The sequence below is a fragment of the Aythya ferina genome, assembly GCF_964211825.1.
Source record: "Aythya ferina genome assembly, chromosome: 2".
In the NCBI taxonomy this organism is placed as follows: domain Eukaryota; kingdom Metazoa; phylum Chordata; class Aves; order Anseriformes; family Anatidae; genus Aythya; species Aythya ferina.
Genome location: NC_140297.1, coordinates 27543560 through 27831917, shown reverse-complemented (window position 1 = coordinate 27831917; position 288358 = coordinate 27543560). Strand labels below are relative to the sequence as shown.

At 37.8% G+C, this 288358-nt stretch overlaps 1 protein-coding gene and 2 long non-coding RNA genes across 8 annotated transcripts; 1 reads left to right on the top strand and 2 right to left on the bottom strand.

The window, feature by feature from the left end:
- Positions 1-85004: 85004 nt before the first annotated feature.
- On the bottom strand, positions 85005-240320 carry NXPH1 (neurexophilin 1). 4 transcript variants are annotated; one of them, XM_084508016.1, is made up of 3 exons: positions 240002-240320; positions 237284-237445; positions 85005-88088 (listed from the first exon to the last, which is right to left on the bottom strand). In XM_084508016.1, exons 2-3 carry the CDS (start codon positions 237335-237337, stop codon positions 87327-87329), a joined length of 816 nt encoding a protein of 271 aa, XP_084364142.1. In that variant the 5' UTR covers positions 237338-237445; positions 240002-240320; the 3' UTR covers positions 85005-87326. The 4 variants fall into 4 exon arrangements, with proteins under 4 accessions (XP_084364142.1, XP_084364141.1, XP_084364139.1 ...); XM_084508015.1 differs by lacking the exon at positions 240002-240320 and adding an exon at positions 239204-239257; XM_084508013.1 differs by lacking the exon at positions 240002-240320 and adding an exon at positions 238338-238648.
- Positions 240321-274233: 33913 nt separating this feature from the next.
- Positions 274234-283537, bottom strand: LOC311430983. Of its 3 annotated transcripts, none has more exons than XR_014689153.1 (4): positions 283437-283537; positions 282704-282823; positions 281752-281856; positions 274234-274437 (listed from the first exon to the last, which is right to left on the bottom strand). It is a non-coding gene; the product is annotated as an uncharacterized lncRNA (long non-coding RNA). The 3 variants fall into 3 exon arrangements; XR_014689154.1 differs by lacking the exon at positions 274234-274437 and adding an exon at positions 274596-274731; XR_014689155.1 differs by lacking the exon at positions 274234-274437 and adding an exon at positions 279189-279528.
- Positions 283538-284445: 908 nt separating this feature from the next.
- Positions 284446-285547, top strand: LOC311433084. The gene is made up of 2 exons (XR_014690557.1): positions 284446-284651; positions 284842-285547. It is a non-coding gene; the product is annotated as an uncharacterized lncRNA (long non-coding RNA).
- Positions 285548-288358: the final 2811 nt, after the last annotated feature.

The following is a 288358-nucleotide window of genomic DNA, read 5'->3' as shown; positions in this document are numbered from 1 at the left end:
GTTGTTTTACCATGCTAGGCAGCTAAACACCACAACCATGCTCTCACTCTCCTTCCTTACATGAGGAGAGGGAGAAGTAAAGGAAATAACAACTCACAGGTTGAGATAAGGATAATTTAATTAAAGGAAATAATTATTAAGGAAAGATTATTATTAACTAAAAAATTTAACTAAAAGGAAAAGAAAAAAAAAAAAAAAGAAAAGGGGAAAAGGGAGGGGGAAAGGTAAAAAATAAATAAATAAAGGCTATCTGGAAGTGCAGAGGAAAGAAATTACTTTCTACTTCTCACTAATGAGTGATGTTTGACCATGTCCTTGAAGCAGAACCTCAATGCATGTAGCCGGTGTTCAGGAGGAGGACTGACGTTTTCGCAATGAGAGCCCACCCCTCTCCTCTTCTTCCTGTTTCCACCTTTTATTGCTGAGTGTGACATCACATGGTATGGAATATCCCTTTGGTTGGTTTAGGTCAGCTGCCCTGGTGATGTTTCTTTTCTCACTTTTTTTGCCCACCCCCTAGGAGGGTTAGAGAGAGGCCCGATGCTGTGCCAGCACTGCTCAACAGCAGACACAACACTGGTGTGATAGCACTGCTGTTCTAGCTACAAGTGCAGAGCACAGCACTGTATGGGCTGCTGCAGGGAAAGTTAACATTCCAGCCAGACCCAGTACAGCAGGATGAACTATTCTTGTAGGACAGTATAGTTAAAATGATTAAGCTGTGAGATTTGGAACAATGCTTCATCTCTATCACATCCAGAGCCCCAAGCAGATTACTGTCAAATTCTATTGTCAGTTCCATGAGTATGTAACACAGAAGTACCACATCAAGGTGTCTGTAGGTATGCATGCAGATCCTACAATCATAAATAGATTTTTATTTATTTTTATTTTTTTTTTATCAAGGAAATCCGTAAATAGAAAGAAGAAGGCTGTTTTTAGTTATCAAAGTTTCTGTGTTTCTCCTTGCTTTCAACCATTTGCAAGTGTTGGGGGAATAGTACATATGCGTTTAATAAATTGTACTCAACAGTAGTTATAAATGTTTAGGACTGACCATTCACTTTCCTCTCTTTAACACCAGCTCATAGCAAGTAAGATTCTTACTGTTACATGTTTTGTGCAGAGCAAACCAGATAGTGTAGAATTTAAGATGTATATTCAGTGGAAATCATGACTGAATGTTTTCAGTAATTCCTGAAGGGCAAGTGATCTACTTCTGACTGAATGCTTAAAACTACTATAACTCACCAAGTTTAAGAAGGTTGCAGTAAAATCATTTCAGACATGAGTTTTTTATAGAAATGGAATGCCCATATCTCCTATGTTTTAGATCTTCTTTCATCCAATTGCTGGATAAAGAGGAGTGCTTTTCATTCATGGAAATATACGTTTTTGTTTTGTTTTGTTTTGTTTTATAAAGACAATGACACTACTATAGTGATTTATCCTAAAGGTTAGGATTTGACTTTCCTGATTTTAGTTATCTAAATATATGGTTTATAATTTCATATATAATATCAGTCATTCTGCATCTTACATACTTACTTACATGCTTACTTGATGTAGCTGTAAATTGTCATTGATATTTAACAACTACTGCTTTAATTTTCTGCCACTTTGTCTGCCAGTGATAAAACAAACAAACAAACAAACAAAAATTCTGGCTTCTCATCCATGTGATCATCCAAGCATGTTTTGTTTGTTTGTTTGTTTGTTTGTTTTTTAATGAATTAGTTCACACAGGCCATAGTTCTCAAAAAAAAAAAAAAAAAAAAAAAAAAAAAGTCACTATATAGTATAACAGGTATTTATTTGACAGTTACATCCAGTTGGAATGCATTTTGGTATTGTCACTTTTGTTTGTTTGTTTTTTTATTTTTCTTTAACCTAATAGATTTATTTATATATATCCAAAAATATTTAGTCTTAAATAAAAGAGAGAAAAGATTAACACTTTATCCAACATGTTGGAAGCTACCCACTAATGTATTACAATATATCCTAGAGCAATTTGATCCATTTTCAGACTAACTCTCTAACAAATTTTCTTTTTAAAATAAAATGTAAAAAGCAAATATACATTATTCTGAAATGTGACTGCAGTGTATTCTTATCTTTCAACCAACTTTGTTTATCTATAATAGAGTAGATTGTTTAAATTGGCTTAAACTTGAGGGGTTTATTTTGTTAAGTCTAGACCCTGCAGATGTTCCTCTTGGTGGTGGGTGGAATTTGAGTTTTCTGTTTGTTTTTCAATTGTATTTCCAAATTTTTTTTCTTTTTTTCAAGACAGGACTGATCCTGTTGGATACCTAAAGGTTAATAAAGTGTCCCACAACACTTGTGGGACAGACGTGTGGTGAACAGGTACACTGTCTTAGGAACAATGCTAGAATTAGCGCTTCCAGGACAAACAGCATTATTGTAATAGTTCTTGGTACTCCTCTAAGGACTTCAGCATACCTTCTCTACCTTTGAGTGTATTAAAGTGTGGTGGAACTAAGTCTATTTCTTATTTTCTTCAAGTGTTTATCGGCAGCATTGCGGATTTTTCTAGATCCTTACAGTGGTATGGCAGTGGTGGGTCATAACTACCACAGGAAGAGGTGAGATAGATAAAAATATGATGCTTCTTACTCTTAAGACTTATCTAGCTCTCACTGTTATGTAGGCATTTTCTACTATGTATCAGTATATTCATTTTTCTGGATTTCATGCTATGTTCTATAATATATGAAAATTAAATACAATTTACTACTTACATATTTGTAAGTAGTAAAGTGTATATTATAAGTATATACTATATTACATATAATATCTAATATATATTCAAGAATATTTAACTATTCTGAGTTTTCTTTTACCTCAAAATGTTCATTTATTTCACCCTGATGAGATAAATGTGTCTTTGAATTACAGCTTTTTTATTTCTAATTTTTGTAGGTTACATGCATTACAGTTTAAGTGGGTTTGAGCTCGTTAAGCATTGGTACAAGACTAGATGTCAGTTTGTGATATAAGCTATGCACTGGAAATATACTAAGAAATAAAAAAAGAAAGCAAGTAAAATGAATATCTTACTATTTAGGTCTATTGCTGAAAAGCCTAGTACGTGTAAATATTTCTGCCAATTAGATTTCATTTACTATAGGTTTTGTTTCATTACTAAAATAGAAAGAATAGGTGATTTTTTTTTTATCTCTCCAATTTTCTTCAAAACCAGAGCATATTGCAACTTTATTTTTTATTTGCCTTTAATAAATGTCAATTGTGAGTAAAAAGTACAATAGAAAGCATTAGAAATAAAGTTTGTGCATGTTTTTTCTTTGTCCACCAATAAAACCAAAGCCCTACTAAAATTCCACTTTAATGGTCCTCTACAGGTCTATTAGGCCATTACCCAGCTTTCAGCTGAACTTCTAACTAAAAAACTGCTTGTTTTCTTGTTGATGTTTGAGGCATACAAACAGCAGTGAGAACAAACACAAACTTCATAAAGCAGCCCTGTTCCCCTAACCCATTATTCTGGAGAAAAAGCCATCATCTCCAATGTACAATGCAGTCTAAACTAGGCAATCTGCCAAGAGCTCCATTCTTTGTAACATTAGATCGGATAGAAAACAAACAATTTAGAACAAAACAATGCCATTAACAATGCCATTAAGAATCAAGCTTCTTAACCAAAATACCAAATTTTGGTATTTTTAAATTAGAAATAGACCCTGTAGCTGACTTTATAGACTTGAGGAGAAAAAACTAAAATAAAATAAAATAAAATAAAATAAAATAAAATAAAATAAAATAAAATAAAATATAAGATAAGATAAAATAAAATAAAATAAAATAAAATAAAATAAAATAAAATAAAATAAAATAAAATAAAATAAAATAAAATAAAATAAAATAAATAAAAGGAGAGAGAGAAGGAAGTAGTAAGCAGGAAATGTACCACTTCACTCTTCTTTTTTCTTGATGTGACATTCGTCTGAGAAGAGCAACTGGAAAAATGGTAATTTCAAAGCTGCACACTCTCCCACTTAAATTCTTGTCCTTCAAAAGAAGCAAAGTGACATCAATCACCATATGTGACAAATTCAAGGATCTAATAATCTTTAAGAATCAGGACTTGGTATGATGTAAGCACAATATTCTAATTATCTCAGGCATGCTTATCCCCAAAATAAAAGATAATATGAAATTAATGTAACTAAACCAGAAGTTCATTTTAAATATTTACTGAAAAAAAGAATTTTGCTGATCAGGCCTGTTTGAACATCCAGATCTTCACCACAAGAACAATTAAACAAACACAGTTCTGCGCCTGCGATTGTTTGGGATTCTCAATGAATTTATTAATTATTATTAATAATAAAATAGTATTATTAATATTAATAAATTAACATTACTGATAATAATAAATTAATAGTATCTGTAAATCGTTATTATTGATAAATTAATGTTATTTAATATTATATATAAAACATAATATTTGTAATATTTAATAATAACATTTGAATGTATATATAAATACATTAACTGTATTTTTATATAACAGATTTTAACATTAAATTATAATTTAATTAATATATTAATTTACTATATATAATTATATATAAATATATATAGATATACGTAGATATGTAAATATATAATTTATATAAAGTAATGATAATATAATAAATATATATTATATACTATATTAAAATAAATTAATGTTATTAAATATAATTAATTATTAATTTTTATGTTTGCTTAGAAATGTGATCCAAATTGTTTTTGCATGAGGAAAGCTGCAGACTTACATTACGCTTAGGCAAAGATGTACAGTTCTCATAAACTGACATACTTCCATGAGAAAGGATTGTTCCTACAGTTTCTCTGTAATGTGGTAGGAAACTCCTCATAAAACATCATCGTATCATCAAAGATGAGAGGTTTTCACACAATTTTCAGCCAGGTTGTTTTCTTTTTATGTTATATTTATGATCTTCATTGTACTTCAACACCGAGAATACTTACAGTCAAGTTATCCTCTGAGTAAACCTGAAATCACTTGTGTCAGCAAGCCCTCAAAATCCAGACTGTACAAAGCAAGTCTGCTAATGTCCATCGGTTTGGCTTCCCAAGTATTGTGACATAAGGATTTTTTTTTTTTTTTAAATCTTATAACGGAAAGAGTAAAACACTAAATAGGGAGCCCAGAGTGGCTGTAAAATTCCTGTCTTTGGAGATACTCAAAATTGGCAATGTATCATCCTGTTATGTGTTAGCCTGTGACCTGCAGAGGATTCTAGGTCTCTATATGTATGCTCCAACAACAGAAAGCACAACAGATTCAGCAGTATCTGTTACATCTTCCATTATTAAAATAGCAGCTGAGGATCTCTGGAAATTCAACTTCAGGGGAACTGTAAGAAGTTATTCGGCCTTGTCTTTCCACCAGACAACACCTTACAGGTCCTTACTTCCTGGCTCATTCAGTATTCCTGATTTCTCAGGTTTCAGAGTATGATCCTTTCTTGCTTGGTTTTACCTTCTGTTCTGCTCCTCAGTTGCTTCTTTCCATCTTCTATGTTGCCCTATGGATTCACAGAGAAAGCAAAACATTGTAACTCAATATAGTCTCCTACCATGACATCACGTTCCAGAAAAAAATTAAAAATTAAAAAAAATATATAAAAATAATAATAATATTTTTTTTTTTTTTAAAAAAAAGCATCACCAAGGTTGTAACTACCTTCTCTACTGTTATTAGGCTTCTTATGCTCAACAGGCATCCCAAAGCATGGCAACTCATCTTTCAACTCAAAGTTGCAAGACCTAGAGGAGATAGCTAGCAATTCTCCATATTTCCAACTCCAAAACTGAGTGTATCACTTCACATTTAATACAAAAATCACATTAAGTGACCTGAGTCAGCTAGCAGCAGTGCTCTGTCTTCTAACCAGTGTTACTGCATAGTGCAACATGAGGCAGTGGTGTGTGAGCATGTGTATATGTAAAAAGACAAAAAAGGATGAAAATTAGCTAGACCTTTTAAATGTAACTTAAATTTTACTTGACCTGTTTGCTTTGTGACCATTTGTCATAGTTTTGACTAGGATAGAGTTAACTTTCTTCATGTAATGTGGTGTTTTGGATTTTTGGTGAATATAGTAGTGATAATATATCAATGTTCTTAATTGTTACAGAGCAGTGCTTACACAAAGACAAGGACATTTCAGCTTTTCATACAGACAGTGAAGAAGCTGGGGGTTCCAAGAAGCTGGAAGAGGACACAGCCAGGACAGCTGACCCAAACTGGCCAAAGGGATGTCCCATACCTTATGGAGTCATTCTCCACAATAAAAGCTGGGTTAAAGAAGGAAAGGGGGGGGGAGGGGGGGGGGAGGACGGAGAGAGAGATGACAATATTCGGATTGATGGCATCTGTCTTCACAAGAAACCATTACGCATGATGAGTTCTGCTCTCCTGGGAGTGGCTTAGCACCTGCCTCTGATGAGAAGCAATGAATTGATTCCTTGTGATTCCTTGTTTTGCTTTGTTGGCACGCACAGCTTTTGTTTTACCTAGTAAACTGTCTTTATCTCAATCCATGAGTTCTTACACTTACCTTTTTGATTCTCTCCCCCATCCCACCTGGGGAGAGTGAGTGAGTGTCTATATGGTGCTGAGCTGCCTGCCTGCTGGGGCTACATGACAATAACAAGCTAAGAGCTAGAAGGAGGTTAAGGCCTAGACAGTTGAGCTCTTTATTGTATGCATTTCTTGTGTCTGAAAGACTGGAGCCCAATTGATGTATCCTCCTGAAATAACTGTATGTAAGAAACATTATTGTCCCTATTTTTTGCTATGTAAAGAGGAGATCGTTATCATCAGCAATAGATTAAAATTACCAGACTGAAAAATTGTCAATAGCCATTCTTCTGGGAGAATATTCTACTTCTCCTAAATAAAAAGTTTTTAAATAAAGCTCCAGGAATTAAACGTGTATTGGAAAGAATCTTTAGGTACACACTAGATTTTTTATCATAACAAAAAAAATAAATAAATAGAGACCTCAGCTGACATAATCATAGCTCAGTTGTGCAGTTATGTGCATACAAGAGTCTTTAGCTTAAGGTCCTCCTTTGTCCATTTCAGACAAAGACGTTTTACATCCCAGCAGAGTGTTCTGGGTATGCAAGGAGGATCTATCATATCCTTTTGTTATCAGTGTGATGTTCTGTGCAAATAATCCATTCGGCCAGCTACTTAAAAGTTGAGCCAGCTACTTAAATGTTGACCCATTGTTCACTGTATTCCCTCAAGAAACAAGAAACAGTGACACGAGCTCCACTGTGGTAAATATTTAATCGGTTACCGGATGTGAAACAGCTCCAATAAGAGAGCTTGGAAAAAGAAACTACATTCTGACAGCTACTGCACACATTTATTTCATGGGAAACACCTTGCTCATCTTGTTAAGACTATAACTATATGACAAAGAAGGAAAAATGTGATAGTAGAAAGTTTTCTGTTCGAGCACACTAGTTTAATCATTATAAAGGCTGGAAATTTTCATATGGGAAATAAGGGATAAAGTTTTATCTAGAACCATTTATTGATGACAATGATGGATTTGTCACCAGTGGTTGTTTTTTTAAAATCAAAATGTGTTCTAGGTCCAAGGAGACATTGTTCAAGGAAATCTCATGGCCAAGCCTGTCAGGAGGGATGATTAGGTGATTACAGTAGTCACCTAATTCTGTCTTTTTAAACTCAGAATTTATGAAGGCACAAAACTACAAAGAGGCAAGTCAGCAAAAAAAGACAATGAAGTATTTATTTCCAGTTTTGTGTGAGTGACCTACTGAGCTCATTGCAATGCTATACTATTTGGTCTGAACAAGACACAGAGACAACGTTCAGACAATGGACAAAATTCCTGCAAGTTGGAGGTTGCATATACTAGGCTGAACCACCATGTGACTGAAAAGACCTTGTGTGCCTCTCCACATATCTAAAGGAGCAAGCAGAAATTAGTTCTTTTTTTCCAAGCCTGTTTGCTATTTAAGCAGCCAGAGCTGTGACAACATTGAAAGTAATAGTCCTCTATGAAGTTTTTTGTAACCTGAATATTATTCTTGTATATAACTTGACTTTGAGATACCAGAGGTACTGCCATTTCAACCAGATTTCATAGCAGCGAGGAACAGCTGATGACATTAAATTGTTACTTTAGATGTCTACAGTCTAGTCCGCTGTTGACATCAGACTTGCTGTCTGGATTCCACCATAGTCCTGGGGAGCTAATAAGTTCAGTTAATGGAATTTAAAGAGCAATTCATCTGACCAAATTAGGGACAAAATGAACTGTTCTTCAAATGCCATTGACCTGTGCCTAGGTCTCTATTGACTATAATGGGACTTAGGCAATTAATTCAAACATGGACAGATGCATTACTTATAACAAAGACAATATGAATCCTAACCAGAATTTTTCCATTATTGTGGATAATAAGAATACCTACACCTACAGCAGATTATGTGCATGATATGCCTGCACAAGAGCTTTTTGTTTAAAACCCTTTGTTTTGTTTCACATGAAATTGAACTGAAAACTGCCCTCAGCTTTCATCATGCCTAAGAAGTTGAGAGCAGTAAGACATGTTGTTAATCATATTGTTCCTTGAGTGATATGGCAAAAAAGAACTGCTGTATCTTAGCATTACTAAACCGGCAGGCCATCTATGTTTGAGCAGATTATTAACTTTCATGTGAGAATATGAATATTTATATACCCCTGGCAACCAAACTGTTCCCTTACTTGAATTATTATTCAAGTAATTCACCAACACAATAAAAGCCTAGACTTCAGAGTAAAAAATTTTACACCAATGACATTTGTCACTACCTTACTTCCAATTGATTGGAAAGGAGAAAGTTGGATCTCAGTATTTGACTATTACTTTCTTTAGATCCTAAAATGTGTTGTTGCATGTGACATAAAGTGACTTTTACATGTGACATCAATGTGACATTTTAGCATAAATTTGAATACCAGTAGATGAGTACAAAAATCTAAATTTAGAAATAAATAAGTAAATAAACTCCACTGTGGATGTTTTGGAAAGATCTATATAACCCAATATTGTAAACCATGCTAGAAGATGAAAAGTTCCTTGTGACAACTGTTCTCATAAAGTATATGTAAATGTTCACTGTGATGAATAAAAGATTCAAACTTCAACATTCAAACTTAGAGATTAATACTCTGTTTTACCCTGAGTCCATATTTGATTCAACCTTATCTCATTAAGAACTTAATGCTGAAACCATACCAGCCAGATGGCATTATAATTGTGGGTCCAAGGAGCATAGACTAATTCCTTCAGGTAAAATGTTTTCAGATGAGACAAGTCAATAGTGGTGTCCTGTTATTTTTCAAGTTTGCTTAACTGATACTAATATTTTGTCTAAAACTACAGTTATACAGCTCATTTTAATTCCAAAACTTTAACTGATAGGAATACAATTTCTAAGAACCAGCTGGGATGCTACATTTTGTGCTTCCCATCAGAATCAGTAACAAAGAATAGTCAGTGACGTTGTTGGTTTTTCTTTTTTTATTGTTGTTTTTCTAGAAAATGAAAGGTGTTGTGGATGTTCTAGATTGGCTATTTCAAGAAAATTAATTTGATTTCATTACTGACAGCATTTATCTAAGTACATTATTTTAAAATATTCTTTTGATCTCTGGAGAGACATTACTGGTAAGCAATAGGAGATTGTTTCTCCAGGTTTATAGGACAGTCTTCAGTTCATGTGTGAGATAGCAGCAAGGGGATTATTAGTAGTTTTACAGATAGATATAAGAAACATATATACAGATTGACAACTATTTTGTTTTGAAAACTTGATTCATGTCATTCTGAGCATATGGTTATCAACAAGCACAATCTGACCATTATCTTTTACTTCTAAAAAACATATCAGTGTCTTCAGCACTGTGGCTGCCCTAGATAATAATGTGCTGCTACCCACATACATATTCATACAATATGCATATAACCTTAGTATCTTGGCAGTATTAGGAGAGACTTGAAAAAAATGCTTTGTTTTCTCTTTTTTTATAGTTGCCTGTTTTTGTGTGTTTAACAGCACTGTGCTGATCTTCAGCTTCATTCCTCCGACTCTAGGAATAACATAAAGTAACCAGAACTGATAGCAAACAGCAGGGAAATGTTTTCAAAGCAGGAGGAACAGAGAAGATATTTGTGATCATGTTTTTGACCTGTCCCAGTGACCCTGTGGAGCACAGCAGAAAACTTCTTGAAAGGAAATATTTGCTTAAAAAGGTCTTTGATTCCCAGGATGCTCCAGCAGAAGTTGTAGGTGGGTTGTTGTTTGTTGTTGTTGTTGTTTGTGTTTTTCTTTTTCCTATTATTTTTTTCCAATAAGCCACTTTAGGGTGTTAATCATACTCAATACAGTCTATTCTTGCCTGCACTTTGCACTGGTGTTAAGCAGTATACTCTTTTCGGTGTCTCACATATCCCACCTAGCAAAATTTAGTTTTCAGCACAGTCACTCAGATTTGGGACTGTTTAGCTTGTGGGCATACATTTATTCTTTTGTTGTTCCTTTAATAATAACTATATTATCAAGAAGTACAGTGCATTTCTAAATATTAACTTTTAACAGTTGTAAACACTCAATTCTTTTTACAGAATTGCACACTAGAACAGTGGTATTAAATCACAGCAATCCTTCTGCTTTATCTTCCTTATAATCCTTCGTTATCTGACAGTAACAATCACCATAGTAGGTAAGACCGTAGCAGAAGCTCTGCTGATGCTCACACAATTCAGCTTCAATCACTGAGATTTAGCAAAGAGAGAAACCCATATTTTTCTGAAGCTGAACTAGAACATAAGACTCTTTCAGTTCCCAGATTCCTAAGATTTTTCAATTTTCTTCACAGCACTTATAAACACAGCCTACCTGTTCCTTTCAATTTCATAATCCCCTCCTTTCGTTTGCTCTGTAACCTTTGAATGAAAATCAAGAAACCTCAACTGATGGTTCTGGCTGACTGCTGAACCATCTTCTCATACTCCCATTAAAATCCTTTTGCGTTACACAGAAAATTCTCTTTAGTTCACCTACAGCTACCATAAACTTAAGACTAGAATATGGTGCAAATAGGATTTGATGCATATTTTTTCAGATGTGTATTTTTCTGCAATGTTGTTTAGGTTTGAATACCTCTATAACATTTTTCATACTTGGAGAAGAGCCTGGATCCAAGCCAAGAAAAGCTGCAATATAATTTAGATCTGATTCATTCCAGTTCATGTAATAGGTCAGAGAGCATCTTCGTCTGTCCCTCACTCATGACCTTGAATGCAGTCTAGCTGTAAATTTGAAGGCTATATCTTTTTCACCTCAAAAATTTTACATTTGTTTCATTTTCACCAAACATAAATTCTCAGCAATATCACCTAACACTGAGAAAGACACAAGTAGAAACATCTGGCAGTTCAGAAAATGTTAATGGAATTTCATAGAATCATAGAATCACAGAATGGTTTGGGTTGGAAAGAACCTTAAAGATCATCTTGTTCCAACCTCCCTGCCATGGTCAGGGATATGTCCCACCAAATCCGATTGCTCAAAGTTCTGTCCAACCTGACCTTAAGTATCTCCAGGGATGGGACATCCACAACTTCTGTGGATGAGAAGAACACAGAGCTGAACACAATACTGCAGGGGTGGTTTCACAAGAACACAGTAGAGGGGAAGAATCACCTAGTAGAGTGAAAGAATCACCCTAGTAGAGGGGAAGAATCACCTCCCTCGTCCTGCTGGCCATTCTTCTTTTTACGCAGACCAGGATGCAGTTAGCTTTCTAGGCTGCAAGCATACATGGAGGGCTCACATTTAGCTCTCATCAACCAACACCCCCAGGTACTTCTTCTCATGGCTGCTCTCAATCTATTCTCCATCCAGGCTGTATTTGTGCATGGGATTCCCTGGCCCAGATGCAGGACCTTGGATTTGGCTTTGTTGAACTTCATGAGGTTTACATGGGCTCACTTCTCCAGCCTATCAATGTCACTCTGGATGGCATCCTTTCCCTTCAACATGTCGATTGCACCACACAACTTGGTGTCATCAGCAAACTTTCTGAGGGTGCACTCAAACCCACCATCCATGTCACTGACAAAGATGTCTACATAAGAGGCCAAACTTTCTCTGTATGAAAACTGCGTTCTACTAACCCTGCTTCCTGTCTCTTTTCTCCTGTTTTTTTGATACTCATGAGTGTTAGCCCAGGTCAGAAGAGAGGAAGAAGAAGAAGAAGGGGGGAAGAAGAAGAAGAAGAAGAAGAAAGAAAAAAAAAAAAAAAAAAAGCTAATGACCCTCAGCAGCCTGAAGACCCCACGGGCCATTTAAGAATCCTTCTCAGAACACCAAGCAACACCTGTATCATATTATGAGATTGACCATGGTCAGGGGAGTCATCACAAAACCCTAATAACCAGAGGTGAACCTCCAGGCTGAGGTTCCTGTTGCAAATGCTGAATGCTTTGCTCAGATGATTAGACACAGCAAATATAAGTTGTCTGGACACCATGCAACTTGTTTTGAGTTTATCCTAATAGCTTTCTAAGTTACCTGTATAATGGATCTCCATGGATCTCCAGAAACTAAAAACAGATTTTTTAATATTTTTTTCCCCAGCTACTACAAAAGCAGAGAATTTGTTTTTCTACATGAGGAAGGACATGACAGGAAATCAAAGTCCCGTTCACTTCAAGTGCAAACAGTGAATCATATAAATATTCCTCTCTGGAAGACTGGAAAAAGAAAATATGACATTTTTTAAAAGTTAGAAGTCAGAGAGGCCAAAATTATACCTTTACCACATAAACCAACACTTTTTGAACTGATAGTTGAACACCATATATTTTTTACCAAAAAATAAAAATTATATACCTTTGAAACAATTTCATTTAGGAAATGATAACACGTTCTCCCGTGGGAAGTAAGTAGCAGTATGACAGTCTGATCTGCTCCCCACATAACAATTAGTCCAACTAAGAAAAGGTAACTACTGATAACAGTAGAAGATTCTCTTCTGAGAAGTACAGAGGTGCCCATCTGCCAAACCAATCCCCTTTTGAGGGAAATCTTCTGCTTACCAGGGGACTCATATCAGGCATGTTATTAAGAGACTGCCAAGATTTGTACAGCCTACAGACTATTATCTGCTGTTGTTTTTTCATGTGGGCACCAGTGATGCAGCCAGGAGCAGTATGAGGAGTATCAAGAGGGATTACAGAGACCTGAGAGCAGTAGGAAAGGACACAAGAGTGCAGGTAGTCTCAGGTATTTTTTTCACCAGTCCTTCTGGTCAAAGGAAAGGGGATTGAAGGAGTCGAATATAGCAAATCAACTGATGGTTACAGGATTGGTGCTGCAGACAGGGGTTCAAGACCTTAGACTATGGGACTTGCTTTGAGAAACCAGGTGTGCTGGGTCCTGATGGGCTCCACCTGTCAGAGAGGGAGAAGATCATCTTCAGAGTACGTTCACCTGGATTTCTTCCCCATTACAAGACAGGACCGCAATATGTTAATAGAAAATGTATGAAAGCATTTATTCAGTGACTGGTGAGCAGAGTATTTTGATCTGACTCATGCAGACATTAGGCACACTAATTACATAGGCTGACATTCCCTACAGGCAAAGAGAAAGGAGCTGCCATCATCAAAAATTTGCATACATATAAGAAGTCTTTTTGTGTAGATCTGTTGCTTTGTTTGTGGAAGTATGTGGAATTCAAAGAGTGTATATATTGTGCAATATTAAAGTAAGCTATTTAGATTCAAACACTGTTTATGATTTTAAAAATACCAAAATGCAGAAAGGAAGACTTGATATTTTCCTTTGTAACTAAACATCACTTTAGCCTTGAGTTTCTTCCATCACTTAAAGGGTAAAATCCTCCTTTCTTACAGAGTAAAATAAAAAAATAATTACACTGTTTTTAAACGTGGGATAATATGGGGAAATTCTTGCACATTAAAAATTCCTTATGTAAAGGTCATAGCAGTAGAAAGAAGGAGAGGGTTAATTTCCCTGTGCCATCAACAGGCTTCCTTCACCCCACAGTGAAAATTCCAGAATAGGGTAGTAAGACCCAAATAACAAGACAAATCATAATAATGATAACAAATAAATAAAAATATGGAGACATATCCCAGTCATCTTTTTGCCTTTTATTTTACTTTCATTTTGCCATAGGCATTCTACTTTTTCCCTATTAAAATAAAACAAGCAAAAGACAACAACATTTTTTATCTACTTTGGAAGTACTTTTTTTTTTTTTTTTTTTTTAAATTAATCCCTCTTAGCAATTTTATTAAAACAAAGTTGAATATATTCTGTTTTAAAAGTGGAAATGATTCTGTGCTTTTAATTTCTTTCTGAAGTAACAAATGGCACAGCACCAGAATGTTGCTTACCATTACTGGTCCTGGCCTTAGGGAATGTTACTTTATTACCTTTCCAAACCATACTTCAGAGGAATTAATTAATTGATGCTCTTAGCAGCCTCATCCTGACAAAAACATATGATACTCAAATGTTAAACATGGAAGCTAAGATGAAACTGTCAGGAGAAGGCTGAAAGTGGTTATTAATATGGGTTTTGATAAATATCTTCTCAGGCTCACACTGTGCCTCGTCTACTTTCATCTTGGAAAGTAGTTAATCTGATTGATGAAGATCCTGTTTCAGATTGTCTCCATGCTGAGTTTAATAACTGCTCTTTTTCTTTTTTTTTTTTTTTCTTTTTTTTTTTTTCCAAAAATAAAAAGTCCCTTATTGCAAGGCAAAAATGCTTTGCACTGTTGTGTTTTCCAATCATGTAAGAAGCCTAACAGTGAAACCCTTGTTTTTTGCTCTCTCCATGCTTGAACAGTGTTACTTAATTACCACACTATTCCATACATGACAGCATCCTGTCCACTTCCTCCTCCCTGTGTGCTTTGCAAAGCAGACTGATAAGAACACTGTCATATGCTGCTAATGTTAAGCCCTTAGGCTTAAAGAGAGCAGGCTCATCATGGCATCCTATCAGGCCTCCAGCACAAAGGGGAGACACAGCAAGCGAGTTTTGTATGATTATTAACACTCCAGTGTTAAAAGTGAACAAGTTGATTTTTTGTAATAGTATTTAAATTCTTCTATTGTTGTTTTAAATATATAATCACAGTTGGTCACCAAGTTGAATAAAAAAGAATCTATCTCTACAGAATAATATCTGTAGATTTGTTACCTTACATAATGTAATTTTTCATGTTAGAAAGAGCAAAAATTGAAAATACTGTATATAAAAATTGGATAGAAGAGAACTTCAGATATAGAGAGCAACTGTACAGACATTAAAAACAGTAAATAACAGGGTTATTATTAATTACTAAATCAACTTCAGTTATAGATGTCATTATAATGTGTCTACAGAAAATTCTTCTATTAATTTGAACCTTAGATATTTTCTCCATGAATATTCTGAGGTCTAGTAACAGGGTATATTGCCACAACTATCTCTGTAATCATAGCAATGCAGTTCCCCCTGCAATCTATTCACCATGCTATGCAAATATAAATTCCCTAGGCCACCTCTTTCTTAGAGCCCACCACTGATTCCCCCTTTCCATAGTATCTAAATATATAAATAATCTCCCTTGTGTCCTACTGACTACACCTTACAAAGCAGACTGCAAATTCAACCCCAGACTCCTGATCCATTCTTGAATACTTTCCTAGTAATGTTTTCTCTACTTCTGAGCCTGGTGATTAGGGCATGTTGCAATTTTCTGCTCTTAAACATCTGTTTTACTGAAATGATTGGGAAAGCTTCACAACTATTAGGTTCCTGCAGTGTAGAGATCACTGTCTGCCATGAAGTGTTGTTTTCAGCTGGGATATAGTTAATTTTCTTGATGGTAGTTTGAATGTCTCTGTGTTCTGGATTAGCTACCAGCATTAAACAACAACACATGCCAACCTGTGTCATCCCACTGTCACTCTAAACCCTTCTGGCTGACTCACACATGTAAGCCCTGGGTAGTGACTGTTTTATTTTTAAGGGAAAGAAGTCCCACAATCTGAGAGTTAAAATTAGGCCATATTCAAAAAATAAATGGAAGTTCCCATCAAAATATCTTCTAAACCACTAAATTTACAACTAAATCTGGATAATACTTATGTAAGCTGAAGCTAAAAGGCAGTGCAATACTGAGGAACAAGTATTTTATTACATCTACCATCCAACCAAGACAATAGCCCTTTAGGAAATTATCTGGGAAATGTTATTTTCAGTAAAAATACTGATTCATCAGAAAATAAATATAGAGAGGTTCAGTTTCAACTTGTTTTCTATTCCAAAATCTGTGTGATAAAAAGCGTATTTGGTTTCTTTTTTTTTTTTTTTTTTTTTTGTATTTTTTTTTTTTAATCTACAGCAGCTCTTTATTTAAGTTACTTTTTATAGTTGGAAGTAGTCAAAATATACCTAAGTTATTGTAAAACAAATGCTCTAATTTAGTGTAAACTTATTTATATAGCAGTACTACATAAACATTTTTGAGATGGCAGTAAGAACGTTTTCAATCGTAACAGATAAACCAAGACAAAGAAACACAAGAATTACAATACATCAGGACAGAGACCCCAGTAGTCTTTTCTCAGCAGTGTCAACAAACTCAATTTTGTTGCTGCAAGACTAAGGGGTCTGCTGGGGCCAGTCTGCTTCTTGTTCTAAGCAGATGGAACCTTGCAAAAGTGTTAGTGGATAGAGAAGTTGTGAATCTGTATACATTGGAGGAAAAACACCCAAAGAGATAGGTTTACTCTTCCTTTTAATGGCAGGGAACATGCAACATGAGGATTAGGGCTACACATCTATAAAGAGCAAGTGCTACTTTAACTCATATACCCAAACCCCTTATTGTCAGTATTGCAGAAAATGATGTGGCTCTCCAGGGCTCAAACACTGGCAAAGGAGGTAGCACAGGCACACAGGCATTTGACTGCTCCTAGTTCTCAGCTGACCTCAGCAATTCCTTCCCCAGTCTGTGCCTACAGCCAGCTCAGCAGCTCTGGATAGACGACATCCAGTGGCTCCACTGCACTCTTCTTCAGGTAATAACATGCACTTCAGTTTCACTAATTTCATTCTTCTGAAAATTAGTTCAGTGATTAGGTGACTTGGTTAGGATCTGGGAGATGTGTCAAATGACCCTTCCCCTTTGACTTTTCCATGTTGAACCTTTCCCCCGTTCATCAGTTACACAAAAGTAAACTAAGACTTCCTTCCCTCCTTCACCACTGCCATTATCTATTAGCAGTTATTTACTGAGAGTTATTTACTCATATCATTGTCTGCAAATGCCACATGCACCATGGCAAACCAGTGGGAATCCAGGTTGCTGCCAGTGGAAAGACTGATGAAATCTCCCTCTCTTTCAAAATAGTGGGAAAGCTTCTCAGAACCCATTTACCACAGAACAGTAACAAAAATCTAACATTGTGAGTATATTTTCAAGAAAAAGGAAGGAAGGAAGGAAGGAAGGAAGGAAGGAAGGAAGGAAGGAAGGAAGGAAGGAAGGAAGGAAGGAAGGAAGGAAGGAAGGAAGGAAGGAAGGAAGGAAGGAAGGAAGGAAGGAAGGAAGGAAGGAAACAGTCACACTTTTCTGAAAATTAATGTCTTGATAAACACATCACAATACAACATGGTTAATTGGCACATTTAGATTATGCTGCTCATAGCAATTCTAAACATCATATAATTGCCTTTAGCACCATATCATTTTAGGTGTACTTTCCTGAAGGAATAGCATGCTGAGCCAATTGCTGGCAAATCTTGAACACAAAATTTGCAGGAAGGGTCTGAAAATATTCAGTTTGCCTATCTATATAGGAGCAGCTGGTGGATTTTTGCCCCATGTTGGCTTTACTTGTTTTGTTTTGTTCTGTTCTGTTTAGTTTGAGATAAGTTACAGGGACTGCAGGAAGGAGAAATCAGCTGATCCTGCTGGGAAACAGACACTGTTTCAGACTAAGATGGAAATAAAAACACTATTTATATATATATATTTTTTTTTTTAAGGGGGGGGGCAGAGGGGATATTTTTCATGATGTTGACTCAGGTTTTCTCTCATGCTGTCTTGTTATGGTTTTGCAGTGGAAGAAAGGACAATAAGAAGCTGTATAACTGCCATTGGAAATACATTCGAGTGTCCCAGTAGGAGAAAAGCAGATCTGGATTTTGACATTATGGGCAGTGTCACTCATTCAGTATAATGATCTTATATCAAGAAAACAGAAATAGGACTAGAATAAGATAAACTCATTCATTCACTAGAGTAAAGATAATTATTGAATGGCAAACTCTCATCCTCAAAAGAAAAACAACAACAACAAGAAAAAATAACATTCTATATCATCAGAACTTTGTTCCCCAAATTCTCCATCATTGGTATGTTTTTGTCATCTACTAAAACCTAATCTATGTCAGAGTGGTATTTAAATTGTGCATCTAGTAAGGCAGCTTTGCCAGTCTTCTGGGATCTCCTCAGACACATTGCAGTTAATTCTCTGATTCTTACTACCCATGGAAATAAGGAGTCATTTTCTCTGACTTTTGGTGGGCGTTTCACATCTCATATAGAGATGTGGTTTCCTCTGCTGAAAAACACAAGAGTGCTATGGGGAAAGAAAACATGAAAGAGGCAGACATTATTTTAAGGGAGAGAGAGAAAGGAAGAGAAATTTCATTTAGGTGAAAAAGAAATTCTTGGTGAATGGAAAAAATATATTTTTTGGTAGAGCAAACCCAGGAAATTTAGTAAAATTAGATATTTTATGGGAAAATGGAAAACTATTGTCCTTGTAGAGAGGAGAAGCTTCAACATTCTTTGGAATTTTCCTTCTAGCTGTGAACTTTCATGCATGAGAAAGGGTGAGGAGGAGATGGAGAAGGCAGGTTCAATCCATCATGATGCATAGTGGAGAAATGTGTATAATCATTTCCCTTTCTCTCTGTTAGTTTCTGGTCTTCCTAGAGCGCTGAATGTTATGTAGCATCAGACACCTTTGAGGAGATCTTCCCTTAAAATTTTGTAACCATCCATAAGCAAGGTGACTATCACTAGGCCACTAGCTCTTCCCTCTCCAGCATCTCTTGATTTGCTTTTTGTTTTATGGAAAGTATTCTTACTCACTTGTTTTCCTCCCATACTGAGGCTGATGGGTTTTGATGAACTTCAGAATATCACACAATATGATTCAGTTCTACAACTTGGGTAAATCTGAGATGGCTTCTTTTGAATCTGTCAGACCAGTGCTAAAGATGCAAATTTCTTTTGTAAACAAGCATATTCTATTAACATGTTCAGACTTTGCTCACAGGAAAAGTGAGTTGGCTCTTTTGTTTGAGTACTTGGGATTAGCAAAGCCTATTATTTTGTGTCTTTGCTATTCCTAACACTTCATACATAGAAAAAAAATCATCAGGAAAAAATGAAAGTTGATTGTTTAATTTAATTTGGAGGAAAGAGATGAAAAGTCCAGCATTGCTACAGAAAGTACCACACCACAAAATAGTATCTTTAAAAAAAGAAAAAAAAAAAAAAAAAAAAAAAAAGTGAAAAAGTGTACTGTTTTCAAATTGCTATTAAGAAATGTAATTTTAAAAATACAAAATTACAAGTAGTAGCAGCTCTGAGAAGCCATGAGGGTACATATCAGTTTCTTTAACAGCTATGGGAGAAACAGTAAGACTAAGTATCTTCCTTTTGCTTTTGTTTTTGTTTAGAGACAAGTATGTATGTCTGACAAGATTCATTTCAAAGAAACTTCATTGTGACTAACAATGAGTTGATTTCATTACCTGCTTTTTGTATCAGTCTGGTGAAAGTAAATCTGAAGTTTAATTTGTCAATCTTTCTTAATCAGTCTAGAGAAAAAAAAAAAAAAAAAAAAAAAAAGCTAAAGTAATAAAGTAATTAAAGTGATTCAGAAGAAAAGATAAATAAAAAATAAGTTTGCCTAGCTTTTGCCTAGCTTTTGAGATCTAGGCTCTAGCAGGAAGCTACTTTTTTTTTTTTTTTTTTTTTTTTAATTGTTTTTATCAGCCTAAGAAATTAACTAGTCTAGAAAGAACATTTATCAAAATCACAGTTAGTCTCTGAGAAGCACTTAGGTCTAAGCAAAATGAAATTAAGTAAGAAAATTTAATACCATTGAATGTGAAACATTCACAAAAATAGTGCATGGAAAAAAGTATTAAAAGATGCCTATATACATTAAGTAGTTTAGCATGTACCATACAGAAAAAGTTGTTATATAATTATAATTAAATTTGCTTAAATTTAGTCCTTAAGTTTATTATCATAGGCCAAGAAAATAATCATTTAAGCTCTATTACTAAAGAATGAAAATCAAAAAAAGAAAAAGCAAACAAGAGGTTAAGACTCTCAAGTGGCGGGTACTATTCTGAGGTAGCAATAAATAGAATAGCAAAATAGTACCAAAGGAATGAGAGAGTGAATAAGTGGGATAGAGAGAGTGACAGTGGAGAAAGTAACAGCAAAGACTACTGGACAAATAAGAGTCAGCAGGGTGAGTTCATAGTCATTCAGAGTCAACAAAAAGCCTGAAATGGGAAGAAACTTGAAGTGTCTAAGTGGATAAAGACTCTGAAATAGGATTAAAGTGTTCAAGGTGAGATTAAACAAACAACCTGAACTAGAAACATGAAATGCAGCATTTCATAGAAAAGTGTTGTTTGAAATGTTCAAAAAAGCCCATTTAGTCTTTCTGAGGTCAGGCTATTTAAAATAAAAGAATAGGTATTTTTCCTCACTTACCTTATTGGATATAGTCTATGTTTGAGTTAAAATTTTCAGCTCTATTTTACAACATTTTGTCACAGGAGAGGATTTTCAGAAATAAAAGTTTAAATGCTCAGTTTTTATAGGACCATGTTAACTTCTTTAATTTCAATGAAAAAAAAATGCCTATATACATTAAGTAGTTTAGCATGTACCATAAAGAAAAAGTTGTTATATAATTATATAGTTATGTATATTATATATATATTATTATATAGTTGTTATATAATTATAATTAAATTTGTTTAAGTTTATTCTTATTCTTCTTATTATTCTTATTAAGTTTATTAAGGATATTATTTATTAAGTTTATTTATTGTTTTCATTCTGTAATGATCTTAAAGAGTATGGGAAAGACATATAAATGGAAATTACTTATATGTAAAAATTTCAAAATAATTTTCACAGAAAAGAAGTCTTTGTTTGGTGCTTTTTGTTTATCTTTTTTTGTTGTTGTTGTTGTTAAATGTAGCATGAAATCGTGCCTTTCTGTCCCTTAGCATTGCCATAATCTCCTAGGTGCAGCTGTGTTATGTGGATTTACCTTGACACTCCTCATCACTAGCAGGCCCTAACTCACTTGCCTTCAGCAATCCCCACTTTCAGATCCTGTTTCCCATCACTTCACTGACTTGCTTGACTTGGCAAGCACATTTGTTCCCCTGAAGTGAGGAACTCCTGCAAGACCTTTGTCAGGAAGAACACGATGGTTTCTTTCTCCTTATTATCAGGTCCACCTGAGAATGGCTGTGACTCTACAGCTTCTACTATGTCTTCATATTGTGCCCTTTTTCCAGTGATCTTCAACTCCATACTACATGCAAGATTATTACATTTGGGGTGCCAGAGATATGTTGGATATTTGTTCTATGTTCTCTTTTTATCCCTAAAACCATTTTTCCCCACTCCTGGGATTGCATACATTCCAATTATATACATTTATTTATTTATTTATAGCACTGGGATATTCAATATTATCTCCTGCCCCATCGGGCAGTGTTTGCATTACTCTGTGTTGTATCCTGTGTTTCCTTTAGCTGATGCTAAGTCTCAGATCCCAGACTCTTGCTATTTAGTGATAACTGCTGTTTTTATTTTTATTAAGACAACATTATTTTCCTTACAGTTGTTAACGAATACCTTCATGTCATTCCCTAAGTTTCCTCCACAATTTAAGATAGATGCCTATATTTATTTGTCTCAGAAACTAATGAAAAATAAAAATAAAATCAGTATAAGATCAGTATTCTGATCTGAAAGAAAAGGGAGTCTGGCTCATCATTTCTGAATGCTGAACTCTTGAGACTGGGTATACTGTTGATTAGGAGATATGTTTCTTAGAGACAACAGCAAAAAAAAAGAAGGTTGGGGTTATGATTGCACGTGGTTAATTTACAAGTATGAGAGTGAAATAGAGATGCAGATGGCAAAGGAATATAAGGGCAGGAGAAACTGGATGAACATCACTGTTCACAAGAATGGTGATGAGAGAAAAGGAAACAAGGGCGATAATGGTAAGTGAGGAGCATTGTCTGTAGCAGTCAAAATGCAAGCAGTCATCAATCGATGTGTAAAGAAGCAGTTAAGGTGGCTACAGCACAATGCTCAGTGAATAAGTTAAAATGGCTGCAGTACAGTGTATATTTGTTAATCAACAAACAGTTGAAGTAGTGTTGTCTACTGTGATATAAAGAAGCATGAGGCAGGGGTCAGGCAAACAAAGGTTAAGTGAATAAAATATGATTGGTTGTTAATAAGAACAGCAAGCAGGCAGGAAGCAAAGCAATTAAGACTGAGAGATGAAAAGCACAATTTTTGTAATGACAACAGAAAATGATGAACACATGCCTACAGCCCTGCTCTGCTCGGCACTTCCAGCCTCTGCCACCAGTGCTGGAGCTGCATAGCTGCTCAAGCAAGCTGTATATCTCACAGCAATATGCCATCCATCAGTCCATGTCTCTCTAACCACTAAGGAGAATTTCCTCATGCAACTTCTCTCCTCTTCCAGGCACAATCTCAACACTCACACAATCCTTACATCCTCCCTCCTCCCTCCCCTCCCCCTCTCCACACACACACCTTATAATCCTGTATATTACAGTAGCAAGTAGAAACTACCTACTTACCTGCCTACCACCACCATAAACATTTTTTTTTAGCTAACAGTAATGCCCACTCTCCTTTTTCAGATCCTTCTTTCACTGCAGAGCCTTCCTTCAGTTTGTTATTTCCTTGGCATGTTCCCAATCCAGATCTTTACTTTCCATTGTTACTCTTGCTAGTGGAGTTTATACTCTGTATCATATAAGTACATGAACAAAAATTGCTAACAAAATGGAGAAGGGCTTCATACGGACATAACATTGCAGTTAGCCTAAAAATGCAAAGAGCAGAAACATTTAGTCAGTCTTTGGAGTGGACATTCACTATTAGACTTCCTCCAGTAATATTTTAGCAGCTTTCTGTCATGTTTTTTTGTTTGTTTGTTTGTTTTTGTTGTTGTTTGTTTCTTTAGAGAGGCGTAGTTTTTTTGCAGGTTATGAGTAAACTGAAACAATCCCTAAAGAAGATACAAAAGGGAGGTGAACAAGTGCAATCAATTATCTGACTATTCCACAGCAGGATCTACCAAGAGGTTTGTGACCTGTAAGTCTTATACCTTATTTTTTTTAACAGGACTGGCCAGGATGGCTGAAGAGTAGTAAATTCTCAGTATCATCAGAAATCTTAATATTACTCTTTGATTAACTAAATAGGCCATGAAATGGTCCGCTGTAGACAATAATAATAATAAATAAATAAATAAAATTTATTTAGCCTGTGAAGAAGATACCATTTAAGAAATTAAGTACCATTTTTTGCCTGAATACCAAAATCCCACAACATGTTACACATAAATACTATATATTCAAAACCAAGATAAGGCTCAGAGATTCTCAGCAAACCTACCTTCATTTTTCTATTGTAGTTTAAAGTAGAAGACATTGAGCAAAACAAAAATAACATGGTACAGTCTGGTACAGTTACTCTGAGAAACTATTGTTAACTAAAATGGTTATTTCAGATAATATGTAGATTTGTCTATAGACATACAGTATTCTGCTTTGTGGTGGTTTTACCGTGTTGGGCAGCTAAACACCACAACCGCTCTCTCATTCCCCCTCTTTTTAGATGAGGAGGGGGAGAAGTAAAGCAAAGAAGAACTCACGGGTTGAGATAAGGATAATTTAGTTAAAGGGAAATAATAACAATAATTAAAAAAAGATTATTATGAACTAAACAATTTAACTAAAGGGAAATAAAAAAAGGGAAAGGGGAAAAGGGGAAAAAAAAAATGAGGAAAACAAACAAATAAAAGAAATGAAGGCTATGTGGAAGAGCAGAGGAGAGAAATTACTCTCTACTTCCCACAAATGAGTGATGATTGACCATGTTCTTGAAGCAGGGCCTCAACGCACGTAGCCGGTGTTCGGGAGGAGGACCGACGTTTTCACAATGAGAGCCCACCTTCTCCCCTCTTCTTCCTGTTTCCACCTTTTATTGCTGAGTGTGACATCACATGGTATGGAATATCCCTTTGGTTGGTTTAGGTCAGATGCCCTGGTGATGTTTCTCTTCTCACTTTTTGCCTACCCCCTAGGAGGGTTAGAGAGAGGCCCGATGCTGTGCCAGCACTGCTCAGCAGTAGACACAACACTGGTGTGATAACACTGCTGTTCCAACTACAAGTGCAGAGTACGGCACTGTATGGGCTGCTGCAGGGAAAGTTAACATTCCAGCCAGACCCAGTACATGCTTATACCTCCATAGCTACTAAAAGACACAGTCATCTGTGGCTAGATAGATGGATATCACTCTCTCTATAAGTGAAGAAATAAGAGTGTACAATTCAGAAGAATAAATACTAGTTAAAATATTCAGAATATTATGGACTTAGTATTGAATTTTATGTTTTCTCTAATATAAACAGCAAGAGTAGAAACATTTAACAGAAGTTAAGAGTCTCCAAGATGTTTGACAGAAAAAAAAGACAGCACTGGTGATCAGTGAATGAAGGATAAGAGCTGCTTCCCATTTCTGCTGTTGCTGAACATAGGGGTCTTGTTCAGCTGAGAGTAGTTCCTTCGCAGCTTTAGGAAGGCTACAACTCATATTTTTACCTTATTAAGCATCACAAAATCCAACTGCAAAGGATAAAACCAAAAGTAATCCAATTTGATTATTCCAATTTACAGAGCAAGTTTTCAGAAGATATCACTGGTCTTTATTAAAAGGATAGAATCATTAGAATCATAGAATCATTTCACTTAGGTTGGAAAAAATGCCTGAGATCATCAAGTACAACTGTTAACCTAGCATTTAACCATGTATCTAAGCACCACATCTACACTTCTTTTGAATACCTCCAGTAATAGTGACACAACCACTTCCCTAGGCATCCTGTTCTAATGCTTCACAACCTTTTCAGTGAAGATTTTTTTCCTAATATTCAATCTAAACTTCCTCTGGCAGAACTTGAGACCATTTCCTCTTGTTCTTGCTTGGGAGAAGAAACTGACCTTTACAACTTCCTTTCAGGTAGTTGTAGAGAGCAATAAGGTTTCCCTTGAGCCTTCTTTTCTCTAGGCTAAATAACCACAGTTCCCTCAGCCACTCTTCATAAGATTTGTTCTCTAGACCTTTCACCCCCTTAATTTCCCTTCTTTGAACATGCTTCAGCACCTCAATGTCTTTCCTGTAGTGACAGGCCCAAAACTGAACAGAATATTTGAGGTGCAGCCTCACCAGAATATTAACATGATTATGAATTTTGGAAACATGACCACAAGTAAATTATTATCTATTATGGTGCTAGCTGTAGTGAATTTACAGTGTCAAAAGTGTGGAGGTGAATGTCTCCAGATAGTGTCCAGGCTTTTTCAGGACATTGATGCAAAGGAGAGCCTTTTCACATGAAAGCATTAGTGGAAAAATATTTTGTGGAGGACAGACTGGCCGTATATTGTAATTGCCATTAGGTAGAGCTAACAGTTGAAGGAGGAACATAGCTTGTGGGAGAAGGTTTTATCTTCACAGTGAAATACGCTTATTACTAGGGAGCAGCACTTCTGATTGTGTATGCCCACAAAAAAAATAACTGCAAATATTGGCTTATTGACCAGCTCCTTCAGCATGGATTAAGATATTGGAATGCAAGGCTCTAATCTTTGTCCAATGTTAGTCTACTGTGTTTCAAAGGGACAGAATTGTACTTTGAAAAGATATAGGGAAAAGGCAGATTCAAGTCAGCTGATAGAAAGGGGTGAGAAGACATTTTTCCATGTTCACTTCCATGGGTCTGAAGTCTTTATGCAATATGGTTGAAAGAGAAGGTGACAGATTAAAAAGACATTTGTGTAAGCTGGCAAGAAGAAAATAATGAAACTATGAAAAGGTCTTGTGATATAATGAACCGATAGATAAGCAATAAGGAGTTATTGCATTCTCAGATTTTTACAGAAATCATAAAAAAAAAAAAAAAAAAAAAAAAAAAAAGGTATTCGTTCATGATAAACAAATTCCTGGCAGGCACACCTTTCATAGTGTCAGAATTACAGTAAATTTGCAAAACCTGTGGCTAACCATGAAGGGTATTTGTATGCTATGGGAAGTTCAGGCAGGCTTGGCAAGTTCTCTCAAATTATATATAAGGAAAAGTTCTCTCAAATTATGTATAAGGAAAGAAGTCCTACCAGAGCAGTCTTCAAGAGAATCCGCTTATTACTGAGCCAAGGTGACAGCTAACTCTCTATCTTTGTATCAGATTCAGAAATTTCTCGTCTCCCCTTCCTAACACCATTTTCCCCAAGATAAAAACTCTCTGTAAATTCAATTCTAAATAAAACAGAAATGTAGAAAAGCTAATATCCCCGTTTTACATTTCTCTGTTCCTAGTATATAGTACATACTGGCAAAAAATGTTGTAAAGGTCGGACAATATCACTTCCTCAGACTCTAAAGGGAATTATCAGTTATCATCAAAACAGTAGCATTGGACTAGGAAAGATAGGCTTCTTTTCAATTTTTAAATCCCTTTGGCAAGACCTAAACATATTTCAGGTAGGATTTTCTTTAGGGGCCATATTTATATGGGCATGCGGGTAAATAAGGAATATAAAAATCATAGTGAGGTTTATAAAAGCATCCAATTTAATGGTGGATTAAAATAATAAAATCTAAGCTGAAAAGCATAAAATGTGAAAATAAATCTCTCAAGGTATTTTAACATTCTAAAAAGTCTTAGCCAAAGTGAATTTAGAAGCACACACTGCATGAAAAAATCAGCAGGATTTCTGTTTCTATATTATTTTTGAGCTTAAGAAAATTCCACCTAAAACTTTTTGATTTTAACAAAGTATTTAAATGCCTCAGTTCTGGAAAGTATTGCAACCTAATCTCATGTCCTAAAGAGTCTTAAAATGGAAAGACCATGTAGATATCTTTTTCTTGTTTTCATTTACTTTGTTGTATTAAAAAGAATATGTATAGGCATATAACACTATTCTTCTGGCCACACAGGAGCAGTGACTGCTAAAAAATATTTGATAAAAACAGAGAACTGACTGGATCGTTTCGATGTTCATTGATGGCTGCTACCTATACCAGCGTCTATACTTACTACAATGAATTATGCAATGAAGACACACACAGAGAAAAAAAATGTAGAGTTTAAAATATTGCTCTATACCTCCAGTATTAAAAACTAATACTGTGTATTAAAATAATAATAACAATAACAATAGTAGTAATGGATTTATTATGTACAATTCTCTATCTTAAGCCCTATTTGTGTTTAAAGCTGAGGTATGAGAACCATGAGAACTAGTCACTGGATGCATTAAAGAGGCATTCAGTATCAGAGCTTGAGTTTACTTCATAGTTTTGCAGGTCCTCAGTGAGACAGAAAAAAAAAATATATATATATTGTCATTAAAAAGCAATGAATGACACAGAAAACTGCATGATGCAAGAGTAGCCCCACCACCTCCAATTAATTGGTTTGGGCAGAATAATGTTAATATTGTTATATTAATTTATAATATTAACCTTCCAAGCAATCAACAGATCTCCACGGGAGCTGTTGGTATAGGGATGGCAGTGCTGTTTCATGAAATGTCACAAAATTTCTGAATAGGTGTGCAACTGCAATTGGCCTCATTCTTTCAGTAAGAGGTATTTTTAATTAGTCTAAATGTCATGTAACCTGCACAACCATGAGATTCAATCCTTCAAAATAATATGTTTCATAAGAAATTCTTATAAAATTTTTGTGCACATATTTTGCATTTTTTTCTACTTCTTAAATGATGTTTCTTAGAATTTGAAATTATCCCTTATCAAAGACATTATTCAGACAATTGCTTATTGTGGTTTGTTTGCTTATGTCTAGTCCCAACAGACTCAGAAACACATTTCTAACAAAGTAACAAATACAATCATCAAAATATAAAGACAGACCTCCTTCCCAAAATTCCTGCAGAAGATAGCAAAGGAGTTCAACAGCAAAATGTCCTAATCTGATTAAACACATTAATGAGCAGACATAAATGTCTAAATTTGTTGAAAAAATATTCACTGTTAATTATTCTTTTATTTCCAGGTATGCCTGATTTGTTTCCAAGTGGAATTTCTGTTCATCTTTTCCCATAAATTTATTGTTTCCTATTATAGAAAAAAATATTTCCAGGGTGAGATGTATGACATAAAAGCACACTTAGGTATCCAAATAAGTGATCTAATTTTTAGAAATGTTGAAACTCAGTGTCCAGTATAATCAAAATATATATTGATTCCATATACTACATTCTCTTTACTCAGTTGAAAACATACCAATATTGGCATTCAGTATTTCATCAGGAAGTTATAATTTATTTATTTTTTTAAGTATCCACGTTATTAACAAACTAAAAGTAATTGTCAAACTATAATACCAGTAGTGTATAGCATTAGAAATGCTCAGCATTGATTTGTAAAGTTTGAATTAGAGAACTTATTTATATATTCTCTGAAATGCAATAAATGTTTTACAATTGCATGCTATAGACAAGGTCTGAAAAACTGCCTCTGACCTCTCAGATAATACACTTAGAATCTTTCTTAGTGATGTAGTTATTAACATTACATATTTATATCTTACATTTTGTACATTTTGAACAGTTTCCAGCTGAAGCCAAATCATTGATCCTTAAAGGTTTGTTATATTTTGTTCATATCATTTTTATCATCCTGAAAATGCCATAACTTCCCTCACTTTAAGGCTGTTACTGGATTATAAACTGGAAAAATCGACATCCTATCTCTGTTAACCTTTGGCGAAGCTTGAGGAACTATTTCTTCCTCATGAAAAAGCCATCTAATTGCTAATCTATAATCCTTTTAATATGCTCTACGTTTTGGATTGATCTATTGCCAGCTGACCCAGCAGTGCCTGTGGCTATATTAATCCTATTATTCACATGTTCCAATGGAACTCTTTAATGAAGTCTGAAAGGCTTGCATACCACTGATATTAAGGATGGTTACACTTGTATTGTATTGTACCTAATTATGGAGCATTCTATTGTCCTACCTAATTGTTCAAATTATGTTTTATCCCAAGGCATGATTTATTTTCATTACACGAATTATCATATTGTTTCCATCTGAGTTCTTTTTCTCCTTTTCTTTTCTTTTCTTTTCTTTTCTTTTCTTTTCTTTTCTTTTCTTTTCTTTTCTTTTCTTTTCTTTTCTTTTCTTTTCTTTTCTTTTCTTTTCTTTTCTTTTCTCTCTTCTCTTCTCTTCTCTTCTCTTCTCTTCTCTTCTCTTCTCTTCTCTTCTCTTCTCTTCTCTTCTCTTCTCTTCTCTTCTCTTCTCTTCTCTTCTCTTCTCTTCTCTTCTCTTCTCTTCTCTTCTCTTCTCTTCCCTTCCCTTCCCTTCCCTTCCCTTCCCTTCCCTTCCCTTCCCTTCCCTTCCCTTCCCTTCCCTTCCCTTCCCTTCCCTTCCCTTCCCTTCCCTTCCCTTCCCTTCCCTTCCCTTCCCTTCCCTTCCCTTCCCTTCCCTTCCCTTCCCTTCCCTTCCCTTCCCTTCCCTTCCCTTCCCTTCCCTTCCCTTCCCTTCCCTTCCCTTCCCTTCCCTTCCCTTCCCTTCCCTTCCCTTCCCTTCCCTTCCCTTCCCTTCCCTTCCCTTCCCTTCCCTTCCCTTCCCTTCCCTTCCCTTCCCTTCCCTTCCCTTCCCTTCCCTTCCCTTCCCTTCCCTTCCCTTCCCTTCCCTTCCCTTCCCTTCCCTTCCCTTCCCTTCCCTTCCCTTCCCTTCCCTTCCCTTCCCTTCCCTTCCCTTCCCTTCCCTTCCCTATTACAGCTTCAATTCTGTGTTTTTCAGATCAGATAATCTGAAAATAAAACTAACAAGTTAAACAATATCTTGAAAGGTAGGATTAATAAGCAATAATAACATCTTGTGTATTTGGAATTTAATCTGAGGATCTTCAAACATTCTAAAAACAATGACAGGTTACTAGATCTTAAAGGTACACTTTTAAGAAAGCTTATTTAATAATAACATCATTATATAGAGAAAGAAATTAATGAAGCATGTTAATAGTAAAAGTACTTTACTCTCATCTGCTGCAGTTCTTCAGTCTTGATTCTTTCTTGATGCAAATACAGGAATAGTAGACATTACATTGCATTCTCCTTTAAGAGCATGAAACATTTCACAGCTATTGAGACTGATGTCATCACTTTAGTGTCTCATGGCAAAAAAAATAAAAAAAAAAAATAAATAAATCTATTTCTTCACCCCATACAAGAAAAACACACAAAATGTAAGTATTGCATTAAAAATAAATAAATAAATAAATAAATAAATAAATAAATAAATAAATCTAATGCAGTTATCTGTAAAAGAGCACAGCTTGGAAAATAAAGGCCCCCCTACACTGATGCCCTTCACTGAGTCTTATTATAGCTTGGGTCATGTATCTCCACAAAACCTGCCCTGCAGTTACAAGAGAAATCACTTACACTTCATGATGCCATAAGAAAAATAATAGCCTGCCCCCTCAAAAAATCATTCAAACTGATTGTCACGTGTTATTCTGTCAACCATCCCAAAAAATAAGAGCAACAAGAACAAAATTGCTGTTTTCTAAACTGTATCTTGCTGTGTTAACATCTTATCTAAACTCAGGAATGTTCTCCATTTGCTTTATATTGGAAATTAAGATTTTATTATTAAATCTTAAAAATTAAAAAAAAAAAAAAAAAAAAGATTAAGGACATTGTAATGTCTTAGCTGCTGAGTGATCAGCAGAATACAACTGTTCCTCATTGACAAAAAAAAATATCAATGCATCTGCCACACAGCAACCTTCAGCTAGCTGAGCTCTCAGATTTATTTCAAAATACTAAATCTCCCCAACTAAGTTGTAAACTTAGACAAGTAATTTACAATGGAGTATTGATCACTTTCTTAATCTCAGTAACTCATATGTATTCTTTATATACAAAAATTCATAACAGAATATATTTAAAATATCTGGCTTATATTGTACCATTTTATGCAACTGCCTATTTACTTGTGCTTCCTAAAGAGTAGTGAACATGAAGATATTTACATGCTGTTTCTGAAAGACGTCAGTAAGGTCTTCTAATAGGAATGCTACTAAATTCTCCAATACTCTGGCTACAGGTTCTCTACTTATAAGCAATCATGTCTGATTCAGAACAATATTTTAAAATTTGTTACATTGGTTTCTTTGGGTGTTAAAGCTGTAGATAAACCAATGCAGAAACACTTGCATATTATTCAATATATATGTAGTTTTTTTACAAAATACTGGTCTCACAGAAATCTCTAGGAAGAATAATTCCCCATGGCAAATGGAGCACACTTTGATTTTGGCTTTTTTACCAGGCACATGCTTTCCCAACACTGTTCATCCCTTCTATGGGGATTTCCATAAAGCATCCTTCTTTCCTTTCTGCACATATATCTTACTTTCCTTACAAAGCAAAATGAGACTGAGGAATTTATTCTGTCTCTTCACATCAGGAACTCAGCACCTACCTCAAAGGACCTGTGTCCTTCAGCATAGACCCAGGCAACATTTCCCATAACAAAGAAGCAAGGAACAATTCAAGGTAATTTCTCATGCTGTTTTGTCTCCCCTCCTTGTGTGGTAGGAGGAAACTGCTGCTCCCTTGAAACGTTTCCCTTCCCACACTGCAGGAAACACTTAGAAATGAGGTGTACAGTGCTTAAAGTGACTTGATAAGCAGAAATTGAGACGGAAAATTCCCATGGGATTTCACTGCAACCCAGTTTCCTAATCTCAGTAACCCTGTGCCTTTACCTCATTGTCATTCTAAGGAAGGACTTTCTGAGTAAGGTGCAAGTCGGCATGGGCAACAGTGTAACAAACTAGGATACAGACCTGATAACTGATATAAGTAGAAAAATAAGTAGTTCAACTAAGGGAAATCAATAGATTATTCAACCCTTGGCAATACATGCTATTAGTATAAATGTGCTCATTAGTCTGCTAATAGACTTAGCAGCCAAAAGCATCTTTCCCTTTAGGAGCATTAGCACCACCGAATGTAGCATAGACTTACATTGATTCATCATATCACCTCAAGAGAAAAGAACTGTGCCAATGTTGTATATATTGCCTTTGCCTAGCACTAGCAAACATTCACTGAATTGAAAGGGAAAAAATGGTTATGCCGGACTATCAGCATTTCTCACTTGATATATTAGTTGACATTTGCTTGACTGACTGCAAGCAGTACACTATTAAAGCAGCCATTAAGAGGGTTGAGAATAAAGTTAGGACAATGTTCTTCTCCTGGCTTCACCTGCGACAATTTTCTCCCTCATTACTGGTATGGTTCTCTGTTTTGGATTTAGGATGAAAATAATGTTGATAACAGACTAATGTTTTAGTTGTTGCTGAGTAGAGCTTAAACTAAGTCAAGGACTTTTGAGGTTTTTATGCTGCCCTGCCAGTTCCTCTCTGAGGGTGCTGAAGAAGCTGGGAGGTGACACAACCAGGACTGATGACCCAAAGTGACCAAAGAGATATTACATACTATATCATGCTAAGCAATGAAACCAGGGGTGTTGGCTTGGATGGAGGAGCTGGGCATCTGTTAGTTGGAGGTAAGCAGTTACATTGTGTGTCCCTTCCCTTCCCTTCCCTTCCCTTCCCTTCCCTTCCCTTCCCTTCCCTTCCCTTCCCTTCCCTTCCCTTCCCTTCCCTTCCCTTCCCTTCCCTTCCCTTCCCTTCCCTTCCCTTCCCTTCCCTTCCCTTCCCTTCCCTTCCCTTCCCTTCCCTTCCCTTCCCTTCCCTTCCCTTCCCTTCCCTTCCCTTCCCTTCCCTTCCCTTCCCTTCCCTTCCCTAGCATTCAGCTCTCGGGCCCCCAACACAAGAATGACAGGACCTACAGGAAAACAAAAGAGGGACTCTTTGCCAGGGAGTTTACTGATAGGACAAAGAATAATGATTTTTAATTAAAGAGGGTAGGTTTAGATTAGATGGAAGGAAAAAAGCTCCTTACTATGAGGGTGGTGGGGCACTGGAACAGATTGCTCACAGAAGCTGTGTATGCCCCATCCCTGGAAGTGTTCAAAGCCAGGCTGGATGAGACTTTGAGCAACCCAGTCTTGTGGTAGCTATCCCTGCCCATGACAGGGGTGTGTGAACTAGGTTATCTTTAAAGTCCCTTCCAACTCAAAACATTCTATGATTCTATGATTATCAAAAGTTTAATTTCATATCATCTCATTTGGTTAATATAATTATTATCGAAAGAAGCAAATGACAATAGGAACAATGGCTAAGATTTTAGTTTTGGAAGGAAGAAGGAGAAGAATGAAGTATTGATTTATTTAATCTTTGATTTTTCTTTAATGGCACTGATTACCATGATCAGTCTGTTAATACGTCATTTTTAAGATGCTTGTGATAGATTATAGTTACCAGCTGTATTTGTATGCAACCGATATATTTGCTCTGTGATTTTTTAAATTAAATTGGAAGGTTGTCAATCAGCAGTATGGATATTACTGAACATCTCAGCAAGAAGGCTTTGTACTATTTCTGTTGCTTATGATATAGTTAGGCAATCTCAAAAGAATGAAAGTGATTTAGTTACTTCTGCTAATTTATTGATGAGCTCTCCTGAAATTACCAGATTCACAACTATGTTACACATAATGTTTTACTAGGCTAACTTCACAACTGATGTGGGCTGGCAGAACTCTGAGTAGCAGCTATAAACTCTTGACATCAGGTCTTGCTGTCATTTGGAAATTTTGAATCAACTTTCCACTTTAAGTAAAATTAGTATATCATTTCTCTGCTGTTTGCTGGATTACATCTGTTATTTGCTTTCCCCAGAAATATGTATTTAAATTCACATTTCACTAGTTCATCAAAAAGAATAATTAATTAATCATAATAATTTGCAAGTGCAATATGTAGTACTTCATACAAAGCACAGCACAAACTTTAATTAAGTTTTCCAAAATTAAACTGATTACCCACTGTATAATATTGCTGGTATCATATTGTATTCCTAATTTCTGCCAAAATAACATGAGCAAATCTATATGTTACAAAATAAGTGGCAATAAATTCACAGATTAAACACCTATTGTAAAGAACATATCAACTATATTTAAAAGCCCTAAGTAAAAGTTAATTGTAAATTGTCATAGCTATCTGATTTGGGAGCTGAGCAATCAAACAAACTTAGGCAGCTATATGTTTCATAAAATAGTGAGAACCTTGTGGCAAAGCTATCAAACAGAAATAGCAACATTAATCAAAAATGTTTCAGTGCAATAAGTGGAGGCTTAATAAGTATAAATGTACTGAAGCAAAACATTTAGTTAACCCTACATGCCCTGCTGAATCAGCAAACTATTGTATAGGTAGTTCTAGTAAAGCATATCTGTATCATAAAGTAATTGGAGACATCTGTTCCTGTGGTGTCAACAATTCATTTATTTCCTATATAAAGAAAACTTTATTACCAAAGAAGAGAGAGAGAGAGAGATTATTGATTCACTGGTTAACAGATAAAAATAACTAACTTGTTTATGCTAAAAGAAATGAAAAATAATACATGGGTATTTGTGGAAAATAAATTGCCTGAGTGCTGAATTCAGATTGTTTCAGGAAAATATTTTGTATTTTTCTTTGCAATCTGAGTGAAAGCAGGTCCTAGTTAAATATTGCCAAAAGAAAAGGATGAGAAACATTTAAGTATTACGTTTTGTCAGACATAAAATATTTGGCCATATTTGTTTCTTTTATACTGATGTACACTTTTCATAGTTTTTGTTTGTTTGTTTGTTTGTTCCCTTCCTCACTCTCTCCCTCCCCCCCCCCCCCCCCCCCAGGATGATTTTAGAGAACATCTCTAAACCATCTAGTTATTTTGAAACACAATTAATTCTCTCAGTGGTCTGCATTTGAGTTTCACTGTGCAAAGTCTATGCAAAAGAACAAAAAGCTCATAGAGGGAAGAGAAAAAAAATCAATCTTTATAAGTTATGTCAGTTTGGAATGTTTTACTTCAAGACATAGTTCATTAATTGAGCATTGGTTTTTGGTTTTGGTTTTCTTTTGGTAAAATTTAAGCACAATTTTACTGTAAATCCATTGCAGACAGAAAAACCATACCCTGAAATTACCTGAAGCTTTTCCTAAAACAGAAAACAAGCAAAGAAACAAACAAACAAAAACAAACAAACAAAAACCTGCAGTTGAACAAATGTAAGCTCTAAGGTTATGAAGGTATTTGCAAAGACATAAAATATGTATCATAAATAATAGGTCTGAAGCGTTACTGTTCTGTCTAGGAAAAATTGTCTAGGAAAAATTAAGGAACCAAGGAGCTGTGCATACAGTCTGTGCTGTGGGAGAAAGGAATATAGTTTATACACTTTATAAATTTCCAAATTAAAAATTGTAACTTTTAGACATCCTTCATCCCAAAATAATGCATTGCAACCAGGTTAGAGAATAGCTAATCCTCAAATAAATCCTTGGTGATCTCCCACTTTCAATCCCATCTGTTCCATGGATCCATCCCATCATTTGCTTGGTATACTTGGGACTGGTGCCTGGTAACACAGGGAATATTCACATCTCACAGCTTCCCATAGACTTTGAACTGCTGGAGTAGGGATTTTGCATTTTGTAGTGGCAACATCTGCATCCACAAATTGCAGCAGATTTCAGATTTACAGTTTTCACTCAAAGACTCATCTTTGCAAGTATTTTGTAATACTCTGTAGAGCATCAGAACTAATAGATCAGGGAATGGCCAATTTGTTAAAAATATTCTTCCACTGAGCTTTAGTCCAAGTGAACCTATTTTGACACATGGTGATTGCTTTGCTTCATCTTCATAGCTTCAGTGTGGTTATGGGCACAGTGACTGAAGTTCCATTGCAAGAAAGCATACATTTGATTCATGAATTTTGATGTTACCTTCAAGAAAGAGAAAGGCATTAACTCTACTGCCTTCAATGGACAGGTTTGACAGCTGTTATTATCATAAGGTTTGGTTCCATATGACGTCAGCTTGCTGGATATTTGACTATTCTGATGAGCTTTTCAAGGCCAAGGTGACATAAAAAGAACCAAAGATTTTTTTATTTTTTTTGGGTGGGGGGTGGTAATAAGTGGAAGAATGAATTTAAACATACTGCCTTCTAGTATCAATTGTTATAATTTAATAGTTTTTGTATAGATTTTTTTTTTTTATGTGGTAATATGTGAAAGTTAGAACTGTATAGTTTGTGGTGTTTGGAATTTGTTCGTCTTCTGTTAGTCTTCTGTTTGTTTTCTTTTTTGTCTTATTTTCTGTTTTAAATTTGTACATAAATTAAGGTACAAGAGAGAAACAGGAAAATACATACATTGAGTTTGCCAGCTAGTGTATTGCTTTATGTTTTATGATGATGTCCTTAATTGCTTGACCACTTTTGAAAATTCATGGTAATTTGATATCTTTTTTACAACATGCACACAAACACAAATGTTCACAGAAGTCTGTCTAGAAGGAGACACAAAGGTGAAAACATTCTTTTTAAATAACAGTGAGTGAGGATTCATTGACAGTTTCATTTGGGAGATGCTAGACTATAAAATGTCGCTGTCCTGAAGCTGGAACAAGGACTACCTGCGTAGACATAAATTGTAATATTAATTTAGCTTGTAGAAGAATTAAAATCAAGTTCCCAACTCTTTTGTTCTTCCATTTTTATATCCAATTAGTTTTATTGGCTAAAATATCATTAATTTTGATTGAATATCATATTTAGGGCCAAACAATCTTTCTGTTCATTTTTCAAAAGACACCCTATACTTTCACAGCCCTGCAAAACAGTTCCTGTCTGATGGAAATTTTTCTAGCCATCTCTGGTCAGGGACATTTGGGGGGAAGAGTTGTCTAATCTCCTGAGGATTGGTGGGTATCTTAAAATAGAGATTTCTGAAGACTCTAATGAAAACCAAAAAAACAAACAAAAAAAAAAAAACACACACACACAAAAAAAAAAAAAAAAACACCTGTCTTCCACTGATACATGCCTTCATTTGTAGGTTCAGAGGGAGAAAGATGAAGATTCAGGGAACAGTCAATCATATTATCAGTTCTTATAAATGTTGCTTTAGTTTTCCTGAGCAAGGCTGTAGTTGCATATGTTTCTAACTGCATATTAATTTATCACTATTTGCAAACTTACTGTTTCATACTTTAAAGGCTGCCACTTGGTTGATCATGAGACTTATTCATGCATGAAAAATAAAGTCTTAGGTTTCCAGCAGTTACTAGACTAATCTTTTGCAGGCATTCTATAAATATATATATATAAAAAATCAAGACTTGTTTTTCCCCATCTTTAATTTTATATGTACTGCAATAGCTTTTATAATAAAGTATTCTATATATTTTCAAAGCTGATATGATAAAGATAAGCTTAAAAAAAAAAAAAAAAAAAAAAAAAAAAAAGAGGCAAGACACAGAGTACTTGTAACATATAAACATTCCAAAACATATACTTTCTTTTCTACCTTTTCCTATCTCTAAAAAGGCATCTAATTTATAACAGCACATCTTAAGCCACAGTTATATGTGCAAACTTTGAGAGAGAAAAGTGTTTAATAGCAAGGAACAAAATTGACTTGATATGGATAACATCGAATACCACAGAATCACAGAATTGTCTAGGTTGGAAGAGACCTCAAGATCATCATGTCCAACCTCTGACCTAACACTAACAAGTCCTCCACTAAACCATATTGCTAAATTCAACATCTAAATGTCTTTTAAAGACCTCCAGGCATGGTGACTCCACCACTTCCCTGGACAGCCCATTCCAATGCTTCACAACCCACTCAGTAAAGAAGTTCTTCCTAATATCCAACCTAAAACACCCCTGGCGCAACTTTATCCCATTCCCCCTCGCCCTGTCACCAGGCATGTGGGAGAATAGGCCAACCCCCACCTCTCTACAGCCTCCTTTAAGGTAACTGTAGAAAGCGGTAAGATCGCCCCTGAGACTCCTTTTCTCCAGGCTGAACAAACCCAGCTCCCTCAGCTGCTCCTCACAGGACTTGTTCTCCAGACCCCTCACCAACTTCATTGCCCTTCTCTGGACTCGCTCGAGTGCCTCGATGTCGTTCTTGTAGCAAGGGGCCCAAAACTGAACATAGTACTTGAGGTGCGGCCTCACCAGAGCCAAGCACAGGGGGAAAATCACTTCCCTAGACCTGCTGGCCACACTGCTTCTTATGGAAGCCAGGATGCCGTTGGCCTTCTTGGCCACCTGAGCACGCTGATGGCTCATATTCAGACGACTATCCACCAATACTCCCAGGACCTTCTCCGCCTGGCAGCTTTCCAACCACTCATCTCCCAGCCTGTAGCTCTGCTTGGGGTTATTGTGCCCTAGGTGCAGGACCTGGCACTTGTTCTTGTTGAACTTCATACAGTTGACCTCAGCCCATCAGTCCAGCCTATCCAGATCACCCTGCAGATCACCCTTCCTACCCTCGAGCAGATCGACACACGCCCCTAACTTGGTGTCATCTGCAAACTTATTGAGGGTGCACTCGATCCCTTCATCCAGATCATCGATAAAGATATTAAAGAGGACCGGCCCCAGTACGAGCCCTGGGGAACGCCAATAGTGACCGGCCTCCAACTGGATTTGACTCCATTCACCATGACTCTTCGGGCCCGGGTATCCAGCCAGTTTTTAACCCAATGAATTGTACACCAGTCCAAGCCACAAGCAGACAGTTTCTTGAGGAGAATGTTGTGGGAAACAGTGTCAAAAGCCTTGCTGAAGTCAAGGTAGACCACATCCACAGCCTTTCCCTCATCCACCCAGCGTGTCACTTTGTCATAGAAGGAGATCAGGTTTGTCAAGCAGGACCTGCCTTTCATAAACCCATGCTGACTGGGCCTGATCGTCTGCTTGCTCTGCAAGTGCCGCATGATGACACTCAAGACAATCTGCTCCATGAGTTTCCCTGGTACTGAGGTCAAACTGACATGCCTATAGTTTCCCGGGTCTGCCCTCCGGCCCTTCTTGTAGATGGGCATAATGTTTGCTAGCCACCAGTTGACTGGGACCTTCCCCGATAGCCAGTACTGTTGATAAATGATGGAAAGCGGCTTGGCCAGCTCCTCTGCCAGTTCTCTCAGTATCCTCGGGTGGATCCCATCTGGCCCCATCACCTTGTGTACATCCAAGTGCAGTAGCAGGTTGCCAACCATTTCTTCATGGATAGTAGGGGCCACATCCTGCTCCCCATCCCCTTCCACCAGCTCAGGGTACTGGGTATCCAGAGAGCAACTGGTTTTGCCACTAAAGACTGAGGCAAAGAAGGCATTAAGCACCTCCGCCTTTTTCTCATATTTCATAACTAAGTTCCTCCCTGCATCCAGTAAAGGCTGAAGATTCTCCTTAGTCCTCCATTTTGCATTAATGTATTTGTAAAAACCTTTTTTGTTGGATTTGATGGCAGTAGCCAGATTGAGCTCCAGATGAGCTTTGGCCTTTCTAATTTTGTCCTTGCACTGCCTTGCAACATCCTTATAGTCCTCCCAAGTAGCCCATCCTCTTTTCCTGTTCAGCCAGGCCAGTCTTCTTCCCCGCCGGCTCATCTTTGGGCAAGTAGGGACAGACCACTCCTGCGCCATTAAGATTTCCTTCTTGAAGAGCACCCAGCCTTTCTGGACTCCTCTGCCCTTCAGAACTGCCTCCCAAGGGACTCTACCAAACAGTGTCCTGAACAGTTCAAAGTCAGCCCTCTGGAAGTCCAATACAGCGGTTTTATTGGTCCCCTTCCTGGCTTTGCCAAGAATAGAGAACTCTACCATTTCGTGGTCACTCTGCCCAAGACAGTTTCCAACCTCCACATCTCCCACCAGTCCTTCTCTGTTTGTGAAGAGGAGGTCTAGCGGGGCACCTTCCCTGGTAGGCTCACTAACCAGCTGTGTCAGGAAGCTATCTTCCACACCCTCCAGAAACCTCCTAGACTGCTTTCTCTGGGCTGTGTTGTGCTTCCAGGACATATCTGGGAAGTTGAAGTCCTCCACAAGAACAAGCGCTGACGATTTCACAACTTTTGTCAGCTGCCTGTAGAACTCCTCATCCGTCTCCTCATCCTGGTTCGGTGGTCTATAACAGATCCCCACCAGGATGCTTGCCTTGTTGGCCTTCCCACTGATCCTAATCCATAGGGACTCAACTTTATCATTCCCGGCCTCAAGTTCCATGACATTAAAACTTTCCCTGATATAGAGAGCCACAGCACCACCCCTTCTGTGCTGCCTGTCCCTTCTCAAGAGCCTATAGCCAGACATTGCAGCACTCCAGTCGTGAGAGTGGTCCCAACATGTTTCTGTGATGGCAACCAAGTTGTAGCCTGCCTGCCACACAATGGCTTCCAGCTTCTCCTGTTTGTTACCCATGCTGCGTGCATTAGTGTAGATGCACTTCAGTTGGGCCATTGCCTTCTCTCCCAGCCTTGCCATTGTTCCCCCTGGCACAGCTCTAACAAGCCTTGTTTCAACCCTGTCCCCCTTCTCACCTAGTTTAAAGCCCTCTCAATGAGCCCCGCCAGCTCCTGGCCCAGGATCCGTTTTCCCCTTAGAGATAGGGACCCATCTGCAGCCATCAGGCTGGGTGCCGAGTAAAGCGCCCCATGGTTATAAAAGCCAAAATTTCTGTGTTGGCACCATCCTCTGAGCCATGTGTTTATCAGGTGGGCTTTCCATGTCCTCTCTGTACCCCTCCCTGCCACCGTAGGGATGGACAAAAACACCACCTGTACTCCCGCTCCATCCACTAACTGCCCCAGTCCCCTCAAGTCTCGTTTGATGGTCTTCAGGCTTCTCTCTTCAATGTCATCACTGCCAGCCTGGACTATTAAAAGGGGATAATAGTCAGAGGGGCAAACCAGGTTGGGAATCTTTCTGGAAATGTTCCTGACCCTGGCCCCAGGGAGGCAGCAGACTTCCCTACCGGTAGGGTCAGGCTGACAAACAGGTCCCTCTGTTCCCCTGAGAAGGGAGTCGCCCACAGCAATCACCCTTCTTTCTGTCCTGGTGGAGGCAGTCCTAAGGCGTGGAGTTAACTTCCTCGCCCATCCTCCTGGGTAGACTTTCTACCTCTTCCTCAGCTACTGGTCTCCCAAGCTCCAGGGCCTCAAACTTGTTGTGTAAGGGCACCTGGGAAGGTGGGGCTGGTGGGGGAGGGCATTGCCTGCGATGTCAAACAGGGACCTGTTTCCATTCCTCCTCAATTCCTAGGTCCCCTGCCTTTGCCTGACAGCAACAGGGCTGGGGGTCCACCCCCCTTTGGGATGTCTCACCCTTGGGCCTGTCCTTCAGACCATGCAGGGAGTCGCTCCACAAATCTATCTCGCACTCACACTCTCTGATATCCCTCAACCTCTCAACCTCCTCCTTGACTTCTGCTATAAGGCGGACCAGGTCATCCACCTGCTCGCACCTCACGCACACAGTCTCTTTGCCCCCCGCAGGTGGTAGCAACAGGCTCAGGCAATCCCTGCACCCGGAGACCTGAACTGCCACAGTTTTGAGCGAGCAGCCGTTCTGGGTGTATACAGACTTCCTGGAGAGCACACCGTGCCTGGTGTACACCAGTGTAGCTGAGCTAGCAGTAGACTATTGTTAGAGGAGGTGTTCGTATGGGCAGGGGGGAACACTCTGCCCTGCCTGCTGTGCTAACTTCCACACCACTCCCTTCTGACGCCCCACGTCCTGTTTGCCTGTCCTGGTCGCCGCGCTCCTGGTCACTCGCGCTCCCTAGGGGCAGCTTTTGAACAGCCAAGGAGGGGGCGCTGCTGGCTCCACCTACGCCTCCTTCTTGCCTCGTTCACCTCCCTCGCGTGGGCTGCCGGGTCCTGGCGGCTCCCTCGAGTAGGCTTGGTGCCTTGGTGCTCGAAAAATTAGCTCTGCTTGTCCGATCCCCCGCTCCGCTGCAGAACGCATCTGCCCCGGAGCCAATCGCCTCACAAAATAATGATTCTTCATGATATCAAATATTTTGGCAACTGAAAACAGTATAAAACTTGCCCATTAAAGTGAATAACAACAACAGCAACAACAGCAACAACAGCAACAACAACAAAACATCAATGTCCCTGTGCTTTGTGTATTTTAAATAAATAAATTAATGCTTTACTTTGTAACTGTACCTCATGCTTTTAATGAAAGCTTCTGGATTACATTTGGAACCTGTTTAGAAAAAGGCAATTATTCGCTCAGCTATTTTCAAACATAAAAACTATTGTCAATAAGAAAATTTAATTTGAACATGACAACTATCTTAAATATAAAAAAAAATAATAAAACTTTTCTATTTGGAATATTTCTAATTTTCCTATTAAACATTATCCACATTCTCTAATGCAGAATTCAATTTCTAGGACAAAAGAGATAAAACATTGATACTAGTAATGGATTTTAATCTGAAACGGAATGAAGAAAAAATAGGATCATGCATTAAAATATATTAATGTTAGTGTTTGCATAATATCATAATATGTTTTTAATGTATTTAGGCAAGCTGGAAACAACTGACATTAACAGCAGATAATAAATCCCTTTATTTTGTATTTCCAGATATAATTTACATGCTGTGATCATTGTGTTCCTTGTCATGCATTTTCAGTGAAAATAACAATGAAATAAATTAATATAACACTCCTGAATTGGACACTACAGTACAGTCTCTCAGTGGTTTTGATCCAAAAAATACACCACACATCTATACAACAAATAGGACACCGTATTATAAATACTATCTTATACCTATGAATTCTCTTAATACATAGAGAAACTGCCAATATGCCCTTGGAAAATATATTGTATTAAACATGTCGATAACAAACTCTATCAACTTAATGAAACAGATGTTCAGGATTTCAAGTAGATTGAATGACACTGATAACTTCATTCACAAGTAATAGTCAATATAAAATATGATTTCCTTAATAGAGTAGAGCACTGTATTGATAATTAAATAAACTTTTAATAATGAATATGTCACAGAGCAAGAAGTGCTATGAATCATTCATAGTTACATGCTTGAGGCAAAAAGTGAAAAATGGATGATTTTTTTTCACTTTATTTTCTGCCAGATTTGCTTTTCCAAATTAGCTAGTCAAACCAGCTGAATAATGAGGTCAAATTTTGACAAGGTTGAAACATCGTGGGTTAGGGGTAATAAAAAATAAATTATTTAACAAGAAGCCTTAATACCCAGTAAATTATTCAAGATATTTTTTTCTTGTTGTTTGTTTTCGTTTTAAGGAAACTGTGATGGAGTCTGCAAAAGTTTTCCATTGCAAAGTTGGAGGAAATATCTCTTCTTAGTATATCACTGTATCTGGTTCCTCTGACTATTCAGATTTTCCACAGTCCAGTTTTCACTCTGTTTGGCATCAATGCTTGGGCTAAGAACTAAAATACAGCATGACTCTCTTATGATCCATCCACAGAGTTTTCAGTTGGGAATATTATAAGTAGACATAGGTGCTGCATCAAATATATTGTGGTTGTTGATATAACAGGAAAGCCCTAAGGCTTTTGACAGGTTGGCCCTCTAAGATCCTTCAGCCAGACACCTCAAACAATTCCATGCAGGAGACAGCCCTTTCCCTGAATGAGTTCAGTCAAAACAAAGCATACTGAAAGAAGAAAAATGTAACGCCAAGTTTGCAGATGACACCAAACTGGGGGAGACAGCAAACAGGCTCAAAACCAGAGCTGCTATTCAGAGGGACCTATTCAATGTAGACAAATGGGCCACAGGGATCTGATGAAATCCAGCAAGGGTAAATGCTGAGTTCCAGTCATGGGAAGGGAGACTGCCTTACGATGATACAGGCTAGGGAAGGGCTTTCTTGAAGGGCCAGGGGTTTAGCAGAGAGTGGGCTGCACATAAGCCTACAGTGAGTCCTTGCAGAAAAGCAGACCAACAAAATCCTGCATCTCATGGACAAGAGCATAGACAGTATCTTGAGGTCTTGAGGTGAGTGATTATATGTAATGAATGAATCAGCATTCATTATAACACATCTGAATTCTATGTCCAGTTTGGGACCCTGATATATAGTATCAATCAACTAGAGCAAGTTTAGAGGAGACCCACCAGGAATGTCAGGTCTTGAGCACGTACCATGTGAGGAGAGGCTGAAAGAGATGGGCTTGTTCATCCTGGAGAAGAGATGACATGGGGGCAACTAACAGCAATTTTCTTTCTTACAATCAGGTACATATGGTGAGCAAACAAGCAATTCTTTATTATACTCATGTTTTCAATTAGTTCTTCCCTACTGAAGGAGTAGATCCAGGACAGTTTTTCCTAGGTGGATTTTCTACTTTCTGGAGCATAAAGCTGTCTTCTCTGTATTCAAAGAACTACTTTCATGTTTTACTGTCTTCATTATCTAATGGGCTTCAAAATGGTTATTGTTAAGTCCCTCATGAATTTATAGTATCTTCCGTTTTTTAACACTTCAGAGTTGATGTAGGAATTTTCCATTTCAAGTCCAATGACCTATAACAAATGCACATGATCACATGATCATTTCTTCATTTTACACATTTATTTTTTCCAAGGCATCCAGTAACAATAAATGGTACTGTTCTTTTATTATTATTATTAATAATAATAATAATAATATAATATTATTATATTATATTATTATTATATTATATTATATATAATATATAATAATAATAATAATAATAATAATAATAATAATTTATATTTATATTTTCTAAATAATAATTAAAATATTTTTTCAGCATTTATTATAATATATATATATATATTTAACTCTCACCTAATTATACATTCTCTTCTGTTTCTTCCTCTATTGCTGTTTTAGCACTTTTTTTTTTAATACATATTAACCCTTTCTTTTCCTCTATAACTTCCAAATAATGTAGGGTGTGTGCAGCTAAAAGTTGTGTTTTTTGTTGCTGTTGTTTTTTTGGTTTGGTTTTTTTTTTTTTTTTTTTTTTTTGTGTGTGTGTGTTTTGTGGGTTTTTTTGGTTGTTTTTTTCCTTTCAACTGAAAATTAATGATTTTAGCTTATGGGCTTTGCCAAAAAATATAAATATCTTTGCCATCCATTTGTGTTTGTATTTTCTTTTAGGAAAGCATGTTCTGTATATTAAATAAAAGATACAGTAAGACATGGTAGTTGCTAGGAGATTTTTTTCACTACAATATCAGAACAAATAGTGATTTGTCTGAAAATAATTTATAGCTACCCTGAGGCTGCAGTAAATTATGCATCTTCTTTTATTCACAGAATGTCTTCGAATGTCTTACAAATATCTACTGAACATACCTTTTTCCACCTGTGTTTTTTTTTTTTTGTTTGTTTTTTTTCCTGTAGTGTTGCATATCTTTAATATAGAGTAGTAATGTGTTCATAAGAAAAAATAGTACACTTTTCTCTATAAACTAACTTCTACAGTATGGATGATATCTTTATAAGCACACTCTATAAAGTAGCCAGCTTCTTGTCATACATAACAACTGATAATGTCTAATAACTGTTTATGGACAAGGTGAATGTCACAGAATGTCTATTCCTTCTTCATCCTCATCAAGAGTGTAAGGGAAATTGTACAGAATCACAGAATCACATAATCATCTAGGTTGGAAGAGACCTCTAAGATAACTAAGTCCAACCTCTGACTTAACACTAACAAGCCCTCCACCAAACCATATCACTAAACTCTACATCTAAACGTCTTTTAAAGACCTCCAGGCATGGTGACTCAACCATTTCCTTGGCAGCCTATTCCAATGCTTCACAACCCACTCAGTAAAGAAGTTCTTCCTAATATCCAACCTAAAACACCCCTGGCGCAACTTTAGCCCAATCCCCCTCGTCCTGTCACCAGGCATGTGGGAGAATAGGCCAACACCCACCTCTCTACTGTTAAGGTAACTGTAGAGAGCAATAAGGTCGCCCCTGAGACTCCTTTTCTCCAGGCTGAACAAACCCAGCTTCCTCAGCTGCTCCTCACAGGACTTGTTCTCCAGACCCCTCACCAGCTTCATCGCCCTTCTCTGGACTCGCTCGAGTGCCTCGATGTCGTTCTTGTAGCAAGGGGCCCAAAACTGAACATAGTACTTGAGGTGCAGCCTCACCAGAGCCAAGCACAGGGGGAAAATCACTTCCCTAGACCTGCTGGCCACACTGCTTCTTATGGAAGCCAGGATGCCGTTGGCCTTCTTGGCCACCTGAGCACGCTGATGGCTCATATTCAGACGACTATCCACCAATACTCCCAGGACCTTCTCCGCCTGGCAGCTTTCCAACCACTCATCTCCCAGCCTGTAGCTCTGCTTGGGGTTATTGCGCCCTAGGTGCAGGACCTGGCACTTGTTCTTGTTGAACTTCATACAGTTGACCTCAGCCCATCAGTCCAGCCTATCCAGATCACCCTGCAGATCACCCTTCCTACCCTCGAGCAGATCGACACACGCACCTAACTTGGTGTCATCTGCAAACTTATTGAGGGTGCTCTCGATCCCCTCATCCAGATCATCGATGAAGATATTAAAAAGAACTTACCCTATTATTGAGCCTGGGGAGAATGAAGGTTAGTTTTCAGAACTTTTACTTTTAAACTACTTGTTTATTTTTAAAACCTGCACTATGGTGTGTGGAAAACTGGAGTAAATTTTCTTTTTGGTTTTCATTATGTCCTTTCCCAGAGATTAATTCTATTGAACTCCCTGTGTCTTTGTTTCTTACATCCAAAAAGCAACTTCTTCAAAGACAATTCTGAATCGATTTCTTGTTTTTCATATCGGTTATAGAGTGGAACATCCAAAACTGATCCAAAACTATCAGAACTAGTTTAATGACATTGTAGGCCTCTACTAAATTTTCTGGAAATCTTCTTATCCTATAGTTTATAAAATGCATTTTTTTACAGTATAATATTGTCATGTGCACATGGAATCAATTTAAACTGGTTCCAAAGGTATGGCAGACAATCAGATGCATCTGATGAAACTGTAGCTTCACAGAAGACTGAACACAATGGTATTTTTGATGCATGTGGGCAATGAAGTCTAAGAGACTGAGTATCCAGACTGACACTCTAAAAATTGTGATAAAGATGGTAAAGACTTATAGTAAGAAACCACCTTACTTAAATGATCAAAAGATTTATCGGTTATGGAAAAGATGTTCTTTTCACCTCATACTCCCTAACTCATATTATTCTCAAGCTCATGACAGGGCATAAAAGACTGGATAAAACCAAAAACTTGACTAAAACAAATTAATTTTTTCAGTCATAGATTAAGTCCAGTAAATGATATTTAACACAGAGCAAGACAGTAGATGACAAAGGAGATAGCTTTGGGAATTCCAATTTCAGAGGGAAAAAAGATCTTAAACTTGTTCAGCAAACCTTGGAGAAAATTTAAACCTGTAGGATGCTTAGAGGATTCCAATATAAAACTTCTTTGTAAATCTTTTTATTTAAAGGGAGGAGATAATCATTAAAACTAAAGCATTCAGATTTTTTCCCCTGCTGGTTTGATCTTCTCAATTGACTTTGTTTAGATTCTTCATCAAGATCATCAGTCCCACCACAAATAAGTTTGGTGATAACATGGCTTCAGTGAATGTGAATGAAGAAGATGTAAATATAAAGCATTGTCACAGGTTGGCTTCTCTCCTAGAGGAAAATAAATAAAGAAAGTCATCTATGTATGGAGAAAGAAATCCTGATCTATGTCTTCCAGACTTGCTTAACTTCTTAGGCTTGTGGTATTGGTTTCTAAATCCAAGAAAACTTCAACTGACCCTGGGAGTTCAGTCTTTCTGTGAAAGAAATTTGTAAATATTAGCTATTTTTAAAGGAAAAGTTCTGGTAAATATCACTCAGAGGCCTGAGCACTGAAGAATTGAGTAGGAAATTGCAATCTTAGCCTGTGGTCACTCTGCATCAAGACAAAACTGAGATTTCTCAAGGGCTTATGTGCAGAAAATAACATCTCTTCAGAAGAACCTGAAGTAGCTAAGTATTACTCTCCAGAACAATACAGTTGCAAGTTCAAGTCCTTCTCATGAAATAAATAAGACCAAAGACTTGAAATCTGCTTTTTCATACTGCCAGTACACCAGTACATGGCTATCTGCTGGCAGTGACAGGTTTACTTTTTTTCTAGTTTTGACAGAAGTTAAACACTGTAGAAAACTCTTCCACATTGGAAAAAAAAAAAAAAAAAAAAAAAAAAAAAGAAGCAACAACAACAGCAAAACATATATATTCATGTGGAAAATTCCCTTCCAATGTATACGCATTTTGCATTTTCTTAATAAATAAATAAATAAATATATCTCCTTTTCTAGTATAATTTTTATACACTGTGTTACTTAGTTTCTGGATTTTAGGGCCAATAAAGGCCATCATAGTATGTTATAAAGTTCCTTTTTAATAAGAATCCTTAACACAAATAAAGTCTAGAGCTAGCAATAGAAGATACTTCACCTATAGCTTATTAGAGCAAAGTAATATCAGTCATAACTCCAATTTTCCTACATCTTCAAACTAATCCATTACATGGACTCAACATGAATATTAACTTTTAGCTTTTCCTAAGCAAAACTGTATCATCTCTTGTTCTTTCTGTATTTCTAGGTTATAGAAATAGGTGTTGCTTGCTTCATGTGTTTTGTGATAATGTTTTACTGAATTTTGTTTGTCCTCTTCTGTATCTAAAAACATATTTTCTGAAATGTAAATTTTTCATGTTTCACACACCTAAGAAACTTAGCAGGCTCAGCGGGGCTTATAGCAGCAGCTGTTTTGTGACATTTTTCATGCAATTTTTACAAATCTGAAATTTAAGACAAGGGCTAAGGTGATTCAAGGAAAAAAAATCAGACAGTTTCAAGTACTTTCTAAGTTAGTGGAAGACCTGCCTCTGTGAAATAAAAAGTTTTAAGCATGGGATGAGACATCCTTCACCTTGATTTCTGACACTCAAAGAAAACAAGAAAGGTTTTAGTTGTTAGCTGCTGACAAATGTAAATGAAGTTTCGTATTTTGTCATTAACTGGATTGATATATCCAGGGTTAAAGCACTCTAGAGCACTCTCATTAGGTAGTGATATTGGGTGAAATAGCTGTTTTGCTTCTCCCCAGTTATCATTATGTTAATTAAGTTAAAAAAGTTACAGCCTCTAGCTGTAATCATATTCCTATGTGTATATATTATTTGCCTGAGGTGTTTGAATCAACATACTAGTCTTATCAAGTCTGACAAAATCCGTATTTTGTTACACAAAATTACCAGTGTAAAAAGAAGGTTTGGAGGATTGGAATGTATTCAGTTACTGACACCTTGAAAAATCCATTTTTAGGAAATAAACCAAAGAGAAACTTACAAAACTTTCTAAGTACGATTGCTATCCCCACATGTAAACTCCAGTTATAAAGATAAACTATATTTTACTGTACACAGAAGCCTGCAGAAATTCATATTTCTTTCTAAATAATATTTCATAGGTTTTTATCACATACTCATCACAGTATCAAGTTTTCATCACAGTAGTTCATCAAATGGAGTCATCTCCACTTATTTAAATTAGATTTTACTTTTCCACATCTTGGTGATGTTTTGCCAAATTTCCTAAAATTTCTCATAGTTTTCAGAACATTTTTCTCAGTTTAAAATATTTGTTGATCAAATAATAAATTTCAGACCTTATCTGAGATCTGCTAAGGTAAATGGAAAAGCTACCAGCTAGAGTGGGTTAGAATCAATTAGAATCTAAATGAATCAATCAAATCAAATAGTTTAGCTTGGTTCAGTTCAGCTGGGAAGGACCTACAAAGATCATCAAATCCACTGCCTGACCTCTTCAGAGCTAACCAAAAGCATATTATTAAGTGCATTATTCAAATACCTCTTAAACACTGTCAGGCATTTGTCATCAACCACCTTACTAAAAATCTTGTTCCAGTATTTGACTACCCTCACAGTCAAGATTTTTTTCCTAATATCTAGTATGAACCTCCCCTGCTGCAATATTGTGATGATCCTTCATGTTTTACAGTTTACCAGGGAAAAGAGACTGGCACCTCTCTGTCAAGTTCCCTCCCACTCACACCCCTGGAAGTTCTAGAGAACGATGAGGTCACCTCTTAGCCTTATCTCTTAGTCTACTTTTCTCCAAACTAGACAAGTGAAGTGTTCTTAGCCTCTCCTCATGTGGCATGACTTTCAGCCTTTTAAAGGTTTGTTACCCTCCTTTGGACACTGATAAGTACCATAACCTACTTTCTACATTCTGGAGCCCAGATCTGTACCCAATATTCAAGGTAAGGTTGCACAGATGCTAAATATAGTGGGAGAATCATCTTTATGATCATCTAGCTATGCTGCATTTAATGCACCCCAAAATGCAATTTGCACACTTGGCTGCCAGGGCACGCTACTGGCTCATGTTTGGCCTACTGTAGACCAGCTCCCCCAGATCACTTTCCACAGAGCTGTTCTCCAGCCATGCATCTCACAGCCTGTGCCTGAGTCCATTATTATTACTCCATCTCAGGTGCAGAACCCAGCATTTATCCAGCTTCACATCCTTCCAGGGTGTCAACAGTACCTCACAGTTTACTGTCACCAGCAAACTTGTGGAAGGTGCATTCAATACCTTCATGTAAGATCATTGATGAAAATGTTGAATAGGAGTGGCCTTAGAATTCCACCCTAAGAAACACCATTAGGACCAGCTACCAGCCAGATGTAGCCCCATTCACTACAACACTTTGAGCTCTACATTGCAGCCAGTTCATCACCCAGCATATCACGAGCCTGTTCATCTCACAGTTGGAGAATTTGTTTAGAAGGATGTTGTGAGGGAAAGTATCAAAGGCCTTACTGAAGTCCAGAAAGATTATACCACTGCCCTCATGAGCTCATATTGACTACCCCTGTTAACAGCTTTTTTCTTTAAATGTCTTTTGATAGCACCCAAGATAATCTTCTCTGTAACTTTTCCAGGTTACTGAGATTAGACTGACATGTATACAGTTTCCTGGGTCTTCTCTTGTGCCCTTCTTGTAGATAGGCATAACATTGGTTAGTTTCCAGTCAGCAGGGACCTCCTAAGACATTTAGTAAATTGTTGAGACGGAACCAAATATAACATCTGCTTTTGATGAGACTTATAAGTTTGTTTGTTGTGTGTGGGTTTTTTTGTTTGTTTTTAAAGAGAAATTGCATCATATTTTTCCCTGAAATGTACTCATTGAAGATAACAGTTATACCAGGTTTGATGATGTATTAAAAACTTTGGCACAGATTTATTATTTTTTTCCAGCTAATGCTTTCCTTTTCCAGTGCATATCTGCAGACAGTTTAACTATATGCTAAAATTTAAAGATTCAACTATCTGTTAAAATGTAAAGATTCTCTAAAGTACTATATCATCCAAATTTTTCCCAATAATTTCATTCTCAAAATAAATTTTATTTATTAGTCCACTAAAATGTATGATGATTTGATCAGACTGGATCTGTTCAGTTTCAACCGGCAATGGTTGTATGCCAGGAAAGTTTAGCTTAGTCCAACCCACTTTCAAAGCTGTCACTGACTTGGAAGTTCTCTGTTGGGTTGACACAAAGTGCATGAAGTCAATGGGCATTTTCACTTGAATGGTAGCTAGAACACTGCATGCATAATGATGGTATCAATACTTCCATAGTGTTCAGACTGTTCCAATTTTACTGTAAATGTCTCCTCAGCTGATTCATCTAAATGCCTCAGTTATCAGTAAACAATAGAAACATCTATGATAGCTTATTTGTATAGTCATATTTTTAACAAACTCATCAAGGATACCAATTTACAGATGTTCTCATGATCTTTAGCTTTTAAAAATCGTATTTATATCATATGACTGTGGTGTGTATTTTTAGTTCTCACTTCTGATTTTCATTGGGTTTGAGATTTTTGGAAGGGTTCTTTTTTCCTCTGGTTCAGCCAAATTAGCAATGTGAGTTCTAGTACAAATCACAAAGTTTTGTTATTGATTTCACAGACACCTCAAACAAGAGTTTAAAAAGGAAAACCTATTAGGAAACTTAATCATTTGTAGTAAAATTATGTTAGCTACTACTTGGCAAGATTGCTTTAGAACTAAGGCTTTGAAGCCTGTCACAGGTCTTAAAACTAAAATTGCTTGAGTAGTTGAGGAGAACTGTATTAAAATGCAAATTTCCAGCTGCTAATATTTCTTCAAAAACCAATAATCCCTCAAGGCCACCAATATGTCAAATACTTAATGGAAAAATATCCCTTAGGCAGAATGGCCTTTTTAAGTTGACTTTTGATTAAACTTAAAATACTATATAGAAAAAAAAAATCAAAAAAGGTCTATAAATATAGTACTAGACTAAAATGTCATAGAGAATGCAATTGGAGGGGCAAATTTAAGGTCACTAATTTTTAAGTAATTGTCTACCCTTTATGAGGATTAGCCAAGGAAATAATTGCTAATATAAGGTATACCTTATAGCACACATTTACAAATGGGCCTTGGAGAAACAGGGAAAGTAGAAACTGATACTTTTTCAAAGTAATATTTATGTCTACATGAATTTAAGATATATTTGGCATGTATACCACTGCTGAACACTTCTGCTTCTATACTGCTGTATGAAATCTGGAACTTGAAGATCAAAATTATCAAGTAAAAATACAACAACAGGTCTCTTTCCCTTGCAATCAGCTTTGAGGACTCTTTGTGTCTCTGTCAAACAAGGGAGTCAGATTTCCTTTGAAAAAGAATGACTAGATCAAAAGTCCAACCCTGCTTCTATGAAAAGCAGTGATAAAACAATAATGTAAGCAAGAGATACTGTTTTCATACATTGAGGTACACTGTGACTGAGTTTACCAGAATTTTGTGGAAGAGAAATTGTCATTGAAATACTAAATCAACCTTAGGATGACTAGCTGCTAACAACCTGAAGTACATAATTCCTAAGTATTGTCCTATAAAAAGTATTTATGGAAAAGAAATCAAAAAAATGTCTTTTTACAGATGAGCATACTACTGTGACATCTGCTACTGCAATATCAACTTTTGTGATGGAACCTGTGGCAGTAAGGTGAAAAAACATGACAGATCCACATTGTTTGCAGTGTCAATGGCTAAATAGAATTTTCAGTAACAAGAACAGACAAATCCAGATGCCTGAAGTACAATCCAGTCTCAGTTAATCTCTAATGTACATTTGTTTTTAAATAGGACTTAGACAAGTGTTTTTCAGATAACAAAATTGTATGTGATCATGAGAAAACAGCAGCTGTATTCTCAGCTAATGTGAACCAGAATAGTAATACTGATATATCTTGAAGATATGAATAGCTCCATCAGCTAAGAACATTATATTTGGTCTTTAGAAGGTGTGGTATGATGTTCTTAATTTGTAATATAATTCCAGAGAGCATGCTTTCAGTACTACATCTGTTTTATAATCTTTCAAAATATAATCATCTATAGAGCTTTGATTTAACTTTTGAGACTCCAGTCACCTATGTATTACTCTGGTGATTGTGAATTACCTAGCTGCAGTGAAATTACTCAGGAAAACAAAGCATGAGGCAGGGACAATATCAGGCCCCCGTTTTTATACAGAAGGAGTGATAAAATCTGGAGTTTGCACAGAGAAAAAATGTCAAACATAAGCTTCCTTCCTCTTCTGCAACAAGCCCTGAAAAGAAAATTAGTTACTGGAGAAGATTTACCTGGCATTCTAAACAGAATGGGTTTGTTTCAGTTCTAGAAGATGCCAGAATGGATGAGTATACTCCAGAACCACAAGACTCAGGCACCAAGTTGAAATCTGGATTTCACAGTTTTTCTTAGAATTCTGGATTCTGGATTTCATTTGTCTCTTACTAAGGAACATTAGCACCATAAGATTCCATGTTCAAATAGAGATGGAAGCACCTGAGAAGGACATCTGACAATTTATATATCCAAATACAGATTTTATGCGCATCTTTGTATCGAGAACTAGAGCTCCCTAAAATGGCTGGGGAAGGAAGAAGAAGGTGAAGTTATAACAACAGGTGTGGAAACAAAAGAGTAAGATATAAGCACCTACCTTTACTAGAGGGCTATAGGATCTGTACGTCAAATCAGTACGGGCTCTAGTTCTTAGCAACCCTGGTCTTTAACATCCCAGAAGAGTTACAAAGGTACCCTGAATCCTGTATTTCCTCTGACTATTTCTCAGTTGCTAAGGAAGCCAAGAGTCCTAGATCTCATCTTAAAATGTCTGACCACCTTCGTGTGATCCTCATTCTGTGACCATGATCCTCATTCATGTGACCACCTTCTCAGATCCTCATACAGGATTTTGGATTTTAGTTTCAGTTTAAAGACTATACATTTTCTCTCAGTATCTAATCTAGTCATTTAGAGAGATACTTCAAAAAGAGCACCCCTACTTTTGAAAACCCAAGGATTTAGTTTTGATGAGCACTCGGACCAAATAAAGTAGAATCAGATAAGGACACTCAATGTTTCCTTAGCAGGCTTCCAATTTGCTAAGTGCCAAGCTCTTTTCTGGGAAAACAAGTTGAAGTCTAAAGAAACAATAAATTATATTTCATTTTTTCGTGGCCTTTATAAACTCTTGTTCTTTTTGTCACAAAGGAGTTTCTTACTGAGTGTTGAGGATGCCATGTTAAAGACAATGACTGGTCTTGATTATGACCAATGATCACATTCAAATCTGGGCTGTGACCAACAACCAAAATGTAGTTGCTGACATAGTGTATCAAAGCAGTACAACTCAGAGCATCAAAATAGCTGTACAAGCAGTTTCATTTACACCAGCTGCAGGATGAATAGTAGCACTTACACATTTTCAGTTTAACAAGTCTATGCTAAAGAAAGGGTAGAAAATGAAATATGATTAGAATGACAATAAACAAAGTTTATTTCACTTACAGTATTTACTGTGGAGTTTGTTGTATGAAAAATGTCAAGTACATTTCAACCTAATTCTCTGACCTTGTCTTAGAAATTAATTTTACCAATTTATGTTGAAGTTTTAGGTCTATATCTGGCCAAAGTACATGTACCAATACCATATAACTACATATGTACATAACTACATAATGTGCATATGTACATACTACATAACTCATTTTTATCCCAGCTTCTCATGGCATTTAATGATGGTTTGTTATAAATTCATTTTCAGTCATTTGTGAGTCAGACTTAGCAGCAAAAAAGTAGTTGTTATGAGCATTGTGAAGCTAAAGATTGAACCACATTGTGTTCTGTGTTCAATTTGGGGAATTTCATATCCCTTTCTCTCCATAATTTCAGGACAGAAGCCAAGAAGGTCTCTTTCATAGATTTGGTTGGAAGCATTCATAATTAACAGTAGTTCATTTACACATTTATTTAACACTTTTTTATGTTGTCTTGTTAATAATTTAAACTCATAAATAGGTGTTCTAATACAGCATATGTAGTAAGGTTACAGCTTTATTTCACAATCACAATCATTTTGCGTTTGTTTATCTGGCAGGAAGTTCTGACAATCTTTTTAAATTTAGAGGTCTTGTACATTTATTTAGTCTATTTTCTGATGTTTCCCTTTATTTTCCCTAGGGCCCATTAGGGGTTGAAATTCTGTTTCAGCTAAGTCCAAACACCTTTATTTCTCTGTTCTCCAAATAGTGGTAAAATATAATTACTCTTAAGGGACCTTCTTAAATGAACAATTGAGCAGTCATTCTTTTTTTTCCCTCTTTTGTTTGGGGTTTTGGTTTTGCTTGTTTTGGCTTTGTTGTTTTGTGTGTTTTTTTTTTTTTTTTTTCTTTCTGTTTTTTTGTTTTGTGTTACATTTAAATGTCTATTTAATTTGTTATCCAGTCATAGCATCAAATGAATTTGTCATATTTTACATTTGTTTTTTCTTTTTACTATTCACATAACAGGGGAATCAGGAAGTTGTTACACAGTGGTGTACATTTAGACACATGGTATTTTTAACCACAAATTTTAAAAGAGACTTGTTATCTTTAATATTTTAAAAACAATTAAGATTTGTATCAGAGAAAGAACACAAATAATTTTAAAAATATAAGTTTCTGTAAAGCATATCCCAATAATCAGTGTTGTCTAAAATTTAAATCCTTTAGTGTTCTTAGAAAAATTCTTTAAAATAAGAATTGTATGGACTTCTAACATGAGGTTTTATCATCAAAGAAAGATAAAAGTAAGAAAGAAAAAACCTAGTAGCAGATTTGCATTTAGTACCACAAAATAATACTTCTTCTAATTATTATTTTTGAATTATTGGAAGTAAAGGAGTTTTTCATAACTTGTCTGTTGAGTCATTTTCAGTTTGTCGTGTGGGTAATGTTATACTTATCTGTGAGACCAAGTATTGTCTTAATAGATGAATTCTTTTCTTTTATATAAACTTATGATTTACTTATCTTTTCACAAAGTTTGTAAATAGATTTATAACCTGTTATTGCTGACTACCATGGTTTTACCTTTGTCAGACAGCCACTGAGCTGCTCTCTCACTTCCCCTCCTCAACTAAACAGGGAGAGAAAATAACATGAAAATAGTTCATAGGTCAACATAATGACAGAGAGATCACTTGAAAGTTTCTGTCATAGGCAAAACAGACTTGACTTGTGGAATATTAATATATTGTCAATTGAAACAGATCTGGATGGTGAGAAAAACAGGCAAGTAAAGCAACACCATCCTCCTACACCCCGTTTTTCTCATGCTCAACTTCACTCCTTCATTCCTGACTCCTCTGCTTCCTCCCTACTTCAAGGGATGCAAGCAAATGGTGAATGAGGTTTACAGACAGTCCATAACAATTTATTTCTGTCATTCCTTGTTCCTTACTTTTTCCCTGCTCCAGCATGGTCATCTACATGGGCTGCAGCCTTTCAGGATGAGCCTGCTGTAGCACAGGCTACAGTTCCTTCAGGAAATATCCAAATGCTTCAGTATGAGGTCCTCCATGTGCAGCAATGTGGTTTTCTGCTTCAACATGGTTCTCTCCATGTGCTGCAGGGAAATATATACTCCACTGTGGGCTCTTCCATGGGCTGCAGGTAAGTCTTTGCTCTGTTGCCTGGAGTGCCTCTTTTCCTCTGACTAGTTTTTGCTCTGATATTTCTCACTTATGTTTTTCACTCTCCTCTGCCTGCCTCCTCTGCCTGCTTGGTGTTTATGCCTTTTTTTTCAATACATTTTCCATGAGGCAACACCACCTTGATTGGTGGGTTCAGCTGTTTCCCAAGTGAGTCCACTGCAGCTGGCTGGAACTGGCTGTATCCATCACATACTGTATCTTCCTACCACAGAGGTCTCCTGCTGCCAATACTTTGACACCATATGCCAGTTTATCAGAGCTGGTTACTAGATATTTTTAGTATTTTATTCAATATATGTGTTTAAAAAATAAATAATATTTTATGAAATTTTTCCTGAAAAAAACTTGTATGATTTATAAAATTAAATCAGGAAAGGAGTTATAATACAAGTGTTTCACATCTGTAGAAATATGGGCAAGTTTAGTAAAACTTTTGTGAACAACAGAGTACTATCTTCCTGGGCGTTTTGTTTTTACATAGGTGACAAAGTATAAATCTTTCAGCATTCCCCTTTTCAAGCTGTTTATCTCAATAAATTGAGCAAAGACTGAACGATATTTTTATATCATGATCTTTATATTCTTCAAGTATATATGTAAAACTGAGTGTCTCTTCAAGTCAGTAACTACACAAGCAAGAGCTTAATAACATATTTTTCCCCAAATATATTGGAATTATTTTATTAATAAGTGTTTTTGTATCTCTGTTAAGACTTACTTCCTATATTGGTTTCACACCAACATGCTAAAACAAGCAGTACCTTCTTGCTGGTAATGAAAACTAAGGCAGTGATATCAGATGAAGGAGGTTACAAAGGGTCATATTCACCATAAACAGAAAGTGTTAGAAGAAATCTGATTCATTTTGAACTTGTTGGTAAATGAAGAAAACCCTTTCATACAATTTGCAGACAAAACAGCAGATTTAAAACTGCAATGTAATAGGCAGACACTCTGTATATGCATTTCACTTGAGCATGGGAACAATGTGGCACCAAAGGGGCAAAGATGTTGCCCCTGATGTATGAGGTATCCAGGTAACAAGAAATTTAAAGAAAAAGGGAAGCACAAAAGACTGTAAATACATATGATATATCCAAGAAGGATACTCATAGCTGTTTATGAAAAAATTGTTAACGACCAACAGTTATGTAAATGCAGTCATAATAACTTGTAATATGTCGGGGGGAGGGTGGAAGGGGGAGAAGGAGTAGGTATACTCGATTTCAGTAAATTTCATTTTAAAGCCCAGAAAAGGTCTGGTTTTTTCAGTAGGTTAAGCACTCACAACAATATTCAATTATATAAAAACGATATAAATATAAGAATAATATATTATATGAATGTATTATATCGTATATACCTACATGTAGTTATCTTCACTTGTAAGAAACTTCATGAAATTTGTCCATCAACATATTTGAACATAAACATTTTTAATTGTAACATCCAATGATTTTCAAAATGCCAAAGAGTTACCTAAGGATCAATATACAAACTCATAGAAAGTCTAATTAAATATGGGAAGGAAAAAAAAAAAAAAAAAAAAAAAAGGAAAAAGTGTTTCAGAAATATTTTCTTACTCCTCCTGCTGAGAGCAGAGGGAGAGCTCTTCAAGCTAAGCTAATCTACCAAGCAGATGCTTAGTCAGCAAGAGTAACTTATTTAAGTTCTCTTACATTATATATAATAATAAATGTTTCACTTCTGTCTTTACTCAAACACAGTGTTATCCCCTGCACTACATAATTTTGGGCCTTCAGTGAGAGAGAAACAAGAGATACCCTCTCCTCTGAGTGTTCCTTCTGTGCTGGGAGAAGAAAAATATCTTGGGGAGGAAAAAAGAAAATTCAGACATACACAATTTCACATAAAATCATCAAAAGTGAAAAACTTGAGACATGAGGCTGGCAATAAAAAATTCTTAAAATCTCTTTTAGGAAGCATGATTAAGATAAAGGCATATTTATCAGCATCAGAGGTCCATCCAGACCTCTCCATTGCTAACTGAAGGGCTTGTTTTCAGAGTGCTCCCTGACAAGTGTCTTCAAGAGCCAGTTCTGACAGAAAATTCCTCTCAGTCCCACTGGTCCACTTTCAATTTCCATGATCACATTGTCAGTTCTGATGATGATCAAGACCACCTGTATCCTATACGTTGCCTCCAAAGTGCACTCCCAACATGTTCTCCTTTGTGTCCTTCATATAATCAGCCCTCTCTGAAAACAAACAAACAAACAATAAACAAAACAAATAAACAAACAAAGCAAGCATCTGAATAGGGATAAATTGTGTTATATGAACAGGGATATCCTAATACATCCAGGATCTTGGGACTTATCTACTTGAGTTTTATATTGTTTCATAAAGCAGTCACAATGCACAGAGACAGAACCTCATTACTGTTCTCCCCAAATCAGAGGCACAGATGGTTTTGTTAATCTTATGTTATGTGCAGCATTTTGGAAGAAATAAATTGCCAGTGTAAGAATGTATTTCTACAGTATGTAACAAATTATGTAGAGAAATTCTCATATAACAAAATTCCGTAACCCTAATTTTCTTTTTAAAATAACTTTTTATTTGCTTTTCATTCCAGTGACTGAAAGTTTCTTCTAAGAGAATTTTAACCAGAAAAATAAATAAATAGATAAAAAATAAATAAATAAAAAGAAAGCTAATGAATATGATGTTTAGTATGCTGTCAGACATTTAAGGTTCATGCTGCCACAACTCCCATTATCTGAGCACAGCAGTAGTTATGAGGAGTAATGAGTTTGCCAGACATTTTGAAAATCTCTCCTGCTGTGTGCTGTCAATTGAAAAAGAGGGAAACAGTGATGGCCAACAATCTAAACACAATGGATTGACCATAACTGGCACCTAAACAACAATAAAGCAAATACCAATGTCAGGATCTTGCCAACTATCTTGTAAGTTCCCGGAGAATGACAAAAGCTGTTGTATTTTAAGTTTTGCTCAAAAATAAAAGTTCAGCTATGGATTCAGAAATCACCAAATAATTCATTAGAAATAAACATATTTTACTGGAAATGTAAGATAATTTATGACAGAATGATAAATATGAAAGATTTATCTTTCATATTTATTTATTAATATGAAATATTAATTTCATATTTATTTATTAAATACATGTATTCATATTTATTTAAGCATATTTTCATTTTTCTTTTACTGCCTAATTGAAAGCAGAGATGCTGGAGATTATTCTCCTGCATTTGTACTGTGAAAGGTTGAAATCAGGATTAAGGGGGGGAAAAAAAGTCATAACAAAATAGAACTTCATAGTTGCCACCATGCTGCACAGTTTGGTCATTTGATATTTTCTGGTAAAAGAGGTATTAGACATCAGAAATTCCACTCCAGAAGAAGCCCCTGCTTTTTGAAGTTAATTAGATATGGAAAAGTTACTTTGCTATAACTTTATTTTTAAAGTAATCCTTTAGTTTTTGCAAAAAAGGGTAAAAAATGAAGTCACAACAAATCTTATGTGTCACTTTTTTACTCCTTTCCCATGAATTTAATATAATGCTTCACCATTATGAAGTTAACCAAATCAGTGTCACTTGAGTTCAGTTCTACTATTCAGCAAGAGCAAGTGAGCCTGGAGAGGGCTATGAATCTGTTCTTTATTCAGCATGCAAGGCTCACCCATGATAAGTAGGAAGGGCTCATGCACCCCGCTAAGATAGCCAAAGCTTAGTGTCTGAGGCTTAGCTAGTCACCCCAATATCCTGATATAGCCAGTTGAGAGAAAAAAGCCACCTCTAGACAATAATTTAGCTCCCCAAAATGGGCATAGATGGATCAGATTAATCTGGAGTATCTATTTTTGTTTATAGTGCCTACAAAGAGTCTCAAGTGTTTAATTCTGATTTAAATATCCAATTTTAAGTCATCTAAATTCTGTGCAAATTACTTTTTCATCATAATTCAATCTCATCTTGAGTATTTTGCTACAGATATTCTTTTTAATTTCCTTTGAGATAAGCAGAGTTTTTTCCTAAAATCTAATTCTGCAAGATTATGCAACAGCCTGCATTTTCAGACAGAAGAATCAGGCCTATATGCTATTTGTTTCTTGTTATATCAGTTAAGTTATACAATAAAAATAAATGTAACGTTGATTAAGTTTGACAATGCATCTCAGTTTATCTGGGTTATAAGAAATAACAAGTTTCTAGCTTATTTGGAGACTACAACAATAAGTTGTTGCAAAGTATCCTTGGGGAACTGGAAGTCCACAGTCCACAGCTGATCCTCTGGTAGCCCCCCAAAAGCCACAGGAACTCATCTACTAGGAGAGTTTTTAGTTCACAGAATACTATCTTGACCAAATATATGAAATGTTTAGCTATTTATTTTTTAATTTAAACTATTAAAAAATAATGGAGCAAATTTACTTCAAACTATGAAAACAGGAATTCATCTGCTCTGTGCGCATCATGTCTGTAGAAGAGCTGTGCAAAGAAGCCTCTAGACTACATGGATAATGCATATAACTTGCTCAAGGAGGCCATGGTGGATCACAGGGTTGAAATGTCTAACAGAAGCACAGAGATCCAAAGTCAATACAAAGGCTAAAACTCACCATTGGATGTAACTGTAATCCCAGTCTGGTCATTCAATAGGAAAACAAGTTTTTGTCTTCTCACATCACTTTGGTTGACATATACCTTCTTGTTACATCATATAAAGAGGTGAGCTTTCATCATCCAAGAAACAATACCTGTTGTGCTTGTGTGTGCAAGAAGAAGGAAACTGCAGCTCTGTGTAGGTCACATGGAAGCTCCCTACGTTGCAGCACTGGAATGAAACCTGGGGTCTGACATTCCCAGATAATCCTCTGTCTCCTTAGCACACTGTCTAAGCACCACAGAAAGACTGCATCTTTTACCACTAGAAAAGGAGAGCAGTTTACAGCAGGAATGTCAATAGGCTTAGGTAACACAATGCCACAATGCACAGCCAAGGCTATAACCTAAACAGTGTGTTCATAGGGCTAATTATGTGAATCTGCTCTGTTAGATCCTTAATAGGATCCTATTAAATCCTTATTCAGTTTCATTTATGTGATTTTTTTCCTCTGATACTGAAATGCCTTCATAAAATAAAAGTATTTATTGCATATCTATCCAAAATTCTATGATGATATTGTCTGGAAAGACTTATCATCTATCATTTTAAAGTAAACAGAAATACAAACTTCTGAAGCATGTGCATCAACCGTCACAAGAACAAGACAGAAATCAAGAAAAAGAGAATAATTTGTGTTTGGAGAACGAAGCAAGCAGAAGACTTTGGAGTCAATCCCTTAATCTACCACTGTCTTTACATCTTTACATCCTTAGACACACCAAATAGCGTTTCTTTATCTGTGTTGGTCTTTTCTGAGGGGTGTTTTCTCCCTATCTCACAACTTTATTTTACAAATAATCCATGTGGGACTGAAACACTTGGATAAAAAGTCAAAGAAATAAAACAATTAACTGTCCATTCTAAACATTCTAAGCTTCTCCCTCAACTCTCTTTTTCTGGAAAATAATAAATAATAATAATAAATAATAATAAATAAATAATAGTAATAGTAATAGTAATAGTAATAGTAATAGTAATAGTAATAGTAATACAAACATTACTAGTCTATGAAAAAGTGTTCAATGTAGACTCGACACTATATTACTATATTGGTTCCTCTTTTCACTGCCATAACTCCTAACTTTTCATTTACTTCTGTCCAATCCCCACACTGCACAGCATAACCACCCAGTGATCAAGGTCTTTTGAACCAGTTTCAATATTTCTTTTTCACACAACTGACTATACCAGTGTTGAAACTTTTCAGATTGTTTTGGTCTCAAATTCCTCTTCTACATTTTTGCTTCTTTTCTCTCATTTTCCTCCTCCCACCTTTATATCCCATTTCTGATCCTGAACCATAATCAGATACCTCTTGCAATTCAGGCTTTTCGGTCCTCTCCTAATTGGCAAAAGCCTCCTGGGAGGATGACTTTCTAGCATTTTAACATCTTATGATATTGCTGTGATCTTTTCTGCATAAGAGCTGCCAGACACAAATGATTCATGTTGAGTTTGCCAAATGAGATGACTAATGGGAACGGACAATGATCTGCAGATGCACCATTTTGTCTCATTCTACCACACACATGCGTGTATATATCACCATTTAGTTTACCGCCATTTTGTGGGGGTGGCAGGAGTTATTTATAACAGTTTTATACATTCAAACTAGGAAATAATCCTCCTATTTTCAAAACCATTATCTCTCAGAGATTACATATCCTCAAAGTCATATTAAATCCTTGTGTAGGGTATAAAGGCTTTTTCTAATTAATTCAATTTGGTTATGCAGATTTGGTTCTGTCTACATAATTTTTCCACATAGCGTTTTAATATTACCTCTTTTACAAAGAGATTAGACCAGAAATTAAAATAAAATCTATGTGAAAAATAGGATGACATCAGTCTTGCTTTAAGCCTAACAACTTCCTCTGTAAGCTAACAGGTGCTGAGCAGACTAAAAGTTCTTAAGTTGAAATGTGACTGCATAAATCATGCAAAACAATTCAAAGTTTCTAGACATCAAGAGGCTTGCAGACTTGAGGTGTGATTGAAGAGTAATAATGTACTTTTGTCAGTGAGTTAGCCTGGGTCTGAAAAATAGACTAGCTGATTGAAGGACTTGACCTAATGATCTCATTCTTCTATCACTACTCTGTCCTTGTTTCCAGTCCACTCTAGATCTTTGTTCTCCAGTTCTTACTGGATGAAATTTTTCCCTCAACTCCACTTATGTAAATGTATTTCACTGAGCCTGTCAGTTTTGGTGAGATCACATTTTAGAGTGCTTTACTATGTTCAGCTGACATGACGAAGCAAGCTATATGTAACACAAATGCCTTTGGCACAGAGATGACAGGGAAAATTCCAGATGACTTAGATAAAAAATAAATAAATATATAAAAATTGTTATTTTACTTAAATAACAAATCTTTAACCAAGTTTAGACAAGAAACTTCCTTTAGGAAAGAAAATATGTCTCAAAAACTGAGAATTTAAAAAAAAAAAAAAAAAAGAAAAAAAAAAAAGAAAAGGCTGAATATGTCTATTTAGATTTATCTTGATTTTGTTATTTGATAGAAAGTTTCATGTCCTTTCGATGTCTCAAATCAATCCAGTATAGAAATGATTCTTATGGGATTGGCAGGATTTTTCACAGACTCTATCAATTATTTTACAAATAGACATTGTGAGAGACTTGCCTTGTGAGAGATCTTGTGTGAGACCCTCACAAGTGGGGAAAAATAAAAAAATAAAATAAAATAAATAAAATATTATAATTAAATTAAATAATGAAATGAAATGAAATGAAATAATGAAATGAAATGAAACAAATCAAAAAAACACAATGCTTTATTTCAGAAAACCAGTAAACATTTTGTATATTTACAGGGCAGGTAAAGAAAAATTAGTATCCAAATCAAAATGATAAATAAATATATTGATTAAAAATAATGATAAATAAAAGCTAATTTTAATGAAACAAAATACAATACACCATTTACCTTTTGTAAATTAGTTTGCCCACAGTTGTTGGCTTTGTCATCAGAACAGAAGGCTATTCTTATTTTCACAAAATATATGTGAATGGCTTTATGTATATGCATGTGATTCTAGATTTTGGTGTTCTTGCAGAAAATGTAGGCTTGATTTTAAATGGCTAACAGGAAAATTAGTGAAGATACATGATTTAATTTAGATATAACTGAAAATGACTTCTAAGTGTTAGATATCATCCAAGAGTGCATTTCTTCTTTCACAGAAAATGAAAATATCACTTTACAATACCTTCCATCATCGATATTATCAGTCGTTTACTGTGTTTTGTCTATTTAAAAATAAGAAAAAATCATTGCATGACTGCTGTTAAAGACAGTGTTGCTTTTAATTAAAGGAATAGTTTTTTCTTTATGTTGTTATTTTCAGTGCGTAAAGAACAATGAATTTATTTTAATATTTATTTTAATATTTTTTATTTTTAAAGTACTGTTGCAATTTTGTAAATGTTATTTCTCTGTCTTCTGCCAGTTTTATGTGTTAGTTCCTGCACAAGAGAGCAGCCATAAGGGAAAACAAAACAAAACAAAAAGTTACTTTGCTTATTTTTATTATTTTTATAAACGATTTATTGTTTCTTGGGATTTAATCAAAGTTTCCCCATGAAGCCTAATATTTGAAACCAATTTACAACTTACTAGCTCTTCTAAAATAAAATTAATCAGCAGAAGACTCATTTTTATGTTGTTTTTTTTTTTTTTTGTTAGTTTGTTTGTTTGTTTTGTTTTGTTTTGTTTTGTTTTAGCTGAGAAGGGGATTTTTTAAGGGAAAATTCATCCAATACCAAAAGGGTTTGCAAAAGTTATGCATTTGCTATTTATGCCCTGTGTTCATGATAAAAGTGAAACTCTCAATGGTGCTTGCTCAGGAGACTTTAACCCAATTAAAAAGCCTTTGACAAAACAGGCTACTGCATTTCAGACTCAGCCTCAGGAGAAAACATCAGGGGTAGGGACAGGATGACATGGTCAATTAACACAACTTCAAATGTGTTAGCTGGATCTAGAATGACTAAACTCAAGTGAACTAACACAATTAAACAGCAAAGAGTCTTTATTCTTTCAAATTCTTTCCAAAGACTAAGAAGGCGACCTACTGCCCAGCAGATCTTTTCAAGGAAGACAATAAAAATGCTCCATCTCACTTTTATCCATTTATTCAAGTCAAATCTGAAATCAGTTCTTCTAATCTCTTGTTTCTTTTGCATAACTTTTTATTATTCAAATTCTCTATATACGTAGTGAAATATATTGCCTGTCCTGATCACACAACACACACAACACACACACACAACAGACACACAACAGGCTAACATTGTATAGAAACCATACAACTCTTATGGTGTTGTTAAACACCTGTTATAATGAAACCATATGAGAAAGGATTTTGTCTTAAGTTCTCTTTTTCCTCTTTTTCCTTAAATCATGTTTAATCCCTGTCTGGTTTTCAGTCCTTCAAAATAAATACAGAAGAAACCTATGTGCCTCTTTAGTCTTTGAGACCAAATTAGCCTACATCTGTTAATCTACTGTAAGGTAAACTTTTGATATGTTTGCTCATCCTGTCTTCTCTGTACATTTTCCAGTATGATGTAATCTTTCACAAAAATGCAGAATATAAATGGTATTCTTTGATTAGAGATTCTGATTCTTCTATGAGGTTTTCTGCATTAAGTAACTTCACTAATATTCTTAACTGCTCAAAGTTCAACCTATGCAAGTCAAAACTTCTGAATTTTATCCAGTCTTCCTCTATATTCACAAACTTCAATAAAGTTCATTTCAATCTTTTCCTGTTTTCTGTTTTCCTTTGTCTTTATTCTTTTATTATTCTTTATTATTCTTCTTTATTATTATTCTATATATGACTATATAATAGTCTTTATAATTATTATTCTTTATTCTTTTTTTTCTTTATTTTTTTAAATAATCTGAAAATCTTTTATAAAGCATACTATCAAGACTGTATCAACAAGTCAGTATTTTTTTTTATAACTATGGTACTATGCGTGGAAATATATTTTCAATTGTCCAGACAATTTTTGTGGATTTATTTTATGCTTGGAACTGAAAATTTTCTTGTATTGTTGTACAAAACACACTTTCTCCATCTCTCAGCAACACAGAGCTGGATTCAGCCATTTCCTGTGTTTTTCCCCTTATTTGAGCTATGTATACAAGACAGTTTTTGCAGATGGAGACTACTTTGAATGTCATGCTCCTCTGAGACTTTTGTCCAGATTGTTTCCAGAAAAGAGTGTGCTCCTTTAAAATTATAAATCATAAAAGCATTTTTGTTTATCATTCTGTTATTATTGAATCATCTTCTTTGAATAGCTCTCCTAAAACATCTTCATTATTTACCAAAAATAAATAACATGCCACTTTATTGGTTTTATTATTAATTGGTTAAGAAATCTGTCATATCACATACAAAAGTATGTGGGTCCTACTACCATTATCAGCATTTATTCTCTACTCTATAACTGGAAAGTTAACCTTTCCTAATGTTGCCATTGAAGGCTCTACCATTACCCTAATTTGGACTATTCTTTGTAGGTACTTTTATCTTCACTATCTGAACATACACCCAACCGTCTGATTAAAAGTCATAATTCACTTTGAAAGTTTCTTTGACCACAAGTTCATTGAAATTCTAGATTTCTAGGCACAAGTGGAATATTTTTTAAAAGGTATTCACAGACCAAAGAAGCAACGATAACTTAATATTCTTTGAATGGTAAAGCCTCACACCTTCTACAATTTGAAGAATCATCCTCAGCAAATTTCAAATGTGAAAAGAGTGACCAGCACAAGAACTGCATTAAACAATGAGTTTGTGCAATATGATACTGGTGATGTCAAGAACAAAGTTGCCCCATGTAACACAAAGGTAAAATAATGCAGATGGAAACAGACATAAATGCAAGTACACTTTTATAGCATTAGGTAAATGTTATAACTTGTACTGGATGTTAATACACAGCAGCCTTACAGGAATTCATTTAGTCAGGTGTTTTATTAACCTAATAAGTGCAAAAGAACTGTAACTGCCCAGTGCTTGTGAGGAAACACCTTTCTCACTGCCTCAACCTGGCACCTCTGGATTGACACAGAGCATTTTTACATGTGTTTGTTTGTTTACATACTGAAATGAAATGAACTGTCTAGACAGACAGACACACACACACACACACAAAAAGCCAAAACTTCCAAATTATTTGTAACTAACAAACCATGTGTGTGTGGCAAGCCATAAATCTGTTGAACTTTTTCACCTTTATCCTTCAGTTTTTATGCTCCCTGACTTGTTGCTTATTGCATTCATTACGATCCATCTCAGAGTTATCCTGACCTCTTCAAGGCAGAGGCTGTGTTTTCTCTGTGTATTGTCTACAAAGTGAATTTTTTTTTGGACATCAAATAATTTGTTTCAAATAATACTTGAAAGAACTATGAATTGATTTGGATAATCAGCATTAGCTTGTCTCTTAGTGGGTCAGAAAGGAATAGCTACATTTGCTGAATTATCGTTTTGGATTAAAATCTGAAAAGATTTGACAAGGAATCTGACATACTCAAGTAGTTTGCAATTTGTCTTGCAATGCTCCTAGAGAAGTCTCATAAAGGAACTGTGGTGAATGTTGCCTCTTGCATCTAAAAGGTTTCCGACATGGAGGCTGTAGGTCTTTACAGACCTGCAATGGTTGTCATCTCTTCAGGTATGTATTTCACCTCTTTCCAATGACTCAGAATAATATTATAATCATCTCTTTGTTGTTTTTCTACGGCAATCATAGCTGTCAGTTATGCTACTCTTTGTAGTTTCATGGTTTTCATGACCTTAAGTAGCAATAAAACAAATAATTCTCTTTTATAACCAATCTAAACTTCTCCCACAACTCTCTTTTCACTGAAAATAAATAAATAAATAATCAAATGAAATATTTTAGTAGTATTTGACTTTTCATCTTTCAGCACAGTACGTCCAATGTAATTATGCATCTCTTAGCAATCAGGAATGCTTAGACTCTAAAATAACAAATGATTTTTTTAGTTGGATAATATTAAATGTTTTAATAGGTTTCTCTAAAAAAATGTCATGACAATTCATGAAAATTCAGTTTATTTTCATTAAAGGAACTGGGTTTGTTCAGCCTGGAGAAGAGATGGCTTCAGGGGTAACCTGAATACCAGAACCTACAAGGAGGGCTTGTTGTTTCTACAGTTTGAAGCAAAAGAAGTTCAGCTTTGATGAAAAAGTTTTTTACCATGGGGAAAGCTAAGTAACTGAATAGTTTGCCCAGAGAGGTTGGTCAGTCTCTGCCTTTGGAAATTTCATCACCTGACTGGATAATGTCCTAACTATCCTAGACTAATTTCATAGCTAACAAAGAGCAAGACTCTTTCCATCACAAATTTTCCAATGATCCTATAATCCTATGAGTAACACAAGCAAGGAAAAAGATACTGAACTATTCATGTGTTTGTATTGCACTTGTAATTCCATGTAGATACATTGAACACATATTCCTCTTTTCACCCATAGAGAAACATCACTGACAGTATGTGTGAACCAATGAAATTCTTATTCTGCTGACTGAATAGCTTGTATAATATAGCAGAGGGCCAGGGATCAGAGAATTTAAGTGCTCAAGTAGCACAGGTCATAAATAGTGATATTAAGCATATTTTACCAAGGTATTTAAATATTTTGGTTTATTGAAAATAATATAGAACATTTAATCATTGTAAATGTACTACTAATCAAAGAGAATTTCACTGTGTGTTTACACATATTTCCTTGTGCTCTACACAGGCACCAACACACAGCATATGGCATACAGAAAACAATTAAAGCAACCATCTCATAACCTATAAAATAGTGACTTGTCAGGATGCAGCCACAGGGATTTTAACATAAACATACAGTTAGAACTACTCATAAATATAAATTTCAACCTTTCAATGGTTGCACTAGAGAGATTTAGAATAATTATCTGCAGAAAGTGTCAGTACTGTTGAAAGTTATTTCCTGTGATAAACCTGCTTATCACCTCTTAGCAGGGTGCAAAGTAAAACCTCTTTACCCTCTTCTTTATATTCACTTATCCAAGTATCCATGTTTTAGTGAAGAAAGAGGTGTCACCCCTTGTGTGTGAGCATGTGTGAACAATTTCTATAGGTATCTATAAGTATCTAGTCACTGGAGAAACTGTAACTGGAAACCAACAGGCTGAAGAGTTTAAAAGGGTGTATGGAGAGGTAACGTGACAGTCTCTCAAGAACTGGTATGCTTTGGTGACCAGAGGTCCTGTTGAATGTGTACAAACTTAGAAACCAAGAACACCAAGGACTGGCCAAATCTACAAGACCAGCAGCACACACTGGCATCATCAACAGATTGTGTATCTTCAAACATATTCAGGAATTTGATGACTGAAAAGACTATAGAACTGTGCACATACCTCATAAAAGAAGGGAACCATTAAGGGACTTTCCAAACACTTACCTAGAAGTCACCAGTGTAAGAGATTTTAAAAATTTTAAATGGATTGATCTTGGAAATCTAGCCCAGATGAAAAGGTAGCAGGTGACTAAACTTAATGAAATGTAATGATTTCAAATAAACGCAATGATGAAATATAAATGTCTTGATTCCACTGTGACTGGTAATGCCCAAGGATGCATTTGTGGAAACATTTTTGATCCAGCTTTTCTTCACAGGTCTATTAAGATTAATCAATTACACAAAGAAGGAAAACATTTTTCAACACCTATAAAAATTGAATATGTCATTTTATGTTGTCCTAGATGTCTCAATTTACTTACTGTTTCCATAAACAAAAGGTGACGTCTGTTGTCATTTAGAGACAATTTATAACTTTTAAGTTGCAAGATAAGCACAAATTGCCATTTTGTTTTACTCTATGAATTTTATATTATTGCTTTGATTTGTTATGTACTGCAATTTCATTTGCAGTTTGTACTATCTTTCTAGGGAGATCAATTAAAGATAACCAGACAAATTCTTGATTATATTCAGAGAGTCCATTTTAATATTACTTACATAGGGGTTTTTAATCTTATCAAATACGTAATCTCTCCAGTTCTTTCACTTACTGAGAGGTTTAAGCACTGTAATTCAAGCCAATGTGATATGGAATATAAGCAAAGTCCAATTTATCAGTGTTCAATCATATAAACTGAATAAATAACAGTGCAATGAAGAAAAATCAAAGCTACAAAAAACGATTTCCATTAAGTTTTCCAGAAATACAATGACATTTCTGAGAGTATATTCTGTATATTCTGAGGCAGTGAGTCCCAATGCCAAAGCAGAGTGAGAAAGGAATCAAAATAATACCAGTTTCAGACAGAGGAATATACAATAGCCTGTTAGATTCAGAATGATTTTATGTTGTCTTTATATTCAAAAGATAGAATGACATCCCTGAAAGAGCAGAACGATAAAGTAGCTAGACTTCACTAACTGCACCCTTCACTGAACATGGAAATGTCAGGTACTCGCCTTCTGTATAGCACTTCATGAATGGTCAACATCAATAACTCCCAGCACTGGTCTCAATGTGGATAAGACCCTCACCTTACTGAAAGTCAGGTGTCTTATCTAATGTATAATTTTAGATGTATACCTTGAGACTTTCACTGAATGTAAGACCTAGTTCAGCCCATGTGAATTTAAAAATAAATAAATAAATAGTTAATTATTTGGTTTTGATTTGGGATTGGATGACTGGGCAGGGAGTGAAATAACAGCATTTTCTGTGCCTTTGGCTACATTTTTGTAAGAGAGTAAGTGACTTTGCCCTTGCAATAAAGGAGCCTATTGATGTCCTGCCAGTATTGCCAGCAGGCCGATTGACCTGATCCTTCCCCTCTACTAAACACTGGTGAAGCCATAGCTGGAGTGCTGTATCCAGTTCAAAGCTCCCCAGTACAAAAGTGAAATGGAGTTCCAGGGGTCTACTGAAAGTCCACAGAGATGATTAAGGGCACTAAGGCATCCCTGTGGAGGGGCTGTTGGGACTATTCAGACTGGAGAAGAGAAGGCTCAGGGTGAGTTCATCAGTGCATATAAATACCTGTGGGGAGGCTGTGAAGAAGGTGGAATGAGGTTTTTTTCAGTGCTGCCCAGTGACAGGACAAGAAGCAATGGACACAAACTGAAACACAAGATGTTCTCTCTGAACATAAGGAAAAAAATATTTTTACATTCAGGGTGACCAAGAACTGGCAGAGGTTTCCCAGAGAAGTTGTGAACTCTGTATTCATAGAGATATTCAGAATTTGCCTGGACCTGGTCCTATGTAACCTACTGTAGGTGGCCCTTCTTCAACAGAGGGGTTAGGCAAGATGACCTCTAGAATTCTCTTCCAACCTCAATCGTTCTGTGATTCTAAGTCTGTGACTCAGGTATCTCACATCTATTTCAGAAAGTAACTGAAACATATAATGACTTTCAAGACCAATTTTGGCAAATATGGGACTTGTGAAACCAAGGAAGTGGAAAGAATGGCATAATGGGAGTCACAAGGAACTGGATTCACAGAATCACAGAATGGACAACTTTGGAAGGGACCTCTGAAGATCATATAGTCCAAAACCCCTGATGAGTAGTATCACCTAGGGCACATTACACAGGATGGCATCCACGCAGGTTTTAAATATCTCCAGAGAAAGAGACTCCACAGCCTCTCTGGGCAACCTGTGCCAGTGCTTTGTCACTCTCACAGTAAAAAAGTGCCCTCTCATATTCAGCCAGAACCTCCTGTGCTTCAGTTTGTGTCCATTGCTTCTCATCCTGTCACTGGGCACAACTGAAAAGAGACCAGCTCCATCCTCTCAACACCCTCCCCTCAGATATTTATACACATTGATGAGGTCACACCTCAGTCTTCTCTTTTCCAGGCTAAACTGGCCCAGTTCTCTCAGCCTGTCCTCGTACAACAGGTGCTCCAGTCCTCTAATCACCTTAGTAGCCCTCCTCTGAACTTGCTCCAGTAGTTCTATGTCCCTCTTGTGCTGAATACTGTTACTCACAGTAGCATCATACTTCAGTGGGTCTGCAGTGCTTGAGTTCTGTTACATTCCAGCCGACGGGTGTAAGTTGGCCTCTTGGAACCTCATAAAGTTACGAGGTCTGTGTTCATTGAGAACAGCTTCTGTGAGCTGCAATGATTTGAAAGCCAATTGGTGCCACAGGCTACAGGCAACTTCACACTTACGCCAAAAGAAATATGAAGTCCCACCTAAGATCATATTTGGGCACAGTTTTAAAAGGATTTTGGACATATTTTAATTGATCAGACATACTTCCACTGGTCCTAGGTAGAATAGTGCCTTGTGAAATGCACAAATTTGAATAAGCTGCTATGTAGGCCTTCTTGGTTCATCACATAGAGGTTATGGGAAGACCAGGAGCAGGGATTGGAAGGACTAAGAACCTGAATCTGGTAGCACCCAGAGAGCTTGTGCCACTGTGGATCCCAGACGAAGTCAGTCTTCTCAATCTCTCTTCCCATGTTCAATATCTCTTAAAGAAAAAGATGGTGCCATTTTGTTGTTTGTGTAGATGTTCAGGTTTTGGAAACTTTAGTCGGGCCCTCCAGCTACAGAGTTTACAGGATGGCAATCATTAGGCACTTTATGCAATTATATTTCATTCACAAACTAGATATTCCCAGCTTCTACAGTAGTCCATCTTCAGAGCTTTAAGGCTGGAGCCAGTGCTCTGAGCAGCCCAGCAGGAAAAGTTGCAGCAGTACTTTGGTTGCTTTGATGAAGCCAGTTGCAAGGGACCATACACATAACTGAATTAGACACCTGGGAGATTAGCCTGTAGTTATAGCTGAGAAAGCAGCAGCAGTGCCCATACAACAAATCTAAGCAACAATCTGTTGTTCAGGGAGTCTGAATTATTTTGAAGGCCCTAGGAAAATGGCTCAAGGAGACTGAAGCTACACAAACATTACTTGTGATAGAATGTTTCATAGAGATACTATGCCAGGTCCTGAGGTACTCACTTGGGTTCACGTCCACACTAGTAAGTGTATCTTCCCTCTCAGAAAGTGATGTTTACTTGAACTAAGAACCCCACTGAGACTGGTATAGCTGCTTCTAATAGGAAAGAGGTATTTTTTGCTCACAGCTGTTCAAAATCCCTGTGTCTCTCAGGAACTTATGAAAATTGAACATTAGGTTCCCAAGTCATTTCATAGTGGATTCTAACTCATCATTCTCAATTTCTAGAACAAAAATAATAATTATTTGACCGGTAAGGAATACATGGCACTGTCTGAGTTAGTGCTTTCACTAACTTATATTCCTGTGAGACAACAAGACTTCAGGTCTCTCGCTTCCCCAAGCAACAAATCCAGAAAAATAAATAAATAAATAAATAAATAAAAAGAGTTTTTCAAAACGGTTCCAATCTTATTAGATATTGTGGAATTACCTTCTGATACTTGCATGTGTTCTTCCTGCTTGTAGGAAAATCAGGAGATGCTACCACCCAATATAAGATTTTAAAGTTGTAACAGTACTTCAGAAAAAAAAAAAAAAAATATATATATATATATATATATATATTTCTAAATTACAGTAAAAGCTAATTTTGCTTACATGTTCCCCATTTAGAAAATCTGACATGGTTTAAATTAGTCTTGAAGTAATACTAAATGCCCCATATTTATTTAGTAGTTTTAAATAAAATTTGCCACCCAGCGGGGCTAGCTGCAAAACATAAGGCTTACTGGCACTTTTTTTCTTCCTAAAATGAGATTTGTAATTTAATTATGTAGTCATATGGGGAGAAAATGGTGTATGTTCCAGGCTGCAGCCCCCGTTGTCCACATGTGCATTCTCAGATCAAACAGATCTAATAATTCCTTGTTAAAGTCATCATTTCCCATTAGATGAGCAACCGTGGCTGGTAAAAGGTAATAGTTACAGTGTGTTACACAATTAACACAGTGTGAAATGAACTGAAATATATTTTCTAAAGATGATTTTCAATGGAAATGGAGTATTTAGACTCTATGTATCAAAAGTACAGATCCAAATGTTGGCTGTGGTGAATGTTTTTACAAAACTGACAGCGTGCTTACTCACAGCAGGTCTTCTTCTACACATTAACATTAGTATGTTGTCTAAAGCTCATCAAGCATTCTTTAGGGCTATGAAAAAGAAAACTTACATTAGATGGAAATCACTTGAAGTTGTCTGGGTATACATAAATGACAGAAATGTCTTCAGGCTTTGTAATGGTTTCTGCCATACACATGCATGCGCACACACACACACAAGTACTAAAAATTCAGATAACCACAAGGACTGAGATGTATAATAATAGCAAGTTTAGTGTAAGTAAAATTAATTTTGAAAAGAAATAACACTTCTCTGGGGAAGGGAAGGGAAGGGAAGGGAAGGGAAGGGAAGGGAAGGGAAGGGAAGGGAAGGGAAGGGAAGGGAAGGGAAGGGAAGGGAAGGGAAGGGAAGGGAAGGGAAGGGAAGGGAAGGGAAGGGAAGGGAAGGGAAGGGAAGGGAAGGGAAGGGAAGGGAAGGGAAGGGAAGGGAAGGGAAGGGAAGGGAAGGGAAGGGAAGATGAAAAACCATGATTGAGCAGTTTTCTATATTTTCTACATGATATGTGTTAAACTAACCAAATATAACTCAAGTAGTCAGTGAACCACTATATCCAGCAGTTCATAGATGCAGAAGTTTCTTATCAATTCCTGCAGAATCTATCTATCTTAATAAACAAAAAGAGCAGGTCTGGTGACAGATATCTGATCTGATGAAAAGTTTCATAATTCTTTTAATGGAGTGGAGTATTTTTCACTCCTTATTGGCTAAATGCAACTCCATGGAATTTAAGGCAATGGAACAATTGAATATCGCATCTGGGCAATAACACGTTGCTGGGAAGTGGCAGAACCTACTCTAGAAGACTGTTTCAAGTTCTGTTCTTCAACCGCATAAATCTTTAGGACCAACTTTCTAACGAGATTTATGGCCAGTGTCCATCAGCAAGTGGTGGCTGTTATGCACCAGCTCCATGCGTGCTCCAAGCCAGAGGAGATGAAGCTAGCTGAAATTCCCAAGTCATTTAGACAGGACTGTGTCCCTGCTGACAATTCTAGCTTCTTATACAAACGTATTAGTATGAGCCGGTATGACTAGCTTAGAGCACCAGCAAGTTTATGTCCAAGTGACAGCCTCTGACCATGAAGACAAGTCTCACATACTGTTGTGTTCAACAGAGCACGTATCTACCCTTGAGGCAGCCTGATATGGTCTTAGATGATAAGAAGCACCATGTTAGCAAGGTACAGAGATATCACTAAACTTCTTAGAAAGGAATCTCAGAAGACGGCCATATACTATGATTGAGAGAATCAGGCTGAATCTGTAATACAAGTAGTAGAGCTTTTTAGGATCCCTTAGTGCAATAAAACTAAGCTCACCTTCCAGTAAGGGTGAGATGAGGCCAACTGACAGAACAGGAAGACTTGTCAGATGAAGGGGTACAGAAAATTGATGTGGAAGTTAGGTATCACATGAATAGTGAGACATTTAAGACTGCGCCAAAACCGAGTACTTCAAGTCATGTCAGTAGTTTTATTTAAGCAATGAATGGCAGGAAATAGAGACCAAAAAATGACAATACATTAAAGTGACTTTGTAACTATGACCTTTGCAGAAATGATGCAATATAATGTTCCTGGACAGTGAAATGCTAGATCATGACTTCTTATTCCGGAGTTGAAAATGCACACAACAGAAAATATCAATCTTAAATCAAGCAGACTGCACTGTGGATGATGTCCAGTTAAGTTGCTTCAAATGATTGGCAGACAGACAGAGTTTACAGCCAAATCTCTTATAACCAGCAATTTATTTTCAGTCCACAGAACTTCCAAACTGCTCTGTGATTCAGACTGTCCACACATGATTTCTTTCAATACAAGTGCATTTGATAGTTCAAACTTAGAAAGAAAAGATTGGCAATAATGATGTTCTTCTGTAGCTCTTTTGAGAAACTTCAAAACAATGACCCATAATTGTACATGAAGAAATGTTGTGATTTCTCAGCAGAAGGGCATTTCTTCAAGAGGAATATCTGCAACAAAAGCCTTTATATAATTCTTTAGAGTAGTGGTGAAAGGGATGGTAGGAAGTGTAAGAATCTTCATGCAGGGCATGCAAAAACAGCTACCAGTAGGAAAATTAGACATCTATCTACTCTTCAGCAGGAAGCAACATGGGTGAGAAGAAATTGTATGGCTGCAAGAGTTGATTCAGTGCCACACAAAGGAGCTATATGGAGTTCACTGTCTCCTTCCAGTATCATAGCCCATGGAAAGGTGAGGTTCCATTCTATACCCTACTTAGGATGGTGATTAACAAGACTAATAATAACAGATATATAAATAAAACTGTGGAAGGACCCACCTCTGACAGTATGTCTGCAGGAAATGAGCCAATTTCTTTGGGTCAGACTGTGAAGCAACAGAGAATAATTGGTATTTCAGTTCTAATAGTGAGCAGCACTGCAAACAAACTCTTATTAGCACAAGAGAGTGTGTTAATGACATGACACTGATTCATCCTGATATCTGTTACGGTGAGAGCACTGGTAAAGTTTGTCTCTGCAGGCAATGAAACAAAAAGACCTGCCCATTTGTTTCCAGATGAACCTACTCCATATGTTATGATAGCCACTTTGGAACCAGAGGTAAACAGAGAACTAACAATTAACAGTAAAATAGTGTAAACAGTAGCTTTAGGTGAGTTTTGTCTTCCAAGTATTTGCATTTTAAGGTTTCATAGATGAAGATCAAACTCAAGCTAAATGACCTACATTTAATGATCAAAATTAAACAACATTTGTAAAGGTTCAAATCCTTGTTTTGATTTAAAGGTTAACTTACAATGCAAACTTGCGTAGCTTCTGTTAATGTATGGTGCACACTAAAATGTAGGAGCTTGTCTAAGAATGATGTAAAAGCCATTTCCCTAGACTGGAAATTCTGATCCAGGCAATGCTTGTATTTGTAATATATACATACTAACATGCCAGAAATAAGGACTATTTCTAATTCATTAGGAACTGTCAGCATAAATCCCCAAAAGACTACAGATACCCTCCTTTGGAGAATTAAGTGTAGGTAGGTCCAAGAGACCTACTGACCTACTTTCCTCCCAAAAGAAGATAAATGATAGAAGCATCTCATTCTCTTAACACATGGAAGTCATCTCTTCTGGTGAATAATCTGGTGAGCTTCCTGTTTAGTGCCCAAATAATCATTTATTTGAACTTGTATTATTGTAGTCTAAAAACTGTACCTGTAAAATTGCCAGCTTGGTTATTCTGGCAATGTTAAGACCCCACCTGTACCATCTTGTAATGATTTACAGTAGCATTAAAGACTATGAAGAGCTGATGTTGTAACATCATTGAAGAAAAAAAAAAAAAAAAAAAAAAAAAAAAAAAAAAAAAAGAGGGATGCATTATTGAAAACCAAAACCAAAATCATGTTGATAAATGGGAAGAATGGTCTGAAATGAATATCAGGAAATTCAATAGAGATAAGTGTAAAGTACTACACTTGTGGCTTTTCTACACAAGCAGGTTAGTACAGCAAGTTAAAGCATGAACTTGCAGTACACTTGCTGCTACATACTAACTTTTCGTGCTGACACTTGCTAAGCACTAAGTACAGCACTGTGTGATGCTGTTTACTCCACATGTTGCATAGAGCTGGCATTAGTACAGGCTACAAGTATCCACAGGGGAATCTGGCAGAGAGAAGCCAGTGTGATGTAAATTTGTACCCCATTCTACTGTGGTTTGCCCATGTAAATAATCCCTTAGGCAGAAAAGTCAAATGCATAAATAGAAAATGTGGATTTACAGGTTAGACCACATTACTGCATAAGAAAGTTATATTATAGTCAGTGTAGAAAACACAGCAAGCAGTCAGTGACAAATGATGAAAAATAACTGTGGATTTGGTATTACACACAACACTATTGCTAGTAAATAGATAGAAATAGAAGAGAATTTTTCATATTGTGTTTTGCTTACTGTTGATAAGACTTCAGCCAGAATAGACTGGTTTCTTTAGGGTTCTAAGCTTGAAAAGGTAGGCAAGTTTTGGAGTGCTTGTAGGAATACATTCAAATACTCTACAAGACTGAGGAAGTATGACCTATAAGGGGAGGTTAAAAGAAATGGGACTGTTTAGAAACTCTAAGGCTGATAGCTAAGTCTGCTAACAGCTTTTGAAGATGTAAAAGAATGCTATAAAAATAATCTCCTACTAGATATAAATACTACTAGAACTAACAGTAAATTTCATCAATTAAATGTTTCCATTAATTGCTTTCAAGTCATGGAAGACCCATTCAGGAATTTCCTTGTTAAAGTCTGGTTGACACACAGGTTGTGGCTACTGACTGCCTGCATTTTTAACCAAGAATAACTTACATGACATTAAGAAAATAAAGACAAGTGCATTTAATGTCAGATACCTATATACCAGTCCCTTTCAAGCAGTTATGAATGAACATTTGAAGGGTTAAAATGCAAAACTGGTAGGTAAATGCCTTTCCCAGAGCTTTGCATTAAAAATGAATTTATTATTATTATTATTATTTCATAGAATAATAGAATATCCCAAGTTGGAAGGGACCAATAAGGTTATTATTATAATTATTTTTATGAAAAGGAAGAAGAAAGAAGGAGAAGGAGAAGGAGAAGGAGAAGGAGAAGGAGAAGGAGAAGGAGAAGGAGAAGGAGAAGGAGAAGGAGAAGGAGAAGGAGAAGGAGAAGGAGAAGGAGAAGGAGAAGGAGAAGGAGAAGGAGAAGGAGAAGGAGAAGGAGAAGGAGAAGGAGAAGGAGAAGGAGAAGGAGAAGGAGAAGGAGAAGGAGAAGGAGAAGGAGAAGGAGAAGAAACTATCATGACTTCAAGATCACCACAGTCTCTATGAGTCAAACTATTATTTCTGTTTTGTTCGCCATCAGCAATAATTGTTCTGTAATCTAAGTGTAGGTGGTAAAAAGGAACTTAGTCTGAATATTATAACTTAGATTACAGAAAACCCACTTTCATCAGGAATATTATATATGTCTTGAAACTCCTATATAGATTTCTGCTCAAAAGCGGTGTTATTAGACATTTTTCTCACTATAATTATTGAAAATATATCTCTCAAAACTAGATGGGGACTTATCATATATCTAAACAGAATATCCCCACACATAATAGTGGAGCAGAGAAACTGAGCAAAATAATGTTTTGTATTGAGCAAACTTGAGCAAAATAATGACTCTGTATATTTGAGGTAAACTTTATAACTTGATTTTTGAACGTTTGCATTTTAATATCATAGCTTTATTAATAATAATTTAGTACTAGGTGTTATAAATCACTTACCTTAAACAATTTCTCACTACTGAACAAAACACAATTATGTCCCTGTGGTATAAAATAGCTGCTTTTGTTTGTTTGTTTTTAGTTTTGTTTTTGTTTTCTTCAGCAGTGTTTAAAGTATTGACAGAACTGACAGATTGTTAAGTTACATCTGAAGGTTCACTGGCACCAAATTGTCTCCATGTGTTATAACCTCAGTCTTGGCAAGGTTCAGATCTTCTTAAGGAGAACACGGTTGGAAGGCTGAGGCCATTCGTGAGTACCTAATAACAAAGCAGTAATGTTATCTTCACTGATCTCCATGCACCTCCCTACACAAAGTTAAATACAATGTTTAGCAAAATTTGCCAACCAATCAGTCCAGAACATTTGGAAGGAGTATGTTGCAATTGTTGGAAATTCTTTGCAAAAATTTCTGTCTTTATTTCCAGGACATTCCTGCTCTATGACTAAACAAACTACTTACTTCCACCCAAGAAATTCAAACATGCTTCATAAATATGGCACAATAAAAATCACCACGCTATTGGACATTGTAAGAATTAATATGACTTTTTATTCACTTTCCGTATCTTACCTCATTTAGGTTGTCTGTTTCTTATAGTCTTCTGCATCTTATTTTAAATTTGCAGTGACCTAAATTAGGAATTTAATGTCTCATGAAAGTCTCATGCTATTTATGCATTTGCCAATTCTAGCTTAGCTTAACTTAACTTAACTTAACTTAACTTAACTTAACTTAACTTAACTTAACTTAACTTAACCTAAGTTAACTTAACCTAAGTTAACTTAACCTAAGTTAACTTAAGTTAAGATAAGATGAACAGATTTGTAAGTACACTGGTCTTTCTCCAGGAATGCAGTAGTTCCTCCATAAAATACTGGAAAAAAAAAAAAAAAAAAAAAAAAGTATCTTTTTGGAATGGCTAATTTTCACAACTTCACCAGTGTATTTCACCTTTATGAACCTTTTTGGTCCCTCTACTGCCCATTACCAACAGACAGAAATTCATTTCACTGATCACTAAAGCCTTCCTCATAGCAATATTGCAAACTTGCTACAGGGCTGAGGTACACTTTGAACAAAGAATACACCTCACACAGGCTCCACTTTCTCAAATCTTATCTTTGACAATGAGACTGAAGCTCTCAGAAATAAATTTCATGTGAGTCATTATTTTGCTCCTGATCTAAAGTGCACCTTAAGAAACAAACAAACAAATGGTTTAAAATATGTACCATGCAGTGTACATAAGTCTAAGATGAAGTAGAGACATATGCCCTTTAAAATATATATAAAACATATAAATATATATAAAATATATAAAAAAAATAAATTAAATAAAATTAAAATCACAGAAATATTAACATTCAAATGAGAAAACAAACTTTACAAAACAAAGTGATCTCCCTCTTAGTTTGGGTAATTACAGAATTTCAGCCAATTAATAGGGAATTTATAAACTAAAAAAAAAAAAAAAAAAAAAAGTAAAGATGGTTCACCAACACTTTTTGAGAGATCATGCTACGTGTATTAGACTAGATTATCATGTGTTTACTACCCAAGTGAACATAATTTCCAAAGTCCTGCAATTTATTGCACTATTTAAAGTGATTTTAATCTTAATGAGTGCTCCTTTCACAATCAGCAATAAGTGTTAAACTTATCCATAGATACTGACTTTCTCAAATGTATTTAGAAAAATAATTCATATGTGAATTTTAGCATAGGTTCAGTAAGACTGCCAATTCCTTATTAATAGAAAAAAAAAAAAAAAAAAAAAAAAAAAAAAAAGTTTTTTTAGGCAGTAGTCAGTGCTTCCAGTGTCAGAATACTTATACATTAAAGCAGTAACAGGGAAAATCACCAAAGGACTTTATTATGCATTATAATCAAGGTTTCAGCTTTTGGATATTTGTACAAAGTGAATCAATTACTTCACTTCTCATGAATTTCAGACAGGTACATTGGGATCAGAAGTTTTGAAAAGGGTCAAGAATGCCTATATTTCATTGACATATATAGAAGCATTGAAAAATAGTACTTTTTTGGGGAACTGTTTATATTTTTTAAAAAACTAATTTCATAAATTTTATACCTCAAATTTATACACATATGGTTTACAAGAAATCTGCATTACACTGTTTTGAAAATTGGGAGTTCTTTGCATCAAAACTATTTCTGAGTATGTAAAGTAGCTACATGTTTCTGTATTATAACAAAGTTCTTTGATGCAGCCATTTAAGGTCTTTGGACTGGTAGACACATAGTTACATATGGTTCAGGTGGTGAAGAGTAATTCTTTAGACAAAATGCCTAAGCTTTGGGCAGGTCTTGTTGTCCAAGTAAAGCAGCTGTAATCCTTGTTTTCATCCACAGTCTTGGAACACATAGTTTTCAGTGCAGTCTGTGAAATTGCTATAGGATTCTATGTTACAGCATAGAAGTCAGAGAATGTATGAAGATGCAATGATTTAATCACAGTAACACTTCACTCTAACACCTTAATGTAGCATTACGTAAAGCTCTAGGCCAATTTATACCAGAACACTACAAGACTTCCCTTCTGATCTCCTATAGATGGAGTCTGAATATTACTTAGTTCAAAGGTATACCGAATTTCAGTAGTTTCTGGCATCATACTTTTTATGTAAGAGAAACTTTGAAAGATAAGAACTTTTTTAAATATAAACTTACTATTTTGCTTACTATCCATGCAAACTTGGGGAAAAAGGGAGAAAGGGATAAATACATTATGAGTGACTTCATACAGAGGGAAGTATTTTCTATCCTGTGCTGAAGTATTTTCATATAATTAACAAGTTAACGTCTTTCAGCTTTTTAGCACTGTTTAGAACTTTGATCTGGGATAATTGCAGTGTAAAACCACCTGTTTCTTGTATCCCAGATTCCTTGTCTCAAAACACAAATACGTAAGTTCTTTTACTGATCCACTCAAGGCAAGTTTAAGAAATTGATCATTTACTCAGATGACTGATCCATGTACTTTTGCAACATGAATAATTGATTTCATTAAAATATCCACATTTGTGACCTCTCTATCTAGTGAAAATAAGACACAAAGCATGCTATAAATGAAAAAAAAAAGAAAAAGAAAAAAAAAAAAAGCACTCTTTCATCTCTTAAAATTACTACCTCAACCTTCTTTAATCCTAAAAATATACCTTTAGAGCTATACATTTTTATTATGTCTAGATTTATTATGTCTAGAATTGGTGAGATATAGTGAGGCAACATTTGCCTGACCTAGGGCATTATTAAGATAATGTTGTACAAGACCCAGATACCCATATGTACATTGTTTAACTGAATTAAATACATTTATGCTTACTGAATTCCTTTTTCACGTAGAAAAAACAAGTGTTCTTCAACACTGAAGAACACTGAACAGAAAATTTCTTTCAAACAGAAAATATTTCCCAAAGAGGCTGAAAGAACTGTAATGAACTAACAGCTAATAACACAATATATGTTATGATATTAGATCACTGTTTCACAAAAAGATAACCAACAACTCTTCCAAGTTCAAGCTCAAGAGGACTTAGGAGGAACAGAAAGTTATTCTAAGGCTTAAGACTAACAAAAATCATGACTGGCTGTCTCAGAGGCACATAGATAAAGTACCAGCTACCACAATCGGAAGAATCAGAACCATTACATGATGAATAATTCCAATGTGTATTGATGCTTCTGGAAATGTTGGTATACATATATATAATTTTATATATATATACATATTTATTTATATATATGATCACAATATAAATACTTCATGTATTTATGAGTGTGTTTTTTTTAAATAATAATAATAATAACAAAGCTGTACCAGTAGTAGTCATTCACATTCACTTTTCAGAAATATAAATGAGAAATCACACATGTAATGCTCAGTCATAATATAGATTGCTGATCATATTTAACACTGGAATTCTTATCCTATTAAATGAAAATTAGAACCCTACTAAATAATAAAATCCCAGTGATTTCAATGGAGCCAAGATTTTCCTCTTAGTCATAGCACAAATTACTTTTGCGTTTCATGTTCAGAATAATTACTTTCCATACAACACAAATGAGGAAACATTACTTGTATTATTATAGATCCTGTCAAAGAAAAAAAAAAAAAAAAAAAAAAAAAAAAAGAAAAGAAAAAACAACAACAACAACAACAAAAAAACTGTAGCTCAGCATCTTCCTGAATGAGATCAGAATCTGGACTGTATGGCTTGGACCATTTCTTTCCCCAGATCTACATAAGATCCAGCATCACAAGGTTGTTTTTGGAAAAGTCACATATAAAGAAGAAATAATTCCCAGAAGCATATTGGTTTGAAGGAGCCAAAGCATTAATAATATGTAAGTCTCCTCTCCTACCTGTACATCACTGGAAAATATATACTTATCAGTAAAGTTATCCATTTGCTATATTTCATTCTCATTTAAGTTCTGCGTGTTTCAGCAACAGACGTCCATAACTGGACGTTCTTTCAACTTCTCACTTCTTGAAATATTGTTAGAGTGTTTATTGGGACTTTGGAGAAGTTGCTCATGATATTGTGCATATTTGGAAGCCAACCTATATCTGCTTTCACAGCTTTCAGAACCAGGGTATAAGGGTGGGTGGGGGAAGGAAGCATTGCCAGGAGGGATAATTCTGAAATGCTGAGTTCTTTGGGCAGCCTTCTTTAGGGATGGACTTGTTGCTGGTTATCTGGAAAGTGAGGTTAAAGTATGCAACCATACATACCAAAAATATAATAGACATGAGCTTTTTGTTCATAGGAAGAAAAGTCCCTCATTCCATAAAAAGGGATCTCTTCATTCCATAAAAAGGGATCTCTTCATTCCATAAAGAGAGAGCAGTGCCTCAGAGGAGGTTAAAATTAAGGCAAAGTTTCCCCACTTCTAAGCAATAATGAATCATTTAAAAAAATGTCCTGCTCCAGTAATTTCTCATCTGAGTGGGGTCTACAACTCAGGTTATCTAGACCCTTCACAGTAGTCTGCTTGATAGGAAAAGGGCCTGAGAAGTTTTTATATCTTCTTAATATATGTCTACGTGTATTCACACACACATGCACGCACGTGTATATGTACCCACACAAACATGCCCTCACACAGAGTTATAAATATATATATGTACATATGCAAAGAGACAGACTGAAAACCATGTCAGATGGTCAGTGGGTATTACCCACTTTTCAGAACCATTTATACTATCTACACAATACATATTGAAACTCAACTTTAAGATATTTTATTTTTATGTACAGTTCTTTTTTTCTTTTTTTTTTTTTTTTGTCTGGAAATAAAATATCTAAATACAGACAGACTGTAATGTTGTATATGTATAGCTTTCAACAATACTTTAGCTGAATAAATGCTTTGTACATAGTTCTGTCTTTTAATGGAGTTTACAGCTACATTGATAAAATGGATTCCTCATTTCCTTGATTGCTTTTAACCAATAACAAGCAGAGAGACAAATACAAGTTAATATTAATATGCAGCTCAAATAACACTGGTTAAATTATGTACAATACAAACCATTCATACAAATGAAGACTAGGATATTGAATTTGTTACAATATTTTGTAATAAAGATAAGACAGCCACTTATAACTTACATGTTCTCCGCCAGGCATCTTCCTTTGTAAAGATCAGTTGAAGGGTTTTTAAATAGCTTAGCTTGCCTAAACTCAACCAGGTTTAAAGAATCAGAGCATTAAGAATCAGAGAAACATGAAACCAGAATGTCTGCCCACATGTAAATTCCAAATGTTTGCCCATCTTTACTAGTAACAGGCTCGTTCCATGGAAAAAGTGCCACCTAACGCCACCTCGAATGTGCCTACTGTATGCTGGAAAAAAGTCACGATGTTTTGCTGTGTTCATATAATAAGGAATACTGAACGCTAGACACACGTTTCTCCCATTTTAACAAGTATTTACTCCTACAGTATTATTTACCAGTACAGCTACTCCAAGCAGTAGAATGCATGAGTGGGGATTATTGATTGGCATGTATTCAAGGGACTTTCAAAGAGATTTCCATAACAGTCTGTGTTAGAAACCATTCTCTGTCTAGTTGATCCATTTTGCTTGATGATAGGTTATCCAGAAACCTTAGATATCAGACAATGAAATCTCCCTTAACAGAAATCTCAATAGATGTGAGCTGAACAGAGTGTGTGTTTCTGTGTATGTGTATGGTTTTATTTTAAATCCATAGTGATTTACAACTAGATTGATACATGGAGCTGACTGGGTAAAAATTACATTAGATTGTTTTCCACTAACATATTTGCAGCCATTTGACATCAGCAGCAGCAGGTAGACACATTCCAGGCAATAGATGTGGCCTTCCTCCTTGAGGTTAGAGCCCTGTCATATGACCTCTTTTATTCCCCAGGCTTCAGTCTCAGACACGTGTTCATCCTCACCCTGAAGGGAAGTAGGGTGTGTCACTGTGGTAGTTGTAATCAGGACACACCTTCTGTACTAGTTTATAATCTGTACTATAAAAGGAAATGTAAATACAGATTACTTTAAAGGGCTTGGAGCAGAGCCATGACACATGGCTCTGGGTCTGCTCCTGATAACAGGTTTTTGAAGGGTCATAGTTGCAGAGTGTGTTCTTGGTAGCCTTGTCAACCTTTTCGTACTCAATTCGACAGTTAAAGGACTTGGAATCTTTGGCATCAATCACTGTCTGTTGTGCCAAGTCAAATTCCACTATTTTTGTAGGGGGCACTAGGCTCACAGATACATTCCCTTGACCAGTGGAGTTATGCCTGAAGTAAACACTAAACGTCCCATTGCCATGGTCAACAATTTTCCCTGTTATTAACAGATTTAGCTTCACAGTCTTGATGTTGGAATGAAAATCGCCCCAGCCAAACATTTTCTTAAATTTCCCAGTCTTGACAATGGGCCGTCTCTTTGCTCTGGGTCGAGGCTCTTGCAGGTCTGTGGAGTTCCTCAGCCAGTCCCAGAGATCTTGCTCAGAATAAGTTTCTGGGGCATCATATCGCAGGTCCAAATCTGTATCATTTTCCTTTCCATGAAAAGTCTGTGACAGCAGTCGGCTGATGGACAAGTCTTTGTTACTTTCTGTCCATATGTGCTTTAATGTGGATTTGGAGCTTCCTGATTTTAGAAGTTCTGTTTTTCCTCCATTTGTTAAATTTGCACAGGTAACCTGAAAAATAATGAAGAGAAAAAGAAAGAAAGGATATGGTGAGATATGTAATATCCATATGTAAAATCCATCATTTCCTCGTGAAACAATGAGCAAATTTCAAAATCATAAGAATTTTTTTGGAGAAATAATTATATTCTCTGTACTCAGGTAAAACAAAACATAAATGTCTTAACTTCTTTTGGAAGAACATAAACTTCTTTTAAAGTAGTCATTATTTAACGCTTTTTTGGCAATCTTTTACACTGGCCTTCAGAATTAATTCTGATCTTTCATTTAATTCTTCAGCCTGTAAGTCACCTCTGTTATGATGCCTTTAAGTGATGAGTAAGTAAAACATACTGCACAAACTAAGGTACACAGCCATGTCATCTTCCAGTGTGTATGTGGCTTTCACTGGCCACTTCTTATCTCAGAGGGAAATATTCTTGCTTGAATGTTCTCTCTGAACAGTGTACGCATTTTCCACCATCAGAGGCACATCCATTTTTCTTAGCTGCCCCTGGAGCTCACTGTCAAGGTCCTGTCTTGCTGGTGCCACCTTGACCATGCTCAGAGTCTATGTCATTATAAAACAAGTAATAGCAATATAATTTTCCTACTCCTTTTATAAGAACACATTGGTCTGTAGTCTTGACTGGGACCTTCAATAACAACTAAAGAATAAATAATGGGATTAAAGTTTTAATGAGTTTCTTTGACAGCAATAAACATACTGTAAGCTTTACCTCAATTAATGCAAGAGGAGTCACACATGCTCCTTTACAGATTAACTACTGATTTGCCTTGTCTGTATCTAGTACGACATGTATTTCTCCTTCCTCACTCAACTTCTTTCTTCACACCTTCATCCCAAAACCAGTGGTCTCTGCAAGACAGAGATCCATTTGCATATTTTCAAGAAAAATATGGCTACCTAACTGAAAGTAGTAATAAAAAGAAATCTTACAAATCATGTTTTTATTTTGAGAGAGAGAGGGAAAACCCTGCACCGAGTTCCTATAAATCATAAACCTCAGAGATTGTTTTTCACAGAATTCAGTGTCAGGGCAATTTTACCTTATTTATTTTCTATTCGCCCTGTTTGTGTGGAAAACAGAGAACATATGCAGCTTTACACCTGTCTGACGCAGCACTAATGGAGAGCTCTGATGGAAGGTGGAAGGTGGAAGGGATGGCTAGAATTGGCTGGGGACAGCAGGTTGACAGGGAGGAACCTACAAACTTTTCCCTTAAAAACTCACACAAGACATGCTGCCTCATTTTTTAATATTTGAACTGGTCTGAAGAAGCCACTGAGTTTCTTATTTCCCTTTTCATGGCTACATAGCACATTCTGAAAATGTCTGCTTTATGACTCTGTGTTCTGGTGCTGAGTTACATGCTTCTTTCATATCTTCAGTTATATCTTTCTCTTCACTTAAAAATGAATTGGGTGTATTCCCAATCCAAGAAACACAGCTAGTATTTAAATTATTTAAACCATGGCCCTTTCTTACTGGTACAACTGCAAGTATATGTCACAAAGGTTATTTATTACATGGCCTTTTCATTTCTTAACAATCATGGAACTGAAGAATATTTTCATTAGCTTCAACACTCTTTCAAGGTCAGTTGAAGGCATATACATAAAATCAGTTTACGCTTTCTTAACACCTTAATCAGATCAGCAAGTATGCCCCCAAACTTTTACAGTAAACAAATAGGTAAACAATTCTGTCACATCCCTTACTATACCTCCTCAGTGCACTTCAGGTTGAGGGGACAGTAACAATAATAGATAAAATATGGGTTTTCTATAAGGTCTTGCCAAAGGGATGACTTTCTCCTCCTTTGTACTGAAGGAAGGATAAACATACTCTAGAATTTTGATAGGCAGTTTGTAGATGCATTTTAGCATCAACACAGGGAGCCAGGAGAGAAACTGTAATGAAATGCACTGATGGTGTGATGGTTAATGAAGCAGCAATGAAGATGTCAGAGGGAGAGGGAAAAAGACTCAGAATAAAATTTTGCAGCGGCATATGGGGAAGGAGTGCAAAATGAGAGGAGAAATGTGGTTAAAAGGAAAAATGTGCCTGTCTAGTAAGAATCTGTCAACCTGATACAAGTCTAGCAGTTAGCTAGCAGAGCTAGTATACCTTCAATCTGTAGGTAGGACACAGATTGCTGGCCACTGTATAGTTCTTTCCTTACAGCTTGCTTTTCCTTTGTTTTGCTTTCTGCATCCAATGATTTGTATTTCATAGGATTATACTACAAGTTCCATGTAGCAAGATGTAACAGTATAAAAACTACTTAAGAAGAAGGTCTGCTTTTTTCAGCTGTGTAAAACTAAATGCTGAGGAAAATAAGTATTTTCTGAAAGAGTTGCTGACTGATCCAATATATTTGTGCTCTTGAAAGGCAGTATATTTGATGGAAATGGATGATTCAGATCCCATGCATGCTGTACTGCTTCATACCTGACCTAACAAATACAATTGATTGTTACTGTCATTGATTTTGTAATACCTAAAAGGCTTCTGGTCATGCAGTTAGCTCTGAGACCTCTGCGATTTTCAGTGTGGGTAACAGTCTGCTTCCATGATTAAAGGCCTGAACTTGCCCTCCCTAGTCAAGTGTCTATGTAAGTAAGCACTGGAAAAGAAAAAAAAAAAAAAAAAAAAAAAAAAAAAAAAAACCATGAGGGTTAATAAAAAAGCTCTAGAATTCATTGCTCTTCACTAACATTTTCCAGCCAACTGCTTTTTCATATACTGTTAGCATACTATGTACTGTAGAAAGTAGCTATATGTATCCTCAGAGACTTGCATACCCAATAATACAGAGCATTGCTGCGTAATAGAATTTCTGCAAATGCAGCAGTTATTTTCACATGAATTAATTTACAATTTTCTTCTCTCTCTCTTCTTTCCAACCATAAGTTGGCAATAATACAAGAAAGATATTACAGATCCATGAGATTTTGCACTCACTCATGTGAAAAACAGCTTAGACCCATTTTAGCAAGGCTTGAAAAAAGTGCTGATTGAAAATGACTGATAGAGTTAAAATACTGAGCACCCAAAATTCTATGGTGGCTTTTGCGATCTTCCTTGAGTATACATGTATATAATTCAGAAACATGCAAATGCTCCCTTACCAACTAATTCACTGTAACAAGAGTTTCTTCTCTTCCAAAGCCAACTGTCACTCCCAAACTGAAATGCCTTGCCATCGATTATTTACCTTCTTTACAATAACAGTTCACTGGAACTGTTCAAGTCTATGTAGGATTGGGATGAGTATGGGTATTTTTCTAGATATTTAGGTTCTATAAATTTATAGAGTTGGCAAGTAATACATTTCACTGTACAAAAATAAGTGCTATTTCAGTTTCTGTTGGTTTAAGTGTTCAGGGTACAGACTTTTACAATGTATACAGAACTTTATATGGTAGTCTCCCAGTCTTCATTGGTAGCTTTAAGCTTTATTCTAAGGAAGTAACAATGATGAAATACACATGAACATTGAAAACTCTAGCCCAGTACAGTGCAATATATCAATGTTGCAAAAGGGCTGAGGAGGGGTATTTCCTGTGCCAGCATACCTAGAAGTGAGTGATTATGATGTCAGCAGTGTACATATAGAACAAGAATAAGGACAAAAAAATATGGGAATGCTTAGCCAATACTACAAATGTCACTGGAAAAGCACTCACTAAGACTAGGAGACTGACCTTCTGTTCTAGTCTTGTATTTTTAATGGAAAATACAAATTTCCACTACAATGAATGACAAATTGCTATCCCATTCTTCTTGTGTTTCTAAGCAAAGGCAAAGACACTGGGCACAATATGCCAAAGCGTCATTTAAAAATAAATAAATACACAAGAATTGATCCATAATTTATTTTTTGTTTCATTAAAATAGAATATTCTATTCATTCTGTATCCTCCTTTTTGAGGCTGAAGAAATTTTAATGATGAACTTTAGCTTCATCAGATGTGTTTTAATGAATATGTGTAGCTCATTTAGGAGTTCCTAAAGGATAGGTAGTTGTCTCAAAAAGCTTAGTGTTCTCTTTCAAGACTCAACTCTGAATGCTTAGGCAGGTCGAATTTAAATACTTGAAACAGAGAAAACAAATATGGAAAGTCATATTAGGAAACCATCAAGGTCTCAAGTAGTGATTTAGTCCCTCTTCCCATCTGAGGTTAAAATAAATCATAGCTGTATTAAGATTAATTTAAGACTGATAAATCTGAGATTAAAAAATAATAATAATTCAAAGATGTACAGAATGCCTCTTGATTTCTCACTCTTTTCTTTTTATTCTAACTCTATTACAGTTCATTACCTATAATTACAGTATTGGCTTAGAAATTATGTATTTATTCCTCTGAATGTATGACTACTTGAGGGCAAATGAAAATGTAAACAAACAATCTAATACTCAAGGTAGAAAATCTCTCTCTTCAGGTAAACAACTAATGAAAACCAAGATCATTTTTTGCTGGCATAGCACTGTAAGAATTTGGCAGCACTGTGTTTGTATGTTCTCTGTATACAAGAATTTCGAATTTTCTTTCCTCTGTCAGTTATCTCAGCATTGATAGAACAATACTGATGTACATAGCTGTAAACTGGACTATTATCGAGGCAGGATGGCACTCAGAAATTTTTTGCTGAACCTAGTTTTCCTAAGTTTTATCCTGTTTTATCCTGTTTCTTCCTGTTAGGTAGAGGAAAATCTGGACCTAGATTGCTTTGACCAATCTTTGACACTGCTTTAAACAATTTTTATTCCTATACTTGTGTACACACCATACAAAGTCACTACTGGCATGGATCCGTTTGATCTAATGAATAATTTCCAGATAAGTCAAAGCCTATATTCTACAGATATTTAACCATTTACATAGAAATTGAGAATTAATTTTGATAGAGAAATGATTATAACTGAGGGAAATAAAACACAGTGATGGACTTGCAGCTGTTACAAATGATTACAGAAATGATATGTGAGAAATGGAGGACAAAAGCTGAATACCACACACAGTACTACTTCATATAAACAGAACTCTCTAACTTTCAATTCTTTTTGCTATATGACTGGCAGAGAATAAGCATGTGGATTGGTTGATCAAAATGTGCAAACTCAAATGTTTGTCTCTCAAATGTCAAACTCAAATGTCAGTCTCACATCAGTGCCTGGTAAAATCATGGAGAAGATGGTTCTCGAACTTTTTGAGGCGCACCTGCGGGACAAAGCAGTCATTGGTCCCAGCCAGCATGGGTTTGTGAAGGGTAGGTCCTGCCTAACTAACCTGATTTCCTTTTATGATAAGATCACCCGTATGGTGGACCAAGGGAAACCAGCTGATGTGATTTTTTTGGACTTCAGCAAGGCTTTTGACATGGTTTCCCATAGGATCCTACTGGACAAAATGTCCACCATACAGCTAAATAAAAACATCATATGATGGGTGAGCAATTGGCTAACGGGCAGGGCCCAAAGGGTTATGGTAAATGGGGCTGCGTCAGGCTGGCGGGTGGTCACCAGTGGGGTCCCTCAAGGCTCCATTTTAGGGCCGGTACTTTTCAATATTTTTATAAACGATCTGGATGTAGGAATAGAAGGTATTTTGAGCAAGTTTGCTGATGACACCAAACTTGGAGGAGTTGTGGAGTCAAATGAGGGTGTAAAGGCCTTGCAGAGGGATCTGGATAGGTTGGAGAGCTGGGCGATCACCAACCACATGAAGTTCAATAAGTGCAAGTGCCGGGTCCTGCACCTGGGACGGGGAAACCCTGGCTGCACGTACAGACTGGGTGATGAGACGCTGGAGAGCAGCCCCACAGAGAGGGATCTGGGGGTCATGGTAGACAGCAAGATGAATATGAGCCAGCAGTGTGCCCTGGCAGCCAGGAGGGCCAATCGTGTCCTGGGGTGCATCAAGCACGGCATCGCTAGTAGGTCAAGGGAGGTGATTGTCCCACTCTACTCTGCGCTGGTGCGGCCTCACCTCAAGTACTGTGTGCAGTTCTGGGCACCACAGTATAAAAAGGACCTGAAACTGTTGGAGAGTGTCCAGAGGAGGGCTACAAAGATGGTGAAAGGCCTGGAGGGGAAGACGTACGAAGAACGGCTGAGGTCACTGGGCCTGTTCAGCCTGGAGAAGAGGAGGCTGAGGGGAGACCTCATCACAGTCTACAACTTCCTCGTAAGGGGGTGTCGAGAGGCAGGAGACCTTTTCTCCATTAACACCAGTGACAGGACCCATGGGAACGGGGTTAAGCTGAGGCAGGGGAAATTTAGGCTTGACATCAGGAGGGGGTTCTTCACAGAGAGGGTGGTTGCACACTGGAACAGGCTCCCCAGGGAAGTGGTCACTGCACCGAGTCTGTCTGAATTTAAGAAGAGTGGACTGTGCACTTAGTCACATGGTCTGAACTTTTGGGTAGACCTGTGCGGTGTCAAGAGTTGGACTTGATGATCCTTAAGGGTCCCTTCCAACTCAGGATATTCTATGATTCTATGATTTTATGAAATGAATCTGACAAATGGGACAGTATGTCTTAATTTACTGTGTCAAAAGAGAACACAGAAATGACTATGCAGGATCAGACCAAAAAGTCATTTAGAAGTGTCCTGCCTCCAAAATCAGCTATGAGAAGCCTCAAGAAGAGCAAGAACAAGGCAAACATATCATAGTCCCTTAGCTACCTAATATTTTTATAGCTCCCTGATATTTTTAGTTTCCTCAGCTATATATTATTTCTCTGTTTGTTGTTTTGTGTTTTTTTTTCAGTAACTTTCAGTAGTTCTTTTCTGCACTTTCATTGTAATTTTGAGTAGATTTACACGAGTTTTCAGAAAAGGTTTCTTTATGCTATTTCAGTTCTGCATATTTCTTGTTTTACTTTTGATATATCGTGTTTGTTTTTTTCAAATGGCTCTTGCTAGAAGGAAAACATGTTTATCTGACCACAGCTCTTTCACACAACAGAGGTTATGCAGGACCAGAAGCTGATATAAATTCACCTGATGATAGCTGATATAAATTCAGTGAAATTTAATACCATTAAATTTGAGTAACTGTATCAGTTTATGTCTGATTTGGATCTGACATACAAATAATCAAAGGGTAGTTAGAAAATTCATACCCACAGAAAGATGAGGGCACTAATAAACCAGTGGAGACACTTCTTTATTTAGGGATATTATAATTCTTAAAATATGTTATTCATTAAGATATTGCAATGGGTTGTTCTGCAAAAGAAAAATACTTAAATTACAGTTTTACAGTGCTCTTCTACACAATGTAAGTTATCTGTTATAAATAAGTCTGAAAACTAATAATTTTCAAATAATTTTCAAGAACTGTAAAGGTGACAGAACACCTTCAGTGGTTGGTTTCCAATAAGAATACCTCAGAACTGTGATTTTGTTTTAGTCTCATTTCCTCTCATTCGCATTCATGTTGACTGTAGTCACTGCCACAAGCTCTGTGAATGTTAAGAAGCAGACTGAAGAAAAGAAGTGGCAGACTGCCACTACAGTTTACAAAAATCTCAGAACATATTTTGTATTAGCCTAGTTCATGATCTAGAGTGGGAATAACCTCACTTACCACCTCGCTTGTATGGAATTTAGGTGGTAGGTACAAGGTATTCTTCTGGGCTACAGAAGAGTGAAACAGAATGAACTACATCATCTATCTCAATTAGCTATTGATGGACCCTCAAAGATTGAATAAATGTCCATCATCTTGCATGTCTCAGGGTATGCAAGAAAACACTGACCTACAGTTCATATTACTTATGGGTTTGCCATGGAGAGAACACAAAGGCTACAGGCTGGAAGGTCAATGATTGCCCTTTATGAAATGCTCTAGTCATGTCCAAGTCCACTGCTCCCTGTACCATAAAGGAGGGAGGCTAGTGCTATGCTACTTGTACAGCATGGTGTGCATGCTTAGGATCATAGAATCATTAAGGTTGGAAAAGATCTCAGGGATCATCTGGTACAACTATCCCCCTGCTACCAATATTACCCACTAAAGCATATCCCTAAGTACCACATTCCAGCCTTTCCTTAAACATGCCCAGAGACAGTGACTCCACCACTTTCCTGTGCAAACCATTTCAGTGTTTAACTACTTTTTCTGAGAATAAATTTCTCCAAATTTCCAACCTGAACCTCCCCTGGTACAACTTGAGGTCACTCCCTCTTGTTCTATTGATAGTTATCTGCAAGAAGAGGCCAACGCCCAGCTCCCCACAACTTCCTTTCAGGTAGAATCATAAAATCAGAATCATAGAATGGTTTGGGTTAGAAGGGACTTTAAAGATCATCCAGTTCTGAGCCCCCTGTCATAGACAGTGATGCCACACACTAGATCAGGCTGCCCAAAGCCCCATCCAACTTGGCCTTAAACACTTTCTGTATTCCACTTGAATGTTTGCTAGTATTGTTCCTCCTTTTAGATACAGGAAATTTCCTATACAGAGGTTCCATTTTGGAGGTAGTATAGCTCTGTATTATTCTGTTGTCTTTAGGGTTTTGTTTGACAATACGAATAATTTTTACCGTTATTTAAATCTGAAAAATAACTCTCCTTGTGTCTTTTTTGTAGACTAGTGACTAGAACAAATGTTTTATACACAGGATTTTTAAAAGTGTTTGGTGATCTAAAGACACAGATAGGCACTTGAAATCCATCAGACAGACTGTGATTATGAAATCATTTCTTCTAACAGCAGTGCCCTAACACATTTTTCTCTTTCTCCTTTCTCTCTGCTTTGCTTTGGCAGTGCTGTCCTCTCAGCTGTGGCAGCACAGCTCATGGTATACACTTTGTAATGACTTTCTATTTCCTTTCACAAAATTCCAGAGTGGAAATCAAACTTGAAATTAAACATTAAGGATTCTCTAAGTGCATGGAGAAACCTGGACACTTTGAACCAGGAACCAAAAGCACAGAGTCACAACAGGAAGCCATTAGATACCAGCCCTAAGAAATGTTCTTCCCTTTTTCTGGAAAGCAGAGGTGATTACAGGCACTGCTGTCACTCTTGTCTTTCAGAGATGAAATCTCACTCTTTGTCTTTAAAGATGTAGCAGGAAAGGAAAAATAGAGGAAAAATAAAATAAATAAATAAATAAATAAAAATAAAAAATGTGATTGTCATACTAATTTAAGAGCTTGAGAACACCAGAGTCAAACCAAACGTCCATCTTGGATACCATGTATCCAACACTGGTCAAAAGGTGATTTTGTTGGCTAAGAAAACAAAGAGGAAAATATGTTAATTCTATCAGAAAATCTTCTCAGTCTTAAAATACTTGAAGATCACAGACTTCTGAAGTTGGAATGGTGGTTATGAATTCAATAACCTTCAACAAATATTACTTATAGGAACTGGCCTGTCTCTCTCTGAAATTCTAAACATCTGAAATGATCTGTGAGCAGCAGTTCCACACCTCAAATTCCATTTGTCTGAGGAACCTTCTCTTGGATGCTCAGGACAGGGAGAGCTGTAGAAGTTTATGGATGGCACTAGGGGAGCTTCCAGGTAAAGAAAATGAAGTGTTGTCTGAGTTAGAGGCACTTCCAGAACTAGGAAGCTCCAAAGGTGATAGTCAACAGAGAGTATAAAAACATGTTATAACTGTGTTACTTAAACACATTGAAAATGTATGAACTCTCTCTCTCTTTATCAGTCAAATCCTGACCACCACTATAGTCAACTCTAAAACAGGAGTTTTACGGGAAGAACAAAAGGATGAATATAGCAAGATATAATGTAGTTTGCTTTAATTTTCTTGCCTAGTCATATAATTAAGGCAGATTGGATGCTGTTTAGCATGTAAAACATCGTTTCTCTTTCAAATTAGAAAACATTAAATTATCCCATATAAGACTCTGTAAACTGAAGGACCAACTGAGTTACAATACACTGTGAAAATCTTCACATTACCGTTTTACAGCTTACTGCTTTTTGCCTTAGAATTGCAAGATTTCAGCCCAAATATTTCTAATGGTGGAGATGCAAGTGAGTTTATAAAGATTTGGAAAATGATTGAAATATAACTGTATGAAATATCCTATTAACTCTTGCCCTACGTTTTACATTTTTAGAAAGAATTTAAACTAAACTCTTGAAGCCTGCTGCCTATGTTGTCATTAAAGATTTTTTACTTCAGTGGATTATGACTTTTGAAAATTCATCCCAGCTCTGTTCAGCAGGGGATTAAACTTCCATGGAATAAATTAAAGTGGGTTGAACATGTCTAACAGAGTTCTAAGACCCCTGTATTATACCAATATCACAGAGTGCTGCTAACTTTGAAATGAAAGTCTAGCTAGGTAAATAAATTTTGTCAAGGATCTATTTCTCTCATTCCACATTCCTATAAGCCTTCTTTTATTAATGTTGGTTTGCCATTTTCTGCATACATGTAGAAAGTAATATTAAATAGAATTAGGTTTAATATGAAAGGCTACAGAGCAACATTTTAATCAAAATTTGCACTGTATTTTTCTTTACATATAACACACTGAAGAAAACGTTCATTTCCATATTGTTACGCATATCTTCTGAAGAGAGTGAAAAAGACTGTAATGTGTTCTTCATGTTAAATGGAGGATCGTGACAACAGTATCATATTGTCAAGATTTTGGCTGGGATGGAGTTAATTTTCTTCATAGAGGCTCACACAATGCTGAGGTTTGGATTTTTGACGAAAAGAGCTGCGATTACACACCAATGCTTTTAGTTGCAGAGCAGTGTTTGCACTGAACCAAGAAATTTTCAGCTTCTCATGCTTCTCTGCCAGCAAGTAGGTTGGGGGTGCATAAGGAGCTGGGAGGGGACACAGCCAAGACAGCTTACCCAAACTGTCCAAAGGGATGTCCCACAACATATGGCATTACACTCAGCAATAAAGGCTGAGGAAGAAGGAGAAAGGGAGGGACATTCAGAGTAAAGGCATTTGTCTTCCCAAGTAATCGTTACACATGATGTACCCTGCTTTCCTGGAAGTGGCTGAATATCTGCCTGCCAAGGTGAAGTAATGAACAAATTCCTTGTTTTGTTTTTTTTGCATGTGCAGCTTTTCCTTTACATAGTAAACTGTCCTTGTTCAAACCTATGAGTTCTCACACTATCAACTTTCCAATTCTCTCCCCCGTTCTACCTGGGTAGAGTTCTAACTGTGTGGTGCTGAACTGCCTGCTGGCATTAACCCATAACAAAATGGGCAAAGCCACTTTGCACTATTAAGATGCTCTATTAATATTATTCATTTTCTACATACAGTTTCCAATCGTTTATTGCATTATATAAATGTTTAATAAAATTAAAATTCCTCCATATTAATATTACACAAATAGCTCATATATGTGTATCATATTATTCAAATAAAAGTGCTAGAATTATAGATATTTGTGGGTGCATTCTGGAAACCCACATTTGAACAAAGATACCTCAGATGCCTCACAAGATTCCTCTGAGTGGAATTACACACTCTGCCAACATCAGTGAATTTGTACAAGATTCTTGTGAAATACAAAAAAAGGATTGCAGAAATATGTGAAATCCTACTGCAAAACTATAGTTTCCAGTCATAAAAATTGCCTTTTTTTTTGTCCATTTTTTAAAAAGCTCTGTACTTTGGTAAGGGTATTTGTAAAAGTACAGGAGTTGTTCCACAGTCCAACAAGAGTTTGGCATATCCCTGCTAACATTCATGCCTTCGTCTTCAGCTTAAATCCTTACCAGAGATGCATAATATCTTTTCAGAAGTCCTCTGTAATCACAAAGACAACGTTGTCTTCTCTTTGAATTTCAGCCAGAAATAGCAATATATTCCCTTTCTAACTGTGTTTTGTTTAATAAGCATTGATCATTCATTCATTCTGTCAGTGGATATGAAAGTCTTTTAAAATCCATCTCCAAGAAGAGAGGTGAGTTTCTTTGATGATTTTCTGATAAGGAAGGGAAAGACTAAACAGCTATTCTATTGCAAGGGTACTCAATTATTTTTATTGAGATGTACATATCTCAATTTACATTCTCTTTACATTCACTTTACAAATCACTCTTACAGAAATTTGCTCAGCAAGAAGCAGCATGTGGTTAATGTCCCTACTGGACAAGAAAAGTCACATTTCTTTCCTGGCTATGACCTATGCAAACATGTTGCAATGTTCCCAAAATGCAGAGGTGTAGAAGAAATATGGAAATTGGCAAAAAATTGTTCTAGATCCATATCTGATGACTCCTCCATCATTTGCTCAGTTGGGATGCAAGGAAACCAAGTAGCCTCAGAAAAAAGTGCTACTTCTTTTTGCATTCATTGCTGTCTTTTCTGTTACTCTGGACACAGGTAACATGCAGCTCATGTTATTCCATTAAGAGGAATAAAGTCACAGACCACTAGGAGATACTATATACCAATTTTTCTACTTTCTACAAACTAGCAATATTTTGTTAAGTATTTCTTTGCAGTGATTATCTCTGAACTTTTGGAGACCTGTTTTTAGGTCTATGGTATCTTTTTGAGTTGATCTAAACAGACATTGTGAGGGAGCCTAGCACAGCCAAAAAAAAGATAAATACCCAACAGAAAATCAACATTGCCTATGCCTACTAGCTGTCTTTTATTTTCTTCCTACAATAGTATCATACCTAATTAAAAGTGAAAACTAATATCCATCAGGATTAATCAAATTCTATATGCAAATATCTGCCTCATGTGAGGCTTGGTCCAATTGCTAGTATCATCACTAAGGTCATTAATTTAAATTGAGATGAGTTAAGAGTCCTATGAGGATTGACATATAAATTGAAGGAGGTTATTCATTGCTAAGTTTTTCATACTGAAATGACAACTTAGGAAGAAAATATGTGAACAGTGCTTTAGCACATCAATTCCTAGGATAATGAGCAGTGCTGTGAGTTTGTCTGTGGAGGAGCATGAGTCCTCTCCTTTAATATAGTGTGGTTCTGATACTTTGCTTTAAATTCACATTAAGATGTTCAATGCAGATAGTTCAAGGTCTACTAGGCTGATATCTCTGGGATTATTTTATACTTGCTGATTTCTGCCAAGCACCTTCAAATAACACAGACACATTTTTAATCAAAACTTGAGTGCAAGTTTCATAGACCCTTCAAAGATTCTTTCACAGTCTTTAGAAAAGGACCAAATATTTCCAATTAACAGGAAATATACACTCAATTTCCAAACAGAAATATGGGAGCTCTAGAGCACTGGTTGTCCTAGTACAAATACTCTGCATTCTCAGCTTAACATCCCCTCAACTCACCTCAGCTACCTCCAGCGTCTTGATCCATAACTGCATTTCTAGGCAGGGTGACTAGAAGAAATCTAGTCTTTTAAGGCAAATAATTATGGTGTGTCCAACATCTATGAATTTTCTCTAAATGCTGATGGCTGAAATATTTTAAGTCAAGTAGTAACAAAAAGATTGCAGAGTAATAAAGTAATGATGGTATTATATTACTTTTCATACGTAAAGAATAAAAGTATAAAATTTATTATTCTAACCTTGTACCACAAGGACTTCTCAGGTATGTAAAAAAATTAAAGTGGCCTATCAAATGGACTTAAAATAAAGGGAGCCCTGCAACACGTGTGGCATTCAGAAACTTTTTGAGAAATAAGTAAAAAAAAAAAATGAGTCCAAAAATTAGGCTGTTTGGGCTTCACCACCTTGACCACACTGAATTCCTCAGACCAGTTCTGCCTGCAGCTCCATTTGTATAGACTCTTGCATGAATAGGATCTCAATGGAGTGACTCAGAAAATAATTAAGTTCTTTGCCTTTCAGAGAATAAACATTTCTTCAAAGGCAGGTCAAGATTACAGTATATTAATATACTCCTATGTCTGTCTCCCACTCTCCTGCCCCCCCCCCCCCAAAAAAAAAAAAAAAAAAAAAGCAAATAACTTTCTTCCATTGTCACATTTTTTTATATCTGTGCAGCTGCACAACATCACAAAACAGTTTAACCTTAGCAAGCAAATTTCATTTGTTACCTGCCAAATGCCGATACAAAAGATAACTATGAAAAAGCAATAAAATCCTCATTCTAAGGCAATAGGTAACATGCCTTTGCTATAATATACTTGCTAAATAACATTCAATGAACTCATAAAAGCATTTAATTTAAATATAAATGCTTTGCAGTTCCATTTTTCAGGGAGTAAATGACACTTCTGCTTGTTTCTTTGAAATGCATTTGCAGAAAAGACATTCTTTCAAAATCCACCATTAGTGTTATATATTACCCCTATTACTGCAATGCTCATGGACCGCCCTGTGGTTAGAGCTGGGATGTACTAGAAACTGTAAAAATAGGTAGTCCCTGCCCTAAACAGCTTTCTCACTGAAACAGAATTTGCAAAAGCAAGGCTAAAAGAAGAAATATTGATGATGTCTTATCAATTGCAGAGGTAAGAGCTAATACAAATCTCTGCACTTTTTTTCAAGTATCATATCCAGGATGTCCCCCCAAAAATGTTGATTTCAGTAAGTGGTAGAAATATAAAATGCCACTAGATGTTTTAAACAAGATAAAAGTTCTGGGAAATAAAGTCATTTCAGAGGGTATTGGGTCCAATTCATTAGGTCCATGTCATTAAGAAGCCTGAAACCCACTCATAGTGCATTAAGAAGTCCTATTTTTTTTCCAGGAGCAGGGACACCTGCCCTCAGCAATGAGACATGTTTGACTTGTTGTAGTAAGAATTGGAATAAAAGTGATCATATATATAGAATCTGTCCTCCAAGATGTGAATCCCTCAATTCCTCTTTCATCCTTCAGCAGTCAGTCAACAGCACTTATCAATAGTTCATAAGCTACCTAGTGAATGAGAAGAAAATTTTTTTAAATTTTATTTTTTTTAAATGCACTTAATTCGAATGATATTTTTCCCATAAATTTACTGAAAACCAGGAACATCTTATTCACCTTGTTCAACCAATTAGCTTTTTAAGGTGTCTTCTTTCCTATTTTGCTGTACAGTTAACAAAGACATGCAGTTAACAAAGTTGGACAGCAAGAAAAGTCCAACTTATACTTGTTACAGTACTTGTACACTGAAAATTTTTTGTGCACTTATCTTAGGGATATTGTTGATAACATAAGTTTATAAAATATTGAAATCCATTAATACCCTAGATGAATTAATAAAACAGATATCCTAGTAATTTCAGAATAGTTTTTTTCTATGGAACACAGTATATATATGTATTTGGTCTAAAGATAACTTGTTTACAAACAAACAAACAAATAAATAAATAAAGACATTCTGTCTTTTTTATTTGCAGGATAATATGAGAAAGCCAGGCTTTTTAATTCATAGTATCTATATCATGGTAGTAACCCTAACCAAATACCTGACGCCTAAGCCCCAAACCAAAGCCATAACCCCTTCATTCTAAACTTCTAACATTGAAACCCTCACTTACACCTAAATCTAACCTGTTTGGTGCACAGAAGGTAAAAGAAGAGCACAGGCTGTGAGGTCCTGGAGTGAACACACACACATACATATAATTTTATTATGATACACTTTGTCTACAATTACTCATACATTTTCAAGTATCATCATGTACTTTGAGTAATACGGAAACAGATCCTTTGCCAACATTGTCTACCACTTAAATAATTTTTCAGCAGATTCATGCCCGATTAATCCAGCTGAGGATCTGATCACACATATTTAAAATTATCAAAAATATGTCATTAAGTTGCAGGTCCTTCTACATTCACATCACTTAAAATAATACACAACTATATTTGTGGTCCAAAATATTATTTAACTTCACTCAGGATAAAAGATTTCCAGATACACCAACAGAATATAAAAGGCTCAGGCAGAGACAGCAATTTTCCATCATGCCCTTCAGTCTGAAAAAGACGATATTTTTTTGTTATGCAGTAAGGGTAGAGTGGCAGTCTCTGTGCCTGTTCAAGTACTGTTCATTCTAATCAGACTGCCAGCAAGGAATCATTAGGTATTTGGTGTTTATGATGTAAAATATCTACTAGGAATTGGATTTTGATCATAACTTCATTTTACATCTGTTTCACACTAACCAATAGAATAGAGTGTTAACCACTCTTAACCTTTACTGGATTTGAATTAGTATTTTGATTGCTAATCCCTACTGAGGGACTCTGAAGCACACCATAGAGCCCCTGAGGCATGCAGCTTGACCCCTTCTCTTCAAGTTGGTTTTAACCAACAGCATCATCAAGAATATGCTTAGACTTGCCAAGGCTAATTACAGATTTGGCCATAGTTTTCAGCTGAAGTATAGACAAAACTGTCTAACTAGAAATGTTAAAAAAAAAAAGTATGCTGGGCTCTAGGTGATTCTACATGAATCAAAAAGTAGTTCCAGCAAGAAGATTTTACAGCCAATAAGATTTATATTTTGCAGACTCATGCAACTGCACTATCAGTTTGCTCCAAATAAATGCCCAGCTCCTGGCGATTAGTATTCTTAAGGGGCTGGGTGGAAATCTGTTAGTTTGGGCTTCTTTCAAGATCTTCCCCCAGATGGTAATACAATTCCAAACCAGCTGAGATTCACTTTGTGTTGAATTTCATTGTAGGAAAGGATCATACAGCAAAGAGATGAACAAAGGTTTTTCCTTCCTCTAATTTCAAACTACAACAAGAGAATTTCCTAGAGGTTGTTTTTTTGTTTTGTTTTGTTGGTTTTGTTTTGTTTTGTTTTGTTTTGTTTCGTTTTCTGAATATGATTAGCTTATTCTAAATTCCTTATCTTCAGATCTAATCTTTTTCCTTGGTTATTTTAAATTTACATTCAATTATGTTTCAGATAAATGATTACTGAGGGAAATACGGGGACAATCCAGATCCCCTGTGGATGAGGGGATCGAGTGCACCCTCAGTAAGTTCGCAGATGACACCAAGTTAGGTGCGTGTGTCGATCTGCTCGAGGGTAGGAAGGCTCTGCAGGAGGGTCTGGATAGGCTGCACCAATGGGCTGAGGTCAACTGCATGAAGTTCAACAAGGCCAAATGCCGGGTCCTGCACCTAGGGCGCAATAACCCCAAGCAGAGCTACAGGCTGGGAGATGAGTGGTTGGAAAGCTGCCAGGCGGAGAAGGACCTGGGAGTATTGGTGGGTAGTCGGCTGAATATGAGCCAGCAGTGTGCTCAGGTGGCCAAGAAGGTCAATGGCATCCTGGCTTGTATCAGGAACAGTGTGACCAGCAGGGCTAGGGAAGAGATTGTCCCCCTGTACTCAGCTCTGGTGAGGCCGCACCTCGAGTACTGTGTTCAGTTTTGGGCCCCTTGCTACAAGAACGACATCGAGGTGCTCGAGTGAGTCCAGAGAAGGGCAGCGAAGCTGGTGAGGGGTCTGGAGAACAAGTCCTGTGAGGAGCGGCAGAGGGAGCTGGGTTTGTTCAGCCTGGAGAAAAGGAGGCTCAGGGGTGACCTTATTGTTCTTTATAAGTACATTAAAGGAGGCTGTGGATAGGTGGGGGGTGGTCTATTCTCCCTTGTGACTGGTGACAGGACGAGGGGGAACAGGCTTAAGTTGCGCCAGGGGTGTTTTAGGTTGGATATTAGGAAGAATTTATTTACTGAGTGGATTGTGAGGCATTGGAATGGGCTGTCCAGGGAAGTGGTGGAGTCACCATGCCTGGAGGTCTTTAAAAGACATTTAGATGTTGAATTTAGCAATATGGTTTAGTGGAGGACTTGTTAGTGTTAGGTCAGAGGTTGGACTCGATGATCCTGAGGTCTCTTCCAACCTAGACAATTCTGTGATTCTATAGTATGGCCTACCTTGCACTCAGCACCCAAACAACAGGTATTTTAGTAGTAGAGCATGTAGGTCTTCTTTCAAAGCTTTAAACTGGAAGAACGTGGTCCACACTGTATTTGTTGTACAGTACTGACAGAGCCCTCATTTCCTACACTGCAATCCACTAAATATATACATATATATGTATATATATTGTATATGTATATGTATATGTATATGTATATGTATATGTATATGTATATGTATATGTACATGTACATGTACATGTACATGTATATGTATATATATTTTCCAAGCTAACTACACATCACAATATTTGTATGTCTTAACTGGAGTGAATCATTTTCTGTATGAACAGAGTTCAGGCCAGTGTTTTGCAAATCCATTTGGAGTTGGGTAAGGACTTTAGCAGATACTAGGTAGTTCACACAGAGGGACACATTAAAAAATACTTCCTAGTTTAATGGGCTACCAACCACTCAGGTTGTACTTCAAGAGACAAAAAGAGAACACTTGTTTTCCAATGTGCAAATAAAAGTGTTTTATATTATGAGCTGACTATATTTCAGTGGAGTTATTCTGGAACTACACCAACATCACCAAAGTTCTAATCAGCTTCATATAGTTACGGAATAGTCCAGTGAATATCAGCTTACTGAAATGGGTAATGAATTTTTTAGGGTAATGAATTGTCAAGACTGATAATATTTTCCCTTTTCTGATATCTTGGTAATACTGTGGCAGGTCTACATATATAACAAAAAATGTTTTTAAATTAATATTTTGGGCAATTTAAGTCAGGAAAAAAAAAAAAAAAAAAAAAAAAAAAAAAAAAAACTTTCTCTTAATTCCTGCCCTAAGGTCTCAGCAAGAAACATAAGTGAGTTCCTAAAATGGAAAGCTGACTGGGAAAATGTGTTTTGTGGTGTATTGGAAATATTTCCTCAACTAGGATTTTTCAAACTTTCACACTTTCTTACGAATTACACACCCATTTCCTTCAGACCCTTCAAAGGACAAACAAAACATAGCAAGAGCCATGAAAAAGACTAAAGACTTTTTAACCATTCCCAGCTCTCCTCCTGTTGCCACAGCTCATCCAGGAAGGCAGCTTGCAAGTTTCCACAAAAAAAAATCCCCCGTAAAAGGGAACTAAGATATTGGATAGACTCAGTCAACAGGAACTTGTGACCAGCAAGCCAGGCCACCTGTTCTAAGGAGGGTCAAGCCATGGAGAGGAGCTGAATTCAATTTCCTTAGCAATTCTCTTTACATGGCTTCACAGCATTTATCAAATCTCTGCCACCTGGAGGAACTCTCATTGTATCTAACAGAGAGAGGGAACAAAGGATCAGAATGTGCATTCTTCTCTCCCCATACAAGAACGACACTGGAAACCCCTAAGTAACAACTACAGACCTTGCAATGGAAATGCAGGTTTCCAGCAAATACGATGAGGACACTTCTGGCAGATTTAAAAAAGTATTACAATTCCTTATTAATTTTCTGTGAAAATCAATGAAAACTTCAGGGGACTGAAAAAGTGAAACATCTATAGTTATTCCAGGGGAAAATTTCTATCCATTACTCTCATATTATTTACCACAATGAGGCTCAGGTGTTTTCAGGAAAATAAAACCATTCACCAGAAAACCCTCTTCTTCTTACTTATCAGTATATTCAAAAGACAAAGATTTCAGCAATGTATCAACAGGAAATTATACCACATACAAACACATATGAATACTTTTTTTCCTTTACTTTGCTACATTTTTCCCAGTCAGAAAACAACAAATATTTCTTTCAGTATTTGGGGGAAATATTTAAGTAATTAATTGTTACTATTGACCATTTATAAAATGTGACATAAAAAATATATTGTGAGATGAAGTTTATAGTACTGTGGGAACAAAACATACAAATAATATCATGCTTATTAATTTATAATTAATAATAAGCTGTATTATTAATACAGCATTTTCCTTGAAGATGTCAAAGTATTTTACAGTAGAATCAAGTCTGCCTACTACATAAGAATTATTATAATCATTAAAAATTATAAATGTTAAAATGAAAGTACTTAAAGTTACACAACTTGCTCAAGGGAATCCAAAGCTACTCTAAATGTCACTTTGACTGCAAAATGGTATCAACAAAAATCAACCTAAGAATAAGCAAGGCCAATTAAGTTGAATATTTGGTGAGGATATTAATGCAAATGTGATCTTAGCTGAAAAGCACAGACAGTAGAATCTCTGTAGCTGGAATCAATTTTAAGCTAATAAATATCTGCTTTGATCAGAGATTCAGGAAATAATTGAAAGGTTAAAATTTTGAATTATTGAAAGTACAAATAACTAATAGCATATTTTGAAAGGAAATGTGAACAATGAAATTTAAATGATGCAAAGTTATTGTTTGTGGGTTTTGTGTGTTTTTTTTTTTTATTGTTGTTGTTGTTTTGTTTTGTTTTGTTTTCCAATAATCTACCTGAATTCAGTATAAAGAAAAATGAGACAAGACAGACAAGAGGACAAAGCTGCTCAGTGCTGGTCCGTCATTGGAAAAGTCATAGAGAGAAAGGAAGGTGTATAGTTGCTTTGGGCCCATGTGACACCTTCTGGAGAAGGAAGCTTTTTATTCAGAAAAGAAACAGATGTTTTGGCAGATAGCATAGAAAGAATCCTGTCAGAGACTATAAACCAGTCCTGAAGGGAAGAAAAGAGTGTGGAAAAAATGTGAAGTATAAAACAAAAGAACAAAAATGACATGGATAAAATAGAAATGCACAAAAAAAAAGACAAGGGCTTTGTTATAACTGAAAGGAGAAAGTAAATATGCTAAACTCCTTGTAAGTTTTGTAGAAGTTTTAAGGAAAAAGGAAGGAAGGAAGGAGGAAAGGAAGGAAGGAGGGAAGAAAGGAGGGAGGGAAGGAAGGAAGGAAGGAAGGAAGGAAGGAAGGAAGGAAGGAAGGAAGGAAGGAAGGAAGGAAGGAAGGAAGGAAGGAAGGAAGGAAGGAAGGAAGGAAGGAAGGAAGGAAGGAAGGAAGGAAGGAAGGAAGGAAAGACTGATTTCTCATCCACTGAGACAGTTCACTGCAGCATGAGGCTGGGAGATTAATTTTATAACCGCAGACAGAAATCGAATAAAAGGAAGAGTCAATGCCCTTTTTAAACATCAGTAGAAAAAGATCACAAGCACACAGCCAATATTAAAATGCAGCCAAGGTTTATTGCCAACATTTAAGTAGGTTTGTCCTGGAAGAACAGAAAATAACCAACCGTGTAAATGGAGACAGGCATACAACCATCACCAAAGGCTTTCCTCTTTCATTTGTTTGTGGTAAAGAATCTTCTTCTGAGCCAAACAAATGTGCTAAAGAAGACTTTAAACTGAAACTTACCAAGCCACTTTCTGTGCATACCCTCAGCCTTGACAAAGAGCTTTATCAAGAAACTCCCAGCCTGTTCCATTCTGAAATCTATTGCTGATGGATAATTACCTTTAACCACCTTTAAAAATATCTTCTTTAACTCATAAGAATAGCCTTTTTGGCAAGATTTGAAGGAAGCTGCTATCAGAGTAGCAAAAACAGTTAGTCCCATCATTTCAGAGATAGGTATACCAGCTGGAGATATTATGGCATGTCTTGGTGTAAATATTTAAATTGCAATGTAGTGTGGCCTTCGTGCAAGGTGCACTCCGAGCTGTGTATCTCCTGTGCTCACACTGGTACTTAAACACGTGGTCGAAAAGGATTCAGACCACTTGTATGCCAGCTTGTCCAGGGTAAGAACTTTATACACTTGTCCTTAGCACATAATAAATTCAACATATGTCAAAGACATTTATGCATAAAGAACAACAAAGAATTATCACAGGGAAAAAGCAAGAGCATGGGTTGTTATTGCAGAATATTCAAGATTACACATTAGCTTCCACTGCAATAAGTATCCTACGTCCTAAAATAATGCTAATCAGTCAGCAGGGATGCAGCTTAAGGTACAGTTCCTGAAGATGTCTTTAAGTCAGAGTCTAGATTTAGTGTTTAAATGTTGTCCTGAATAGCTGTTTCTATGAGGAGAGACTACAAAATTTAATAATGCCCTACACTTCTCATATGCTGTACAGAAAACAGAATTAAAAAGGTAATATTTCAATGAAAGTTTTACAAATTTAATCTTTTTGATGGTAACCCCTGCATTAAGTCATTAAGATGTGTCATTTCTTGAACAGCAAGAAGTAGAATATGTATATAAAAACAGGAAACCATGAGAAAAACTGTACTGAAAGGAATGTACAAGGAAAAGCAGCAAGGAAATGAATATAAAGTCCCAGTGGAGATGACAGAAAGAAGGTTCATCTGGACAGAAAACAGACCATACAATTTTTTGCATTCCGTATGTGTTTCCAGCAGTGGCTTCTTTTTGAAAATTTCTTAGTTTCAAGTCAAACCCAGATTTTCCTGTCTGATGGGCATGAAAGCTCAAATTCACATCTGCAAATTAACTGTGTTCTCTGTGCTTCATACATCAACTGTTATGTGCAACATTATTTCTGGAATTGTATCTTAGCTTACAATTTGACTATTATGGTACATCAGGGAGAAAAAAGTGCACTTTGGTCTGCCACAGCTATATTTTTATTGGCTTCACAGTCCTGAACGAGGAAATCTCTTTTTGTTAGCAAACTAAGCAGGTCTGACTTGAAAGATTTAAAGGGTACAGATATGCATCAGTGATCAGGTGATGTTTGCAATGAATATGGGATGGCAAAAAAGTATCTACTTCTAGGAAGGTACTGCAATTATTTAATGGCAGCAGGAGAAATGTTTATGCCAAAAATATTAAAGGGTAGCAGACTTTTACTTGCTTTTTGTCTGGAAAGGCTTTTTGCACTCTCACCATCACCCCACCCCAGCATTTCCAGATGGTTATTCATCACTGAGAAATGGTACGAAGTAGTCTTGTCAATGGTTTCCACTGAGTCTGTTGTTTTCAGGTATTCTGATATGATCAGTCCTCCCTAGGAAAATCTATGGCATACCAGTTTATTTCTTCCAATTCCAATACTATGAAATAGACAATAAAGCAGGATCTTTCAGCTTGCTCTCTCTCACACATTCTCTGAGGCATTTAGCAAGGTCTTTCCTCTTCCTCCCCCAGACTTCTCAAAATTTTCTTTGACACTGAAAACTGGGTTTGTGTCTTCTGAGAAACAAATCCTTCCCTGGTCTGATTAAAAATCTGATGAAAAGTAAATCTCCCTTGTTCTGTAAAGAGGAAACAATTGAAGTCAGTTCTTACTGATGGAAAAGCCACAAGTCCAAAATGCCAGAAGACAGATGGACTGATCAAAAAGACAATGAAGTCTTTCCATTAACTTTGATAGACTTTGGGCTTAGGTCATTAATCAGCTCTGTTAAGAATTTGTAGGGTCTTGTAGGGAGGTTCTGTACTGGAAAAACAGAGGCAGAAAATACAACCTTGACATTTCTGTTAAAAGAGAACAACTCAGGAGATATACTCACAAGCATATGACACTTGCTAGACTATAATAATAAGTTTTATATTTAAATAAAGCAGATCAATGATAAATTAAGTATGGAACAAATGCCATTTGTTTGGTCAACAAGTTGTTTTTTTTGACTGGTTGTGGTCCTGAGCAATGATAAACACATTTTTAGAAATAAATGCTGTGGTTACAATAAACAGAGGTATGTATGTTTTCCTTTGCAGGATTATTAGAATTAGAATAATTAGAATTATTAGAATTATTGTTTATACTTATCTTCTCAATGCACCAAAACAGTGGAGATATTTTCATATCTCCATATTTCATATTCTCAGATTTAGTGATTTTTTAATAGTATACTAAAATAATTTTTATTCCATTATATTTATGTATGCTTGTTTCTTTGCTTGTTCTTATTACACATAACGTAGAAAAAATTTCTACCATTCCTTCATCTTGATCTTCCTCTTGATTAATGTTGATTTGTTTGTGACTATGGTGAATTAACTATTTTTACATGTTATTTTACTTCTTTCCCCTACAATTCTCTTACATTATTCTAGCTGGTATGTACACGTCAGTTCACTGAACTATGTTCCTGAGTTATCCCAGGCAAGCATGAATTAGTTTGCTTACTTCCATTATAATTCCAGATTCTTCACAGCTGCAAATCATTACCAATTCTCATCATTTTACTCACCTATGCTTCTCCTTCTTTGTATTGCTCTTGTAAACGAAAATTACCATTATGCTGATCCTTGCAAAATGGCTGAAGTCATTTGCTTTCATTTATGTTTGCCATTATCTGCTAACTCCAAAGCTCTTTCATCTCCTGAAGTTAATCATGTTCCCTTATCCAAATAAGCTGAACATTTCAGCGGCTACTGCAGTTGACACTGGTATATTTATTCCAAACTGGCACCAATCATATCATGGTTCTGATGGGTGCAGAACCTTTGTAGCACCACTGAACCCTGAGAACATATTTCAAGGAATCACAGACTGAAAAGGAGGCCGCTGGGATTTTTATATGCACAAAGATATTTTCTGGCCAGAAAAACTTTTAAAAATCTCATCTCTATTTTAGATCATTCTGTAACCAACACTTCTTAGAAACAATTGCATTTATGTCAAAGAAGCATAGAATCATAGGATGGTTTGGATTGCAAGGGAGCTTAAAGATCATCTAATTCTAGCCTCCCTGCCATGTCTCTTGTCTTCCTCCCTTAGTTAACTTTTAATCTAGCTGAGGTAACAAGACAACTGTTTGAAATAATTAAATATCTTTCTTTCATGATTTAGTTATGACTGTAATCAAATAATACCTTTCTGAAAGTGAATGTTCATCTCTCACTATCCTCAAGAGCAGAACTGATGTTTAAATATCAATAATTTTCTGTTGCAGCTTCTAGTCACCACTTTTAAGTCTGCCAACCTCCTCCCTCTGTTAAAAGATGGGTTTGACTATACCTGCTCAGGTTCTTTTGTTTTGGATATCCAGGATAGACTCATTCTGGTCCTAGAGCTTTGTTAATCTTTAGACATTTTAATATCCTCATCATCTGTTCAGGTATGGCCTTGATTTCCTTCAGTATTCTTCTTCTCCTACAAAATTTACATCAATATTCAACATCTGTCACCTTCTTTTGAATGTTAAGGCAAATCATTAATTTAATGTCTGGAAGTTCCGTCTATTATTTATACTAAGTTCTTATTTCTACTACCTTTATAGACTTCATGCAAAGTACTTTAAAATGACTTCACAAAAGAACTCAGTACGTCATATCTAATGTTGACTCTTTCTATAGGCTTAGACTTCACACAAAAGTCACATATATGACACTTTCTTCAGGAAAAGCTACAAAAAGAAACCTATTGTATGTAATATATTTTTTCCCAAATATTCCATTAGCTACCTGGTCTCAACTACAGCAAGTTGGCCTCCATCACCTGTATTTCCCTGATTTTCAGGAAACCTATCTTTTTTTGCAAGCATTTAGGTAGTATAACTGGTCTTGCAACAGAAATACTAATGGGAAGGACTATGTAAAATTCAAATTAATCAGCTAAACCTTTGGGGGGGAAAATAAAATAAAATAAAATAAAATAAAATAAAATAAAATAAAATAAAATAAAAATAAAATAAAATAAAATAAAATAAAATAAAATAAAATAAAATAAAATAAAATAAAATAAAATAAAATAAAATAAAAATCCCAGGATAGCATAAGTATCTGGCCAATAAAAATGGACAGAAATTAGTTTCTGTCACTACCACCATTGCTCACACTGTATTTTTGTATGGAAGTGCATGCATTTGTATAAACATGTATGATTTAACTCCTTAAACTTCCTTCATTGCCTTAATTCATACAAATGGTGTAGTTTTCCACATTATAAAAGAGGGGTAGACTGCATCCCTTACACAACTTCCTCTCAACACCAGATAGTGTCTGTATTTTACCTGTATAAAACTATTTCACATACTTCTAGAAACTGATATCACATAGTCTCCTTTATAAATGTCAGTGTTGTAAGTAATGTTAAATAATTTCTCTGACAGTTCAGTGTAAATTTCATAGATGTTTCCACGTACCATTTTTAAAGAATGTCCATTACTATTCACCCCTATTACCAAAGGTCTTATCCAGTTTTATCCACAATCCACCTCAAATCTCCACTATTTTAACATTCATTCCTCTGCTGAACTCTGATCCCCTCACACAGAATCAAATGCAACAAAAGAATCAGCTTCTTTGACCAATCTCTGCTTATAATTTTCTAAATAATCAGATATGAACTGTTTGTCTTAATCTTCAAATTCCTTCTCATTTTTGTCCTACTTATCATCTCCAGTGTATTCTGTCTCCAGTTAGACCATAATGTTGGCTTTCTTTACCCATGGAATTGACAGATATTTTTAAACAAGCTCCTCTGTGATTTTTTTCCAAGCATCTGCCACACAACCTCATTATCTTCCTTCAAATCCCTCATTAAAACCCTCTTGCTGTGATGCAAAAACATGAGAGAATGTTTAAGCTAATAATGAATTGAAACACTTTCTCTCATACTGACCAATGTTGCTTCATTGTCCTTCTGCTCCTTTGACTGTCTGGATCCATGTGTTTTTTCTTATATTTGAATCACAGCCTCCCCATGAGGTCCTAGTTTATGACTTTGGTACTGATAATATAAATAATAATCAGAAGAAAAGGTTTTTCCTTCTCATTATACATTGTTAGCTCCTGAAAACACATTCACACTTCCTTTTTGTGTTAGTTTCTAGCAAGTAATTACATAAAGTAATATAATATAATCTCAAAGTCCTCTCTCCCTTTTTGCAAGGGAACACACAAGTGAAGGACCCAGAAAAAAAAAATCTTTGAAAAGGAGAACTGTGGGTTAGAGGAAAAAGCTCATGTTTCAACATCTTTTTTTTTTTCTTTTTTTTTCCATAGACGACAGAGAATTTCAACCCTATTTTCTCTCCACCCTGTTTCTGCCACTTAGAACAGAACAGATAGGATTCTCTTTATGGAAAGGATGATATCTTTTCTTTGAATTATCCTTGTTTCCTTGCTTCCTTCCCTGAACACCACTGGCTGCTGGGTACATTCCGAGTCCTGATGCTCATGAAGTTACACACTTGCTCTATGTCTTCTGTTGGAAAGGCAAATGTTTTCCTTTGGGAAGGAAAAGACCCATTTACTTTTCACGGATGATGGAGAACAGAATAAAAGGCAAATTATTTATTTCATCACACATTTCACAGCCCACCATTTCAGAGCTCATCATTATTTCAATGCTCAGGTATTTAAGTTTTTTTTATCTTCTGAAATAAACACACCCAAAGCTGATCTGCACCCGCATTAAAAGGAACCATTTTTCTGAATGGGCCTCAGAGTGACGGCAAGGGCTGACATTCCCAGTTTAGTTTTTAAGTCCTCTACCAATATGAATTGCTCTTAACCACTACATTTTCTCTTTTACACTTTGTCTCCTTCTTTCCTTTTTACCAGACTTCATCTAACACTCATGCATTGCTCAAGGAATAACACATGTTCACAAGCAGGATAGTTATTTTTCTGGTCTGCCACATTATTATTGTTGGCAGTATACAGAGCTGTATACTTTAAACAGACATAAAACTCATTAATGTTGTTCAGCTTATAATTGTCTATCACCTGCAGAAAAACTGTAGTGTTCTTCTAACAAGAGATACATAGTGTTCAAAGACAAAGCATTTTTTTACCTATGAGAAAAATGTAAACATTTATACGCCTATAAAATAACCACAGACATCAATAAATGATAGAGCAATTACTCATTTTTGCATGTAAATAATCAGTTTTGATGCCTGTTTTGACATATAGACAAAGACACAAGAAGTCTGACTTCATGTTGCTTAGGTGAGACAGGAGTTCTCAAATCCATAGGATGTTTTTTCATCCATTTTTTTTTTTAAACAAAAATCACTAGCAATAAAAGCTGATAATTTATATTAGTTATGTTCATGAAGGAAGAGTTCTGTCATTTTAGTCAATCTGAGGCATCAGAAAATGGTTTAATTATGTGAATTTAAGCAGTCATAGAGATTTAGTAGCACATTAATTTCATAGCAATTCAGCAGGTTGCAAACCTGAAACTTCAGCTCAAGTGCTAAGCAGAACCAGAGCTTTGCAACTCTGATGAATGTATGTTACAAAAGAATGGATTTTCACTCCAAACAATGTACACAAAAAAGTTTGCATGTTACAAACACAGCTCAGGTTTGACAAGTTGAAGGCCTTCATTTTCAAACACTTCTTGCAAACTTTTTGTCTTAGTCTGCATAGAATAAGAAAGCTACACAAAGTGAACTGTTCCACCTTAAAATCTGAGCCACTTTAAGAAGAAACTCAGATGCTCTTGGGAAACAAAATGAAACAAAATAAAATAAAACAAAAGGAAAAAGAAAAAAGAGTAAAAAAAAAAAAAAAAAAAAAAAAAAGGAAAGAAAAGAAAAGATGAAGAAAAAAAAAACATAAACAAGAAACATAATCATCCAGAATTTCCCCTTTTTTTGCTTTTTCTGATTTTCCTCAGTGAGTTTTGATCATTTTCCTAATATCACTTTCAATGTCTCTTATATCGATATCAATTTCAATCTGTTCCTAAATTCAAATAGACATCTTCACCTGCAATTGTGTTCTGATTCAGCAAGAAATGACCTTGCAAAACAGCATGAAGGGTAATTTAAGTGAGCAGAAGAAATATAAGGTAACAATATATTAAGATATTAAACACTGGTTCATATTATTTGCATAATAATACCAATATTAAAAAAAAAATACCCAAAAAGGAAAATCTTTACTATGGATCATATAACAGATGAAGTTAAGGAGGGGAAACAATTATATGATCTACAGTCTATGGACCAGATTTAAAGTTATGCACCATTTACGAAGTTCTTTTGAATAATTCACTCAGGGTAGAGAGAAAAAAAAAAAAAAAAAAAAAAAAAAAAAAAAAAAAAGTGCTGTCCAATAAAGCACAAAGCTTTACAGTTCATTTAAGCTATGTTTCTTTATGCACAAGTGGCCATATCTCCATTATGCATCCAAGGGTGCACAATCACAAAACAAGGTGGACTGTGACAGAAAGGGACATGACCTGTTCTAGTTCACAAAATATATGCATTACCAGTGCTCATTTAGAAAAGTAAAAGTAAAATAGGTGTAAAATGACAGCCTGCCTGACGTAGCTTTAACTTAAAATAAATGCTCGTTACATTTGAAGGTTTTATTCTTAGATTTGCTGCAATGGAGACTCCTCTAAAAGTCTAAAATCTAAATGAAAATATTTTTAGTCTAAAAACTAAATGAAAATATTAATTTTATGAACAAAGAATTGGCAGAATCTTCCATCACACCATGTGCTTGAAACCACTGGGTAGAGAGAAGAGTGAACCAGCTGACAGATAACATGACAGTGGCATCCTCAGTAATTTTCAAGTAAAAGGAAATTTCAAGGAAAAGTGTAATGATACTATCTTTGTATATTTGACAATGGCCTAAATATTGCCAAAACACTCCATTCCGAATTGCTGTCTACATTTTAAGAGGACTGCTGATACAATGTAATCGGTTCACAGAAGAGCCTTGAGCATGCTTAACAGAACAGATCTGTTCATAGCTAAATACCTCAGGAGCTCAATATTTTTACAGAAGGTTAAGAATGATTTGATCTACAGCTTAAAAGGATGCATACAGGAATCAACAACATTTTAAATGGCTTCTTTGATCTACACTAAAACACAATTTTAAGCACACATCTGAAAAAAAAAAAAAAAAAAAAAAAAAAAAAAACAGACAAAAAATGCAAATAATATAAAGAATATTCATATTATTCAGAAAAGACTAGGGATTAGAAACATGGAACTTTTGATCTTATTTAGGCCAAAAATCCTCAGACTGCTGTAGAGCAACTACATTGGAGTTGCGCACACTTCATAGTCTTCTCAGACATAGTATATAGTGAAAAACAGAAGGACATACATTCACAATGGAAGAAAGACTACAAGACATGACATGGGAATAGTTAAATATGTTACCAACAGAAATAGCGTTAAAGCCATTAGTATACATAATTAAGATTAAAAGAAGATAGCTCAGCAGTGACTTCAGCACTACATCTACCTTAAAGGAAGAAAAATAAAGATTAATAGATGATCAGTGCTCTGAGTATTTTCAACATCTGTATGATGTCTTAAAATTTTTACAGTCTTAGCATGGGAAATAAACATGTAAGAAAGAAATAGGAATAATATATATTTTTGGGTGACAGTTTAACTCTGTTAACTTGAATGGACTTTGTAAAGGACCTTTACATAGCCCTGTTTTCTCCTCAGCCTATTCCAAAACATCTACAGCACAGATTTGGGTTACTATCAGCTAGACCTGTCGTACGCTTACTAGGCCAATCAAGTCTTTGTCTCTTGACATCAAAAACCTGGAGGGAGGCAAATGTAAGTCATACATATAAGAGAAATGTCTCTTAGAAATGTCTCATACTGTCTTGTAAGGAAAAAAATGACTCAGTAGAGAAAATGTGAATGATGAGTGCATATAAAAGACACTGTCTTAGATAATCCAATTTGTGGACACAGACGTGAGGTATTAATTCAGACTTTTTTTTCTTTTTTTTTTTTTTTCTGGAGTCCACTATATAAATCATAAATGTGTTGATACCAAAAAGAAAGACATACGAAAAAATGAAGGACAGTACAAAAACACAACTTCCAGAAGTACATCTCCATCCTGAAGACTGTAAATGAATAACTTAAAACTATTACTCAATGTGGGCTTTGTGCTACTATAATCAGTGTGATATTGCAGAATATGTCAAGGCTCAACGAGAAGCTGCAAGTCTACAAAGACAATACAAAACTTCAGTGAGAGAATGAACTGAAATGAATTTGTTAAAAAACTTGGATAGCCTTCATGGCTTTAGTACATAATGAACTACATCTGGAATCCCACGTCTACTTTTGGACCCTTTGGTACAGGAGAGATGGATGAGGGAATGAGGGAATCTGGTTTATTGCTCTGAAGATGGCTAAGGGGAAGATGTATGAGTCTGAAAGATTTGAGTTCTGTATGGACATGAGTCAAAAGAAGGATCTAATTCCCAGATTTCTATTGCTTAAAAAGGAAATATAGAGAGGAACAACATTTTCCTCAAAAATGTTATTCAAGGACAAGAAACAACAATCACAGAGAAATTCCTGTCAAAGATTAGAATAAAATTTCTCACCATATGAGTAGTCAAGCACAGACTACAGTCTCTGCAGTCAGAAAGACCGTAACATCTCATTTTACAATATGGGACTGAACATCGCCCTGATCAACCTGATTAACATCAAAATAATCCTTGCTTTGAAAAAGAGGTTAGGGTAAGTTAAAAATGAAAGAACAAACTGTGGTTATTCAAGACCTCCTTCACATCAGAAATAAGAATACAAATTTAAACACAGATTGAAAACAATTAGATACATTAACAATCAGCAGTAAAATCTGACACACAAAAAAAAAAATAATTGACATTAGTTTTAGTAAGAGTTTAGGTGATAAAGTGAGAGACAGGTAATTGTTATCTGTTATTGTTAATGTTTCATAAAATCTGCGTCTTTAAGTCCTGGCTTTTTAGTATCCAATTACAATTTTTCTTCCCAAAAAATTTATTTTGAATGTCAGAGAGGGAAGAATTATGCTTTGAGAAGTATTCCCCCATTTCCCCCATTGGAAAATAAGTGTTTATACCCCTTTTTTTTTTTTTTTTTTTTTTTTCGGTTGGAGTTCATTTGAGTACAGGTTTGTTGTTCTTTACCATTCATTTCTATGAGGGCATTTGGTATGCTAGGTAAAATATATTCTATTCTGGGAAATTCAGATACAAGATCAAGTGCTTTTCATGGTTCCTTTGGAGGACACATTTACTATGGTATGATGGACAGCATTGGCAAATTGTACATTTGTTCTTCAGACAAGTCTAGACCGATTCAGAGCATTATAATTTGCAGAGAAATTTCTTCTGATAGTTGAGTTTAGAGAGGCTGAGACTGTGCAAGAATTTTACAAGGGTATCAATGCATGAAGGAAAGAATATCAATAATGAGAAAGTCTGATAAAAGATAAAAATGGAAATGATTTTATTACAAGGAATGAAACTACAGAAATATGGTATGAATACTTAGACAAGCTCCATAAACAGAATGAAAAGTCTAACAACAAATGGACATTTTCCAGACAGCTGAGCCAAATTTTTGAAGAAGAGATTCAAGAGGCAATCAGAACTCTAAGGAATAACAAGCACCAGGTGTCAACAGTGTTGCTGCTGAAATGTTAAAAAAGCAGAAACTATAATCTTAGATATCTCATCCAATTTTATTTTTTTTTATAGAGAGGTTGGTGAAAATGCCAAAAAAAAAAGAAAAAAATAGAAGAAGAAAGCAGACATATTTCTAATTTCAAACAAGAAGACAAAATGTAAAGAGACAGTCTGCTTTCCCTATTCATTATGATTCATAGAATTCTAGCTTTAATACTTTTATATAGATTTTGCCCTTACAGACAACAAGCAATAGGAAAATGCCAGTGTTTCCAGGCATATATAATATTTCATAAATCTCATCTCCATGTATCAGATATTTTTAATGCTTCAGTGACAAAGATTTTAGTTTGACCAGCATACATATCTAAATAGATTTCAAGAACTGTGTGGTAGCATTTTTCCAACCTGATTTTTGTACTGAAGTGAAAGAACTGCTTAATAAAATTATTAGGGTGGTACAATTCTTTGTGATATGATTGAAAATTAAACTGTGGCATGGGAAATATCTATGCAATTTGCCAGCAGTATGGGATTAAAAAAGACAATACTAAGTGTAGAAAAAGTCTGGTAAGAGCCTACAGGAAGTTTATGAAGAACCTAGGATTAAATAAATAAATGAGTCTTAGGCATGTTCAGCAGCAAAGAAGACAGTCAGAATTCTGGGAAGACATAACAGTCACAAATCTTTTGGAAAACCATGCTTAAACTGTGATTGTATAAGTATTCAGAATGCTGACATAGGAGGAGGCAGAAAACTATGGCAAGCACCACTAGGTATCTTTAATGTCAAGGTGATGAAAGAGGAGAAGCAAAAATCTGAGCTTGATTCATCACAGTGATATTCAAGTTTTATAACTGTTGGCCTTCACTGAAATTGATAGTTTCATGAGTATAATTTCAGCAGCGAGTCAGGCAGAGTATAAACTCAGTATTAAGTTGTGTTTATTCATTGAGCTAGAGCTTGTTATGGTTGTTATTTATGGCCTGCCCTTGGAATCATACCTTGTTTGAGGTATGTTTCTGAATTATTGTCAGACTTGATATTGTACTTCATTACATTAAAATTTTGCTGATGGACAATTTTAATATTCATGTGAATGATTCAACTGTACTATGTGTTTATTCTGTTTTGATTTAATTAAAGTTACCTACCTGAATATTTTTTGTCTTCCCTTTTGCTTTCAATGACCGTTTCATGTCCCTCTTACTTATTTAATAATTATTGCTCTAGGCAAACTTTAGATCCAGTTAGATTGAGTTTTTTTGTTATCAGTTTTGATTTGACAAATCATATTGTTATTTCAAAATCAGCAGATGAGGCACCAGATCTCTTACTGGAGATTAGCATATCCCTAGATATAAACAATTACTTATTCATTTTTAATAAATAAGTTTTTAAGTTGAAGAAAGCTGCAAATTGCAGTCTAAGCCAAAAGAAAGGTAAATAGGTTATTGGCCCTGGAAAACACTCATATGTAGAAATCAGAGTTATCTTGTAACATTTTATTATTATGAGAAGTTCTGCAAGGTGAAATCTGCCCCTGCTCTCCTTTCAGAGATCATCAATAGCTTTTTAATCAAGAAAAATTAGTTGAACATAGTGTCATCTGTCTAAGGCTATATAATCTTTACAAATGTTTCCTTAACAGGGTCTTCACTGAAATAACTCTCTGCTGGCTATTTTATTTATTTGCTAATTTCTGCCTGTCTTAATGTCTGGCTACTGCATTATGAAAACTATAACTGAATATTACAGCTAAGTAAAGAATTGAGAGGCCGTTAGGTGCAGCAGAATAAAACTCATCTCTCTAGTCCCTTCCTAAAACAATTATTGACTGTACAGATCAACTTACAGAATACTGTAACAGTCAACAGTTGTAGTCTTTCTTGGGCCAAAAGAAAAAAAAATAAAAAATAAAAAAAATTACAGAACCTAATTGTGCACTAAAAAGATTTTTCTAGTCCTTCAGTATTTAGATCAGGAATTGATTGATCAAATCTCTTATTATAAAGGATACATTTTAAGAAGTAATGTTTTAAATACACATCTACATGTAAACACACAGATTTATTTTATATAAACAGAGTCAACTGCGCCTGCAAATGAATGGTTTATGAATGTTTAAATGTATCTCATGAGAATCAGCTCAGTGGAAACAGGAAACTGTTTAAACATTGCCCAGATGTGCCAAAAAAAAAAAAAGTGTGGCTTACAGGATACTTGTTCAAACTGCCAGAGTACAGTGAAAGATGCAAAGATGGAAGGAATTCAATGCTTTAAACAAAAGTCCCTATGATCATTCAGGGATTTATTTGTTTTGATATGATTTTTTTTTTTTTTTTGATGATTTGAGGAGTAGAACTCTCTCCCTTTACCCAAAGATTAGAAATTCAAAGGTATAATTCAAACATTTCAAACATGCATGTATAAACAAACATAATACAAATTATGTAAATGTGTTGTTTGCTTAACCTAAATAAATATTATCTCTACATTATTACTCTATCTTGATTTTTAGGAAAGACTTGATAGCTTTCACTTTTTTTTTTTACTTGAATTAAAAAAAAAAAAAAAAAAAAAAAAAAAAGACTCAAGACTGATTCTACAGCTTTTTCTATCCTTACATGTATCTCTACAGCACCACTTTCCATTTGTCTTTGTTACCACTATGCATTTTCATTATAGTGTTGGATATTTATGGTTGGGTAGTAACTCTAGTTATAGCTAAGGACAATTGCAGCTGAGCTGTGAGGAGTAACTACTTGTTTGTTAGAGTATAATTTTTGAGTTTCACCCATATACTTCATATTTAGATCATGAGTGCCTCTTTGTTGATTTTTCATTCCTTCTTTATAATTAGATTGTGCTCATATCTCCACATCATAAGATCATATCACCTGAAGGTATAACTTCCCCAGAGAGACAGAAACACAGGATATCTCAATATACTTAAACGTACACCCACATATGTATATGCAAACCAAATAAAATAAGAATAATGTACAAACAATATTGTTTCAGAAGCAGTATTATACCTGATGTCAAAAAATATATATACTCCCAAGAAAAAATAATATTATTTGTTTGTCTATACATAATAGTCCCTATATTTACAGAGATACAGAAGTTGTTTAGTGTCAGACTTTGAAATAAATAACAAGTAGGCAACAGAGGTGAGTTAGGAACACAATTCACCTCCGCTCTCACACTAATCATGGAGTGAGCCAGGTATAAGAAGATATTCTGGATCATGCCTCCTAGGAAATGACACAGTAGAAATTTTCTTACCACATGCCAGAGAACATAGGGACACAGCACCTTGTAAAGGCTCACTAACTTTGGACAAGCTCCAATCATTACACTTGTTTTAGCTTGTCATCAGAATGTCAGCTGAACTTCCAATGAAACTTTCTTTCCAGTCCAAACTTTTTTGCAAGACTCCTCTCACTGAAAAAAAAAAAAAAAAAAAAAAAAAAAGGATGGCACAGCACACTGTTCCTCTATGAGGTCAGCCACCTTTGCAGATCATTACTGAGTGTTTAAATGTCCTAGCCTTCTTGGGCTGATTTAGCAAGTAAAGGGAGCAGTGCTTGGACTCTCTGAGCACATGCTGTAATTTCTGGCTATGGCTGCTGTATAGGACTGGAGTGAAACAAAACAGATCATTTCTATGTTCCATGTTACAGGCACTACTTACAATCTGATCCTACTAGAATTTCACTAAAATGATAGAAAACTCACATATGATTGGGTTCCACAGGTTTCAGTTAGGTTTTTACACTGAAGTGCTTTGGGGCTTGCACAGTGAGATTCAGCTTAGGATTTCAAAGCTGTTACACAAGGAAAATTCATGCACAAATCCCAAAAAAGAGAAAAGATTCAATTCTAAAGGTACAATTCTGAATCATTTATAATGCATTTTCAAATCCTGGAAATGAAAATATTCCAGCAGATTAAGTTAGCTATATAAAATACACCACTTCAATATCCAGTATTCTGTCAGGGCACAGCTCTTTTCTATGTCTAAATCTGATACAGAGGTTAAAGTTGTTGCATGACAAATATAATATTGATATGGTCATTGTAGTGGGTTTACGTGGCAAGGTTTTGGTAGCAGGGAGCCATAGGGGTGGTTTCTGTGAGAAAGATCTAGAAGCTGCCCCATGTTTGGGAAGGGCCCCATTGTTTTCCAGATCCGAGCCAATAAGCGATGTTGTTTTGCGCCTCTGTGAGAGCATATTTAAGACAGGGAAAAAACGCTGCGCCACACAGCAGCCGGGAGAGTCAAGGGAGTGAGAGAACAGCCTTGCACCAAGGTCAGTGTAGAGGGAGGGGGAGAGGTGCTCCAGGCGCCGGAGCAGAAGTCCCCTGCGGCCTGTGGTGAGGACCATGGTGAAGCAGGATGTCCCCCTGCAGCCCATGGAGTACCACGGTGGAGCAGGGTTCCACGCTGCAGCCCGTGGAAGAGACCACGGTGGAGCAGGTGGCCCTGCACCGACGGAGGCTGCCGCCTGTGGAAGACCCCTGCCGGAGCAGATTCCGGGCCGGACCTGTAGCCCGTGGAGAGGAGCCCACGCAGGAGCAGGTGACCTGGCAGGAGCTGCTGCCCGTAGGGGAGCCAGGTTGGAGCAGTTTTCTCCTGAGGGATGGACCCCGTGGTACGGACCCATATCTGGAGCAGTTCTGAAAGAGCTGCTGCCTGTGGGAAGCCCACGCCGGATCAGTTCATCAAGGACTGCATCCCGTGGGTGGGACCCCACAGCACAGGGGACGAGAGTGACCGAGAAGGAGCGGCAGAGAAGAAGTGCTGTAGACTGACCATAACCCCCATTCCCCGTTCCCCTGCGCTGCTCGGGGGGAGGAGGTGGAAGAGGGTGGATGGGGGGGGAAGGTGCTTTTGTTTTTTTTTCCCTTTGTTTTCTCACTTCTCTCACTTGTTAGTTGTAGGCAATAAATCTTACTATCTCCTTATGCCGAGTCTGTTTTGCCCGTTACAATAATTATTGCATGATTTTCTCGTCCTTATCTCAATCCTTGAGCCCTTTTCACATATTTTCTCCCCATTCCTCTTTGAGGAGGGGGAGTGAGAGAGCGGCTGTGGTGGAGCTCGGCTGCTCACTCGAGCGGAACCACGACAGTCATACAGATAATTATACAGAACCACACCCTGGTGTTCTAATATTGCTGTCCATCCTTCACTTTGCAAAGATCACAAAATCTTTAGTAGATTTCACTTCACAACACCTCCAAGATATACAAAGTGCTCTTAACTTGCATTTTTCACTTGGGAATGATGGACAAAGTTTGTCAAGCTATTGAGACATCTAAAGAAGTAGATTCTGGCTTTCCAGAATTTTTAAAAATTTCAAAAGCCTCTGTACACTAAGATGTGAAGAAGGTGTGTCTTCAGAAAGTAAAAATATATATAGATATATGAATACCTACACATCTCTGAGAATTCCATTGTACTTAACCATATCTTTAACCACATAAAAAACCTGTCTTCTATTTCAAAATCATGTTTTCAATACTTCATGGAAAGAAATCCTCATTAAACAAGAGGTAGAAGATGTAATTTTATGGATATTTGGATAGTGTCCTTTTCTTGAGATGCTTTTCCTTCATAGAGTTTGCAAATGCATAGTCTGCAAACACAGGCTCACACTAGAATTGTGTAACTAGGAATGTGGAGCTAACAGAGTCCCCATATATTCTTGAGACACTGTGAAAGTGTCAAGCAGACTCGTTATGTGTTTAAACATAGGCATCTTGTGCTATTTTAGACACACTAAGTTATTCAAGTTATCAGATACCCTAAAGTGACAAAACAATGTCACTATGTAATTGTAGTTAAATTTAGGCACTTTAATATTTCTCAGTGTGACTACCTGGACAACAAGCTCCATTTACCTTATACTTTTCTGCCTTCTATCTGTTGATATACCTAAGCTAACTAGCTAGCTAGGCTGTGACTTTCATCTAAACTACAGATATTTCCAAAATAATCAAAAATAACTATGAACTGATAAGACTTTCTGCCCTGATTCTTGTAATTCTTTTCTTTTCAAATGTTTTTATCCTAATTTGGGTCCTGATTTTGCAACTATGACAGACTGTATTTCCATTCTTATGGACATGTACAGCAGCTTAATTACATCTCTGCACAGTCACTCAGTCACAGACTTGGTCTTCTCAGGGTTATAAATTTTTTTGTGTGAGGAACAGATTTAAGGACTTTTAGATTTAACAATTAAGAAATCAACAGTTCTAATGACACTGTTTTTCTGCCCCCTTCTACTCCTCCCCCCCTCCCTCAAAAAAGGACAAAATTATATTGAAAATTCATTCAATGATATTTTGTCATTATTTCAGCTGCAGAAATTAATTTTATTATATTCTGGATCTTGCATCAATAGTAAATCAATTGTAAATATGTTACTATCAGTTTCTGGCAGCAGTATACATTTTGACTTGTCACTACACATTTTACCTGGTAGAAACAGTTTCATACACTGAAGGCAAAATAAATAAATAAATAAATAAAAATTAATAGATAAAAATAAATAAATAAGTATAGTGGGTTGACCTGCTAACAAAAGGCTGAGCATACATCTGGCAATGTATCTATCTTATGAGCTCACTAAAGCTCTTCTCTAGATTCAAGATCAAACTCTATAGAGGAACATATTACAGCCAAAAAAGAACCACAGTGCTAAGATGAAACTGGAGTAAACCCTAGAAATTTATGCTGAATGCCATTCTTAGCCAGACTGCCCAACAGCCCAGTTGTAAGGAATATTCATCACAGAAACCATTTTTAATTATTTCAGCCTCTAGGAATGTCAGTACTAATGTTTGATTTCCTGCAGAGACTGCACCACTCTGTAACATAAACAAAACCCTCAAATCTTGGGATCAGTGCTACTGTCACTTAACTTTTTAACTCACAGAAGATGCACAGAAAAGTCTTACTTGAAGGTATCAGCTGCATAACTCAATCAGTGCATAGCTTAAAGTAACCACCCCCTATAGACCTATTATCAAAGGCAGGAAGGAAAATAATGTTTTTCTATGAAACAGGGCAAAAAGGTGTTTCAATAGCTAATTAGATGATAAAAAGTATGTGTCAATGGGTGCCCCTAGGAGAATCCCCCATTAGCACAGTCTGTGTTAGGTGTCTGGAGACCTTTACTGAACCAAGGAGGCACCTGAACCAAATGACCTCAGGATTTAGAGTTGCAGCCTATGTAGAAGGAAAGGCCAATCATCATAGCAATAATTGAATTACATATAAACTTCACATTGGTATGTAAAATAATAGGAAACAGATTGGAGAGCTGGGCAATCACCAACCGCATGAAGTTTAACAAAAGCAAGTGCTGGGTCCTGCACCTGGGACGGAGCAACCCTGGCTTTACATACGGACTGGGTGACACGATGCTGGAGAGCAGCCCCACAGAGAGGGATCTGGGGGTTGTGGTTGACAGCAAGTTGAATATGAGCCAGCAGTGTGCCCTGGCAGCCAGGAGGGCCAACCATATCCTGGGGTGCACCAAGCACGGCATTGCTAATCGGTCAAGGGACATGATCGTCCCGTTCTACTCGGTGCTGGTGCAGCCTCACCTCGAGTACTGTGTGCAGTTCTGGACACCACAGTACAAAAAGGATATTAAACAGTTAGAGAGTGTCCAGAGGAGGGTGACAAAGATGGTGAAGGGCCTAGAGGGGAAGACATATGAGGAGTGGCTGAGGTCACTAGGCCTGTTCAGCCTGGAGAAGAGGAGGCTGAGGAGGGGATCTCATCACAGTCTATAACTTCCTCGCAAGGGGCAACGGAGAGGCAGGAAGAGGTTCTTCACCGAGAGGGTGGTTGCACAGTGGAACAGGATCCACAGTGAAGTAGTCACTTCACCAAGCCTGTCTGAATTTAAGAAGCGATTGGACTGTGCAGTTAGTCGCAGGGTCTAAACTTTTGGGTAGACTGGTGCGGTTCCAGGAGTTGGACTTGATGATCCTTACGGGTCCCTTCCAACTTGGGATATTCTATGATTCTATGAAACAGAAAATGCAGAAGGTACATGTTATGGCAGGGCCACTGTCTCCAAAAATCTTCTCCCCCAACCCTGTTTTACTGTCCTCTAAGAAACATTTACACAAGATGAAGCGACTCTATGCAGAACACTGTTCTTTACTTAGTAGGCTCACTTGTGATCCCCATGCAGTCCTTCATCCATCTGTTTCTGCCCAAAACCACTTAATTAGTTCAGCTGTCTGAAGCAGCCATTTGTGAAATTTCTTTTAAATTCAGGGCATACATCATGAACAGAGTGTGGAGGACACTATCCAAGATGTGGGTGTCCAAGTGGATTCGCCTCATTCTTGGTTATATGAACATTCTGGCTATTCCATGTCCTTTTCAGCTCAGGAAGTAAAGAATGACACAAAAAGGGACACACCAATGTAGTTCACTGTTCTAATAGGAGGTCTGCTGTATGTTGTCAAAAAACAGCAGCAAAGAATAAACTCTCACCTGGCTCACAATTCATCTTTCACTTATACAGGTTCAATTTAAGAACAGCAGGTAGATGGACAGTGATAACAATCTACAGGAGAATAGGGTACCAGCAAGATACAGTAGCAAACTTGGCAGAAGAGGGAAGGAGAGGGAAGGTATGAAAAGTAATCAAAGGAAGTGAGAAATATCAAGAAATATCAAGAAATGTAAAGCAAATGCTGTCCCATCTAAATTGATGCACGAGTTGTGAGTGTGGATAAAGGAAACACTGCAGAGGAGATAAAGATTATCCACACTTAAAAAAAAAAAAAAAAATGTTTAATAATACACTTTGGTTGAAGTATACAAGTTAAGACACTGACTAAGGCCTTGATGGTGGGTATCACTGCACTGAGAGATTAGTTAGGAGTCAAAGAGTCAGGATGAAATGGGAAGGTACCTGCTCCCATAGGTAAAGCTCCAGGGTGGCTTTGAAGACACTTGATCACAGTCCTAGATTTGCAGCTAACTTCATGCCCCCAGGCAATTCATTTTATTTCTTTGTGCTTCTCTTTCCATTACTGTCTTCCCTGGCATCTATTTTGGGTTGTATGCTATTTAGGATAGCAGCTGTTCTTACATACTTACTAAACAATGGGGCTCTGATCTCAGAGGAGGCTTCTAGGCACTTCTAGAATACAAATAATAAAAAATCTTAATTTAGTAAATATTTATTGAGTTCTCTCAGGTATTATAACTAATTACTGCCATTTTCCTTTAAAGAACTAATCCATCACTCTGCTGATGATAAAAGACCTTTTCAAAAAAATGGATTTATAATCTATCTATCTGTTTGGAGAAATAATTTCTTCTTATTTCTTTCCCATCTTTTTATGCAAATTGTTTGCTTCCTTGTGGGACAACTCTAAAGTCTCTAAATTGTCTGAACCAAGTATTGAGCAGATTCAAATTCTGTACAACACAAAGATGCAGAGAGAGAATTTCTATTTCTAAAGAAATTACATACATACAGAGTCTGCATTCCACTCGTAAGTCATTAATAAAAGAGCTGAACTACTATGACTATATGACTATCCAACCAATGAATTTGTCAGTGATATATTCACAGTAATTTTTTTCTCTTTCTGAACTTTGTGATTATAGTTCAGTAATTCTATACAATCCATTTCTATCCAATCTGTTTTTCAGTGCTATACCATATAGGCTATACCATATAGCCTAACACACTTCTGGTAGACAGACACACTTTTAGGAGTAGTTCCTCATTTCAGCTGGATCATTTTGAGAAGCTAAAGTGAGATATAGAGTTAAATGAGACCTCACAGACCACTCGCCAGAAAGATCCAGAAGTTTGGCACTCTACAAAAGAGGTTTGCCTACCTCAACACTGTTTACTTCAGCTAGTTTGAAAGGGTTTACTCTTAAGCACTGGAAATATTCCCATGAACTTCAGCACTATTCATCACAGACAGATGGATAAAAAGTAGAAATTCTGCATTCTACTAGAAATAATAGACTAGCCAAACAGCAAGAAACATTTACCTTTTGACTACACATTTTTAACCTATGCCAAATATGGGATACACCAATATAAAAACATAGAAGCTGATCTCAAGTTTCAGTTCTACAAAAATAATCTCTTGCAATATGATTGAAAAGTAAATGCTATAAATAAATTATTTCATTACCGATTTGTCTTGTGGAGGCTTAAAAATCTATTCTGTCTATATGCAGCAATTTAAAATAGATATTATTCTGATATTAACCTGCTGGTATACCTTTGGTAACTGGAATGAAACTTTGATTGATTCTCATAATTAAAAAATTCATTTAGATTAAAAGTTTAAGGTAAAATTCAAGTTTAAAGTTTAGGGTAAAAAGCATTGGTGTAACAAAGGCTGATGGCAATTCTAGTTTGAATTTTAAAATGTTATCAGTCTTTTGTAGACACCTCTATATCAGTCCTGCTGGTAAACCAGGCCAGTCTGCAGAAGATGTTGAAAAGATAAAAGTATTGGAAAGTTTACTTTGTTATTTATTTATCCTGTTCCACAGACATCATTCTTCTCAGGGACCATAAATGGATATTATTCTAATGACAGAGGACTGCAAAACTCTCTTTGCTTGGCATATGCTGTGGTCTAATCATGAACACATGGCCAGTAATCACAGGTCAGGTTATAAGATATAAGATTTCACTAACTGTTTCAGTCCTTGAATAAATAACCAACGTTCCCAACACCTTATCCATTGATCCCATATAAAACTGCTCTTAGTGAGCAGGGCAGTGTGTAGTAGTGGACTGAATCTCATGGAATATGAAACTAAGCACAATTTGGCTACTCTGAGTTGTGTGATCTTCATCATTTCATGGTATTACTTTCTTTCCCATTCTGGCCATAGGTAGTCCAGACTGCAAGCTGTGTGTGGCAGGTACTCTCTGTTGCTCTTTTTGTACATACTTTCCAGTATGTTGTGACCTCAATTTCATGTGAAGCTCTTGCGAACATCGAAAACTCAAAATGTACAGAAATAGTAGCTCCATCAAAGCAGCTCACAATACCTCCAGACAGGGGTTACATAAACACAAACCTGAGGGACTCATTCACCTCCCAAATTTATATGGAGATAAAGCCAATAAAAGTGCTGAAACTCCATCCAGTCATTGGACTAAGTATCTGGATCAATTACAGTGTTTTGTCACCACTGAAGTCCATGTGAAGAAGATTTAAGGGAAAAAGAAAAGGCAATAGGAAAAGAAAGAAAATAGGCATGGAGAATGGAGATAAAAGTCAGCGGAGGTCCTCCAATGTCCAGGAATATGGATACTGGAAATGTGGGAGGGAATTATTCTTGGTCAAAAAGTTCAAGCGCCACCAGAGAAGGGCTGTAATACTGAATCACAAAATGGCTTGGATTGGAAGGGACCTTAAAGATCACCTAGTTCCAAACACTGCTCATGCAACACTTGCTTTGGCTACACAAGATGTCTAAAGACTGAGACTTCTACATTCTTATCTTGCTTTAGGGAAATTACAGGTTTTGGTCTTATGCATAGTTTTGGTTTCAGATTGTTGAAGCTCAGAGTCAAATAGAATCATTGAATGGTTTGGGTTGGAAGGGATCTTAAAGGCCATCTAGTTCCAAACCCCCTGCCATGGGCAGGTACGCCACCCACTAGATCCTCAAAGCCCCATCCAACCTGACTTTGAACACCTTCAGGAATCCACAGCTTCTTGGGGCAACCTATTTCAATGCCTCACCACCCTCATAATGGTGCTATCTAACCCTAACATCTAATCTAAATCTCTCCTCTTTTAGTTTAAAACCATTTCCCTTTGTTCTGTCACTATCTGTCCGTGTTAAATGTCACCCCCCATCCATTTTATTAGCCCCCTTTAAGTATTGAAAAGCCACAATAAGGTCTCCCCAGAGCCTTCTCTTCTTCAGTCTGAACAACTCCAGCTCTCTTTTTCCTCATAGGAGAGTTGCTCCAGCCCTCTTTGTGGCGCTCCTCTGGATCTGCTCTAACAGATCCACATCCTTCTTGTGCTGGGGGCCCCAGACCTGGATGAAGTATTGTAAGTGGGGCCTCATGAATGGGACGATCACCTCCATTGACCTGCTGGTCTTGCTTCTCTTGATGCAGTCCAGGACACAGTTCAACTTGTGGGCTTCAAGCACACACTGCTGGCTCATGTTGAGCTTTTTGTTTGCCAGAAACCCCAAGTCCTTCTCCACAGTGCTGACCTCAATGAGTTCTTCTCTCAGTCTGCACTCATGTCTGGGATTGCCCCAGGCAATCAAGTCCTGAAGTCAGGACTTCACCTGACTTCCATGACTTTTCAAATATGATGGACAGTTGTTTAGCAATTACATCAGTCAGTTCCCTCAGAACCAATGGATGCATGTCATTGGGTCCCATAGACATGCACCTGTATTAACCTCGAATTAATCAGTTCTACTACAGTGCTCCAATCTCCTGAACTCCTGTTGATTGCAGTGAGTGCGCAATCACTAAAACAAGTCTTGGAGCTCCTAAGAGTATACCTTTGAGAATCCAAACCAATACCTCTGAATCAGTTTAGCATAGTTCGCACGCAAATCTAATATTCATCCTATTCAGAAATACAAATTCAAAAGATAGACAGGATTGTTCTTTTAGCCACGTGTGTTCCTGTACCTGCATGGCAATTACTTGTGCTTTTAGTTTTGTGCCTACTATTACAGGGAGTCTGCAATTATGTCAACCTATTAAAAACTAGGACCAAAGGTCAGCGTGTTTTCCATGACAATAGTATTAAAGTTTAAAAAGATTTAAAGTTCAAAAAGATTTAGAATTTTTATGCATCCTCCCAAGTAGTACAAAATCATTCAGTTTAACAGAGACAACAACAGATAGTAATAGATATAGTCTTAATGGCTTAGTGACCACTTCTAATTGCTATTGGACCTATATAATATAAAACTGTTCTTCCAAAATGATGCAAGACTAGCAGAGTATGAAAAAAAAAAATAATCCCTACCATTTCAGCATGAAGTTTGCTTAAAATACCTTTTTTTCTTCATTTGTACAAAAACCATCACCAGGTGGAATGTTTTCTTGACTGCAATGCTCAAAGGTACTCATTAAGTCCAGGGGAAAAAAAGAGATCAGATGAAATCTGGACATAGCCTTAACCCAAAACACTTCTGAAGTTCAGGCTTATTCAGGTAAGTTGGGAGGAGGGATTGTTTAAATAACTGGCTGGTGTTTTTGTGATTACACTATTTTGTTTCAGGTTGGCTGGCTGGCTGTGTATTTAACATAGACCACTCAAGCAATTTGTAATTGTTTGTTTAACTCCAGAATATTTTAAAATTAAGATGGTGTCATTTATCCTATTGTATAGCTAAAGGATGGAGACACACAATACTTGATACTAATTTAAGTTCAGTAATGACTTATAATTTAGCTTCTGTAATTGATTGCAGAATCACAAACCATCATGAGTGGAACCTCCCAGACTGAGCAAAGGTGGCAGGACTGAGTCCAGATTTGTCAAGACTGAACCGTTCTTAGTGTTTTAAAAGAAGAAAGAATATTCTCCAAAATCTTGCGTAAACTATTTCAAGTGAGCAGATAAAACCCACCCACTAAGGTCCTCTCAGACTTGGGCTATTTGGGTCTTTGTACATTTGTTTTACAATAGGTATCCTAATTTTCCCATCAGCAAAAACAATTCCCTCTCCACCTTTGGAGCAAGCAGAATGTTGCTCCAGGACAGGGACTGTGAAAGGCTGTTCCCTACCTCTGAAGCACAGCATCTCAGAGCTACTCCTCAATTGCTGCAGGTACTTAAAAATTTAAATTTAGAATTAAATTACTTTCTACAGTGTACATGGGACATCAGAGAAACAAATTCTAAATTCCTGAGTCCCAATGATTTGCTTGTGAGATCGTCTTTTCTGATTGACTCCAATTCAGCATTGAAAGACACTCTTAGATAACGTCCAGCTGAATTTATTTAAGGCCTCTGCAGAATTTAAGCAGCCTGATTTAAGATGCATTGAAAACAGTGGGGAGTGATTTTCTACAGACCTCAGTGGCCTTGATATTTCAGAGCAAGTGTGCACAAATAACCTGTTTGCAAAAATACAAAAATTCTTTCCAGATGCATGTGTTCCATATACGTTTTTAGGGTTATATGTTAACTTGAAAAAAAATAAAATTTAGGATATTTGTAGAAGTCTTGTTGCAATTTCAAATTCCCATTCAGGCAGATCTATGGAATTCGCCTCTTGTTTATGGCTCTTTTAGTGCCCCACTTTATGGAAGCCATGAATACATATGGATTTGCACCAAGGACCTCATGTAAGTAGCTCCACATCAGCTGACAAAACAGCAGTTTGATTTAATCAGATTTTTTTCTCTAGGTTCTCTCCATCTGCTTTGCACCAGTTACAGAATATAAGGTCAGAAAGAAGGTTTAACCTAGATTTTTTTTTTTTTTTTTTTTTTTTTTCAGATTTTAGCAATGCCGTGTTCAGAACAGTTTTCCTGATCGTTATTATGTTGTTAGCTCATCATACAAAAGAAACAGTTATGTCACAGTAGGAGCTGTCTTAATATAAAGTGTTAGAACACTGATAGCAGATGTGAAATATTCCAGAGTTGTTGTAATGTTTGAAGGTTTGGTACAGAATTGTTAAATAAAGCAATATGATTTTATTTTTGTTATTTAAAAAAAAAAAAAAAAAAGGAAGGGATGCATGTCCCTGTTAATATGAACTAAGCCAAAGCCCATGAACATATTATGAGGGTAGGTGCTATAATGACTACCTTAGAAAAAGGTCTGCTTTGTGCTTTTGGTTGGTTGGTTGGTTTAAAATTGGGTCATAAGATGTCACTTCTAAATCTTGAGGCAATTAACAAGAAGAATTTTTACACAGATAAGGAGCAATATGAGTATTCAAATATGATCTATTAAAATTACCCCCAAAAAATGTCATCACAGATTGCTGTAATTTTATCTCTCAAATTTGAAAAAGAAAATCATAAAAATCAAAATCATTCATAAAGCTTCCAATGATGAAATAGAAGTCCCTTCAAAGGATAATAACAAACAGTTCATAGGTTTTTAAACTATACAGACAAAAATACCTTCAGCCTTGGAAAAATTTGAGATATAATATTCTGATGCTTTTCTTTCACTACATGATAATGATATATATCAGGACCACACAGTAAAGTTTCTGATTTATTTTTTTTTAATTCTTCAGGTTTTTTAAATATTTTGATCTTCATGTTGAAAAATTTGCACACCAGATTTGTACATATGGTGATAGTACATAGCCACCTCAGCAATATAAATTAATTTCCCTACATACAATATATGTCAATTTCTATTTTTGTTGTTGTTGATCTTTCTGGTAATTGCAGAAAGGCAAAATGTGTATGACAGCAAGCACTGTGGCTGCTAGTCCTCTGCAGTAAATATACCTGGAATACAGACAGAAGTGGCACTCAGCCTAAACATCCATCACTACTGTGATAGTTTGAAATGCATCTGGTCCTTTGGAGTATATTTGCTGTGATTACCCAGTTCAAGTGTTTTCCAACTATTGTATGTGTCATCAAATGACAGTAATGAAAATAACCACAGCCATTATTGTAGGGTTTAAGACTTTGCCATCTGTTGAATATTAGCCTTTGCCTTTCCCAAACTGGCATGCTGTTGTGCCAAAATCGACACATAAAGTGTCACACTTGTACACATTTGTATAACTCTTTTGTTTTTACACATCCTAAGAAGTTCCACAAAATAGTGTTAATAGAGCCAGCAATCAACAAGGGAAAAGATCAGACAGAATAAATGGAGTTCAAGTGCTGACACCCAGTCACAAGTGAATGTAGAACTGGGAGCTGAGTCGGTATTCACCATTGTAAGCTATGGATTTATGAAGTTAGTGCAACTGTGTCAAGCACATGTTAAGATCTGGTAGAATCAAAGAGATTCTAACAGATTTTTTTTTACCTTACAATCAACATAACTTAATACACTGTAAAGCATCCTAGCTAAAAGGTAAGGTAGAGTACAAGCATAACATACTACAGAACAGTTAATAGACTATTCACAGAGCTATCCTTATAAAATATCAGTATTTGCCCTCATATACAAGATATCAGTTCTGTCCCAGTATCTGAATGCTAGGTATGACCGCCTAGACCTCAAACCATAAAACTCTCAAGTCTTTGGAAGACTCAAGTCTCATTGAAGATAAAAACACAAAAATATTCTGATACCAGTATCTCCTTCTCATGTCCAGTCTAGAGAGTTCATCAGTCACAAGACTGATGGATTAGGCTTTATCTTCCATAACAATATGTACATTCCTATTGTATATGTCATGCAAGAGATCATTCTAAACAAAATACTCATGTATGCATTATGACTTGCCACGTCACAGATGATTAGGATTATTTTGTAAAATTCACATGGTATTTCCTTGTAAATGTGAGGTTTTGATGCTGACTACTTCAAAGACGGTATACAACCATTATTTTGAAAAAAATAATAAGTCAAAAAAAAGCACTGCACTAAAAAAAATTCAAGAGGAAATCCAATCAGTGGAAATGAACTCTATGAGATATAAAAAACAAAGCACCAAAGAACTTATGAGTATTTCTTGTCTGGGTTAGATTTACAAGAAAGGGAGACAAGAGAGGGAGACTTTTATTAGGATTAAAAGATCTTTGGGAACATTTATAATAGTCCATTCCTGGCCACTTTCTGCCTGGAATGTATCATCTGCATTACATTTAATTTCAGAGGTTATTATTTTGGAAAATATGTGACATCATCCTTTCATTCTCCAATCTGTAAACACAGGATGAATGGAAGATAATGTCTTAATCTATTGCCTTCAGCCAATGAAGCCATCTTAACCACTGTAAGCCATCTTAACCACTTAATTATTGTGCCACTGTAATGAATTTGATTAAAGAAAGAAAAGAAAAAAAAAGTGTGAAGGAGGTTCTTACATAACTTTTAATATCAAAAGTTCTTATTCATTTCTGAGAAGTCAGGTGAGACATGAACAGGCACATAAAAAAAGAAAAAAAAAAAAAGTATCAGCTACAACAATAAAAAAACTGAGGAAAACATACATAATTCCACAGTCTGCAGGGCACAAAACACAACCTGACTTTTTCTGAAAAATGGCTTCCAGTTCTGTACTCTGCTAATCAGTATTGTTAGTCTTATATTAAAATAAAAAGGTAGTACTTTAGAATGCATAACCCCATGAAGAACCTCTTGTTGCTAGAGCTGTTAAAATAATAATAATATAGTATTCCAGTAAGGACTATTAAATATTTAGAATTGTTCTTTCATAAGCAAAGCTTACATTATGCTACAGTTTTCATCTACAGAGCAAACGTACCTTGAAATGCAAATGCTGTCCGTATGTCTGGAGACCTGTTTGGAGGCAGTATATTGACTGCCTGTAGAGGAAGAAGGTTTACAGCAACAGAAATCCATTTCTGTAGATCTAATTCAGTTTGCTTAATTCAAGGCACTAGATGACTCTCAAATCATCTTTACAAGCCTGAGTTCTTAAATTACATAGACTGGACATCAGGAAATGGATGCATTAAAACTTATGGAACCACTTCAATTCTTCAGTTTTTTTCTCTTGATTTTTTTCCCAATTTCTTCTCAGCTTGCCACTATGTTCACACATTTCATTGGTGTCTTCATTAGATGAATTTTTCATTTCAAAAAATAGATGAAAAGTCTAGAAGATGGGAGAGGGTAGCACGGTTCCTTCAGTGCATCATTTATGGAACACATGACTCTATAATGTGTCCCATTGGGGACAGAGAATATAAGAGAAAATGAGTGATCAATCAACATTCAGAAGAGCTGATATCCCAAGGAGTAACAAGGAGCCACAAATATGGTGAAGACTCACTTTTGGTTTCTTTTCATACTCTCACCACATTAATTAACATACTATGAGATAGTAGATGTGAGTAAAAACTCTTCCTCCATCTATCTCTATCTTACAGTTTATAATCAGAACTTCTACTACTGTAGGAGGGGAAAAAAAAAAAAAAAAAATTGGCTTCAGTAAACTGGGATGTTTTTAAGAACCACTTTAACAAAATATGCCTGAGTAGTGTAATTCTTTGGAATTAGCTGGAGCAGAAGAAAAAAAAAAAAATAAAAATAAGGATAAACTCAGACCCTGTAATGGAAGCAGGACAACATATATCTTGCACTTTACCATAGCTCTGTAGGAACTGTAATCAGGCTAAGTGCTCTAAAATGTAGCTGCAACTATTTGCAGATGAAAAATTCCACCTACAGATATTTCTTGAATCAAAATTGAGGATGAAGAATTAGAGGTCACTGTTAAACTAAGAGCATTTTAATGTAATGTTTGTCAAGGTTGTGTCACTCAGGATTTTTGTAGTTGCTTTTATAAGATAGGGTAAAAATAAATTCCAACATTCTGCACACAATTTCTTCATATTCAAATGCAAAGCCATTGGCAACTCAAAATGTTGCCAAGCAAAATAATGCTTCAGGCCATCTTCACTGATAGAAGCACAGCTGGAATGAGAACCTTCACTGAGATCTCCACTGGAGCATAGGAGTACAAAGATTGGAGAAACGGCTACATAAATGGGCAATGGGCAATTTGCTGTGGTTTCTAAGGATACAAAATTGGACCAAAATATAGAAAATTATAAATCCAGACTATTCAGCCATCTGTGGAGTCAAAATGCAGAGTACTAGGATTAGACAAAAAAGTTCTAATAGTTTCATTAGATTTTGAAGATGATTTATGGTTTGCTATTTCCCCCAATTCATACAGGAATAACCTAAAACCTTTATCTCAGGTGGAAGAACACTAGGCTCTAAGTACAGAGGGAATGTTAGGCAGAGGGGAAATATGATAGAAGCTACAAAGGAGAAAACAGGGAGCAACTAGAGAAGTCCATCTGGAGAATGGATATAGGGGGTATGGGGGAGTTATTTAAGTTATTTATATGGCTATTCTGAAGAAGCCAATACTCAATGTTTTCATAAGCAAAATTCAGTTTTGTGTTATTCCAATTATCTCAGCTGGTTACTAACCAAAAGACTAATCCCCTAATACAGACCCAGACTTTCTGAAGACCAGATTAACTCCTGTTAACTGAGCCTGACCAGCATCCATACCCTCATTTGAGTGCAACCACACAACATGTGAAAGACAACCAGGGGATCAGGCCCAGCCAGCATGAGTTCATGAAAGGCAAGTCCTGCCTGACCAACCTCATCTCCTTTTATGACCAGGTAACCTGCCTGGTGGATGAGGGAAAGGCTGTTGACGTAACCTACCTAGACTTCAGCAAAGTCTTTGACACGGTCTCCCACAGTATTTTCCTGGAGAAGCTGGCAGCCCATGGCTTGTACAGGTACACTCTTTGCTGGGTTAAAAACTGTCTGGATGGCCAGGCCCAGAGAGTGGTGGTGAATGGAGAGAAATCCAGCTGGTGACCAGTCACCAGTGGTGTTCCCCAGGGTTCGGTGTTGGGGCCCATCCTCTTTAATATCTTTACTGATGATTTTGATGAGGGAATTGAGTGCACCCTCAGTAAGTTTGCAGACACCAAGCTGGGGGAAAATGTCAATCTGTTTGAGGGTAGTAATGACCTGCAGAGGGACCTGGACAGGTTGGATCAGTGGTCAGAAGCCAATGGGATGAGTTCAATGTGGCTAAGTGCCAGGTCCTGCACTTTGGTCACAATAACTCCATGCAACGCCATGGGCTTGAGGCAGAGTGGCTGGAAAGATGTGCAGAGGAAAAGCATCTGAGGGTATTGGTTGATGCTCACCTGAACATGAGCCGACAGTGTGCCCAGATGGCCAAGAAGGCCAACAGCATCCTGGCTGGTATCAGGAATAGTGTAGCCAGCGGGACCAAGGACCAAGTCCTGTGAGGAGCAGCTGAGGGAACTGTGGTTGTTTAGTCTGGAAAAGAGGAGGCTCAGGGAAGACCATATTGCTCTCTACAACTACCTGAAAGGAAGTTGTGAGGAGCTGGGGGTCGACCTCTTCTCACAGATAACTAGTGACATTTCTTCTCAGAAAGAGTAGTCAGGCATTGGAATGTGTAGTTCAGAGATATGGTGGAGTCACCACCCTGGGAGCATTTAAGGAAAGGTTAGACATGGTGCTCTGGAAAATAGTTTAATGGGTGACATTGGTGGCTGAGGGACACTTGGACCAGATGATCTTGAGGTCTTTTCCTACCTTAATGATTCTATGATTCTGACTTTATACAGAAATACATATTTCCTCATTTCACACCAAAATCATTTTTACCAACATTAAAAAAGAAAGAAAGGAAGAAAGAAAGAAAAAGAAAGAAAGAAGGAAAAAAAGAGAGAGAGATGCTGATTTCACTATAACTTCTTGAAACAAAATCAAAGCTTCTATCAAATAATCACTGTGATGCCTATTCATTAGAAGTAAAGCAAAAACCCATAAAACAATCCAAAAAATCTGCCATACAGTAGGACTATGTGAAAACAGGTAAAAATGTGAAAACCTTATTAGCATTAATTCAATGGCCATGAGCAGTGACATGAAACCAGAAACACCTACAGTAACTGTTGCAAAAATTATCCCTACTTTATTAGTAAATGCAGAGTTATTAAAAATAAAAATAATAATAATAAAGATAAATATGCTTCTTAATTGTGAAAGATCCTGAGTCCCTAAGAGACTCAATAAATCAGTCACTTAATCCATACAATCAGGAGGTATGGTAGTTATTGCTCATTATGATGTAGCCTTCTCTAAAGCCAAATTAAGAGAATGGGAGTAAGATATTAAGAAAGGAAATGTGTCTAATAGATTGACACATGCCATTGTGTTACACTAGATAAATTAAACCATTCTGATAGTCCTCATAGTCCTCTGAGGGTAAACTGGCAGATGTTCAGAATAAATATCTACACAATCTGATGAAGATTTTGAAACAGCAATCATTGATTTCAGTATGAATGGCAATAAAGACTGAACATATGACCGATGTTCTATACAAAGTCAGCCACTGTATAAGAATGCAAAAGGTAAGGCACTTTAACACTTTCTAATAAACACCTTATAGAAATAAAAATAAATCTAAAAATAAATAAATCTATAAATAAATAAATAAATATCTTCTGTCATTAAAATGGCTCAGTCTGCTCTGCCAAACTGGCCTGAACACTCAAACTTGCCATAAACAGACTAATAACTATTTTGTACTAGCAACAGGCCTTGCAGTAATTACTTAAAAAAGTCATTATTTGATTAAAGAGGAATATAACGAAACACAGGAGCCACAGCTTCACTAGAACTGAGTACAAAGGGTAAGGAATGTGCCATTTATCCACCAGCCTAATTTAAGAGGCTGCTGAAGTAAGTTTGCACAAGTCAGTCTCAGGTTATCACTAATTCTACAAGCTATTCTTAGTGAGACAGTAAACCACCCATGTCTTCTGAGCCACTCTTGCATTGTTCCTTTTAATCCTGTCACATCCACTCCTTCAACTCTGCTCTAAAACTGCAAGTCCTGTATCCTTTGAGAGACAAGAAATGATTCAGAGAGGTGTCACAAGGTACGAAGGAGTCATTTAATATGGCTTAAACCAATCCAGGACTGCGCTGCTTTTAAAAAGAATGATCCCTTTTCCCATGGACACAGATTGTTGTTCCATCCTTTTCATCAGCTGTAACACTGAGCTGATACAGCCATGCAAAGAATCACATCAGTCTACTGGTCCAAAGGAAAACTACTTTTTGAAGGCCTGTTTTTCAGTGTAAGTCTTCAGAGCCACACACTCACTAGTGCCAACACAACAAGCGGAAAGGATGGAGGGAAGGGCAAGTCCACATTTTCTTTGTACTAGTCTTAGACTAGCATAAGCTGAACACAGCACTACTGCCTTAGAAGAAGCACTGTTATTTAGAAGCAGCTCAGTTCTCGGCAGAGCAGGGAAATTAGAAGGCACTGTTAATTGGTAGCTGCAAGTGTTTACACTAGCCAGGGGACATTTTCTGGCAGAAGCTCAGATTCTCTAGGACAGAGTCAATATTCACAACAACAGCCAATTATTAGAATTTTGTCATTCCCTAACCTTACGGAACTGTGATCTGGGGGGTTTAGCAGCAGTTCATATGCATGGGAACACAAGAGGTTCTCCCAGGTTCAGAAAGCTTCAAATAAGGATGCTTCCATCATACCAGAAGAGTTCTTCTTTCCAGAAATGAGGACCCAGTAATGGGCAGAAATTGCATGCTCCTACAAACTGTGGAATGTCAGCAATTTTCCTTCTTTGAATAGTTTTGGCAAATTGTAAATAATTTGAATGTAGAGCCTTGTTGATGTTTCAGCAGTCAGGGTCAGTCATCTCTTAGAAGAACTTAGACAACCTGCAGTAACACCATCCAGAGCAAAGAGGAACAGTGTGTAAGCTAGAGACTTGAACTCAAGTCAGGGGAAGCTATTGGGTCACTCTGTGCCTCATACCACATTTGCAACGGGAGGACAAGTATCTTTGCTAACTGAAAGCCATTTAACCTCCTTGCACAGTTATGAACTCAAATTTTTCAGGTAAAGTTGCAGAGTTTGAAGGAAAATGAAGAGTACAGCTATGGCAAGCAATAAGACTTTTGCATGTTTCATTGCAAATGTCAAAATTCCAATGCTTTAATATGGAAGCTACTGCTGGAGCTAGTCGAGGAGTAATGGAATAAAATATCCAAAATGAGTGAACATTTGGGCATCCCCAACCAATCAGTCTCAAGCCAGTGTCAAGAATGCTTTCAGTGCAGCAGTTATCTTGTTTATGCAAAACATCAGTATCTTCCAAAACAAACTCCTCTTGAAAAAAAAAAAAAAAAAAAAAAAAAAAAAAAAAAAAAAGTTTGACTTCCTTTAATTATCTTAGCAATTAAAAAGTTAAATATTGAAATTAACAAGAGAACATTTTGTGCTTTCTCTGTTCCCAAATATTTCCCTGCTTCTTAATCATTTGGCTCCCCACCCCCCAGCTATGTAAAGTAATCCTTGAAACATACTCCTCGACAGAGATCCTTCAGAGATCCTTTTAAGTGCCAAGATTTTCAAAATCTCATTTTCCAGAAGCTTTATAGGAATGCATTTTAACACTTGGCTATATCACCTCAGATTAGAAATTTGGTAGAGATGGACCTTAATTAATATTTAAATGGAGTATTACACAATAAAGTTGTCAATTTTAGTCTACAAAACAGTCTGCTACACTGGGACTTACCAGAGATGAGGCTTCATTTTTAGCCAAGCCAGCAGTTGAAATTTCCACATTCCACATTTCTCCTAATTGTTCATTGTGTTCATAGAATGACAGTCTAAAAAACTGTCAATATAGGATGAGTAGAATGCTATGGTCAACAGAATAGAATGCTATGGTCAACACGGGATACTAAAGTGTCTGCTTCATATGCTAAAGATACAACCAATGGAAAGAAACATAAACTATTGACTTAGAAGTTTTTCATCTATTCAAATTGGTCTTCAGCTAAATATAAAATTGTTGCTCCTCCTTGCCCCCCAAACTGGTTGCTTTGTTTTAAAAACATGCTTAAGATAGGACATCTTAGACTTTATTGTTAGGCTATTTAACAATGGTGACAATGTGCAATAAGTTAGAATTTTCATCATCCCAAATCCCATGTTGCAGAAATTATTTGAAGTCAGACATTTTGGCTAATTGCTCATCATTTCCACCACCCATGTAGAGGATTCATTCACCTCATGGGTTCTAGCTCTGTCCCGGTATCATAAACCTGCATTTTGTAATCCTTTGTCAGAGGTAGTTCATGAACTCTGAACTGTTAGAGACTGAAGATGTGTTCTGAGGAGGCATTCCTGTATGCTATTTTCCTACTCATCTGCTTTTGGTCACTGTCTACATGGGCAAACATTACAGATACAGGTGTACTTTAAGATGTCTAGCTTGTGTCATTTTGTGTTAAATCTAATAATTCACACTGTTCTTTGCAGCAATCTTCACTGCACCATAACTGGAAGATCACAAACAGAGCTGTTTCAGTAGTAGAAAAAAAAATAATAGCAAAAATACCAAGAGCAGCCAACCTGTGCCAGCAACTATCAGTAGAAATAGACAGGTTAAATATCTAAAGCCTATCCCAAATGTCACATCAAGAGTTAATCTTATTTTTTTCACTAAAGTGTGACGTCACTGCAAGATGAGGGATTTCTAGGAATTTTTTCTCAGCTTACCTCACTTTGGTCTCATCACACTTATAGCATATTAGCAACTAAAAATTCTTTATTTTCAGAAATGGAATACATTTAATTATAAAGACTACATAATGATTTGTCTTTCTGTTGCAGATTTGTGAGGCAACTTGCAAAACCCATACATTGGAGAGTTCAGGCTCAAAGACTGGTACAGGCCAAAGATAAAATGGGAGCTATGCAGAAACTGTGCTAATGCTTTCCGCTCTGTAAGGGGAAGGCTCTTTCACGCTCCCATGTCTCCACTCTGAAGTACCACAGAAAATTTGTCCATAAAGCCTGCTTCATTATGTTTTGCATTGAGATAGCGGAAAGTTATTTTTATTTCTGTTCACCATTAGTTATCTTCAAATGTATTTTATAAATGAGAAGTTTCTTACAGTCAAAGAATGTTTCTTTTATGGTCTGTTTTTATTTATTTCAAGGTTTTGCTATGACAACCCTGTTGAAAGATTTTCCTACCTTTCTAATGTTGTAAATGTGAAAATAAAAGCATACTCAGAATATTAATCAAGCCCTAATTCTGTCTTTAAGGTCAAACAGAATTTTTGAAGTTGATATATCTGACTAGGGATTATGAGTCACAACTGCACCTTAAAAACAGAGTTGAGAAATGCCAAATTATTTCAGTTCTAGCTGAAAAGCCAGGAGAAAACATCTTCACACAGAACATCTTGTTTGTTTTAAATAGTTTACTCAGGTATTAATTTTCCAGTATAGACACAGCGTATACAATGAGCCTAACAGTTTCAACTGCATTGCCAGAAGTCTTGTGTTATCATAAATAAGGTCATCTACCAGTACCTACCAGTAAGCAACATCTGAGAATGTATGAAACATTACAAGCAAAAAAATAATAATAATTATAAAAAAAAAATCACTATCCCTCCCTCAGCACAGCATGCGAGAACCTGCGTTGCCTACTTGTGATATTCAACAGCTTTAGGGAAGGTATAGCACAATGCATTAATATTTCATTATCTCTTTTTAACTTCATTTTGGGGAAAGAAAAATTCTGCATGTTGTTGCCCTGCTATTCTATTACTCCAGCTGTACCATTCTTCCATTTTACATGAATTCTATAGAATCAAGGTGTCCTCCTTCAGAGAAGGAGAAGCCAGATCATTAAAGCAGAATTGGATTACGCATTCCTATTGTGGTGGGGGTTCCTTGACAAACAAGAGCATCTGATACCAACTGATACTGGGAACTAAGAGTAGAGAACATCATTTGTAGAGAAACTTCCCAAAAATTTGATGGCCAAACTTCACTTGAGAAGGCAATACTTGTACCTTGCAATTTATTAGTGTGAGCTCTGCAGCCTACAATTCTTTCCATTTCCTCACTGAGACTCCTGCACTGGGGAGCAGAGAACATACTTGTTTCTCCCTCTGTCCAGCTGGTAGCATGGTACCACCATATTGATCAGTGAAGGAACAAATCATGACTGGTCCTGCTATTGGCTTCTTTCAGGATGCATTAGTACTATTGGTCTAATCTCTTCTGGAAAGGAGACGGGAGATAAGAGCCTCCTCCTAAGGAGTAAACATTGGAAAGGTCATATTTTTATAGCAAACTGAAGAGCAAATATAAACATAGGGGCAATTTTGTGCCAAATCCTATTTTGAGTGCATTTTTGTTGCTTTTTTTTTTTTAAAGCAAAAATATTATCTGATTTTTTTCTTCATTTTTGTTCTCAGTCCAAAACTTACCACCTTTTTTTATGAATAAAGTAAAACATGGCTGCTTTTCATGAAAAACTGCCTTTTGTGCTTTAAAGAAAATGTCCTTGTCATTTTTTGCATACTGCTTAATCCAAAAAGAGTTATTTTGCAAGCTTAAAATGCTGTATATTTATGGTCAAAGGGGAATATTTCACACTTGACTGACTTTAAAAGTAGTGGATAAGAGATGAATTCACTAATACATAAAAAACAAATGTTTGATAACGTCACTGTGGGCCACATCTGGCTTTGTGGCTAGGTCTATATGGAACATAAGATTTATAAAAACACCAATTTAATGCCTGAGGACAATAGGATTATAAGTATGCTTAAGGTAATAAAAAGTCAAGGCTTCAGGTACTTATCAAGTCCTGTGCAGTCAACAAGAGGTCTCAGAATATTCCATTAGGTGCTAAATACCTAATGCATCCTAGGAAAGCATTATGCATAACATAATCAAGACAATTTCCCTGTCTTTTCAGCCCCTGTGATCAAACCTTACCAGTACAGATTATGACAAACAGAGGTGTAGTCAGTTTAAAGGAAGGAAAGTATTCTCTTTGAAAGAATACTTTTGTGATGTTAAGAAATTCACACTCACCAAAACGTCAAGCAATTAAAATTTGCATCCTTAGCAAATGTAACATCCACACTGCATGTAGGCTTGCAAATAGCTGCCAAAGGAAGTGTTAGAAAAATCTCTGCAAGATAAAAGGAGACTAAGTTAAAATTCCTGTGGAATTATCATTTTAAATTCTTGACTCCTTTATGCATGTACATTCTTTTCATAACATTGCCCAGACATACTTTTTTGCATTTCATACTACACTTCCACTACATTTGTAACACTCTAGAATATTTCACCATGGATGTAAAGCACTGGAATTTTAATACCTTGTTCTTATGGGAAAGGCTTACCAGAGCAGAAGCCGAGCTGTATTAATTTATTGTCATGATGAAGGGGCTAGTGAGAATCAGAACTGACACTGACTCTTTCTGTTTTCTCCACTACTTTTTGATTGCAATCATTGTGGTGTCTACAGATGTCATATCCATAACAGGCACACCAGAATTCGAAGCAATTTACTGAGGCTGGAAAACAATTCTGATAAAAAATGTGCATCTCCCAGAACTTGGCATATTAGAGTGTCTGAAAAGATTGCCAAGGCTGGCATTTTGTCTATGTTGCCCAGGGCTATAGAAGATTGGCACAAACTAAAAATATTTGAAAAATAATCAACTGTGTTTGGTTTTATGAGTCGCGTTTCTTTTAAAACACAACTTGCCTGTCAGACCACAAAGGCCTGATGTGACAAGGTGATGATGATTTGAGAATTGGTGTTGCAGATGATATGGGTTTTATATGGTTTGAAAAAACTGCAGAACTGGATTTATAACATCTGTTGGTATGTAAAATGTTATGAACAAGGTGGAATTTTGAAGACCTAAAGGAGTCAGAAGAGCAAATCTCACTGAAAATCCTACAGATCATCTAAATGGTCACAGAGAAAAACTAAAAACAGATAGGAGATTAGTATTTGATCAAGTATTGTAAATGCTGTGGTCTTCCTATACCCACAGAAAATTCAAAACTCAAGATACAAGCAGGCCAAGTAATAGTACAATACATAATTTTCCCCAGTATTTTGGAGATCCTATTCAGCCTTTTGAAAAGATGGAAATGAATTTGCCCCAAAACTCGCAGAACCATTTGGACAGATGCACTCAAATATACACAATGTTATTCATTTACTGTGGAATTTTTAAATCATTTTGTTTCTAGTTTTTGTGCTTTCCTTCTGTAAGTCATCATGGACCAAAGGTGTACAGGCAAAAATGTGTGCAAAATGCTTACTACCAAATCAATTACAATTGTCTAACCAGTCAAATGCAGTAAGTTCACAGCCCGTAACAAACAGCATTTTTCAGAAGACTATGTTTTAATGAATTATTCTAGGATATCAGGGAAAGATAAGCATGGGACAGTGTTCTATCTGATGTTTCATAAATAGAAAAAGATGTTTTCTCTGAGTTCAAATGATTACTAATTGAGAACTGTTTACAAACTTTAGATCTTACTGCAAAAGGAAGAACATATATTGTACACAGAAAGCAGTAGGTTAGTTTTTCTTCCAATATTTGCAGTTTCTGACAGTTTCTTGCCCAGATCTTTGCCTAAATTCCTTTGAAGCAGATGATCTAAGTAATTTACAAATTCATACTGTATAATCCCCAAAATTCAGGGTAATTTTAGTTATCTTCATGTGGATTTTCATAAAACTGCCAGAAGCTCCTTTCAGGTTCTGTACATACAGATGGTATAATTGCTTTGAACTAGAATCTGATGATCTCTGGCACCTGAAGGAACTAAAAGTATAGCAAAGCTTTCAGGGACTTCAGAGGGGTAGAATCACAACCAAATTTCCTATCTATTCCAATAGGATTTTACATGGAATTAATTCAAAATGAAGACTATAGACTACATAATCTCCCCTCTGGAAGGTTACTGTATGTTTGGGGAAGCAAGCCATACACTGTAAAAAGCTGCTTCTATAAACCAGTCATAACAGGAGCAGGACTATATCTGATGGACATTATTTTCAAGGCCTTTACTACTCAGCTGTGGAAGATTGGGGGTTCATTTTTTATTTATTTATTTATTTAATCTGATACAGATGAAGTACTGACTTTCTCAAGGAAAGTAAACAAGAAATCTATTTTGGCAAGATGAATTTTTCTGAGGAGCCAATAAAACTTCATTTCATAAGCTTCTTTCAAATGCTGATCCACACATTTCTAGTTGCCGGTAGTTGGGCATCTGCCGAGTCATCACAGTGACTGACATATTTTTCTTTTCCCCATATACTTTTGGCTTTAAAAAATGCTTATTTGGTGCATCACTAGCAGTTTTCAATACACTGGTTACTGTGCACTACAGACCTCAGAGTGGAATTAGACCTTCTCCTGGCCCGTAGAGATAGAACCTCCAATTATTATTTCTGCCGTATTGGTTTCCCCTACTTCTTCCAGAACAATAGGGTGTTGGATGCTGCAAAACACAGACCCCACTGGATTCACTCCTACAGATTTCTTCCCTGCTTCCTGCAGACTTTGTGCCACACAATGATAATACTACAGTACTAAGAGACAAATAGTTCTCTAAAACTTTTCACTCATTTTAACCTTCTCTCTTTTTTTTTCCCTTCCTCTTACTCTCTAAAGGATACAGCTGATATTTACATCAACCTTTCTTTTTCATTATGATAAGAGTAAAAAAAAAAAGCCACAAAAAAATATAAATTTAGCAGCTCTCACCTGAATCATCATAACACTCTATGTAAACACTCTACTATAAATCCAACATAGCAATACTTAGCTTAGACTTTCCTCTGAGTTTTACTGTAAATCCCATTATCTTGCAATTGACGTAGATTAAGAACACACATCAGCTGTGCCTATTGATCAGATGATTTCAATTACTTCTGATCACTACAGCACATAGGATCAGGACTGGGTCCCCAGGACTCAGTACAAAGCCTCCGGACAATTGTCAGAGCTTTATTAACTTAGATAGAACCTAAGAGAATAAGCATAATTAAGTAGGAAATGAACATGACAGTTTTTTCAATGAAAATCTTTCTGCCATCTTGTTCTCTTGTTATATGAAAAGCCTGCTGGCTGCACTTATCAACACAAATGTTAAGGTTATTGCCTCCTAAACCTTCAGACTGGGGCCCAAAGGACTGGCTCAAAAATTTCACCAGTCAGATTCGTGCTACACCTTTCCTTGCTGCACAGATTATACTGTGCCTCCAAGTATGTTTGAAATATCACTCTCAAACACTGGAAGGAAGAATTTTGAAAGGCTTTTGAGAAGGCTGTGAAATCATTATAGAAAAGTTCTCCTGATATTGCTGGCAAATCTAATGTGTTTAGATTTTAGATCTTTTGACACAATCTTTATGTGTCACATAGCTGCAGGCACTGAAGGTGAAACTTGATCTAACTAGAAGAGCAGATAGGTCTGTTAAAATATACTTTTGCTGAAATCAGCTTGAATAAAGCAGTCGCCTGATCTCTTGAGTGTAGTGGATTGGTCTCTTGAGGAAGGGCTACTTTTCAGTCCAAGTGTCAAGCACCACAACTGTTCCTTTCTATAACTTGTTGTTGTGGCTAGACTTCAACTCTTTGCTTTTGTAAACAATGAATGAAGTCATGCACTAATGTTCTACTTAACAGGTCTCTTTGTAAATCTCTTTTATCTAATATAAAGAGAAGAAAATATGAGGGCATTTGATCCTGCTTTATCTCAGTCCTGTAACAGTTTGCGAAATATTCCAGCAAGAAATTTAGAGTCCCATTAATTGCTGTAGGATGGATTCATCAAAAAAGGAAAATCCTTTTAAAGGCTCTAACCTCAGGAAAAAAAAAAAAAATACAGATGTCTGTAATAATGATTTACATTCCTTATGCATTAGACAATGTATAAAGTATGTGATTCAACATGAAATATCCATAGCCTTATGGACCATGCAAGCTCTGGATGCTGGTTCCTCAGCAGGTGAGCTGGCACATTCAGATGAAAGGTCAAACTAAAGTAGAAAGCAAATACCAAAAATACCTCAAGTGTGAGTTGTGAATGAACTCCTTGCTTCCATCTGCCACCACCCCTGGTCTCTAGATAGTCTCCCCACTGAGAGCCATGTGAATTAAATGACTTTCATTTCCCTGCTTCCCTCCTCCTCTCTTATTTCTTTGTTCTCTTTCCCAGTACTATAAACTATACTCTGCTTCTTTGCTGGTTTCTTCTGATTCCTTGCTCCTTAAATAAGCATAGATGATGATAAGCAAATCCACCCAAACTGTTGGTTCAAAGCAGAAAACCAAACTCCATATAAATCATGCTGATTTCTGTTTGTCCTTTCTGACAATAACTGCATATTTCTGCACACCAAATAAATTTTAAATATTTGTGGTTTTTTTCACTATCATTATTTGGTTAATCAGAAGAGGTCATATTTGTCTACCCAGACATTCATAACCATGTAAACTACTTAGCAAGGCAACTGACAACCTTTATCTTTTTAGCATGTTTCCTGTACAGTACCTATACCAGTTTCTCATTCATATTTAGCAGGAAGACTTCAAAAAGGATTGAGAGTAGTTGATGTCAGCTTAGAGGAGTGCCCATTATCCACATGCTCATGTAGTATATGTTTGAATGATGCAAATCTACTGTGCCTGTAAAAATGGACTAAAAAATATTCAGGACAGTTCATCCTTTAAGATGCGTTAGAAGTATTTAAAGAATAGCAGACTTCAGGTAGCATTTCCTCTGTCCTAGGTGAAAAAAAGGAAAACAGAAGGCAGTAAAAACTAAAGTAATACAAACCACAGCTCATGAGAAATATTAAATATTTGCCCTAGGTTCAGTTGCAGTTTGTGGTGGAGGCTGGTTCATATCTAGCTCTGTTTGTCAAAATCTGATTTTACAGGCAGGATTTCCAAAAAAATGAATGCTATAAAATATTACTTTTCTCCAAATACACACAAACATTTTATGTATTTGTTCTAACTAGCTACTGTGAATAAATGTGTCTGATTATTGTGCAAGCGGTTGCATCTGTACAGGTGATATCAAAAATCTGGTCATGTACAAGGCATGCTTTAAAACAGATGATTAATTACTTTTAGAAGTGGGGTTCTCTTTCTAAGATGAAAGGAAATATTTAAGTTAGTTGAGATATCTTATTACTTCTCCATAATATACAGAGCTTTAGGGAAAGATTAGGTTTATTAAGTCAGACTCACAATGCAGGCTTTCAACACTGCCATTTCCAATAAGTACACATTTGTTTAATATTAAAGTTCCTTTTCAAAACAAAATAGTTAAGCCTACCCTCACATTTATACATCTGCAGTTTGTTTGATAACTTACAACATAATTACAGGCTGTCCTCCCACTAAATGCTGTATTCAGACTTATGAAACAAGGTGGTAAAATATGCACTGGAGTCTGAGTACTAAGCCCGTAATTTACCACAAGCACTAGGAAGAAAAGAAACAGAGGGGAACCCTGCTATTTAAACTGCTCAGTTATCATGTTTCCCTCCCCCACATATACAGTAGAGTATAACCCATTCATATTTCAATTTTACATTTCCTAAACTGTCATCTTCTTATGTTTCAAGTTCATTTGAAATGCAATCTGTTTATCACAGTGGCAGTGAATGCTTTTGCAGATCAAGAGAGAGATGTTTCTCCCCACTAACAAATAGGTCTGTAGCAAATGGGTTGGTGAAGTAACACAGGCATTGTGGGGTTAAGTAAACTGCCCAGAGAATTATGGAAGGGTGAGTTTCGCAGCCCCTTTCTTACCTCCAGTGTTCAAGCAGTGAGAGTGTATCCTCCCTCTCTGCTGGAGATGCAGCTAAAATAACTAAGTTAAATACTCAGGTAGAACTAGAACACGTGGAAAAGGAGCTTTGGATGGCCGAGAGTAACTTCATTTCAACAAGGTTTCTTACAGAGGGTGGCCAGCCCAGGAGACACATAGAAGTGGTCAGGCTCCAGCATCCTGGGGTGCTCACCAGCAGATGCTTCACCACCACCCTTCTTTCTTCAGGGCTGCTTGCTCAGGCAGAGAGAAGGACTAACCTGGCACCTGGGTTTTGCCCTGCCTTGCTTTCCAGCCCCAGTTTGCAGGGCTCTTGGGGAAGGGAGCTCTTGTACTCCCTTTTCCTCAGGAACTGCGAGCCTTTAGCCAGGAACATTGCTTTCACACAATCACATTCTCTTTCTATTTTATTTATTTATTTATTAATCCATTTTGTTATTCCATCATACTTAACCAGCAATCACAGTTCTTAATGGTGATTTTCAGTGATACGTATATGTAAAGCTCACTGTGCAGCAAAGTGTTCTCAGCACAACTCTGTTCTGTAAATATGCCAGCTCACTTGGTGCTGCTCCAAAATACATTTTTCTCAGCCACTACTGCAGTTCTAGAAAATTATCCATGTTTTAGATTTAAAAAAAATAAAGTCACATCTTCACATATACTATTTACTAAACACATCATGTACAAAAAAAAAAAAAAAAAGAATGACTATTAAAAGGCATATTTATTTTTCACTGTTTTTCCCACCTTCCCTCCAAACCTGCACCATAAATATCAATGAAAACGTATTCACTTCTGATTCCATTTAAAAATCTCTAAGCTACATTTGGCAAGTTGCAAACATGAAAAGGTTCATATGCTGTGAGAAAATATGTTGTACCAGAATAATATTTTAAAAGTAGGTGTCTGACTTTCATAACTGTAGCAGACTTAACAGGGAAGGGAGATATAAGATACCAAAAGCTGGGTGCTTTAGTGTAATTTGTTTGCTAAAGTACCTCCATAAAGTGAGCCTAGGAAACCTAGGTCCACGCCCAATCATTCTAAGGTACTGTGAAAGGCCAGAAACATTAGAAAAACAGTCTAACCCATTCGCTTATTAATGTTCTTCTTAATACCCTTCTTAAGATTCTTCTTAATATTCTTCTTAATATTGCTTTCCTCAGGATACTCACTTCAGATTTTGCCTGAGATTTCAAAGACAAAGAAAGGGTGTTTTTCTCATACCAGAGTCCAGGCTGGTTTTGTTAACATGCTAGACAAGCAGAAAAAATGCTAAAGACACAAACTACCAAGAAGCTATTGCCTTAATTAGCATTTGCCAATAGTTCAAATATCAATAATATAAGAATGTGATTGGTGATGTCCAGAAAAGGAAAGGAAACATTCTAACTAACTTCTGAAGACATTTCCCATCTGTAAACTGACCTACCTGGCATGAGAATAAGAACAGAAAGGTACACAAAACACTTCATTTTATGATCGGTCTTATTATCAAACTGTTCATTTTGTCCCATATAAGTTTGCTATGAGGGAACGAATGATGCTTACTGCTGGATTCACAGGAAGTTCTGCTGAACTGCTTTGATGACAGGCAGTATTTCTTTTTTCCAGTTCCTGCCAGCAATAGGAATCTACTGCTGACAGATGTACTATGAATCAGAGTTAAATTACTAGGTGGCTGGGCACTATATTTCCTGTTGCTTCTTCAAAGTTCAACAGCAATGATCTTTGGCAGAAGAGCTCTCATTTCCACAGCTAATGCACTTATTTGGGATTTACTCACACTTCTCTGTTTCATAGCAGCATCTTCAGTGCTCCATCAAGGTGAATTCCTTGAAAAAAAAATGTGATGTGACAACAAAAGTGAAGCTAAATTCCCATTGCAGTTCTTTGATCTGGGAGCATGAAATTAAGAGGTCTGGTCCTATCATAGCACTCCACTCCCGACCTCAAGCACCCTAGCTGGGCACAGCAGCACTTCTTTCACAGCCCTTCTCTCCAGGCATGGCTCTTTGCCAGAAAGATGGCACATGAACTCCTATAGACCAGAGAGATTGCTCAATTTTTTAAGGCTAATGATCAAGGCAAGGTGGATGTTGGCTCCACAGAACAGCCATGTGTAAGGCAGAAGAGGTCAAAAGAACACTGCTGCAAAGGTAGCTAATGGGAGGACACTGTTACCTCACAGCACCCTGGGACAAAATCTTGACCCAGAGTAGGTAGGAAAGCCAAGGTCCTACATGGCTTCTATGTATGGAGAGGGAATTGCAGGACTGGTGAGAGAAAGGCATTGAAATCCTGCACCAAGCTTCAGTAAACTAGTCAGCTACCAACACATTAACAAACTGGATTCAAGATTAGGGAAACTCCAACACTGGGGAATTACATATTACTTGTCCTACTCCAAATCCTCTCTTTTGCCATTAGGAAAGACTTCCTTCTTTTAATGTCATTATAATAAATAAATCTGTAGTTCATGCAGAATGAGATCATGTTCATGAAAGTTATATTTTTACATAGTCACTTCTCAGAACACAACTGCGCTAGAAAAGAGACCCTATAGTTATACACTCGCACTAATGAAAAGCAAAATTTGCATGCCACCTACTGACTTGCCTGTTCACAGTGTGCAGCTCATAAAGAATTAAATTGGGTTAAGAACATCATAATACTCAAGAGAGACTTTTCAATAATTTCAGACTCTGTCTGTTACAGTAGAAGCCTGAATGCAGTTAGACCTACAAAAATACATGCACAGGCTACATCCAGTACTACTGATGTTTTTCATTCAACGTTAAGTTATGACTGAGGGTGTTAAAAAGCTGTTAGGGAAGGAAGCACCACCACAAAGTATTTGTGTTGAAAGCAGGCTTCAAATGGATTACAAGTGTAAGAAATAATAGAACATACCAGTCAACAAGACAAGGATAAAGACAATTATCTACACTATAAATGTTCATTCAAAACAAGGCTAATCAGACCATTGCCAGTACTTAACAACCAAACTATTTCAGGCAGTGTCAGCTTCCCAGACAGTCACTAATGCTGACTGACATGCAAAGTGATTGTGGAAATATCAAACAATAGTCCAATTCCTGAGGTTCTTACTCATACATTTAACTCTGTTGTTACTAGGGCAATTTTTCTATTGAAATCAATCCATTCTGACACCTTGTTCTGAATGCTTGTTGGACTTGGCAATAATAATTCCTTCTGCTTCTTTTCATGTGTTATCCCTTCAGTCTCAATCCTTTCATCTGTGTCCCCTGTAGGAATGATGTGAAATCGCTACCCTATTTCCAATTATTGAGACATCTGGAGATGGCAGTGAAGAGTCACAGCAATGAAAATATTACAAAGGACCTTAAATTTAAACTGCAGTTTGACCTAATAATTACAGGGGAGACAGAATATTATGATTATAAATGTATAGTCCAATAATCTACTTTTTTTTTTTCTATCTGATGTATGTTTAATTCAACTAAATGCAATATCTTCATTCTTACATAAGTTTTGTATTTAAGTAATAAGATTTAAATATTTATGGAAACTCAGGATTTGAGGGGGATGTAAACATATCTACCACTTGAGGAAAAGTTAAAAAAATCCAGGTCTCCATTAAACTGCTCCTGCAGAAATTTTATATCAATTGAAATTTTAGTCAAGTAAAGATGAGGTACAAAATATAGGTTGTAGAACTCTTTTTATTTTTATTTTTTTCTGCAGAGAAGGAATATGGCTTATTATTTTTAAACTCTTATGTAAACAACCCCTGTAGTGTGGTTGTAAGAAATGAATTAGGGAACTATTAAATTATGTTTAAATTCAGGATGATAGAGAAATAATGACCACAAATATTTTGGTATGTTGTGTCATGGATTATAGTGAATGCCACAGTCCCGGCAACTTGGCAGAACATTTATGTTCTGTGTGCAAGAGGGGAAGATCAAGCACATTTTCTCATGCCTCTGAGATAAACTCTCTGTAAATCTGTATATGAGCTATATTGATTTCTATTAGCAGAAGATAATATCCTGGGTGTTTCTGATTTGTAGGCAGCCCATTGTTTGTAGGTACCCTTCCTTTCTTTTAGCCCACCTGGTCACACACTTGCTGAGTGTCATCAGATGAGTGCTTTGCTCTGCCACTTGTCAGCTGCAACCTACTAGGCGTGCAAGATACCCTGCCTAAATTCTCAGCAATTGTTTCCCTTCAGAGTGAATGATTTGAAGGTTCTTCAAAGGAGGGAAGAAAGACTGCTTTATAAGCCCATATCATGCTGTGCGACAAGCTCACAGTTTTGTGTCATGCAAGCCTTAATCTCTTCACAACCTGTCTAGTTGCATTTTAGTCTGTTCTCAATATCATCTCTCTGCTGAGGGATCTGGATTTCTCATGATCTAATCATATCTCCTGTCATCTCAGTGCAGGTTATTTCCCCTACATGTTTATCATAGATGCATACTTCAAAATGTCAGCTAAAAACAATGTGACATCATCAGCAAAAGGTTTTGCTTTACTGAGTGCAAACAAACTGCCCTGATGGGCATTCTAGCAAAATGGCACAGTCTTTTTTCTAATCTTTAATCCTAATGTTTGCCTTTTCATTGTGGATAGTTGCTTCCTCCCTGCTTATCTTCTGAATCAGATACTGACGGTATGTTTTTATACCACATTACATTTTCATAAACCATGTAAGCTGAAAAGTTGTTTGTGTCAAGTTTATTTTTCTGTCATCGATTATTATAAATGTAAGTCTTCATCCACTGATATTCACAAAGCATTTTTTTGTATGTATCCTTGAATATACCTTTAAAAGCAATCATTCTCTCTTGTTCAGAAGTATAAAAGTCTTTCAAGCACATTACCACCAAAAAAAAAAAAAGAGCACACATCCTTGGGCTCCGTGTGTGGTGCTTTCTTTGTTTTTCATTGTGGTTTTATTTGAATGTTTTATTGATTTTTTCCCCTCAGATCCAAAACCATAAAAACAGGAAAGAACATCTACTTGCAAGTGACAGAAAAGGAAAGGGGTATTAAAAGCCTGTAACACAGTTTGAAAGTTGGAGAAAGAATCCTAATGTGGTGCCATGATACAGATACTGAGCCTCTGCTTGTACACAGGGCACTACAGATGACAATGTACCTTCCTCAAATTTAACATCACTTGTAGGAGGAAGAGCAAAGGCCAGGTCACACAGTAAGCAAAGAGCAAGAAGAAGGGAAGGGAGACAAAACCAAGCACATCACTTGGCCCCTGAGAAACTAATAAAATCTCATCCTTTCCTCAAAATAGGAGGGAAACAGGTAAAATATTGCCCTAAGGTCTGCTTGAGAAGGGATGCAGCTACACAGTGTTTACTCAGACATTTCACAAGTACACAGTCTTCAGTAGCTCATTGCTGTGAAAGCATTATAGCATGGCTATCAGCCTAACACAACCATTCACAACCAGGCAGACTGAATACTTCATACATCACTCTGTCCAGGGCTTTGCCTTTAAAAGCTCTTATTCATCACCTCAAAGGTACCTCAGTATGCCCTAGTCAAGCTTGTTGCAACATTTATCAGTAAGAGCAGTAGCTGCTGCCATGTCTTGCAGTTACTTGGAACTGTAGCAATCCACCTGTAAGGAAACAGGGAGAAAAAAATGAGATTGCCTTAGATCTGCACTGCTAACAAAGGCAAGGCCCTGGTTTAGTGAGACCAATAACATGCTCCAATATTCCAAATTTAAATGAATGTGACATTGATTTCTCCTGTAGCTCTGTTCCATAATTAAAGCTATAAGTAAAGGTTCTTATTCATTGTTTTACTCAGGCAAATTCTCACTGCATTCAGAGGAATCTATCCAATGAAAGACCAAGAAAATGTGAGTAGTAGCCCAGAGGTTTAACTGTACTTGGTTTATTTCTAATCATTCTCTTTTAAAAGGATAATTAAAGCCACCTGGCATGTGACTGGTGTATATGTACCCCAACCTAGTATGAGAAAGAAAAAATATAACCTCCTCTGTTAGAAAACAAAAATCATGAGCCAGAAGCCATTATCTCATCAGCGTGCCCCCGATTATAAAGAAAATTTTCTTCTGTCCACAAAACTAGACTAATCCACAGTGCAGCATTCAAAGCCCACATCCACAGCCGCAACTCTGCACCCAACTCCTGACTCAGACTTCCTCATCCTCTGTCTCTGTAACCCGTGTTCCCTACCCACACATCTGCAGACACCCCTCATTGCTCCCCCCACCTGCCCTCTGACCCCCTCCCCTACTTCCATACACATGCACAGGCATTTCCTCCACCACTGAGACTTGGATTCTTACCCCTATTTATTTGGTTCCACTTTTCTGAGCACTGGAGATGACCACATAGGATTGGCTTTATCACATTGTTACTGCTCCCTTTTATAATTATGGGCACTGGTCTCCTTGTGTAATGTTAAATGCAGTTTAAGGATTAATGGTATTACATTTCCTTTTCTCTTGACAGTGCTAGACTGTTTTCTCAGTATTGTTACATATTTACAATAATCTTTGAATTTTCTGCTGTAGAAAGTACAGCACCATCAGAAGCAATCACCAGTTAGTAGCATGACTTTTATACTGTGATATCAAACGTGACTTTAAAATAATGATAAAATCTTAATGCTTAAATCTTTTTTCTTTTTTTTTCATAAACACTTAGAGGGCATTTAATACAGCTTTAAAATAATGGAATAGGTCACCTGGAGGCAAAACAGTCTGAGAAGCTATCCGCCTATACAGCAAAATGTTAATGCCCTTTGAAATACAAAGGCGAGGGAGTTGTTCTCTTTGTTGCCTAATGTTTTGCACATTTTCAGACCCAGGTCCAGAAGTATTTATCTTTCACCTCAAAATCTGATTGCTGTGCTAATGCTATTTAAAACTAAATGGAAGAAAATTATATTCTCCACAAGAATTCAATTGATTCTTTTCTTTGGACAGAAAAAGAAATAGTAGTCATTTTCATTCACATAAAGTCCTGTATAGAAACCTCTGTGTGTAAATCACATTGGGCCTCTATAATTTATTAGCTATTGGTTATAGCTGGGATAAATGCATGGGAACATTATGTATGTAGTTGTAAGCAATGTCACATTTGGATTTGGGATTCAGACTTCCTGCAGAATTCTAGAAATCATTACTCTTTTTCCAGTTTACTCTTTTTCCTGCAAGTCTTTGAGTTTAAATGAAACAGGAGTGCTGTTCTCAGGCACAGGAAGAGTCAAATTAATTCTTGGAGTGAGAAAAAAAAAAAAAAAAAAAAAAAAAAAAGGAGAGAATGCACTATGCAGCTGTATTAACCTTGTGCACAATGTTTAAAGTGGCATTTGAGGAATTAAATGTGCTGAAAATTTCAAGAACTATTCAAGTATTCAGTGACCCATAGGATGCCTGGGTCAACATGAACACTCTTGACATAGAAGCCCAGCGTGTTTTCCTGACTTCTGAGAACCAGCAGTCCAAATGAGATAGTTTAATACCACAGACCACATTAATTCTTATTTTTTTCTCATACACTATCTTTTGATCTTCCCCATTTTGCTGATACGATGTGCAACTTAACACAGGACAATATGATCAATGTACTGATGCACAACTACAGAGAACCTCAATGAAAAATGTTAATATTTGTGTATGATGCTCAGATATCACCTTCCCAGATGAAGCAGGAAAGTGATTGAATACAAATATCTCATTCTATTATGCCCTTTTGATCATTATCAATAGTGCATCTAGAAATCCAGAAAGCAATTTGCAAGATTTCTTTTCAGAGAATTGTTAAAATTCTCTGGAAAAAAATCATGGACAAATATGTTAAGCTTTAGCACATTACTGAGATCCAAAATCATATTTGTTTTCATGAAATATGGGCATAGAGCAATACACTTTATTTTAATATGCAGGTACCACCACTATATGTTCATATCGTTTATATGTAAATAGCTAGCTGAACACCTATTTGCGAGTTAAGTTTACATGCCCCAGTTACAAAAAATGCTGCATTGAAATTAGGTACTTAATCGCATACTCAAAGCCTTGACTTTGTTTGTAAATCTGATCTTTATTGGATTTTCCCTGGATAACAGATTCCCAAAGTACCTCAGCCTTTGTATTGCATAAATTTTCTTACCCTTCCCAATCTCTAACTTTTATTACAGCTTCTCTGGGGCAAACATATCATTTGCTATCTCAAAGCATGTTGCAGCTCTCCTGATCTTTCTATTTGCAAAAGCACAAAAATCATTTTGTAGAAGGAAGAGTCCCTTGATCCCCTGATGTGAAGAAATTAGAGATTGTTCTCCTGCACAAGATATTTAAAGTGGGACATGTATATAAAAATAATAATAATAATAATAATTAATAATAATAAAAAAAAAAAGGTTCCTTGCTCTCTCATTTCCTGGATACACATGCAAACACTACACATAATGCAAGATGCAGTGATGTTTTTCAAAACAACAGCAGAAGTTACTGGCTGAATCTGGACCACAACACAGGCTATCCAATTTCCTCAATCAGAACAAGTCCATGTCTCTCTGGACTCATCAGTTTATACATGTATTCAGAATTGGGCTTCCAGAACTAAGAATACCAAACTGTCTCACAAATTTTTCCAGCTGATGATAAATGCTACAGTCCACTAGGAACAGATCTAAAATAATTATATTTCATTTCACCTCACGTCAGACAACATGTTAGCTTAGCACATTTTAATGGAGTGGTGCACAATGTCTCTTTTTCTTAATGAGACCACATTTTGATGAGAGACTCTAGTGGTTTAAGGAATCATAACCATAATGAAATCCAAGGTTTTGAGTTTTGGTTCATTAGGCAACAAGGATAGCTCTTCAGAATAGTTGCTTCCAAAAAGGAATACAGATGCCAAGATTTTATATTCCTCTGGAGAGTTTTTCTGTGAACTGTCATTACTGAAGAAATGTACTGAGGGGGAGTGGGAAGGGAAGAAGGATTTCATCTAAGAATTCATCTATGCTACAACGCATTTATCCATCAAACAGGATGAAAAGTTGGTTTCTCAGTCATGGAAAGAAAAAAATAATTCATTAATTGTTTTTGATAATCTTACAATGGTTAAAAAGCAGTTTCTCTTTCCAGAATACTACATATCTTACATAAATTCAAGGTGCATACACCAGCTGACAGTTAGGTGCACACCTTTCCACAATGCATTTAAAAAATACAAGCACCAGATATGCCCTGCCTGCATATCAACAACCTTTGACAGATGTTGTCCCAGAAGAAATGAGAACCGTAACTTCACTAGGAGCAGACAGCAAGAAAAGGGCGACAAATCAGCAATTTTGCAATGTACGAACCCACAGAAACTGTATTTCCAACTTGTAAGGAAAATACGATCAGAAAAACATTAAAAGAACATTCAATTCATGTTCATATCAATTCTCCTTAGCATTATAATTTGCATAAACTAGCAACAATCCTGGTAAAAGAAGAGGATGGAAAGGTTGTGGATTATCTTGCCCAGAGATAGTTCCTCTGGGAAGGTAAGCCAAAAAGACATGCATTTTTAAGGAAGGTCAAAGCAAATCAGACAAATGAAGGCAGGATTTTATCCTCCAGATTTTATCCTCCAGATTTTATCCATGTTCACAGGAGGTAAGCCATACACTTAACTAATAAATGCTTATTTGAAAATTATTAAGTAACTTAGGAGAAGAAGAAAGGGGAATTTATATACTGCAAAATAAGCAATATGTCTTCCATTAGCAGTAAAGGAATGTTATGAAATCAGGAGAACTAGAAGTCCTGGACATATTTTACTATTGCAAAATGTAAAACTTTTGATCATTGAGTCTTTAAGAGTATCTTTGGGAGCTCTGTTCCTGTGCATGTCATGGACTGCACAAAAATCTCACAGAAAGGAATATGCTAATACCTTCAATTTGTGAAGAACTGAAAATGAAATACAATAGATGTAGTCAAAGCATTCATTTCAAAGGTTAACATGCAGACCGTACTAGTTTTCCAGACATAATCACTGAGCAGAAATGATGATTAAAAGTCATAATACTTTTTTTTTTTTTCCCAAATCCCACACTTGACTTTGATCAGAGTATCAGATTACAAGGCATGCATAATCAACAATATTGTAATTAAATTGCATCAAAGACTGATGACCTTTTGGTGCAATCTTTAGGGTAAAATTCACAGTACACAAACGTGCTTTAATCTATGTAAAACATTTATCATGCACAAAGAAAGGTAACTTTTTGACATCAACATAATTAGCCCTGGCGTATTGACTCTGCATGTCAGCCCTTGGCTGTGAGCTAACTTGTGTGAGATCTTGACATAATCATGTTAAGTGCTGCCAGTTTGTGTAGCTGCCATGGATTAAACAAGAAAAATGGTATCAACAATGTAGGCGTATGTTCTGTGCCGCATTTTAATGAAGCCATTTGCACTAAAATTGTTGATATTTAGAATTTGCTTTGCTTTAATTATGGAAACAATCAATATTATAGAATCTTTGTATTTTTTTAATAGACCATTAATTAACCTATTGATTATTGTGGAGAGTAGAAGAAATATTCTTCCTGAAAATACCTTCACTTTTCTAAGCTTTTCTCCATTCCTTCCAAAATGCTCTGATCTACTGACAGAATAATGTTTGCCATTTTATCATATAAATAAATAGCCATAATAGCTACAGCATAATTTACAGATAATTTCAATTCTCTTTGAACCAAGGTCTGAAAGCTGCTAAAACCACCTAATAAAAGAAACTTACCATCAGACAAAATTTGGATTTATGTCCATAGGAAACAGGTTTTAATTCCTATCAACTTTATCCAGAAGTTACACACTGACAGCAGGAACCTCTGAAGAGCTTTCAGCTTGGCCTGTCTTCCACATTTTAATTTGCCTATTTGATATCCTACAGTCACCTTCTGAGATCTTAGAGTAGTGCCATTTCTGCTAGCAATGACAGATAAAAGGATGTACCTTTTACAATCTTTATGATTGATAGAATTAAAATGTTGTATCTTGGCATTAGTAGAAAAATTCTTTTCAAATACTGTGGTTTTTAATACATGCAATGTTTTAACTATCCAATTTTGATTATTATTATTATTAAATTTATATTTAATATTTAATAAATTTACTAAATATTTAATATTTAATAAATAATATTTTAATGATAATAATAATAATAACAACAACAAAACATTAATCCTTATTTCGGCATAGGTCTTGGAGATTTGATGATCTGGTATAAGGCAGCAAATTTGACCACATAAAAATAATGATGAGACACCATTTTAAGGCACTAAGACAAAACTTTAAACTTGTGCACTATTTATATCGTACAAACACCAAAGTCTGACAACTGAACACAGTTATAATGTAATCATAAGATACAACCTCAGTATCAGCAATATCAATGTGAAAAAAAAACTATTGTTTTCTGTTATTGTTATAAAATACACTTACACCCATAGATTGTTTCTAAAATGAGTTAGGAATTGGCCAGCACTAGAATTTTAAATACATCCACATCCCAGTGCATTGCAGGGTGACTAGTTTTGATTTCCCAGATCTGAGCCCACTCTAGGGTCCTCAGCCAAGCATTAATTTGGACATGAATTAATTTTCCTTCTGTTTAGGACCTCATTAAAGTGAAACCATATGTTCGCCAAGATTTAAGCACAGGAGAATAGAATATTTTTGTTTCCCGTAAGAACAGCTGCTTTCTCAGTGCTTCCACCATTTGTAAACCAAGACTTATAAGGAACGACTGTGGGAAATGGGGTTGCTTAGTCTGGAGGAAAGGAGGCTGAGGGAAGACCTCATCAGCCTAACTGAAGGGAAGTTGCAGCTAGGAGGATGTTGGTATCCTTTCTCAGGTGACAAGTGATAGGACCCAAGGAAATGGTCTCAAGTTGTGACAGGGGAAGTTTAGATTGATTATCATGAAGAGTTTCTCCATTGAGAGGGCAGTCAGGCATTACAATGGGCTGCCTAGGGATGTAGTGGAGTCCCCATCCCTGGACGTATTTATGTGCATGGCACTTAGGGACATGGTTTAGTGACAGGACTCAGCAGGTCAGGTTGAAGATTGGGCTTGATGATCTTGAAGGTCTTTTTCAACCTAGATGATTCTATTATCCTCAAAAATCTAACTCTGATTCCCTTCGAGTAGGTGGGTTCTGGTGATCCAAGTGCATCTCTAGCCTTGACTGGCTGAGCCTCTGCTGTTGAGGTTACAGACCTCTGGATCTGAATCCTGTTATTGTGATAGTCCTCAGAGTCCTTTTCCATACAGATTGAAATCACTCCATGTATATAAAATACTCTTATTATGATATTAATTTTCTTCATTTAATACTAGATGAATGTCAGTTAAATATTTCAACAAGAAAGCTGCCCAGCAGTGTTGGGGACAATAAAAAAAAGTATTTTTTTAATAGGAGAAGGGGGAACAGAGCAAACATCAGTCTGATACTTCATAAGGATGGTCACCTAACAAGCAAGGACATTGACAAAGCAGAGACATTTAATGCATTTTTTGTCTCTGTCTTCAACACCAGTGATGGGACCCTAGCTGGCCTGAGTTGGAGGATTGTGACTGTGAGAGTGATAACCTTCCAGGTAATCCCAAACTTGTGAAGGATTTGCTTCTCCACCTGGGTGTATGTAAGTGTATGGGGTCTGATGGGATTCATCCCAGAGTACTCAGAGAGCTGCCTGATATCATTGTGGGACCTCTCTCAATTATTTTTCAATGGTCTTAAGAATCTGGAGAGTTGACTGAGCTTCCAGTTGACTGGAAGCTGGCAAATGGGGTCCCAATTTCCAAGAAGGGCAAGAAAGAAGATCCTGGCAATTACAGGCCTGTCAGAGTCACTTCAGTGCCTGGTAAAATTATGAAGATTATCCCGGGAGTTATTGAAAAACACCTAAAGGGCAATGAAGTCATTGGTCAGAGCCAACACAAGTTCACCAGGGGAAGGTCATATCCAACAGATTTAATTTCCTTCTATGACGAGAACACCCAGCTAGATGACCAAAGAAAGCCAGCCGATATAATCTTTCTGGATTTCAGTAAAGTTTTTGACACTGTCTCTTACTGTATCCTTCTGGACAAAATGACCAGAATACAGTTAGATAAAAGAATAATAAGATAAGTGAACAACTGGCTATTGGGTCCCAGATGGTTCTTTTAACTGGGGTTACATGAGTCTGGTTACCTGTCACCAGTGGGGTTCCCCAGGGCTCCATTTTAGGACCAGCCATCTTCAATGTTTTCATAAATGATTTGGATGAAGGACTTGAATGTTTTTTGAGCGAGTTGACAGATGATAACAAATTGGGTGGAGCTTTTGACTCCGTTAAAGGTGCTGAGGCCTTGCAGAGGGATTTGGACAAATTAGAGATCTGGGCAATCACCAACATGAAGTTCAACAAGAACAAGTGAAGAATTCTGCACCTGGAATGGGGCAATATATACAGGCTATATATACAGGCTAGGGGATGAGATGCTGGAGAACAGCTCCGCAGAAAGGCAACTGGGGGGTTTGATCAACAGCAAGCTGAACATGAACCAGCAGTGTGCCTTGGCAGGGCCAACCATATCCTGGGGTGCATCAAGAGTGGCAGTGCTAACCAGTTGAGGGAAGGGATTCTCCTGCTCTACTCTGCACTGGTACAGCCTCACCTTGAGTACTGTGTGCAGTTTTGGGTGCCACAATTTAAGAAAGATATAAAATTGTTAAAAAGTGTCCAAAGGAAAATAACAAAGATGGTAAAGGGTCTAGAAGGGAAGATATATGAGAAGCAGCTGAAGTCAGTTGGATTGTTCAACCTGGAGAAGAGGAGACAGGGTAGACCTCATCACTGCCTAGAGCATCCTTGAAAGGGGGAGTGGAGGGGCAGGAGTTGATCTCTTCTCTCTGGTGACCCAAGGAAATGACTTAAAGCTGTGACGGGGAGGTTCAGGATGGAAATTCAAGCCCTTCTAGACCTACAGCTTGCATCCAGGACAATGAGTTTCCAATGGCACTAGATCACCATGTTTAAACAACTGGATCAAGCTCTGTTGATTATACCGTGAATGGAGACTTCCAGCTCACATACAGACACATACATTTAGATATCTTACCTGGAACTAACGATAAAAATGTTGTCCTAATGACAAATCCCTCTTCTAGGGCCCAGTTTTCCTGTTACTCTCACCAGTTTAAATTAGGAGTGCAAATCATAAACTCAACTATTTTGATGTACTATTTTGAGAGAAAAATAATTTGACTTCTTTTTCTATTACTTTCCAGTAATAATATAGATTTTACAATTCTGCAAATCATAGGGTTAGTTTTGCCAATCCAAGCATCAAATCAAGCCAAATGCCAGATTAAGACTCAAACATCAAAGACGTACTTCTACTACCACTCCTCCTTCCTGCACAGTATCTTGCTCTGCTGTTTAGGGCATTATCTGAACAGTCCACATACGCTTAACCAAGTATCTGCAGTGAAACACTTCTGTTCTGCTTCTCCCATTTAGTATACTTCTGCTTATTCCTTAGCAGGAAAGAATTTTTCAAGAGGAGCTGTAATGTGTTTTCCTATTTTGTATTATGTTTAAAAAAAGCACCTGTCTAGCAATCTTCACAGTACCAAAATGTAGTGAAATTTGTTTCTTTTACTTTTTGCATTACTGTACAGGTTATCGGTTCTGAGAGCTAAATTTAATTTATTTTCAGTTGTCTTAGACATTTCACCACTTTAGTATTCCTTTCTTTCATCATGAACACCAGACATATTTATACTTCCAGGACTTACAATGTATCATGGACATAAAAAACAGTCACTCTTTCTGCTCAATAGAGAGAATGTAATGTTTAAAAAGAAAATCCACTGTGAAAATGTTTATTCGTCTTCTGTACACAGATGTCAATTTTTAAAATGCATGTTAAGTTATATATAAATAAATATTATTCATCAGTTTACCCTGAGGTTCTGTGTTTGTTTCTGGCTATACCTTATACACCAGTTTCTTCAGATTCTCTGATGAGACATGCAATCCCTTGCTCTTCTTTCTCCAAGACTTCAATGAGCTCTAGATAACACAAATAGCTGACACCAAACAAAGGTATAGGTTTCAAAAACAAGGCTAGGCAATCCACTTATTTTTTTCTGGCACTGTATTCTGCAGGATGAAAGGCATCGCTACTGATCAAAAGATAAAAAAAATCATCCTGATCGATCAGATCCACAAAAAATAAAAAATAAAAAAAAAAATCATTTGAGATGCAATACCACTGTGATGTGCTTTAGGGGATTCCTGTAACTTTCAGAATTTCTCATGCATCAATAGCTGAATCCATTAAGCACAATAACACAAGGAAGTTTTCCAAAATGGTGTCTTACCCAATCCTCTTTTTTTCCCAGTTACTTTGCTTAACTGGAAAATACTGAATGTTCAAGAAATTTCTGTCTTCTCTATGTTAATCCTATTTTTCCTTAACTCTTTGATCTGTACTAAAAGAACAGTAGCATCATTGGTAACTGTAGCCCTATATCAGTACATGGTTCATATCCAGTATTCCAGACAAATTTAATTTCCAAGAGGCTGATTTTCATATCTGACTTCAAAACATTCTTCATCAATTGCTGATTCTTCCCTTCCTACTATTGTGAATCTCAAGGTATCTTCTTTTTGGAAATGTTAGATATCAAGCCCTAATTGTTTGTGACTTACAATTTTTTACCATCCAGTCATCTTTTCTTACTTGTGTTCAAACAGGGAGAAATCAACAACCCAAAATTTCAGTGTTTAGAAACCTCATCTGCACTTTAGGCACCTATTAGTTTTGCTCCTGAGTGATCAAGGAGATTTTTTTTTTCATATTATAATTGTTTAATATCTTATAAAAGTTTTAAATATTCATTCCCAGTTTGCCAGCTCAGACAAGTGTTTTTGTGTCTGTGGTTCAATCTTGGAGTCACTGATTTAATTAAGATCACAGTTTTCCCCCGCACTCTAATATCTGATACTTAAACAAAGACATTGATTAACAACAGATGCATGTACCAAAAAATATTCACTTCAGATTTTCCAACTTTTTCCTGATTACCATTTTGTATATACTCCATTAATAACTGGTCTACTGCACACTCTTATTCTACAAAATTGATTATCCAGATATCTAAATATTTTTAAAGCAGATATTTCTCAGTGTTTTATATATGTATGCTTTATGGTCTTTATAATCATGTAGAATCTACTGCAACCTGAATCAGATTTGCCAAAATTTCTTGCCTTCTATACATTCCCATTCCAACTTGCCTAACGTATTCATTTTGACACAAACATGCTAGCTATACGTTATGATTTTATAGATCAGCTTATTTCTGATACACTGCCAAATGCTTTTCAGAAATGCAGTTAAACAGCATCTATGGCCACATCTTTATCTATCGATTCAGTAATTCACTGAAGACGCCAGGTAAACATGTCAGATGTTGCTCTTGTTATCATCATTCCTAGCCACCTCTGTTGGACTGTGAATTCTTCCAAAAATTTCAACCTGCTTTCAACATGCCTGATACACTCTTTTGGAGGCTTATGATTAAATCCTGCATAGCAACTGTTTGCTATATATTCACTCACTGTCAGGAGGTTAACTGGTAGATCTGCATTCACCATATTTTCTCCCCGTCCCTAAAGCCTTCATTTCCTCTGCAATGATAAATAGAGACCTTAAGAGAACCACTCTAAGTACACATGACCCTCACTTCCATCTCTGCATGAGCTTTCTGTTGACTGTTCCCTAACCACTACATGCAGCAAAGCCACATGTGTTTTGCTGTTATTCAGACACTGTATGCCTGCTGAGGGAACGGAAATGACTGGGCTGCCTTTATAATAGTTATTGTCAGAGCAAAGCCCACTGGACAAAGCACAATAATTTCACCTTATAAAGAATAAACACTACTATTTGTGTAGAGAGAGGAAAGGTAGCTATACCTGAATGTTTTTTTGTATTCAAAATCCATAGCAAACCTCGTACCAAAAATTGTATCAAATCTGAAACTTCTTATAACTAAACCTTGTTTTATGAGGTTTTCTATCATCTGTCATAACCTTCAGAAAATGAGTTTACCTATACTTATTTTTAGACATGAAGGAAAAGGGGATTTAATTTTAACAAGCTTTAAAGAAAAACTTGCAAAGACAAAAATAGTTTGCCAGTAATAGTATGCTGTAACTTAGAAATACTTTATGTTAAATACTTAAAATACTAGATGGGAAGTTTTACTGCTTTAGCTACATATGGGGTATATATCTGCATGAGGGTACTGTGGTCTCCATATTGTTGCAAAAGTCAATTTCAAACTTATGAGAAGTCACAATGGGGAAATTCCTCATTTTTACATGTATATTTGTTTAATATTTAACTGATAAATGATTATTTCTAGATAATAGGAATATTATCTAGAAATATTTATACTATATTACAAGATCTCCAGCATTCAAGGTTAATTTGTTTCTTTAAATTGTTTATTCCTGTGGTCAGTAAAGATAAGTAGATACACATATTCTCATGCACAGGAGGTGTTCCTGTCTCCATTATCTTTTTCAGTTACTTACATCTGAAAATACATTTTCACTAATATTTTTTCACTATTTCTTCACGTTTCTTTTCTTTTACTTTGATTAAATATGATTCATGATGGGGAAAAAAAAAAAAAAAAAAAGGAAGGGAAGGGAAGGGAAGGGAAGGGAAGGGAAGGGAAGGGAAGGGAAGGGAAGGGAAGGGAAGGGAAGGGAAGGGAAGGGAAGGGAAGGGAAGGGAAGGGAAGGGAAGGGAAGGGAAGGGAAGGGAAGGGAAGGGAAGGGAAGGGAAGGGAAGGGAAGGGAAGGGAAGGGAAGGGAAGGGAAGGGAAGGGAAGGGAAGGGAAGGGAAGGGAAGGGAAGGGAAGGGAAGGGAAGGGAAGGGAAGGGAAGGGAAGGGAAGGGAAGGGAAGGGAAGGGAAGAAAGAAAAGAAAAGAAAAGAAAAGAAAAGAAAAGAAAAGAAAAGAAAAGAAAAGAAAAGAAAAGAAAAGAAAAGAAAAGAAAAGAAAAGAAAAGAAAAGAAAAGAAAAGAAAAGAAAAGAAAAGAAAAGAAAAGAAAAGAAAAGAAGTAAGTCTCAGTGTGGTGAAAAAATGTACATTGAAAGATACTCAATTTGTGTAATACAATTTTGGTCTAGAGTGCTGACAAATTTAGCTCCTCAATAGAATTCTTCAAATTTGGCTCATTCCTTCCACTAGATTTCCAGTAGATCTAAGAAAGTATGTTTTTTCTTCCTACACTGAACAAAGTACACTACAATTCTCTGTTGAAGAATAAGAAGAAAGTGTGAAGAAAAAAAATGGATAGCAATGAAAGTTTTAAAATTGAATATCATGAATTTTGACAAGGTCTCTAGACCAGGGATAGCTGCTGAAATGAATACGAAGCTCACTTCAGAAAATTCAGAATTTGAACAGTACTTTAATACTAAGTCCATTTTTAAATTTGAATAATTATTTTTTTCTTTGGATGTGTCTTATTTTGCCAGCTCAAGAAAACTTAAAGGAATCTCCAGCTGAAGACCATCTCAACTGAAGTATGTTTTACTGCAGTTTACTGAAACATATTATAAAAGAAGAAGGTCTTCTGAAGTGTATATACAGTCTGATATTTCCTACCAGTCTGAAGGGATGATTTTTCAACCTTAATAATCCTTCATATGCATCACTTCTCTAGAATGCATGAAAAGAAATCCCTTTTATACCAACAGCTAGTAACTTCCATGGAAAGATTTATGTGCATTCTTCTAAAGCAGTATCTTATGAGTTTCACACTCATAAACTAATGTTTGTCTTCTAAGTAATATATGATTAGTAGATATTATGCCAAGAACAAATGTACTGTGTGATACTATCATAAATCTGTAAACTTCAGTCCTTGCAGAGTACTCTACCAGAATACCTTGCAGCAATCAATAATATGTTTCACACTATCTTCACACTATCAATGAACAGCATAACACAGTGAAAGATGTGTGGAAGTTTTCCCTATACCAAATAAATTATGTTTCATAGACAGATATTGTTTGTAGAATGGACTGCATCACAAACAACTCCAGGGAACTATAAGTTCAGGATCATTTCTATAATATCTGCAGATATATTTATGTCAAACCTGGAACATGAGGTTCCAAACCAATTTGATACCTAGACAAATTTGAACAAACGTTGTACCAAGAGCATTTTCTTCAGCATCAATAAACCTGACTTACAGCACACCACAGTGTTATACTAACAAATATATTTTCAAGAATGATCCTAACTGAAAGTAATAGTACAGATCTTGAATGTAAATGCTCTAATGCAGTGGCAACAGCAAACTTATACACACTCTATGGCATTTATACTCTCTATCCAAGTTAAATATAACTTTTCCTAAACTTTAAATGACTACTGGTGGCAAGGTTTCTTTATAGCACAAGTTAACAAAACATTTGTAGCTCTGTAGGTAGTTCAGCTGAGAAACATCACTTATCTGAGCTATTGATAACATATCTAAATCACCATGCCTGTTTTTCTTTAGAAGTTATAAATCACAGCCTGATATAAGCTCCTGTTAATTTTTTCAGCTGTTTTTCACTGCATACAGGCAGTAGTTACACTTACAGAAGATCAATAAGCTACTGACAATAGTAGAGAAAGGGAAGGGGAAGGGGAAGGGGAAGGGGAAGGGGAAGGGGAAGGGGAAGGGGAAGGGGAAGGGGAAGGGGAAGGGGAAGGGGAAGGGGACGGGAAGAGGAAATGAGGGCAGGAAATAAATTACTAAAAAATCACCACTGAAATGCATGCAACATTAAAACATTTCCCGCTCTTTGTGAAACCACATGAAGGAAACAGTTCCAAAATATCAACTTAATTTTCAGTACTTAATGTGATTTATTCTCTATGAGGCATCACCCAAGTTGTTAAGATCAGGCCTAAATGTTGATCTTTTCATTTCAAGTGGCTTAAATATTTAAATCACCAGGCCAAAACTTAATATTTTTTACTTAATTTTGCACAAAAAACTCAGGAGAAATATAAGGAATATTGGCCACTATGAGAACTATTGCAAGATTTTAAACTTTTTGTTGTCTCAAATGGAAACAATTAATTTTTGAAATGTTTCTGAAACAGACTTCAATTGTATTCATGAATTGTGTTTATTCACAAAATGTTTAATATAGCAATCAGAATTTTAACAATTTAACTCGTCCACTGTTCCTTTACTTCCTGCAGAAACAAGAAGAGCCAGAGTTCCAATCTTGATGCCTAAAATCTCAGTTTTGCTTAGGCCCCTGAGAACTTCACACAGCTCAAGTCTTTTGTCTTTCCTGAGACAGATTGTGATAGACAGAACATTGACTTTTGATGGAATATGGGCAGACTTCTATCAAATCTGAAACCATACACCATAGATGAAATTTAAGTTACTCAAATCAGGAAAGCAATAGAGAAAACTTGACCTAACCCACGTAGATTTCAGGGAAAAGTCTCTGGTGATTATAGATGTATTATTGAGGAAACTCAGAAGTATCCTTCTTTTTACTGAGCTGACTGCCTAGATAAGTCACCTCCTGTTAACAATTCAGATACACTAATATCTAAAACCTTAGAGGAGCATAGATTTCTATCCATACTCTTACAAAACTTCATTCCTTTGTACTGTTTTGAGTTGTGTGAAAAGTCTCTTATATGGATGTTTGAAACATTTGCCTCACAAACAGGAGTCCAGCTTCAACAGAAGAGGCACAGGGCACTTTTATTCAAAAAGGTGGTGTTGAAGCCCCTAGTTAGAATGCAAAAATCCATGTAGCTAATACAAGTGAGAGCTCTCACGTCCCCATTAACAGCATAGAAATATACTTTTTTATGAAACACCACTCTGCAAATGAGAGTTCACTGTTTTATATCACAAAGATACCCAAGTGCACACAGCAGTGCCAGGCTGAGATTCCTGGTTTCATGCAGAAGCGTAACTTCTGACACCCCTCTTTTTGGCATATCCTACCGAGTAACTTAACAGTAACTTAACTACCCCAGTGATTGCCACATAAGCTTTTGTGACTTCCAGAATCAGTACAATATCTGCCTCACTGTCTGTGTGGTGAACTTAATTTTATGAATTAAATGGTCTCAAAAAAAAAAAAAAAAAAAAAAAAATTACGGAGTGCAGAAGCTAGGACTTGGATAACAACTTGTCCTACATGGTGAAAAAGATATCACAGCCTGGGAATATCTGGGATATTTAACTTGTATTAACTTGTATATTGGTCTGGTGCTAGACTGCTGAACAGAGAAAATACATTTTCTATAAGAACGGGAGAGCAGATAATGGAGTTACTCTGCATGTTTTCTTTTCTACTGAAAATTACTATTTATCTGAGCATATTTATTGTATATTTAATTCCATTTTTGTTTGCTCTTCACAGATATTGCCTACCAGCACAGATGTCCTGTGTTGAAAAACATGACAATTTTGAAATGCAATTACTCGGCATATATAATGTCAACAGATGTTTTGGAAATATGTCCCATTTCCACACTCAGCAGGCTTTCACTACTGTCTCCCACAAAATAGCAGAAGCTTCATGAGGTTTATTATGGTTTTGAAGCAGCCATCAGCCACCTTGGAGGACTGTTGTTTATGAATTGTTGTAGTAGACTCAAATATCTTCAGAACAAATCCCTTTGACAACCAGACTATCAATGCCAATATGACAACTACTTTCAGGCACTTTAAAACTACTTTGTTGGGACTGATACAAGAATAAGTATCATCTAAAACTTATTTAATCACTTCCCTTTGTGGGAAAACTCATTTACACTAGGACACTTTATGCTACCTTAGCACAGTAGTGTAGTAATAAAAGGTATGTAAAAGTGGAGGAAAAAAAAAAAAAGGTTTTCATGTTGTGTCCATGTCATCTCTGAATAAGCTCCCTAACTTTAGTTCTCTGACCTTTCATATCTCACTGTTTTGTTGTCCCTCTTAAACTACCTTGTGTGAAAGCAAATTATTAGATTCTTACAGCATGACAAGTAATTTTTGGTTTTGAAGGCATCCAGAGAATGCACTGAAAAAAAAAAAGAAAAAAAAAAAAAAAAAAAGTATTCATAAGAATGATATTATGTTAAGGAATGAAATGGGAATTTCCTCTCTTTCCCTGAAAATGGAAAACTTTTGTGTGCTATATCTTTACTGTGGGTATATCTTTACTGTCTGAGAGTTAAAACTCCTTTCTAATCCCTCCTCTACATCAGAGATTACATGAATTACAAAATACAGATCATTTCTTCCTTGTTTCCTCACTTTCATCCCATAAACATCTATCACCTAAATTTTGTTACCTGATTCTCTCTGAGGAGGGACTAAGGCTTCCCCACCTCAAGATCATTACCACCCACACAGCAGTCTCTGGTGCTTGACACTCCTCTTTATGTTAGGTGAGCACGGGCTCCTGTACTTCCCTGGTTTTCTGAGTATCCTGATGTAGCCAAATGATGACCTATACTAATGTGTAATGTAATGTATAATGACCTATACTAATGTATAAATAAAGCTTGTTATGTGTGAGAAATCAGTTTGTAGAGTGTGAAGCAAGAACAGTCTGAAAGAACAGTTGTGAAAACAATACATCTTTTTACATATGAAAATGGCAATCTGGTTTTGGATGTGGAAAAACAATATATTTTTTAAAAACTCATTAAAAATACATTCTTAACAATAAATGTAATTAAGTAATACACAAATAAACTATAGACAGCAGATAACGTCTAGACATTACCAAGAGTTTAATCATGGGGCATAAAAGCAGAGTAGTTAGAGAGTAGTTAGACAGTCCTCATATTGTGCTTGAAATGAGTCAACATCCTTATAGACTAGTGTTGTAATCTCTTCTGCCTTTCCCCCAATATACATTCCCCAGCCACTCTATGTGAATGCAGACAAGGTCACAGGAGTAGGGAATTCAAGGACAGACAGATAAGATACTAATCACATCACCTTCCTGCCTCTTATTGGTATGCTTCAACCATTTCATCTCAGCAAGCCATCCTTAACAGGAGCTGCAGCCTCAAAACCTGAAACAATGCTCATTCAGTGATGACAGTTGAGGCCCATCACTTGCTTTCTTTTTCACAGTTGCACATTTCCAACAGAAATCAAAAAATATGTAAGGGACTTTTTCTTTTCATCTCATGTCTCACTCACATACACAAATTATGTATACAGATATGAACCATGATACAGATATGAACCAGATATGCCTGTTTTTACTGTCCTTTACTTTTTTTCTGATTTTAATATCTCTGATATTTCTCCCCAGATATGAATTTACAAGAGCTTTTAAAATATTCTACCTATAGCATTTGGAATCTGAGATTTCAGAGCACATCTGGCAAGTCAAAGTATTTACTGCAACATTTGCAGGGGTGGAAGAGCATCTAATTTTTCGCCTCTTCTCTAAAATCGATGATCCTCAGATACACCATTAAGCTGGCTTCAGCAGTGTACAGCATCCAGTACATGTGAGAAAGTGAGGAAAAAAAATCATAAGTGGCAATTTTTAAAATAATCTGCCCACGGAGGTGGTGTTTTCCCAGATTGGCAAACATGCTAGCATCTGAGGGCTTAAGGCTCTGATTATTTTTGTGTTTGTTGTTCCCTATTTAATGCACTATGTGTGTTAGCATTGTCTACACAAATGCCACAAGTTAATTAAGTATTATGTTTAAATGTTTTTACTTGTATTGGTTTTAATTGTTGGCTTTTGATTTCAAACCAAAGTCCTTTTCTGATGAAATCTTTAGAAAGTAAATAGAAGCCTTATTAAGAAGCTAAATTAGCATTCTTATTAATATCTGCTATCTTGTATCATTGTGTCCTTTTTCTTTTCTAATATTCAGTATATTCAGTACTTCATCTCTTTCCTCAGATTAAAATTGTTTTATGTTTCTAACCATTTTGACAGTGTACTTGTTGGCCTATTCTAGTTTACATGTATATGGCTTCAGCAGGAGCATAGAGTTAATAAAATGATGATCTTTCTATTTCTTCCATGCTCTATTATTTCTCTTCTGCTGATTATTGTGAAGATTTATAGGGAGCTGTCCAAAGTAGCTTCTAATACTTTGCTTCCAACTCCATGGTCCTTAATAAATCGAGCTTAATTGTATCAATGTCACATCTCACATATCATCTGTTCTTTCCAATTGGACTAAGTCTCACCTGCAAGGAAAGGAGTATGCTTTATTCTTTGGAGTTTAGAGACACCAAATCACCTTTTTTCCTTTTTTTTTTTTTTTTTTTTTGGTATTAAGGCAAGTAATATATTATTGATCTCGTTTTCTCATACAAAATACCTTGGTTAAGGTGCTGGCAATGCAATAAATATAATAATCTGTGATATAAAGCTAGTATTTCTATGGGCGTGTCTATGTATTAAGAAATTATATGTCCCCAAAGATTAAAGAATACTTCAGGTATAACACTACTCAATGATTTGATGTCTTAATCTATTCATTTTGAACATTTTTTTTTAACACTGTATTGGTACATGTCATTCCTCTATGTTTCAGGAGTCTCATTACCAAAATACCCAAGCAACCAAGTTCACCTATTTGTACTTCTCAGCTATACATAAAGATGTATATGTACTATTTTATTTATTTATTTATTTTTATTTCACTTTGTGTTTTGACATGCCATTAACTTTCCAGGATATTCCTTTGTGAGCAGCACCTGTTCCTCCTCCAGTTCAATTGTAATTTTCCTTATCTCATATGACTGATGTCTTTGGCAGATGTCTTTGTCTGACCTGAATACTCTTTAGCACTTGTCAGGCTTCTCCCGCTCCTGCTTTATATAATCTCCCTAAACACTGCCAGTTTCTGTGGCAGCACTTTATCTCTGTTGTGGAAAAGATGAAGCAACACTTTCTGCAGATATTTTTTTGTTCTTCAAAACCTTCTGTGGTTCTATGTTGATTTAAGTCCCTCATTATTATATCAGTTCTCCCACCACAAATCTGAGATTTTGAATACTTCCTCTAGCCTGCATGTGTTGCTAAACTTAAATATATTTCATGAAAGAGTAGCTTACTGACATATTATTTTTCTTGTTAATTTATTTTTAAGTTCTGAAATACATATGTCCCTTCCCAACCCTTGCATAGGTACAAGTTCTGTCTCTGGTCAGAATAACTTCCTAGGTCTTCCAATAAATTTACTGACATACTGGAATATCATCCCTCTTGATACGCATCACACAAAACTTCCCTATTCATCACCTAATCAGTAAGTGAATGATTCAAACAAATAACTGAATTTTCCACTGTCTAATGCATCTCCTAGTAATTGCATGAGTGACAATTTCACCAATTTTGGAGAGTCCAGTCTGAAAACCATTATGACCATTGATATCTTCCACAGAAAACAAATTACAATAAACAAATGAAATGTGAAAATTTTCCTTCAAAAATCTTTTTTTAGGAAGTCCCAATGTATTATGACTGATATGGAATGATATTATTTTTTTAATATTTGGCATCATTAAAATGTTTTGAAACCATCTTATATAAGGAACTAAATTTTTACTGATCGTGCTATAATTGTCCATTTACATCTATTTGTTTTTTGTACAGTTTTCCTGTGTGATAGTTTCCCTCAGGCTAGAGTACAGGCAACTAATCATCCCAGTAGAAAAACTCTAGATTAAAAGATTTTCAAGTCCATTAAAAAAGTCATAATGAAAGTGTTTACATTCAAAGTCAGATTATTGAATCATAGAAAGGCTTGAGCTGGAAGGGACCTTAAAGATCACCTCGTTCCAACTCCCCTACTATGGGCAAAGATGCCACCCACTAGATCAGGTTGCCCAAGGTCTCATCCAACCTGGCCTTGAACACCTCCAAAGATGGGGCATTCACAAATTCTGTGGGCAACCCCATTCCAGTGTATCACTACCCTCTGAGTGAATAATTTCCTCCTAATATCTAACCTAAATCTCCCTTCTTTTGGCTTAAAACCATTCCCCCTTGTCCTGTCAATGTCTGCTTGAGGGGAAAAAAAAAAAAAAAAAGTTGCTCTCTGTCTTTTTTATAAGCCTCCTTTATGTATTGAAAAGGTGTAATAAGGTCACCTCAGAGCCTTCTCTTCTCCAGCTCTCTCAGCCTGTCTTCATAGGAGAGGCTCTCCAGTTCTCTGATCAACTTCATACTCTGGACCTTCTCTAACAGATTAACATCCTTCTTTCCTTCTTGTGCTGGGGGCCACAGACCTGGATGCAGCACTCCAACTGGGTCCTCACAAGAGCAGAGTAGAAGGGGAAAGTCAACTCCCTCAACCTGCTGACCACTCTTCTGTTGATCCAGCCCAGGATGCAGTTGGCCTTCTGGGCTGCAAGCATGTACTGATGGCTCATGTTGAGATTTTTGTCCACGAGAACCCCCAAGTTCTTTTCTATAGGGCTGCTCTCAATGATTGTTCTTCAGGTCCTACCAATACAAGACCAAGCTTAATGATTACTACTCAAAATTGCATCTCACAGTCTCTCAAGTGTTTTCTCAGGGAATATCTTTGAACAGATAGTGAAATGGGAAAAAAATAAAAATAAAATAAAGGAAAAAAAATAAAGGAAAAAAATTTGCTCTGGACTCAAAGACACTATTAAAATTAGACTAAAATGGCTTACTGTTCCAAGTAAGGCTGACATTTGATGCTGTAATTTGGAAAAATGAGAGAACAGATATCATTGACAGGAAAAGGTTGAGGGGTACTGAAGGAGAAAAAAAAAGTGTGAATTGAAGCTGTGGCAAAGAGTCTGTAAAAGACAACATTACCAGATTTCTCCTATAGCAGTAATCTTATAATATATAAATCACTGGATTGTTTCTCCTGTAGAGATAATCCTGATTTTTTTCTTCCTCTGTAAAGGCTATACAAAGATTCAATAAAAGCAACTCTCAGACAAAATGTAAGTGCTTTTCGTCACAAGTCATTTTTAAAATTTTCAATTTCAGATCCTTTTTATTTTCTGTCAGATATAAACAGAAACGAACCAGGTCTGAGTTGTTATAAACATCATAGGCTGTAGAGAGCATCATCAGTATAGCCCAGTTAAAAGGAACTACCCATGAATATCCCATAGATTTTGTTCATCTGTTGTTCCTCTGTTTTTTGATACTGCATCAGAAACAAATTTGCCCTCATGCATATTCCGAAATTTAACTCCATCACTTCACAATTAAGTCCTGATGTTGCAAAGAACCAAGGGCCCTCTGCAACCCATAAGGATTGAGGGTTTTCAACACCGTAAGAGACTCACATTTTCAATTATCAAAGCTATAGGCCTCAGGCAACATCATTCCCTAACTCAGAGCTATTATATCCAGCAGTTCTTCTGATGAACTATAAGCCAGCAGCTCTGGAGTCTTCTACACAGTGGGAAATTTAGAAGTAGTTTCATTTCAAATTATTTCCTACAAGTAAAAAGACATCAATAAACACAAAACTGTGATTTTTCGATTTTCAGAAATGACCTAATGAACTGAGGCTGTGAAGCTAATGTGCCCCAATTATGGAGGGGGAGAAAGGAGGATGGGGGAGGGAAGAACAGATAGAACTTGGATTATAATAAAAGGTTATGATTTAACCCTTCTGAATGCCCCATTTTAATACTAAGTATACTAGTCAGCAACTGAAAATAGACTGCAATTTTCTATCCATTGAGCTAGATGTTTTTAAAGGTGCATGCCTTAAAGGCAAAAAAATAAGAATGCCACCACAGCAAGTATTTCCAAAGGCAGTGCCTCTGGAGCAGGAGAAAAATATGGTTGTGTCATCATCCTCTTCCAATATACAGGATGTATTTATTTTGTGAAGAGCCTGCTGTACAACGTGAGACATGTCAGTCAGTGTGGAATGCAGCTTTGATGGTACCATCCCTGCTCAGCACTTCCCTGAACTGTACTAATGAGACACAAAAACCCATTTCCACACAGAGACTCTTGACAAAATGCATTTAACTAGTATCTCTCCTTTCCATTTCTCTGCATCCTCCTCTCCTGATTTATGGCCATAAAGACAAGCTCTAGAGTGAACACAGTTAGAGACGTGTTTCTTGACAGAGACAAAATGGGGACTTCTTGACAGACAGGCAACATTCTACAGATTAGATTGGACTTTCCTGGTTTGCCTTTTTCTGACACAGTCTCCTCCCCTTAGCTTCATTCCTTCTCTGTCCCTCTTAGCTTGCTCAATCTCCTTCATTGTGTTTCACTTCAGTGTACCTTTTCCCTACATTTTTGCCTTCTATTTTTCTTGTCAACCCCTTATAACTCTGCTCTAGAAAGTGGGAAAAAAAAAAAGAAAAAAAAAAAAAGAACATATATTTTGCCACCTTCCCATTACCTTTTAAGACCCTTGCATCTATTCCTATTTTCTTCTCTTTAGGTTGTAAACTTCACAGGGCAAGGTTCATATATATGATTCATATGAATGCAGTACCTAAAACAAGAATCCTCCTGCTGTGGAATAACTAAATTTTTCACCCTCTCCCTCTCCAAGACAAAAAGCAAAAGAATACAGGAGCTTTATGGGAAACATTAGAAAACACTTTCTAACATTACAATAAACTAGTCTTGTCTTCAGGCTCTACTGTAGCATAAGATGATTACTTTTTCCTATGCCAAAGAATGCAGTTATGCCAGTAGATATGTTATAATTGTGCCTTGCCACCTCATAGGAATAGAAGTGGAGGAGTCTGTGATTCTTTCCTGCCTCTTCTGTAACCATACTGAACTATATACACTGAAGTTCTGAGGTAGGAGATCTCATTTTTCTCTATTAAAAATGAAGCTGACAGTTTGAAGACGTGGTCTGAAATCAATAGGATGCAATTCAGTAAGGACAAGTGAAAGTGCTACGTTTATGTAGAAGTAATCAACTGTACAAATGGAAGATAGAAAATGAGTCAGTAAGAAACAGTTTGTGGTCTATAGGGGATCACAGTCTGAACAGAAATCAACAATTTCACCTCCCTCTGAAAAAATAAAACTATTGCCCAGGTTGCATAGGTAGTACCATTTGTCTGTATAAATTTGAGAATTATCAAAGAGCTAAACAATGTAACATCTGCACTTACAGGCACTGTGTTGTAAGAAAGATGTGAAACTATTGCAGCAGCTAAGGGAGAAAACAAGGTGGATAAGAGAGCTGAAAAAGGCAATCTGCAAGGAAAGACTGCAGGAAAAGAGAGAGAGAGAGAGAGAGAGAGAGAGAGAGAAAGAGAGAAAGAGAGAAAGAGAAAGAGAGAAAGAGAGAAAGAGAGAAAGAGAGAAAGAGAGAAAGAGAGAAAGAGAGAAAGAGAGAAAGAGAGAAAGAGAGAAAGAGAGAAAGAGAGAAAGAGAGAAAGAAAGAAAGAAAGAAAGAAAGAAAGAAAGAAAGAAAGAAAGAAAGAAAGAAAGAAAGAAAGAAAGAAAGAAAGAAGGAAGGAAAGAAGGAAAGAAAGAAGGAAAGAAAGAAAGAAGGAAAGAAAGAAGGAAAGAAAGAAGGAAGAAAGGAAGGAAGGAAGGAAGGAAGGAAGGAAGGAAGGAAGGAAGGAAGGAAGGAAGGAAGGAAGGAAGGAAGGAAGGAAGGAAGGAAGGAAGGAAGGAAGGAAGGAAGAAAAGAAAGAAAGAAAGAAAGAAAGAAAGAAAGAAAGAAAGAAAGAAAGAAAGAAAGAAAGAAAGAAAGAAAGAAAGAAAGAAAGAAAGAAAGAAAGAAAGAAAGAAAGAAAAAAGAAAAAAAAAAGGCTGTTCAGTCTGGAGAATGTAACTCTCAGAGGAAACATCATAACAGACTTCAATAGTATCCTGCTGAGGAATTGGAATCAATTGTTCTCCATGTCCATGGGGATTACAGCAAAAAATAATGGAATGTGGAAACTTTAGATTATGCACTGGAAAAACTTTCTAACATGAGGAGAGCAAAGCATTGTAACAGATTGTCTGGAAAGACTGTAAAATCCATATCATTGGATTTCTTAAGAATAGGTTCCAGACATGTTTTATTGGATTCTGTGATAACAGTTGTAATAATAACACCTTATGCTTCTCTCTTGTGTTTTATAACAAAGAACCCCAGGGTGTAGCTACCTTCTAAGTAAAACATACAGACAGGGAAAATTTACATTCCACTTTTGCAAGCAAAGAAAACAATGTCTCTAAGTAGTTGAGCCTGAGATGAGTCTCCCACATACCGAGCCATAAGCAAGCCCTCAGAAGAGGATTGTGCTAGTAATTTGTGGTCTCATCTGCAGGCAGCCATCAAACCATAAAGACTCCACTGAGTGCAACTCAACTGATCTACCTTCAGATGTAGTACAAAGTAAATATCTATAACCAAAATTGACATAGCAGACTCCCTTTGTGATCAATAAAGAGAAGCAGATATGTTTAACCAGTGAATCACCTAGCCTGCTAAGGTTAAAAATAAATAAATAAATAAATAGCTCTATTTCATTGTCCTGGACTGCAAGTGGATGCAAGTGGATGATTAACCAATTAGGAATCCCAGCTTTCTGTGGTCTCACTTTGTACCCCACAATTTGACATAAATTTATCTAAAGTGATATTTCTGCATATAGAAAAGTATGGTTGTATTTTGTCCATCCTGAGCACATGGTTATTATGGAGTGTATTCTACGTTTAGGAGAAGAAGCAGGAAACATTTCCCTTCTGCACTAATTTTAACACGTTAAGATGATGGCTCAATCATAAGAAGATGAACTGCCTAAGAACACATGATAGATGATGTTGGTCATGGGAATATGATCCATTCAGTTCTCTTGTGATTCCATAATTTACCACATGGTCCTGCAGTGTATAAAGTGGAAAGGATCTCTTCAGATGTAGTAGATGAATATTGTATAAAAGTCAATTCTAGTAATAGCTTTCATATTGCCTTTTCCCCAGAAATCAATCTCTTTTCACACTAGATTTGTTTCTCAAAGATGAAATCTCTCTCTTGGTCTGCTCCCCAGACTTTTTTCTTACTTCAGAAGCATCAGCTCTTTAACTTCAAACTGTCTCTCACTCTTTCTGTGTCTCTTTCTATTTTTGCCATCACTCCTAGTGAGATGTCTTTCATTTAACTGTGTCAAAGGGTTTTAGAGAGCTCTGACTAAACCTGAGACAGGTTGGCTTGTTTTGGTGGCATCTTCCTCTTGGGATAGCAAAGCAGCAATTCAGGGGCTATATTAGCTGAGCATGCTGCTAGGGGTGTTCAGGCTGAGGAAAGAGTGCTCTGTCCCTGACTGCCCATGGTGCAGGCAAGAGGACTTGGTCTTCAGCTGCAGGGTGAAAGTCTGCCAGGTCAGCCATGGCTACCAGGCACAGCAGCAGGCCAAAGAGAGGTTAGCAAGGATTAGTAGTGTTTAATGTGAACTTCAGGGAGGTGCTGAGCTGCCACAGTTTGCTTCTAAATATCTCCTACCTTATGTTATATAATTGTAAGTGCACTCCATTAAAGGAGGTGACCCATCTATCTAGTGCCCAGCTGCCTAACAGTCAAGGATGATCAGTTAGTCAGAGAGTTGTTAATTTGAAGACTGTGTTTCTTCAGATTATTACTTTATGTTTTTATTGGGGGGGGGGGGGGGAGGGGCGGAGCAGGAGGCTGGGTTGAGTGTCAGTTTTTTTATTATGCCGTCGCCCTGGACTGGAATGGACTTAGGAAGAGTAGGAGGAAGCTTTCATTTGGTTCTTACATGAAACCTCAGGCCCTCTAAGGTGTCTGCATTCAACAAGAGGCAATGTCTGAATTAGGATTCTGCTGACAGTGCCTTCTCTGTCAAACATACCAGTGCAATCACAATGCTTTCTTGGCTTTGTTTTAGTCCTGTAGTTGGAGAATTGCCATTACTGGTCCCTTTGGCCACTTCCTGTCATCTCCTTCAAAAAGCCAACTAGTTTGGCCACTCTGAGGACTAGTTTGGCAGCTGTCACATTCCAGATTATACTTCTTGAGCACTGGCATCTGCATCTGTGACCAGCCCTTTCTCTAGCCTCTGCCCTGGCTTTGTTCCCAGCTATGCAACAGCCCTCAGGTTGGTGCAGGGCCAATCTGCTTCTGGACTCCTTTAGCATCCTGGTGGCTGCTTTCCTTTGAGTCAACCTTGATAAGAGAAAATATGCTTCATAGTAGTCGCTACATTTGCAAACAAACCCAATGGGCTGCATTTTGTACTCAAGAGAAGCACAGAGCTAACACTCTTCTAAACACACCTGGGAATTCTTGTCTGCCACAACTTGGCTGAGAGATGTACAAAGGATTTGTGTTTGTGCCATTGAGTGTTTACTTCAGAAACAAGGTGGAATTTTTATACCTGCCTTGTTTTCTGATCCATTTTCCACTGATTTCTGGTATACAGTCATACAACTGAAAGTAATAAAATAAAGATTCTGGGAAGTTACCTATAGATGCATAGTAAGTAACAGACTGTGTGAGTACCTTGAGCCTGGATGAATCACAAAGTAATATTAGCACCTAAACAACCATTGCATAAATGCAGACCAAAATCACTTCTCATTGTTATAAACCCTTAGAAAAGTAAGTCCAAATTTTGCATTTCAAATAGGAGGATTAACTGACAGGACATAAATTAATATGAATAAGGACTTGGAAGGTAAAGACCATGAAAGACCAAGAAATATTGTAAAGGGTTAAATTCTATATCTTATACACAGCCAGTGGAATTTAAAAAAAAATAAAATAAATGTTCAATACTTTGGTAAGCCAGGTGTCAGGTGCTTTCTAGGTCACAAAAACAAGCCCTGCATGAGACAAAGACTTCAAATGAATTAGCCTTAGCATATTCTTATAGGCAAAGTCTAGCTCCCAAAACATGCTTAGGGAAATATGGTAGAAATTTCAGTCACTGAAACAGGCAGTATGGACTTTGTGTTTTTCATCTAGATGTGATGTTTAGCATGTAAATATATGGTTCGTCTGCTTTGGGGTACATTCAAGCAGCAAAGTGCATGCAAAGCACCCTAAGAATGCTGCTCCCTTGCCAACAGATTTGCTCTGTACAAGGGGAATCATGACAGATATGAAGCTGGCAGAAGCTGCGCCCCTGTCTCCTGTGGCAGTTCCCAGGTCCACCATTCAAATCCATTGCCAGAATGCAACATAATAGTCAGGAAACAAGGAATGGGAAAATAGAGGGACAATGACAGACCAAAGCAAACACTTTTCTGACCTGTCTCTGTGAAATCTTAATATACTGTAACTAGAGCATTACTTCCTATCACATTTGATTTCCCAGACAGGAACTGTAATTATCTGTCCAAGAGCCCTTGCTGGCCACACACTCGTTGGTTACAGTGAAGGTTCGCTCCTGCAGTGTCATAATCCCATAGATTAAATGCATCAAATCTCAGTGATAGACAGGACAACGTGCCAATGATCAAGCGCAGTCTGATAACAGCCAAATTGAGAACACCATCTGAGTGGTCTAATTCCTTCTGCGACACCCAAGGTAGACTAAACTGTGCTTTGGTGTAATGGCAACGTGGGCCTCAGCTGATAACCACAGAACCTGTCATTTTGAGATACAAATGAATGAAAATATGTAGAGCCAATAATTCAGTGAATAAAGGGTATTTGCTGTATAGCATCACGTATATAGCATTATTTTTTAACTTACCTAACTAAAAAATACTTGAGCAAATGCAATTATTTTGATCTGATTCCAGAAGCTCAAAAGGTGGCAAAGGTACTCAGCTGCCTGACAATTCATTCATTAATAGTAAATCTTCAAACACAATAGTGTTGCATATTCTCCACAATGCCCTCTCCAGTGTTCCCAGGGTAGTGTGCATAGTAAGTCAAAAGACTGTGGAAGGAACATGACTGGATTGTGTCAGGCTCTGGTTTGTCTAATTTCCCCTTGGGAGATTTTTTCTTCAGGCTACTCTAGATGAATTTCTGGCCTCAGAAAGATCACAAATAGCCCTTTTAGGCCTTCATTGAGCAAAGCAATTTCAGATGAATCCACTAGTCCTGCTTATAATTTTGAGATTTTTTATATCTTTTATTCTTTCTGCAAAGGATCATTTACATATTAGATAAAATACTTTTAAACTTATGTGGCTATACAATCAAACTGAATTTGGCAGCATTTCATCAATTAAAACAGATATTTCAGCTCGTATGAGTTAAAATGCATAGATAAAAAAGAACAGTAAAGACTCTGATGAACTAATCCAGACATCACATCTTATCTTGTCTTTTAGAAACTTATCAAAACCTACATTAATACTAACTAAGGACTTATTTCAGATCTTCTAACTGACCAGAAGCTACAGAGTTCACTTCTCTAATGGCTAGATGATTTACAGTCTGAATTTGCTCACAAACCATTGCTAGCCATTCATTCTTAAGACAACATTGTTCTCTAGATGAAGAAACTGCCCTTTGTGTTCACCCCAGTTGTATACAGAGCAGAAATATCCCTTGCTGCCAGGCTTAACAAGCTATCTTTTAGTTTCCTTTCCAAAAACTACCTGCCCCTTCCCATTGCCATTTTAGTAGCCTTTATTCTGTACACAAGTGTTTCCTTTCGTTCTTGAATACGACAGAGAAGACCAGAATTGCACATAAGGTTCCAGATAAAGTGCCAGTAATATCATTTCATATATCAATAAGAGTACCTCACCTGACCTGCCTCAGGAACATTTGACCTTTTTCAGAGCTAAATGATTTTCGCAGATGTTGGTTAATCTATGGTCATTTGATTCAACCAAGCTTTCTTTCACTCAGCAATTTCCAAAATATGATTTCTCCAGTTTATAAAATAATTTTTTGTTATTATTCCCCAAATGCAGTGGCTGCTTCTAAAAATATTCACTTCACTACCCTTCCTCTCTTTTTCATATGAAGAATCAAGCTCACTCACACTGTAACAGCTTTTCAGAAAGCAGCGCATGGATTCAGCTTTCACTCCATAGTTGGACTGGACCACTTCTCTTTCTTTTATTCACATAATCTCAATATTATGTATCTTTCTTACCACAGTGGACAAAACTTTATAGTACACACTACAAAAAGTGTATAGTACACACTAAGATAAAATCTTACATCAGCAAGGAAATTAGACTAGTTGATTTGCTGCATACTGCAGTGATTTTCATCTCTTATTTAATACACATTCAAGCTTCATCATCTGAACAGGCTTTTTTAAAACATTTTTTTAAAGCTATAAATGATGGCTTTCCCTCCATAGACGGGGAAACAGAGAGGAAGCCATGACAAGACTTTATCCAAACAGGTAACAGTGGTGGCTGCAGAAATTACAGCTTTAATCCTTGCCCTGAGCAACACAATATTAGAACATTGTTGACTTCACTAAGACTAGGTTTTCCTAATAATATGATTAGTATAACAAAAGGCATTTTAAAATTAAATTCAGATTCTGGTTTTATTTTCTTATTTTTTTTTTTTGGTTGCTGTTGTTTGGTAGTTGTTCTTTTTTGATTTCCTGTATGTGCAATGAGGTTATTGTGTTTCATTTTGCTTTTATTTAGTATCAGTTTTGGATTTCCAGAACTGATGAAATAGGTTTATGCCTGGTTGAAAACTCTACCAATAAACAGAAAGAGAAGAAAGAATCCCTAAAGTCTCAGAAATTATGCATATTTCTACTTTGAGTTAGTTTAGGCCAATTTGGGCCTCAATTATATTTCTACTACTCCTTTAACAATTTATTTTTCTCATTTTCAATAAATATTATTTTGTCATGCCCCACTATGGCATTCATCAACTACAGTGAAAGCACAATAGGCAATTAACTTCTGTCAAATCCCAAAACAGGGCATTTATGTCAGAACAAGGTTGAACTATTTACTGTAATCATATAATAGAGAAGCTTACCCTGCTACTCAGGTCTCTGCCCAAAGCAAATTAAACTCTCTTGAACCTTCATTCTATGAATACACAATGTTTTGTTTTGGTTTGTTTTTTGTTGTTTTTTTGTTTTTGTTTTTCACATAGTACAGCAAATTGCTAAAAATACTTGCTGCGGTTCAAGGAACTTTGAAATGGAAACTGTCAGGTCAGAGACATGATTCAACTATTCTTTATTTGAGGACTTTCCCTGAGAAAAGGTGCTGAGATATTGAGTAACAGAGATTTATTCTTGCAGAGAGGGTTATTCTGATGCTTTTGCTATACAGGTATTCCCCCACCACCTGAACACTGAAAGGTTTTACATAAAATCCACTCACTTTGTTTTATATCATTCTTGAGGGTATTTTCCTGGTGTTTTATATACTAAACTGCAGCTCTAAAAACCACAAACTAAGCCAAGTGAAGTAGTTTTTACTATATATCTCAGAGAAACCTTGGTGGACTGTTTATTCAGAATTGGTCTTCCTTCCTATACGCAGTGGGAAAATATTTTAAGAACTAGATCCAGTCACAGAATGGATGCAGGCTGTGCTGGGCAACCACCACTTTCAGGATTAGCAAAGACTGTCAGACATTTTAAAAATAATAACTAATTCTGCCAGGTCATTTCAACCTTCTCCTACAGCTTCATTTGTGTGGATCAAAGAGACCACTGAGCCTGAGGGACAGCAAGATGGGACTGGGCCTCTGAAAATCCGCAGGGGCAATATGCAAAGATGAAAGACTTCGTCACAGAAAACAGTTCAGTAAAGAGTAGAGTTCAAGAAATAGGTCATTATTAATCAAATTATAGATCAGGCCCAATAACCACATATTTCCTTGAGCTTGCACTCAACAGCCCTTTTGTAAGATATTCACAGAGTAGGATCAATACCTCTCTGGAGGTAAGTGGCATAAATTATGTCTCAACATATACACCACAGGAGTTTTACTGTGTGTTGTATACAGTAATTGCATTTTATAGATGACTGTGGAAGGCTTCAGCTTCCATTGATTTTTATCATAAACTAAAAGGTGGAAAGAAGAAAAGAACAGCACTTTATATGAAGAAGCCAGTCAGCTGAAGCTGCAAAAGAAATGAAAATTTGGCATAGTATGTGTGATCAATTCATGTTTCATGCAGAAATGAAGGCAGATATTTGATTCAGAGCAGCAAAAATCTTGAAGTGTACCACAGAAATCCCTGTTCATCTAATTGTAGTCAATTGTGCTATCCATCAGCAGGTTTTAAGACTATAGGAAGTCTTTCTAATTACAGGCACTTTTAACTCTTCTTGTACCATGAATGCTGTCTGAATGATTTACGAAAAAAAGGTAACTGAAAGTTGTGTTTTCATTCTCACACATAATATGACCACATCTGCATTCAAATTGAGATGAGGGATATAATTTAATATTATCTTTATGTCTAACAATTGTAACATTCTAAATGTTTTTTTTTAGAATATTCCTTTTCTGATTTCTTTCTTTTTTCATGTCCTTCACAGCAAGCAATTCAGAAGAGATGTTAATGCAGCTTAACAACTCTTTACCCTTTTTCAAGGCCAATTTTGCAATATGGGCAAAATGATTGGAAATGTAGTCCTGAAAAAGCTTAAACCATCTGTCAGGGACTCAGTTAAGAAGATCCACGCTGTTTCACAGCCAAAGATGTGGATAAATTATGCCTGGCTAGAAATGTCCAATGCATGTGGGTTACCATTCAAGCTTATTAGGATGAATTACAATTTTTTTATTGTTCATTACCCTAGTAAGATAATCTTTTCAAATTATAATTTGCAATAAGCCATGCAGACTGGAAAGCAAGCCAGTGGTAAACACTGGTAATAATGATTTTTAAAGTGCCATATCCTGATATATCAAAAAAAAAAAAAAAAAAAAAAAAAAGTAAATGTATGCACTCAAATGCCTATTTGTTTGCCTACGTTAACACACTATTATCTATACTTTTTTATTTATAAATTTTATGCACTTTATATCACTGCTCTTGTTTAATCACCTGCCATAAACTACTTGTTTAACATTTTATTTCCAAAATGTATTTTACTAAAAATGTTAAAGATCAAAAGGTTGAGGTAGCTGTGATTAAGTTATATGGTTTATGTTACCAGACATAAAAATAGACTGAATGTTATATTGTTATTTTAACACCATCATTGTTTTTATGGACAGCTGTAATCTCAACACTTTTAAACAGGGATTTTTCCAAAGCTTTTTATAAACACTTTGTCTAAAACCCTTTAAAGAACATAAATGTTTCATGAAGCTTTTATCACAAATACAAAATTGATTATTAGCTGAGGAAAAGTCTCTAGGTAATAAACAAAATCAAGTTAAATCAATTTTTTTCATCTAAATGACTATGGTATGATTCTCAAAACTTCCACAGACATTGTAAATGTAAAAAGGTATGTGAATATCTATGCTTATCATATATGTGAAGCTTATATTTGATGATTAATAGTCATTTTGTACACAAAAGGCCATAAGTAGTGTTTAACCATACGAGATTTTGTCTGGTGTTTCCCTCCACAGCTATCCAAAATTTTTTACAAATCCTAAAATTCACCTTACATGCTGAAGAAATATCAAATTAGCACTAATTTCACCTGGGAAAGCAAAGGATCTCTTAACCAAACCTGTCCCACTAAATTTAATACGACCCTAAACATCTTGGCTTTCAGAATCACAAGCTGTTTTTTTTTTTTCCAGTTAGTCTCTTATGGGTCAAAATAATGTAATATATTATTTTCTCACACTATTTTTACTATCCAGGAATGGAAGGCAATGATGCACCTGAAACAGACCATTTAGAAGGTGAAAGCAAATAAATTTTATCTGAAATACTGATGCAATTAAAATAACTCAAAATTCTATTCTTTTACCTTCTTGCTAAAAAAATTCACATGGCTGAGATCAGGCTTTTTTAGGACAAGGAACACAGGATAAAAATGAAGGGGCACAGAATGATTCCTTATGGTAACAGAAGCAATTCAAGAAAGTGCCTGCTGTAAAACAATGTGGTGTTCAGTGTACAGGCACCCTTACCAAAACCCCCAGAGGGTCCTTACTGTCCACTTAAAGCAAAAGGCCACACATTTTGTACAAGTGTAATCAGCTGAAAACATACAAAGATCACCTATTCCAAAAATAGATCCTATGCATCCAAATTTCTCAACAAAACCACCTTGGCATCCACATATCCTGAATGGTCTTTATTATATTTTTACTGGATAATGAAAGCAATGTAAAATCCATTACTATAGCAAGAAACAAACAAACAAACAAAACAAAGCAGCAGCTGGCACATTAGGTGCTGTTCAGGTGCCAGCACAGCAGTCTGCACCAAACAAGATTATTTTGTGTTTGTTTGGCTGATTATATTCAGTGGAAAATAGATTGCAAGCAAGAATAGCAGCTTTATCAGTGAGGCTGACTATAGACTCATTTAGGCTTCCTGCAGAAAGTCACCTGAGCTGATTTTTACTCATACTATTTTTTAATTTTTTTTTTCTTTTTAATACTGGTGAAGCAAACACATAATTTTGCATGTCCAGTTATGGTTGCTGAGTATCTGGCAGTCCCTCTGGTCAAGTGTGTCTAATTCACAACAGAATGTGCCAAGTGACATCTTGGACTGAATTTGAACTGGTGACCTAGATAGTGGGTTAGCTCAAGACATTGTGAAGAAAAAGAAAAAGAAAAAAATATATATATATATGTATATATATATATATATATGGTTCCTTTCCTTGATTTTATTTGAGCAAATCTGTGCATCCTGGAAAGGTTGTCTTATTATATCTTTAAGCTCTCTCCTTCACTACAGTCATGAAGTGGCTGAGTTATCATTTATCACAGTGGGCTAAAATTGTCTCAGCCTAGGTTTGCCATTCAGGGAAACAGAAAAGGAAAGTCCTGACACAGCCATAGGTTCTTGTCCAGTCCTACTCAGTATATGAATTTTTCTGTTGTGAGAAGAGCAAACAGGCTCCTTCCAAGTAATGGAGAAAAGGATTTAAGAGATGTATGAGCCACCTCCACCCTTACCTCTTGCCAGAAGTACAAGAGGAATAAACTGGTCAGTAATAAATTGTGAAGCATCTCATCTTCTATGCAGAGATTGAAAGAGGAAGGAATAGAAGAGCAAAGATGGAAAAAATGGGCAGCATCCTGACTTGTAAACATACACTCCCTCATCTTAAACCCAGGATTAGATTGTCTGTTCTTGGAGTAGGGCAAGTACAACTGTCCTACGCATTTTCCACCATTCTATGGCAGATTCTAGAAAAACTAAGGCTTTTTTCCTAAGCCCTCTCAGAAGTCTCAATAGTACATTGCCTGTAAAATGACTAGATATCAACAGTAGCATGAAAGACCTACAAAATATCTTCTAAGGGATAGGAAAATTGTATTTGGAGTCATTTACCTCAAATCTGCTTTTCTGTGATGTAGTACAAGTCTCCTTTGCCCTAAGTCAAGCCTTGAACTACACCAGTGGAAAAACATTTATAAAGCAGCTTCTTGAACAGTCCAATACCTGTAATTCTGTTTCCTGAACAGCATCACTTCTATTCTTCTACTTATTTGCTATACACCATAGAGTTTTGGTGTTACTTCTGCTTTTCTTTTCTCTTTTTTTTTAAGAAGAAAAAAAAAATCACTTTCAGAGACCACCAAATGAAAGACTGAAAACATCCAGTCAGGGAATAATTGTTAAAGGATGAAAAACAAACGCATTTTGATGTAGTCTTTCATATAGATAGCAGTATTTAAATGTTGACTGTTTTATGATCTCACGTTTTTGAAGTTCAAAACAAATCCTGAATGCAATGCAAATGAGCTCATTATCTCACCTCTGATCTTTATGTATTTAATTTCTTGATGACCTGTTTTATTTTTCCTTTGCCTTAAAAGCAAGAAATAATTCAGAGACGGAGGAATATTTTTACATTTGTTTTATCTCTCTTACACAAATCTGATTACTAATCACAATGAATAAATGACATTTAAATAAGTACTGGGTAGACACAAAAGACTGGCTATTCAATACACCTCAGAGAAACAAGGTGCACAGAAAAAATAAAGTTTTGAGATGTTAATAAAGATAAGCCTCTGTAGCATTTAAATTATATTTTCTTAATTCACCTAATGAAATGACAAAATTAAAAAAAAAAAAAAAGTTAATTGTTATAACTATTTAGTTTAATTTATATAGCACAATATATACTAAAACGCTTGTTTTAGACATTGAATGATGAACTTCAAAAGTCTCCATCAACATGAATGTATCAGTCTGCTGCTTCTCATTAAGCCTTGGTCACAGCACCCACGTTCATCTCATTGTGTGGGGATTCACAAATGGAACCTTGTTACTGAAAGCACTTATGTGCAGTTTTTGTCAGTAATTGAAAAGTGCTGAAGATGAAAGAAGCTGACCATGAAACATCAAAAATATTGAAGTGGAAACCATGTTGCCAACATCTAAATGTGAAGATCTTGAATTACACACACTTAGAAATTGCTGCAGGAAGAAAGCTTTAATTTCCAGAACAGATTGGAAAAAGCTTGCATTCATACATCTACAGTCACCAGCAAATCTTTTCTGTTTCTTTTTTCCTAGTACAACACACAGGCTGAGAGTTCTCACACTGAACGGGTAGATTAAATAAAGATCTACAATAGTTTCTGGGAAATACAGTTTGCATCAGGTGTTATCTGCTATTCACTGAAATCTAAAGTATGTATGTGCTACTAATGGCTGTGATTTAGCCCACTGAGATTCATTGCCCACCTCCCTGGCATTCAAGTTCTATGGATATTCTCAGAGCCAAATAAAGAGACATGGTTAAGTACTGTTCTAGGTGTCCTTGGGAAAAGGGAACAATGTACATGAGGGAAAAAATGTAGAAAATATTTACAGTCAATGTTCTCAGTCTGTTGGGTTATTAAGGGTTTCTACACAAAACTGTGTTTTCATGGCTACTACCTTGGAGTTCTTCAGACTACTACAAGGTAGTAGACTACTACAGGTATCTATGGAGAAGCAACATCTTACATATGACTCATATGTTTTTCCTGTGACACAGAACTCACCTGCAGATGCTAGTGCAAGCTCAGATGCAACCTTTGGAGTAAGCAGAAAAGGACTTGCAGAATCTTAACTTTGCCCAGCCTATGCCAGCTAACAGAGTTCACTGACCATGGTTGTATTTTGCACCCTCTTTCACATGTTCTTACTTAGGGGTGGATTCAGGTTCATAAAAGTTCATTTAACTTAACTAATGATTCATTCAAAAGACAGTTTTTCTTCCTGATGACTGCTTTATTCTAGCACTGACATTTATCTCATATAACATGGTTGGTTTAAACCAATAGAAAACCACCTACTTGCTTGATTTGTTTTCTTCATGGTGGAAGACAGGGAGAAATAGGTAGGAAAGCAGTCACAGCTCCCTAACTCTTCGCTTTGACCCTGCCCTAATTTAGACCAAAATAATTATTTGTGGTAGTTTTTCACCACTTCATTAGAAATGTTTGTTTCAAACTATATGTAGTTTGAAGTACTAACAAAAACATTTTATGATCTCTTCTTTAATGCACAACAAGATATATCACTTAGAGACAAAATATTATTTGATAACTAAATTACCATTCTATCTTTTAAATTGACAAAAGCAATAGAGTGATGTTAGTGAAGAAACATTGCTAAAAGGTAGCATAATACTGGATATACATTAAATGCCTTTGGAAATGTATCAGTTGACCTTTTGATATTCAGTGTTAGATACAATTTGGTTCTCTTAATATACCTACATCTCACCTCTGAAAAGCCAGTTAAAGTGATGTTTTATGACATAAGGAATATATTTCAGAAGTCTCTCTGTGGATCTTCACATCCCAGAAACAAATGGACCATCTGGCACAATAACCTCTGTACATGTAGTCAAAGTACAAAACTTTGCAACAGCTGAACAGAACAGGATGGGAAAGGTTGCTTGACAATTTCTCTAAGTAGAGCTCCAAATAAGAACATTCGTTTCTCACATTCAGAAGCACATCATTAAAATGAGTAATTGGGAATGAAATAAAAGGAAAAACCCAAGCCACATGACAACAGCACTGCTACAATGTATGAAAATACATTTACTTTTTAATTGGCCTTTTACCGTCAATTTGAATTGTGGATATGTGATCCAAAATAGTCACAGCATGCCTACGTGAATTGGCTAATGAGATGTCCACTGACTGCTGAGCCCTTCAATTAATCAAATAGCTGAATACATTGAAGGTAGCTAAATATTCTTCTCTCTGGTAATATGTTAAAAACCCAACATTGTATCAGACGTTTTCACTGAAGATTAAAATCTGAGTTCGTGTTGGGATAGCCTTCACACAGAAAATGACACTCGTTTAGCAATTTGAACATCTGCTTAATTATTTTTATTACCTTCCTATATCTTAGGAATAATATACTGAGAATTTGACTTACAAAATAAATTATCTTTAAGACAAAGAATGGCAGACTAGAACTGTGGTTAAAACACCTGGGAGAGAAGTAGGTTTAAATCCCAGTTCTGCCATACTTTTATGTTTGACTTTGACCATGACATTTAGCTGTCTATCCTTATTTTCCAAATCTACTCAATACTTACTGGTGTCAGAGGAAAAAAAAAAAAAAAAAAAAAAAAAAAAAAAAAAAAACAAGAGAGAGAGAGAGAGAGAGAGAAAAGGAAAGTGCATATTTCTCTTTTCAGAAATTTAAGAGCTCCAAAGAGGGTGCCTAGACCCTCCATTTTAACAAGTTAGCAGGCTTGGGATCCTTGTAAGAATAGTGTTATAAAATGAGCTAAAAAGTGACCGACACAACTCAAATGATAAGCTACTATAAAGAAACAATTTCACAATGTTTCTATATAAAAACATTCTTTCACCTATGGAGGAACTGTTCAGGAAGATTTTCAGCCTCCCTGTCCAAATGGAATAGACTATTACTGAGTATATATAATTCTTTTTCTCATCTTGTGGTTTTCCCCCACATCCCCATTATTTATGTTTGCCAGTTGCATCCAAACCTAGCCACAGCCTGTAAGCTATTAGCAAAAAGACCATCTTTTCACATCTTCTCTTTTGAATCATGTAGGGATGTCAAACTAAGGTCTCTAGAAACAACTACAAATTAGTGGCTACTAACATTACCATAATAGCAATGATTTCTGCAAATTCCAATGATCAAAATTGTGAAGGAAAAGGTGGGAATTAATGTTTTCATTAAAGATATCATTAGCTACACATTATATTCACCACATACAATTGCATACAGCTTCAGCCTTTCTCCAGAATGCTGCTGGGCTTGTGTTGTGGTTCATTTCCTGGACAATTCTACAATTGTGCTCTGCTGGACACCTCCCAGGCAAATGAGAATATATTAAAACCAATGGATCATTGTTTTTCCAGCATATGAGGTTCTTTGTGCCTCACTTCGGTGTTACTTGTTGAAGTGATCTGCTGCGCATACACAACCTAAAAACAGGACCTAAGTAAAAACGTAATATTGCTCACACTGCACTCAATATTGATCAGTAATGACCTGATGAGAAATTGTGGTCAGTTGACCCCAACTGGCACCTGAAGTCCCAACCAGTTCTAACTCACTCTCTCCCGTGGGACAGAGAAGAGAATGAGACAAGCAAAAGCAGGATGATCTTGTGGGTCACAGTAAGGACAGTTTAATAAGTGAATTTGGGGAGAGGAAAAAAGGCAAGTGATGCAAAGGCAATCCCTCACTACTTCCCACCATCAGATGGCCCACACAATCTATGAGATTCATATATTTTGGAAAAGTTCCCCTAATGTTTTATTGCTAAGCATGGCATTACATGGTATGGAACATTTCCCTTACGTAGTACAGAATATCCCTTTGACTAGTTTGGGTCCACTGTCCTAGCTGAGTCCCCCTCCATCTTCTTTCACCCTCTTAGCCTTCTCACCATGGCAGGGGGTAAAGTGGGAAAGAGAGAAAGCCTTGACTCTGTGCAAGCCATGTGAAGCAACAGATAAGACATTGGTGTGCTATCAGCACTTGTTTAGTCAGAAATTTAAAAGACAGCACCATAGATGCATCATGCCAAGTTACAGAATTTTATTATTGTTTAGACTCTTCAATGACATTCTCCCCAGCTCTCCCTACAAAAGCTACACCCTATTTTCAATCACATAAACTCTTTGTTTTACTCCTTAATACAGTTTCCAAGTATGTAACAAAAATATTTCCTGAATATTTGCATAATATAAGATTAAGTAATGGGATCTCCTTAGACACAATCATGATAAACTGCCTTTGTTTCAGTGGAGGAACAAAAAACCTTCTATTAACCCAGCATCCTTCCAGCAGGAAATTTCAGTGTTCCTAAGCCAAATTCAGTCCAGGCTAAGGACCAAACATCCTCCTCCAGGTCCCAATTCTTAAAAATCTTGGAACTTCAATAATGATGAAACTTGCTAAAAAAAAAATCTTACTGACAAACTGACACAGGAGAATAGTAAACGTGAAGTTGCTCAGTTGACCTCAGTAGGTCAGTACATTTCAGCTAAAGAACTGTCTTTATCTGATTTTGCCTGACATAATAGCAAGGTGAACATGAAATATTGTGTCACTTGTTCTATTGGTATAACTTCACACCCAGGAAAAACCTTCCCAGCTGTTCACCTTGACTTAAACCCTATAGCAAGTCACCAACAAGTAACAAACAGGAGAAGAATCCCTCCTATACCAGCAACAGCCAAATTAAATGACATAAGAAACATTCACATGAATGAGGATGATATTGGTTTAGGTAGCTACACGTAAGTCTGTACATCTGAGCCAATGTCTAGGTTTTCATTGCAGCTAACAGGTTTAGCCTGCAGGATTTACTTTTTAATTGTGGAACTTCAAGAAATTCTTTCCAAACTGAAGTAAACACAAATAATTATTTGTGTTAGTCTAGTTGCTTTAGCCAAAACTCTAGAGGACAAAAACCTGATATTTCCCATTCATTCTAACTCTGCTGGGAGAGTTAGAATGAATGGGAAGAGTTAGAATGGCAGAGTTAGAATGAATGGGAAATTCATTCTCACTAATTCCACAGCATTCTCCTCAAGAAACTGGCTGCTCTTGGCTTGGACTGGCGCACACTTCATTGGGTTAGAAACTGGCTGGATAGCCGGGCCCAAAGAGTCGTGGTGAATGGAGCCAAGTCCAGTTGGAGGCCAGTCACTAGTGGCGTCCCTCAGGGCTCGGTGCTGGGGCCGGTCCTCTTTAATATCTTCATTGATGATCTGGACGAGGGCATTGAGTGCACCCTCAGTAAGTTCGCAGATGACACCAAGTTAGGTGCGTGTGTCGATCTGCTTGAGGGTAGGAAAGCTCTGCAGGAGGATCTGGATAGGCTGCACCAATGGGCTGAGGTCAACTGCATGAAGTTCAACAAGGCCAAGTGCCGGGTCCTGCACCTGGGGCGCAATAACCCCAAGCAGAGCTACAGGCTGGGAGAGGAATGGTTGGAGAGCTGCCAGGCAGAGAAGGACCTGGGAGTGATGGTGGATAGTCAGCTGAATATGAGCCAGCAGTGTGCTCAGGTGGCCAAGAAGGCCAACGGCATCCTGGCTTGTATCAGGAACAGTGTGACCAGCAGGGCTAGGGAGGTGATCGTCCTCCTGTACTCAGCTCTGATGAGGCCGCACCTCGAGTACTGTGTTCAGTTTTGGGCCCCTCGCTACAAGAAGGACATCGAGGTGCTTGAGAGGGTGCAGAGAAGGGCGACAAAGCTGGTGAGGGGCCTGGAGAACAAGTCCTACAAGGAGTGGCTGAGGGAGCTGGGCTTGTTCAGCCTGGAGAAGAGGAGGCTCAGGGGCGACCTTATCACTCTCTATAGGTACCTCAAGGGAGGCTGTAGCGAGGTGGGGGTTGGTCTGTTCTCCCACGTGCCTGGTGACAGGACGAGGGGGAATGGGCTTAAGTTGAGCCAGGGGAGTTTTAGGTTGGATCTTAGGAAGAACTTCTTTACTGAAAGGGTTGTTAGGCATTGGAACAGGCTGCCCAGGGAAGTGGTGGAGTCACCATCCCTGAAAGTCTTCAAAAGACGTTTAGATGTAGAGCTTAGGGATATGGTTTAGTGGGGACTGTTAGTGTTAGGTCAGAGGTTGGACTCGATGATCTTGAGGTCTCTTCCAACCTAGAAATTCTGTGATTCTGTGATTCTGTGATTCTGTGATTTTAAGTTGCCAGAATGACAAAAAGACACTAGGCTTTTTGTGGTGCCTTCTGCCTCTGAGTCCTGATCATACCAAACATGAAGCAGAGCTACTACACGAGCCGTTCTGCTACCATTTGGGAAAACAAGGGTCATGGACCCTTGAATGGGGGTTGTGAGACTGGCCAATGAAAGAGCAGACAAAACAAGTTTAGAAATCAAGACTGTGATTCAACTCACATTTATGAAATAGGTTGGTTTCCTAGCTTACCTAGTTCCTCTGTTTCTTGCCAATTCCTTTTCTTTGACATGTTAGTAATATTAAAGTTTCATCCTGCAGTGCTGATTCTGAATTCATCCATTTTTCTTTTAAGCTTCTCATTCTGGCAGGAAGGGCTACTGGCTTGATCTTCTTTGAAGACAGATTTGCTTGTTGTCACAGCTGATTTAGAGATTCCCATGACATTTGGTTTTCCTTTTGTTCCCATATTGCAGATGAGCAAAGCTTTCCCTTTGGAGACACTGACAGGTAGAGCTAATTTGCAGTTCCCGGTAATTGACCATCTCTTAAAGACTAATGATGTAGTTCGCACCTAACCAGCCTTGAAAAAAATGCACAAGAGTAAAGCAAATCAGAAGAATGTACATTTCAAACCTTATTAAAGGGCTTTCATCAGCAATTCTTTCTTAGGTTTTGAAATGTCTCACTCCCTTCTTTGTTGATGCAATTCATAAACCTAAACAATTGGATCAATTAATCATTTTTATTAGATGCTTTAGTACACAATTACTACACTTTCTATGGACTAACAGCTATAAGATATATAAAAGTTATTTTGTTAACCAGAATGTAAATTCCAAACCATGCTTATTTTTATTTCTCTTCACTGGAATATAAGAATCTGTCACCAGTAACAACTCCCAATTACCAACATAATGTATTTAATTTCTGCCATATAATATTGATTGCTTTATTAATTATTTTCACACATAAGTCAAAGCTTAAGGCATTATAGGTATATAATATTCCAAGGACTTATACACCTGTAATGAAGCCTTGGACACCAGCCACAGACAATAAAATGATATTAAACTTAGAAAGTAAGCACGAGAAATAGACTGGAAAGTGTTAAACTGTAGCAGAAAACTAAGACAAATGTGAAACAGAAACACTAGGAGGAGAAAAAAAAAAAAAAAAAAAGAAGAAAGAAAGTAAAAAAAGAACAACAAGCCTTGAAGACAGAAATAGTAGCCAAAATAAAAATAAAAATAAAAATATTAAAGAAAAAAGTAAGGAGAAAATCCTGGGAAATTTTAAGAGGAAGAAAATGCCATTGAAGAAACAAATGAGAAATTAATGCAACAACAGAAAACTCCAGTAAAAGACTGGAAAAAAAATTGCAAATATTTAAAGGAAAGTGGGTGAAGATAAAGAGGAGAAAAATACAGAACTACATTAATTACACACTTGTATTACTAATTTGTTACTTGGTTTATTTCACAAAAATAATAATCATCATCACCATGAGCATACACCTTCTACATGTTATGCTCCTGAGTTTGGTAACACTTCTGCATGTGCGGGTACATACAAATATTTGCAAGATTAAAGTTTTAGTTTCCCTCTATAATGAAGATGCCACATTCATCTGGAAGCACCATTTCTGGTGACATAGTATTCCAATCCTTTCTTGTTCAGCACAACAACAAAAAAACAACATCTCCAGATCCAGCCTACATTGCTGTAGCACCCAGCGTTCCACCCTAGAATCTTGCCATCTTCTGGCAACCTTCTTGGTGATACACCCTTCTGAATTACATGAAAAATATTTCATCCAGTGTGTTTTCCAACAAAGTTCCTCTCTCCAACAAAGCTAGGTAGATGGCCATAATACACTACTTCATCTGCATATAGATTTTGAACTTGCTCCAGTCAGCTGGCAGCCATTTCACAATGCAGATACAAGAAGCTGATTCTGCTTAGCAGCTGTGCAGGTATGTTATTTACTCATGACTACCCTCAGACTACAAATCTTTATTCTCTTACAAGGAGTTCTCCCATATTTCCAAATTTGACATGAAGAAAGCACACTAACCAGTGTGCTTGAAGTGTTACTTCAAGCAAATTTGAATCCAAAATTGCTAGTGACGCTGCCTTTGGGACAATCACAAAACACGTTAAATACTGATTTGTATTTTCCCTAGTAAGAGTATTTTCCTTCTGTATCTACCATAAGAGGTTTCTGAAGTGGAAACTTAACAAGCATGGGGGTGCTCAGTGCAATACCCCAAATTAGATGCCATTCATCTTTGTGTCAACAGCACAGCAGCTAACTAACATACAATTTCTCCCTTTTTTGATCTACTGAGGAGTTGCACCATGACGTATTCATGAATAAACTATTCATGAGTAAGCAGCCTTCTTTACTGAAATTAATTTTCCAGGAAAGTGTTATTTCAGGCATCTCCTCAGCAGATACTAGCAACCAGTAGAAATGCCACAGCTGTTGAACACTGAATACTTAATCTAATACCAGGATAGAATTGTCTAAAATAGGTTTGAAAACATTCTAAAACAGAGGCAAATACTTCCTATACCAAGTGCATACTGAGCCATTTAATGTGTCATGATTTATTTATGAGGATTTTCACCACAGCAAGGAAAAATCTTGGTTGAAAAATAAATGAAAACCAGCATGACATTAATATGACCAGAGAGAACCTCTTGCTCTTGCCTTTGGGATATTATCAAAGGACTCACTTCTGCGGGTATAGTTCTGAAAAATAATTGTGTGTGACAGTTAGCATATGGCCCTGATCCTTAGTTGTACTTGAATGGCATTTGCCCCACCAACAGTGCAAAGCATGCCTAAAGACAGCACTCTTCTCCTGCAGTAGCTACTGAAAAAGGGGTTCCCCTTTTTCTAGACATGAAGGTGGAAAACATCAAGTCCCTCCTTATAGCCTGAATGAAGGAAATGAATGGGATTAAAGATGATCTTTTATCCTGGCCTTTAAGTAAACAATACCTTATGGGGACCCTGGGAGATGGACAAGATGGACTTGGGAGATGACAAGAAGTCAAGGCAGCGTGCAACCTCTAAGAGCTAAAGGAGAATAAAAGTATTTAATATATATATATATTAAAAAAATAAAATAATATAAAAAATAAAAGACTTCCCTTTTCTCTTCAGTTGTGTTGTTGATTCCAGAGCCACCACTCAACTTAAGCAAGATACATAGAATGTGTAAAGGATGCCCTCCAAGATGCAGTCTATAGTTCCTGTTCACCACCAGCTGAGAACCTATGCAAAGCTGATTAAATTTCCCCCAAAGTTCATGGGTCCTTTCCCTTCAGTAAATTAAAGCACTGGAACAGGGAGGAAGAGTAAAACTAGTGCAAGACAAATCGGGAAAAGATCAAGTCATGCACACTAATCCAGAAGCTGGAGAGTTACTCAGGTTCCACAGATGTGATGAAGCCTAGATGAGTAGGAAATTGGGACATACACCAATTCAGTGTATAAAGATTCAGAAGCTTCCAACTATTTGCCCTTGATAAGCAAATAATGTTGTCCTTATCTGCATATGCCTTCTAATCCTCCTTGACACATCCTTGTATCAATTCACTCAGCAATCAAGTCAGCACAAAGATATACAAGAGGAAGGTTCATGATGCAGTGCTCAACATAATACACTTTTCAACACAGTCTGCTAAATGCACTGCAGGTGAATGTACCATTGTGTGCCACAGTTTAAAGTAAAAATCATTTGCTCTTCCCTCTCAGAGCTCTTCCTTACAATTAACAATCCCACTGATCACCCCAAATTACCTTCTTTCTCTCTGTACCTTCCCACTGCTGCAAACAGCACCAGTCTTCTCATCATGAGCAAAAAAATAAATGTTTAGGTTTGGCCCCAAAATTCACAGCCATGTTTCCAAAACCCAATGAAAATATCAGGACTGTGATTTATTGTCACTGATGATAAAGACATACTTACGCTATTGAACAGTTTAGTTAATTCTGTGTTTTATTACTTAAGAACTGTGATTCATCCCAAGAGAGTTAAATTAATGGTGTATAAATAGGTTTGTCACATCTTCAATAATTTTCATGAAGTGTTTTTACTTTAATTTGTGAAAATAGAATTTGTACACGTGATCAAAATCAATAATTTTTTTCATACCATTTAGTTTACATGCAGATATACAGTATGGGGAGAAAAGATCTTTTCCACTTGTTACTTCACCTGGGACAAGGAAAAGGGAGCAACATTTATTGAGAATCAACATTTTAAATGCAGAAATTCTTCAGTCTACAGCAAGTTTACTGCATTAATTTCCCACACTCCTAAATGCAGTTCTATTTTAACCTCTATACTCTTGTTCTTATGAGTACTGTGAGCATTTAGCATGTCCTGAGATTGAGTCCTAAGTACTTTACAGCTATACTGTTTGTGCTTTTAAAGTTCCATTTAATAAGCTGAAGTGAAGGAGGCAAAAATGGATCAATTAGCTGCAAATGATATTCATAAACTGTGAATACTGCAGAAACAGTCTCCAAAGATTTTATTCTCTTAACTTTTACAGTGGACATGTTCCTTGTCTTTATTTTCAACATCTTTCCCAGTAAATATCTTTGAATGCATAGAAATACAAATAGATATTCCACGTAGGTGTGCCATGTCCACATGACAAGATCAGTCCTGAAAACTGGTTATTTTTCATCTGTTCCTCTTGTGTTCAAAAATGACAATATACAGAAGCAACTTGAATTCCATACTATGAAAAAGCAAACTTGTTTTTTAATATAAATAAATAAATAAATAAATAAATAAATAAATAAAAATAAATAAATAAATAAAAAGACTCTAGGGATATCTTTTATCTTCAAGGACTACTAAAGTACAAAAATAGAGTATAGATTTTCCTAGATAGTCCTAGATTTGAAAAGGTACTTAGGTAAATGATGTTCATTTCAAAAGCACCAAACACCCATGAGTATCTATTGTAGAAAATGGGAGACACCATATTCCCACCTTTGAAAACTTGAGTTGTTTAAACAGACTGAGGAATCTCATTTTAGGCTCAGTCATGGTGAGCAGCTGTTCCTTAGTCTTTTATTTGCTAGAGAAGCACTGACCTTCATTTATCATTTTGTACTTCAGATAGTCATTTGTGCTCATGCAAAGTGTAACACACTGTTGTTTTTCTAATCATTGTTCTGGCCAAAGGGATAAGTCAAAATTAGTGTTAAGTGGTAGAAAACCAGATGCACCTATTTAAATGTAATTAAAGATACATTTCAAATAAATCTATAATGTACTTAATGTAAAGCATGTTTGAATTATTTTTTGAAATAATATATTTTCCTGTTCCATTGAATTTCCCCTATGATATGCCACTCTTTGAACATGAAAACGGGGAAAGAGCAATGAGTATGAGGACTGGAACTTTTTTATAGAAAAAGTCAGCTGAAGCTTCCATTCAAGCTTTGAAATACAGTTACTGTCCTATGAATTTTTTATGAAACTTTGTGTATTTCAGAATTCCCACAGTGATTTTAGAAACCCACAGAGGTAGTAAATACCATGCAGATCTTCTAGGTGAAAAACAAATCAGATCAGAAGTAGAAACAGCACAAAAATAAAGTACCTAACTTTAATTTGCGAGCCACTGAATAAAGAGTAATATACATTTTTAAGGAAAAGAAACTGACTGAACAGCCAAAGAAAAAGGTAAATGAAAATTAAGTCCCAATGAGCTTCTCATTTTTCAGGTGGCCAATCTCAAGCTTGAGTTTGTCACAGAAAAATGTTTTGGGTGTTTGTTTTTTTTTAGAGCTTGCCAATTTTATTTTCAATCAACTGAACCAGAATATTTAATCTCAGGAGTAGAGGCAGATGTCTCTTAGATAAGACACCTGCTTCCTTTAAGTTAGAAAATATAGTCAAATTGCATTAAATTATCCACCTGCATGAGCATACTCTAGCTACACAAAGGGGAGTTTTTTGCAAAGCATTGATTATACTTAACTTGCAGCAACTCAGATACTTGTTACTGCTTCAAGGGATGGATGCAGAGATCAGAAGAAGCAAATTCAATGACCATACCCTGTCTCAGAATGTGGTACAGGAAACAGTTTTCCTTGCTTGACCACAGGAGACTAACATCACATGAAGCAAATTCACCACCACCTACATAAGCACAAAAGAACAGGCAGATAGGTGAGACCAGAGGTCTAATTTCAATACCAGCTGATGAAAGGTACCTAGGGAAGAGTATAAGAACAAGATAAATCTGTAGTGACATTTCCCTTCTAATTTCTAGCCACTTGTGTCTCAGGCATCTCCTCAAGCTAGAACATACACTTTCTGGAAAACAACACCCATTGTCTCACCTCAGGTGACTCAAGGAACAGAAACCCAACAGCTACGTCTACCTCAGAATCAGGAATGGACTCATTTGTGCCCTAAACTCACCAGCGTTGGCAAAAAGCAGTGCTAAAATCCTGAAAATATAGGATCCCAAATAAGTATAAAGGGCCAAAACCTCCTTTGCTTTACGCTATTGTAAATCATAAGTTACTCTGTATGTTGCACACTTCTGAAATGACAACTATAGACAAATCTGGCCTAGCAACTGACCTGTCTCAGTGATCAATGCAGGGAATAGGGAGAATCCTGGGCAACCCTCTCTGTTTTATACTGTACAGTAGACATGGCCAGTATTTATCAGTATAATAATGATAAAGAATAGTTATAGGTTTCCTTCAAATGTCCCCCTCACGAACCTTGTACTTCAGTCCCTCATTCTCCTACACAGAACCAGGAACAGCTGAGCAGTCCTGCTGTATGTAGTAAGCCAAGGATGCATGTTATTTCTGTTGCATACCGCACATGCTGTAATATTAAAAAGTATAATAGACTTTATGTTCCATGTTCACAAAGGACGTGCACTCAGAGTATAACATATGTACTTCACTAGCCCCTCCAAAATAAATAAAATAAAATGTCATTTTGATAATAAAGTTACCAGGTCTTCTCCCCCAGACCTCTTAGCAGAAGGAGGAAATTGCAACTGTTGACAAGTACGTAATTTCCTCTTGATTCCTATTCACAAACTCCTTATGAACTGTAGGTCTTGTGTATGATTGAAATTAAGATTTTTGCCTGGCAATACTTGCTTCCTTGTACAAGCTTGGCCTACAAAGGCTTTCAGATTGTTAGAGTTGTTTGCATAAGAAAGGAAGCTTCACTTTATTGTGAGCCATGGCAGCCTGGTAGGCAGATAAAGCTTCACCCTAGACTGTTATGTTCTTTGTACTTCTGATTTCCCCGTTCATTTATTTTTTAAATAAAAGAGAAAAATAGATCAGATAGGTGCATAATTTACAGTTACATCCATTTTCTATCATACTTATTGCTTAGTGGCAATCTCTCTTTGACTTTCAAAAGAGTAACATGGAGTCTTTCAGCCTTTCAAAATGTAGAATTTTGAAACAAGTTCTGCTTTAAACTGTGGTTATTGTGCAATTACGATTATTTTAAAAATAGAATTGTCATTTATTGTCTAAAAGAATAGGACTTCCCATAAAATAAAGGCCAAATCCTGCGGGGAGGGGGGAGGGGGAAGAGGAAAAGAAATCACAGACAAAAGTTAGAACATTGATGTAAGTCCTGTTAAAAGAAATATAAAGAGATGAGCTTTAAATGAGCTTTAAGCTCCTCTAGCCAATGGGATCACATACAAATGCATTATCTATATGTAACTGCCACCAAATTCAGTAGTTACACCCCAGATGTGGTGAAAGATCCATTAAAGCCAGTAGTAGCTCATGGCCTTGAACCTCATGATGCCCATTTTCTGTGTTTGTTTGTTTGTTTGTGTTGTTTTAAATTTAGATGTGCCTGCATAAATCCTTTAAGTTTCTCCTACTGAGGGAAACACATACTACAGCCCTATAGGCATCTATGCACATTCCTGTCTACCTTGTATGAGCTCACACTACATATATGCTGATGGGTGCCAGCCCCTCATCTTTCCTCCTACAAGCCTCTGTCTACAGCTTGTCATGCTTTTGATAACTTCATCATGGGACCGACCACACAACTTAATAGGCCCTGACTGAATCTCACCACTTGCCAACTTAGTACTCAGAGTCAGAAGAAAAGGAGACCAGCCAGTGGAGGTGGCTATTAGATTTCCATCAGGCATTTGTAGCTGGTAGCACAAGAGGGCAGAGTAGCAAGCAGGCACCTATCTTTCCAGGGACCCATGCCAGAGCACTTCAGCAGACATTATTATCTATTTACATCATTTTACAATTCATGCCGGGATGTATTGAGATATACCTTTTTCCTACTAATAAGATCCAGAGTCAGAGGCCACCAAGGATAGAGAATACAAGAAAAGATTGGACACAACTTTCTTTGGTACCCTCAAAGATGGAGTAGGAGAACAGACGTTAGCAAGGCTAAGGTCCTTTCCCAAGTCAGATAGAGAGGAGATTAATCATATGTTAACATCTCACCATTTTTACTCCTCTAAAAAGCTTTATTGTTTTTCTAGACAAGACTTTTGTTCACTTCACTCCACATTTTATTCCCTTCACAAAGAATGTATTCTGACAGCCCTGCTGCAAGGACTGAGCACCCTGAGTGCTTTTCTGTGTTCTTGGCTCATCTGGAAGGCAAAGATGGCATTTATTGCAAAGGATTTTGTCCTTAGCCCACCCTGTAATATTTTGAAATGTGAAATTTCATGGGTAGACACTTCAGCTGTATGAGTCCTAACCTGAAAGCTCTGTCAAAGGCTGGCAATATTAAGAAAATCCTCTCCTGACCTGGACTTTTATAAAACCAGGCAAAATTAGTTGTCATTTATACATATTTATACATATATTTATACATATCCATATGCATGCATATATATGGTCCTTATGCTTAATTTTCATCCTAAAAGGCACAGAGCGCTACTCACAGATGGCTAGTCTGTCCTTCCAGGCAGGCGTCTAAATTAAAAATGATTATCATCTGACCAAGCAATCTTACCCAGTAATCTGGATTTTAAATAAATAAATGGATAAATAAAGCATATGAAAACATGTTAAGATATACTGCCTTTGTTACTGGCCTCTGGATTTGTCAAGAATGTCCTTCCAACACTCAACACCAAAGCCATTTCAAGACTGGCCCTTGTACTCAAGCCATCTTCACAGGTGGTCCTTTTCTCACATGTGTTCCCGGGACAGTCATCTGACTTGACAGGTTCATTTGGATGGCTTAATTTGTGGGCAGAGTTCTTCCTTCACCCAACAATGAAAGAGATGATCAATCTAATCCCAAAGCAAAGTAGATTGTCACATAGAGTAGCAATAGATGGTTTCCAAAAAGACCAAGCAGGGAGACTGTGATAGAGCAGAACCTGGGACAAGGGAGTGATGAGGCCAAACCAAAAAATCACCAACATGATAGCCTTTCACAGATTACACCTTTTTGACATTTTAGGATTTTTAATCGAATTTGTCATTCAATTGGGAACCTCGTAGGGATCGGCTGCAGCGAGGGCTCCTGGCAGGGAGAGGAACAAAGCCAACCCCAAACCCCCCAATAATGCGGAACAGAGCCGTGGCCCTGGCCCCCACCTCCCACCCCCCGAGCAGGCAGGAGCTGTGCTTGTGCCACCACAGGTGCTGACGTGCTGAGGACGGAGCCAGAGGTGACAACAGCCCACCCACCCCTGGTGCTATAAAAGCAGTCCCTAGGGAGCGCTGCAAACAGGACGCGCTAACAGGACTGGCTTGGTAGTTAGCGCAGGCAGTTCAAGTGGGGCAGGTCAAGTGGTGCAGAGAGGAGAACCTAGACATCGCCATGGTGGGCACCAGTCGCAGCAGTCAGTCCAAGGCAGCAACCCAAACAGAGGAGATGCTGCCTCTCTGGGCTCCCGTGGGCACCCAGGTGGATCCCCTGAGGGAGGAGGTGGCAGTCCAGACAGGTGACTGTGGGGAACTCCGGAATCTGGAGGCCCATCTGGGCCATGAGGAAAAAGAGTGCTGTCACGGGTGCAAGTGTGCCCTGCTTCAGGGACTCCTTGAGCAGGTGGCTGGGCTGCAGCGAGAAATCAGCAGCCTGAGGGAGTCTCTGAGGGTGACAGATAGGAGGGGTCTCCCCACCCCTGCTGTTGCTCGGCAGCCCTCTCCTATGTCCCGACAAGGGGTAGAGGCTGGCCCTGTTGAACACATGCAGAACAGAGGGCTAGACTGTCCACAAGAGACAAGGGGCTGGACCCTTGTCTCGGCTCGGAGCAGAAAGAGACATCTGCCCCTGACACCCACGGTGCCACCTTCCCCCACGGTGTCCCTGGGAAATAGATTTGAGGCTCTCAGGGAGGTTGCGGAAGAGGCTGAGGGTCCAGACAGTAGTCCAAACCCAAGAAGCAACCCCGAGAAGGGAGTCAAGATTGGGGGAAGTGCAAAACAAGGATCAGGGCTGGATGGAGCACCGCATTGTAACCTGTGCCACAGAAAAAGAGCAGAGAGTCCTGGTGATTGGGGACTCCTTGCTGAGGAGCACTGAGGCTCCTATCTGCCGCCCAAATAACCTAGCCAGAGAAGTGTGCTGTCTTCCTGGGGCACACGTCAGAGACGTTAGGAAAATTCTGCCAGGACTCATTAAACCGGAGGACTACTATCCTCTCGTAGTCATTCAGGTTGGATGCCGGGAAGCCGCTATTAGAAAAATGAAGAATATTAAAAAGGATTTTGCATCCCTGGGGAGGTTGCTGAGGGGATCGGAGCTGCAAGTAGTGTTCTCCTCTGTCCTCCCACTGGGTGACTGGGATGCAGATAGAAAGAGCAGAACAGGACAGGTAAATGACTGGCTGAGGGGGTGGTGTCTAGACCAGGGATTTGGGTATTTTGATCTTGAGCCATCCTTTGAGAGGCCGGGTATGTGGGCTACGAACAGACACCAACTGAGCAAGCGGGGTGCAAGTGTGTTGGGGAGCAAGCTCTCTGGGCTGATTACCAGGGCTTTAAATTAGGTTTGATGGGGGAAGGGGGGGGGGGTAGCTAAAGGTAACAGAGAAGGGGGGGAAAGACGTCACTACTGTCACTGCTGAAGACAGGGAAAAATTTCTGAGCTCTCCCATAGGATTGTCTGAGGGCTCCTCAGAGAAGGTAGTGTTCCTGATCCCCCGTCCAGTATCTTCTTCTTGCATCCCCCCAGGCTAACCGCACCTGCTGCTTCCCTAAAGTGCCTGTACACCAATGCACGAAGCATGGGAAATAAATAGGATGAGCTCAAGATCTGTGTTCGGTCGCGGGGCCATGATCTCGTTGCAATCACTGAGATGTGGTGGGACAGCTCACATGACTGGAACGCTGTCATTGAGGGCTATGTCCTCATTAGTAAAGACAGGCTGGGGAAGCGAGGGGGTGGGGTTGCCCTTTATGTGAGGGAGCAATTAGAGTGTACCCAGCTCCAGCTGGGGGAGGGTGAAGGACAAGTGGAGAGCTTGTGGGTAAGAATTAAGAGGTGGCTTGGTATGGGAGACATGGTGGTGGGGGTCTACTACAGGTCTCCAGATCAGGAGGAGGAAGTCGATGAGGCCTTCTACGAGCAGCTGCTAGTAGCCTCACGATCACAAGTGCTGGTCCTCATGGGGGACTTCAATTACCCAGACATCTGCTGGGTAAGCAACTCGGCCAGGCACGAGCAGTCCAAACGGTTCCTACAATGTGTTGAGGACAATTTTCTGACACAGGTGGTGGAGGAGCCAACAAGGCAGGGGGTGCTCCTGGACCTCGTTCTTACCAACAGAGATGGCCTTGTTAGGGATGTGAAGGTTGGGGGCAGCTTGGGATGCAGCGACTATGAGATGGAGTTCCAGATGGAACTATGCAAAGGAAGTAAGGCTAAAAGCAGGATTGCTACCCTGGACTTCCGAAGAGCCAACTTCAACCTCTTCCGGGACCTGCTTGGGAGTATCTCATGGGATAGGTTGCTAGAAGTCAAGGGTGCTTGTGAGAGCTGGGCTACATTTAAGCAGCACTTCTTCCATGCTCAGCATCGGTGCATCTTGAAGAATAGGAAATTGGGGAAGGGGGGCAGGAAACGCGTATGGATGAGCAAGGAGTTCATCAATAAGATCAAAAGGAAGAGGAAGGTCTATGAAATGTGGAAAAAGGGCCTGTCCGCTTGGGAGGAGCATAGATGTGTTGTCAGGGCCTGAAGGGACGTGACAAGGAAGGCCAAAGCCCACCTAGAGATGTGGCTTGCAAAAGAGATAAAGGATAATAAGAAGGGTTTTTTCAAGTATGTAAACAGCAAGAGGAAGACTAGTGATAATGTGGGTCCCTTGCTGAATGAGGGGGGTGTCCTGGTCACGGGAGACGCTGAGAAGGCAGAGATACTGAATGCTTTCTTTGCTTCAGTCTTTGCTTCAAGGACACTCCCCCGGGACTCCTTGCCCCTGACAATAGGACAAAGGGTCCGGGAAATGGAGGGCTCCCCCCTGGTGGACGTGAGAGTGGTTCAGGAGCATCTGAGTGGGCTCAATGCACATAAATCCATGGGTCCTGATGGGATGCATCCGCGTGTGCTAAGGGAGCTGGCAGATGTGATCACCAAACTGCTTTCTATCATCTTTGAAAGGTCCTGGAGAACGTGTGAGGTGCCTGAAGACTGGAGGACAGCCAATGTCACTCCAGTCTTCAGGAAGGGCAGGAAGGAGGATCTGGGAAACTACAGGCCAGTCAATCTCACCTCTGTCCTTGGAAAGGTATTGGAGCAGCTTGTTCTGTCCATTTCCAAGCAAATGGAAGAGAAGAAGGTTATGAGGAGGAGTCAGCATGGATTCAACAAGGGGAAGTCATGCTCGACCAACCTCATTCCCTTCTATGATGGCATCACCAGCTGGGTAGATGGGGGGAGAGTGGTGGATGTCATCTACCTTGACTTTAGCAAGGTTTTCGATACTGCCTCCCATGATATCCTACTAGCAAAGCTGAGAAAGTGTGGGATGGATGACTGGAAGGCAAGGTGGGTTGAGAACTGGCCGACTGGCTGAGCTCAGAGGGTGGTGATCGGTGGAGCAGAGTCTGGCTGAAGGCCTGTGACTAGCAGTGTTTCCCAGGGGTCGGTGCTGGGTCCGGTCTTGTTCAACATCTTCATCGACGACCTTGATGAGGGAATAGTGTCTGCCCTCAGCAAGTATGCCGATGACACAAAGCTGGGAGGAGTGGCTGACGCACCAGAAGGCTGTGCTGCCATTCAGCAAGACCTGGACCGGCTGGAGAGATGGGCAGGAAGAAACCAAATGAGATTTAATAAAAGCAAGTGTAGAGTCCTGCACCTGGGAAGGAACAACCTGAAGTATCAGTACAGGCTAGGGGACAACCTGCTGGAGAGGAGCTCTGAGAAGGACCTAGGGGTCCTGGTGAATGACAGGTTGACCATGAGCCAGCACTGTGCCCTTGTGGCCAAGAGGGCTAATGGGATCCTGGCATGCATTAAGAGGAGCATGGCCAGCAGGTCAAGGAAGGTGATCCTCCCCCTCTACTCTGCCCTGGTCAGGCCTCACCTGGAGTACTGTGTCCAGTTCTGGGCTCCCCGGTACAAGAAGGATAGGGATCTCCTGGAAAGAGTCCAGCGGAGTGCCACAAAGATGATACAGGGCCTGGAGCATCTTCCCTATGAAGAAAGGCTGAGAGACCTGGGTCTGTTCAGCATGGAGAAGAAAAGACTGAGAGGGGATCTCCTCAATGTATGTAAATATCTGAGGGGTGGGGGACAGAAGGATGTAGCCAACCTCTTCTCAATGGTTTGTGGGGATAGGACAAGGGGCAATGGCTGCAAGTTAGACCACAGGAAGTTCCCCACTGACATGTGAAAGAACTTCTTCACGGTGAGGGTGACAGAGCATTGGAACAGGCTGTCCAGGGAGGTTGTGGAGTCTCCTTCTCTGGAGATATTCAAGGCCTGTCTGGATGCCTACCTGGGCAGCCTGCTCTGAGGAACCTACTTTGGTTGGACCCAATGATCTTTCAAGGTCCCTTCCAACCCCTACAGTTATGTGATTCTGTGATTCTGTGATTGCTGGATGCATAGCCCCGGATGCTAATTCAGAGCAAGAGTAACAGACCAGAGTAATGACAGAAGGAGTGATGTGGCAGCCAAATTGTCAGTGAGCTTTCTGTGTAGCAAGGGAAAACATTACTACTTGATCAAGTAGATGTGTCTTTTCAGGTGTGCCACTCACATTTTGTCCCCTGAATGACTTTATGCCAAAGTGGATAAACTAATAAGGGATTTTTTTTTCAAATACATGCACATGGAATGTATTCACTCCCTACAAAAGTGTTCTTTACTGTACCAAGTCAAAACACTCTATATTACTGATGAGTGCTTATAACCGAAGTTAGCTAGGGTTAACAGCTAACCAACAGATAGGCTGGGAAGGAGACAGTTCCTTTCAGGTCACACAGAGCTGCGTCAGATCCTTTTAGCAGGAGAGATCCTTTTAGCAGATGAAGTCCTCAGAGCCCTGGGAAAGAAGGAGAGAAGCCATGTGGAGAGAGCTGGGTGGTCCTCACAGCAGGAACAGGCAGCCAAGCTAGTGACTGATTTTGCTTTACCCAAGCATGGGTGCAGACTGGCAATAGACAACACCAGTACATGCACAACGAAAGCTAGGACTGTTCCTAATGGTTGACACGAGAGGTAAGCAAAGGCAAGACCAAGCAGAAGCAGCCACAGACCAATATGGTAACCATGGAAAGACAAAGCAATGGCATACATACTCACTTGTTTCATGCTGACCACCAAGAATCACTGTAATTGTCTGATATCCTCCAAGGGTATGAAAAGTAGAAAAACACAGACTGTATCTTCCTCAATACTTAGCCAGCATCATACACAAACCCATGCAAAGCAGAAATATGTTTTCTTTCTCATCTGAGAACCCCAGACACATCTTGTGCTACTGTGGGAATGAGATATGCTCTAGCTGCAGCAGATAGAGTCTCAGATGGGACTCAGTGAGATGTAACCAAGGTCTGTCCTCATAATCTTGTAACAAGCAGTGGACAAACAGTGCTCCCCAGCACTAAGCAGGGTTATTTTGTAAAACATAACAGAGTTTACATTGAAAAAAAAATAGCCAAACAGAACTGTGACCAAACAGCAAGTGAAATTGACCTCTTACCGTCATTAAAATAGGACAAGGTCATTCCACCATTTTCACTGCTATTTCAGTAGTTTAAAATTTATCATAGTCTTAGCATTAAAACTATATTACAGTTGGTTTTACTGATACCAGAAAAGTATTTCCTCCTAAGTGCCTAAGGGCTGAATTGTTTCTCAGTAACCACTGTAAGTTAAAACCAGTCAGAAAAACAATGCCTAACCATTCTCTTATCCTACATAAGCCTTGCTTTGGATAGCACCTAAATCCTCCATGTGTCTTGCTAGAGAGCAAAGACCCTCATCTTTTGAACCATACAAAATTATCATTATCCCTCAATCAAATTCACACCAGTAAGCTAAGTAACAAAGATGTAAAGCGATATAAAATAATAAACAATTACCTTTGTTAGTTCTATTTTCTAGTTCAAATCCTCAGACTATTGCCTCAAGCTGTACTCAGTTTGAGCACTAGCTTGTCATGTGACTTTTGGTACTGTTCAGGTGTTTATATTTCAAGTTACAGAAGAGAAAAATGAGAGTATTATATTAATAAGTGTATTAGCATATGTTTGAGATATAAATTTGAAATTTAGTTTAAGACTAATATACAAGAATTTTTCTTAAGTTTGTGTTTACAGTTAAGGAAATAGGGTTTCACCTAGAGAAAAGGAGGCTCAAGGGAGACCTTATCACTCTCTACAACTACCTCAAGGGTGGTTGTAGGATGATGGGAGTCAATCTCCCAAGCAAGAAGTGATATGACAGGAGGAAATGGTATCAAGTTGTGCCAGGGAAAGTTTAGGCTGAATATTAGGAAAAATTTCTTCACTGAAAGGGGTGGGAAGCATTGTAAGAGATTGCCCAGGGAAGTGGTTGTATCACTGTCACTGGACGTATTCAAAAGCCGTGTAGATGTGGTGCTTAGGGACATGGTTTAGTGATAGATTTGGCGGTGCTAGGTTAACGGTTGGACTTGACAATCTTGGAGGTCTTTTCCAATGATTTTCCAATAGATTTTATGATTCTGTTTCTACTCAGTGATACTCCTGCAAGACGTGGGTCACAACCCAGAAGAGAATGGAAACAAATATTTAAACATGTGAAGAGCGACTGCAATCTGTGTTGCATATTTAAAATTAAGCATATGCTTTGGCATTTCACTGGGCTGGCACTAACAAGGTTTCCATTTCAGGAAACAAAAGGCATCAAGTAATCCCTCTTCATCACTGTAGTAAACAATTTAACACAAAACCTCAGCCTGGATTTATTTGCAATGATACAACAGACACATGTAAATTGCCTTTTGTTTTTCTACTATTACCTTCAAAACTATGGATCAAGTATGTAAGTAATATGTAAAGACTTGCAGAGAGCTCAGCTATTCAGGCGAGGTCAGACACAGCAAAAATCAAAGGATCATAGAATGGCTTGGGCTGGAAATTCCAACCCCCCTGCCATGGGCCTCTCACTAGACCAGGTTGCTACATTTTTTGACATCTAAAGGCCCACTGCACAGCTCTGCCAATAGTAAGAAAATGAACTGTTTGCCATTCTTTGGCTAGGTCTCTATCAACAATGATGATCTGTGAATAGCTTCCTAAGGCATCATGAGGAATTCAGCTCTGGTGCTTTTAAATCCTTTTGAGTCATATTTCTGTGGTCTGGGGCTTTTATTACAGATGAGTTAGTTGCAAAAACACGTAATATCCCAAAACATCAATCTGAAATGGCATAATGAGAGCAGGATTCATGTTTTAAAAAAATCAATTACTGACAAATCAATATATCTTTCCGCTATTTCTGTCTCACTGTTTTATTCTTTCATGAGGTCTACAACTTCAATTAAAGACTAAATGTGTTGAGCTATCATACCATTAATTGTTCTCAATAGGTGGAATATTCCTACTTACATATGAATGTCCTTGTTCTGTTACAGATAGGACAACTGCCTCACACAGAGATATTGTTGCTATAGTATGAAGTCCCACTCAGCATCCAACATTACTGCTTATGTTGAGTGCCTGTGGTTAAAGTCTGATTTGCAGAGAACTTCTCTCTATCTCCAATTTTGCCACCAATTCTCTTGTAGTAAGTCAGACAAGCAATGCAAGTGTTTGGAGTTCAATGACTAAAATCAGAGGTACCCAAAACAGGTAGCACCTTTTACTACCTAATATCTGGGTTTATGGGTTTTGCTGTGGGGTTTTGCTTGTTTGTTTTGTTGCTGCTGGTCATTTTGTTTTTATTTTTTAAAAAGCTCCAAAATCTTTGAATGAAAGACTTTCCTAAACTTGTCTGATGGCAACAGGGAAAATGCCCACTTATTTCAAGTGATGAGCTTTAGATCAGACTATGAATAGCATAGACAACTACTATTCTTTTCTATTCACATTTTTTTGCATTTCATAATATATTGGGAATACAGTTTATAATCCTTGAGGCTCTTTTTGTACTTTTTTCAGAAGGGCTGACAAAGAGACAAATATATAAATAAATAAAAAGAATCTTTACTTCTCCTAACCATGTAGTAATCTTGGTTATAGTCAGCACATATTCTTAGATTTCATTGACCTTAACAGGAGAGTCATTTTAAATGTATATATTCTGAAAAAAAAAAAAAAAATATATATATATATATATATATATATATATATATATATATATTTCCTCTTGGTTAATAAACACATTAACTGTTTCTTTTAGACTCATAGGTTTGCTTCATATTTTCCTTCAAGCTGAGACATACCGTGAAATCTACAAATAAACGTTGCCCTCATATCTCTTATTGAACCTAGAAATACTTCTGTAAGCAAGGATCAGCAAAAGTGGTTGACAAGAAGAATTTCATGAAGATCGACCTTCTGCTCCTGTGTCTCAGATACAATATTCATCTTGTTCATTTATTCTGACTTTGAGTAGAAAACTGTGTGGTGAAATGCAATTTATGTCTGCCTGCACATAAGCACACTCCAAGCTAGAACCATTTACATTTTTGCACAGCTACAATCATACTAATTGTCCATTTAGAAGACAAGACTTCTTAGCTCAAATACTGACATTCCTAATTCAACTACATACGCTCAGAATTAGGGATGCTTCATGTCCCACCACCTCAAAAGATATGCTAACCAAGCATATAGTTGTCTACATATGGCTATGCAGTTGTGCTCCAAGCAAGAGTAATAACCATGTTCTCTACAGTAACCCTTTACAGAAATCTCTTCTAGTTTATGAGATGCTGAGTTCCCCACTACCAGGCATAGTGACAACTCCTTCTGTTTGTAATATTAGAAATTATATTAAATGCTGCCACAGAAAACTTAAGAATATTTTTTTGTTTTTACAAAAATATTTTCATTTACTTCTTAATGTCCTCACTTAATACTAGAAGTCAGATCTTCTTATAGACCCATACGTATCCAAGCATGAGTGTTGGAAGTGGTTTTGATCATAATTCCACCATAGTAAAACATCTGTAATATCTAATAGTGGTCAGACATCACCTGCTACTTTCAACTAGGTGGAAGTAATTTCATGGTAATGTGTATTCAATGTGTTCCATTTATTACAGAAAAAAAAAAAAAAAAAAAAGCCAAAACAGTTCATATAATCTGGTGTCTTGATTCTACCTATGGCTAATATCAAATGTGTCTAATGAAGTTGTAAATAATGCAGCAGCAAAAAGCATAAGAATATTGTTTGTACTCCAATGGAAAGAATATCTATTCTCCATACACTGAGCAAGTGTATAATCAGTTGTGTGTAGAAAAGTTCATATTAGCATTTCACATTTAATGGTTTGTTTCCATCTTAAAGCATGACAACTCCGCTTTTAGAACTGCTTTCAGATCTGCTAGCCAATAGAGGAAACAACAGCAGAAGGTATGGACAGTCACATATGGCCAGATCAAGGGAAACATACGGACTTAATGCCTGCTGAAGCTCTGGCCAACAAACATTCCAGATACCCAGAGAGAAATCTGCATGCACCTGGGTAGTCTGATTTGTGGTAAACAAACCTCACACATATTCCCAGGTTTTATGATTAAAAAAAAAAAAAAAAAAAAAAAAAGCACTGTATCATTTAAATTCAAACTGTTTTTATCCATTCCCTACCCCAGCAGCAGGCACAGTGGCTCTTGCTTGTTTTCTTACTTATGCCAAATCTGTTACAAGGGTGATCTGTGAAAAAAATGTGTGAGATAAGCACATAAAAGTTAAAATTAAAGCCAAGAGAGAACCCTTGAACTCTTTTGCTAGTCATTACTCCTGTTTTCTAGTATTCCGTCTCTCCACTTTGCAACTAAGACTGTAATACAAGATGTTCTGGCACTCTAAAAAACTTCTGTGTTTGATACACAGTTATTCTGTAAATAAATCTGCCACAAAGTGCTTAAAGGTTTACTTCTTACTTTTTAGCAACTAGGCATAAAATATTGAGCTATAAAATGCTTACAAAATTAGATTACTGGAAGTGAATAGAACACATTGTTATCTACTGAACCAATGATGGGTCAAATGGCAGTTTGAATTCTTGTGGTGAATATGACTGTGACCTTCACATATGCCATTAACAGAAAGCAATTTTATTTACATTTTTAAATCCACATAAAGGTGAAAGATGGTACTGCTACAAAATGAAACATTAAATTTTTTTGTCCCAAGGAATAACTAAGCTCTCCCAAGGTCACATATAGCCTAAAATGAAGCAAGACTTTCTCAGTTGTGCTACCAGTATATTTCACTCCAAACTGGTAGCACTGGTGATCTATTTTCATTTATCATTTGAGAAAAAATTCTTTGTTAACTCTGTATTTTAAAATAGAGAAATAAGAAATAAGAGACTGCTTCTTTTGTCCTTTAACTGCTTCTGCAGACTGATCACTAATTATGTTTGGAGCTGCTATAATAAGCTACATGTTTCAGTTGTACAGATTAAAAAGGTCTACCCATTGGTGGCAGGGTGAAAACACCTTATTCTAAAAGAAATTAATCATAGTCTTCTGAACCAACAGCACTATGATGTCTGTACTTCTAGAACAGTACATTCAGAAAATAATGAAAGCTATATATAATTTGATACAATCTGCATATTTAAGTATTTAAAGAACAGCTTTTTTCATTCTGTGTTTACCAAATGTGTCTAGCCACCGCTTTTAATTAAAAAAAAAAATAATAATCCATTCCATTCCATACCCAGCATTACCTTTGCTCTTTCTAAGCACTTCATGACAAAAAGATATTACTAAAAGTCTGGTCTATAACCACTATACAGTCAGCACTGTTATAAAAAAATCATAAATAATAACTGGATTTTTCCAACCATTCCATTTAACACTTCAAGTTTCTCCAAAGTAAAATATTGTGTGTGTTTTTTTGTTGTTGTTTTTTGGTTTTTTGGGTTTTTTTTGTTTGTTTTTTTTTTAAAGCAAAGGGTATTTATAGGATAGCACCATTTTAGAGAATACTTTCTCACAGAGTGTCTAGGAGGGTACATGTGTCTATAAATTATAGGTGTTTCTGGTGGCAATGGTTATGATTAAGTTTATCTGAAACTTCCCATAATAAGACTTTTTTTTCAATTGCTTATAAGTTTGCTGAACTTTAACCACTTGAAGTAAAATTTTCACTGCAAGGTATCTGCCTCAATATTTGTTAAGTCTTTGTGGAAAGTTTTACAAAAACGGTTTAGAGAACAAGATTACAGGAAAAATATACCTTGCTTTGACGAAACAGTTCTTCTTTTAGAAGTCCTAATGATGCCTTTTTAAAGCATGGAAAATTTTTGACATGTGGTAGTGCATGGCCTTTTTGTCAGGTATATAATTTTTACAGTTCCTGAAATGCCCGTTCAAAGTCTGTTTGTTGTTGGTGGTTTTGTTTTTTTTTAAAAAAAATCTCAAGTCCAAACTATTATTTTTCAGAGCCTTCACAGATTTTAGAGCTAAAATCACTAGTATTCTTTACATGCCTCCACGCTCAGAGCTATTTGTGTAGGATAGCCTATACATGTTCCAGCTCCACAAAATAGTGCTTTTTCTCAAGCCCACAGAATTAGATACACAGAGCAACAACGTCCCTGCAATCCTCATTCCTGGTACCCTGTGCCAATGAAATGAGATGCTGGAGCCTTGTTCTCAAGTCATTTTACTGAGGGTTCCTGCCAGTGAGGCACTGAGGAGAAGGCTAGACAGAAGGAGCATGTAGTACATAGAAGATAGATTTTTATGGGAAGTAATAGACATAGTTTTGCTACAAATCATTAAACAAAGCCAATTATAAGTTGTTTTTTGTTTGCTTGTTTGTTTTAAAAGGGCAGGGAGAGAGGGATGGAAGTACCTGACAAATTGTTAGCTTGTTTCAAGTTAACAATATACACCCACAACTGACCTTGAGTATTGCTTTTAGGGAAAAAAGAAAAAAGAAAAAAGAAAAAAAAAAAAAAAAAAAAAAAAAAAAAAAAAAAACACATGTACCTGAGATCCTGAAGTCATTTAACAGCTTTCTGGGAGTCATTAGCTGTGCCATGACAGACTTACAGAGGTTTGTTAAAGTTTAAGAACAAAAGTTGGACTTAGATGTAGTTATGAAGATAAAAGAAGTCAAACAGATAAAAAACAGGAAAGTACATGACTGCTTAAGCTTAGTATTAGCAGTTTTCACAGAATCTTCAAGTTAGATCCAGAAGGTGCCTATAATCACCACAATGAAGTGCTCACATTTCTCTGTCTCAGGAACTCTAACATGTCCCTAACCTGGAATTAGGTACTCACATAACACTGAACAATGTTTTCTGAAAGCATGATTTACAGAAGCTACAATGTAAGCCAAGCTGAGCCACCAGAGGAAGGTGAGGAATTAACACTTTCTGATATTTCCTAGGCACACACTGCTCCTAGAGTTAGCCACCTTATTTTACTGGTACTAATATGCCCATGGATAGAGTAGGCAAGACAACGTAATTTCAACTTTCTAGTTCAACCACTTCTTTCACAACAAAATAAATCTGTTTTCTAGCACTGGGCTCTGAAGATCTGAAGTGATTCTAGTATGAATGAACTCATATGCATAAGGGCAAAGGGCAAGAAACAAAGACTTAATACCACCAGTGTTTCAGAACCCACCTACAAGCAGATCCTGTTTCCTGAATGGAGTCCCTGAGTGTATTTGACGAAGCAGAAAAAAAAGTGAATAAATGAAAACAAGAAAATCTCACATATTATTGTACTAGACAGTGGTTAAAGATATTGCCTCAGAAACACATATGTTACATTTACACTTCCTAAAACAGAGGATGAAATTGAGTCTCCCAAACCCATAGTGGAAGCTTCAGTTAGCAGGCTTATGAGGAAAACAGGGGATTAGAACAAAGGAAATCGAGACTGGAAGCATTCCATAACCCTCCCATGCCTTTCCTAAGGCATGCTACAGACCCACCTCAATAGCCAGTGCAACACTATTTTTTGCTTTCGTGTGCTTATATGAGTCAAAAGCAGGATTATTAAAGAAGTTACAGCACATTTGGCTACATGTGCATTTAAGCTCAAAAATAACATAGAAGTCTTAACTATCCCAGCTGATACTAATTCTGCCATAAGCTGAATGCAAGATGCAGTCATTTACCTGGGAGCTGAGTTTAGCTGCATGTTGTTAGCTTCTTAGAGCTGACTAATGGGATACTTGGATGTATGACTGAAGCTGACAGTTTAACTCAGAATGATCAAAGATAGCCATGGCCTGACGTATCAGCTACAGAGAAGGTACAGTACATTGAGGACATGCACATAGAAGAGTGGCCAGAGGTGATATTCAGAGTGTCATGAACTGAAATCACCGCGCCAAGAAAAAACAAAGCTTGAGTGCATTGTTGATATGAAGTAGTTAATGAATTAAATGTAGAAGCTCTGATAGAAAACAATAATGAAAAAAAAAAATGCATGTAAGAGAAGCTTTCTGCACAGTAATTTCATTGGACAGTTTAATCAAAAATTTACATTGTTTCATTACCGTGCTCAATGGCAGTAATGCTGCATGAGCAAAAACAAAAACTAGATGAAGAATTCAGCCTTGACCAAAGCCTATGACTGAAGTCTGTCTTAGGTTTGTGTGTAACACTGACTCGGTCACTATTGATTCTAGAGGTTGTGTAAACAATTCTTAAATAGCCAAGAATACAACAGAGACCAAGGTTTATAGGAAATTGACAGACAGAAATAGGCATCAAAGGAGCCAAACCTGTAAAAGATCAACAATTGGGACAGAAAGACTCTTTCTTTAATTTCTGTTGATTTCTCTAAGATTTTATTTTGAATTCTCAGCAAGAATTTGAGCTAGGATTGTCATTTGATTACTGTACTCATTTCTATGCAACTCCGTTGACTGATTCATATTTTAGAAGCAACAGGCTTTCATTGAAGATGAACCCCCTGCTCCTCTTTATGAGAGCTAATGACACACATTCCCCCCTAGCAAAAAAAAAAAAAAAAAAAAAAAAAAAAAAAAAAAAAAAAAGATTGCCATCATAAACGTTCCTTAAGTATTTTTTTAATTCCTTAAACCGATCGAACCATGTGATGTTTACCATGTGATGTTTTTCAGAAATAGTAGCTCCCATATCATGTTTACTTGTCACGAAAACAGGGGGAAAAAAAGCATAACCTCGAGTTTAACTGCTGGAAGTCACTTTTTTGTTGGCATTCCTACTAGGACTTTTAAGTAGTGATACATTTAACATCCTTAAATAACCCCTAAATGATTTCTATTGTCAAAGAGAGATATCTCAATTAAAAAGATAGTTGAGGTTGTTTTCTGCTAGGCTGTCTTTATGACAGCTTTTGTTTCCTAAATATAGATTCAAAAGACATTGGAAATTAGAATAAATTTATCAATGTAATTTCACTTGGGAAAATTTTCCATTCCCACTGGACATATTTATTGGAATCTGACTGTAGCTAGCCACATTAATAGCACACAATTTATTTGATTAATTGACCCTACATTTCTGTTCATGAAATAACCTCTCCCATTTTGATTTCTGCTTTTTTTATTCATGAGTATTCAGTGAATGTTTTCAGCATATTTTATGCAGGAGTTTGTTAGGGAGCTGTTTATTTCATCTAATCAAAATGATTTTTTTCTTATTATTTTAAACAGGATATGGCATGACTTGAAGTCTTCAGAAAGCATTGTCTTTGTTCCCTACTTGACTTTGCCACTGTAAGTGCAGTATCAGGAACAATTCTGATACAACTGCTGAACATCTAGCATTATGTTTGAAACTCTGACCTACCAAGAGATGCATGAGTCCATGCAGAATCCTTATACAAGCATTCATTGGAAAAAATATATATATATTTACACAGATATACATTGAAAAAAAAAAAAAAGAAAAAAAAGTAGAGAATGAAAATATAGGAGAATTAAACAGTTCTGAAGATCAAGAACTTCTATAGCTGAATACTCATTCTATTATCCCTCCAAATGTCAAGCTATTCTCTTGTTTTTCTCTGAGATGTTTTCCAACACAGAAGGATCCTTCATGCCTTACTTCAACCACCACATGGCTAGCTGCAGTTAAAACATTAAAAAAAGGACAGCATGGACCATAGTCCATAGATTATGCAAGCAGATCTCTATGAAACCAGAATTATGAGATGTACAAGCAATGAGTTTGTTATTTTACCTAATAATTTATTAGCACAAATCCACAGTAACTAGTCTTTTCTAAACAGGCAGAAGAGATAAATATTTAAAATATTTCTAAAGTCTTTTGAGATGCAGACAAAAAGGCAGAGCACAGCTGTATTTACTGAAATTCCTAAAAATTCCTAGAATTCATGGATTAACCTTAAATTAATCATTCGATACTCTAAGAGCTCTAGGTGGCTGTACTGTTGCAGTCTAACATCCCCAGTAGTGTACAGGGTTGGAGTCAAAACTAAACTTTCATAGTGCACCCTTAGGACCATCACTTTTCCACCAACAAAAAACTTTTCCTGACAAATACATGAGTACATACGCTTGATATTATCTGAAGTGTTTTAAAGCCTAGGAAGTTTAAAACCCTTCAAGAACAATTGAAATGCAGGTGTAAATTTAGGGGACATAAAAATATATGAGCAAAAATGAGTCAGGAACATGTCCAGCTAGATGAATTTTAGCCTGAATCAACAGGCTAGCGAAGTCACAGCTCCACCTGTTGAGCTAAAGCAAATCATCCACCCATAACAGCTGACAGTACAGATTTTTACTTCCCCCCCCCTCCCCCCCGCTTTTTTTTTCCAGACATAGATCACTAATAGTGTGCCACTTGGCTAAAACAAAACATAAAGATTTACATACAAATCACATGGTCATTATTCTAGGTGAAGGGGTACTGTATCTACCGAGCCATTCTGACAGAGAACCTGGATTTAAAGGAGGGGTCTCGTGGCAGACCAAAGACAGGACCTCATTCTTCTTGGTAAATTTACTAAAGCACACCACAGTGGCAGAAACATTGTTAGAAATGAAAGAATATAGAACCCACTCAGCTCTTTTTGACTTCACAGGAAACTTGCTTACACCAAAGACAATGAATACCACTAATGAAATACTTATATCTCACATCTGAAATACTTACATACTTAGCTCTACATACATGCTCTTCTACATCTATTAGAAATGTTCATTTCTTTCTTTCTTCTGTGCTAGCTATGAATAGCCACTGCACATAAAACAAAGCAAGATAAAATGTAATGAAATATTGTTCCCAAGCACCATATAAAAATGGAAATCAAGCTAATATCATTTTATGACCATAGATGTCAATGGCAAAGTTCTCATGAGTCTGAATGGTGTGAGCAATGAATATGCAATATTTTTGTGGAAAAAAAAAATAAAATAAAAATAAAGTAATTTATATATATTTTATTATTATTATTATTTTTGCCTTACATGGTCATCATTAAAGTACATATATTTTTCTGAAAGGAAAAAATCTGCAGTGGTCTGCAAAAAATATATATACATCAATAGCAGTTAGACTTCAAATCTAGATCACAGATAGAATACTCCATACAGGTCACACATGGCTTCCTCAGATAGTCACCATTTGCATACCTTTGTAATTTTAGAAAACAGTAAGTGTTGGTGTTTGAACACTCCAAAAATACATTCACCAAAAAATATATATATAAATAAAGAATGTATTTGAAAAGCCTACTTTGGGTTTCATTTCAAAGATAACGATGTTTTGCAGACTATTTATACAGAAGTTGAATTAACAGTCAGAATCAGTCACAGCTTATGGTTTCAAATTTCAGAATTAAGCAGAAAAAATATATTGTTCAATAACAATTTGATAATTGTTATTATCAAATTACTTATTATCCAATAATTATTGTGAAAATATAATAAAGGGGATATGTTTAGGATAAGGTAGCGTAATGCTTGTTTGTAAGCACTGTTCTGTTATAGATCCTTAGTAGCCTAAACATAAATTCAGCAAGTTCTCAGCAAAATTATTACTCTGTAAGATTCACAAAGACATTGATTCATGATCTTTTCTATCATGGCAAAAGAAAATATTATAACCTAAAAGCAGAAATGCAAAATCCATACTGCATTCACTTTCTTATGCTCCCCATTCATTAAAACACTGAAACATGTGTGAGCGATCCTCCTGTTTTCAGTTAAGCATGTGTTTTGCTTCTAAAACGTAGTCACAAACCACTGGCATCTACCCTACAGTGTCTGGTGTGATCCCACAATTTCAGAACATTCCATAAATTGGGCAGAATAAGAGAAGCAGTTGTACCTCCTCTAATCTACTTAGTCACACGTTTCCATATTCATTTGGATTGCATTACACAGAAAGACCGAACCATATCATTACAATCTGTTAACCCACCCAATAACTTTTCCAAGACTCACACACTGCTTCTAGCTAGCAAATATTATGTGCATTAAAGATGCAGGCACAAGCTACATTCTGATACCTTTACAATTCTGTGGAACAGCATGTTATTCCAGTGACTAGTGTTAGTTGAGGCAGCAGAGCTGCTCACAGAGGAACCAGGTACACAGCAAGAGAAGGGTACCACCATTTGATTCACTATAAAGAAGCTGAAAATACAGCAGGTGATTCATACACAGCACTTTTTTATCAAAGGCTAGATAATGTTGTTCCTTACTCACTCCAAATAATCACACAGTGAAGTGGCTTCATAAAGTTATTCTTTGTGCAAGGAACCCCAGATTTGTGCAAAATCCCAGATTTTTATAATTCGGATATTGGTAGGTAGTGTTACGCTTGCATTTCTATTTGCAGATTGTACCACTCTACAACAAGCAAGCCAATGAAGAAAATGGGATTATTTGTGGCAGCAGAGAAAATAAATAAGTAGGAAAATAAAAGTGTGGATCTTGTAAAGGTAATATATATCACAAATTCGGGCAGCAGAACAGAACTCGTCTTTTTTAATACTGCAGGTTTTGATGTACTATTTATTATGCACATTTTTATGTCACATTTCTAGATTTGTACTCCTGCTTATTTCCCCACTCTTTAAAGATCTGTGCACTGAGCAATTGTCATCCATAAAGCTACAATATTATTGCTGTTTTACCTAGCAGTATTACTTTAAAGAAATATATATTCTCAATGTTCAAAAGCATTCCCAATGCAAATATTAAGAAAACACTGTGTATGCAATACAGAGTAGCTGCAGTAAGTGCCAACAGAAGTTACTCTAAATTAGAGTTGAATTGCAGAGTAACATCCTGATTTTAAACAGACCAATATTTTACAATATTGCAATTGACTGTGCAACAACTGTGAGGACATGGCTTTAATATTATTCTTATTTTAAGTCCATGACTTCTTTTGAAAGGTCTCAAATACTATGGATGAGATTGTAAATATATAAAATTAATGGACTGCTTTTTCATAAGTAGTTTTATATACCTGAAGGCCTACAATAACATTTCTTGACAAAACAGCTTAGCAAGAAGAATTATTTTTCAAAAGTTCAATCAAGAATGGCTTATAAAAATGAGTGTTCTGATAAATACTCTGGTACAGGTGGTCTGAACTATCCATAACAGAAATTCCATTAGTTAGAATTTTTGAAGAGCTGCCAATGACACTTTAAATTTGAAGAGACATCTAAATAATGACAAGCAATCCTCAGTCATAGAAAGTACAGTACAGAATCCGTAGTCCTCACACTAGTAAACCATTGATTTACATAGGAATGTTATCCTGTATAATACTGAAGGATAAAGCCATACAATCAGCTCTATAGTAGCCTTTGTTTCTCAAGTGTTCAAGTGTTCTCAGCATGTTGCTAGTGTGTTGCTTTGTTTTTGTTTGTTCCCTCCTCCTCCCCCCCCCCCCCCCCCTTTATTTTTATCCTGTGGCTCATCCATGCATCTCTAAGATAAATACAGAAAATACTGTTACAGCATAAAATTCTTTCCCATGTAATACAAGGCTTGTGTTGTGGGGAGGTGAGTTCCCGTAAGACATGACAGTCACTAAATATTTCTAATGTTACTTATGTTATTTCTGACATAGGTATGCAGTGTGTGGGAGAATCTCTATACTCATGGGGCCAGATCTAAAACTACTGGAATTGTCGGAAATCACCACTGTGTTCAGTGATTTCTGGATCAAAGCATCAGGCATTTTAACTAGGAAGGCAAGTAACATCTTCTGGTATTCAACCAAAGAAGCTAAATTGCTTAGATTTTAATTATCTATTTACTTCTCTTCCTAAATAAATTACATAAATTATATATACATATGAATATCAGATTTTAATTACAGGTGGTTCCAAGAATGGAGGCTACTAGATCACTTCTTTGCTAATATTATTTTGGCTGTCAGCTCTGCTGCTAAAAGAAGTCTGATGATCCTATAGATCTTGTCCCAGCAATCAAAATTTAAGGAAATGTACAAAGAAAAATTATATTATATTTTACTTATAAGTTTCTCAAAAGTACAGCAAAAAGCAGAGTGATCAAATAAGCACACAAAGACAAACAACTGGGATGCATGTAAAAAGAAACAGCCAGGCTCTTCATTCCTTAGATATGTTTTCAATAAATGAGTCTGTGAGATTTAAGAAAAATAGGGCACTGGTATTGTTATCATTTGGTAGTCACCCAGAAAAAAAAGCCTTATATTTCTCCCCTTTAAGCCATCCGATGTGGAAAGAGAAGGTAATCTTCCCATGCACTGGTCAACCTGTCGTCTAAGTGACAAAACAGCTAACAGAAGAAGTGATACCCCAGAGGACACTGGCAAAACCAACACGTGAACGGACAGGACAGAGACCAACCAGCAGACAAATCATTTTACAGCAGACAAAGGGGCAAGAAAGAAAATACTACTAAACTACCCCTTGGAGAGAAAGAGACGGGCCACCTAGAGAGATGAATGCAGTGTGAAAAGCAGATGAACGTTGCTGAGACATTTGTCACTAGCTGGACTGCAAGACGCTGACATTAATGAGGATGGCATTTGGAAGATAAAAGCAATATCTCTGAAGCAGACAATGCAGTTTCCAGGCACCATGCATGGGGACATGTTGTAATCAAAAGGGACTGGAAAATGTTCACATCTAGCAAAAGCACCACAATCACTACTGATATTTATGAGAAAATATGGATCAGGAATAAATGGCCTATGGTTTTGTCTGCAGGGTTGGTGGGGATTGTAGGTTGTTTTTTCTCTCAGCCCAGTCAATTCCCATCACATTCTGTTATTGAAGGGTTCTCCATCAGTCATCCACTTATACCTTCCATGTCAATGGTTGGTGTTTCACCGACAAGTGCTTTTCAGGCAGCAGACCTCTAGAGGATAGCTCTGTCAACAGCAAGTGGGGATTTACAGGGGTGGAGGATCTTACTTGAGGATTATCTCCTCTTGAAAGCAAGGAGGAAGCTGGGAGATACCCTAAGCTCTGTCTGCGAGGCCACAAGCAAGTGGAGTGAGCCAGATCTGTCTGCCCTCACAGGTGTCCCAGAGCACCACCACCCTCAGAACGACATCAACATTTGACTACATATGACTCTCTCCCACTATAACACAGGAGATGGGAACTGTCACTATTAATTTATTAATCAATCATTCCTTGCTCTCATGCCTCAGTGTTAGTTGCGTCCCACAGTCCATTTTGACTCTGATGCTCTCAGATGTTCCTGATCTCTCCCAGAAAGGAGAGAATACAGTGGCCCTCGGATGGTACAAGACAAACCCAAACATGCCAGAGCAACCTTCCTGATCCCCAGAGGCATCCTGCTGGGGACCTTAGATAATTAAATCCAAGATCCCATGCCTGCTTCCCTCCGCACTCATGTATTGCCCCTCTGGCCAGTATATCCACAGAAAGCTAAGAGGCTGCTTCACCACTAAAAGAAAGCCAGACCACAGCAACAGCTAATATATCAATCTGCTTGGCAGCCCATCTACTTCTTCCTCCAGGAAAGCCAATGAAGGCAGCCAAACCCCAAGTCCGGAGCAAGTTTTGGGTAAAAACTCACTCGGTACTGACCCGAAATATTGACTAGTCCGGGACAAGGTGTCCGTGAAAAAGAGGAGTTTGGTCGGTGAAAGAGGAGTTTGATCGGTGGAAGTGGAGTTTGGTCCGTGTAGAGCAGTCGCCGAGGGCCCGGCCGGACAGAGCATGTGGAGGGGCGGCTCCGGGCGCTGTCCGTGGTGCTGGCGCCGCCGCCCCGGAGCTCTCCGAGGCGCTGCACGGCCGGGCCGGGCCGGTGATCGGGGCCGGGGGGCGGCTGGGCGAGGCGAGGCAGTCGCGGAGCGGAGCACCGCAGTGTCAGCCTTGCCCCAGTCCGTCTGTAAGCACTGGTCTGCTCTCCTCGCGGGTCTTGCGCTAGCTTTCCCCGGCTCAAAAAATATTCCGACAGAAGGGAGAAGAAAAAGAAATACTAACAACCACGTGGGCTACTCGTGCTCTGAAGAAAGTTTTGGACGCGGATCCAGTAACGAACAGAGAAATGGGAACACGCACTAACCCGACCGGGATGAGCACAAGCTCTTTCTGCTTCCTCTTTCATGTTGTGTGCAGGCAGCGCAGCTCCACGTGCAAAAGTGCTCTTGTCCTCAGCCTCCTGCAGAGTACCGAGCACCTCCCGATCGTCCTTCAAAACCGTCCCTTTCTCTCTCTCCACTTCAATTTAAAAAACGAAAGAGTGGTGGGAAGTGGTAGCAGAAAGCTGACTGAATTCCTCTTTTAATCACAAACAAGCCCAGCAAGACGGATTCTGGGAAAAGAAACTGTATTATGGAGCAGCGACCAGTGTCATAGTAGTTAAAATAGAAGAGAAAAGCCTCTCACAAAAATCAATTCTTATGTAGATGAGGCGACATAAGAGTCTCTCTCTTTGCGGGCTTAGTGAATTTCTAATTAGCCCAAAGAAGCCCTGGAGGAATGAGGAAGAAAGGGAGGGAATATTGGGATATCTAGTCATAACAAATATTGTCGTGCTCTGGATTATTGCCTGGAAATACACTGAAAATGAGGGGACCCAACACCATTGTCTCAGCCGAGTTATCTCCCTTGACCTTCGGCTTTGTCCATCCAGGCTGAACAAACTTCCTGAAATGAGCATCACCCCTGCTCTCTGCCAGACACACAACTTCAGCCTCTCTAGGTCACAGAAAGGCAGAGAGGATGAGAGGCCGTTTCCCCTCCAAAGGAAGGGCACCCTCAGAGGTTTAAACAACAGCCAGAAAAACGTGGGGTTAAACAATAAACTAGTTAAAGTGCTGTCCTGTTGAACAGAGAGCAGTTTCCACTGCATTGAGAACCCGCCAATATATATCATATCAATAAAAAAGAGCTCTTCGAAAGCTTGCATAGTAATTGAGATTGGAGATCTTTTTTGATATGGGTTGGCATTTCCTCATATCAATCTGACAGAGCCAACTCAGGAAATTGCTGGTAATATTCATCTGGGGAGCACTTTCATTAAACGTAATTCATTCGACTTTCACAATAAATTGAGTGACATCCTTACAGCAGAACCTTTTTATCCTTGATGAAGTGCTTGCCAGCCTTTGGTTTTCCACTTTATTGTCACATTCCTTAAAGCAGAATCGTCAACATGTCAATCTGCTGCATGAAAAAATGCTAAAGCTGTATTTACAAAGCACCCAGGAGGTGGTTTAATGCTGACTTACAAGAAGAGCGAGTTGGGAGTTAAACTATCTGATAAATCACAGCATAACTTCACCAAGCCCAATCGGGGAACAGAAGCCAATCCTAAGGAGGGAAGGATGGCTCACACATTCATTTTCTCCAAGTGCTGGCTATTCCGAGCAATTGGTTTCTTAACCTGCTTCATCGCACTTTCCAAGACGACTGGGAAATTGGCTTTTTGTTAATTAAAATGGCGGTTTACGGATGCAGAGAAATATTAAAGAGCTTAAAATGGATACCTCTAGGTACCGACATGGAAGTTGTGGCTATTCAAAGGGAAAGGGATATTGGACTGTGCTTAGGTGCCTCCCTAAAAAGTGAAATCTATTCCAAGCGGCTTTCTTCAGAGATTTAAGAAGTGAAAATAGTACGTACTAAGCACCAGAAAATATATATATGTATCAATGCGGGAAACCCCCTTCAGAAGCTCCTAGCACGGTCCTTGATAGTTACAAAGGAAGAAAGCCCGCAAAAGAAAGAGCTATCTTCCGCTTAACAGAAAAATAGAGCACAGATAAGTTTTTTTCACCAGTTCCAAGTGATTCGAGTCCCTTTATTAATCCTGTGCTTCATCTTCCGAAAGGGTAACAATTTCCTCTACACCACCGGTCTCAAACTCCTTTACAGAGGGGGAGCAGATCATCTCAAGACTGCGTAAAGTCTCTAGCAGAAAAAGCCCTGCCACTTCTCTCCCTCTCTGTCAAGCGCTCTCCCCCCCGCCCCCCCCCCCCCCCGCCTTGGACGTGAAAATTAAAAATAAAAATAAATAAATAAATAAATAATGCAAGAAATTGCTTATATGGATTAAAAAAAAAAAAAAAAAAAAAAAAAAAAAACAAAACACGAATGCTTTCAGCACCAAATACCTCTGAGAAAACACTGTGGGTGGTGATTATGACAGGACAATGCCTTCCCTCTCTTTTGTTTTTTGTTTTCTTTTATCTTCGCTGCCTATAGAGGTTTCTTTCCTCCCACATCAAAGTAGGACACAATCAGCAACTATCTTTAAAAAGGAAAAAAAAAAATCAACTTATCTTCGCCGGCACGTGATAGCTCTTCACGTTCTCCATAGCTTTCATTAACCGGGGTGAAATGGCCGCAAACAGTGCAACACGAAGCGAAATTAAATGTACACAAACTCTGGAGCCACTAACCCCCTGTTTGCCCCCTCAGCAAACACCGCATCAGGTGTGCCACCGCTGATGCACGCGATTTTAAACCACTATCATTCAGGACATTTCTGCGGGAGCGCTTCGCTCGGCTGTCAGGAGGCCTCCAAACGGAGAGGAGCAGACCTTAAAACCCCAGCCCGGCTCGGGGAGGAGGTCAGCAGGCTGTTTCCAAGACCCTTTGCCATTGTCCTGTAAGCCAAGGTGCCGGAGTGCCCCGCAGTTGACTGACAAAGCGCCGCGCAGAGCTGCGCCCCCGCGGAACTACCTCGCAGCCCTTGTCGGGGTGGGGGGAGAAATCCCCCGCGATTTGCTCTTGCTCCGCTTAAACGCTGCACGGAGGAAAAAATCCCTGCCAGTCAATGCTGGTGTACAGCCTAATTTCCAAACCCGCCGGTGAAGAAACTCTGTGCTGGAAGAGCACGGCAAGCCGGGGAGGGGGATGTTTGCCCTAGCAGCACGCAGCGCAAAACTCGGGTTGGTTTTAGGTTCACCCAGACGGTGAGCTCTAGCCCCTTTAAAGCAGGGTGAGCCCCGCAAAACAAGTTACACCTTGCTTGCACCGTGCGAGAAGTTCCCCCTGGAGCAGGCGGGGGCAGAGCCCGCGGGCACGCCGGGGACAAATCCTGCTGCCGCCCGGCGGGGGCTTGCCGGGGGCAGAACGGGGCCAGGGCTGCGGCCACCAGCCCGCCGCTCCCCGCCCGCCCAGAGTGTCCCCTTGTCTGCCTGCCCTTATCTTATCTGCCCCGGCCTTTTGCCCAATCTTGAGCTGGCTCCCCGAGAAATAAGTAGTCAGGGTCCGTGCCGCTTTTGCCAGCAGCTTTGTCGTGCGATTCGCAGGCGCTTCTGCAGCATGTTGCTTCTACCCGGGAAAAAAATAATAATAGTAATAATGAAGAAAGAAATGAAAAGAAAGTGCCTGGCGTTTTATTGTCCTGTGGTGTCGGGCTGGAGATTCACCGGCAACTAGGCAGGAATTAAACGGGAAGGTTTCAATTAAGGGAATGGTGTAAAACGCCGGTGTCCTTATAAACAGACAGAACTGAAACCTTAAAAATAAAATACAAAGTCTACAATCTCTGTGTGGCTTTTTCTTTCTTAATATCTACGCGCTTCCCTAATGACAATTTTGAGCTCGACACAGCGCTGTTAGTTAAGAAAACATTATTCGTTAGAATAAGACTAAGATGTTCCTGAAAGAAAAGGAGGGGAGGTTCGAGGTAAATACGACCGAGCATGGCATTTTGAACAATTTCTGCTGCTCTCTAAATCTGAAGAAACAAAATACCTGCAAGCCTGTAAAGGTTGGCTCCTAATTCTACCAAATAAATACAAAGTTATTCGTTTAGGCCAAAAGAAACACACTTCGAGTGTAAGTCAAATACAGCATTTGCAATACGCTGCACAGCTCAAAACAAGGAGAACACGGATGTCTTGGATGTCTAGCTAATGTTCTTATCAATAAACATAATAGGGCGAGCCAGCTCTACCCCAGCAAAACTCTCACTCGTTTGGATCGGCCATGACCTCTATAAATTTCAGGCAATAAGGCTGAGTGGCATATGGCTCTATTAAAAAGGGGGAGAAAAGCAGAAGCACTTTTTTTTTTTTCCTCCAAGATTTCATTAGGAAAAGGTTTAATGGTGGAAGGAAAAAAAAAAAAAAAAAGAAAAAAAAAAAAAAAGAGCAGCGGTTTGCTGGGTGGAGAGGAATCAGAAGCCGGCGAATGAGGAACTTGAAGGCAGCCCAGTCTGGCTGCGGCTGTTCACTTTCTCTGCACAGCGCCTGGCTAAGGCGGAGGGGAAACATGTTTTCCCTCTGTGTTATTTCCCTCTGTGTTATCAACCTCCCTCAAGGAGGATCCTTTAACAAACTCAGTGGGAAGCTGTTGGTGTTGTCATTTCATTTCCCCTTCCTAACAGGCTGGGTACCGAAAATCCAACTCCTGCTTGGCGCTGCCCGAGTGATGCTCAGGCGGAGCGGCACCGGGGGCTGCACCTCGCTGCCTAAAGCCTAACCAAAACTTCGTGCTCCCCGGCTGATAAGCAGTTTATCGTCGCGCAGACTTTCGGATTCACTCCCTAAATGCAGAGCATGGGGAGAGGGAGGCTGGCGTAAACGTGCGAGCAGCGACTTAGGAAGTCTTGGGCTGGGCAGGGAAATCCTTTGGATCCCCCTCGAGCGTTTTGGCAGAAGACGCAGCCGAGCCGAAGAGCGCATCCCCTCCCCCTAGCCTGCCTTTTATTCCTTTTTTTTTTTTTTTTTTTTTTTACCATATTCGCATTGTTTCGAGGGAAACTGAAAAAAAAAAAAAAAATCATCTCCTTTTCTCTAACGCCAAACACTCGGAACACACACACACACACACACACACGAAAAAAAAAAAAAAGCATTCAGGTAATGAAGTCTGTAACTAAACGGTAATTGAATCAGCATAATTTGCACACTGAATGGTTTTCAAATGCTCCCAGTTTACAATTAAAGGAGAATTAATGCGCTTGTTGTTCAGACTGCGGCGCATTAGAATAAATCCAGCACTGTTGTTGTAATGAGTCGGGAGCAGTTTAACTGCCAGCAAACACATTTAAAATTTAACACGATGTATCGATCTCGCTCCGGCTTTTTGATAGATTATTCGCCGCGCACTTTTCTCCCCCCATACCCCCACCCCCGCCTGTAAAACCGCCGGGGCTGGAAGGGAAGGGAATTTGGGGGTGGGGGGGGAGGGGGATACCGAGGGAGGGTTCGGGCCGGCCGCGACCCCCTGCGCTGGGCTCTGTGCGGCCGCGGGAGGAGCGCGCAGGCGGCCGGGTCTGCCCCCCCTCCCCAGCCCCCCGTCGGTCCCCCCCACCCCCGGCCGGGATCGGCGGCCCGCAGCGCCCCCAGGCGGCCCGGCCGCGGCAGCGCAGGGGGTCGCGGAGAGGAGCGGAGCGGGCAGCGCCGCCCCCCGCCCCCGCCAGCCCCGCAGCCGCAGCCGGAGCATCCCCGGAGCGGGTGTCGGGGTGCTTGTGGCTCCTGGAAAAAGGGCTCCTTCCTTGCCCTCCGCCGCAGGGAGGATGCTCCGCAGAGCGCTCGGCTGATGAGTGGCGCATCAGGCAGGGCTGGGAAGGGGCAGCCCGCCGGGGGTTGCTCCTGGAGGTTTTTAAGGAGGGAGAAAGTGGGAGCGAAAGGAGATAGCGCCGCTGTTTGCTCGCGTTCCCCCGGCTAATCTCAGGGGAGATTCGCCACGGAACCAACGGGACCGCACGCGGAAAACCCATGCAGCTCCGCTCCTCGCTGCGCGCTGCGCGCCCGGGCTTCGCATCCCGGATGGGCACGGTGCTGGAGGGCTGCTGGGGGGCTCCCGGGGGGCTGCCACCCCCGGCCGAGGGCAGGCGTAAGAAGTTGCCTCCGCTCCGGAGCCTGCCAGGGAGCCCCCCCGGAGGCGTTGCCGTGCCCGCACTGGCACCGGGGGACCCGGTCCGGGAGGTGGCACCGGGGAGCCCCCCGAGCCCGCTGTCCCCGAGGGGAGCAGAAGTTGCGGGGTTGCCCCCCTGTACCATCCTACCGGCCCCGGGCTGCCCGGGAGGCGGCGGCAGTTGCCGTGAGTTTGCTCGTTCTCCGCCGGGCTGCTGCCCCCTTCCCCGCAGCGCTTCCCCCGGCACCGGGGGGCACTCACCAAGTAGAGGGTGGGCTGCAGCAGAAGGACCGCGTACCAGTAGACAGCCTGCATCCTCGCCGCTCAAACTTCCCCCGCGCTGCCTTCGCTGCCTCTTTGTTCCTTCCAGAACATAGATCCACCTGACATCCACTTTACAGAACGAGCGGAGCTCTCACCAGCCTAGACAAAAATGAAATTATAGACCCCATGACCACAAGACAAGGTTAGGCTTGAGACAAGGGGGGAAGAGAGGTGCGTAGGAAAGGGGGGGCGGGAGAGAAGGAGGAGATGGGGTGTGTGGATGAGGGTGGGGGGGAACAAAAAACGATTAAAATCGAGTTAATCCGGCGGCAGAGTAAAGTGGTCGCGCGGTCCAGGCTGGCTGCGGAGCGCCCTGTGGGCAGCGCTACCAGGCGCTCGCTCCTTTTGCCGGGCTGGGGAGCCCCGGGGGTGGGCTGGGACGGCCCGGGGGTGCCACCGCCAGCCCCGCCGCCCTCCCGCCCGCCTCCCTGCGCGCCCCCGCCGGGCACCGGGCGGCAGCCGCCCGCCGCGGAGCCCCGCAGCGCCGGAGCGCGGAGGAGAGGGGTCGGGGGTGCGGCGCCGGGGCTCCGGCGGCTTCAAGCCGGGACCCCCGGGCAGGCTCCTCGCCCCCCCGCACCCCCCGCAAGCCCACCTCCCTCCCCTCCGCCGCTCCTAAAGCACCCAAAATGCTCGCCCCGGGCCGGGGCCGCGCCGCGGGGCGCCCCGACGGGCTCCGACCCCCGACCCCCGGCCCCGGCCCTCTCCGCCCCCGCGCCCCGCGGACAGCCCCGGCGCCGCGGGGGGGCCGCGGCGGGGATACGTACGGCGTGGGGGGTCCGACGGCGGCCGGGGCTCCGCGGGGCGCTCCATGGGCGAGCCTAGAGGGGCCGAGCGGCGCGGCGCAGCCCGCCGCCCCTGCGCATCTCCTGGCCGCGCTCCGCGCCGGGCCGTCCCGCGGCCGCTGGGCATCCGGCGGTGGCGGGGCGGCTGGCAGGCTGTCCGTCCCCCCCTCGCCTCCCCTTCTCCGCACACAGCCGAGCAGGACACTTACGGGAGGAGGGAGCTGCCCGGGCTGCCCGCTCGCCTTCGGCGGGGGGCGCGGGCAGGAGTGGCGGCAGCGGCGCTCCGGGGCGTCCAGGGCGATTTGTCTCTATTAAAAATGCCTTATCGGCGAGGGAGCGGCGAGCGCCTGCTCTTTAACTTCAGATAAAATCTATCTGCAAAGACCTTGGCCGAGCATCTCGGAATAAAGCGCCGGAGCCGAGCGCCGTCCGAGCCTCACTGCTTGGGGAGAGAGAAAGAGCGGCGGAGGGGGGAGGAGAGGGGGGGGCTTGCCTGGCGGAGAGGGGAAGGGAGGAGGGAGAAAGGGGACTTCAACGGCGTCCCATCCTCTCCTCCGAGCGGGGTGATGAATCAGAGCCCTCCCCGAGCGGCGAGAGCCGCCCCGCGCCGCCCGCCCTGCCTGCCCCGCCGGGCTGCTCGCCCTGCCCAGCGCCGGGAAGGAGCCGGCCGGAGCCTCGCTTTTTTCTCTTTCATTTCAGTTTTTCCGCCTCCCTCGGGGGAGGCGTCCCGTGCACCGCCAGCCCGGAGCAGAGCCGGCCGGGGCTGCGGAGCCGAGCTGCGGGATGGCAGGGAGGGAAGGAGGGATGGAGGGATGCTTCTCCCCGCCGGCAGGAACCTGTAGCTGGACGGCCCCGCGGAGGGAGACTGGGGAAGCTTGGCCCTGCCCCGTGCCGTGCCTAATCCCGCCAGCTGTCATGCAAAGAGAAAGGTCTCATCGACCTTGTTTGCCTTCTTCTTTACAAGTCCTGGGGTTTCTTCTCCTGCCCTCTTCCATCCTCCCCAAACCGTACCGTTACCACTGTGACACTGGGACAGGGTGAAGGGGAGGATACCAACAGCACAGGGTTGCCTTACCAGATCCCCGGCCTCGACAGCAAAGCTCAGATTTATCACCTCCCAAAGGGGAGCCAAGAAGCAAGCCAGAGTGCTGTACAGAGCAGGAAACGAAAGAGAGAGAGAGAAAGAGAGAGAGAGAGAGGAAGGACTTCACTTGTCCTGCCAAATCCTTGCTGCTCTCAGAGCATGTCCTTGTAATTAACATTTGCAATCTGAGGCTTCAATACCAATCTGTAAAATACTGTATTAAGTCGGGGGTCTGAGTCTGGGATGCTGTAATAAGAGGGGAGCAGGAAAAGGAGGAGGAAGGTAATGAATATTCCTTGGAAGGGCGGCACCATAGCTTCCCCCATGGCCATCGCTGCTCCAGACACCTGGAAGATGGACACCTCCATATGTCCCCAGCACCATCCCTCTGTTAGACATGTGGGACGCTCACGTCACGGCTTTTAACAGGAGCATGCAGCCTGCGAGGAATCATACTGTCATCCTGCCCCTCCAGACAGCCTCTGCAATACCATGCAGGCTGAAGCTGCCTAGGGACTTCTTGTTTCCAACGGGTAACAAATCAAAAATCACAGCTGACTTATCCCTCCTGCCAGCTGCCTCCTTTCTGTCTTTTCCTCTCTTATTCCCCATAAGTGAGGGGCTTTGTCTGCATTTATTAATCAATCTATAGATAGAAAGATAAATGTTACTTTCTTAGCACAGGACAAACTTGCCACAAGCTGAGTGGAGCCTACTGATGACCTAGGCTATGGATCTTTGCAAGAAGCCACTGAGATACATATTTAGACCCAGCATGGTTGCTCTTACCTCAGACAGGAGATTGCAGGGTTGATATGGAGCAGGAAGAGCAAATGCAATGTCTGACTGATTTCCATAGGTCACGTTCCTGAGGAGGACAATGCTTGTTTGAGAAGGAACAATCCACCCTAGGGCCTGTATAACTTGATTCAGCCTCAGCAAGGTTTGATCGTTAATGTCTTCATAGTGGAGGTGACAAGGAAGTAGTCCTTGGAGAAGAATTCTTCCTCCAGCTGGGCAAACCAAACATCTTCCCAGTCTTTCTGACCCAGATCCTTGTGTCTCATTTAGGGGAGAACTGCAGAGGAATGTTGGACTCCATTGGCATCACGAGAATGGTTACTCTTGACTTCAGCCCACTGAAATCTCCTCCTCCTGTGAATTCACCGAGATCTATGAACAGTCTGATCTGCATGCTACCTACCTGAGGCATCAGAAGGCTCTTGAGGTAAAAGTCTTAAGGGGGAGGAACCTATTTTCAGTTGTGTGGGGGCTGATCCAAGGCTTTAGTGAAAACTTCTTCATACTTCGGCTGACCTCCACAGCCAAAGGCACTGAGAAAACTGATGCTCCATTTGGACTGCTTCTCTCTATTGTGTCTCCAGAAGACAGGAGAAAGGATCATATGGAAGCCTGGATTGATCTTTTTTGCCAAAGAAAAAAAATATATAAAATAAAATATAAAAAAGCAGGCTACAATGTATTCCAGCTGTGAACATTTTCAAAGGGAATGCACTACTTATCTGACATTTAGGATTTTTCAACATAGTCATTTGACTTTTATCTGATTCTGTAATATTAGCAGAGCAGCTTAAGTGAAATATTAGATTTTTTAAAGTTAATTTTAATTTCAACCATTTGGATACTGTATGTAATCTTAGCAACAAGGTCCCCAGCAAGGTAGTGTGAGCTGGTGGGGCTTTAAAGAATCACAAATTCTGGGCTTACTAATGGACTTTTAAAAAGTCCAATTAGACTTTAAAATGCAATTGGGCTATTTTTAAAGCTTTGAAATATATTCTGACCTTTAGGTAGCTTCCCTGTTATTGCGAAGAAAGCTTCCTGGCTTGCAGAACTAAAAGGGTCACAGGCAGAAAATCCAAAGACAATGGCAAGTGATTAATAATTGCTAGGGGTTCCAAAAGAAGATGGGCACATGGTTTAATTGCTTCAGGCACTAGAAGAAGATACAGTGCTCTAATGATAAATATCAAATAAGTGGGCTAAATTTACTGTGCAATGTAACTAACCTCCCTGCACATGGGCATTTACTGTGCAATGTAACTAACCTCCCTGCACAGGTTATGTATGAAGTAAAACTGGCAAATAGATCTGAATCCTCTGCAATACAATCCATAGAGCATAAGTGTCTATTTTGGAAAAACTGCTTGGGAGAAGAAAAAAAAAAAAAAAGTTAAAAAAAAAAAAAAAGTAAATAAGAGAAACCAAAGGTGGGCCAGGGCACTAAAGGCTGAAGCAAGACTTAGGAGGTGAAAAGCCGATGCAGCTTAACCACCATTTTTCAGTCTGCTCTGAACTAGACTTTTTTTTTCTCTGTGTTTCATTGCTACAATCAATGCCTGGGTCAGGAATTTTCATGAAGTCAATAGAAGTTTTGTTCCATCTCTTTAAAGGATATATTAAATTGTTAACAATGGCTGTCTTCAAACAAAAAAATCTGCCTGTGCTATGAGCAAATATCATCTCATCAATATGCATGTTGAAGTACTATTGAATTCAAGTGCAGTTGCATATGCACTACAGTGACAGATTATGGCCTCCACAGCTTTTCTATATTTGTACTATACAGTACAGGCCAGATGCCTCATATCATTCATGTAAATAATCTTACTGAAATGTTCTTCATATTGCCAACCGCTAATTCATCAGACCTTCTCTTTTTATTCCTTCCCCTTTTCACATATTAAATAGATTTAGTTTGGTTTCAAGGAAATCTTCGTGTACAAACAGAGTATTTTTACTGTTAGTATAAATACTACAAACAGAATCCCTTGTCACATCTTATTTTCATTCTTTCAAGGTCAGAATATGACTGTATGTACTATTCATATATCTAAATATAAAAATATCTCTGTGAGACTCTTATTTTTATTGCATTGATTTCTGCCTACTTACAGTCAAAGACATACCGTGAAGTGGTGTTACTCTGTATTCAATATGGAAAAATACAGGAATACTCCAGGTACTACAAGGGAAGGGTCTTGAATTCATGATGTTTTTAATTATTTCTCCTGTCATTATGTCATGAGGAATCACACAACGGTGGAGTGAGCTGTGGCATTCAGTATCAAAGATGACTAAAAGGTAATGTACTAACAGTAATGCCTGGATCATTCGATGCTTCTGTGATATAAATGTGAGCAAGCCTACAGGCTTCACTGGACTTATTCCAGGTGACACTCTGTGTGCGCACACATACTCGGGATTTTTTCCAAAATACTTGAGATAAGGTGAGACATAAATTATTGCCTATATGAATAAAATTTACAGCCAAGTTTATCTACAGGACTGGCTCATTAATAATGCCTTTAAATCCAAGGGAAAAAAAAAATCTCATGAATCATGAATGCAATAAGTAAAAAAGCTTTCTAATCTTCTTTGCATAGGGAGCTTCTTTTCTAACATAATGTGTATAATAGAGATTTGTATTTGCATTCACATTTATTTCATCCATTAGATCTTGACAACACAGGAAATAGAAGAGTTTTAATAATACCCATAAGAAAAGAAAAGAAAAAAAAAGAAAAGAAGGAAAAAAAAAATAAAGTAATGGAAGGTGTCTGTACTGAACAAAGAGTAATGTTGTCCAGAAAATACCACAACTTGGGTGATTTTCCTAAAGACATAATTAGATTTCAAAAATACTGTAGGACTAAGTGATTTTTTAAATTAAAATCCAATTATTGGAATACTTCATGATGGCCACTCTAGGGATTATTAGCTGACAGCAACACTTGTTGAAATCGTAAAACTTGATAAAAAAAGTTTTATTAAAATCTCCTCTGTGTGTTTTTTTAATTGCACAGTAACCCAACACATATAATATTAGCTGGAAAGGCTTTATGCAAAAGAGCTAAAATATGAGGGAGTTAAATTGTCTTAAAGTATAAATTGATCTGGAAGACAGCCTTTGAGGCCGATTGTCTCCACTTTCTGAGAGAAATAAAGTGGGGAAGACCCTGAAGGGTTTTTGGGCTTCTTGCAGGGCCAGAGGAAGCAGGGACAATCACAGCTGAAGGCACCATGAAAGCAAAGGCTCTTGGGCTCCTGGAAGCACATCACTTTTCAAGGTTTGGCCAAAAAGTGCTTTGTACAAATTCTGAGCATCCAGGACAGAAGTCAGCTCCACATAGAAAAAGAGGAAAAGGCAAAACTTCTCCCCAGAAGCCTGGCAGGATAGGACATCCTGGCTCTATATCACATGTGCCTTAAGCAGAAGTCAACTCCCTGACATAGCATTACAGCCACTGAAGGAAGATCTCCTAGTGTCTTTCCCTCTCTCATTTTTTCTCAGTCACACTGCAGCAGTTGCGTATGCTCAAGCAGTGCCAGGTTGACCGTCCTGAAGACAGAATTTACCTGTTACTTTATGGAGCAGTTGCTGCAGAATGGCAGGATGCCAGGCTGTCAACATCTCCAAAGGCTCTGAGGGCAGCTCCTTCCTCACACTACTCCCTCCCTTGAGTTTTGTGCCAAGAACATTACAGAATGGCCAACAGGCAGGGCCCAGAGCAGTGCTGGGTCTTCTGCTCCAAGCTCGCTTATCCATAGGAACCTGGACTGGAGCTACGGCTTCTATGCACTGCAATAAACAACCTCACAGATCTGTTGACATCAAGGGAAGTAAAGGTGGTGAATGACTGGAACTGCTATGTCAAAAAGAAACCTTATTCTTTTTTATGGAGGCAGCTGATAAAGGGGCAAATTATCTCACTTTGAACAGCCCAAGACCTGAGCTCAGACGCAGGACTCTTCATGCCAAATACTGTTGCCAGTGGCTGTAGCTGAGATGAAGTGGGCTCCTGGGTGAGTTTTCAAAGAGATATGTGCAGCTCTAAACCCTTTCAGATTGTTTTTTCTTTGTGGGTAGCTTGTAATCTACCTACTATGATGATTTGGGTGGCAGAACGTGAGTGAGGGTGATAGTTTACCTTTCAAAATGACATAGCTTAGTATAGTTGGTTTTGTAAGGCAAGAAGAGATATTGTGGAATAACTCAGAAATTTCTGCCTTTCATGTTTTAGACCCTTAAACTTGGTCTAGCAGTCTATTCTTCCTCAGACAAATGAAAGTTTTGAGACTTTCTGCAAATGAGGTAGAGTTAAGCCTTTGTGAAAGTTCATGTTTGGATACCTCTTGCATGAAAATGTGTCAAATTTTATCTTGTAATAACAACACAATAATTGTTTTTGCCTAGCCAAGCCTACATCTGCTATGAAAACAAAATGAGATATTTTAGACCTGAACATTCTTAAATCTTTATTAGAAATGGACAAATCTCAGAAGAACTTTCACCTTTGATGAAAGGCTGAAATAGACTTTTGTCTTTGCTTTACAAGGGGAGAGAAGGCTTCAGGCAACATATCAAATAAATTACAGAAGAAATGAAATTCCTGCTTTTGCATGCAGCTGTTGCTGAGGTATGAATACTTGGCTGCAAAAAGACAGCTGTCAGGATCACCGGTATTAATGAATATATATTTAAAAACAAAGGAATGTTGATTTGTTGAGTTACTTTGCTGTGCTGATGCAATAGCTGTACTGCACACACATGCATTTCCATTTTACTCTTGAGAAAACTTTGCTAAAAATTATTGGAAAGTAAAGCCAAAAATCAGATGAAAGAGAAGTAACCAATTCCTTTGGTTTACATCATTTAATGTAAAAAATCATACTGTCTCTGTCAAAGATTTATAAGGGATGGTGGGGGGGTACGTGGGGGGGGGGAGGTGTTAATTACGCTGGATTATTACAATCTTCCAGTGCCACCTTGTGGTTTAGCATAAGACTGCAAAATGCATCCAACATTAAACTTCACATTTGCCAAGCATAAACACCCAATTGCGCATGTAGCAGTCCATAAGTTAAGATAACAAACTGAGAATGGGAAGAGAGTTTTTCATCCTGTGTATTGAACAGCATTTTTCTCTGGCTACAAACAACATGCCAGCTTCTGCTGGTATAGAGTTGCACCCATTATGCCCAATGCTAACATTTGGGTATTACTCAAAGGGCGTGATCTAAAGCATATTGCAGAGAGCCTCTGAGGGGGGATTTCCAACAGACTATGTCAGAACTGATTTAGCATTATTTTGTGTCTATGCCATGTACTTTAGCACCAAGGATGTGCTTTTTGTTTTGAAACCGCTGTTCTTACTTTACCATGAGTGTATCACCATACACGGCCTTACCACATGTGGGCCGCTATTCCAGTGCTACATCACTCCCACTTCCTAAACCTACTAGGACTTCCTTTGCTGCAATCTGAGGCTTCATTATTGAATCACGCTTAGAGCAATGGGGTAACAGTTCCTGAACAGAGACCTTAGACATTGCTACAAGAGCAAAACCTTGCATAAATATGCATAGTACCTTGGTGATAAGGGCTTTGCACCAACAGATAAGTGGACTTCTTAAAGCTGGAAGTGAAGAAATACACATCATCCAGAAATAAAATTGGCCCATTTCAGGTGGACATAACCTCTCTGAACAGGAAAAGCACACCTTTGAGAAGGGAAGGTGTACAAGACAGCAGCAATGGCAGTGACACTGGCATTAGCTGCCAGCTGGCTCACACTCAGACTGGTACTGTGAACTGTGTTTCATGGGTAAGACAGTACAGTTCCCAGGCTAACTCACCCCACATCCTAGAGAAACTGCCATTTTCAGCTGTACAAGACTTGGAGCGATGGCAAAGGCATTTAGAGGACATCAAAAATTAAACCAAGGGGAATCCAGTTGCTTGTTTTCAAAAAATCCATACAACTCACAGAAGGCAATTGTATGAAAATAATCTCTAGGTTGCTAAAGCTGAATTGACTACTAAGATCAAAATCATTCCTGGATAATTATGTCTCAAATGATCTTCCAGTGCCAGTCAACCATTATATAACAGCTCTTAAATTGGGATTCCTGTTTTGGAGAATGAACCATTTAGCCTACTGACAGAGCCATCTTTTACGTTTCAGCCCACACTCCTTACAAATCTGTGCTGACAAATCTGTTGTTTCATGTCATCTGTCGATAGTATATATTATGCCATTTTCAAAGGTGCTGAGCTTATGTACTGTACCACTCATAAGATAATAGGATCATAAAACATAATTGTAAGAAGCACATTTTAGGAAGATTCATCTTCCTCTCGAGGATATAAGATGTGTCCATGGTTTTATATCCACACATAGATTTAAGGAGACTATCAGATGCTGACAGAGGCCTGATTTAAACAGCAATGTTAGAGCAAGGTGGCCATGATCACTCCAGCTCCCCAGGTAATCCAGACTTGTAGATCTCATTTTGTCTCACAGATGTGGAGGACAGTCTCAGTATGAATGACTAAACTCTTTCTAGACAAACGCATGCTAACTAAACTGGCATCTATGTGCACATCAGAACTTGGATGCACTGTTTTACTGAGTTTGGATATCTCCAGATTCAGATATACAGTCTGAAATTACTCTGCAATAACAACAGACTGTTTAGAATTAAATCTGCATTTCCAAGCTGATTAGTTCAAACACAGAAAGAGTAAATTTGAGTTCTAGAGATCAGAATTCTAGAATTTATATGTCCCTAGTCTTAAGGGGAATTACATTTCAAGTTAAGTGTGTGTGTGGAGGAAATTATATAGTTAATTATGTTTTAAGCTCAATGAAATTTTGAAACATTGCCAGCATGGCAGAGTGCACTGAGATAAAAACAGATGTAAGGAGCTCAGTTTTAGAACTTGTTCAGTATAAGCCCTTGTTGACTAAAATTTAGTAAATCCTGGAGCTTGGTAGTTTAAACTCTGACTTTGAATTACATCCACAGATTTAATGAACAATCTTTAACTGGATCAAGTATAAAGCTGGTCAGAGAAAATGATAAATAGGTACCTGTTTGTTTCCCATTTGAGTGCTGGGCACTGCAAAGATAGATTAATTACTCTTAATTAACTATCTCCTTTGTAGAAGCTTGAAGCAAACTATCTAATGAGGCCAAAAAAAAAGAGTGGAAGCTACTTGATTCGCTTAATGTGCAAGAATCGTCTGCGCAATTATCTGCCCTCTGAGCAAATGGGGTGCACTCATAGAAACCAAGCTCCTGGCCCTGGTAAATGTGACAAATAGAAGGAACTTGGGGAGCTAGAAAACTATGAGTGCTCACAGAAACATCATAGCACAGTGTCAGCTGTGGGCAAACAGCCCCTGTGCTACCGAAGACAAAGCAAGTTTTGTGTAAGGGAAGCATCCACTGAACATCTCCAGGAAATGTGTTCCCTGAACCAGACAGTATCTATATATTCTCTTGAACTAAAGATATCAGTCTGAGGACAAGAAATCTAGCTTACATTGTTAAGAAGATACCCTGCAGAGATTCAATTGTCAGGCACATGAATAATCCGGTTTCTGATGCCACAGAAAATGGTCCAAAGATTTGTCTGCCACATGTAACAGTGATGGACCTCTGAAGGCATCTAGTCAGTTTCTTACGCAATACCAAAAAGGATCTGATAGCTGTGGACCATGATAATATCAATATCAAGGGGAGAAGCAGAAAAGACAAAACATGACCTTTTAGGCATGGGGCTAAATTGTAGTCTGAAATGCCCCCTGAACCATGCTCATAACCAGAGAAAAGATACACCTGAAAGAATGGTTGAGTAAAGACAAAAGGGTAAATTTCTGAAACTCTCTGGAACAGACAAGATCTACATCAGAAGGAAAGCAAAGCCAAATGAGAACCAAGTCATTGGTTCATTCAGAAAATTATGCAGAACTTTTTAAATAAAACTCAAGGAAAGGCAACACTTGTGAAAAAGCACCTGCTCTTTCCAATCCTCTGTAATGTTATATCTCTCTTTCTTTTTAAGCAAGCCAAATGGCATTCCTCTTCACAGAATCCACAGCTCTGTCAAGACACCTTCATGGGGTGTCTACTGCCATGATGTCTGAAGGGAAGCTCGCTTCCTTCTGTCCCTCTGAGGACTCATAAATTCTCATTAAGAAAGGACTTTATGAGTGACAACCCCTAGAAGCAGCGCTGCCTCATCTCCATGATGACATGCCAAGATTAATCAAACACCCAGAGTAGCTGTATTTCCCGGTCCATTCACAGACAGCAGGTACCCCGTTCTTGACTTGAAGTACAGCTCAGAACTGTCAGCTCAGAGCAAGCTTCTCAGTGCCCACTTTCAAAGTACCCTTAGACAAGGTGGGAGCTGGAGCACCTGAAGCTTTGGAAGGGTCTTGATAAACAAAAGACATGAAAACACAGTGCTCTCAGGAACTAACTCGGAAGGTCTATTCTTTGCCCAGAGCCCACAGTTAGGGAGTTAAGGAAATAACATACAAGGATTCCTTATTTGTAAGGATTTGTAAGGAATGAATGACTTCTCTCTCCTCATTGATCTGAATACACTGTGGAAAGACTTCAGATCCTAAATTTCCATTCATTTGACATTCCCTCCTTCTGCTCCAAGATACTGGCGCTTAAATCAAACAGACTCTTTCAGTAGAGTGGAAGGATGGAATCATATGTGTGTGATAAAGCATGGCCAGATAGCTGATAAGCATTATTAGGACTTTGCTAGAGGTACTCAAAGGTCCCAGGGGACAGCTGTTGTACAGAACAGTGTTAGAGGTGCCTGCTCTGTCCTATCCTCAGGACTGCTTTAGAAAAAAAAACATAGACATGGCCCACTTTTGATTACATATCATCATAGCTCAAAGAGTCCACAAGAAAAAAAGACAGTATTGACTCAGCAGCTCTAAGAAGTGTCTCACTTCAAAGAGACCTGCAAAAAGGCTGTAATATATTCTTATATTACATGCACAGTAACTATGCCCATAGGAGCAAAAGAGTTCAAACAATTAACATGAATTGTATTTGACTTCAAGAAAGTGAACTACTTAGAACAGAGAAAGTTGGGGAAGAGGAAAATAAATGTGACAGACAAAAGGGTAAACGTTTTTGTATGGTGTGGAAATTGTTTTAAAATGTCATATTAGAGGCTCTTGCTAAGCCAGCAATAACTACAAAAAAAAAAAAACTTTTAAAGGAAAAAAAAAATAACATGTCAGTTGTAGCAAACAACGGAGTAAAGAAAGCTGATGAAAGTAAAAGCAACGAACAAGAAGTTTAATCCAAGTGAGAAAAAAAAAATCATAAACCTGGGAAGTTAAACTAAAAAAAAAAAAAAAAAAAAAAAAAGGAAGCCCAAAATATTTTTAGAAGCAATTTGCTGAAGGCATAAAAGTGTTTCATAGAAAAATCTTTTTAAACACCTCAGAGGTAGGAAGCTTGCCAGCTAGTTAGTCAGGCAGATACATGATCAAGATGTAAAAGGAGTGCTTATGGAAGATAAGGCTAAAAATGTTTAATGAATTTTTCCACTAGTGTTCATGGTGGAGGATCTGAAGGAGGCTCAGGAAGCACAGTATTTTATATGGGGGAAGAATGTGATAATCTGTCCCAGACTGACATGTTAGAGGAAAAGATTTCAGAACAAATGATATAATAAGTTGCAACAAATCAGGTTCCGGGACGAAATAATGTTCACTCAGGAGTCCTAAAGGAATTCATGTACGAAACTGCTGAGCAACCAACTCCGTTTTGTAACTTACAGATACCAGCCTCACTGGTGGAGATGTTAAGGATGATGCCAATTTTTTTACAGAGTTGTTGACCTGAAACTAGGAAATCTGAATTCCATCTTGGGGAAATCGGTGGAAATTATATTGAAGAATAGAATTAATAGACCCAGGAATAAATATATTATGTTGGAGATGGGTCCATATGACTTTTGTGGAGGGACATCATGCTTCATAAATCCATTACCTTTCTTTGAAGAGTTGATTAACATGTAAACAAGGATACTGCAGATCATGAGCAATAAGTGGATTTCTTAAAAACTTTTGCCAAACTCTCTTAGTTAGGTCTTTAAAAGCAGTAAGCTTTCTTTGAGGAAGTTTGACAGTCCTGTTACAAATTCATTTTTTTTCCAGTGGGGGAATTTAGCCATGGGTCTCATAGAGATCTTTGCAGGCATTGTTTGCAGGCATTGTTTGCAGGCATTGTTGGTGTGCAGTGGATCTGGAAGGATCCCCAAATTTACTGATTTTACAGAACTACTCAGGATAGGAAAAAAAGTGAAGACGGTAGTGTAGAAATATTTCATTTACAAAATGGCTGTCATGCAAAATGATAATAAATTTAATGTGAAATTCGAGGTCAGAAAGGTAGAAGCTTATTTAAACATGTGCTCTAAACTAGCTATTTGCACTCAGGAAAGAGGTATGTGGAAAGTTCTCTGAAACTATCAGCTTGACAGTCAGTGGAAATTGTACAGACAAATTGATCTTTAACATTTTTTGAAGATAACAGGCAAACAAGTCAGAAAACATAAGTACACCACTCACAAATGGTTACTATGTCCCCATTGTTGACTGTGCACAGGCCTGATCACTGTATCTGCAAATGACTTTAACAGAAGTAGGAAGGCTGCAGAGAAAGATAAGAGCAATCACCACTGTGCTGCAGTTCCCACATAAGGAGAGCCTCTACAAACCAGGCTCATCTGCTAGCAAAACCAAAGGCAAAGGGAGAAAATGATCTGGAGAAGGTAAGCAGGCAATGATTTTTCACTATTTCTCTCAATACAGGAATGCCTACCCAGTGAACTGAGAAAATAGTACTTTTAAAGGAAAGTGAAGGTCAAGATGTAAGTGAATTCTGGAGCTTGTGACTGAAGGACGTGCAGGTTATACATCTGAAAGGATGGAAAAAGAGACAACTTCATGGAAGACAGAGCCAGTAGATGCTATCAAAGGGTAACAATAGTCCGGTTGCTCTCTCTAGGTCTGTCAATGTTTAAATTGCTGGTTACCTGAAGCTGGGAATTTTTGTTCTTATACACTTCCATATTACCTGTCAGAGGCAGACTTTTGGTCTAAACAGAGCTTTTATATGTCTAGCCACCCTTAAACCACGGGAACACAGACGCACAAAATATGACTAGAAGAAACAATTTGAATCACAGGGTCCAGTCCTTGGCAGGACAAGCCTCCAACAGCAGCTACCTGGCTCTGAAAGGATCTGCTGAACAAGTAGTCTCCAAGGGCCATAAAAAGCCACACTTAAAAACTAAAGTAAAAGGAGAAAAGACAAAACTGCAATGAATTACCAGAAGAGAACATGGGAGATTGAAGGGTTCCATCTTCTCGTTCATCCCTCCCAAGTAAAACAGAACTGCAAAAAGCAGATGCCTACCCAGAAAAAATAATAATAATAATAATAATAATTTTTGCTGAACTACTGTGGATTGAAAAATAATCTCTTTTGACTGAAAATGTATCTTTTTTTTTTTTATTCTTCTATTCCTAAAAATACAGATGCCTAGATGCCTAGGTGCTGTTTTTGAAAAGTCTGATGTTACTTTTGCCTTTCTGTATTGTAATTTATGTTTAGGTGCATCTGAGTGAGTAGGACTCTCAGAAGGCAAAAGAGGTGCCAATTTTTGTAAAAGGAAATGGAAGTGCTGTTATTCAACTCTGCTATACGATCACTAAATCTTAAAGCTTGTCTCATAGTGGAGGAGCAGTGAAGCAAGAAATTGCTAATGCAAAGTGTATAAGAGAAGATCCACTAGAGCAGGATTCAGGCCTCATCCCAAAAGCCACTGTTGCAAAGGAAAAAAATAAGAAATATGTGGGCAGTGGAGAGCACTATGAAAATACAACAACAACAACAACAAAGCTAATAACCATTTTACTACTGTATTCCAAGTTTAATCGTGTTATAATTTTGAGTGCAGTGTTTAGACTTCAGTAATGCACACAGATGACAGACAGCACAGTTCCCCAGAATCTAAACCACATCAGTACATTGATTTAAGAGTGGGAGAATAATATAATTTGTTTTAAAATTGGTGATTATCTACCTGAGAAGACAGGCTGGTAGTAGCACTTCAGATTTGAAGATCTGTAGCTGCAAGTTGCTTGCTGTCCATATGGGGTTCCTTGGGACCCTGCAGGCAATGCTGGTGGACAGTCACTGGTGGGATGTTTCTGCAGACTCACTCAGAACATGTCATTTTTCTATGAATGAAGATAAAAGGCTTTTAGATCTCTGTTAAATCTAGAGCCTTTAAGCATCTGTTTTAACTCTGCTAACTTCAGCACTACCTTGTATCAATGGTGCTATTAGTACTCTTTAAATTATGCACATATTTAAAGTGTTTTCAGGGGCACAGTTTGTATTCCTCCAGGCATAAACTCAGCTGTGTCTGGCAGGTATAGGCATGTAGAGCTATGTAATATGATTGATAACTGAAACCATGTGGCTGCATAAGTCTTCCCAGTTTAAGACTGTGAAACAGTTCACGTGTGGACAAATGACATCATGTTTTCCTGAGGTGCTGTAAAACATAATATTCCCAACCAAAATTGATTTCACACTATTTGCTCAATCCAGCTGTTGTAATTTCTGCAGTGAATACTTTCGTCTCTTCATTACACTGCAAAGGCATCTCTAAACCCAAAAGGGAATCTTCCCTATCCTACATTGTCTCAAGTGTCTTCTTACAAAAGGAAGGCTAGGAATCCTTCTACAAGCCTACTGACTTGGCAAACGTGCTATGAACAAAATTGTACCTACATTTTAGATAAACTATAATATCATCTGGGTTTTATGTATTTACTTATTTATGGAAAACATGGAATCATTTGCAAAAGTAATTTGCTGAAAATGTAGCCTTCAGGATGTAGCTGCAGCTGTAATTGACAGAGCTGTAGGCATATTTATGTGTGTGATACCTATATGGCAATATTTTAACAGACCTTAAATACACAGTTATATAGTTCAGAGTACTTCACTGTCAGCTGTGTGAGATGTTAATGCATCTTAATATTCAGCATGTTCAGAGATTCACAACTATTGAACAATTCATTCTCACAGTAATAGCTGAAGCACAGTTTGGTTATACAAGAGAACAGTAAATTGGAAAATGTAAAAGATTGAACATATTCTAACCTTAGGGGAAAAATAACTCTAGTTATTCCACATAAAGCTATGACTAGCTCCAGCCTCAAGGTTAGGCTGTGCACTGTACTTGTTGAAAGCAACTAACCTGGTACATCATTCTGTCAATAGATGCTGCTATGGATCTAATTTCCAAAGGTTTTGCTGGGTTTGTGATGCAAAGCAAAATGCTTCATATCCTTTACATCCCCTTGTGCTCTTTGGGCATGAACCAGGAGCCTTTACTCTCCAAGGCACTGTTCAGCTGATCCCTCTTTCTTAAATATTGCTAACTGTATGGAGAGCCAAATATGCAAAAGGGATCTAATTTGGGCAGTTTCTATAGCTATCATTTCTGATGTGGGATTCATCACATCTACATGTAACCATTAAAAAATTTGGCCTGTACACTTAGCTAGCTGTCTAGTTTTCACAGAGGACTAGGGCAAGAAACTCCATAGGGCAATTCATCTTGTCTAACTCAGACGTGAAGCTTTAGAGCATTTTGACATTTGATTTAGATTCCTGGCACCAATTAGGCACCTGCTTTAGCGAGACCATATTGCGCTTTGAAGATGCCATCTCTCTCCACTGGCTGCAGAAGAGGGGCCAACACAGATTAAATTCTGTATTTCAGGCAACCAAAGTTAGAGAGAATGAAACCCGTTTCTTGTGTCCTCTAACCTGCTGGAATCATTAATTGTGGATTTTAAATGATGGTATCGAGGCAGCCTTTTGCCTGATGTTGCTTTCAGATACATTATATGCTCACTAAAATGTTAACCTTAAAGTTCAAATTTCTTAATGTTCAAAATCAGATGCTATTCTCTAAAAAAAAAAAAAAAAAAAAATGTCCCGGGATCCAAGACTGAAATCACCCTTGAAGGTCAAACTTCAAAGTCTTTTGCTTTTTCTCCAGTATGAATATTAAACAGTCACAAGTTAAGGTATAATGTAAAGATGTTGCTCAGATACAGCCATCTACATAATACCATTGCATGTATACAGGGAACAAACCAGGAGCATTTACTGTCAGAGAGCAGCAGTTATTTACAAACATAGCTGAGGTGCTTCCAGCAGTGAATTGTTCACATGCTGCTTGATGTAAATAAGCCCTTTTTACAAGCTCCCTGGGGCAGGGATCTATTCCTTCAAGAGGCTCACCTCAGCCACCTGGTTAAAAATAAACAAATAATACAATGTACGAAGATACTGGGAATACCTTTGCCATTTTAGTTCCAGGCAAAACAATTTTCCTTTCACTATTTAGCACAAAAAATTCATGGCTGAGGACTGTGGCCATACACCTACTCTAGATGCTTCCTTTGGCTGTACAGCGCACCATGCCCTAGACATCCCTGATTTCTGGATTCCTGTATTTGGCCATTCATTACTTGCTTAAACTGAGCTGTAGGCACCAAAATGAATGGATGACATGAAAAACAGTCTTAATATGGTAAAGAACAGAGCGGTGGAGCACTCATTCAAATTTTTGTTGCATTTGGCCTCTTTCAGCAGAGGAATAATAGATTAATAGATTAATACTCACTGTGCAGCTCTGCTGGCAATGTTCCCTCCAGTTTTAACTGCTGCCTATGAGCAAACCCAGAAATAAAAGACCAGTGTACCATTTGGTGGAGTTATGCCCACTTCACTCATCCATTGTCCTCATTAGCAAAAGGCCTGAAGAAAAATGACTCCATTTGTATTAATTTCTTAACCAAAATTCCCACTGGATACCCAGCTGTCAGAACATCCCTGTGTTTCAAGGCATTCAAGCATTTCTGAAACAAGATTTGAGTTTTCCTCTGTGTTAATTACAGGAACAACATGCTGAGCTGATCTTCAGTCAGAAATCTCCTTTTTGCCACCCAAGAATGTGTCACGTACAGCTTATGACTGAAAGAAGTGAGAAGTCACAGCTGCATTTAGCACTCACATAAAATTGAACTTGCATTTTTGAGAGGGCATTGCAAAAGAATTTGAAAGATTCTCACTGGATCAAACACTGTAACAATAATCTGCAGCAGTAGCATAACTTTGAGCTTCTCTTGCTCTAACTTTGTGTTTTCTTCTACTGGGAGGAGGAGATCCAACATTCTGAATTTCCCAATAATCCTGCAGCCCATACTGCTGCCTAGGGGTGAAAGAGAAGGAAAAATGAGATACGAGACCATTTCCAAATGAAGAGGTAACAGCGATGAGATGTGACGGGACACAGCCCTTGCAAAGGAAGAGACTGGAAATGGAAGAAGCAAGTGAGATGAAAGCAAGAAATGGTTTATAATTGTAAACAGGCTCATTGTAAAGGGAAGTGAAAAGGTCGTTGGACTGCAATCAGTGACTGACAAAGATGAAAAGTAATACTGTGTGATGAAAGGATTCCTATTATGTACAGCAGCGGGTTCTTGAAAATGGAAATACTGTACTCCTGTGTATCAGATGATGCTAGTCAAGCTGTTAGCAAAAGACTGTATGAAAGTGACATTACTCAAGGAGAAACAGGTTTTTAAAAGTGAATGAAAAGACGAGAGCACGTATGGAATTGCTGCCAAACTGTTTAAAGAACTAGTGAGTGATAGGAAAGTGTCTGCTACTGTATGCCCTTATAAAAAGTTATCTGTTCATCAGAGCACACTGCAAATGCAGCCATGAAGAAAGAGCTGCAAGAAATCACAGCGCAAGACTGTGTTCACTGTTCCCAAGAAAACAAGTTATTCAATCCACCGTTACCAGTAGGGCAACCCGTGAGAGGCTTGGCAAAAGGTGTGGGTGGGTGTGCAGTATGTCTCCAATGATGCTGGTGGTGAAGAGAGATGTTGGCTTGGAGCCGGTCATTATGTGAAACCATGGAAAGAAGGTGTGCCAAACTGCTGAAGAAAATCTCAGGGAGGTGCAAGCGCCTGCATGGGTTCAGATGTAGTGCAATATCTTGTCATAGGGGCTGCTACTGAGGTGTCTACTTCAGCTTCATAGAATCATAGAAGAATCACAGAATCATTAAGGATGGAAAAACCTCCAAAATCAGCTGATCCAACTGTCCCCCCACCATCAACTTCACCCACTAAACCATTTCCCTAAATAGAATAAACCATGTCCCTAAATAAAATTCAGTCGTAGTCAAAAAGAGCAAGAGTAGCAAGCAGTAAGTGTAAGAAAGTAAGACAGCAAAAAGGAATAGTAAATAGTAAGAAAAAAAAAATTAAAATGTCTTTGGAGAGTTGTGCAAATGGCAGTCTTGCCTCTTAGAAAGCTTGCTGGTAAAAATGTGAGGCACTGGTAGGTGAGATCAATCAAATAACTGTCTGAGCAGATGAGTGGGGAAGTGGCAAGAGAGAGGAAGTGTCAGCAGGCAAAATGTTGACTGCAGGAGAGGATACACAGACCTCCCAGGGCAGCCTGCAGATTGCCCTCTTCTCTTGCCTCCCCCTGGCCCTACCACAGAGCCTCAAAGGCGAACTGAAACCACCTCCTCTCCTTTTTCATCCCGCAGGAGGGGCTGCCAGAACAGCAGGTGCTTCCATGTGTGCAGATCCTGTCACTTACTCATGTAGCTCTTCATGAGCCTAAGTTTGCCTGCATGTTTCTGCCCACATAAAACAGAGGAGCCAGACTTCGAAGACAGATTTTCGTCTCAGCTAAGCTAAAAGAGTGAGAGATGCTAGCTAAAACGATGCCTGAAGGTACAGTGAGATTAGTTCATAGTGCTGAGCCTCAGCTGGACTCTCTGGAAGCTGCAGCTGCTGGGTAGTGTGGCTCTGAATATTAATAGGAAGAAAACACAGAAATGTCACTAGTATTTGTGCCTTATATAAAATGTATTACTAGTGTCAGCTAGTTATTTCCGTGCTGTACTGAAAGGGCAGTGACACCCTGAGAACCTCTCTGTCCTCCACAGGACTGAAACCTGTGTGCTTTTCTTTTCTTCTCTGACTTAGCTTCCCATAGTGATTCCAACTCAGAAATGATCTGAAATACCCCTTGGTTATCTTTTCATGGCTGGAGGGTGTTCTGTCCTGACCACATACAATCTAACACCTTTACCAGTTTCTCAGTGTTTGGAAGTTATGTAGAAAGTACCGAAAGGAACCTCCTGGATCACTGGCCATAGCTGAGACAAGTAGAGCTGGTCAGTCCACATTTCTTTTACAGGCCACCAGAACCACAAGTGAAAGCATTGTGCCTCCCTGGCTTCTGCATCCTCATGGAAGACAGCATCAGGGCTTTTCTAGGGATGCCACAGAGCTGCCCCTCCAACCCACGGTGCCAGACCCCATCCGCATGGCAGGGAAGTCAATCACTGGACCGTGTGGTGTAGCATGCACCCAAAGTTCTCCCCAGAGGTGTACAGCCCCAGAGCTACTCCAGCTATGATGTGGGTGGAAGGCAGCAGACCTGACTGCAGCCTCTGGCCTGACTCTGAGGGTACCTCTGCTGAGTCTTCTCCCTTCAGGTCCAAGCTACCACGTAACATCTTTCCACGTTACACCTTCTGATGACAGCACCCATTTGGCTTTCCTCAGTATGTGTGTGATTACCTGGGAACAGCTAAGTGTCAACAAGTTTCTTCCCCTTCTCCAGTTTTTATCTCTCAGTGAGAGATAAAACTCTTAAAGAAGTTAATGTTTGATCATTATGCTTTAAAAGACCTGATTAGTTCCATTTATTGCAACTGACACCTGTATAAAGTGAAATTTCAGATTATCTTCAATCCTATTTTAACTTTGTGATTTTTTATTGATTTTAATTAGAATTTTCTTTTGCCTTTGCAGTTCTTCTTTCTGTATTCTTCATAGAACATATAATAAAATATGCATTACTGTAAACTCTTGGTTTGTTAAGTATCATAATGATTTCAGGATGATTGGTTGTGACAAATGCAAGATGCTCTGTGCTACAGCTATCTTGAGAGGGCTGTAAGCATTAGCTGGCATTCCCTAAGTGTATTTCTCATTACTTTCCATCATTTTACTGTCTTTCAACAATGATGTCCCTTGTCTTCATTCCAATGTTGCCTTGGGGATAAAGTAATGAGTCCTCAGACCATTTTCTTCTCTTTTTCTCTCTAAAAAGAAGGCAAACAAAGTACCAGACAGAGAAGAAGATAAAGTAGCTCACATAGTAGGGAAGAAGAGAAAGAGATGGGACTATATGTCAAAGAAACTGACGATTTGATTCACATTGGATTCAGGCACCACTTGACTCATCTGTAATATATACCAGCTTGGTATATTCTGCAAAACTCCATCAAAATCATTTTAGGTTTCTTGTGCAAACTAGCTCGTTTCTCACCACCTCAGCTGCTGGATTTCAAGTAGCCCCTCTGAGCATCAGATCACAGACAGAAAACAAGAATTTTATCAATTAGAGAATGCTGTGATAGACCTTGGCATTTATGAGATGGAAGGAAAAATGACTAAGTTATTATATTTTACACTGACAGTTGCTAGAGACATTTCCATGGTTATTACATCCTTAGCAAGTTCCAGTATGTAATATTGAAACTGAATTATGGATAGCACACATCATTTTCAACACCTTTAGCTTTCACCTTGAGGTAGTCATGTGAAAACCGTACATCTTGGACTCTCCACCATCTTAAATATGGCATCCTGCTCTCTGCTTCAAGGCTACATCTCTGTTCCTTACCATGTGGAGATTATCAGGACCATTCATTTTCTTCCCCTTCTCCCGGCACATCTCCTTCTGCTTCTCACTTTTTACATAAGCTGAAGGCTTCAAGCTAAATGTTCCTCCTCAGCATAGAGATCACCTCAGTCAATGTTTTTGTGCCTAGGACCTCAGGGATCTTTATTTTTATTGCCCAATGGGTATTTCAGTTTCCACTTCTTTTGTTCAGGAAATAAATAACACTGGTTCTTCTCTATGCAATTCAGAAATCAATACCTATTTGAAATTTCCGCAGTTATCAGTGCTGTTGTTCTCTTTAAAGTGCAAAACATTTCACAGCTTTGTACCCTAGCCACACAAAGCAAGGCAGAATATTCTGTTTAAAAAACATTTCTTCCTGCTGGGGATGCACAGAAGCCGTTATGTGTGATACAACATACACATTCTTGTCACAGCTCCCCACAGCCCAGCAGCTTTCCTGACCCAAGAAACTCACATCCTGGGGAGGCTCACAAATAGTTGTAGCCTGGTGTGGGAGTCTTGAGGGCCACCCATAAACAGCCACACAGATTGCCTGGGTTTACTCAGGGAAGTCAGAAATAAATGCATGATTTATGGAAGAGGTCTGCAGAAAAAGAGGTAGCTCAAGCTCGGAATATAGCTGTCATGGTACCTGAGGAACCATTTCCAGGAAAAGACACTTGTTTTCCTTTCAAACTTATCCATAAAGAAAATATACAAAGCAGAGCTTCCTTAAAGGCATTTTATCCTTTTCATGTGTCCAAAGCACTGCTTTAACTGCTTATTGACAAATTGTTTCATTCAAAGCTAAAGAAGCCACACAAACTTCCAGCAGAAGTGTATAAGCATGCAAATAAGAACAAAATATCCTGCCTTTTCATTTGTCCCCCACAAAACTGCATCTTGACCGAAATCCTGATTTCTTGAAACCAAACACCTCTGGCTGTAACTGGGGCAGAATATCCCTTGTTTCTGCTCCCCTGCCGTGTCCCACCCAATGCCACCAGGCAGGCCCTCTTGGTCTGAGAGGCTCTGCTCACAGGCAGCTGTTTGCACAGCTGCTTCTCTCCGTAGCAGCACTGAGTAATTGCTCTGCAGCCACACCTCCACGACAGCTCTCACAAAAGACAAGTGCAGCATGAATGCAGCAAGTGCTTAATCTTTGTCCTCATCTTCCTTCCTTCCAATTTCTTCCTTTCCAATCAAACGTGACCAAACCATACATTTTTGTCCCCATTATCATTAGTTTACTTTTTGTTTAACACCTTAGGGCCTCTTCGGGGCTACAACGTGCTATTTCTCATTCCTGCACCCTCAGCTGGTACCTTGAGTGCAAAGGCCCATTCCCAGATGGGGAGAATTGTCCAAATGATCCCAGGACATCTAAACATTCCTAATCACTACAGAACCATGGATAAACAGGCAGATATGGGTTGTGAGACTCTAGGGAAAAGGAATAAACATTTTTGGAAGATAACCTTTCCTCTGGCATATTTCTGCGACGGCACTTTTAAACATCTGCTGCATCCTCCTACCTTGCATTGTAATACTGTCATAACTCATCAGCAGTGCCTGGGCAGTATTTGCATAGTGAACCCCTAAGGAATATCTTGATTCCTCTGAGAGGAAAAATGGTGATTTGGTAGCTTGCATCTTTCCCTCCAATGCTAATTCTCAGGCTGATATCTCAGGACGATGTGAGGAGCAGTGAGCTGCAGAGAATTCTGCCTTCCAGATAACATGTAAATCCAAGAGTCTGCTACTTGCAGTCACTGAAGATACTATGCCACTTTCCTGTAAGGTATTATTTCCTTCTACTGTGGGTGAAATCCCAGCTGTGAACCTTACATCCTGCCTATCTATTTGCTCCTTTAAAATAAATTGGATAGGATGGTTTTCATTTCCTGTCCCTTCACTTCTTCTGTTGTTTAGCTACAGGCAGTTAAACAACCACAGTGTTTCACCCTGGAGGTGCCTGTATGTCAGTAATGGGTGAAATAATCCTTTTATGAAAAGATTTACCTGCCTCATAGGAATGTTGTGAAGTTTAAGCCCCCCCACCTTTTTTTTTTAAGAGGATTGAGATAAAAAGCACCATGGGTATACAGATGACCTGCATATTTGCAAAGAATTGATAAATTTTGTATGCAATTAACAAATACCATATTTTTTGAGATTTAAATTTCCTTCATCATTTTTGAGTGGAAGGAGTTGGTTTTGATTAAGCAAAATAAAAGCAGCTGAAAGATAATCCAGACAGGGAAGAAAAACCAACTACAGTGCTTTTCTTTAAAGGAAATAGCTCTCTCTGCCAGGCAGGATCTCTACAGGATGCAGAAAAACTATTGTGAAGGATGGCTGTCATATTAATGCATTTTCAGGTCTTTTCCTACAGCCACTTTCAAGACATGTGACTCAGCTGTATTTCTTTCTATTCAGCAAAAACGGTGCTTGGTTTGAATACCAAAGTCAGAAAAGAAGGAAACACAGAGAGATCTCTGTCAGCAATCACACAGGCAGTGCATTTTCTGATGAAAAGGATGGCAGAAGCCCAGATTTCATTGGTTCCTTACACTTCCATTCCTACTTCATTGAGTTTTGTAGATCTGGAGACTTGCCATCTAAGGAAAATTAACCCCTTGAGGTGAAACAAGAGAGTGTGCTTAAAATCAGGTGTTAACATTGATTTCAACAGACATGGTAAAGACAGGACGTGTTATTCCATGAAGCCCTGGCAGAGGGAGACATCAGAAACGTATCTAGTTATATTAGAGGATCTTCTGTCTTGGAAGGATAATGGCTATTATTAGTCACTGCTTCTGGCAGCATGCAACATGATTGAGAGACTTTACAAGCAATAGAGACCAGTCCCTAATCTTACAATCTTAAATTAAATACCAAGTGGGAGGTAAGGGAAATAGTACAATGCACAGAAGAGTGAGTGCTCCTTAGGACAGTTTGAACTTGTTAACGTGAATCAGCCAGGAAGTCTCATAAGTAGCACTGGGGATTATCTTGAGAATCCTCCAGTCTATTTTAGTCATAGTGTTTGCAGAAACTGAATGCTTTACTCATGATGGATTTTGTCAAGTACCTCCTGTGAAAGTAGGTATACACACTGTAGAGAGAAAATTAAGTGCAGCCTATTCTCATTTATTTTCAGGAGAATTTCCCAACTTGCAGCTTAATGAGACTTCACTGAACAAAACCAAATTCTTCCTTTTTAAATTCTCCATGTAAAGTCTTAACTTTCTTTTTTTTTCTTTCCAAAAGTAAATATACTAACTATGGCCTGGCCTCAGACATCAGTCTACAAATGTTTTATATTAACCAGGTGTTTATTATGTTTGCATTATCTCATCCCTTTCTTCCCTGGATATTTGAGGATTAGCATATGTTATGGACGAGATCAAAGAGATCAATTTACAGTTTGTGAGCTTTATTCAGGAATTATTTGATTTTTGCAAACACAACACAGCTGTTGTGTATGCAAAAATGTACTTACTTAATGGTAAGTAAAGAAAAGATTTCTATGGAGTCTTTTGTTTGACAGGATTCACTCTTCCATCTCCTACAAAAATCAATTAAGATGAAAATACAACTGGACTGTGTATGTGTTTTTTTATTATTTTTTTTAATCAATAGACCCCCGTGTTCCCAGATTCTATTGAATTAGGTTTTCAAAGCTCTTTTGTTCTCACCTGTCTATGAAAAATCATTCACAGCATCCTGGATCTCAGCTCACAGTGTCTGCCTGAATCCAAAAGGTAAAGCACTCCATCCCCAGGGAGGGCGCCAGCTGTCTCATTGATTCAGCATGGCTCTTGGATGATTCTGAAGTAGCACTGGCATAATTTCCAGAGAGAGGTGTATAATGAGGTAGCGCCATGTTAACCATTACCAGGGAGAAGTAGAACATCTGGTCTGGAACAAAAGAGAAGTCCAGACCTGAACTATCAGCATCAAAGCATGCACTTGTGGGGTAGCATATGCCAGGATTCACTGCCTAGAAGCAACAGATTTAGGGATGAAATGGGATGTGAAGATAAGAGTAAAAATAATAAGGAGGAAAAAAAATAAAATTCTCATGTATATATTTTTTTATAGAATTTATGTTCTTGGTGACTTAAAAAGTACTGTCACAATTCTTGTACATTGATAAAAGGAGGGATATTCAGAACAAGCCTCACTTTGTACAAATGCATAGTTATTTCCTGTACTTTTTTTTTTTTTTTTAATCTAGCTGTCTTTACTCTTTTCACAGACTGAGCTGCCACTTTGATGTAATCCCACTAAAACCCCAGCTCAGTGCAATATTTTCTACCCTTTGCAGGTTCCAGTTGTATAGCAGGAAGTCTGGAAATGCCAGGGAGCCCCCAGTCTGTCAGCTGGGAGCAATCTCCCCATGCACTTCTCCCACAGTCTGGAGGGCTGAGGATGTAAACAGTGAAAATTCTTCATCAACAGTTGGTGGAGATGGTGGGGAGTGTTTTAAAACAGAGTCAGAGGGAGAGAAAAGGAAGGATGTCATCATAGGCAGCCCTTGCTAGCAGGTGCATTCACACCAGGAGCTGGCTCTGTTCTCCACTGATTCAATGAAATCTCTGTCTATAGCAGCAGGACGCTGGCAGCTTTGTCAGGGGTATACAAATGCCTGGGTATGTACGTGCTTTTTTAGGGGGCAGGCAGAGGGGGAGACTTTTAAGAAATCTGGGGTTTATATGAGAGAAAGGGCAGGGGGGCAGAAGAAGCGTTTTCCTATCATAAGAAATAAAACAATCTCTCCATCAGCTTCCAGAGTACATCTCTCTCACTGGCTGCACTGTTGGGTACCCTGGTGAGCATATGGTACCTTCACAGCTCTCTCATCATCATTCTGAACATCTTCCTTACTGGCCTGAATTGCCTCCTAGAGGACTGATAGTAGAGAATCTGGCCAAGTCTCCTTGGTGCCAAGTCCTTGTGGCAGGTATTTTATAATGAAATTCATCATTCCCTCTCACATTCACAGAGAGGGGTGTCTCTGCCGGAGGTTTTCTGTTTGCTCTGGGGGATGTTAGGATTCCTGGCATTGCTCTGTCTCATGACCAGCAACATGGCTTCTTAGTTGTGCACCAAGACTTCTGTCCTTTTGTCTGTTCATCCCTGGGAACTTAGTAAAGTATTATGAGTTTGATTGCAATGTTATTGTAATGCTAAATACGAAATAGTTAAATCTACCAGGCACTCTTTAATCAATATCTCTAGCAATTTTCCTGCTGTCCCACCAGGTTGTTCATAGTATGGATTCAATGTGACGGACTTTAAAGGACATAGTAAAGAAAAGTACTGTTGGAACATAAGACTTCTGTGACCCCTTCCAACCTCAATCAGGACTCCCCAAACTCCCTTATTTCACATTGCAAGGAGTCAAATGCACATCAGCAAATAATTAGCTCCTAAAACAGAATACCAATCCTTCATCTTCACCCGTTTTCTCCTCTTCTATTCACAAACTGCTCCAGGTAGTTTTCTACTGTGAATGGCCCATTGCTCTTCCTCTACTCCCCCATCTGCCCCTCAGAGCAATACATCATCTCCTTTCCTCATCATCATTTTCTATCATACTTTTGGACTGCAAAATGCTCTGTGCTTTTTTGGATTTGCAAAGCCATATTTTCCTGTCAGCCCACTCTGCTTCCTGAGTCTTTCAGGCCCACCCCTCTTTATATACCCCCACAAGATTGCTGGGGGATTAACATATATGCTCTGTTTCTCAATTTAGGGTTATGAGTTTGTATCTTTATCACTGGAGATGTGAACTCTGCAAAACATCCACTCTCTTCAGCCCCTGATAGTTCAGATTGGCAGACCTGTTGATAGTTCAGATTGGCAGACCTGTGGGTGCACATTGTGCTCCACGTTCCAGCCCATGTATGTACGTATTTTTTGTTTGGACATTGAAACACAAACAGAAAGAGGTATTTTCCCCAAGTTTTAGCTCAACAAGTAGCCGGAACACTGTTGGCATGTGCCTCCACAGCCAGGAGCTGAAAAATACTCCCAAAAGCCAAGGTATGGCTATACCCAGAGGGGAGAAAAAAAAAAAAAAAAAAAAAAAAAAAAAAAAGCCATTGCATTATAACAGGCTATATAGGCTATATAAAAAGGTTCTTTACAGACCCATCTGTACAAAAGTAAGTGGTTGATCCATTTCCCTATAACACTTCTGATATCAGTAGCCTGACAAGTTACTTGTGGGGAGGGGGGAAGAAAAAACTTGTCATCAAAATGAACTCCTTGAGTATTTCCATTTTGGTGTAGAGAACATTCGATAAAAAGAGGCACTTGTCATCTCTTCCTTAAACATAGTCTTCTGCCTCTTTTGTTCAAGCCACTATAAGCGAGATAGCATATGCACAGGGAGTAAATTCTTCACAGGCAGGCATCTGGATCAGTATATTGAAATTGAGTCTATTTTTAGACAGCTGATGCTAGCTTCCCCATGAAACTGCATATTTGTAGTTTTCAGGCTTTCTGAAGTGGATTTTTGCCATAAATTGATTGTAAGTCGTTTTGAGAGTATGGGAGGAAGGGCCTGCTCCAAAGTCTATTGAAAATATATTAGAGTCTTTCTATTGATTTGAAAAGCTGAAGATCAAGCCAGCAAGGACTCATTCTGTCCATGTAAAATACAGGCAATTTGCATTAGAAATGCAACATAAATGTATTTCTTACAATGCAAAACTCAGCTGAACAGCATACTTCACTGCCTATCTAGCAAATTCCACAGCTGGAAATATTGTTCTCTCTTTTATATCCTTATTCTTTTTATCCAAATAGTTAACCAGATATTTGGGGTTTTCTCAATTGTTTCGTTAGGGGGATAAATTGATGACAGAGTCTGTGATTGCTCTGGTACAACCCATTTTCTTTACCAGGAACAAGCATAAATCCCTGATGCAGCAGGAACAAGCAATAGAATGTCATTTTTTTTTCTTTCAGCATCCTAAATCTGTCTTTTTAACAATCAGTCTGTCCCAAAAGCTGCTGCTTTTTGCTTTGGCTTTCCTTCAGTCATGCCACAGTTATTTCTCTGTCTCCTGCTTTTCTGGTCCTTTCTGCTTGTTTTTCTCACTACCATTGATTCTCTGTTCTATTCATTTGATCCTCAGGCTCTGAGTCTGCTTTCCAGAAATCTGAGGCTGCTGGGATTTGCTGTCAGTGTCCATAGTAGCAAACCCATTGTGTCCCCTACTTCATACCTACTATCACTTAACCATCACTCATTTACCTTAAGAAACAGTGATAGTCATGCCTGGTAACGTCAATGAGACATGTAATTGTATCCAAATGAAAAAACTCTGGTCTACGACTACTCTACAACATATATGTTGTTACCTTGCACTATCTGATCCACACTATGTGTCCAAATATCCATGTTCCTAGGCAATGTCAAATACATAGGAAATTTATTTTGCTAAGTCTGCAAAAAGTGTCATCCAAATCAAAATAAACTTCATGTTGATCCAGTTGTTCTCAGTCCACAGAGACTCACTGAAGACTATATGTAGATCAATAGGTTCACAAGGGGTCACATGAGAGCAGAATATGGATTGAAACTTCTTCAGGAAATATCTGAGTAACCAACAGAGCTATTCCTCATTTTGTGAAATTGTTTTACTTTGAATGGCCAAAAATTGTGAAGTAGATGACATATATTAAATTATTACCTTTTGTGAACAGTGTAACTTAGCTAAGTTACACACTGTTAGGACTGAGACTCAGTGTCCAATGTAATCCTATTATAAATATATATATTTATTTTTTTCCCTCCAGCTCATGCATTTTTATTTCTTAAAGTTTTGAAATACATGCAAAGTCATGATATATTCTTAGAACATATTTTAGTAAACAGGTGTGGTATCTGATCTTGAAGGGAGCCTGGTAATAGAAATTCCTAGGATTTATTCTGGGATCAATCATCAATTTATGGAGAGTTTTCAAAACTCTTTATATTTGAATTTTTAGTCTTGCGTGATGGCCTGGAGAATATTTTTCAGTAGACTTTCAAATTCCCATTACTTTATAAACCATGTTTATGACTGCAGTTTTCAACACAGAATAAGTTATGCAAAAAAAAAAAAAAAAAAAAAAAAAAAAAAAAACAGACCATGTCTGACAGTCAGAACTAATTCCTGAGGTCTTTGTACAGCTTCTCCCCAGAAAAATAATTGAAGTCACTGCTTCAGCTATTAACTCCTAATAACTTCAAGCAGCAAGTTAAAAACTGGATGGAAAATGGAAACAACACAGAGGAAGGACAGAAAAAGAAGTTATTCAAAACTAGATTTTATAGGCAACCCCCAAACAAAAGTAAAAAAATAAAAAAATAGTTTAGGAAAGAGGGCCTGACAAAGAGCCCAGAAGTCCTGAAAGCCTTAATCACAGTATCAATGACCCTTTAAAAAATATTTAAAAAAAAATATTTTAAACAGTGGAATTTGTTTCAATTGTTCATATTTTCTTTTTCTTTTCCTTTTTCTTTTTAGATCTACAAGTCTTCTTTATTTTCCATATCTTTCACTATTTGTATGCTTAAGTTCTTTTGTGATGGCTGAGTGTGTTTTGCTTCAGCAGTTGCAGAGCTCTGCAGTTAAATAGCCTGTCAGGGCTACCTCAGGAGGGCTCTTCTTCTAGACCTTCATGAAACCAAAACAGTTTCAGCTGAATATTATCAGGATAAAAAGTTACAAGATGCAAAACCTATTTACCAAGGTCTTCTACTGCCCAATGGAAGGTTTTTACCTCTAAACCACCATTTAAAGTTGGGCACTGTTCTCCCTATTCTTTCTCTGTACCTTCAGAGAAGAAATGGATGTAATTATTTGTTTCTAATTAGCTGGCATAAACAAAAGTGATCCCTACCCAAGGGGCTCACCTTTCTTCATATATTAGGCACCCAACTCCACTCCCAGAGTCAGTGCTGTCACAGACCTGGGCCTACAAGCCTGAGCATACGCGAAATCTCAGTATAAAAAATTTGACCAAGGTCATGTAGAAGACTGGGATGGAGCAGTGGACTAAAATTCTTTCCCTGAAATGGTTTCTCACCTTCTAGTACACCTGGAACAGCCCTGAGGACCGAAGCACTGCCTATTCATATAATGAATAACCCTTCTACTAAAAATTGCTCCAGACACACTTGGCAGCAGTAACATGGATAAGTGGGAGGACTAAGCTAGCTGATAACACTTGGTAAACTATTAACCATCCCACACATGGGCTTGAAAGGTTTGTATGTGTATATATTAATCTTTCCTGTAAACACAGAGGACAATTATGGACACAGTGGCTAAACTGCCAGTGTTAATAGATTGCTAACCCAACACAATTACTACTACACTACTCCCACAGAAATCTGTCCTTTCTGCTCAGAAGGACATCTTAGTTGGTGGGGAGTGTCTGTGTATATACATGTATATACATTTGGTGTTAGGTTTGCACTGATAAATACTAGCAATATCACAGAAAAGTTCTTCATGATACCTAATATGGAAGATCATCTCGGGGAGTGTGGGACTTGCCCTTACTTGAACGTGGCAACTCCAGCGTGCAGAATGCATGGAGGCTGCCATTTGTTGGCAGTGGTTACAACAACAGCATCACAGTCTCGTTTTGTGGCCACAGGTTAAAGAGAAAATTTCACCTCTGCAGACCACCTGTACTCCATCCAGCTAAAGTCCTAAAAATATAAAAGCAGAGCACCTCTTAGCATGGATGTATAAGTATCAAGTATCAAAAAAAAAAAAAGTACAAATGAGTGTGCATGTGTCTGCATCTGTGTACTTGTCCTCTGTGTCCTGGAAGACGCAAGATCCCAGCAAAACTCTCACATCCCTCTCCAGTTTCTCTCCGTATTCTGTCTTAATGGTTGTATGACATTGCTGGTGGCTGTGGAAAAGGTCTCTGTTCCACTGCAGAAGTACACACATACCAACTCTGAGAAATGTCATTCTTCTTTATATCAAAACGCCTGGCTTCCTTTTGCAATAAAAGGTGCTATATAAGGCGAGATATGACAATCTGAGCAATAAAACAAGAAATCCTAATCTCTTCATGCTGGGCACAGAGAGAAGTTTATTGAAGCACTGGTTTACTGTAGTATGTTATCAAATTGTGATAAAGCAGATAAAAAGGGAATGGAAATGGAAAAGTTATTAAACTAATTGTATCAGCAAGAATATTAATTTAATTTATCTCACTTTATTATTGCCATCAAGCTCAAATGCAAATCCTAAAGTGTGAGTTAAATAGATGATTGAATTTGGTTTGGGTGGAAAATAAAGGCTGAGAAATGATAAATGTTGTTTCATTATATTAATTTTGAAAAACAAGTCTTTCCTCTAAGTGATCCTTTGATATCCTTTTTGTTTTCTAGTCTTGCCAGGAACTGTTACACTTTAGAAAGACCCCTGAAGAGGACTAGGGGGTACAATTTTGCTTTACTGGACATTAACAAACTCGCCTGACATTAATTCTTAATTCTTGGGTGTTTCAGTAGATGCTTAGAAACATATTGAAATCAGAAGGTATAGTAACCTCAAAGAGAAATTTGAATAGTTCTTCTGCTAACAACGAATAAATAATATGTTCTAATTCATTTTAAAAATGTATTAGGGTATTGTGAAGCTAGCGTACCCTCAAAAGTATTAAAAATTGAAATAAATTGTGGGTGTTCCATGTTTCCATTTCAGTCTATGAGATTCTTTCTTTAGATTTCATCTTTCTTTAAAGAGTTAAGGTTGGGTTGGGTTTCCTAACACTGTAAGTATTTAAAAGCTCATGTCTAAGGGAAAGCACAATAAACCAGTGTATTCTCATGGATTAAAGAAAGTTCCAGGGTGTCAGTTAAAGTGTAAATATTGGAATCTGAGAGTTTTGTCATTCTGATGGAGGCTATATCTATAATATTTAACACAGTTTGAAGTTACGTGCCAAGCACAATTTACTCTTTAAAAGACCATTTAATTAGAACGACTGTGATGCTTCTGGTACCCCAGTACCTTGCTCAGAGCACTGTGCTCTGAAGATATAACCAGAGAACTATGGCAGAGCCTGCAGTCATCTACTTAATCCCTGTACCTTAGTTTAGATGCTGACAGAGTGGAGGCAAACACGGAACTGAGATTCAGGCAAAAAAAAAAAAAAAAAAGAGGTAAAAAATATGGTAAACTTTGTTAAGTATTATGTAAATCTTAAATGAGAAGAATTAAGTTTAAAAACAATAGAAACAAAATTCAAAATTTATTCTGTGAATTCAATCTCCTAGTTCAATTTTAACTTTTCCTCTTTTAATTCCTTGCATGTATCACTTCTCATCCCTAGCAAGTTATCTCCAGAAACAACTTCCTATGGATTTATGTCCTACAATTGGGTTCTCTGGTGTCTCATCTGCTATTGGGACCATGCTCAAACTGCAGCCTTTCCTTGGAGAAAGAGGAAGACAGTTCTTTCTGTCTCCACCCAGCAACATATTTTATAAAGTGAGTGAAAAATTTTCTTTGATATTACTGTTTTTCTCTCAGACTGGTTGGAATAGACCAAGAAATTCAATGGTTATAAGGGGACGGTAGAACAAACATACATCCACACACACATTAATCCAGCAATGATTGCAGTACCCTCCTTTTTTTAGGAAACTGAGCTGAAAATGGTTTTAAAAACTTCAAATAGTAGGTGAAGAAAAACAAGGAATAACCATTCAGAATTGCAGGGAAATTGATTCACTTCTGATAAAATTCACACTACAGTGTATTAGACCAAGTCTTAAAACATGTAATGCTTGTTCTTAAGGTAATGCGTTTAAATGGACTTCATGCCTAGAAGATTTATTAAGTTGCAGTCATACTTTGTCCTGAAAGTTCAGATTCAGATCTTATGAATTTCAAATAATAGCTAAGCCAAGTGTAGTCAATGTTTATTTTTATAGCTGTGAGCAGCATGGTAATCAAAACTGTGGAAATGTCTGCAGCTGTACCCACAACATCCCTTCTGCAATGATCCCTTCGCTAAGGAAGCTGTTGAACTAAGTAGATTGTTGCCTACCATGCAACATACACAGAAAGAATAGGCAGTAGAAAGCAAAATATCATTTTGGCTGCCATTTCTCTAAGTTAATAATCATTGTAGGAGCACATGTTGAGTTTTAGTATTAAAACGAAGGGTTTCATATTACAGATTATAGGGAGACTTATGTGAACAATGTGGCAGATATAGACAATCAAAGTGTCTATTGAGGCATGGAGCTGCAATACAAAAGCAATCAGTGCAGAAAGCAAGGCAGTGACAATACAATTTTAAATCCATTTGATAGGCAAACTATATCTGTTGAAATTTCTCAGGGTGAATGAGTATAAAACTCATTATCAGTATTGCAGCATGTCCCATGGCACCACTTTATTTATTCAAATTAAGATTGGAGAAAGTGAGTAAATACAGCATCCCTGTACTCTAAAAATTCTTTGCAGATAAATCCTTTGTTTATATTTGCTCTTTGCACACTTCCTATGAGTCTCTCATGCAATGTTCCTCCCAGTGCAGGAAAACAAGCCTTATAGAAAGTACAGCGCATACGCCTGTGAAGTGTATTTACCATTTAGAATGCTCAGTGAACACATTCAGGGGCTGAATGATAGTGGAAAGGACTGAATCCTTAATAGTGGCTTTTATCATTTAATATTCTCAGCTGAGTATCTAAGATATCTGTGAAGCATCACAGACTACTCAGTCATGCTTTTAAATGATGAGAGTTATTTGGCTGGCAGAGTCCACCCAGTCACACTGTATGGCAACTTCACATCTTGACACAAATGTTCGCTTTTTACCAAGAACTTTTCACATACTAATTTTCCCCCAAGACCTGTGGATCCCAAACAGTTTGCAGCCCATTTCAATCAATGTCACTGGTCAGCATCTTGGATCCTAATGCAGAGCAATCTTCTCCTCCTATTTGAATACATAAACTAACATTCCTGAAATATTTCAAAGGCATACAACTAATCACTTTTATACATTTTTTTCAAGACAGCAGAAATTTTAGAGATCACGGTGTCAGTGATCACCAGTGTTTTGGACTGTGGGTGTTTAGATTTTTGACATCAAAGCCAACACTACCCCTGATACTGTATTATCCAAACCCCGAGAGATCTCAGCACTTCTATGTGGGGATGTATAATTTCCATTTCGGTTTGTATCAGACTCACATACAATAATTACTACAGTTTGCACTGTAGTGAAGAGCTAGTGAAAGATTCAGACTATGCTTTCTTTTTATACTTTTTTCTCTTCTCATCCTTGCTATAATCTCTGTAATTGTGATGATAAGTCTAAACTACTCTGCCCTTTTCATTGTTGAGTAATTTGATTAGAAAGTAATTCCTATCCTCAAGCTCAGTAACCTTAGGGAAAAGGTGAAACAGAGAGGTCATTCAAAATACAGAGACTATCAAAAAAGGTTTAAATAACTGAATCATTAAGATTCTATAGCCTCCTGTCCACGACAAAGATGGTAATGAGAAGAGGAAATAGCATTCCCAATGTATTCATTGGGAAAATTACTGTAATGAAACTTAAGCACAGGAAATAATGCAAATGTAGCCTGTTCTCATTATATGTGAAAGATTGACATTTTTGTATCCCTTTCTTCCTGTCATTGTTACTGTTGTATGAAAATCAAACCATGCTTTCATCTTAAAAAACACATTCTACTCAACATACAATACAAATGTATCACAGAAAATTATAAGAACAGATAGTCAAGTGGTCAGAGCATTTATTTACAGTTCATGCAAAACAGGAAATAAACCTTATGCTCAAATCTAAATGCAGTATTTATCATTCATTATGACTGCATTCATTAAGTTGTATTAAGTATAGAATAGCTTTTGGAAATATCCCAAGTAAGTTTCTATGTGCAACCTTTTTATGGATCACTGAGAATGGATACTGATTCTGAAGATCTACAAAACCCAATGCATTCTGTAAGAAAAAAGCCTTACAGGTTAATTTATGATTTAGTATAGAAGAACTGAAAAAGAAATGTATAACTATCTGTCCAGTTAACAGGGCTACAGCTATCACCTATCTGCCTGTTTCATTGGCTATCACTGAAAAAATACTGCTCCTGACATAAGATTTTCTTTTTACAATGAATTAATTGTTCTAAGTTATTCCACCCTAACTCAACTTAAAAATTAAGAAGTCATTTTTCTCCTCAGATATTCCAAAGATAACTCATGCCCAAATGTCAGCCAGAGCCTAGTTCTGAAATCCGTACCTCCAAAGGTGAACATTTTGAAAAATATTGAGCAACTTCAAAAAAATCCCAACTACTACAAACAGGAACACATGAATAAGATTAAAGGCAGCAGTCACTAGAAATCATGTTAATTCTTTTCATACTGTATGGTTCCAAAACACTATAAATACTATATGTACTGTTTCTCTAAGTAACAAAATGCAGTCAACAAGATGAAGGGTAGAAAATTTTAAAAGTGTTTTAAAGTTACATAAACAAATACTTCACAACAGCTAGATAGATGCCCAAAGCAGCAAGAAAAGAAATAAACAAATAAATAAAAAGCATATAACTGTGGTTGCTTCATAACTACAGGAAATAGCAAAGATCTTTAGCAGTTACAAGTATTTTTTCTAATTTATTTTGACCATTTTCTGTAAAATACAGTTAAACTGGATTTTGAAGCCATCAGATTTAAAAGGGGTTTTGTCCAGTCAACCTTCTTTTTCATCAGTCTAATTCTGAACCAACAATGAGTATCACTTCAGGTAAATTGAACCACTTGAGCCTTTCTGATGATAATCCAAACTGTTCCTTCTGTACTGACTAGAGTGCAAAGATCATTATCATAAAATCTACAGCCCTGAATTCCTTTCTGATCTAAACCAAGGCAACTATAACAGCACCAAATTAAATCATTTTTCCTTAGGAGACTTTCATAGAGATGATTGCTCCAGTTATCCACAATATTCATGGACTTATCATCCACAATGCAAAACGAGTAAAATGTCACTGATACTTCCATAGCTCACTCTCCTTGTTGGCCTTGATCTAAACCCTTTAAATCACAGAAAGAAGATAGTGAAGTGGGGCCCAGTAATCCTCACTTCATAGAATTGTATATGAACAATATGAACTCAGTACAGAGTGGCATACTGTATGCAACTTTTTCATAATTTCATCTAAAAATCGATTAAATGAACAGGCATGTGTCATCAAATGATTCTTTGTGCGGAGGCACTAACAGACATGAAGATGCTACTTATTCTTTAGACTCACCTGTAGCAAAGTGACACTTGACAGCTTGGGATTTCTTTTCTCTCCCCATCTGGCTTGCTTTCTTTAAGCAAAATTCTAGCTCTCCATTCCTGGTGGCCCCCGCATCAGTAAACATCCTTATGTTGCTCATGTTACATCTTCACTTGACATAACAACAAATGAAAGTGTTCTTCTGTATACCCATTTCTTTTCACATAGCTTTGGCAACCGCCAGCTGGAATAGGAAAAGATGTTCTGATTTCAATAGCTGACAACTGATATGCAGAGAAAGCCAACCAGTGTCAAAAGAAAAGGAGCAGGGCATTACAGAAATCCTGTATGTTAACACCAGAGTCCAAGGCCAAGCAAACCACTAAATAAGATTCAAATCCTGTCCTTTCTGTCCCCAGCTGTCACCAGGCATTGGACCTAAACAATTGCTAAATTCATGTTTTTCCTCACTGTCTCATAGTCAGTGCTTCTGTACGTGGATGGTGCAGTAGTTGTCACAGCTCACTTTGAATGCATTCTAGAAAGGAGGGAAAATGGAGAAATGAAAACCAAGTGAAAAGACCTGAATATTCTTCATGATTTCAGCTGTTCTCCTTTTCTCCTATCCCAGAGATGAGGATTATGAAATAAGGGAATAGGGGCATACAAGAGAAATTTTGAGAACTGCTAGTAGAGTCTACAGAAAGCATGAAGTATAACATTTTCCTCGTGTAAAGTCATGTCTTGTACTGGAATAATGTTTTTCCCCATTTGAATTCAGGGCCCCTACTGCATACATGCCCTTGTCCTTAGAAGGTGTAGGTAACACTGTGTAGGTACATCTAAGGACTTGGGGAGTTGGGAGAAAGGGTGTAGGAGTTGTCATGGACAGACTTGATGTATGAAAACGTCACGTTTTGATTTGAGTGACATAAAAATCCTCTGTAACTCTGATAAAACACACAGAGTTTGCTGCTGATCTCACTTCTACTAACTTCTGACTTCCTAAAACTTCAGTTTAACAAATTCCAAGGCAAACTCATCTACAGAAGAATTTCAATGTATACAGAAACTTATTTCCAACACTTCACATGATATTACCAGACATGTGACAAACCCTGGATGGAGCATTTATGACACCTGACATCTAGAGCCTTTCCATGCCTTTTCAATGACAGCTGCTGAGAAGAAATAACATCCTCCAGCTGCACAACTTTATCCTTCCCTCACTTGTGAATTGAGACATTTTGCTTTAAAGTGGCACTCTATACTGTACTCTTAAAACTGCAATTGTCACTTGATGAAAGGAAGCCAAATGCTCCATCAGTGACATCTGACAGCAAATAAAAATCTCCTTCCTAAGGGCATAATGGGCAGGATGCAGCCATATCATTCTTTCCTCTTATTAAATCACACTATCAGTGGAATTAACTATCAGGCAGTAGACACGAGGGCTCCATGAGAATATACAAAACAGAAGCAGGGCACAAAAGAGCAGCGCATGCCCCTCCTCAGAACTGAGCACCCTGACATTCCATGAATAAATTAACGTGATTAGTCCTCCAAAGAAAGCCTAAGGAAAACAGTCGGCACTAACACAAGGCCAGGTACCCTATCACCTTAAGCCTGGCCTTCACAGTGGGATGAAGCCACAGGGGAGGAAAGAAACAGCAGTTCCTCACTAACCAGATTCACTTGCAGGCTACATTTTAAAGAACAACAAAAACATATACAGAGTAATTGCCAGATAGTTAAACAGGGATGAAAAGCATGACCAGATGAACAAAAAGTCTGAGCTTGTTCATTCTTTCCTCCCACAGCTGCTGTCTGACCACAATCTCCTTCTCAAGTCTAATTAGCAGGCCAAATTAAGCCCTCATGTAACTCTGTTCAGTGGAGTTTGCGTGTGGCATACATTTGCATTAACGTGATATACTAGAGATTTTAAGTGACTTTCTGTTAGTACGAAGATGTTAAAGGAATCTGATTTCTGAAAGGGCTTGAGTGTCCCTACGCTCAGATATTCTCTTTGTATAAGGACTGAGGTGTCAAAGGCAATCCAGAGTCAACCAACTAGTTGCAGCTCTACAGGGGCTGTGGTCCCCATGTCAGACCTAGCAGGCACATGTCGACAGGCACAGCATCTTCAATGACACTAGACACCTGTGGTTAGGAACCTTAAAAATTCCTCATAAGTCAAATCAAGAGGTTTCTGACTCATGCATGCTGTATAAAGACACAATGACCCTGAGTTATCACATCTTTCTTCAGCCTAAAAACCAAAACAACAACAAAAATAGCATTAATAAAAATCAAATAAAATAATAAGAGCTTTTTGGTTTTAAACTCTCTTTTATTTATACTTATGATGCCATTTTCAAATTATAGATTTCCAAAGGATCCACAGGGACTTAACAAAAAGATTCCCTCCTGAATACAAACGACTGCAATACCAAGGTCAGTACGCCTGTCTCCTCCACTACTTGGTCAAAGAGAAGCTGCTTTGTTGGGAGAACCTCACTATAAAAACATCCTGCCCCAAGAGACTATCCATGTCCCTGCTACTCCCACCCTGCAGAAAGGCTGACCATATCTCCCCTTCAGCGTAAGCAAGAAAACATGGGAGGAAACAGAATCCCTCTTTTCTTATCTGTCCTCACTGTTGAGGAGTAAGGGGTCATCCCTGTGAAAAGCCCCCATTTCCTTTATTCGGTGGTACAGCTTGGGCTGCTAAGACACAATGTTACTGTTTCTCTCTTGCACAGAAAAAGCCAGATTCTGTGTTGCATGGTATAAGTGATGAGTGGATTTGGGCTTTCCCAGGCAGACATCTAGTGCAGACCTCAGACTAGAAGTGTCTCAGATAAGAAGTACTTACACATGGGGTGAGGGAGGAGAGGACACACATCACTGCACTATCTCTGACTGCACAGCAAGCCCGGACCTCCCCGATGCTCCAGTCAAAAGCACCATGCAAATTACCTTAACTGACCCCATTTTATTCACAGAGCATTTTATTCTAGAACATACATCCTGTGAATCCCCTTGGCAACTAGCTAACAGCCAGCAAAATATTCTCTGGCAAATGCCCATTAAACTTCACACAACGTTCCTACACCAAAGAGGCTTTATCTCTAGTTTGTAGTCTCATTTTTTTAAGCATCCTGCAGTACCAGATAAGCTTTATAAAAGCTGTTCATTATTTCATGTTTCCTTTGTTCAGAAAAAATGACAACAAATAAATTTTGGGAAAAAATAGGCACCACTTTGATATTTTCAGTGGTGCTATTCAGAAGACAAAGAAAAGATACATTTTTAACATCCTTGCCCAGAATATTAAAGCCCTGGGTTTTGCCAGAGAGATGGTTTGGGTATAGAGAGCTTCATTATCAAAGGTCTCAGCAGTTCTTGTCTGTACCTTCCCCAGCAGCATCCTGGATGTCACAATCACTTTCTGGAAAACCAATTTTGATCTTTCACAAAAAGCTGTTAAAAGTAAGCTGGATCTTACGGATATAACACTGTAACCTAAGAATTTTAGAAAGCTGGTAGCCTTTCTTAATTGTTTAATGAAGGTTTAGCACTGGGTGTGTTAGCTCCTGGGCAGAGCTGTATGTCAAGTATATGTCATAGGATTTGTTACTGAAGGATGAACATTAATGTCTGTTGTCACATTAGGAGACAGGCTCAACCTGGGCAATACTTTACTAATAGTTTGCAGGGTGGGAGGACTTTGAATTTCAATCATTTTAAATGATTCATTTGTGTTTTAATGCAGATCCAGGTTCACTTCACATCCTTGGGCCATTGCAGACATTTTAGCCCCCTGAGTTAATCCTGTGTTCATTCTCCAAAATGAATATTCATACCATTCAAATGCATTTTTTAATTAACTGCACCAGCAGCATTATCATTATTGCACCTGAAAGATCCAAAGCCAGATCAGAGAAATGTTGCCACAATAGAATTCACTAAATTCTGCTCACATTCCCTTCTAAGGCTGATCACCTTTAAAGTAATGAGAATAAACTGTGGGATAATATGAGACAGATCTAATTAAGATAATGAACTGGAGATTATGAACATTGCTACTCTGTGTCTGAAGAATTTTAATATATTAGTCTAACAGAAGGTTAAGGATTTACAAAAGGAAAGATATAGAAATATACAATGTGTTTTTGTTGGACAAAGCTTGAGATTCAGCACCTAAAATGTATAAATGAAAGAAGGATAGAAGGAAATAAAGGAGCATATTTCAGGAAACACATATCATAATTTATTTTAATTAATTTACTTAACACTTGCTTAGAACACAGGATGAGAGATTTCTCCCTACAAAGTGTGGAATAAAAAGAAAGCGGGCAGGGAAACATTATGACAAGCTGAGAGGCACTTATAAGGCTATACTGTGGAGTTTTATCCTAGCTTCCATCTGATATGGCTATTATGGCCTTGGATGAATTTTTCTTGTGGGAGCAGCCTAATTAGCTTGCCAGCAGCAGCAAGGAAGGGAAAGGGAGGGAGGCAGACAGAAAGGAAGGGGGTAAATGAGCTGTTAGGTAAAATAGAGTTGATATCAATAAGACCCACTGTTCCTGTGAAGCTTCATCTTCCAAAACAAGGCAGCAGAGAGACAAATGTTTGAGGCTGAAACTAGAACTCAACAATTTTCTGCAATCAATAGCAGACTGTCAGAAATCGTCTTTCTCACATTTGCAGAGGTACATTCTTCAAAGCCAGTGCCCGGGAACTGCTGCCTTGGAAAGGTACCCCCAATTATTTCACTGTAATTATTCTGCCATGGATAAAATTTCACTCCAGAAAGCATCACTATTATTTTCTAGAATAGAAACATCGGTTTATAAGCATATTCATTACAGAATGAATAAAGGAAAAAAAAAAAAAATAAATAAATAAAAAAAATCTAGGCCAGGCTGTGCTGACCCAAAGCTGCATACCGGGTGGACACCCATGTCCTCTGTTGAGATGGGAACATTGAGAAAACTGAATTCTTGAGGTGTACGTCAAACATGAGGCATGACTGCAGCACAGGCAGGCATAAACAACCCATCACTGACAGTGACAGCAGCCTCCCTGCAGCTGCACAGCTTCGCTCAGACAGTACTGCCCACAGCTGTAGGTAGGTGCTGGGCTATGAAGCCTCAGCTGCAGTCGAAGGTCTGCTCCTTACACCCAACACAGGAAGTACAAAGCCCAGGCCCCCGTGTCCCGGGAGTCCTGATGGTACAAGGAGGGACACAGCTCACAGAGAGCTTTTTCTCTGTGTTGCAAGATGTTACTGTAGACTAGGAGATCCTTTGGCGTGCTCCAGTACCTGTGCAAGTATAAACGAGTGAAAATGTCCATGGTGCCATTCTGACTCACCACAGGCGCCTTCACAGAGCTCAACTAGCATTGCTAGAGGCAACAGGAGGCACCAGACCCTGCACTCAGGGGGATGCAGGGTCTGTAGCACAGACTGATCACCTGGGTGTAGGTGGAAGTAGTTGGGGTCAGCCAGCCCAAAACGCCATTTCATGTTGCGTTGCTATAGCAATATGATATAAGGACAATGGAATCAAATTTTGCCTGATTAAAGACCACAAGGTTTAGTTTAGAAAAATACCCTTTGATGGAGAGACATATCTGAGAAAATAAAATGACAGTAATCTCATTCTGGTCCATTTCTACTGCTCCAAACAGGATGCCATGGACAATACGTAATGGCTCCGAAGTTCATTTCCAAAAGTACAATTCTCACTGCTGCTTCCTGTCCAATTTTCATCTTGTTCCAGAAGCAAAGACTGTACTATAGATAAGCATAATTGTCATTGGCTTCACTGAAATAGCAATGTTTTTTCTCTGTATTTAGGAAAATACCCTTTCCTTGGAAAAATAGCCATCTATGGATCTGAAGACAGAGAAATTCAACTTGTTGGAGCTTTCCTTCAGATTGCTCTACTAAATAAATAAATAAATAAATGATCGGCCTTTTCTCCCTACAGCACCAAGAGACAATATCCATAACATATTCTCTACAAGGAGGAAAGCCTGTCTGTGAAGCAGACAGATATTTCCTGGAGGTGTATTCAATGCTTGAGGTAAGCAAGAAAATAAGGACATAACCAGTCTCATTGCTCATGCTCTGAACACCAAGCACATTGCTTTTACCCTCACTTCTCTCTTATTAACACGGTATTAAAAATAATTCCAAAGGAAAACATTCTGCTGTGCACACTCGTCCCCCTGAGGAGAGGATGAGAGAACAAACACACACCAGCTGTTCGTTGTGCTGCTCTGTGCTCTACTGCATGTCACTCTGTTTCTTTGGTCATGAGCTCAATATAAAACCCCAAAAGAATAAACTGGAAATCAAGACTGTCCTAATATCACTGAGCAGAGCCTGAAAAAAATCATAGCGAGAACACTGAAGCAATTGCTCAGAGGTCTGTCAGCTGTGTACTACACATCAGCTCACTAGGAGAGGACAAACTAAATGAGAAGGAGTCATCTTTACTCCTCAAATTTTAAAAGAGACTCTTAGGGAATGTCTTGTAAAAAATCAGTAGACTTCAAGGGTGGATAAGCCTGGTCTTTTAGAAAAATCTGGTTTACCCTAATGACTTGTATTGACCAAGGCACTGTAATAATTGTTAATACTGACCCAATACATACACATTTAATACAGGCATTAAACATTATATACCTCCCTCGTGATTTTTGTTAGACAATATGGTGTTTGAACAACAAGCAAGGTGGAGAATCAATGAGAATTTAAGACACCACTTGGTAAACACTTGGGCGATGTGAGGTTCCTTACCCTCAGAAGGACAGTCTCAGCCTAACAGTGATCCCACAAATTGTCCTCTGTACACTGAGAAGACAAAGCAATTCTGAATGCATAAAAAGTTAGTATCTCTATTCCAGGAAAAGGCACCTAGAAATACAGGGATATGTTTAAGCAGATATTGTCTGGAGGTAAGTTGAAGGCAGCAGGTCAGTCTGCCTTTAAAAAAGGAAACATAAATACATGGGGACAAAGATTTGTTTTAAAACCTTTTTCTCTAACTGCTGTATTCTTACTGCCACCTTGGAAAAGAAGCAATCTAGTCACTAAATTCTGTCTAGCCACTGTCCACGAGATCAGGACTTGGTCAAGTGAGGGAGAGTTGCTAGATTTTATCCAAAGAAAAATTATAGATGCAAAAGCTAAAACATGAAACCTGAGAAAACAGAAAAAATAAAGTAAAGTTGGCCTTCCAAAGTGTTACAGATTAGTAAAGGAAACAAGGAAAGATGCCAGAGAATCTTATTTTCCTGCTTACTAATTCTGACAATTTTTCAGACAGGTAATATAATTATAGCTTGACCATTTCTGATGTAGCTCATAATCATCATGGAAAGATAAGATAGCACCTGTCATCTCTGATTTGCGGAGCTAAAGTATTTTTACCCATATTTAAGAGATTTGTTCATTCTGTCCAGGATTTGTTAGCTTTAAAATAAATAAATAAATAAAAATCCAAAGTGATCTTAGCTCACACAGACACTAACTTACCTCTTGAATTCTGCCTCCATCTTCAGGGAAGAGAGAGAATTCCTTCACAAATGGAGAACAAAGACCTAGCTGGAGAGTGACTTGAAGTGATTTCTTCTGATTAAACTGGAAATAAAATAAATTATTTGTTTTAAGAACACAGTCTTGACTCCAAAATTGTTGTATTACATATTATTTGTCTTTTACCGTCAGTGTTTATTGTCTTTTCATTATCACTGGATTTCAAGGATATCATCGTTTATAGGTATTTTCCTTCCCCAATATTTAAATCAATAGTTTCAAATACTCTTTTACTCTCCATTATCCTTCCAACTTTTGTTGCCCTCAGGACCATATTTCTATCCCATGCATATGCATGGAGATGAAAAGATCAAGAGATACGAGCTCATTCAAATCTCATCATCTGTCTTATATCCAATGTACCGTACATTAATGGAGCATTAAAGTTTTTGAGTTAAATCAAGGTAAAAAATTCAGTTATGATGATAAAGACTGCTATGATCTAGCAATCACAATTTTAACTACTGCATGAATACAAGAGTAGGACATATTATTTGAATAACAATGGGAATATTGACAAATATTGAGTAAGTGTGAAAGTATAATGTTTAATATAGCAGCTGTATTATTCTTAAAAAATGTAGGAAAACAGACACATCACCTGACCAAGAACAAGTCCTGATTTTCTCACTACTTCTATACTGATCTTTAGTTACTTCTCATTCCAGGTACTGAAGTGTACTACCTTAATCATGTTTTAAAGGCCTTTGTTATTGCGTTGTTCTATTTAAAGTGAAACAACTAAAGGAATAATCATTTAGCAAAAAGACCAAAAAGTATTCCAGCCAAAAAATTCTAGAAAACTATGTCACTCTCTTAACAGGGCTTTAACTTAGCAGCCGCCAAGACAATCTACATCAAAATCACCAGGACAGTGAGATGCAATTCCAACCTGGCATGATAAGTGTGGGGAGGAAAGCATTGTCACTCTGACACAGCAGCCTCTGAGCAGACAGCTCTTAAGAGAAAGTTTCCAGAAGTCTGGACCTATGTTGTCATTGTAGAGATGTTTCTGGATGATGTACGGAAGACACTGTAGTTAAAACGAGTCATTTTCTGCACATGCACACACACAAGCACACACACACATACACAAAATTCTCACTTCTAAAAACTAAAATGACCTAATAAAAAGTCAGGTATCCCATTTTTTAATTCTTTCTCCTAATTATTTGTTTTCCAGCATCCTTAGACATCCCCAGAGAACTCTAGACTCATCTCTGCTGGGACCAACACTTGGAATAAAATCCAAACACAATCTAAAAAGCTTACAATTTAGGGACACGTAAATAGAAAAGCATCTTATACCTGAGACTTAGAGGGATTAAACAGAAAAGCCTCTTCTTTACTCTTATCCATCCTAAAGGGGCCCTAAAAATCCCTTACACCAAGTCAGTTTTCCTCAGCAGAATCACTACGAAAAATGCAATAAGCCTTGTTCCTAACATCTTTTCTCAAGGTCTAGTGTAAGAAGCATGCTACATTTTGGAGTGAGGACAAGAGGAACAGCATTATGGCTATTTCAGCCATGACATTTCTATTTCATGCAATCCTATTTCACATCCCCTTAGGACACTGCAGAGGAACCACAATTTGAGCTGAATAGATTACACCAGAGCTCTCACCAGACCCCAGGGCAATCCAAGGTGAAAGGAGCACAAAAGTATCTTGAAGTTACTTTGGCCTATCTTCCTACTGGGCCATGACTTCTGCGCTCCTACTCTAGAGACACAGCACAGAATTTCACCCTGATTTGCTCAAAGGTTTCAGTTCCAGAACGGATTTCAGGTGTCCTGAGTTCCCACTCTGCCTGCTTTACTCTGCAACAGCTGGGGCTGCTCAGCCCAGAGAAGAGAAGGCTTGGGTGGGTCTTATCAGTGTGTATAAAGACCTTCATGAGTGTGAGTAAAGAAGTTAGAGCTAGAATCTTCTCAGTGATCCCAGTGACAGGTCAAAAGGTGACTGAGACAAACTGAAATAAAAGAAATTCCATCTAAATGAAAGGAAAACCTTTTTTATGATGAGAGTCATCAAATCATCAAACGCTGGAACATGTTTCCCAGAGATGTCACAAAGCCTCCATTCTGGGAGATACTCAACACCCAGCTGGCTATGACCTGAGCAACCTGCTCTAGCTGACTCTGCTTTGAGGAAGGGCTTGAACAAGACAGTTTCCAGAGATGCCTTCCAACTTCAGCCACTCTGTCCAGGCAATAACTTTACGGTGACTTTATTGTCAGGAACTGAAAGGTATGAGCATCTGGAATGCCTGCTTCAAAATATATGCTTCTCTAAGGGAACACAGGATGTGCTGACATTGAGATGCAAGCTGAAAAATGCAACTAGGAGCTGCTCTGGGATACCAAAGTAATTCAAAACTGTTAATTAAGAACTGCTAATGAAGAACACAGTGCTGGATCAATTTCTTCTAGGTTTTATTTCTAACTGCTCTAGCCTGATTCTCAAGGGTGTCTGAGTGAAAGATGGGCAGCAGAAACTTGGAACTACAGGACTCCCATATGCTTCTGTGTGTCTTCAGCAATTCTCCAGCTTTAATGCTTAGTTATACACAGGATTTCTTAGCACTAATTTCCACTATAAATTAATGGCAATTTGGACATCCTTTTCTTTGGCTGGTGAGGAAAATGCAGCCCACTATATTTTTCTCTTCTTGTGTATGGCTCCTTGCAATGTGAGCTACAAATTCAGTGATGCCAGACCATGAAAGTTTCACACCCCTCTAACAATAATTCATTGTGGGCCACTTTATCCCATATGCTTCTCTCCAGTACCTCATGACTTTGGGAGCCACGGACCCCCAAGTTAACAGAATGCATCAAGTAAGGAACAGAAATTCTTTCCCAGAAAAAAATAACCACATAATGATATTGTTAGTTGTCCTAAAATGGTATCATTCTACAGTAGCAGACGATGAATGTATCAGATTTTTTTGCATGGCACCAGGAATATCAGCTTCCTTCTTACCTTCCTTTTTTTTTTTTTTTTTTTTTTTTTTTTTTTTTTCCACAGGCTCTGAGGCATCAGCTTGTACCACTATTGTTTCCTCACCTTGACAAGCTGTCACAGAAAAAAACAGGAACTATATGGAGGCCACTATATGTATTTTACGTGTAGAAAAAGGTTCAAAGGTTCAAATCTTCACTACGGCTTGCCTCAATCCTAACAAAGAATTCCTACCTTTCACTTTCATCTCAAACCAATTATCTCATGCTAGCAAAATTTGAATTACATCTAGCACTCACATCCTGGATCTCCATGTCCTAGAAAAGCAGGACCCATAAGAACACTTACATAGCCTTACTTTAGCCTGACACTGGGATCTGTGAACCCCATATTAAATAAAAACTGAACAAACAATGCAGTCTGTCAGGTCTGCCTGCCACAGATAGGAGCTTCTTTGACACTGCTGCAGAGCTAACAAACAGAAGGGACATTCATGGCATGCGTGCACTTCTCAGGGGCCCCTGACTCTCATTTATTTGAAAAACCCAAAGCTCTTTGGATCTCTACTGCACACATAGCCTCAGTGATGCTCAGTTTCTTTGCTTCCACGCTGATATTTTGCAGATTCTTAATAACCCCTTAGTAAACAAAGGAGTGCCGTTTCATACATGTTAATAAGAACATAATGTTAGTTCAGGGAGAAGGAGGCACTCTCTTGCAATGAAGCCAAAACTTTACCGAAATCGGTATTCCCATGGGCAGGTGAAATACATACTTGAGGACAGAGTAATAACAAAGCCATATTCACACGCGAGGACATCTGAGCATACATGGCATATAATGAATATGTGTTTAAGCATCTGAACAGAGTGCCTCTGCATAAAATGCTATGAAGGGATTAAGCCAAGAGAGTCATGTGGCAGTGACTCAACGAGAAAGATAAAGCGCAATCATTTAGACCCCAGTTCCCCCAAAACCTTAGCTTCAGCTGCTCAGGCTTCATTTACATTACCACATCTTGCGCTTCAGCTATTAACAGCATACTACATTGTGAGTGGGCTTTTGTGGGGGCACAAAAAGAACGAGTGGTCACAAGGAAACCTTTGTGCCTCTTCCACGGTTGCATAGGAGCTCCAGTCCTTGCAGTCCACAGCTGTATGGGGAGTTTCAGAGTTAATAATGCCAGCAGCAGAGCACTTTTCAAAGGAAAGTGGAGCAGAAGGGAGGGCAGCTAAAGATCTGCTCTCTTTCTCTCACATCGGCTACCAAACTAAACAGAGGGAGTTTATGCTACGTCTCCACAAAGGAGACGTACAAACTACTTGTCATTGCAGAAAGCCTTTCCACAGCACCGAGGCTTTCTGTCTGCCCTTGAGAGCTGACAGGCACGATGCTTTCAGGCATTACCCGTGCTGCAGTGCACCTGCAGCTCACCCATGCTTTTGCTATGCCTTTGCTAGTGCCTGGAGAATAGGTATACAGGATTTACACATGTCCTGTTGCTGGATTTATTTTTGGTGTTTTTAAGCACCAGGCATATGCATGATGCTTAATAAAACATAAGCTTCAGATAGCCTCTACCTGGAGAAGATTATTTGTTACATATTCATTCTGTGACTCAAAAAGATTGCAAAGTATATTTTTAAAGGGAGGCAAGAAGCCTTATTCAACCTTAAATAAGGGTGTCCATCAGCATGCCTAACTAGCCACATTTTCAGCACTAAATTTTTCCTAAATATCAAACTTTATGAATGAGCAATCATAAAGTGTGAAGTTAGAACTGAAAACCCAAATTCTGAGCATGTTTTACTTTTCTTCCTTCCTTCCTTCCTTCCTTCCTTCCTTCCTTCCTTCCTTCCTTCCTTCCTTCCTTCCTTCCTTCCTTCCTTTCTTCCTTTCTTTCTCTTTCTTTTCTTCCTTCCTTCCTTCTTTCTTTTTTTCCTTTTTTATTTTTTATTTTTTTTCCTTTTTTATTTTTTTTCCTTTTTTTTTTCTTTTTCCTTTTTTTCTTTCTTCTTTTTTCTTTCTCTCTCTCTTTTTTTTTTTCCCCCCAAGGTTTGCTTATATTATGCAATATCATCTATAAGCCCCACAGAATAATTGCTCACAACCTATAGAAAACCAAAAAAGAATAAACCGAGGAAGGGGACGATGCTAGAACACCAGGAGTGCCCTGATGCAGGGAGGATGCAGAGGGCTGGCTGAAATGGAGGCGACGTGCCCCGCCTGCAGAAGCCGGGCGGCGGGCAGCACGGCCGGCAGGTGTCAGCCTTGCTTTGCACAACCCGCGCCTCCCTAGCTCGCAAGCCAACGCTGGCAAATTGGTTTGATCTGATTATTAATATTGACAGTAATTTTCTCGTGAGGAGCAACAGTCGCGCAAGTTAACCGCGTTATCGCAGGAGCCTATAGGCAGCGATATTTATATAGGTTCCAGTGTCGAACGAGCTGTTACCGTGGCAACTGCTCCATCGGCTGGATTATAACTGGGCAAAGGAGGGGACAGGAACAGCTTCCTGATGAGAAATTCAATTAATGTGCTGCTGTTCGCAGGCAGAAGCTAAACAGCAATTCCTCTGAGCGGGCAGTCACGTCTCACATGCGATGTTTTGCCCCAAAGGGGAAACGCTGTCCACTGTATGCTTTCTTCACGCTTACCCTATGCCCATTTTCAAGGCATTCACTTGCGAGTGAATTCACTTGCAAAAATTTTCCTCCTACCAAATTATGTGCAGGTTTCCGTTCAACATAACCACACCACACAGATAGCATTTTGTAACGCCAGGTGTCCTTCTGCCATGTTGCAACATGCAAACAAAATATTTTTAAGACAGCGTTTCCTTTATTAAAAATGCATGGAATATATCTTTTAAGGTACAGCTTCACAATCAATCAATCAATCAATAAAAATGCTGTTACTCACTCAGTATGCTAAGAGGGGGAAAAAAAAGAGCCCAGTCCTTGTGCAATTTAGTTTCTGAAAGACTCCTTATCTCCTGCTGTGCTGTAATTTTCACAGCACTCTGAATTCACAGGGATGCTGTCAGTCACTCTGATGGGTGCAGCACCCAACCCTGTTCATTTCTAATCTTATTTCTTCCCTCATGATCTTTTAAATCTCACCTGTACAGTCCCACCCACAGGAAGCACCTGCAGGGAACAGTTCACAGAAGCAAAAATTGTGTCTGTGGAAGAATCCTGACTCTTCATTTACTTATCTGCATTAAATCACGCCATAATTTGATGTAGGGATCTGTAGTCATTCTTTCTTCTGTAGTAATTCTCTCTTCTGAGATCCCCAAATCATTTTTGGCCTATGCTCATATGAAAATGTCCTTTTGGTTCTGTACTTTAAAAGCCTTTGATCTACTTCAACCACAAAAAACCTTCAAATGCTAGCTAACATCCAAGCTATCTTATTTCCATTTGAAATAGAAATGTAGTACCTGACTCATCCCTTTCTTAACAAATGAATGCAAAGAACATCAGTAGGAAAATATACTGGAAAAGTTTCCCACTTACAAATTTCCCAATCTGTCTTTCCAGCTAATCATTCACTTAAAATAAGCTTTCCCCTCTCTCA

Excerpts from the sequence above, each read along its gene's own strand:
- NXPH1 (XM_084508016.1), bottom strand. The coding sequence starts at position 237,337 with ATGCAGGCTGTCTACTGGTACGCGGTCCTTCTGCTGCAGCCCACCCTC. Across the intron at positions 88,089-237,283 it reads TGCAGCCCACCCTCTACTTG|GTTACCTGTGCAAATTTAAC; the intron begins GTGAGTGCCCCC and ends ATTATTTTTCAG.